The 265,961-nt window shown below is 54.0% G+C and overlaps 23 protein-coding genes across 41 annotated transcripts in view; 12 read left to right on the top strand and 11 right to left on the bottom strand.

The window, feature by feature from the left end:
* SLC27A1 (solute carrier family 27 member 1) overlaps nucleotides 1-5,951 on the bottom strand; it is an 11,614-nt gene extending 5,663 nt beyond the window's left edge. Inside the window, exons 1-7 of one of the 2 annotated variants that reach the window (XM_052800144.1) lie at nucleotides 5,934-5,951; nucleotides 4,833-5,000; nucleotides 2,402-2,796; nucleotides 1,418-1,579; nucleotides 350-419; nucleotides 156-247; nucleotides 1-28 (exon numbers count right to left, since the gene is read on the bottom strand). The exon at nucleotides 1-28 is cut by the window's left edge and continues 82 nt beyond it. In XM_052800144.1, coding sequence (XP_052656104.1) covers nucleotides 1-28; nucleotides 156-247; nucleotides 350-419; nucleotides 1,418-1,579; nucleotides 2,402-2,796; nucleotides 4,833-4,999 — 914 coding nt within the window. In that variant the 5' untranslated portion in view covers nucleotide 5,000; nucleotides 5,934-5,951. Of the gene's footprint in view, nucleotides 29-155; nucleotides 248-349; nucleotides 420-1,417; nucleotides 1,580-2,401; nucleotides 2,797-4,832; nucleotides 5,001-5,076; nucleotides 5,207-5,933 lie in introns of those variants that run through there. The other variant, XM_052800143.1, reaches the window with a different exon arrangement.
* Nucleotides 5,378-8,974, top strand: NXNL1 (nucleoredoxin like 1). Of its 2 annotated transcripts, XM_052800146.1 has the most exons (3): nucleotides 5,378-5,523; nucleotides 5,587-6,308; nucleotides 7,070-8,974. In XM_052800146.1, the coding sequence occupies exons 2-3, from the start codon at nucleotides 5,986-5,988 to the stop codon at nucleotides 7,365-7,367; spliced, it is 621 nt and encodes a 206-aa protein (XP_052656106.1). In that variant the 5' UTR covers nucleotides 5,378-5,523; nucleotides 5,587-5,985; the 3' UTR covers nucleotides 7,368-8,974. The 2 variants fall into 2 exon arrangements, with proteins under 2 accessions (XP_052656106.1, XP_052656107.1); XM_052800147.1 differs by lacking the exon at nucleotides 5,378-5,523 and having other exon boundaries at nucleotides 5,544-6,308.
* Nucleotides 8,975-10,736: 1,762 nt separating this feature from the next.
* GMIP (GEM interacting protein) lies at nucleotides 10,737-34,613 on the top strand. Of its 4 annotated transcripts, XM_052800139.1 has the most exons (22): nucleotides 10,737-10,989; nucleotides 12,374-12,511; nucleotides 21,985-22,078; nucleotides 22,162-22,237; nucleotides 23,101-23,164; nucleotides 24,048-24,173; nucleotides 24,450-24,514; nucleotides 24,991-25,101; nucleotides 25,351-25,431; nucleotides 26,090-26,278; nucleotides 26,397-26,534; nucleotides 26,987-27,177; nucleotides 27,751-27,872; nucleotides 28,121-28,207; nucleotides 28,333-28,431; nucleotides 28,517-28,656; nucleotides 28,963-29,151; nucleotides 29,233-29,370; nucleotides 29,478-29,674; nucleotides 30,235-30,529; nucleotides 32,099-32,219; nucleotides 32,744-34,613. In XM_052800139.1, the coding sequence occupies exons 1-22, from the start codon at nucleotides 10,737-10,739 to the stop codon at nucleotides 33,238-33,240; spliced, it is 3,411 nt and encodes a 1,136-aa protein (XP_052656099.1). In that variant the 3' UTR covers nucleotides 33,241-34,613. The 4 variants fall into 4 exon arrangements, with proteins under 4 accessions (XP_052656099.1, XP_052656101.1, XP_052656100.1 ...); XM_052800140.1 differs by lacking the exons at nucleotides 10,737-10,989; nucleotides 12,374-12,511 and adding an exon at nucleotides 13,536-15,805; XM_052800141.1 differs by lacking the exons at nucleotides 30,235-30,529; nucleotides 32,099-32,219.
* Nucleotides 34,614-43,521: 8,908 nt separating this feature from the next.
* On the top strand, nucleotides 43,522-55,164 carry LPAR2 (lysophosphatidic acid receptor 2). The gene is made up of 3 exons (XM_052799690.1): nucleotides 43,522-43,764; nucleotides 47,968-48,710; nucleotides 52,587-55,164. Exons 1-3 carry the CDS (start codon nucleotides 43,724-43,726, stop codon nucleotides 52,886-52,888), a joined length of 1,086 nt encoding a protein of 361 aa, XP_052655650.1. The 5' UTR covers nucleotides 43,522-43,723; the 3' UTR covers nucleotides 52,889-55,164.
* An 8,391-nt stretch (nucleotides 55,165-63,555) lies between these two features.
* Nucleotides 63,556-78,120, top strand: PBX4 (PBX homeobox 4). 4 transcript variants are annotated; one of them, XM_052799686.1, is made up of 10 exons: nucleotides 63,556-63,908; nucleotides 67,453-67,526; nucleotides 67,673-67,711; nucleotides 73,993-74,234; nucleotides 74,593-74,783; nucleotides 75,078-75,213; nucleotides 75,461-75,617; nucleotides 75,826-75,932; nucleotides 76,726-76,812; nucleotides 77,263-78,120. In XM_052799686.1, exons 1-10 carry the CDS (start codon nucleotides 63,691-63,693, stop codon nucleotides 77,353-77,355), a joined length of 1,344 nt encoding a protein of 447 aa, XP_052655646.1. In that variant the 5' UTR covers nucleotides 63,556-63,690; the 3' UTR covers nucleotides 77,356-78,120. The 4 variants fall into 4 exon arrangements, with proteins under 4 accessions (XP_052655646.1, XP_052655644.1, XP_052655648.1 ...); XM_052799684.1 differs by having other exon boundaries at nucleotides 76,726-76,827; XM_052799688.1 differs by lacking the exon at nucleotides 67,673-67,711 and having other exon boundaries at nucleotides 63,557-63,908.
* Nucleotides 78,121-78,215: 95 nt separating this feature from the next.
* Nucleotides 78,216-82,519, top strand: DSN1 (DSN1 component of MIS12 kinetochore complex). The gene is made up of 11 exons (XM_052799689.1): nucleotides 78,216-78,377; nucleotides 78,468-78,513; nucleotides 78,817-79,158; nucleotides 79,603-79,676; nucleotides 79,889-79,961; nucleotides 80,336-80,423; nucleotides 81,509-81,568; nucleotides 81,752-81,823; nucleotides 81,914-82,061; nucleotides 82,143-82,230; nucleotides 82,318-82,519. Exons 1-11 carry the CDS (start codon nucleotides 78,231-78,233, stop codon nucleotides 82,410-82,412), a joined length of 1,233 nt encoding a protein of 410 aa, XP_052655649.1. The 5' UTR covers nucleotides 78,216-78,230; the 3' UTR covers nucleotides 82,413-82,519.
* Nucleotides 82,520-82,648: 129 nt separating this feature from the next.
* Nucleotides 82,649-84,784, top strand: MVB12A (multivesicular body subunit 12A). The gene is made up of 9 exons (XM_052799691.1): nucleotides 82,649-82,772; nucleotides 82,858-82,953; nucleotides 83,048-83,144; nucleotides 83,255-83,381; nucleotides 83,468-83,584; nucleotides 83,766-83,848; nucleotides 84,209-84,273; nucleotides 84,402-84,452; nucleotides 84,562-84,784. The coding sequence occupies exons 1-9, from the start codon at nucleotides 82,689-82,691 to the stop codon at nucleotides 84,622-84,624; spliced, it is 783 nt and encodes a 260-aa protein (XP_052655651.1). The 5' UTR covers nucleotides 82,649-82,688; the 3' UTR covers nucleotides 84,625-84,784.
* ATP13A1 (ATPase 13A1) lies at nucleotides 83,673-100,098 on the bottom strand. Of its 3 annotated transcripts, none has more exons than XR_008236980.1 (27): nucleotides 99,725-100,098; nucleotides 98,895-98,984; nucleotides 98,394-98,584; nucleotides 97,964-98,036; nucleotides 97,489-97,644; nucleotides 97,274-97,343; nucleotides 96,505-96,611; nucleotides 95,735-95,864; nucleotides 95,398-95,453; nucleotides 94,690-94,816; nucleotides 94,277-94,414; nucleotides 93,657-93,777; nucleotides 92,887-93,044; nucleotides 91,912-92,087; nucleotides 91,397-91,507; nucleotides 90,737-90,862; nucleotides 90,301-90,409; nucleotides 89,588-89,787; nucleotides 89,094-89,190; nucleotides 88,474-88,655; nucleotides 88,032-88,146; nucleotides 87,530-87,726; nucleotides 86,950-87,092; nucleotides 86,234-86,345; nucleotides 85,848-85,991; nucleotides 85,112-85,492; nucleotides 83,673-83,865 (listed from the first exon to the last, which is right to left on the bottom strand). XR_008236980.1 is itself a non-coding variant. In XM_052799683.1 (26 exons), the coding sequence occupies exons 1-26, from the start codon at nucleotides 100,061-100,063 to the stop codon at nucleotides 85,382-85,384; spliced, it is 3,579 nt and encodes a 1,192-aa protein (XP_052655643.1). In that variant the 5' UTR covers nucleotides 100,064-100,098; the 3' UTR covers nucleotides 85,080-85,381. The 3 variants fall into 3 exon arrangements, 1 of the variants encoding a protein (XP_052655643.1); XR_008236981.1 differs by having other exon boundaries at nucleotides 83,801-83,884; XM_052799683.1 differs by lacking the exon at nucleotides 83,673-83,865 and having other exon boundaries at nucleotides 85,080-85,492.
* A 128-nt stretch (nucleotides 100,099-100,226) lies between these two features.
* On the top strand, nucleotides 100,227-117,796 carry CHCHD5 (coiled-coil-helix-coiled-coil-helix domain containing 5). 2 transcript variants are annotated; one of them, XR_008236982.1, is made up of 5 exons: nucleotides 100,227-100,286; nucleotides 100,368-100,508; nucleotides 100,617-100,768; nucleotides 110,965-111,283; nucleotides 116,142-117,796. XR_008236982.1 is itself a non-coding variant. In XM_052799694.1 (4 exons), coding segments are annotated over exons 1-3 (294 nt in total). In that variant the 5' UTR covers nucleotides 100,227-100,284; the 3' UTR covers nucleotide 100,768; nucleotides 101,434-102,309. The 2 variants fall into 2 exon arrangements, 1 of the variants encoding a protein (XP_052655654.1); XM_052799694.1 differs by lacking the exons at nucleotides 110,965-111,283; nucleotides 116,142-117,796 and adding an exon at nucleotides 101,434-102,309.
* Nucleotides 107,700-130,199, bottom strand: LOC128147258 (LIM homeobox transcription factor 1-alpha-like). The gene is made up of 7 exons (XM_052799695.1): nucleotides 130,018-130,199; nucleotides 111,850-112,082; nucleotides 111,223-111,380; nucleotides 111,055-111,132; nucleotides 110,231-110,363; nucleotides 109,675-109,833; nucleotides 107,700-109,242 (listed from the first exon to the last, which is right to left on the bottom strand). Exons 1-7 carry the CDS (start codon nucleotides 130,188-130,190, stop codon nucleotides 109,088-109,090), a joined length of 1,089 nt encoding a protein of 362 aa, XP_052655655.1. The 5' UTR covers nucleotides 130,191-130,199; the 3' UTR covers nucleotides 107,700-109,087.
* A 6,303-nt stretch (nucleotides 130,200-136,502) lies between these two features.
* LOC128147539 (hepatic lectin-like) lies at nucleotides 136,503-139,884 on the bottom strand. 2 transcript variants are annotated; one of them, XM_052800176.1, is made up of 6 exons: nucleotides 139,717-139,884; nucleotides 138,652-138,759; nucleotides 138,221-138,295; nucleotides 137,692-137,843; nucleotides 137,154-137,266; nucleotides 136,503-136,862 (listed from the first exon to the last, which is right to left on the bottom strand). In XM_052800176.1, the coding sequence occupies exons 1-6, from the start codon at nucleotides 139,757-139,759 to the stop codon at nucleotides 136,727-136,729; spliced, it is 627 nt and encodes a 208-aa protein (XP_052656136.1). In that variant the 5' UTR covers nucleotides 139,760-139,884; the 3' UTR covers nucleotides 136,503-136,726. The 2 variants fall into 2 exon arrangements, with proteins under 2 accessions (XP_052656136.1, XP_052656137.1); XM_052800177.1 differs by lacking the exon at nucleotides 138,652-138,759 and having other exon boundaries at nucleotides 139,717-139,877.
* A 1,978-nt stretch (nucleotides 139,885-141,862) lies between these two features.
* Nucleotides 141,863-144,361, bottom strand: FBXL12 (F-box and leucine rich repeat protein 12). 2 transcript variants are annotated; one of them, XM_052799962.1, is made up of 3 exons: nucleotides 144,159-144,361; nucleotides 143,997-144,069; nucleotides 141,863-143,581 (listed from the first exon to the last, which is right to left on the bottom strand). In XM_052799962.1, exons 1-3 carry the CDS (start codon nucleotides 144,257-144,259, stop codon nucleotides 142,808-142,810), a joined length of 948 nt encoding a protein of 315 aa, XP_052655922.1. In that variant the 5' UTR covers nucleotides 144,260-144,361; the 3' UTR covers nucleotides 141,863-142,807. The 2 variants fall into 2 exon arrangements, with proteins under 2 accessions (XP_052655922.1, XP_052655923.1); XM_052799963.1 differs by having other exon boundaries at nucleotides 142,836-143,576; nucleotides 144,159-144,266.
* On the top strand, nucleotides 144,302-145,314 carry UBL5 (ubiquitin like 5). Its single transcript, XM_052799964.1, has 5 exons — nucleotides 144,302-144,371; nucleotides 144,561-144,622; nucleotides 144,713-144,796; nucleotides 144,967-145,004; nucleotides 145,105-145,314. The coding sequence occupies exons 2-5, from the start codon at nucleotides 144,567-144,569 to the stop codon at nucleotides 145,146-145,148; spliced, it is 222 nt and encodes a 73-aa protein (XP_052655924.1). The 5' UTR covers nucleotides 144,302-144,371; nucleotides 144,561-144,566; the 3' UTR covers nucleotides 145,149-145,314.
* A 292-nt stretch (nucleotides 145,315-145,606) lies between these two features.
* On the top strand, nucleotides 145,607-159,020 carry PIN1 (peptidylprolyl cis/trans isomerase, NIMA-interacting 1). The gene is made up of 4 exons (XM_052799653.1): nucleotides 145,607-145,717; nucleotides 147,446-147,646; nucleotides 154,326-154,436; nucleotides 157,763-159,020. Exons 1-4 carry the CDS (start codon nucleotides 145,660-145,662, stop codon nucleotides 157,870-157,872), a joined length of 480 nt encoding a protein of 159 aa, XP_052655613.1. The 5' UTR covers nucleotides 145,607-145,659; the 3' UTR covers nucleotides 157,873-159,020.
* Nucleotides 159,021-176,380: 17,360 nt separating this feature from the next.
* LOC128147095 (microtubule-associated proteins 1A/1B light chain 3C-like) lies at nucleotides 176,381-184,522 on the bottom strand. 2 transcript variants are annotated; one of them, XM_052799317.1, is made up of 5 exons: nucleotides 184,380-184,522; nucleotides 178,845-178,899; nucleotides 178,700-178,755; nucleotides 178,419-178,525; nucleotides 176,381-177,736 (listed from the first exon to the last, which is right to left on the bottom strand). In XM_052799317.1, exons 2-5 carry the CDS (start codon nucleotides 178,894-178,896, stop codon nucleotides 177,481-177,483), a joined length of 471 nt encoding a protein of 156 aa, XP_052655277.1. In that variant the 5' UTR covers nucleotides 178,897-178,899; nucleotides 184,380-184,522; the 3' UTR covers nucleotides 176,381-177,480. The 2 variants fall into 2 exon arrangements, with proteins under 2 accessions (XP_052655277.1, XP_052655276.1); XM_052799316.1 differs by lacking the exon at nucleotides 184,380-184,522 and having other exon boundaries at nucleotides 178,845-179,422.
* A 1,799-nt stretch (nucleotides 184,523-186,321) lies between these two features.
* OLFM2 (olfactomedin 2) lies at nucleotides 186,322-201,809 on the bottom strand. 2 transcript variants are annotated; one of them, XM_052799966.1, is made up of 6 exons: nucleotides 201,691-201,809; nucleotides 192,332-192,481; nucleotides 190,906-191,061; nucleotides 188,707-188,926; nucleotides 188,055-188,161; nucleotides 186,322-187,267 (listed from the first exon to the last, which is right to left on the bottom strand). In XM_052799966.1, exons 1-6 carry the CDS (start codon nucleotides 201,745-201,747, stop codon nucleotides 186,590-186,592), a joined length of 1,368 nt encoding a protein of 455 aa, XP_052655926.1. In that variant the 5' UTR covers nucleotides 201,748-201,809; the 3' UTR covers nucleotides 186,322-186,589. The 2 variants fall into 2 exon arrangements, with proteins under 2 accessions (XP_052655926.1, XP_052655925.1); XM_052799965.1 differs by lacking the exon at nucleotides 201,691-201,809 and adding an exon at nucleotides 197,508-197,681.
* Nucleotides 201,810-202,753: 944 nt separating this feature from the next.
* On the bottom strand, nucleotides 202,754-225,654 carry COL5A3 (collagen type V alpha 3 chain). Its single transcript, XM_052800310.1, has 69 exons — nucleotides 225,539-225,654; nucleotides 224,302-224,412; nucleotides 221,822-221,974; nucleotides 219,774-219,941; nucleotides 219,403-219,616; nucleotides 219,169-219,331; nucleotides 218,499-218,621; nucleotides 218,182-218,328; nucleotides 216,914-217,024; nucleotides 216,676-216,837; nucleotides 216,478-216,525; nucleotides 216,325-216,366; nucleotides 216,188-216,250; nucleotides 215,921-215,995; nucleotides 215,682-215,765; nucleotides 215,547-215,603; nucleotides 215,369-215,422; nucleotides 215,198-215,251; nucleotides 215,006-215,059; nucleotides 214,837-214,890; nucleotides 214,711-214,764; nucleotides 214,582-214,626; nucleotides 214,322-214,375; nucleotides 214,117-214,161; nucleotides 213,835-213,888; nucleotides 213,689-213,733; nucleotides 213,513-213,566; nucleotides 213,359-213,403; nucleotides 213,211-213,264; nucleotides 213,058-213,102; nucleotides 212,755-212,808; nucleotides 212,421-212,528; nucleotides 212,286-212,339; nucleotides 212,148-212,201; nucleotides 211,833-211,877; nucleotides 211,230-211,283; nucleotides 211,023-211,067; nucleotides 210,792-210,845; nucleotides 210,553-210,606; nucleotides 210,423-210,476; nucleotides 210,219-210,326; nucleotides 209,973-210,062; nucleotides 209,827-209,880; nucleotides 209,532-209,639; nucleotides 209,306-209,413; nucleotides 208,876-208,929; nucleotides 208,681-208,734; nucleotides 208,435-208,542; nucleotides 208,230-208,280; nucleotides 208,015-208,071; nucleotides 207,873-207,926; nucleotides 207,697-207,750; nucleotides 207,414-207,521; nucleotides 207,190-207,243; nucleotides 206,851-206,904; nucleotides 206,593-206,646; nucleotides 206,421-206,474; nucleotides 206,156-206,263; nucleotides 205,921-205,974; nucleotides 205,781-205,834; nucleotides 205,563-205,670; nucleotides 205,426-205,479; nucleotides 205,187-205,222; nucleotides 205,009-205,062; nucleotides 204,626-204,869; nucleotides 204,330-204,442; nucleotides 204,088-204,156; nucleotides 203,721-203,957; nucleotides 202,754-203,600 (listed from the first exon to the last, which is right to left on the bottom strand). The coding sequence occupies exons 3-69, from the start codon at nucleotides 221,898-221,900 to the stop codon at nucleotides 203,454-203,456; spliced, it is 5,325 nt and encodes a 1,774-aa protein (XP_052656270.1). The 5' UTR covers nucleotides 221,901-221,974; nucleotides 224,302-224,412; nucleotides 225,539-225,654; the 3' UTR covers nucleotides 202,754-203,453.
* RDH8 (retinol dehydrogenase 8) lies at nucleotides 223,612-225,575 on the top strand. Of its 2 annotated transcripts, none has more exons than XM_052800308.1 (6): nucleotides 223,612-223,763; nucleotides 224,393-224,554; nucleotides 224,630-224,809; nucleotides 224,891-224,984; nucleotides 225,072-225,255; nucleotides 225,351-225,575. In XM_052800308.1, exons 1-6 carry the CDS (start codon nucleotides 223,658-223,660, stop codon nucleotides 225,573-225,575), a joined length of 951 nt encoding a protein of 316 aa, XP_052656268.1. In that variant the 5' UTR covers nucleotides 223,612-223,657. The 2 variants fall into 2 exon arrangements, with proteins under 2 accessions (XP_052656268.1, XP_052656269.1); XM_052800309.1 differs by having other exon boundaries at nucleotides 223,649-223,763; nucleotides 224,310-224,554.
* A 1,000-nt stretch (nucleotides 225,655-226,654) lies between the features above and the next one.
* Nucleotides 226,655-231,095, top strand: PPAN (peter pan homolog). The gene is made up of 12 exons (XM_052800305.1): nucleotides 226,655-226,787; nucleotides 227,348-227,518; nucleotides 227,636-227,737; nucleotides 228,018-228,068; nucleotides 228,166-228,336; nucleotides 229,368-229,444; nucleotides 229,539-229,646; nucleotides 229,732-229,855; nucleotides 229,946-230,024; nucleotides 230,123-230,252; nucleotides 230,324-230,481; nucleotides 230,680-231,095. Exons 1-12 carry the CDS (start codon nucleotides 226,770-226,772, stop codon nucleotides 231,030-231,032), a joined length of 1,542 nt encoding a protein of 513 aa, XP_052656265.1. The 5' UTR covers nucleotides 226,655-226,769; the 3' UTR covers nucleotides 231,033-231,095.
* Nucleotides 231,096-231,222: 127 nt separating this feature from the next.
* Nucleotides 231,223-232,990, top strand: P2RY11 (purinergic receptor P2Y11). The gene is made up of 2 exons (XM_052800306.1): nucleotides 231,223-231,550; nucleotides 231,840-232,990. Exons 1-2 carry the CDS (start codon nucleotides 231,309-231,311, stop codon nucleotides 232,858-232,860), a joined length of 1,263 nt encoding a protein of 420 aa, XP_052656266.1. The 5' UTR covers nucleotides 231,223-231,308; the 3' UTR covers nucleotides 232,861-232,990.
* Nucleotides 232,991-233,256: 266 nt separating this feature from the next.
* On the bottom strand, nucleotides 233,257-236,354 carry EIF3G (eukaryotic translation initiation factor 3 subunit G). The gene is made up of 11 exons (XM_052800307.1): nucleotides 236,227-236,354; nucleotides 235,814-235,863; nucleotides 235,273-235,365; nucleotides 235,093-235,181; nucleotides 234,759-234,818; nucleotides 234,436-234,540; nucleotides 234,138-234,327; nucleotides 233,936-234,043; nucleotides 233,654-233,790; nucleotides 233,457-233,563; nucleotides 233,257-233,343 (listed from the first exon to the last, which is right to left on the bottom strand). Exons 1-11 carry the CDS (start codon nucleotides 236,244-236,246, stop codon nucleotides 233,328-233,330), a joined length of 975 nt encoding a protein of 324 aa, XP_052656267.1. The 5' UTR covers nucleotides 236,247-236,354; the 3' UTR covers nucleotides 233,257-233,327.
* A 106-nt stretch (nucleotides 236,355-236,460) lies between these two features.
* On the bottom strand, nucleotides 236,461-250,868 carry DNMT1 (DNA methyltransferase 1). Of its 3 annotated transcripts, none has more exons than XM_052800304.1 (34): nucleotides 250,596-250,868; nucleotides 249,723-249,765; nucleotides 249,030-249,137; nucleotides 248,655-248,925; nucleotides 248,290-248,362; nucleotides 247,934-248,024; nucleotides 247,752-247,792; nucleotides 247,557-247,608; nucleotides 247,122-247,205; nucleotides 246,920-247,029; nucleotides 246,709-246,827; nucleotides 246,426-246,518; nucleotides 245,242-245,393; nucleotides 244,974-245,161; nucleotides 244,293-244,482; nucleotides 244,004-244,101; nucleotides 243,745-243,892; nucleotides 243,506-243,621; nucleotides 243,106-243,307; nucleotides 242,881-243,017; nucleotides 242,568-242,741; nucleotides 241,727-241,948; nucleotides 240,882-241,074; nucleotides 240,318-240,408; nucleotides 239,611-239,745; nucleotides 239,145-239,427; nucleotides 238,900-239,041; nucleotides 238,519-238,685; nucleotides 238,267-238,444; nucleotides 237,790-237,985; nucleotides 237,553-237,716; nucleotides 237,341-237,457; nucleotides 237,146-237,208; nucleotides 236,461-236,974 (listed from the first exon to the last, which is right to left on the bottom strand). In XM_052800304.1, exons 1-33 carry the CDS (start codon nucleotides 250,613-250,615, stop codon nucleotides 237,161-237,163), a joined length of 4,446 nt encoding a protein of 1,481 aa, XP_052656264.1. In that variant the 5' UTR covers nucleotides 250,616-250,868; the 3' UTR covers nucleotides 236,461-236,974; nucleotides 237,146-237,160. The 3 variants fall into 3 exon arrangements, with proteins under 3 accessions (XP_052656264.1, XP_052656262.1, XP_052656263.1); XM_052800302.1 differs by having other exon boundaries at nucleotides 237,146-237,236; nucleotides 250,596-250,867; XM_052800303.1 differs by having other exon boundaries at nucleotides 237,146-237,236; nucleotides 242,881-243,014; nucleotides 250,596-250,826.
* A 4,213-nt stretch (nucleotides 250,869-255,081) lies between these two features.
* S1PR2 (sphingosine-1-phosphate receptor 2) lies at nucleotides 255,082-264,354 on the bottom strand. Its single transcript, XM_052800164.1, is given in 6 exon segments — nucleotides 255,082-255,999; nucleotides 256,001-256,144; nucleotides 256,147-256,532; nucleotides 256,535-256,589; nucleotides 256,592-256,912; nucleotides 264,248-264,354. Coding segments are annotated over 5 exon segments (1,050 nt in total). The 5' UTR covers nucleotides 256,820-256,912; nucleotides 264,248-264,354; the 3' UTR covers nucleotides 255,082-255,762.
* Between the last annotated feature and the right edge of the window lie 1,607 nt (nucleotides 264,355-265,961).

Below are 265,961 nucleotides of genomic sequence, written 5' to 3'. Positions count from 1 at the left end.
AGACACTGCCCGACTCCCATGATGTTACCTGGAAAACAAGGATCACGGGGCTAGCTCCGGCCATCCCGGCTCCATTCACTCATAAGGACACAGAAAGAAGCAGGCACAGGGGAGGCCAACACCTTACCTCTGCCTCCGAGAAGGAGGACGCTTACCTGCGGAATGATAGAGGGGGAGGCAGTTGTAGAGGACGTCCTCCGGGTGCATTTTGTAGGCGTAGTAACCAAAGGCAGCGATCCGGTAATACCTGCAAGAACACAGCGCACGCTAAGCGAGCCAGACGGGTAAAGCTTGGGGTTTCGTGATGGGAAACACGCCTCGAGAGGGAAGAACCTCCTCAGGTCCTAACCTGCTGTGCACCACAATGGCAGCTTTGGGCATTCCTGTTGTTCCTGAAGTGTAGATATAGAAGAGTCGATCTAGAAGAACGGAAACAGGCGTCAGACTGTTCTCAACTGCCCGAGAAAATCCCCACAGGGTTTGTTTTGTGTTTTAGGCTTTGTTCGCAGCGGCTGAAGAACAGGGGACGGTGAGCTGCGAAGGCCGACACAAAGGCGGAGTTGCAGCCTGACGGAGAACCTGCACGTTGTCCATAACAGGAACATGTACGAAGAGTTTGCAGAGCTCGGAGCACACGACCTCTATACCTTTATGCAAATTTTCCTGGGACTAGGTCAGCTCTGCAGGTCAGACATGAATTCCAAATCAATCGAGAAGAAAGGTCTCAACCTGTGTCCCCACAGGTAGGGCAGGTATCTAACTCTATGATTAAAAAATATAATCTAAAGGAAAAGCCTCTTCGCAGCATCGTTCCTCCTACTGTAAACAAAGTACCAAAATGGAGCCTCACGCCTCAGAGATCTCAGAGGCTCTTAATTGTCTTAAAGTACGAAATACAGACCGGAGGCCAGTCAGCATCTTCCTTTCCCTCTCCTGAATGCCAAACCTACCACTCATCCTCGCCACAGGCAAGGAAAGATTTTAATTACACACGAGTCAGCTGTGGGGGAAGGGAATACAGGCTGTTAAACGCTACAGACAAACCAGATAGATTCGTAGAGCTAGTGAAGCACGGGGTAAGTCCTCGCATGCCGGCTGCTTCACCCTACACGCATTCCAGCGGCTACTCTCCCGTAACAGAAGGGTTGTCTTTGGGAAGGCACCAATCTCCCTCCTTCAGGTACTAAATACATTAGTTACGTAAAGCTTGGGAGTCTCAGACAATGAGAAACTTAACCCCGAGTACCCTGCAACCAGGATCTTACTTTTTTTTCCTCATTTTTTTTCTCCCTTCTTCTATTTGTGACCCCAAACTGGGTTGATTTAATCCATCTTGCTTAGTTTTCTTGTTTTGCTGTCACCTAGTCCAGATCTCACGCTCATCACATTGAGAAATAAAAATCGTTGATAAAATTACCATCTAAACCTTTGACTGGAATCTGAGTCGGGGGCAATTTCGATGCAGTACTCAAAAGAGGATCAAGATGTCTGGTCTCCACAGGAACGACATCCGGGTTGTAGTCGCCAGAGCAGAATTTTGCCATGTTCTTCCCCAACATCCCATTCACTTCAGATATTGCTGCAAGACAAAGCAAGTCTCTTTTGCAACAAACGTAACGCTCTAGGCAGTGGCAAAAATAACCTGTATAACATCCTATTGTGCCCCAAAACCACGGAAGGACCTGAAGAACCAGGGACTCCTTTAAAATACTTACGTCACACCCGCCCAGATAACATCCCCATCAGTGCGATCAGACTGACCTGGGCCCAGTAAAGACACTAACAAAAAAACTGCACGAAATTGTCTCTCCCCATGACCACATCACGATCTTCAAATAATCTAGAATGGTTTCAAGGAGATGATTCAGAATAATAAACCACCAGATCTAACAACAACCATCGGGACAGAGTTCATTAAAGAAGCAGGGATGTATTTAAAACCAGCATCCGTTGACAAACCTATCCTGTGGCAGAAAGCACAGCATTAGGCAAAGAGTATTAACACAGCAAAAGAGAAAAACAGGCCTCGCGGCTGAGAAACACGTCTTGTGGCACGTATCGCCACTTCTCGATGAAGCACGAGACTCCCGATGCAGCTCTTCCAGATCCAACGAAACAAGAGCAAATCACGGAGCTCAGTTCGGGCACCAGGAAATCAGGAAGATGCCGGCAGGTGAAACCGAGCTACTGACCGCTCTGCTCAAAACACCGCTCCTCTTTTAGCCTCAGATACTAACTGAACGCTTCTGCCTTCCGTAATCAGGAGATTTACCATCTTCCCTAGCTTTTCATGCGGCCAGCTGCCTTTTTGTTTTTAATTTAGTCGATCTCTGCCTTACTCAGGACCAAGCGAACAGTTCACGAGTTGCCCATAAGGCGTACGAACACCCGAGTGACTCACCTGAAGACAGCTCCCCTCCGAAGATCACGGCTTTCGCGCCCGAAGTCGTCACGCAGTAAACCAGAGAATCCAAGCGCAAATTGAAGTTGATCAGAGCCGCCTCGATGCCGACTTTCGCCATCCCTAGCCAGAGGCCAACAAACTCAGGGCGGCTCTCCATAAAGATGGCGATGACGTCCCCCAGACGGAAACCTTGCTGGTAGAAGTAGTTAGCCACGGCATTGGAGTACTCATCCAGCCTCCTGAAGGTCCACTGCTCACCGGTGGCTTCATAAATCAGGGCCACTTTGTCGGGGTGCCTGCGGACAACATCCTGGAATATCTTGGGGATGGTGCTTTTGGCTTTTTGATGCCTTCGCAACTTGTACTTGACTCGTAACAGCACCGAGAGGCCGCTGCAGCAAAGAAAGAGCGTTAACAGCTTAATTTTCAGCACAATTTCCAAATTAGAAGGGACGTGGGCAGGACGCACGCACTCCGCACGAGCGTCCCACCGGCATCCCCCTGCCCTTGGGCAGCTGAAGCGTCACCCTGAAGCCAGAACTTTTAATCACTGCTGTTCTACAGCAAATGACGGCTATTTTAACAGTATGGTAAATAAACAGCAACTCTTCTGCTACTTTCCACGCTATGAAACACAGGGAATCCATCTTCACGTCGATACCAGTTCAAACAAGCCCACAGAAAATATTAAAGAGGGTAAATTACATCCTTTAACGATGTCTTCTGCCATCCTAAAAAAAAAAGGACTTGCCAACCATTGCTTTTACCTCGAAAGGAAGCAAACGTACTTCACGTGGGAAGCGCCTTTCTTGCCAGGACATTTTGCAGCATCTTTGTGCTATTTCATAAAATTATACCCCTCGGGATCCAAGAGCATTTAAACTACAAAGACAGCCTGACCCTTTGATAACAACGCACGGCCTCAGCTCCAAGAGAACAAAGCCAAAGGCTTCCCCTTTCACCCACAAGACGAGAGGACTGCCGGCGCGTTGCTCGCCGGCGCGTTTTCCTGTGAGTCAGTCTCTGCCGCAGTCCTGGGACGATAGGAAGTGAGGCTATTGAGATACTACCAGGCAGAAGCCACAGATTTTAATAATAATTAATGAATAATAATTATTCTTGGATGGCAAGCTCCTTTAAAGACGTTGTGCCTTATCAAGAACAGCATTACTGCCTCTGTGAGTACTGGATACCACGAAGAGCAACTGCTCAATAAAAGAACAAACCAGACTGCTCTAACGGGGCTTTTTGTTTTTTGTCTTCCATAATTTACATAATTATTTTAAGTCTCCAAGGCAGCAGCTACAAGTCAAACCTTGACACAGTTCAGGCTGGATGGCGGCAAAAGTTGTTGTCTGAACTTCAACTGTCTCGCTTACGTTGTCCTGGAGGAAACTATCTTTAGGGGCGCGCTGGCTCTCTTGCTTTGGCTATCAGTTATAACTTAGATACGAAAAGAAATTTATTAAAGTACGCTACCATAACACCGCCACCAAAACGAGGACAGCAGGTCTGGGTAAACGTAACGGATCCGGTTTCCTTCCTGGAGGTAGGAAGATGGAGGCAGTACTTTTCCACCATTAAAATAGGAAACTGTTGTGCAACAAGGGTTTGGAAGAATCCCCAGAAACTTGAAAGGTCATTTAATATTAGCACTTAAAAACCCCCGCAACTCTCACGACTGAACATCAAGAGCTAGAGCCTCGCTCAGCAAAGCCTCGCAGAAGGGGGAAGGGTGCGTTTCAGTAACAAGTTGTTGGCAATGGTCAGGCCGAGCTGGGCTTTCACAGTGACCTTACACCGCGCTGTGCCAAATACAGAACAGAGGAGCCTTTTCACTGCTGAGCTGCACTTTCCAGGCACTTAAAGGGCTTTATTCTGCCCAGTTTATTTTCTGCCATTATTCCCAGCTTGCTGGGCAATCGGGAGGAAACAGCTCTTCAAAGTACAGTGACAGCCAGAGCGAAGCTGGCAATCGCAGGAGCCCTAAATCCTTTGGAATAAAGGCACATCCTCACGGAGGCCTAAAAAACCGCGGAACTAAATGCGACGGCGGTGACGGACTCCCAGGAGATGGAGAAGCTGCCGGAGACTTACCGCTCTCTACGCCGCGATCCCCTCGTTCGGCTCACGCGTTTCCCGACAGCTCTGCCCTCTCTTTGAGCTCGGGGGGAGGCGTAACGACAAGCGTCGCCCCGCGACTCCTTCCACGGGTGAACCGGGACCCGCATCCCGCGGGCATCCCGCGCCCCTTCGCTCGCTCCCTTGGAGGCTGAGCCCTTCCAACCGCCCGCCCGTGCGCAGGCAGGGCAAGTTAAAACCCGAGTGGCTTCAGGCTTAAAAGCGGCGCGCCCGCCGACCCTCAACCCCTGCCCACGCGTGGCCGTGAGGGGCTGCCTCCGGAGGGATCCCGGGGGACAACACTTACAAGAGATCCCGCGGAGCCGTCCTGAAGACCAGCCGCAGCAGCCGCCATCCCCCGCTGCCCAGGCAGACGCCCAACGTGGCGGCCAAGCTCCAGGACCAGGGAGCGCCCAGGAACCGCAGGAGCCCCAGGGAGCCCAGGGAGGCGGCGCAGACCCCCGCCGGGTGCATGCTGCGGAGGGAAGGGGCAGGGATCAGCGCTCCGGGGGACCGGGCCGGGCCGGGCCGGACATCCCCGGCCCCGTTACCTGAGCGGCGGCGCCGGCAGCTCCCGCGCCCGCTCCCGCCTCAGCCGCCGCCGCCGCCTCAGGTTTAGCCCCGCCCCGGACGCGAACGCCGCCGCCCTCCGAGGGGCGGGACGGAGGGGAAACGCGAGATGTTGTTGGTCGAGGGAGCCGTTGCCGGTTTCGGATTGGGCGAGGAGGAGAGGCGTGGGGAACGCCCCCGCGAGGCGTCAACACGTCACCGCTGGGGGCCCCGCCCCCTCGGTGCCGGTGCCGCTCCGGTCCCGGGACTGAGAGAACCGGGGGGGGGGGACGGGGGACGGGAGCGGGGAGGGTCTCTGCCCGCCCGGGGGTTAACGGGCGGTTTGGGAAAGCGTCATTCGTGTCCGCACCGGGACCCGCACGCCCGACTTCCACGGCCCGGGACCGGCACCAGCCGGGACACGCACGCCCGGTTCTCCCACCGCCCAGGTCCGGGCACACCCGGGACCGGCACCAGCCGGGACACGCACGCACGGTTCTCCCACGGCCCAGGTCCGGGCACACCCGGGACCCCACGGCCCGGGACCGGCACCAGCCGGGACACGCACGCCCGGTTCTCCCACCGCCCAGGTCCGGGCACACCCGGGACCCCCGGCCCGGGACCCCACAGTCCCCGCACACCCGGGACCGGCAGCACCCGGGTTCCCCGGGACCGGTACTGACCCCCTGAGCCCGGGACCGGCACCGCCCCCCAGGCCCCGACCTCCCCGTTTAAGCTGATTACCGGATGCTCCGGTGAATCCGGGATCGTTAATAGCCGGGATTGGCAGCGGGGGCGGCCGGGGAGCTGCCGGGAATCCGGGGGGCTCCGCAACCCCTTCCCACCGCCGAGCACTCACCGGGAACGGTGGGTTCGGTCCGTCCCACCGGATCAGTCGGCCTCGTCCGTCCATGGCCGCCCTCTTCACCGGGAAGGTCCTGATGGCCAACCGGGAACGGGACGAGGTGGAGACGGAACGGGAGCTGGGCCGGACGCTGGAGAACAAGGTGCTGCTGCTCTACTTCGGATCCGGTCAGTGCCCGCGGTGCCGGCAGTTCTCCCCGCTCCTCAAGGATTTCTTCCTACGGTTGACCGACGAGTTTTACGTGGAACGAGCTTCGCAGCTGGTCCTGGTGTACGTGTCCCGGGACGAGACGGAGGAGCAGCAGAGCGCTTTCCTGAGGTCCATGCCAAAACGCTGGCTGGCCATACCTTTCGGGGACGCCTTCAAAAGGTACGGCCCCCAGTGAAGTAGGGAGGCAGACCCCGCGCGCTGCAGATGGCCCCCGCCTGTATTTTCAGATATTTAAACTCTTTTCCAGATGTTTTCTCTCATATTCAGTCCCCGCTGGAGCGGTCGGGGCAGTGCGTTCATGGAAAAAAACGGTAAAGCTCTTTGGCTGCACCTATTTATAAGGCAAAAATATTTCCTCTTCCTTCCATCTCGCTTTTTGCTGATATATTTGTATTCCAATTTTATAACGCACTATTTATAACTCTTAAAGACGCGTCAGCCGGCCCTCTGGGCAGAACACGTAGCGTGAAAGATGGACGCAGCCAGGCGGATTGGAAGCACTCACGCATTTACTGTAACCTCATTAGCAACAGAACGAGCTGCAATTAATACCGAGAATTATTCCCAGCTCCTTTTGAGGGCAAACTGGACGATGTTAAAATTTTAAGGGTCCTGCTGCTGTTTAACCACTGCTCCTGTAAAACAGGTCCCAGCAGCCATCCCGCATCTCCCGTACCCCGGGAGGCTGACACCCAAATCCCCTTTTACCGGCCCCACAGGGATCTGCATCAGGCTTTAATTACCAGCGACGGACAAACGAGTGGGTTACATTCAGCAAATAGGCTCCGCATAGCTCTGTCCGCACCAGGAAAGCCGCAGGAATCCTACCGGATGGTGAGGATGAGGAGCGGCGAGGACGATGAGCGGCGAGGACCGCTACACCCTTCCCCATTTGAGGTTTCTTCCCCTTTGCCTTGCAGGGAGCTGGAGCTGCGGTTTGCCGTGTCCGAGGTGCCCACGGTGGTGGTGCTGAAGCCGAACGGGGAGGTAATCGTCGGAAATGCCGTGGAAGAGATCCAACGCATGGGCCCCGCTTGCTTCCGAAACTGGCAGGAGGCTGCTGAGCTGGTAGATCGAAATTTTCTCTTGGCAGAGGATTTTGACGACTGCACCAGGAGAAGCATCACCGACCCCATCCGCCGCCTCAAGTACAAGCTGGACAAGAAGACGGAGGCGAAGAACAGGGAAAGGAAAGAGGAAGGTGAAGAGTCTCCTTAGGGACTCGGGAGCTTGCGGCTGCGCCGGCTGGGGACGTCCCTCAGGTCACTGTCCCTACCCGACGTCTCCAGAACAGCAACATCTGTCTGTGTTGTAGAAATCCACTAAAATCACGTTCGTTTTCCAAAAGGTGAATTGTTTTAAGGCAAAGGTTTTCATATCGGGAAAATTGGTTAGCATAATAAGGATATTCCGACCCTGACTAAATTACATTTCCTTTTTATCACCCTAGGACCTAGCGTAGTAAAAATCTCACAGTGACATCTTTGTCATTTATTTAGCAAAAAAGTGAGAAGATAATTAACTGCTAGAGACCGGCATTCAGTGAATGACTCGCTAAACAGTTTTAATGGGAATCGCATGAAAAAAAACCGGCGGCATGCCCAGGCGCTGCTATGGAGGTACAGAGAAGCTGTGGCAAACAACAACGGGAACAGAATCCCTGCGATAAACCCATGTAGGGTTTTTTTTTTTTAGGAGACAGGCACCCACGTGCTAAGTGAGCAAGTCCTGAGAAACCTCCCACATCGCTGCTCACGTTACACTGCTGAAAATTTACATTACGGACAAATCCCACAGAGAAGCAGGTTGCTCCATGACCGGAATTACAACGTGCAGCAGCTGCCCCGGTGACCTGCCTCGCCGAGCGTGAGCCACCTCTTTTTATCTGCTAATCGCGGTTGCCATCTGCTGCTGCAGAGTGCCAAGCGCTGCCGATGGCAGCAATCCACCGGGAAGCTGAGTCCCATCCCGGGTGGAAGATCTGCCTGTCCTAAACCTGCCAGGGCAGCACATATCCTTAGTTAAACATCGCTCTGCTCCGTCCTGTCAAATTCAACAGATTTGTGTGAAGCCGACGCTCTGAACGGCTGAGAGGGAACACGCTCTGTAGCCAAAAAAATCTCGTTTACTGAGCCTGCAGGAAATCCTGCTGCGCGCATCCCCCACTTTCAGTAATCAAGGGGTCTGAAAAGCAGGAGAAGGGGGAAAAGGACCATTAATTTGCTCGTTTCTGGTCCCCTGTTCTCCACTGTATCACGGGGGAGGTGAGCGGAGGATTTACAAAAGCTTTGCTGGATCCATGAAGGATCTGGGAAGGAAAGCGCATGTTGAAGACAGACAGAGAGGCCGTGCAAGGCCGGCTTGTTCAACTTGTTTTCTCACTTAATCCTCTCTCTCTTCACCCAGCAAGTTTATCAGGTAGATCAGGGAAGGAGGAGAAGTCCTGTAAAATAAACAGTTGGGAGGGACTCTGCGTTAGGCAGAACAAGAAGGGCACTTCCTTCAGGATGCTCTGTGGTGCGTGGACACTGCGTGAAAAGGCACAAATAAAACCCAAAAGTGCTTTCAGGTGACATACCTGCTGGCAGAGTGAAGCAGTACTGGCTGATGGTCGCTAATGAAACAATATTCCATTTACCTCGGGCAATGTCCAGCAGTTAGCATGCCTGTGTTTAAAAAAGAAGTTATAAATCACAAATTAGGAACCTGGAGCAATGGGAGGGAGGCAAAGGGTGTCATTTTCACCTGTTATTAACTGGCAGTCAGGTGCTTCTCCTCGTCCCCATGGAACTTTGATGTCAATAAAAGGACACTCTCCACCTGAATTTGTGTAAAGTTCAATAATATTAAATGTGGACTTTTACCAGCCCTACCCATTTTTCTTTTTTTAACCATCGTCTTTTCCTCTGTTCAAAACCAAAAGTTGCCCTTTTCTTGGTGGTTGTGCGCAACAACAGGCCAAGGAAGGGACACCAAACAATAGCGAAAAGTGAATCTGCCAGCACGGGAAAGTGCTGCTGTGCCAACATCGCCATCACTGTAAAGAGAAACAAGCGCTTTAGTTTCTTTTCTTGATTTTCTTGATTACTTTTTTCCCCAGTAAAAGAAGCCATAACGCTTACGAGTGTGCTTTAGACAAAAGCGTGAGATGGAGCCGCTCTTTTCTTACGATAAAGCTCCACGGTACGTGGGAAGCCAAGAAAGCAAAGTCGATGAGCCGCATCGCAGGCAGGAGTCACTTTGCAGGTGGGAGAACAAGGGGAGGCAGCGCCGGCAGATGCTCTGCCTCGGGAGCGAACACGGTATTGCACTGCACGCTGGCTGCGAGGAGCAGAAAAATCCTACAAGCCAACCGCTGCAAGCATTATTTCTCCATCTCGGGTTCCATCAGAGATGAAAATCCTCCTGACGGACGCATTGCACGGCACTGTTAAGACATTTAGCTCTGCTTTCATGCATGGGGCTAATTATTTATATTTATAGGACACAGAACAAAGGGCATTTGAATGTTTAGGGCAGTATCTGAGCCAGTGCAAGTAATCAATTTCCGATATCTTTACTTTTTCAAACATACTACCTTACAGTTGCATAATTCTTGCTTTACCTTTTCCCTACGTCACACAATCTCCTTACAAAGGGCCTTGCTGTTTTGTAAAAATAAAATATACTGGTGCACGTAGAATCACAAAGATGCTTCATGAGTTTCAGGCAGCACAGAGTTAATGAAAGCCGGTTAGGAGGATGGGTCTGATCCCTTAGATAGCCTGGGAAGTGAGTAATTTCACAACTCCCAAGAGGAATGTGGAAAATCCACACAGCCTGACACCTGTCTGAGGTTGCAGACTCATCCCACGCAGACTGCAAGTAGCGTCGCTTCCCGCAGCAGAGGCACAGGGCAGCCCAACGGAGATTCAGGAGCCCAACCTGCACCAGGACATCAGCAACGGCTCGATTTTCTGGTTTCACCAGCAAATACCAAGATGCCACGGTACTTTGGATAAACTGAGAGATTTCTCACGAGAGATGATGGCTTTTCCCTCGTCTGTGTTTTAGCTGAGGAAGGACAATGAAAGAGATGGAAGACATTCTCTACAGCTCGCCTAAACCAACATTTTTACTTGCAGATAATGTTATGGTAAATAAGAGAGGCCGATACGGAAATGCAGCACTATTGGATATGGATATTCGGGGCTTGGTTTTGATATCCAAGCCTTGCTAAGGAAAAGTTTCCTAAACTCGGGTTTCCATTTGCTGGAAAGGTTGTGAAGAAACTTGATAATTAAAACTCGCTTTGGTCATTTCTCAAGAAAACACTGGTTGCAACTCTGCTGAATTAGAAAATGAATAAATGCTGAGAGCATGAGAATTCATCCCATACCCTCCTTTTTTTTTTTTTTTTTTTTTTTTTTTGAGTGTTTTGTCTTGCGTCTCCAGTTGCTTTTGCAGAATGCTGCTTCTCCTTTCAATGAGGGGGAGCCGTGCTCACAGCCCACGGGACCTTGCATGTGTGCACCCAAAAACATAGCCTGAGAAAAAGGCTCGCCCACTGGACTCGGGAAAGCTCTGCAGCGGGTGCTCCACCTCGCCATGAACCAGCCGGGAGCCCGGGACAGTGCCGGTCGTGCTCAGATCGCAGCCGGATCCCCAGGCAGACGCCTTCCACCCGGCCACGAGCCCGATGCTGGATGCCTGGCTGCTGCCTGGGCTTCGATCCAGAGCCCTGTCCCTGATGATTGTGCCGGCTGCGTGGACTTCACAGCTGGTGAGGTGCTCCGCATCACCAAACACCTGAGGAACATTGACAGGAAATTTCAGAACTTCCGTGAGCTCTTCGGAAAAGGTAAATATTTTTCAATCCACTTGTTTGCTTACAAAACAAGCAGATTATGTTCAGCAAAAGCAATGCTGTCTCATTCCTGCTGCATTATTTATTTAAAGCAATGAATTTAGATGGCTCTCAGACAATTTATGGTGGCTTCTCTCTGCGCGGATATTTAATTATGCAAACGTCTTTTCCTATAATGAATTGCATCAACAGATAAAGTTTCAGAGCACTTAACCATCTAAGTGCACAGGTTTCCTCCAAATGTGATGCAAAAACACTTCAAGTGCTATTGACAGCACCTGCAATTACTCACAAGTGAGTTAAACTGGCTGGCACAAAGGGTGCCTGCGATGTCCCCTTTGGGAAAACCGGGATTCGTCATCAGGAAGGAGTCCAAATGTCGTGAGTCGAAGAAAGGCTCAAGCTGGTGATGCTCTGGGTGGTGGTGGGAGCCCAAGCGTGTGTCACAGCCCAGAAATGTGCTCCAGCAGAAGTGCCATGCCTTCTGGTCCGGCACGCTGGCACCTTCCCCCTCTCCTCCTTTTTCCCAGGACAGCCTCTCTACTTGCAGGACCCTCTCCAGGCTGGAGCCCAAGTAAATAGACCTAAACTGAGATTTAAGAAAACAATCATCACAGGCTCGGTGCTGCTCTAGAAACCTCGTACAGCATGGCAGCATTAACAAAATCCCTTCAACTGCTTGCTGGGACAAGAAACCTCCTGGAGGAATGCCACCTTCTCCACCAAGGCATCCGGAGTTCCCTGTGATCTTGGTCTCTCCGCCCATGGCCGCAAGCTGTAGCTCTAGGTCACGGTGACTGCCTTACCCCAGGCATGCCAAACAAGTTGGTTTGGCCACGCTTCTCAAGCAAATTCCTAACTATGGCGGTGCTCTTAGTTTTGCAAAAGGTTTGCTTTTAACAGCCCCCAAACAATGCCGGCTGCACATGGAAATTAGACCTGCCTGAGCTGGCTCCCTCTCCTTTGCCGAGTATCTTTACAAGTGCCCAGCTTGGGACTGCGTTTTTGTCTCAGAGGTTGGCCTTCAGGTTGTAAAGACACAAAGATATGCAACACTCCTGCAGCAGTAAGCAGGGACGTCCATTGCTCGGGCTTATGGAGCAGAACCTGGACAAAAGGCAGCGTGGAGCCTCATCGAGGGTCCTGGCCCTGGTGACTAAGGACGGGGCAATTTCTACATCTGTCCCTTCGCTGCATGTGGTTTTTCTGCTTGCTTGGGTGTTCAGCATTTGTTATTTTCTGTTTTGTGCAGAACTCGAGTATTTAGGAACAGCCGGGTACCTGTACCACTGTGCTGAAGTGAGTTCATCCTGGGAGAGGTGAGGATGAGAGTTTATGCATGCAAAAAACCCGTAATTTTTCCCCTTCTTAATTTTAGGAGAAGTTATTTCAGCTTCTGTTGAAGCCAAACTGGCAGAGTTACTGCAAGCCATCTCCACCTTCCTGAACACATATCCTGCTTTGACTGGGGATGCCATCCAGCCTGCCATAGCAACCCTTATCGCCAATATCGATGGTAAATGCATAACCTTAGAGAACCTAACGAGCGCTGTAGTTATTGCCCTCTGCTCAGTGGTGATGGAAAGCTTTCAACCAGGCTCAGCACAGACACACACAGGTGTCCGCGTGCACAGAAAGCACATCAGTACTGAAGCTGAGCAGAAGTCAGTGATCATCAAGGCTTATTCGTATCCAGATCCCATCGTTAGGGAAGATGGTGCTTTTAAAATGCACAAACGCAAGATAAAGGCTTAGACACGAGAGCCTTTTATTTAGGTTGGCAATCGTGCTGGCAAACTGCACCTATCTGTCTGTTTTCCCCTAATAAAGACACATTGCGTTCGGACGGTGAAACCAAAGGACGGAAATGCGAGGCTCCGGGGAGCTGTTCTTGGCTTGGTTATGTCTGTTGGAGCGAGGAGGCGTGTGTCAGGACTTCTCCCAGCACTGAATTCCTGTATATTCCTGTGCAAAATGTTTTCATGTGTTTGCTTGTCAGTGTGTGGCAGTGGGGGGGAGAATTAGATTGACCCACAGAACGGTTGTGATAGCCCTTGGAGGTTAAGGTAGTGTCCTATGCCATGCCACCTTGGTTGGATGGTTTGAATATTTGCACATTATTTTCTTGGGAGCTCAGATATACTTAAATCTAGAGGAAAATCCTCACCTGAAAACTCGTCTCAGCCTCCTCAGAAGAGAATCATGGTGGTTCCTGGCCTTTGTTTGGGGGTCAGATGGGCTTCAAGAGGAAGCACTGAATGTCCCATCCCAATATTCTGTGTATGAGCAGAGCCAGGACCAGCACGGGGCTCCTGGCAGGGACCTGGAAGGAAGGAAAGTGCACTAACCACACTGCCGCTTTCACTCCCCGGGTCCTTTCCTCCCGTGCCTTCAAAAGACTTGCCGATGTGAAAATATGTTTGCCTTATAAAATAGCAGCGGTGACGTAAAGGGAAGTTTAATGAGACTTCATAGGGGGCTGCTCCTGTGTATTGTCTGCAGTAGCTTGCCATTGTGCTTGTTCTAAAATAGTAATTAAAAAAAATTCACCTGTTCGAAATGCAGGAGGAGTTTGCAGGCTGTGCTGAAGGAGCTCAGTGTCAGCAGAGCAGCCGAAGCAGCTTTCTGCCCCATGACCAGTGCCGATCTGACTGCACCGGCAAGCGGAGAGACTGCTGCTACAGCTTCCCTCTGGTTAGAGAGCCACGTTATTATGCTGTATACAGCTCTGTGTTACCTTGGAAGATGAGCCGTTTCTCAAGAATTCCCGTACTTCCCTTTTGTGAGCCTCTGATCTGCAAAAGAAAGTTTAGGGTTTTACCATCTCCACTTTACCCCCCCAAAAAAACCCCAACCAAAAAAGGACATACTCATTCAGCCAGAATGTCTAGGAAACAGTCTCATGAGACTGGCAATTGGGATCCTGAGTTACATTTCTGGTAAATAAGGAGCCACCCCCCTTCCTTTGTGTTGGCTTTCATTAGCTTTTTTTAATATAATTAATTGGAGGGGTGTTGCTGTACTATGTTGCAATCCTTTTGGCTATAAATGCCTTTACACTAGAAAAACACTTTTTATAGCATTTATCTGTAAGTAAAGCACTTTGCAAATAGGGCATGCTAATTATACTAAACATACTTGTAATTACACCGACTGAACACACAAAACTGAGGCACAGGCTAGGGAAGATTTGATAGGAGAAACTCATCACTCTGCCCTTCCGCTGATCCCAGCAGCACTTTGCCATGGTTATGCATCCCAGGTCTCCTGCTTTCTTCTAAAAGTCAACCATTACCTCCAGAGTCTGAGCAGAAACTGTCACACGCGCCACTTTCACTTAAGCCTGAAACATTCAACACTGAAGGCGTAACTCTGAGATTCTAGGATTTTATTTTTTTTTTTAATTAAACAAGTGTTAATGATAGAAGGATCAGCTGAATCTTAACTCTGACTCGTTTCTGGCTGTAGTTAGTGGGACAGAAGAGCCTGTAGATTTGCCTGCCACAAAGTCTGTGGTGCAAGCGCAGGGAGAGATTTCACAGAAGAAATTTAGCAGCATTATTTGAGTCTCCAGCAGATGCCGAGGAAAGGGAAACTGTTTCTTGGGAGTCCAGGGCCACAAGCATACCTTTTGGTTGCATAAGAAAACATAGTTTTTTTAAATATTCATTATTTAGCGCAGAAAAAATCAATGGCTTCACTGCTGAGCACGAGTTTGTTGACTGTGACATTTTTGCTGTCAGTTTCTCTAGTATTTGCAAAAGAAAAAAGTTCACTTCAGTTTCTGCTCACTTTGATCTATAATCTTTGAATAAATGTTTTCTATTTCCCATAGCAGAGTTTCATCACTAAATCACCACCAGTATTCCAAAACTGAAGGCAAAATTCACCAATTTTAAAGATGGCAACGCTAGCTACATGCTTGCAGCCAGTAAATCAATTGCTTGTGAGCTGAAGCATATCGTACAGCGCGAGGGGCAGTCGGATTTAAAGCCTTACATCCCAGTCCACCGTCTAGAGAATGCTCCCAGTCTGAAAAACATCTTGACGCAAGCGATGGCTTTTTCCCTAACTCATAAAAAACTTACAGAATCAGGGCTTGTTTTTATTTAAGAAGCAAACCATTGAAAGTTTAGATTTTGGTTTTGCTGAGCAGAAGTCGAGAAAGACTGTGATCTCCAAGAAGGCTCCATTACACCCACGCACCGGCGAAGAGAGCAGAGAAACGGTGGCTCAGGCAAGGACCACTGCTGGCCCATCCCTGCCCAAGATGCTCATCCTTTTCCTTCTCCTGTCCCCTCTTTTAACCTAACAGCCCTTTCCCCTCACCACCAGCAGTTTCTCAGTAGTTTGGTCAGTGTATTTGGAAGCATGGGTGTTTCTTAGGAAGCAGAGAGTGCTCTCCAGGTAGAAAAACTGGGGCTGCTGCGATAGCTGCAAGCACTGAAGCCAGGAGGACTCAGAAACGGTCCCTTCTTTGCTATTTACCAAGATGCATCTGAGTTATGCAAATTTCATGATCAAACAAATGTACGCTGCACACTGTTTCCTTACACGGAAGCGTGTCTGCAGGAAGCAGATTTGGCTACAGCAGCCGCACTCACCGACAGGCGCTTCTGCCAGTTAATTTGGGCAGGTCGTCTTCACATGCAGCTATCATGGGCCTCTGGATAATTTCTTCACATCTGATCTGACCAAGAACTTGTGTTTTACTTAATTCAGCTGTGATTCAAAGCTGGGTAATTTGGGATTCTGCTGCTTTCAGACCAAAACACTGAAGATTCAGCCATGGGAGACCCAGAACCAAGTGGTATGTGATGGCATTTGAAACAACCTTTTATATTTTTTGTAATGTAAGCTTTTGGGGCATGGTATGACATATGACACAGATCAGCCTGTAAGCCACCTAGGAAATATGACTGCTAAAAACAGCTGTAAGTTCCTCTAACTGGGGTTTCCATGAAGATCCCGACTGTTCACTTCTCTAAGTCTTTCTCTGAGAGATGAAGTTGTTTGATGCATTTGTACTGGATACTGACTTATGTAAGAGGAAAGGATGCAAACCCCCTTTTCGGGAGGCAGAATGTGCCGCGTTTTCTCTTAAGAGATTGGAAATACGTAATGCTGGTACTTGCACATCATCAGCTCAAGTCCCTCTGACAAAAATTTTCTATAAGTCCTTTTTCTCAAAGGTGACAACCCTATTTATGAACATAATCAGTTTAAATCGGAGTAACACTTACCAGTCGAGCATCTAAGAGGTCTCTGTACTACCTGGGAGCACAAATCCCTCCTGCCAGAGCCCCACATTCAACAGGGGCCGGTCCCTGGTGCTTCAGAGAGGTGGGGGGGGCTCACTGGCTCTGTAATCAAGGAAACACAGCAAGCAACATTAGTCCTTTCCCTGCTGCCACATTCAAATGCGTTGTTATCCCTGTAGCTAGAAAACTCTTTATTTCAGCTTGTCTTTCAGCAGCTGGATCTTGTCATGTCTTTGTCATGAAAATTGAAAAACCATTAGCAGAATTTCTATAGCTCATGATCATACACAGAGATAGTTAAAGGATGTCTCAATGTCTCTCATAAACTAAGTTGAGCTTGTTTAGAAACTGTATTGAGAGACTAGTTTTCTGCCCACTCTTGCCCTACAGAATGTTTTGTGTCTTCAGCAACATCTGCACAACCCTTCGTCAGAACTGACACTAACATTTAACGTGCTCATGATCCAGCGTTGCACGCAGAGGCAAAAGCAGAGCCTATTTCTGCTCAATGTTCCCCTTTTGTATGTAACCAGAGCTTGCAGAGGTCCTCTTTCCGCAACATTGCATGTGAAGCTCGTGTTAGGCAACTACCCATTGTGTCCACCGCTGCTTTTCAGGGCAGAGACTTCCAGACTAGCGATATAATAGCTGCACTTAATTTGTGGATGTTCAGCTATATGCTGCAGTGGAAGCATAACCATTTCTGAGGCCACTTAAAGACTCTGTAATAAATAGCTGCCTTACTTCTTGGCCTACTATCTTGGTCTCATCAAGCACTTTACCAGGAGAGATGATGATACAAGTCTGATCATTCAATAAACCCACCAAAGACCAGGAATCTGTTTCCGAGATCCCTCTAGAAACAACCCTATACTTGATTAAAGATGTATTTTGAGGTTTGTCAGTGAAACAGTTTTTAATGTGCGACCAAGTATACCATCCAGAACGTGACATGACTGTAAAAGTCAAATGCCCTTGATATATCCAAGTGTGCCGTATCCACAGAGTGCCTTTTATCAACAAAATCTCATCTGTTAAGGAGAAGGAGGCTTATTTGACAGCTCTGCTGCAATACAAAGATGACTGGTATAAATGATTTTGTTCAGTCTTATTTTTTAAGCCAATAAGTGTCCTAGGTTCATCCTTCTGTTGCTAATTGGGAGGGTTCTTTTACTGTTTTCCAGTACTTGAAGCATCTGCTGTGCTTCATTGTCAGTCTAAATTCTTCTTACCATTGCTAACATTTCCTTATTCTTTCTTATCGAAGAAATGAACAGCCAGAAGTTTCATGTAGTTGTACTTTTCTTACTTAAAAAGCAAGGTTTATTAGCTAAGAACTGCAGGGGGCTGCCATCTATCAAGGCAAGTCTGTTTTAGTAATATTTTCCTCTAAAGCTGGCAATCACCTCATTTTTATTTTGCAAACTAAATGCACCTGTGCTCAGTTTCTGCTGTCAGACATCTCAAAGATTTGCTGCATGCTCACCTTCTTTTTCAATGAATTGATGTATTAAGTGGAAATTCCCCTTCCTCCCCCTGACATGTTTAATTAATCTCCTCATTAATACATACTACTATTTTAGACATCTGACCTTGCTAGTATTTCCTGTCAGTTGTGGGTGATCGCACTGTTTGGTAGCGGTTCCGACCTCCTCAAAAATTAGCTGATTTGTAAATTCAGTTTTTGCCAGGACGTTTGTTCCACTGAAGCAGGAAGAGAAGATGAGAAATCAGAGTGACAGATGGGAAGCGGTCTTGGTTTTGCAAAACCATTGTCAAGGAACTTGGATTATTTTGTTCCAAAACTGTTATTCCTCACATAGACAGAGATGCTGATCTGGGCAGCTGGAGCAGCGTCCTTTGCTGCCAGCCATAACTGGAATCTCACTGAGGGATGTCTTGGTTAAAGAGGGAGGATTTCCTGCGGGAGTGGCGGACAACAATTTGAGAGTTTTCAGACTCATTTGGTTCGAACCATGTTGTAGCTTAGCAAGCAGGGGATTTTACACAGATGCTGCTAAGAAGTGTGTGTCATTTTATGCAGAAACAGGAGAATTGCCCCAGTGGAAAAATTCAGATGCTGTGTTGCAAAGTGCAAGACTGAGCACAAAGAAGAGGAAGGCGCTACCGGGAACAGGCTTGTGATACCAAGGTTGGCAATGGTGCCATGCTTTGAATTAGGGTTTTAGACATTTATCTCATTTCACGGTAACTGCGGCTGAAAGGGAAGTGATGCTTCTGCTGAATGGCAGAACAAGAGCTTGTCCTGCTAAAAATATCCTCAACGCTCTGCACACCCACCACTGTGGGAGCTTGCTCTCCCTGTAACGGCAGCAAAAGGAGAGAAGAGCGGTGAGCTTTCCAGAAGGTAGATGATGCAGATGAGATGACAGTCTTGTCCATCCAAGGATGAGGAAGAACTTCGCACAACAGCTGGCCGGCTCCAGTGCGAGAGTTGGCCGTGCAGGGATGCTCCCCTTTAGGATGCAGGTCTAGTGCCGATGCTGGAAGAGGTTTCTGCTGGAATTGTCTAAGATAAGAAGAAAAAGGATACACTGTCCTTCAAGAAACATAGATGGTTTTTAATCTCCAGAAGACTGAGTTTCTAGATCAGCCTTCCAGTTGTCATTAGGTTGTCCAGTAAGATAACTGGCTTTAAATTGAAGCATCCATTTGTAAATAAGGCTGCAGAGCTGTAGTGAACGGACAAAGGACTGAGCCGGAGTCTCCTCCAGGCCTGTGGTCCTATATCCCAGCACCGCAGCAGATGCTCTGCTACCTAATCCTCACTGGTCAAAGGAAAGGGCTTTCAGCAGGATTTGAAAGATGTATTAGTTTATGGATATTTCTGGGAGCCTCTGCAAGCCTGCCAGGCACAGGGGCTCCATTCTCCTTCTAGTACAGGAAAATGTATACAGATGTTTACATATATAGCAGGTGGGCAATCAGGAGTGCACGGTTCACCAGGAAGGGACATCTTGAAGGTGTCCAACAGATGGCTGACTGATGACAGCTGTGACAGCGAAGAGCAATACATTTGAGGCAATTCATTTCCTTGATGAGATACATAGGAGGCACATGAATCATTTGGCCCAGACCTGCACATGCCAAAAAGCCACTCAAAAGACTTCAAATAGATGGGACAAATTGGTGCTGCCCTTGAATGACACAGGGGCTGTGTACAAGGAGACACATGTTTAAACTTGTGAGAATGCAGCTAATAACATCAGCTACAGCAAGGCTAGGGAAACTTTTTGTGACCAATTTTTCCACCTTCCTACTTTTATAGTATTACATATAATATTAGTGAGATGAAGCAAAAGACTTGTGAGAACCTGAGGTTCTTGCTTATCTTACAGTGCCTCACAATAGCTGCTTTCAAAAGCAGAATGTTTCATTTTGCCCATCACCAGTGCTGCTCAAGTTGAGTCACTTCTTCCTGTTGTACAATCCTCTGCTAGTGGTAAACAAGAGAAATTAAAGCTGTCCATCTGCTCCTGCAAAGTAACAAGAGTCCTTAGGATTCACAGTAAATTAGTATGCCTTGGATTTGTTACATCTTGGATTATGAACAACTTGTGTCTCTTACAGAAAAACCAGAATGAGATGTTTGGTAAACTGCCTGTCTGAGGTCACCCACCAAGTGCGAAATGTTGATTTATCACAATAGGCACTGGGTACAGTCTGCAGTCCTCTGTTAGCATCATTGGTGCTTTTAAATCCCTTCCCCAGGTCCTCCAAGCGCGGCAGGCCAGTCTGAGCGGTTCCTTGCAGTTCCTTCAGACCTCAGTGGCTTATGTTTTACAAAAACAAGCATGTCTTCACACATTTTCAGTGTCTTGTTTCACTTTGGAGTAAAACGTTCGTTCAGAAAACCTTTAAAGAACAAGGCCATAATTATCTGCTCAGCAAAGGCAAGTAAGCTAGGAGCGTTCCCAGCTCATTTCTTGATGCAGAAGGGAACGCAGCATCTGGCCCATGCTGCTCAGTGCTGACTGTGAGTGGAATTGCAGCTTCAGTGTCCCACCCAGCCTTCTTCACAGTTATTTCTATTTTTAAGCTGATGATAGGGTTAGACTGGTTGATGTTCATGGCTTGGACACTGTAACTATATGATTGTCAGACAGCACTTTCATCTGACATCAAACAAGGGGATTTGTGGAAAAAAATGCCCAATACTTCCTGGTCTTTCTCTTAATTGTACGTTCAAATACTTTCTCCACATTATTTGGCATCTTTATATAGTTAAAACAAACCCATATGCATACATACATGCTCAAAGCCTCCCTTATCATCAGTACAGACAAGCCAGTCTCTCACTCTTCTGCACCATTTTGGCTGGAAGATGACCAGGATTGTACCGCTCCCCCAGCAAGTGCTCAGGAGCTGGGTCTTCCCCCACGTGCTGGGAGTTTCCCAGAGTCATTGGCCTCTCTCAAAGACAACGCGGCTCTGCAAATCTGGGGTCAGCAAAGGTGCGATGCTGTTTGTAGGTTTAATGGCAGGCCAGCTCCTAATCAAAACCTGACTTGAAAAATCTGTATTTTTCAGGACTGAGACAAGGCCCAGGAGTAGCTATAACTAAATGAGACAAAAACTCACTTTTCTACCAACCATCATTTGAGCAACATTTACAAGTACTTGCTCACTGTCAAAAAGTCAACTATCAGTGAAGCAACTCTAGATTTAGGTCAACCACATCCTGTTTCCTGGAATGTCAAAAGGACAAAGAAGAGTGAAGTTTTCTTTTGTTTTTTTACCAATTGTGCCCCATTTCATATTTTAAAACATTTTTCCTTTTTTTTTTTTGTCAGCAACTTTCAGCCTGAGTCAATTTTAGTTTCAGCCCTCAGTGACAAACACATGACAGAGTGGAAAGTGAGATTAACAGCATCAATAACCCCATGTAAAATGCATGTGCGCGCCTCCGCCCTGCGGGCAAAATACGCTTAGACCTTACAGAGGTGCATGGCAGGAGTGCATTGCCCCTCAAGTGGGGACAAGCCCGTTTTATACTTTGCATGCCCAATAATTTGTACCTGCTGGGGGCTGAATCAGCTGCAGGATTTCATAATGTAGATTATCACCATAAATAAGCACATACAATATTGAGAAATGGTCCCCGCACATAAAACATTGCGACACACACACATGACGCGCAAGGAACGGGCAACTTCTGCAACACAGCCCAGCCCACGCGCCGCTGGACTGCAGCAATGCCTGCTGTTTTCTATGCACGTGGTTCTGCTGACACAGGTGGTACGGCGTGCGCGTGGGTTTGATCGAGGTGCAGGGCATGCCGCTGCACCCTGTGAGCCCCTCCGTCAGGTCTGCCAGTACCAAACTAAGGACAGCGGCGTGACTTCAGCTCAGAGGGGCTACGATAAAGGTTTCTGCCCAGTTTTCACAGCTGATCTCGGATCTGATTGCAAGCCCTAAAACCAGCTTAGATGTCTCCCCTGGACATCTGCAGACTCATTTTCTGGGGGTTCTGCCCACGGAACCTTGATGAGTTTACTGTTCCTAAGGTTTTTTTTCAAATCCCATCTCGCCCTCGAGCTCACCTTGCTGTGCTTTGCCAGGCCATCGCAGTTTGTCGCTTCCCTGTGAATCTGCGCAGGACAGCGGGGCTCAGCCACGCTCCCCTGCACCTCTAGAAACCATCCTGCTGACCTCGGGGAGCTTTGGGTCAGGCATTTCAGTGAAATGATTTCTTCTCCAACTCCAGGTCTGGACAATCAAGAGAGGACACCTGAAAATAGAAAGCGGTACAGTGAGATATTCCGGAGCCTGGATGCCATAGAAATCTCAATTGGAAATGCGTATGTAAAGAAACAGGGCTGAACCAGTTTTCTGGGTCTTTGGAACCTTAATTTATTTCATTGCATTCTTTTTCACTATACAGGACGGTTGATATGTTCATTGGTGATGCTGACAGCACTGATGACACAGATCTGACCACAGAAAAAGAGGTTGTTCCGGTAGGCAAAGAATGAGATCCATTTTATTAAAGAAATTACCAATGTCCATTGCCAAAGTGCATGATCCTATGTTATTAAATTCTATGTTATTAAAGTTGTTTTTTGGGTGATCATCTGAAAAAAAATAGTTACAGCTCTTACTTGAATAGACAGAAAAGAACTGTACAACACTTGGTTATAACAATGATGGAGGTGGCAACAGAGCAGATAATATTTAGTGGAAACACTCAGCCATTTACTGTCTGGATTTATATTTTTCTGAAAAACAAGATGTGGAAATTGCTGGTTTAAGTTCTGTGTGCTAAGAAAAAGATCAGACAAGACAGCAAACCCAGAATACATTTGAGAGTCATGCATCAAAAATGTCTAAAATTTTGGCCTTAAGGAGACCTTCAAAATAGAACTTAATGATTTTTCGCTTACTTTCGGCAATATGGGACTTTTGGGGATTATCAGCCTCATTTCACACTTTTCTGTATAAACAACGGGTCTAGGAACTTAATTTTTCTCTGACAGCAACTGTTCTCATGTAATCATATCATCCCATGAGCTAAACATAAAGATAAAAATGAAATATTTTGTGATTTGTAATAAAAAAAGAGCTGCCAGCATTCGGTCTTGCAGCCCTTTTCCAGCTTTGATGTCTCTACCCTAATCATGTGTTTCCTCCGTGTTTCTGCCTGTGGTAGGCTTTTATACCATGCTACCTTCCCTCTGTCAAATCTCAGGCTACTATTTTAACTGCACTGAGTTGCTTAGCTAAGCAAAATCGGCACTCCAGCTGGCCTTTTTGAAAAATCCTCCAATTTCTGAATACTCATTTTTCTTTCAGCATTTTCCTCTTTTTTTCTTTCCCCCCACAGCTGAGTGAAAGTTTCTGCAAGAGCAAAACCAGTTCAGAGAGACAAGTGCAGGCAGACATAACAGGTAACATTGCTAATTAAAAATCAAAGAGGTGACATGAGAACACTTAGTCAGTCACCTGGCAACAGTCCTGGCAGCCTTCTAATGACATGGATGAATAATGCCGGTGTCTCCGCTGGCATCGGTCTCAAGCTGAGCTAGGGCTGATGCCCAGCAAGGATGCGGATGCCTGTTTGAGCTCAGCAGTCCCACTGCTTCCTCCAGCATGCGGATCTTCCCCTGTTCATCCATTAACATCTCGTTAGGGAGCTTCTCATGAAGTCTTGGTTTTTAAATACTGAGACATCAATTCCCGAATGTCTGCTGGTTTTAAGCACAGTAAAGATCAACCCAGTGAAACCTGGGATACTCTGAAACACTTTGTGACCTGCTGGGAGGGTTCTTACCAGCTCTGTACTTGTCACTGGCATCATAAAATGCAACATAAAATTGTTTTTTCTTCATATAAAGTCCATATGAAGAAAAAAAAAATTCTAAGCTGCTTTCTCACAGATTTCAGCTTGAAATGTGTTTCAATTTGCTCACCACAGTGTGTTGAATCCGTATTAGGTTCCACTAAGGAATAAGAATACTTCCTGCAACTCCCCAGTAACCCATTAGGTCCTTCACTTTTGCATTTCAAAACAAACTGAATAAAAATATTTCATTAAAAGCAGAGGGCGCAGGAACAAACATGTCTAAATTACCTGGAAATTGCGTGGTTCCATGGGCAGGACTGCATGGGGTTGCCATGAAGTAGATCATGATGACACTGTTCAGTGAAAGACCTTTTTTATGGCTGTTATCTGAGTATTTCACAGCACCAACTCTTGAGACTCCAATTTTGCTGCTCTTGGGGCAGCCCATTAGCCAGAGCCATCCTGAATCTGGATTTATTCTGTTGCAGTTCAGGAGGCAGATGAAATGCTGATAAAATGTGAAGGTGGCATTGATGCAGCCCTTGAATATGCCAAACTGTGGTGTAAATACGTCAAAGAGCTTCTCAGCTGGATTGAAAAACGTCTGAGTTACGGTGAGTCTGTGCACAGAACCAGCTGGGAGTCCGTACACTTTTCGATAGCTTTTTTTTTTAATCATAGCTGAGAACACACAGTTGCAAGCAAAAGTGTACGGGTTAGAAACTGGCCAAACGCCAACCCTTTTAGTTGCTTTTGCCTGATGACAAAGACATGGGGTCAGAATTTCTTCTTCCCTGAATGGTCCTAATTAACTGGAATGACCTCTGGCTTTGACAAACCCACCTCTGTGACCGTGAATCTGGTGTCTAATCCACTCTGCCCTTCTACAGAGACAGAGTTTGCCAAAGGGATGGTGAAGATAGCAGAATCAGGACGAAATGCCATCTTCCAACAGGTATGGGTCCTAGCGATGTTCCTACTTCACTGCACGGGGTTCCCTTCAGAGGAGGATGGGAGTCCTATGCAGAGCAAATGTGAGGCTGTCTGCACATGTGAACTGCTTGTAGAGTCCAGCTTAAGTCCTACAGCAATCCTAAATCCTGCCTCCAAAGCCGTTCCTAAACGTCTCAGTAGAGGAACAGTTCCTTCTTTTTTTTTCCAAGGGCTTATAACACAGAGTAATTGTTTAGACAATTAGATATTCAGCAAGGCAAGGCATGGAGTCAGCACAATACTACCCAGCATAAAAACATTTCTGCTTCCAGCATCCTACTATCTGTGTTGTCTGAAATAACTCCCCTTCATTTAACCAGTGTAGACACTCTCACTTTTCCGTAGTAGATCTCAGTTCATGGCTACCAAAAGCTCTTTAATTTAGGAAAGCTGCCGTGATTATCCATCATTTTATATCTGCTTTTTTGGTTTCTGCAGTACAACATGCCTCTTCGGGCGCTCTATACAATGGTCCTGGAACATGACATAAAGGTTGGAAATTCAGCTACTGAGACTGCAGGATTGCTCCAACAGAAGGAATTCTACCAGGTACTGCATTTCTCTGTGGATTAGACAAATTTGCTGAAAGATTAGATAGGAGGATCGTAGAGACCTAATGAAGTGATATATCCTGGTCCAGGGGGTGGAGGGGATAAGAGAATGAAATGCACACCAAGTTTAAGGGAAAAAGAGGCATCTTGCAAGCCTTGCTTTCTAATGTCACGTGCCCTCATCTGTCGGATCCTTTTTCCTGCCTCCTGTGGAACTGTTGCCATCCTAACTATTATTCCTCGGCAGCCTCTGTCAGCTAAGAAGAATGAAATTGAGAAATGGAGGAAAGAATTCAAAGATCAGTGGACAAAGGAGCAAAAGAGAATGGTAAGAGGCCAATAGATGGGCCTGACCTTCATGCCAGTCACAGGTCAAAACACCGACAACAAATGTTTATGGACAAGCAGTATCTAAATAATGTAATATGCATCCTGCTATTGAATAAAAGTACTCTTTTAAAGAGTACAAGGGGGGAGTGCTGGCAGCATTCCTGTGCCATCCTGCCTGTGCTGCCTGCTGGATCCCATCACGTCCTGCCGACTGCAGAGGCTGGCAGAGCGAGGAAGCAGCTTGGGTTTGCACGCGCTGGCATCAGGCTGTCTTCAGCCGAGAGGGATCCCCTGCAAAGGCAGGCTCTGTGCCTGCGACCCCCCTACCAAAACCCAGCTGCACAAACTCTGCTACCACTTCATCATCAGCCTTTTTCTCCAGGGATTCCTGCTGGGGAGGAAGATGCTCCTGGGCACCTTGCAGAACATGACCCAGGATGGCCAGGTCTCTACGCAGCTGTAGAGGAAACCCAGGGGCTCCCTTAGAGCTCCTGAACTTTGGGAGGAGAGGGAAGGAGAATACTGACCTCCATTTGAACGATAATAGTCATTTGAAGCAAGAGACAGGCACTTCCCTTATAAGCAGAGTACTGCTGTGACTTGTTCTTCCCACTGCCTCGCCAGGCTTCCTAAACCTGTTCCTTTTCCTATTCAAGAATGAGTCCTTGTCATCCCTGCGCAAGTCCCGCCTGCAATACATCCAGCGCTGCGAGGAGCTGGAGAAAGCAAAGCACTTGAGTGCCAAGGCAGAGGACGAATACCAGAGCGCAGCTATCACCAACCCCGGCAGCGCCAACAAGCAGCTGGAGAAGCGACGCCGTTCTTGCGAGGAGGCACAAGCCAAGGTGACGAGTTCAGACCAGGCTGCTGGTATTCCCAGCCATCCCACGTGCCATGTTATGGCATCTTCTCACCCATCCTGGTGGCTTTGTCCTCCTTTGCTCTGTTTCTGGTCATGCACAGGTTCAGGAAGCAGAAGCTTTGTACAAGATGTGCATCAGCGATGCCAACTTTCGGCGACAAGAACTGGAGAAAGTGCGAGGACGGATCGTCTCGCATATTCGGAAGCTCATTTACCAAGGGGATGAGGTGCTGACGTGGGTACGTGTAGCCTCAATTTCTCCTCCAATCCTCATTTCAGGGAAACTGCTGTTTGGGATAAGACCTCTAGGCTCTTCACCATTTCACTGTTGAGCCACCGTATAACTGACCATTCTCAAGCAGCTGAAATTAGGGGAGTGCTCTGGACATTGCTTTGCTACCAACCTGCTACCAAAAAATCTCAGATATATACTCACATTTTCAATTGCTACTGCTTTGAGGACACAGATGTCTGTAGAAAAGGTCTAGGGGGAAAAAATCCTAGAACAAGAAACAGTGGCAAATAATTTTTATCTGACCTGTTAAGTAGAACTATCAATAAGCAGAAGTGCAGGTAACCAAGTTTGGGTAATGAAAAACTGAAGACTGGTGAATGACTGTGAGATCCAAGGGAGGAAAAAGCACCTGGGCTTTGACTAGCAATGTTTTTTTTGTTTTCTTTCCCTTGTAAGGTCACTTTAAGGATGTTCAAGCAGCGGCAGACTCAGTCAGAACAGATTCCAGTGGGATACCAGTACCTGTCCGAGGTCTGCAAGCCATACAAAGCAGGAGAGAAATACCTGGAATTCATTCAGGCTCTGCAGAAGAAAGACATTCATATGGAAGTGTTTGAATTCGAGCCATTCACTTCCGGAGGGCAGAGGTAAAACAAAAAGTAGAAAACCCACATCCTAGCTGAAAGGTCAGAAATATATCGTGCACAGAACAACAACAACAAAAATGTTTAAAACACATTTATAAAGTCACTAGCAACGCTGCAGCGCTATGATTGCTAATCACAGAAAAGCCCACAGCCTCAGATGTTAGGATCTTTTCTCTCTGCGTAGCTCCGCTAATAAAGAACAGATACCTAAAGATGCACCTGGTTCCTTCTGCTGAGCACAGGACCAACATCAGCGAAACACAGGCAGCAGTTTTGTACCACATCCCTTCAGTTATTTCTACCATTTGCCAAAGATTTGGATTGCTCTTTTCTCATGTGGGTGCTGTTTGATATCTAAATTTTTCCTGCGGATAGAAAAGATGAAGTTATATTGAACAAATTTGTTTTCCTAGTTTGGTGCAAGTGTTTATTATAGCCTCCTTGAAAACTCAGCTTACACCTGTAAGCTGCCTGAAACAGACGCTTTGTCTCAGGTACCCATAAGGCACCTCGGTGATGCAATATTGTCTGTTATTCTTCACTGCTGGAAAATTGATAGCAACCCCTTCTTAGGTCCCCTCCCAGCGGCAAAAGGAAGATGGCATTGCATTACACAGGACCCTCTTCTGCAGCAAAGGACACAAGCATGCCAGAAGATACATCCAGAAAACAGTTTTCCACAAACGGTGAACACAGTAGGTTGAATTTAATAAAGATGACCCAATTTTCTCTCAAGTCACTGTAGTTTAATTTAGATTAGTAGCCAAAGAGGTGGGAGAGGTTCTCAAATTCTTAGGGCAGTGCTTAAGGCTTTGCTCAGACTGGGAGAAAACATTGACAAGTATTTATGGATTTTCTTGGGAGTTTGGTGTGGACTTCAACCCCGCGTTGAAGTATCCTGAGTGTGCTTGGGATGGTCTGTCATCGTATCCACCTTCCGCAGGTACAAACAAATCCCTCTGCAGTGACACAGAAAGCCTTGGTGGGAGTTGTGAATCCCGGTCCCTGGACTCTCCCAATTCTAGCCCAGGTGAGAGCTGCAGAAATTCTTGCCTAATATTGCCCCAAAACCTAAAACAGGAATAAAGTCTGCACTGACCCACTTTGTGTATCATGAGGATGAGAACAGCTGTGTATATTTTCTCCCTTCTCAAGGAAACTCTAATAGGAAATTGTTGAAAGCTCCATCCACCAGCACCATGTCCTCCTCAGATGATTTTGAAGAGAGAGATTCCTTGCAAACTTTTGAAAATGGTGAGCCACACACATTTTTGACTCACTAGGTGGAAACCGTGCTTACGTATCCGTTCCTTTTCACGCTTTAATGCTGTTTCCACAGAGAATGGTACATCCCAGCAGCAGTTTAAGAACATCCTCCTCTCCAGTGCAGCGCAGACCCACCGGCTCCGGAAGCTGCGGGGACCATCCAAATGCAGGGAGTGTGACACTTTCATGGTCAGCGGCTTCGAGTGTGAGGAGGTGAGGGCTAGAAGATGTCATTGCAGATGCCTCGAGTGGGGGCCTGGGGTGACCATCATGTCGCTGAAAGTCTGCGGGAATGAGGGGCCCCTCTGCAAAGTTCTGTGCTTTTTCTTCCCCTGCATTACACAAGGCGTGTTTTTCTGTCCTTGAGTAAGCCACCAGCTGTCACTTGCCTGAAGCAACCCTCTTGGGGTTGGTGGGACTTTGGTGGTTGGGGGAACAGGAGAAATCCTTCAAGTTCAGCCACCGCTGCAGTGCTGGACCACAACTAGACCATAACGTGGGTCGGTTCTGCCGTTTCAGTGCTGCCTAGCCTGCCACAAGAAGTGTCTCGAGAACCTGCTCATCACCTGCGGCCACAAGAAGTTGCCCAACCGAGTACCTCTTTTTGGCATTGACTTCACGCAGGTTCCTCGAGACTTCCCAGAGGAAGTTCCCTTCATAGTGGTGAAATGCACCTCAGAAATTGAAGCCCGTGCCCTCGGGGTGCAGGTGAGTAGTCAGTTATTCTTGCTTTGGTCTTCTCTTCTCTGTTTCCAAAACTCCTGACCTCTCCCCCTCTGAACCATGCAGGGGATCTATCGGATAAGTGGATCCAAAGCCCGGGTGGAAAAGTTGTGCCAGGCGTTCGAGAACGGACGGAGCCTGGTGGAGCTCTCCGAGCATTCCCCCCACGACATCACTGGGGTCCTGAAGCATTTCCTGAAGGAAGTGGGTACCAAATCTCTGCCGGGAGGGCAGGGCTCAGCCGACCGCATTCCTCAGTGGCAGGCCAGCAGGGTGAAGTAACATGTTGTTTTCCTCCCTTCTCGCTGCAGCTTTCGGCACCGGTGCTGCTGTCCCACCTCTATAATGATCTCATTGCACTTGCCAAAGATTTGCAAAAACCTGGGGAGGAAAAGCTGGACTGTGCAGGCTTCCCTTCCGATCCCATCCAGAGCATGAAGGACTTGCTGAGCAAATTGCCTGGAAGCAACTACAACACTCTGCGACACCTCATTGCACACTTGTACAGGTGAGGAGCGTGTTGGTTGTCATGCTGGTTAGTGTCAGGTCCGACCACAGGAGATCCCTGTTGAGACCTCGCTGCCAGAGGAGCGGCTAGCACAGCACCAAATGTGTACGAGAAGAGCATTTGGGCTTCCTTGACCCGGCAGAGCCAAGCAGGCAGTTGAGGAGGGTAAAAACTTCATTCATGGAAAGGACCATCTTGCAGCAATTAGGGGAAAGTCTCAATGACCAAGAAGGACCAGAAGGTCCTTACTGATAATGCTTCATAAAGCACAGAGCAAGAGGTCAAGGAGTAACTTGAATCAAGCTCTCTTTCACCCAGCTCTGAACACAGGTCACAAGAAACAGCCACTCTCAGTAGGGCTGCACCATCCAGACAGATCCAGGCAACTTCTGAGATTTTTCTCTGGAGTTTCCCTGCACAGACCAGGGCTCTGCTCCCCATAAAAGATGGGAGTTCTCTCTCTACTAGGAAATGGGGGGTTTGGTGCATTCCATCTGTGTATTCAGTGCATTTGGGTTGAGAGCTGGGAAGCCCCTAACAGTCCTGTTTCCCTTCCCCAGGGTGGCAGAGAAATACGAAGAGAACAAGATGTCCCCAAACAACCTGGGCATAGTATTTGGGCCAACTCTGATCCGGCCAGGCTCAGGGAGTGATGTCTCAATGTCATGCCTTGTTGACTCTGGGTATCAAGCCCAGATTGTGGAGTTTCTCATTCAGAACTACGAAAGGGTGTTTGGGATGGATGACCTGCCTTCATCCTTATCCCTTGGATGTGAAAATCCTTCGCAAGAAGCATCGACAGAAAAGGATGAAGGACCTCAGAGCCCAAACACAGTCCAGACTATAAACCTAGAGGTAGAGCTTCCAGACACCGAGCTGGGCTTACTGACCCTGCTGTAGAGACAGGAAGGTGGACTAGCGATTAAAGAGAACTTGTTCCGTGGATAACAAAACCATTTACTATCAGAGGGTTATTCCGAGGGGAAGGAGCAGAGAGCCTGTTGCACATGGAGTGGGAGAAACACAAAAAAAATGATAAGCTACAGATCACTCAGCAGCTTCTCAGACCAATCTGGATAGTGGTTTTGCTCCATGTTTTAGATTTCAGTCATGCTGGAAAAATTGTGGGGTTCTCCATACCAAATAGCCTGGGATACTGCTGTTTCTCTCTGTAAACAGCTCTACAACTTTGGAAGCAGCTACATGCACTTAAGACCCAGCAGATCCCCCGCTACAGCCCTACAGGGCTCTGCTGCATCCCTGAGCAGTGGCCACGGACCCTGTTTTGCCTGCCCTGCTACTGAGTGTTCTGCGTTCTTCCCAAGCTTCGTGGCTCTTTCCTCACAATATTTCACAGCACTTTAAAAACACAAATGGGCATAGCATCCCTGAGACGGTACATGGTGGGTTTTCTCCTTTTCACAGTTGTTTGATGAGCAAGAAAGAAGAAATGATTTTCCTAAAGTTAAGCCAAAGGAAGCGAGATCCAGGTTCAGGGACTCTCTGCCTCCTGCTTTTGAGTCACAGATGCTTATGTGCAACACTGTGTGCCTGCAGTGACCCTATCCATGTCTGGCATGCAGTAACACTGCTTTCTCTACAGGTCCAGCTCACTGAGGAAGCAGAAATTAGAATAACTATGATTACAGTTGAAATAAAATCACCAGGGTAGACACAATTCACTTCTTGTGTGCAGAAGTCCTACAGGATTAATAAACTTTCACAGAAAGCACTTTGAGATATACACAACTATTGCCTTTGACTATTTTCAAAGCCATTTTTACCTGCTTCTGCAGTGTGACTGAATTCCACAGACAGTGTCACAAACCTTTAAAAAGGGGAGTTGCTTCTAAGGCCACTCTCATTTTGCCATTAATAAAACCAACCTCTGGAGGCCCTGCCCAGGTGACCTGATCCTTGTGCAAACTCAGGCTGGATCCATACCAACTACGACTCCCAGGCACTCTCAAGTCCTTCACTCACCCTCCCATTTGCATTTGATGATAATTACTGTGCTCCAGTTAACAGCTTGGTTTCTGACGTTTCCCCTTTTTGTTCTGAAACGGGCTACTTCAGTGTCCCATGGGACATGGGAATCGGTCTCGGCACACTGCTGCTCCACAGAAAGCAGCGTCTGCTTTCTGGGGTGAGTTTTGTGGCAGTTGTGTTCTGCCAGCATGGATGCTGGAGTTGGCAGGTCTTGAACCATAATTTTCCCTCATGGCCCTGCCCTGTGACCTTCTGCAACCTCCTTCCCTATTCCCCCAAGTGTTACAGATAATCTAAGAGAAATCAAGGCATTTTCAGCTTAAGCAGTTGCCTCCATTCACTTGGCTCTAACAGCAGTTGGGGTAAAGTGGACATTGACAGTATCTTCATGTCAAGTACGAGTCCTGTATAAACACTCATGGCTTTTTCCAACAGAATTTCTCCTCCAAGCATGGTTTAAATGTGGACTGTGTGTCTGATAACTCGTCTTCCAGGGAAGCCATCAATGAGCTGACTCTGGAGGGAGCCCACAGTCTATTAAGCATGGATGCCCTAGGTAAATAAAGTGGTGATCGTGATGCTGTTATAGGTTGTCTCGTAGCATGTTTGCTGGTTTTCACACCTCCTCCCTATCTGCCTCTACATTACACAGCAGACAAAGCATAACTGGGCCCTCTTCCACATCGCTGCTCAGTCTTTGTGCAGATAACCTACTGCAGAGCAACTGCCACATAGCTCACATGAAAGCACAAGCACATTTTCTGCTGTTCTCACGAAGGGCTTTTCCCTGCTGCTGCCTCAGCTCTCGAGCCCACAGTCACCATCAGCAGCTCTCCTGGCTTTAATGCATCGAGGACAGCTTTAAGAATATAAGCCTGATTCATATCTTATATGTCTTTCAAATGCATATCTTGTGATTGCTCTTGATTAACAAAGCTGTTAGAGGGAGCAGTTTTAGCCTGTTAATGCAGGAGGGATGTCAGTATCCTTTCTAACAGGAAAAGAAGTCATAAGCCAAAATTGTTTGTCATAGTAACCTTGTCTCACTGATCTAAGATAACTGTCTAATTTTTTGTTCAGAGATGAATACAAGTATTGGCTCGGAGCTGGAGGACCTGGAGGACTCTGTGCAGGAAAAGACAGACAGCGATTCGGACACGGTCCTAGGGACCCAGCCCAGATGCCATTTCAGCCGACAACCTGTAAAATATATTCGAACACAGGCAAAAATGAAGCCAGTCATTCCCAAGTCTTCCAATTTGCCCTTGAGGACTACCACATTAGCCAACATGGCAATGGAGCCTGGTGCAGAAGGGAACCCTACCACCGACAGCAGCTCCCCGACAAACGACGTCCTGGAGGAGAGCACCAGGAGCAGGAACAGCTTGACTGACACAAGCACACTCAAGCAGCGCTTAGGAGGGAGACAGCAGCTCAAACGTTTTGAGATCACACAGGAAACCGCCAGGATTGTCTCAAAGTTTAAAGTCGATGACACTTCTGCATCCCCTGAACCTTTTCTGGAGAGCACAGGATCTACTGAGAAAGCAGAGGACCTCAACCTGACATACCTATAGAAAAACCCCTAAGGGTAACAGATAATAGCAATGGAAAGGGAGAGAGGACTGAAATCCCACGCCTGCTGAACGAAGGAATAGCGATGGTGAGAATAACATCCTATTTGTATTTACCATGCAAGCTGGAGAAAAAGCACCTGCTGTGAACTTCCTGGCAGGCTTTCAGCTAACCCAGGATTTGCTCTTTATTCATTAACAAAACCATAAAAGTGATAAGAAGCAAGCCCAATGGCTCACTCTCTGGAACATGCCCTGTTTAGCATGAAGGACAATGCGAGAAGTAGAGGGAACACAGATTGCCTGACTAGAAAGGTGTCGCCAGGAAGGAGGCAACTGAAATATAGGACATTGGACATAAAACATTCCCAAATGGTCATTTTCTGGCAGCTGCAACAAGCACTGATTTCTGTCATTTTTATTTCACAGCATTTTTGAGTGTAACTCACTTTTTGAGTGTAATAGAACAGGGTACCCAGGCAAAGCTCACGTACTCTAGATCCTTCTGCTTCTGTTGCTGGAGCTTCAACTTGCTAGTCAGCACAAAGCCATTCTGTAAAAGGGAAAAAACACTGCTGTACTCTGAGCTGGACCCCATTTCTCCAAAACATTAATTCTATTTCCCTCAAAGCACATTGAGCTTCTGCAATACTTCCATGTGAAGCTGCTGCTGTCGTGAAGGCGGCAAAACCCTGAACCCCCAGCAGAGAGGAAGATTTCTTAGATCTAAGACCAGGTTGCTCTGACTTGCTGGGTCTCCATCTCGCCTGCCCGTGGGTTGCCCCAGTGCTCCTTTCTGCCTCCCTGCAGCAGATTTTCTGTCCACCAAATTTTAACATGAGGACAGGGAGAACTCTGTCCTATAGTGCCATCTCGTGACGCATGCACGGGGAAGACAGGCTTCCTATACTGTTCACTCCCGGGGATAATAGCTGCGTTATAGGATGAGCAGCGTTACAGATTTCCTTGGTGTTTGGTTGCGTATACAGCACGAAAGTCAGATAACAACGTAAAAACTTCTGCACTAGGGCAGATTTCAGTGATTACCGTCAGCTGCAAAGACACTAGGAGATGTATAAAGGCATCAGAGCTAAATGCTAAAGGAAAATATTACACTTTCCCCAAATAGCTCAAGAGGTTAAGCAAACTACTTCACAAATTTCTTTCTTCTCATCACCAGGCTACGTTCTGGTCCTGTTTCTTAACAAGGCTGTAAAAGAAACGCTAAGGATCTATTCTTAGTATTTGTACAGTTCAGGCTAAAGAGAGTTTGCATCTCTGGAGCAATGTATATTTGTTAATATAGTGCTTTGAATTCCTGAATACTAAATTATCTTTTACTGTAGAAGTTCTGTAATAAATTACTGTGTGTTTTATTATAAGCTTATCTTGTATTTGTTAAACATGAATAGGGAAGCCTTAAGTAAACACTCACTAGACTATTATTAACAGTGCCAAGTGCACACAGGTTTCTATAAAACAAAGGTAACGCTTGCCCACAAGAATTTATAATTTGAGGAACCAGCAGAGCTAGAATAATATCCCTGGTAAAAACCCTAGTTTCCTTTTCCTCCTGCACACTTAAATAGGAGGTTCATTCTACGCAGGAGAAGTATTAGGGGCTTGTACAGTACAACTCCTGCCATCCACCTCTACCTTCCGCTTTTCCTTCCAGCGGTCCAATACATACAAAAATGCTGTTAGAGAAAACACACTCGCTCTTACCTTGTAACTCCTCATTACTTGCTGCTTTCCGCAGAGCTGGTAATTTGTTGAGGGTAGGAGCTGCCAAAGCAACACTTCCAGCCAGAGTTGTACGGCTGCCAGGTCCCGTTCGTGTGGGGAAAGCTTGGATGCAGGGTCTGAAACATCACTCCTCCTGCTCGGGATGGGGATTTTCTGTCATCCAGCCACAGCTAACATGGTTTGGCTTGGAAACAGACACACTGAATTTTAGAAGAAACTTGGCAGGGAGGGAAGCATCATTTCCTCAATTCTTCCCACCTCCTTGAGGCTGCATCTTCACTTCAAAGGAACAGACTCCGCTGTATTTATGGATGGCAAGGGACAGGCAACAGTCCTGTGAAGCACTAACAAGGAACAACCTCATCTTCCCATTCAAATTGGGGGGGGTGGGGGGGGGTGGTGGCAGAGAAGATCTTACAAACATCTGATTTTCACAGCCGCACCTTACATAAATGGCTGTCTAACTCTCCCACTCAGAGTTACACCACAGAGAACAGCACCATTATCTGGGTAATTGATATATAAAGCCATAGCAACCCTCTCAATAAACCTTTTATCAGCCAAACAACCAATAAAGAAGTTTCTTACTTCAAGCTTTTTCTTTTTTTTTTTTTTTAAATCGGCCAATGTGAATTCAGAGCACAAAGCAACCAGCTCATCTCAGCCAGTCAACATGCTTCTGAGCTTCAGCCACTCCTCATGTCATTAAGTAAATTAAAGCCCCAGGTCCTCACAAATGAGGATCTCAGCTGGGCTGCATACACTGGACTCTGAATTGAATTAGGGGAATTTAAGCACCTGATAATTTTAGGCAGGGACCAAGAGATTCCTTTCTCTTCGAGAAGCCAGTCAGAGTTTGTAATTTGCTAATCACCAAGTGTTTAATTGCAACCAGGCTAGTGACAAATTCTGCCCCAAATTTCCTGGCCTCAAAAAAAGGAGCTCTTTAGTTTACCTTTATCCTTCTAAAAAAAAAAAATCAAAGCAAACAGACCTGCAGGTATCAGGAGTCTCAAGGGGAAAACTTCCCAGGTTTTTCCAGCAGAGACTGCTGAGGGATTACCTTTACGGTGTTCAAAAAATGCAAGGTAGAGCAAGGCAAAAGGCATTACATTTCTTTTCAGCCGGCCGAGGCTTTGATCCAACTCTTGATCCCATCCTCCTCTTTTTCCTTTTTTTTTTCTTTCCTCCCCATTTTAATTTTTGCCCCACACTGTTGTTTATTATTACCTGATTGGAGAAGCTAAATGGAGGTTAAAACACACCTGTCAGATATTTCTTAAAATTACCCCCAGAAGGAGAGTCTTTGCAAACAAAGACAGTTCAGGCCATTTATTAGCTGGCAACAGGTTTCATTCACAGGTGTTTCCTTCTGAGCCATTAGCTCTTCTTCATCATTTGCCTCTCTAGAATATAAAGACAGGGATGAGGGGGTTGCTTGTAGTCTGGGGCTTTGATGGAGAAGTATGGGAATTCAGTGGGACTTATTGCTGGTTTTCCAGGGCAGGCTTTTTCTAGGAGTTTTTATGCTTTGCAGAATCAATCCTCTAAGGGTAAGAAGTATTTGGTTATCAGGCTGTGCCCCTCAAAATGTTAAATGTGTTAAAGTGTCTGTTATTTGTTAAAACTAATGCAAATATTAGGTAGCATCACAAGGAGCTGGTTTTTAGATTGGGGCCCCTTTGTAGATCACTTGCGGCCCCTTTGTAGATCACTTGCTGCTTGCTTTGAGAGGAGTCACTGGGGCAGATGTGCTCCCAGCAAGCTAAATCTCTCTGGTTTCTGTGCAGCATGTATGTGTGTACACCCTTAGAGTATGTTGAGTGAATGTTTGCCAGGAGAGAATCTGTTGCTTAACGTTTATGTCAGCAGGTAGGAAAGGCCTTTCCCCAGGTCAAGAAGGGGCCAGCAGAAGCAGCTATTTATAAAATAGTAACTGCTGTCTTCCTGAGACTAGCTTGGGCACAATTCAGGCTTCTATTTGGGTGGGAGATTTCATTCCTTAAGTAGAGCAATATTAACATTACCCCTGCGCAGGGTGCTTTTGTGCTCAGTTATTGCTGAAGACCAGCACAGGCCGTTATGTTCTGCCTTGCTATTCTAGCAGTTACCAGTAGGTACTGAATTTACTTTTATTCTTTCTTCTAAGCTGTTTTGTTGTCTTGCACCATAGTGGGTGGCTTAGCAGCAGGAGTGGCTGTGTATGTTGTTTAGTGGCAAAGGAAATGATTGCTATCTATACCTTGGACACTAACACATCTGGAATACTGCAGTGTATAAAATAAGTTAATATTATTGCGTTCTTGTTTTATTTTACTTTGAAAGCTGTCTTCCAACAGTCAATTAGCAGATCAGATGAGGCAGGGTGCTGGGTGGATGAGGTAGTGAAAAGTGAGCTCCTCTGCATGTCTTGCTGGGAGTTCATGCTGCTGCAGACAAACAGCTTTTGTTTTCTTCTTCTCTCTCCCTCCTGCCCCAGTATGTTTTGTAATATTCTTGGTTTTGTGAATGTACAGAGTAACAGTACCTATCACATATGGAAGATGGGAGAGTGAGTAAACCAGGTATATGAATTTCTGATCAGTTGAACTCCCACATTTGAAATTCAGAAAACACTTTGCTTGGGGAATTTTTGCTGAAGATGTGAGTTACAATGTGCTTTCATCCTTTCCTTTGTATTACAGGGTAGGCATACCTGTAGGTGTCATACACCTCAGGCCATTCAAGAAAAGCATGTGCAAAGGAAAGTCTGGAATGAACTAAATCAAATATGCATGTCTACCCATCCAGGCCCACAGCTTGTGGCTGGAATCCTTTCAGGGCACTGGCTGCTCTCCTCTATCATTTATTTTAAAAAAAGATGTGTAGAGCTGTAATTCAAGCTTTGCTTAGACAGCGAGTTTCAGATACTTGGCATCCAGGGCCCTGGAGATGGTCAGTTTTGTAGGTATCTTATAAGCGGGTTTCAAGGCAGTTGTATTTTTCAGTATAAATCTGTTTAATAAAGGAACATGTAGACTTCCTATGCCCTTTACAGGAATAACTTGGTTAAGGGAATATTTTTCTTAGAAGGAGCAAGAGCTTTCTTGTTGCTTTTAATACCTTTGCAACAGAAGAAGGCATGGAAGCAAGCGACTGAAGTATTTTTCCACTAGAAACATGCCTAAAAGCTCAAGACTTTAGGAAGTTAGTAAAATATCACCAAAAATGATCAGAAGTTCAGGATTAAGTGAACAAAAGCAGAAAAGGCTGTTTCATTTGTAACGGAAACCTTGAATATTATGAGCCAGACTGTGGCCTGAATCTACTGAAATCATTTTAGTTACCCCATGCTTACTGATATGCAAAGGGCAAACAGAATCTGGGCTCTGGTGGTGAAGGCAATGAAAACCAAATGGTTTTGGCTGCTGACCAGGCAGCTGGGTTTGCCTAGGAAAGACCTTGTGCTTAGACCAGGACTGCAGGACCAAGGCAGGACAGGAAAGGTTTGGTAGCTATCGCTTGAATGTGTTCGAGGGGTTTGGTGGGGGAAAGGCTTGGAAAGGAAGGGTTGTGCTGAACATACCTTTTGCTTGTTTAAAGTGGGGGTGTTGTAATTTTTTCCCCATGACCTCACTCTTGTGGGAGCTGATTCTTGAGGAAAAAACGTGAGACTTGCTAATGTGATTCAGTCCATTGATGAAGCAGTTGTGGGCATAATGAAACATCCCTGGAGTGAGCTGGAATCTTCACCTAACTGGCGAAAAAGCCATGTTGCTGCGAATTTTGCTTGACCAAGACCGCCCCAAAGGCTAACTCTCTGGAGGAAGTCGCATTTCTTCGAAGGGACAGATATTCCCTTTTCTTGCTCAGCGAGAGTAGCTGTGTGTCAGTCCCTGATGCTCTTGTTGAAGATAAAGCTGCAGTTGTGCTGCATCTGCTTATTCTGTAGCTGGAGGCTTTTCTGAATTGGTTTTGTTTTTTCTTTCTAGACTTAAGCAGAAAGGCATGTTAAATGCTTTTTATGACTCTCCAGCCATAAGCTGCAGGCATCTGACATTAAACCAAATGGAGACACAGGGGAAGTGGGTTTTCAGAAATAATCCCTATAAAAGCAAAGGCTGCGGCATGTGGAGCTTGAGTGCCTGTAAAGTTCCCTGACTTTCCAGCGAGTGCCAACTGAACAGGGAGACTTCATCTTGCTGGGTGCCAGCCAAGATCAGAGGAGTTCAGAGCAAGGCAGCGTGCAGCCTTCTTGCAAACGGAGACTGAGCTGAGGGCTGCCTGCATGTGGTTCACAGGAAGGGAATTTCCACCCAGTTTTGTTTTTATTGACAATAGTGCGAAATGCCAGATGAAATTATCTTTGGGTGAAGATGAGGCCGAGTCCCGCTTCATAAACACAGCATCCCGACTTGATTTTAACCTCACTGTGGCTTCTAATAATGTGACATCATTCAGGGGCCAAGCTATTCTTTCTCTGAACTGCTGTTTCTGCCTTCGGTATTGCTTGTCTCTGTGTAGGATAATCTCCTTCTTCCTGTGTGAATTAGGAGGAGCAGCAGCAGAGGGGCCCCTAGACCATCCCGACTCCAAACAAAACACCGCTGCAAATAACCCTCTCTTCCCTCCCCTACCCTGTTTTCTCTCCACTGCTGCAGAACAAATGTTTTCATCTTGGGAGAGTGCTGGGATAGCCAGTAACTGGGCAGAAGGAAGTTAGCCCACCAAAATCCATTTCCAGGATAGTTACCTGGGGCAGGTAAGAGTGGTGGTTTGCCAGGACATGGATGTGTTTGAGGGAATATCCCAGCTGTTTGTTCTTGGTTGTTTTTCCATCTTGTCTAACAAGGCAAAGGTGATGAGATCCAATGTTATGTTTTGCTGCAGTGGTCTCCCTGCTTCATTTTAAGGTGTTGTCTACAATATGGAAGATGCTTTAATTCTAAGTGTCCAAATGCAGCCAGAGCAAACCTTGGGAAGGTGAAAGGGGGAGAGGAGTTTTCCAGGTTCTTTGGGATTTGTTCTGGAGCAATTGATTGTAAATGGTTGCTAACTTGTTGGAGGAAAGGAAAATTCCTGTTGTAGGCAAGGCTGCAGTGGGCACGGATTTCTTCCCTACCTCTTTGTTGAAAAGTACTCTTTGATGCTGTAGGCTTGCAAACAACAGCTCTGCTCCGCCTCAGAGTTGGCTGCTTTTCAGCAGCAGTGGGTGTTATGAGATTCCTGCATTTTTAACACTGATGTATATGCTGCTTTCCATCGAAAGATTTGGCTGTTAGCTGAAGTTGTAAGAACCATGTTGTCGTTTTGTTGTACTCGAGGGAGTGCTCCTCCCTGAGGGTTTGGGAATCTCTGGGCCAGTTGGGACTTGGGAAGTATTAATTTGAACAACTGGTTCTCTGCAGAGATCTGCTGGGGGAGAGATGATGACAGGACTCCTTCCAGAAGGTTTTTAACATTCTTTGGATTCCAGCAGAGGGGTCTCAGCAAAAAAAAAAAAAAAAAAAACAACAAAACACAACAACAAAAAAAACCCCTTCAGATTGTCATCCATGGGAACAGTCACAGCTATAAGGCTTAAAGAAAAATATTGGCTTTAGGCTTGTTTGAAAATGCAGAATCTACTAAAACAATTAACTTCACTTTGAAAAACAGAAGTGTAATAAAGGGGAGGCAAACATCTGTTGTCTTTGGAAATGTTTCTCTACCCATTCTCTGCTGGGCACCAGAATGTGATCAGATCTGCCGGCTGCATCAAGATCAGGTTACTTGGTGACTCTGCTTGAGCAGCCTTTCTGCGTGGGGGGGAACAATGCTGCACAACACCCTATGAGCCCCTTCTGAACTGGTGGAAACAGGAAAACGCATGAAGCGATTGGAGGGGAAGGGGGGAGACAGGGGCTGGACAGGATGGATATCTCGTCTCCTTGGTCTTCCCTGTGTTCAGCATCTGGTACTCAGTCCCAGAAGTATTGTTGGAAGGTATCTGAGCTCAGTCTTTAAGAAATCATTACATTGGCTGCAAAAGCTGATGTGAGGTTTTCAGGTGTGGTGAGTTTGGGGTTTGCAGGTAGCACCCTGAAAGGGTGAGGCTGTGCAGGGCCCAAACTCATGTAACGTGGTTAGAGACACAAACTAAATGGGTCTTGGTTCCTTCTAATATCCCCCAAACCTGAAAATAAACAGACTCCCAAATTTCTGTTATGCAGAGAAGCAAAGTTAGTTTTTCTTCTAGACAAAGGGACTAGAAAAATTGCTGTTATTAAGGTCAGGACTTTGAAACCTGAAATATTCTCTCGCCTCCATATGCACGCAGGTACAGTCTGTGACAGGCTTATGAGTCTGACATTTCTTATATCCCCCTTTGTCCTGACACTGGTGTGTGGGGACTGAGTTGCAAAAGCGCTTCTGACCCTTTGTCAGCACTGGGTGCTCTGAACTTGCTGGGTCTGTCTGACTCGCTGAGCTATTGTGATGGACTGTTGACACTTCAGTTGAAACCAGTTATGCTGGGCTGTTTTCCTGATTGCTCTGGGTGTTCCTTTATGAAAACGTTGCCTCTAAAGCACTTGCTGAGTGCCACTTTGAAACCTCAAAGGAACGAGTAAATCAAAAGTATTTTTAGACTGCTGCCATCCCAAACTGCACAGCTGCAGAGCACGTGTGACTTCGTAACTGTCTGAAGCCTATCGAAGCCTGTGCTGCTGCCAAACAGTTGCTCTGACCTGGGTTCTGCTTCTTGTGCACCAGCATGGAGAGTTGGATCAGTGACTTAAACCCGTTGCTGGCAGCACCAGTGCTGGAGCAGACCGAAGGGCAGGGTGGGGAAATGGGGGGGCTGTTTTATTGCAGCTTGGACTTGGGTCTCTTTGGTCTTAAACTAATAATGTAACCAAAAGGATAATAAATGCCTCATGGGAAGGTGAAGGATCTGCTCTGTGTCACTTGAGTAAGATGCTTCAAATTTGAAATGACTTCTTGTAACTACAATATTGTTGTAACTCTGTCTAGCTGCAGTAAGGACTTCTGGCTCTCTGTGTTAGGACTGGCTTTCTTGGTAAGTTGGTTGTTCTCTGCTATGAGGAAGGAAGCTTGTTAAACTATAGGGATTTTTTTTTTTTTTTTTTTTCAAGAAAGGACTCTGGGATACCTGTTAGTGCAACTTTTTTCTTCTTCTGCAAATGCATATGGAAATCTTGTGAAAGGCACCTGTGCCCGGTAATGTCTTGTGGGTGGCATTACTGGCCTGAAGGTGCAGAATTTGTAAGCCGGTGGCAATGATCAGTTCTTTCTGAGTTTTTGTAGCCGTCGTGAGCTTTCCAGCATGATTTTGGCCTTGGGAGGCTGCAGGATGTAGGGGTAGAATTTAGGAGGCCTGGTGCAATTTTGGCAGGACTCAGTAGTTACCCCTCTGCTATCTCTCTCAGCCTGTACTATTCATCCATCTTTTCTTCTGCCAGTGTCACTACTGCTCTGTTTCCATTTATTGGCTGCCCTGCTCTGTTAATGTGTCCTTGGATCTTTGGCCCTATCTCTTTCCCCTTTGTGCTGGGTTCTCTTTGTAAATCTCCTGCCTCTTTTACATAACATTACTTGGCTCTGCCAAGCTCTACAGTGTATCTGACTGGCAGCAGATTAGGGTTGCGCTTGGTGATAACATTGTTCCTTGGGGAACAGATGATGGTAGGAGGAGGGTGGGAGAGTAGGAAATTGGAGCCGAATGGAAATTGCTGGGGCCTTTGCAAGAGCAGCAGGCATAAATCAAAATGAATGGATGGTGCGAACTCGTTTTTTTTTTCCTTCATAATTTATACAGCTATGGCTTGTTAGCACTAAGTGTGCTGTTGGTATTTGTATAGTACTTAGCAGGTAAGATAATCTCAGATGTGTCAAGGACTAGCTAGACTGACTAGACTGAGTTATCAGAAATGTAAGCTCTTTTTCTAGCAGTGACACGCACTTTTACCAAGTTATAGCAGGAAAGTCCTTTCCAGTCTGTGCCTCAGTTTCCCTCGTGTCTCACGACATCTCTTTCTCCCTGCTTCTTCCCTGTTTCAAGGTTTCTTGCACTGCACTGAGCAAGTGTGGCTGCTGTAGGGGACGTGGGGGGCCGGATCCTGACCTGACAGTCCGCTTGAGATGTGGGTGCTGTAGTTGTAGGCTAGGAAAACAGCCTGCTGGTGCCAAGGGAAGACGGTTCCTCCACCCTGGGATGACACCGGGTCATTTGGAAGATCTGCTCCCCTCCTGTGGTGGGGCGAAGGCTCTGGGGCAGCAGGCGAGCACGAGCGAACCCTCACCACGGGGCAAACCAGTGGGGCGGGAGCATTGGGACCAGAGGGTACCAGTTCCCACAGAGCAGCACCTTGCCGGCAGGAACGGTTCACGAGGGTGATGCTGGCGGATCGGAGCTAACTCGTTCCAGCCAGAACCAGAGGTGCTTGGAAAGTGGCTTTGGCCTCCATGAAGGCGGCAAGGATTCGGGTTACAGCTCCTGGGTCTCCTGGAAGGACCCGCCTAGGGGAGGACCCAAGGAGGGACGGGCTCATCGGAGCTCTTGCAAACTTGCCTCCCCGGAGCCAGTGTTTCGGAGCGGTCCGTGATGGACTCTGAGGCTGTAACGCTTGTCTGAAACTTTCCTGTAAGGCACTTGGCTTTTTTTTTTTTTTTCTTCCTTGCTTGGAAAGCACCTCTGCCCTCCAGAGATGGGGATCTCCTTGCTGGATAGCTGCTCTGGTTTCCTGTGGTGGGGAGACCAATGCTAAATGTCAAGTTTGGATGCGGTGGTTGTGCTTTCAGGTAAGAACGCTATTCTGTGGAGTAAAAGCTTGTACTGTTTATGGCTTAAAAATATAGCAGTGGTTTGAATGTTTGGCCACGTAAATCCGTGTGCAGTGGACACGGGCAAAACAGGTTGGATTTGAGTCCCCGTGAGCCTTCATAGGTCCATTGTTCTGTCTTCATCAATGCTGATTGTGGTTATTAGTGGGAGCATAAATTCAGCCATTCATCCCTGTTCGCTTCCACACTAGGCTGGCTGTCGGTTTGTTAACAAGTGTTGAATGTCTTCCCAGATCTCAAGGAGCTGACTAGCATTTTCCACTTTTGCAAGCAAGAGGAAATGGAGAAGGGAGGACACTTACACCTTTACTTTCTGTGTAAAAGGACTCTGAACTTACCGTGAACCTGGGGTGGTAATTAACTGAGTAAGAAGGGAGCCGGTGTATGCGCATCGATAACGCTGGCAAGGAGAAAAGATGAGTTCTGCGCTCGTTTTGTGTGGTGGTTGCTTCCTACCAAACTGCAAAAGCTGTACTCGATTTTAAGGGGGGGAGACTTGAGCAGAGTTTGAGGTAGTGTGATTAGAGAAGAGGCTGTGTTTGCGTATTGCTCAAGGAAAGGAGCTGCTGAATTGTTGCAGCATGTAACTGGAGTCATGTTTTACCGAGTAAACAATGCTAGTAAGGAAAAAATCTTGTAAGATCCTGCTGAGGAGTGTAAGGCCATGGAAGGGGGTTGCTCGGACACTGAACAATAGACTCATCCAGCTCCTTTGTGCATCATGGCACCAGCCTGACTTTCTATCTGCTTGCTGCTATGGGCAGGGTGTTTCTCTTTCCCCGGCACTGCCTGTTAAATTTTGATTTGTGGCATTGTCTGCCCTTGATGCCAAGCTCCAAGGTCAGTTTTCTAATTGCAGGGTAGCGGTGAAATGGCACACAAGCTCCCAGAACCAGTCACAAGCATTAACCTGTCAGTCCCTCCTGGACCCCACCCAGCTCACAGTATTGCACAGATTTAGTTTGTAACCTACGCACATTGCAAAGGGATTCGCAACTCTCAAGCTTCTCCCTGCACTCTAACTGGGTCTTGCTTAAAGAAGCATTTCAGGCATTGTCATTAGGATTAATGCTGAGGGGCTGTTTCTCTAGATTTGAGTACTACACATGCAGAACACAGCTCCTTTGTGGGTTTGCACAGCTCTAATCCCCTCCCCGAGTAAACATACCATTGAACCAGTACTTGTATAATGCTTTGAAAAAAGTTCCCAATTTGCAAGGAGGAAGTTTATGGGGCCTGTCATAGCTGTGGGATCTTTAAAATTTGCAACAAAATAAGATTGGTCTCCATAACTTAGTGGCAATTTTAAAGCTAGTTTTATCTGGATTAAGTTTGTCTTGGTGTCAGCTCAAAAATTACTGAGATTAAGACCTAGATCCATCAACATGTTATTTCACTGTGGTATTTTAATGTTCCTGAAAAATTGAAGTGTAGTGTGAGCTGTCTTTGTGCTACACTGTGCACAGGGAAGTGCCTGTTCCGTTATGATCTTCATTGTATCAGTTAAACTTTTATAACTGGGGGGGGGGGCAGGGGAACAACACTTATGCTACTCCACAGCAAAAATGTGAATGGGATTAAATGGCATTTGAAACCTGCTTGTTCGTGTGGCTGGACAGTGTTCTCCAAACCCTGATACCGCTTTCATTTTTTTCCCCCTTTCTTCCCTGGGCATCCACATGTGTAGTCTTAAAAAGGTGAAGTGACTTACCTAACTTCAGCAGTAATTTCCTTTTTTACTTGGGATTAAAGCTTTCAGAAATGTTTAGAGGAAACTCTTTTGCTTAAGAATGGCCTAGCCTTTGATTTGGTGCCTCCCCAGATACACCCAATGAAGGTGGTCACCCACCTGCCTGTGATTCACAGCGGTTGCATTTGTCCTGTTCCTAGGCTTTCCTCCCTTCTTCTTCTGTCGCTTTCCCCTGTTTGAGCCAAAATACTCTCAAGGTACCTGCCAAGTCACCACATGGTATCTCTGCAGATCCCACTTGGTTGCCTTCATCCCGTGCGCTGCGTTTGGACTGCATGACTTCTGAACAGCTCTACAGCTTGAGATCTACAAACATCCCATGACCTGAAAAGAAAGGAAAGATGGACTTGTTAATGTGGTACTAGCCCACGACTCCATCCCCTGGGGCAGGCTGATTCCTCTTCTGCCTCCTTGTCCTTTTCTCCTCACCAATATTTGTAAAAATAGTATTTCCCTATTCAGCAGACTTTAAAGTGAATTAGTTCAGTTGTATAGCTTTCTCGCCTTACGGTAAAGACAGCCATATGCTGAAGCAGGCTGATACAGAGCCCATCATGGCAGCGGAGATCAAAAGTTCAGCTGCAGGTATGATAGGGTTTTCCTGGCTCGGCCATCTTGTTTGCACAACTTGGCATGTGTGCAGGCAGAGGTAGGTGCGGTGCAGGTGATAACAAACTGGCCTGCCTGCAAAGGTCTCTCCTCCTTGTTACTAACAGCAACCTTGCTGCTATGCCGAGAGCTCCTGCTGAAGTGTCCCAGAAAACTCTGCTGCCTAGAGAGTGGAGGAACGTGCAACTAATTAGAGCCCCTGAGCTGTGTTTTGGTTTCGGGGGTGATTAAAGTGAATTGTGAGTCGGGCACTTTGGGTTTCCTCCCTGTCTGAAGAGGATGGTACTCTTGCTGTGTGGTCTGTGTTAAGCTTCCTCTAAAATGAGGGTGATAGTTGAGCTCATGAGAGGACAGGGAGAACCAGTGACTTCATGTGTGGAACACACCAGGGTAAGGAAAAACTGTGTCATTTTTCAGCACCTCAATGCCACAAGGACGGAGGCTCCAAAGTGGGTTTGCCCATCCCGGCGGGAACCGCAGCCAGCCCTGACTTGAGATTTCCAAACTCTCGGTTAGGAAAGGAACATGAACATCTGTGGGGTGTGATGATCGGGCTTCTGCTCATCCCTTGGGTTTGTTCATGGTGCTGTATCTTTTCATGTTTTCATGGTTTTTTTATGGACAAGTAGCGCAGTTAACACCTGCTCAATTACTGGGTTTAAATTCTGACTCTGTAAGGTAAAACATCCTTTAACTTAACCTGCTGCTTCATGTTTGGCTGTCCACAGGACAGGAAGTTAGATTACCAGAGGTATATGGGCTTTGAAAATTAATGCTTAATGTTATGATCCAGATGAATGGCTTGTCTGGTCTTGCTCCCAGAAATGCCGAGTGTGTCAAAGAAATGCGAAGAGTCCTTCTTGAGACTTAAACATCTTTTCCTATCAAGTTTTTCCACTGACTTCAATGAGTTTTGAATTGCAGCCTTGTTCCAGACCTGGAAGGGAAGGGAGTTGCCTCCCTTGTTGCACAGGTGACTTACTGGGTGATACTCAAGTTGATACTGTGGGTGCTGACCCCACACACTGTTGTGTAGTCTGGAGGTGCTGCAGGGGTTCCAGATGATCCGGCTCTTCCAGAGATCCAGCCCCACAGTTGTATGTGCTGACTTTTTGCTACTGTTTACTTTTCAGGGCCAAGGAGTTTGTTTCTGCCCAGCTCTTTGCCTCTTGGCAAAGTTTGGGAAGTACTCACCTGTTTTGGAAGGATCGGCAAGCACTGCGCGTAGAGCAGTGTTCGGAAGCAGCTGTGCATTACGTTAGCCTTTAAGCAATAAAACTACCCAGGAAAGATGAGATATGTGTGCTCACTGAACCAGAAGCAGGAGTCCTGGGGACTGCAACAGCTGCAGAGGCTCAGAGTCTTCATCGGAGTGTTGTTTAGTGATTGACTGATAAACCTTCTTTGCTGCTGCTTTGTTTTTACATTTTTGAAGTAGGACATCTGGGACAACAGAAATAGTTTTGTCTGTCATCCCCATGAAGCTGCGTGGGCGGGACAGGGAGAATCTCTTATCAGATCTGGCAAACCTTATCTCCTCCCATGAATGTTCAAGGTTTTGCTGCATCCTCAATATGGCTTTGAGGACAGATGAGGACTTGGCCTGTGAGATGTGTAGCTCTGTCTCAAATACAGAAGTGGTTTTCTGTTGCTCATGTGGTTGTTCCTCTGTGTTTCAAGCTCCTCCCTGCCTCCATCTGTGTCAAAGGCATTATCGTAATGCTCAGCATCTCCCTGGCTTGTAATAGTTGTACGTGTGTGTGCGGGCACAACGAGCTAACGATACTCTCGTCCCTCTTTAGGACAGCAGCGATGAAGCACTGTTTTTACAATGAGACTGTGGGGTTCTTCTACAACAACAGCCGCAAAGAGCTGACCACGTACTGGAGGACGAAGGATGTCCTGGTAGTTGCCCTGGGCCTGACAGTGAGTGTCATTGTGCTCCTGACCAACCTGCTGGTCATCACTGCTATCATCATCAACCGGCGTTTCCACTACCCCATCTACTACCTGCTGGGGAACTTGGCAGCTGCTGACCTCTTTGCTGGCATCGCATACATGTTTCTCATGTTCCACACGGGACCTAGGACAGCAGAGCTCTCCTTGAAGACCTGGTTCATCCGTCAGAGCCTGCTGGACACCAGCTTGACAGCCTCTGTGGTGAACTTGCTGGCAATCGCTGTAGAAAGGCACCAGACTGTTTTTACTATGCAGTTACACAGCAAAATGTCCAACCAGCGTGTGATGATCCTCATCTTCTGTATCTGGGTCACGGCTCTGCTCCTGGGGCTCATCCCATCCTACGGCTGGCACTGTCTCTGTGCCCTGGAGAAGTGCTCCAGCATGGCACCACTCTACAGCAGGAGCTACCTGACCTTCTGGGCCATCTCCAACCTGGTCATCTTCCTCATCATGGTGGTTGTGTACACACACATCTTCATCTATGTCAAAAGGAAGATGACACGGATGTCCAAGCACACTAGCTTCCACCCCCGCTACAAGGAGACCATGATCAGCCTTGTCAAGACGGTCACTATTATCCTAAGTAAGTCCGCTTGCTGTAGTCAATCTAAATGACGCTTTGATCCTCCATCCTGGGTTGTGTGGGGTTGGTGAGGTGAATGTGCTCAGGACAACATGGAAGATCGGGAAGTGACATTCTGCTTCCCTGGTCTCTGAAGCTGCTGGGGTGATGGTTTGGTTTGGCTGCTGAGGAACTCGATGGTTTCAGGACTCTGCATGAATTCTGTGTGAGCTGTAATGGGAGCAACCTGGCAGACAGAGGGGAGGGCAAGCTCCTGAATATCTTGCCCTCTGACATGGCTGCTCCTCTGGTTAGCAGAGACAAGAGGAACTTGGTAATATCTGACTGCTCTAAGTGCAGGTGCTTTGGGCACACAAGCAGCTCTTCTATGTGCTCCACTCCTAGTATGCTTCCCCCATAGAAGGGTAAAATGGAATTAGGAGCTATAATCAGGCCTTGATCAAGAAACAGCACTTAGTTCATCCTTTATTAAAGGATGGAGAGAGGCTTGGGGCAGATATTACAAGGTGATGGGGAAAGAGAATGAGAGAGTTGCATCCAAATTCCTTACTGTTTACTGGAACAAAGCACTGAACTCTGTTCAGATTTTTTTTTTTTTTTGGAGCGGCTCAGTACAAGGTCTCAATCTGCTTGGGTAAATACATCCCTGGGAACTCTCAACTCTTAGTTCGAGCTGCTCTCATGAGCTTGGGATCTCCAGCAGAGTGCTAACTGCCTGTCAGTCTGTCTGCATCTGCAGTCTGTAGTGCAAATAAGAGCAGATCAGTGACTGGAAGTGGTTGGCACTCAGGCTCTGCCTCTCCACGATATTTAACTTTCTTTGGATATGTGCTGTTCTGCCCAGTGCTGCGCATCTAACAGCGGAGGCTGGTGCCTGTATTGCGCTTTCAACAGCTTATGACTCCATGATTTCTTTAATCTGTTTTTTTGCCTTGTGCTTTAATGGTCTAACAACCTTTCTTTAAAGTGAAATAAATCAATGCGCTCAGATCTTCCGCAACCCAGCTCGACTCTGGGCCTACGGTCACAACCCCTTGCTTGCAAATCTTCCCTGATAAGCGCAGAATTTGCTCCGTCAGGAAAACCTTGTAGCTGCAAACAAAGACTACTCCCTTGTGAACTCCCGCTGGCAAAGCAGGGCTCAGCAGGGGAGGGGAGCAGGGTGGGAGCAGTGTGGGGGGGCTGTCGGGCTGCTTGGTGTGTCCCTGCTCGGGGGCATGCCGGCTTGCCGGGTCCTGTTGCAACTTGTGAGCATCGAAACTGGAGTTTTCTGCCTGTTCCTGCCTTTCCTGTGATGTCGTCTCCCCTGCTTCGCAATCTCTCCATCTCTTGCATGCAGCTGGGAGTTCATTACTGCCTTGGAGCTGATCAGATGCTGCACAGAGGGTCAGAAAGATTCACTTCATATATTTTACACAGTCCACAGTGGAGAGAAGTTGTTTTGTTCCCCCTTCCTTCCTTCCCAAGCAGTATCAGAGGGTCACCCTGTGGTGTCAGCAGGACTGTTTAATTTTACGGGGCTTCACAATATCAACTGGAAGAGGGTCGGCTGGATGGGGATGCCAGCCAAGAAGGAAAAAGCAATTCACACTTGGTGCATCACCTTGTTTTGGGAGATCCCTTTCCTCCTGATGTCCCCCCTTCTGGCTTGGTCTGTCTGCCTTTGTCTTCTGCCTTGAGTGAGGAAAAAGCTTGGGTCAGAGGTGGCTCAGAAGAGCTGCTGTGGTTTCATGGGGAGTTGGGACTGGTGTCCGAAGACGGACAGAGTGGGGAGGGAACCTAATGTGGAAAGTTGAGGGAGACTCGGGAGTACATCAGGCCTTTGGGACTCTTGTAACCAAAGGGGTTTTCCCTTCCTCTGCAGAGCAGTGTCGGAGAGAAGCAGCAGTCGGTTCTGTACGGGTCCCTTGCACAGGAGGGAACAAGGGAGAGAATTGCTCAACTCTGGGAAAATACCTTTCTGTTTGCATTCAGCATACAGAAAGTTGAGACTGCAGAGGGTTTTTTCCCCTCCCTGTGAAAGCCCTGGTGTAATTCTTTCTCCACCCTCTCATTCCCCAGCTTCTGCAAACTTGGACTCTGCACAGAGGAATACTTTGCGCCTTATGCATCAGAGGGTGTAGCTGTTGGTGAGCGTGTGAGGAAGTCGAGGGTGCGGCAGGAGCTGTCTATGTGTGCCACTTCATTGCAAGGCAAGGTAGCAGCAGTTGATAATCCTGCAGGTCCTGGGCATTAAGAACAGGTCTAGGAGCTGACCTGGAAACCAGTAATAAGTCCAAGGTACATCTGGGAACTAGGAGCAAATTTTCCCACAGACCAGTTGAGTGACTCAGGATGTGATGATGACCAAACCACAGGGCAGAGTTGTTAGTGACCATGCTGTGTTAGATTATTAGGAGTTCAGGCTTCCTTCTGAATACTTTAGCTTCCATTAGGGAGCAAGGAAATCAGCTGGATTTGCAGGCGAAGGCCCCAAACTTTTTAGGTACCTCTTTGTTTTTCCCCTCTCATCTTTACTATTCCTCTGGCTTTACTTAGTGCTGCTGGGAGCCACTATTTAGAGAATCTGGCTTGCCTTGTGGATGCTGAAAACCTGGCTAAAAAAAAGTTATATCACTAAACAAGGAGGTCCTGTTCCTGCAGGCTCACTCAAGATAGAAGTATTGGACATTCCTTCATGACAACCAGGAATCTGTTTTGTATATTTGCTAAATTTAAAGGGGGTAAAGTCATGTCTGCAAGTGTGGGGAAAGCTGCCTGGCCCAGATGCGTGGCTGCTGTGCTGACCTTCTGGGAGCGTGATTTGCTTAAATAAAAAGGGTTACCTGATGCAGTGGCCTGAAATTGGCTGGGAATGCTCCCAGAAACCCTGGAGATCCCTCCCAGGTGTTCCTTGGACTTTTCACCAGTGCAGCATTTCACTCAACAGCTTTAAATTCAGCCTTTCGGTTTTGGTGCAGCTCCTCTGGCTGTTGTTCTTTCCTGACAGATGTTTTTCAGTAAAGGGTGTAGTTGCAAAGTTCCCAGAAAGTCTTGTTCTTTTCCACCCTTTCCCAGAAGGCACAGCAGGGTGCAGTTCCTGTGCTTTAAGATACAACCTTATGTATGACTTCCAGGAGCACTGATGGGCGAGTGCTCCATTTACGTCAGCCTTAAAATCATGACCGCAAAAAGGGCTTTAGGAGCCACAGGCACCTCCCACTCTGTCATGCAAAACAGCAATTACCCTTTTGCCAAAGAGCTTTGCAGGTGGTGGCAAGAACATAGTAGCAGCCTGACTGAATCAGTGGTGGAGTTTGTCCAGCTCAGTCCTGGTGTTGGCCAGCCCATTGCTTGGCTATTTTCTGCTCAGCGTATAGCTGTGTGAGAGAGACTTCATTGGAGTGCCCCAAGTGTTGGCCAGGACTCTTCTAAACTCATGCTGTTAACTAAAGCCCCTGTAAACCATATGGACAGTGGAGATTATTTTGGTCAAGATGTATCACCCTGGCTCTTCCCTAATTTTATGACCTGCTTCCCGTTTTGGAGGGGGTGGCATGTAAATGGGAAATGTGGAGACTTTATCTTCACTCTGTAAATGTAACGATGGGGACGAGAGGAGGTAAGTGAAAGTACTTGGAAGTGTTGTTCTGAGTGAAAGGGATGGGGAAGGTGGAGGGGAAAGCCAATGCCTCCATTTTTAGTATTTGCTGATTGAATCCTTGGTCTTCCTCCAAAGCAAAAATATAGTGAATCTAGCGGGGGTTTTTTTGTCCCTATTTAACTTTTTTTTTCATGAGATAAACCACTAGTGATTCCATTGAACATCTTTATGGTGAATGACTGGGCAGGGCCAGGAACCTGCTTTTTCTCTAACAGAGGTTCTTCTCTCCCCAGGTGCTTTTGTTATCTGCTGGACTCCAGGACAAGTTGTGCTCCTCCTGGATGGCTTGGGCTGCAAGAGCTGCAATGTTCTAGCGGTGGAGAAATACGTCCTTTTGCTGGCAGAGATCAATTCGTTGATAAACGCTATTGTCTACTCTTACAGGGACAACGAGATGCGTAGCACCTTCCGGAGGATCCTCTGCTTTGTGTGTTATAGGAATTCCAAATACACCCCCACGGTGGTGAAGCTAAACACCACAGACCGCAGAACACTTTCTCAGAACGGGCACTTTACTGTGGATTCCTCTATTTAGCTCTTGATCAGAGACAAGCATGGTGCTGAACAGCAGCTGCTTTCTGAGCAAAAGAGCGGAGGCTAAGAGCGACCTGCTTCTAAAGCAGTAGAGACTTCTTTTATGTGCTCAAGCATAAATATTTCTATAGAAACTTGTCATCGATAAAGGACAAGGTGCTTTTAAGGAACTGCTGGATGGTGCGTTATTTAGGACAAACATACTTTGAGTAGTATTCTTATTAAAGACTGCTATTTCTAATGCAAAGTTGATTTAATTTAGCAGCATCTAGAAGTATGCTATGTGCAACAAGAATCTCGTGTGATCTCTCAGTGAGCAAAGTATTTTCTTGGTACTTCAGTATTACTGCCTTCAGAAATAGTCATTCCAGTGGTAGCGTACTCCAAAGAGCCAAAGCTCTTCAGCTTTATGTGTTGCTTCCTAAACAGAGCTGCTTAGTGTTTCCCCAGAGAGTCTTATTCAGGTTGTGTTCCACCTGCTTCAGAAATGATATTCTTCTTAAGGCCTCTTCCGAGAGGAATCTGTTTGAATTGTTTCCTGAGAAGCAGATTCCTGCTTTCCTAAGTGTCCATTACTGAATTTCAAAGTATTCTGGGCTTTTGGAGGATGTCTTAGGAGCACCTAATTCTTTCCTAAAATGGAGAGTGGTGCTGTAACTCACTGCAGTTGTGTTTGTGTTCTGCTAAGTGATACCATGTGGTATTCACAAGTTCATTGCCTATTCATAAATGTGGAGTGAGTCATGTTCCCATTAAACCATCTTTCTACTCACTGAAGGCCCTTTGGGACAGGTTTAGGTTGGATTCCAAGGCAGTCAGCATTTTTGCCTTAGGTTTTAATGTGCAGTTTGTACCTTAATACTCAACTGCCCAAATAATGTGTTAATAGTCTGTTCAAATGTAGTCTTTCTCTCAGCAAACCACCATAAGAAATTAGCAATATTAATTAATATTAGTGCACGTAGGATCTAGTTTTCTGAATAAGTCCATTGGCTGCATCTGACATGCAATGTAAACTGTCACTCTTGATTGTGAGGCCAGACTGGAGGGCAGAGGCTCTGCTGGCGGAAGAATATTCATGGCTGAGAAACTGTAAACACTTCTCCAGGTTTCCTTCACACTATTAAACTTTAACAGTGTGAATGTGCCTGTGACAGTCCAAAATGGAGAGTTAGTTGTTCACCATGGGCTTCTGTGAGAGCAGGGAGAGGCTAACAGAAGGCAGGTTTTGGAATATTGTCTAAATTTATAATTTTGTTGTTTGTTTTTTTTTTTTTTTTAAATATCCCTGTTCTGTCAGATGATCAGCTTCCTGACTGATCACCTCAGTTGGCTTTGCAGAGGAGACAACTTACTGGAGGCATTGTTACTCAGATGTGTGTATGGACTTTTTCTTGCAGAACATGGTCAGGAAGTGACAGTGTTAAGGTGACAGTCTCCTGGATTGACTAAACAGTCTTGGAATATGGTTCCCATCTCCGTGTCCCAGAGACTTTTTGAATAAATATTTTTGTCCTGGGTTTTAGAAAAGACTTGGAATTTTTCCCCTGTGTCCCCACTCTGAAGCCCTGGGAAAAGTAACATCCTCCAGTTGTGTGATGTGATGCTGGAAGGGAGGGATACTGGCCTGTGTGCTTGCATCCATTGTGACTTGCTGCGCCGTGGCCGTGCTACTGATCTGCCTTCTAGGTAGGTTGCCTTTGAGAGCATTTTGCAGGACTGTGCATGTGTGGCTGGAGGGGTTACAGCCTCCACAAAGAGTGTGGAGAGAACTGGAGGAAGTAATTTTCAGCCAGCCATCTGCAGCCAGAGCAGGGAGTAAGGCCACAGCCTTGGTCCATTGCTTGCAAACACCAGACTTGGCTGGTTTGGGGAAATTTCACACTGTTAAAGCATACCAGGTGGTAGGACTAAGAGAAGGTGTAATTTTATTTTTATTGCCAAAGATGACTTCTAGTTACTTTTACTTTCCCTGGCAAATACTGTTATTGGGGTACAGGTACACACTGCAGTGGAAGCAGGTGGTGAATTAGCAGTAGCTGGAAGGAAGATAGTAATAGCGAACACCTGGAAAGCTGTTACTGGGAGGACCGAACAAACTTAGACCTTTTCTTTCTGCTTTCCTGAACATCCCTAAAGCAGGAAGTGCACGAATCCTACTTCATGCAAAGCTAATTTTACAATTAAATACATGCCAAGCTCTGCCTTTCTTTTATTAACAAAGGGGGAAGGAGAAAATATGAAAGTTCATATTGTCTCAGTGTGGGATTAATACCAGTCTGATTTAACCAGGGTGTGTGTAAAGAATTGACTGTACTGCATCGGGGTGTGAATGAATCTTTGTAGTGGGTGAGATGACGCTTGGCTCCTAGAAGAGCTGCAATTGGCTTTTATGCCCAGTTGGGTCTTTAATAAGCTGTACACGTTCTTCCCTGAGGGATCTGGTAACTAGCCTGACCTCAGCCTTCTGCTGGCTGCTTGTTGAGCTGCGTTTCAGCAACGCGATCCCGCTCTGACAAGCGCTTTCCTTTAAGTACCTGCAACACAGGCAGACTTTAAGTCATTGACAACAGACTCTTGATGTTTTACGATCACAATATAGAGAGGATCATATCTGAGTTTTTTTTTTCCGGTATTTTAAATGGCTTATTTAAATTTATCCTAACTGCCAAACCAGTGTAAATACTAAAGAACTGTCATATACAACACTGATGGAAAGTATATCAAGAACTTGACCAGTTTGTACCAGGCAGAACATCCTGACTCCCTGGAGGATGTCAACCCTTTTTGTATAAAAATGGACTCTGCTGAATAATGGTAATTGAATGTACAAATGCAGCTTATAGTCTAGCAGTCTTCAAAATGCAGGATTTCACAAAGGTAAATAGCAACTGATTACTGTAAGGAGGAGGAAAAAAAGTCCAAAACCTTTAATGGAGCTTGTTTCTGAGTGATGGCTGGCACCCATCAGGAATGGAGGCAGGTTGCCTGAAATTCTTCAGTAAGATTTCTCCTCCTGAGTGACTTGGGACCCGTAGATTTCTAGTTGTTTCCAGCTGGCTGTAATAGATGAGAGAGCAGGAAATTAGGAGTCATAGAAACTAGCCTGGAAAGTGCTGTTTTCAGTGAGATTTGAAAAGAAATGGTGAATCAATGAGGCAGAAGAGATAGGAGGAGGATTTTAACTGCCCTTCCAGCAACGAAGATGGGGGGGAAGGGAGAGGGGGAGACATAAATGGTGTATGTAAAACACATATCACAAAAAAGAGGGGTTTAGGCTGTGCAGTATTCCATATGACTTTACTTTCTAGTTTTATTTGGAAACAAAAAACCTTGCCCAGCTACATGGAGGCAGGAACCACGTTGCAGTGTGGTTTTTTTCACTCACAGTTTTGTGTCCTGAACAAGATGCTGCAGAAAAGGGTGTGGTGTTACCTGATTACATGTTCGTTTTCCAAAGCTGCTTAGAAGACTTTAAATATAACTTTATCATTGTATGCAGAGCTGGATGCTGCCGGGTTTATGGGATAGCTTGTTTTTTAATTCATGATCCATAACCTATGGTGTGTCTAGCTTAAATGTGGCAATATCCCTCTTCTCAGTTTGAGAAGACCCCCTGCCTTTTTTTTAAATCACAGTATGAAATTGCCTTTGAAGGTTCATTGCTGGTTTCATCAAGCTTTTTTTTTTTTTTTTTAAAGAGGAAATCTCCCTGAAATTAGTGTGTGTGGGTCTTTGGGGGGGGGGGTGGTTTTTTTTTTTAGGCATGTGAGATTGTTCTAGGCTTAGGGTGTGTTGGGTGGGAGGAAGGAAGAGACACCTAGGAACTATTTTAAAGGGATCAAATGTGGGACAAGTGAGAACACACAACTTGATCAAAGATAGGCTGTATGGTTCCAGGAATGAGAGGTCATGCCTTGCTGACTGGTTGGAATTCCTTAAGCAAGCTGCTGCCAAAAGTAATATGGATTTTGGTGTGTTTTTTGGGGAGGGTAGCACTGGAGATTAATACTGTAGGGACTGATGGACTCTGAAAGTTTATTTTATTGAAGGAAAAAAAAAAACCAAACCCCAAGAAAACCCCAAACCCAACCTGCAGGAAGGGGAAGGACAGAATAAGGGGGAAAGTAAGATTAATAAGGGGAAGCTGGGTATGGTGGGTTTTTCTTTGTTTTTAAACTTCAGTTCGTCATCTCTCTGACCTACTGAGACACAGAAAATGAAGATCAGAGTTTCTGCTAGACTGTAAGTGTAGCCAATGCAAAAGTTAAGCTTTTTGGAGTCAGTTCTGCTTTTTGAAGTCTTGGGCAATAGTGGAATATGATGACTGAGAGTTTATTTTTAATGTGCAAGGGTGACTGGTGTGACACCTGGGGCCCCTGGTCTGCATGATGGTGGTAGATAGTTTAGGAGCCTACCCATATGTTTGCATTGCACTCCCCCCACCGAAGGCCAGCAAGGAGACGGCGAGCACCTAGAAGCTTTTATAGGGCGAGTTCTTCTTGGCTTAGGACACACATTAGTGCAGTTGTGAAGTGAAGCCTGGTATCTCTCTGCAGTGGATTGGCACGTGTGTAGCCAAGGTAACTGAAGATCACACTGATGGTGTAGTAATTACTTCCCGTGGTATTTCTGTGAAAAGCTTTTCTATAAAAAGCACAATGTTTAGCAGCAGAGCTTGGGTTTCACAAGTCCACGCTCCCACACAATATGTGAGTGTAACTTCTGTGAGCAAAAGTGAGAAGAACCCGTGCCTCGTCTCATCTCATCTGAAAGCCTGGAGTCCAGCTTCAGATGGACTTTCTGGAAGATGCTTCTTTTCTAACTGGTGGTCTTGACCAGATGTTGTCCTTATACTGTGACTGTTACAGAGAATACAGCAGGCACGAGAAGGAAGAGGTAAGGAGGGGCTCTGATTTCCCTGCATCTCCCAGCAGGGAGAATAACTGTTCTTTAGTTGTTTGCACCCATTTCCTGACAAATCTCACCTCGGTCTCTTCTGTAGTGGTGGCAGAGAGCATTCAGCTGACTTCTGCTTGGCTTGCATCTGGAAAGGAGCATTTGGTTGAGTTGCATTGACCCTTTTCATGGGAGAACCAGTCTTACTCTCCCGGTTTTTCTCTGCTCACTGAAAGCAAGGAATACAAACTGGAAAAAATGTGCCCAGGATTTCTCAGAAAGACTTTTCGCATGTGCCTGTAGATGTCTCTAAAGCTGCAGTGTCCCCATCACACCCTTGGTGTCCCGAGGACTGCAGGGGAAGAATGTCCAAAGGCAGCAGGAGAATATCTTCCTCCTGAGTTTCATAATCATGAGCTCATCTAGATTTCAGTGCCACCAACCAGGAAGTAAAAGGAGCTTGCACGCTGGATTTTGCTTTGGTGTAGTAATTTTTCATAAAATTATTTATTTGGTGCTTCCTGCCTCTGATTTTTAGCACTTACCACCCACTTTTGTCTTGGTAGGAGTAATGCAGCATGGTATCTGGAGGTACCAATGGCTAACTGGCTGCTGTGCTGTATGGTGACAGAGAAACAGAAATGCTTTTGGCACTGCTGCTTTTCTCTTCTTGCTGTCTCCATGCCTTGGGGACCTTCACAGAAGTGGTGCTTGCTGTTATTTTCTCTCTGGCTGTCAGGGAAATTGCACTTTTTATTACAAATAGTCAGAGATCAAAGATGCATCCTTGTATCTTGATGTTTTCTGGTATGGGCTGTTGTGAGTGTAATACAGCTTTCGGTGCCAGATCAGTTTTATTTTACCATTTCCTTAATCTGGCTGTAAGAAGTGACTTAGATCACAGCCCAAATCAAAGTAAAACTCATCTGTGTTTGGAAACCCTGACAGATCATGGTAAGTCCAGGAGGCACTTCACAAATATGAAGGCCAAAGCCAGCGCATCCCAGACATGTGTCACCACAGTGCTGCATGTGGTCTGAGGCATGGACTGTGTAGTCATCTTCATCTGCTGTAACAGCGCTTGATGTTCCCGAGGCTGTTGCAGCAGCAGCCAAGGGGTACGTAAGCAACTTGAGGTTGAAGCTGCAGGACATGTGCGTGAATAACCACAAGCACAGGTCAGGAACAGTGTGACTGTGCACATGATGGGATGCAGCTCTCCAGAGCCTAGGGAGATCTCCACAAGTGGTGTTTTGAAATGGTGAGTGTATGATTCTCGTTGGAAGTAGCTCACGAGTGCCCTTACTGGCAGGAAAACCTTGGCAGCGCTGCGGGGATGAGGGTAGCTGTTGTGTGGTGTGCTGTAGCCTTCGTCCGCCGGGAGGCAATGTAAGCCAAGCTTTTCTTTCACCGTGTGTTCTCTTGTTCTCTGACTTTTTGTGTCCCCTTCTCCCCTGAGAAGGGGGGATGCACGGGCTCCCATCATCCTATTGGCACTTTTTAATGCTCTCACTGGCACCTCTTAATGCTCCATGGAGGGGCTGTGCCACCCGTGCTGTCACCAGTATGTGAATCTAGGAGTTGGGTGATGTTAGTTGTGGCGGTGAAGCCTGTTTCCCGCAACTTCCCGGTTAGTTTTGGGGCCGAGCAAAGCCTCCGACTAATCTGTGAAACCAAGTTCATATGTTCCAACTTACAGGACACTGACAGCAAGCAATAGTCACAGATGCAAGAGCAAGGCGAGAGTTTCTGCCCATATGAACAGCGTGCAGGTGTAGTGGGCAGGTATCTTCATGCATGTACATATAACTTACATGTCTTATGGGCAGAGGCATTGACAAATAAGTCTGTTGGCCCAGGTAAACTCTGAACTACAGCTGCGGAGCATGCAAGCTTCTTGCTGGGGAGATTGTCATTTCTGTGTGCTGCTCTCTTCTCTTGCAAAAGCAGGGATCACGGGTCTAGCGGCTCATCTAATCCCATCACAACACAAGCACTTATTTGAGCTGTAGCTCTTGCTATGGAAATGCCTAGAGATAAGGCATAGACTACAGTGGGGGTGTATCTCCCTGTGAGTTTATGCTCTGTGGGCTTCTGGCTCAGTTTATAACTTGTCAGTTGGCATCTGAAGTCCCGGCTTCAGTTTTAAAATGAACTCTTCCCCCTCACCCCCCTTTTTTTGTGCTGACAGGAGAGAATTCACTTGCTAATTATACCCCAGTCCATTTCCAATCGAAGTGCACAGGGCAATTTATCAGAGAGCTGGAGACAGCTCTCCCCGTTCCCTTGGCTGCATCAGCAAGAACTTTTGCAAGACAATTTAATTTCTTGTCATCTTTTAATCCAGCTCCCTTTCCCCCTATAGTCAGCCTGTGAATGAGAAAAGATGGTTTATTAATCATTTTAGCAAAACGCTGAGAAATACAGCGTTTCTTCAGTGGTACTTGCTCTGTATCTCATCAGTCAGCATTCCCAGAGCCACAGGGTCATAAACATTCAGCCCTGTGACATGGGAAAATTAGTTCCCTCATTGTGAAAACCTGACAAGTGTGAATGCAGGGAGCCAGGTTTTGCTGCCTTTGGGGTCTTAAAAGGTGTTACTCAGAATTGGATTTGGCCCCAGCATTTATGCAAGAACCTGCTTCAAATAAAGCCTGAAAAAAAACCCTGTATGTGTGTTCTCAATGTCGCAAAGGTGTGGGGGGGGCACTGTCTTACTGAGTTGAGTGGGAACTTGTAGCTCCTAAAGCCAAGCATGTGCCTAAATCAAGGTCCCGGATCTGTGGTGTTATGTTGGAATAAATGGAAGGTGGCTGGATGCTGCAGAACTTTTCCACTACAAAGTGATGTGCTAGAATCTATCTAAAGCTGCAGTTAAATACCACTGTCATTATCGCTTACTGGTGAGCTAGGATAACAAAGGAGGAGGGGTTGGTTGTTCTGAGCCAAGTCACAACCTCAGGAGTCACAGTGTCTATCTGTTTCCCCTGTCACTGTCATTTTCTTCCCTGCCTCACTCTCTCTCCTGTCTTCACCCCCACCCTGCTTCTGCTCTGATGCCTTTCCAAATAAGTTGTCCCTTGCTTAGGACACTTCCTGTATTATTCCACAGGAGTTTTAGCTAAGATTTTTTTACCTGAAGTAACAAAGGCAGAACATCTAAACATAGAGGTCTGGAACTAGAACAGATCTTGGTTTTCATTATACATGAATGTTAGAGCTCAATTTGAATTACTCATATTTGGAAATTTTAACAAAGAAGCTGCTGTTTGCTGCCAATCCCCTGATGTGGTAGTAATGGTGGAAAGTATTAGCATGAGCAAAAGTGCTGCTTGGCCATACAGGCATTGTCCCTATAGAACCAAATCCAGAGAGATGCAAAGCCAGGGTTGCTTGAGCACTGAAGCTTCATGATAACCATAAATGGGACTATATATATACACACCCATACACACACAGAGACATATGTATACTTAAAACAGTAAAAAGCTGTTCTGTTTCTGGGCATTAATGCTGCTTCTGGTCCAAACACTACCCAATGATTAAAAAAAAAGGTAAATGTGCCAAGATGAGGTTGATTGAGAGTGTTACTGTGGTTATTATGTTCCCCCCTGATTTAAAGCTTTAGTCAGTTCAATCAATAAGTGCACTGATACTAAGAGACTGGTAATGCTCTGCCTGGAAACAAGATTTCATGATCTGGGTGGAGCTGAGCAGATTTCTGGGAGCTCGGTATTTACATGTTTGTGTTTACTGATACCAGAAGTTTCTTGGAAATTTTCTAATGTAACAAATTTTTGTCTTTTTTTTATAAATGCAACAATTACACCCCCCCACCCCCAAGGAATGTCAGTATGCTAAGACTTCCGACCATGACTCTGCATTGATTATGATTGTAGCAGTGCCTGGAAATGGCAGTGGGTGTAAGAGGTACATGGTGTTATGGGGGAGAGAACAAGCTAAATGGGGGAAGAGGAGGAGGTTGCCCAGCTTTGTATTTGGAAAGGGACCCTCGGCCAGGCTTTGCCAGGTCCCCCGAGGTGCCCTGCTGCCTTCCAGAGTCATGAGGACTCTGCATGTTACCATAACCGCTGCTTTTAGTAAACTTTTTTCACAAGAACATCAATGCGTTTACTGCAGAGGAACAGAAAAGGTGTTTTAACTTTGTCAGGGCAGAGCTACTTCAGCCGAGCAATTGCCCATACACTGCACTCGCTCTGCTGGGAACATCCCCAGAGGGGAAGCTCTGGGTCAGTTTGCAGCACTTTCATCATTCATCATGTTGTCTAGGAGGGAATGTTTTCTTTACAAAGATTTTGCTGAGCAGCTGGAGAAGCTGACTTGCCTGGCCGACACCGAGACCTGGCCACCAGGCGTCTGAGAGAGGGATCGAACCCAGATTTTGTGTCCTGAAGCAGAAGATGAATGTCATATGCCTGCTTTGGAGGATAAATGCAACATTTCATATTTGCAGAATTGATATTGTTATTTTAAACAGCACTAAAACTGCAACACTGAATGTTAAATTACTCTTGCCCATGAGGTGAAGATTAAAGCGTTGAACTGGTAGCAATCAGGAGCGTGGAAGGTGCTTCTACCTGAAAGGCAGCTGTAAAAGGACGTAAATCCTGTAAGCGTGTTACACTGTTGGAAGGTAAAACGCTGAAAGAGGTGAAGAACAATGATTGATGCAGTCAGCTCTGTGCTTGCACAGAAGCATTGAAATACCTAATCTAAATTCAAGTTTTTCTCCTTTTTTAGCTTCTATTTTTAGGCAACCCTAGATCTAGCTATAGTGCTGTAACTTTAAAGTAGCAGCGTAGGAAGATACCAAAACTTGGCATAAAGCTGCCTGGGTGACCCTCTATGAGCAGTAACTTTTTCTGCACTGCTTTGTACCTGCAAACCTTATTCAGCTGCAAATACATGAGACGTACAGCCGCTTTGCTGTTGAAGCCTCTGCATGCTCAGAGCCATGCATGGTCACCTTAAAGTGTCTTTCCAAGGTGACAAAGCAATGAGTGAATATGACCTGAGCCCGGGTTGAACCCTGTGCTGCCTGTTGATGGAAGAAGGCAATTATGGTGCTGTTTGGTACTCATGGTGGTGGTGTTTCAGAAGATCAGTAGCATAGCGGTGACCAAGCAGAATCAATCCGTTTAGGGGTGACAGGGTTTCCTCAGGTTACTCAAAAACGTGACCAGTATTAGCAACAAAAAAGAAATATATAGTCTAATTCTTCCTTCAGCTGTGTTTCTTACTAATGAAGCTCCACGAGCACTGATCTGAATGATTCTGCTCTCTTTGAGTCTAAAAAGCGGAGCATCGAGATGAAGTGCCGTGTTTGTTCGATGCTTGGCCCGATATCAGGTACGTGCGAAAACGATGGCGGCTGGGCAAAGAACGGAATCCTTGCACCGCATTTAAATGCGTATTAGCACGTTAAGATTGTTTATTGTCAGCCTAGACAAATTAGAGGTCAATGAGGCGAGGAACCCCAGAGCTTATCTGAATACAGGTTTATGAAATGGCCGATTGCCGCGCTGACGTGACGGCGTGAATTTGATCCCGTCAGCTCCTCGGGAACCTCCGCCGGTAAACGGAGCGGACGGGGCCCCTCGGTCGTGCCCGGGAAACCGCGGGACAGCAACCGGGAAGAGGGCGGGAGGCTCTAGGACCCAGCGCGGGGCTCTCGGCGGCTCCGCCCCCAGCGTGCGGGGGCGTGGCCGGGCGGGGGCGGGGCACGTCGCGGGGCGCGGGGCGGGGCGGGCCCGGCGGCGGCGGCGGCGGCGGCGGTGGCGGCGGCGGCGGGGGGGGGCTGCGGGCGCTGGGCCCTGTTGTGTGGGAGCCGCTGGGGCCGCGCCGCTGCCCGTCCGCGGCGAACCGGCCCCGCCGCCCCCCGCCATGGAGGATCCGTCGCGGCTGCTGGCGGCGGCGCACGGCGGCGGGGTGACCCTACCCGGCGGAATCCCACCGCCCCCTCCGTCAGCCGCCGGGGATCCGGCCGCCGCGCCCCCACCGGGGCAGCCGCCGCCGCCACCGCCCGCGCATCACGACACGGGCGACGTCCTACAGCAGATCATGGCTATCACCGACCAGAGCCTGGACGAGGCCCAGGCCAGGTACCGGCGGGCCCGGCCGCCGGGCGGGGAGGGGGCTCGCATCGGATCGGCGCGGCGGAGCCGGGCCGGCGGAGCTGCTCGGTACCGGCCGCCTTCCCGCGCAGCTCGGCGCCGTGACTCAGCTCTGCGCGGCGTTTGGCGGGGAGGGAGGAGGGGGGGGGGAACGGGAGACGAGGGACGACACGCTCAGCCCCGCTGCTCCCGTCGTTACCGGGGCTTGTGGCGGGGGGAGGCGGAGGGCAGCGGTCCCGCGGTGCGACGTGGCCGCGGCTCCGGCGGGGGAAGGGGGGCTCGGCGGGGAAATGGCCCTCGGGAGGCGAAAAGTTCCACGGTGGTTCCCCGGTTGCCGGTGTTGCCGTGTCTTCGTCTCCCGTCAGCTGGGGAGGGCTTCAATACCGGAGGACGCCCCGGTTCCTCGTAATTAATTTTCCGTCCTTCGTTAAGAAATTGCCTGGGTGATGTAAATAAGAGAAACCGCTGGAAACGGGATCGTCCTGCCTGCTGCCACCCGGAACGGGCAAACGGAGACGGCGGCTGCCGTCGAGGGCCGGAGTTGGCTGGGGAGGGGAAGCGAGGGGAACTGGGGGGCTGTCGGGCCCCTCACGGCGCGAGGGGCTCGGCCGGTTTTTCACCCCCATCAAGAAGTTTCTCTCAAATCGCGTTTAAAAGAAAAAAAAGAATTAACGTTCCTTCTCTTCCTGCCTTGTTGACTTCATTGGGACGTAAATAATTATATGGCGAAACCAGCCTGGAAATCGTCAGAATTCGGCATCTTCTGGTGCGTTCTCCTTGCCCCGGAGCTGTGTCCGGCCCTGATTGGCGCGGTGTAATTACACGTAATTACACGCTTTGCTTCCTCGGCGTGCGTGAGGTGGGCAGCCCCCGCCATGAGGTGGTTTGGGAGAAGGTGGAGACTCGTAGAGCGGGTTTATAAAAATCAGCAAAATGGTTTTCTGGCCTTTTTTTTTTCCCCCCACGGTTAATGCGGTGCCGCTCCTCCGGCTTGCCCCTTGGTTGAGTGTTACGCACCACCGCCTTTCCCTGCCCGCGCCCCGATTTCCCTATCGCGGCAATTGCCACGGTGCCAGTAAAACTGTGCCAGGTTTTGTTTTGGGTTTTTTTTTTTTATCTCTGCCTAAAGTTTAGCCGGTTTTGGGTACGCCTGTTGCTATCGTGCGCTGGCAGCAACTGGCGTGCCGACGCAGCGGTGTTACCTAGGGCGGGTACCAGATTCCTGATGGTGGAGTTGATTATATGAGTGTAAGGAGAAACCATGCACTCTAAGAACGTCATAATTTGGGTTTAAAGTCGACTCTTTCAGGTAATTTTCAGCTGCAGCTTGTAGGGCGATGAAATCTGTGAGTGGTGCTTGCTGTGGGTCACGTGTAGGACCATTGCTCCTTCCCAAAACTTCATGTTTTTCTGCCTGGCGCTGTATCTCAGAAATAACCACCCGCAGCTCCTGTATAGATTGTATAGGCATGGATTTGCCTGTGTGTTGCGTAAGAGCTGCAGTTTTCTCTCACAACCTCCTATGTAAGATAATTTTGAGCAGAATAAACTTGTCAGGAACTTTAGTTTTCAAGTAAGAGTTGAGGAATGGGCTTGGCCGTTGTTTAAAGGAAATTACTTTAACATTGCCTCAGAAATGCTGTCGAAGTCCAGCCAAAGCACAGCAGGCTCTGAAGGCCCCCCAAATTTTAAAGCACTTTTGGTGTGTTTTCAGGTATATATGCATAAAAGAAGCTTTCGCGTTCTGGACAAGAAGTTTGTTGGGTTTACTTAGTTCTCCATAAGAGGACTTGCTGCTGAGAAAGTAAAACTCAGGCCCGGTTAAACCCATCGCACAAGTGATAATGGGGACCCGGGACTTCTCACACCTCAGTAACCGCTTTATTCTTTGAGGATTGCTTTTATTCTTTTGTATTAAAAATGGCTGTTGATGTGTTTTGCGTGTATTGTTTTAACACCTAATGAATGTCAGAGGGTTCTTCCAGTGCACGCAATAAGAATTTTTAAAATCCAAGTTGAAGACTTGGGTGAAAGTTTCATTGAAAGGAAATTAATCTGCCCAGGATGAGTTTAACGCTGCTGTTAAACATGTTACGTTATGACCTCAGTCGTCTTTGCAAGAGTTAGTGGCCATATTAATTATGCAATTATCTCTGGCTCTGGTATCTCTACTGCCTTGTACCTAAACACCGCTTTTTCGACCCGGGTGGAGAGTACAGTCTGAAGGCTTGGAATTCATTCTCTCTCTCCCTCTCTCCCCCCGTTTTTTCCCTCATCAGGCAAGGACAATAGACTGCACTAGGCTGTCTTCTCAGCTGCCTTTGTTCTCAGGCTGTTTGTCTTGGGGTCGATGTTATCAAACATCTCCGTAGCTGAATGGGGTTTATACTTCTTGTGGCCGTGTCGTGAAGGAAGGCAGCCCATCGACTTCAGCTTCTGCGATTTTTGTTAAAAGCTTGCGTTCCGATATTCGCTGGCCGTTCACAGCAGTAGCTGTAAGTGTCACGGGTTGCGAGGAAGCCGAGCACCTGTATTCGCGCCGTTCCCGATAGCTGGAGTACTGACTGGTGTGCCACAAGGAAGGCCAATTCGTATTTATGTAAAACAACCACATTGAAACCTAGCTATAAAGGCGATTTAAATATTATTTCTGAATTATGAAAGGGGTCACAAGAAGCAAAAGAGACCTTATTGGAGGCATACGTTGCAGCTAGATACTTCTTTCCGCTGACTTCCACTGGAAGTTGGGCACTGAGCTGCTGCCTGCCCTTGAAAACTGGCAATGGCTTGGTAAAACACCGCCCACCCTCCGTGGGGAACCTCAGCTCCTGCTTTTATATGGTGCTCACCACACTCCAAATGTGTTTTCAACTCAGCAAAAGATGTAATTCTCTGTTTTGATTAGACATTAGGATGGGTTCTGTGTTAATGGTGTAATTAACATTGTCTCCTCCTGGAGGGAAGGGGGAAAACAAAGCAGCAAACACTGGAAGAGCTTCTAAAAGGCAAAATGAGCACGTGTGGTAAAACTTGCACTAAAATGCTGTTAAATACAATCTGCATTCCACTGGATCAGGTGGCCGCTCGTTGTGTGAGCTGGGCGAGTCAGTGAGTGGCACTTGGATTCTCTGTTGTTCCTACTGTTCAGGATCTATATGCTCTAAACCCAGGTTTTTTTCTACCTTTTGGTTCGATTCCATTATTAGATTTTATAGAAGCGTACTAACTCAAGAAGGAACTTTTTTATCCCTGCATATAAAATACGCTTTTGGTAGAACTGAAGGTGTTTACAGTTCCTATAAGCAACGCAGAATTTTGAATTTTAAGGCCTGTGTATTTTTACAACAGTTTGCTCCTAGTGATGACCGAGCGTGGCACTTAAATGAAATATATCACCAGAACTTGCACATTTTTTTCTTAATCTTAGCACTAACCTGCTATTACTGAAGCGCCATCCAGTCCTCTGTAAGTCTTGGCACCTTTCGCTGCCTTTCCTGTTGGCATTCACTCATTCTTTCTTCTTCTGTTTCAGAAAACATGCCTTGAACTGCCACAGAATGAAGCCTGCTCTTTTCAGCGTGCTGTGTGAGATCAAGGAGAAAACAGGTGCGTTGGTGTCTTTTCTGGCCTCAGCTTTCCAAAAAAACCCCCCATTCAGTCATCAGCTCAGCTCTTGTTTAACGTGGCCTGTATTTTCCCTGATAGATTCTACAACTTAAGGCTATTTTTTTCTTTTTTTGGCTTAATCATAGAATCATCTAGGTTGGAAAAGACCTCTAACATCATCTTCTGTAAGCTGGAAATGGCTCTGATGTGCTTTTCATAATGCTGTCTGTGTGCAGGTTTGGAGAAAACAACGCTGCTTATTTGAACGAGTCTTTTGGTTGTGTGTATGTAAAGAATCTGTAGGTTGGGGTTTTTTGATGTCTGCCTAGGTACCTGGAGAACCCTGAATAATCCTGCTGTGTTGTTATGCTCTTTTTTTCCTTGAAGGAATTGGTACCAAAATTGTGGTGGTAGTTAAGAGTTCGAAGTTGACAAATAACTGTATTACAGAGAAAAAGAGACAGTAAGGCAGAATGCTTGGGGATATTGGAAGACACAGAAGTAGCAGGAAATGGGAGTTGGTGATCATGCAGCTTTCTTTGAGGAGCAGAAGCACTGGGGGCAAATGGATTTCGATTTTGAATTACCCAGGATATGCTCATACATGAACACTTAAGCAATGTCGTTTGCGTATCTAATTTCTATAAACTATAGTGAATTTTGATGGGTTTTTTAGAGAATAACTACTTTCATTATATGTAACTAAAATGGTGGTTTGTTTACTTTTTTTTTTAACTTATAGCTGTATTAACATTTTGCACCCTAAACCTACATTTGTATTATTTTTTCTAAAACACCAAAACTTGCAGTGCTCCTCATTGTATTGCCAGATGAGGGACCATACAGTTCCGTCCTCTGCGGTGCCCTTGTCATGGAAAGGAGCTTTGAGGCAGACATTACACGTTCGTTTCTGGAGAGTTTGGTTGCATATATTGCGTTCTCATGATAGCAGTTTGCTTCTGAAGAAAAACATTGTGGTAGTAAGTGCGTGTGTGCTGCCTGGGTGTGCTTTTATGTCTGTCTGTCCTTCGAGGATTGCTGTCCTTAAAGAGGATCTTTCATCTGTTTTTCCTTTCTACACTGAAAGCTGCCTTCTGCGTTTTATTGATTGAAACTGTGACTTCTCTGAGCTAAATACACTTGCAGGAACAGGCTCTGATGTCGTGGTTATGCTGGATTTGTTTTGGTCTCATAGGTTTTTGAATGTCTGATGGTCTGTCTATTCCTTATTTAAATTATGGGGAGCAGATGTTATGGCTTCAAGCAAACAAAAGCCTGGACATACTGTAGCACAAGGTTTTGGGCTTTCTTTGTGACCCAGGCACACAAGCTTCTTTTCTAGCTCGGAAATCAGTTTCAAACATGTTCCTCCCCCCCCATCTTTCTTTCGTTCTTTGTTGGAGCGCTGGTATCATTCACAATGGCTCAGGATAAGCCGTACGCCTTTGCAATGGGCAGCCAGCTGAAAGGTGCCAAAAAATTCTCCCCAGTAGTGTTTATTAATAAAAAAGAAATTACAAATGACTCTTTGTAATTTAAATAGATTTGGCCGCATTTAATGTTTTGTTCTCGGCCCCCACCCCCCCAATGATTTTAATTTTTAAAATTTCAAACCAGCTATGGGAAGAACAGGTATTTTATTTTCAGGTCTTAAATACCTGCCTGGAACATAGGTAGCTATTTTGAAGAGGGATCTAATCCAGTAAAGCCCACTTAGTTTTTTGGGGAACTCACAGAAGCATTTGGAGCATTTTTAATCTATGCAGCAGATAGGGGTTTTGCTGATTGGGTTATACTTCAGATATGATTCAAGCTGTATGAATTCAAACATGGCATAATTCTATCTTAAAATCAGAATTAAACATCTGTAGTGTTAAAGATGCATGCTTTTGGTGCTGAATTTTAAATTTCAGAGTTTTTCTTCTCGGCTGACTATACCATGCTAGGAGGATGCTAGTCTGTGATGGGCTTCAGGCCCCTTGGGGCAGGGAAAGTGTATTTCTACCCACTTTTGTGGAACACACTGCGCAGCGGGACTCCGATTCTGTATTTCTGGTAGGGAACATGTTTGTTGCAGCATCGTAACATGGAGTGCCATTTTTTATTGTTTCTCATCGCTGCTAGCTGCAGCCCTCTGTCCTTCCTTTCATGTGCTGGCACTTGGCTAGGTTAATTCAATGGGTACCTTTTCATTCGGTTATAAACTTGGCAAGCGGCGTGGCCGAAGAACACGCTTTCTCTTTGTTGCTGAGTTTGTTGACATTCTTACGTAGCTGAGTCTTGTTCCTCAGCGCTCGGAGCCCCGCTGGCTTTTGTCTTCTGTTTCCATTCGCTTTCCTCTGTCCCTGAATGTGCGAGACTGTCTTGGATTTGGAGAAAGCGCTCTTCTGTGACACTGCTTTGAGAGCAGCTGAACCAACAGCAATGTTGTTCTCTGTAGTGGGGTGCTTGGGAGGCTGGTATCCCCACAGAGGACTGCTAACTGAAAAATGGGGTGTCTCGTGTGGGTGAAAAAAATCTGCTTGGTACTGCAGGAGGGGTGTGTGTGGTATTTTGGTAGCATTAAGAAGTAGTTCAGAACGGGTTCATGATTGCTTTAGGTGACCTGCTGTTAAAAAAATGCACCCCTGCCTTCTCACCTAACAGTTTGATTTGTGGACTGCCAAATGGAGGAAACCCTTCTGTTGGAATAAAACATCAGGAGTCAATATTTAGCATGAGTTACAGGATAAATATTTGCAAGTGTAACATAGGGGATAGGATCATCTGGGAAAAACTGAGACGTGGCTGAGGAGGGGTGCAGGTCCAGCACCCAACTGCCTGCTTCCTTGCACTCTCCATAGGTATTTTATACTTCATACAGTATGGGCTGTTTCTTTCTGGCCCTAATATGGCAGGTTTGGGATCTAACTTGGTGTATTCTGTACCAAATAGACACATTTATCATGCTCTTCTGCATTACTTGCTCTCTGAAGGAAAATCTGGAAAGGAAAGCAAGTCTAAGCAAAGTGTGTATCACTTATTTTGGTACCAGTGATCTGGTACAGTTCATTACAGAACTGCAAATCTTTAATTAATGAGATGTAAATATATTGTAATTATTGCATTTGCATACTGAGTGAGGCTTCAGCACCTTAGGTTGTGATGTATTTTAATTAAAGATTAATTAGAAATGATGGGAATTTCATTTTGCTTAGTATAATTATTTTACATATTTGATGAATATCTGGTAGGTGATGCGCCAGAGAATGCACACTATTATATTGGTACAGCTGACAGGAGTGACTCCTCAGGCTTTTTGAGCCAGTGTAGGGTTTTTCTTAAACATCCATAAAAGTGATGGATTATGAAGGATTTAAGTGTGAAGGATTTTACCATTATGCAAGGACTTTCTAAATCATGCTTAAAGCACTGACTATGCTGTAACTGGTTATACCTTAACTCCAGTCTCTTAGCGTCTTGACTCAAAGCCTTGCATATTAATAGAGTTGTTACATGTTCTTAAACTATTGTGGGAACTTCAAAAATTTGATGGCCAAAAGGCTACTGAGAGGGGTAAGCTTTATAGAGAAGCGTTCTCCTCGAAGTATTGTGAGCCAGTAGGTAATAAGCAGCATGTAAGGACAGGCATATGTAACAAGTCAGTGTTGACCGAGATCCTTTTTTTATTGTGGTAACTTTTTTCCCCCTTTGGAATCCTTTTTGTTTAACAAAATCTAATTCTTCCAGAAGGCACGCAAACTGCAAACTCCTGCTGGCATAATTTTCAGGATTGTACACAGAAATGGGTGACGCCTGACCCACAGAGCATGCCGAAAGCTCGCAGGGTAGATGCAGCTACCCTGACAAAACTCTTAGGGGTAAGGCACGTACTTCTGGAATTGTTTTTACCAGACTATCAAAAGAGAGTTGCAGAAGCTGGTGAGAGCGCAGCCTTCCTGCCGCTGCAATGGTTTTGCTCTCCCGTTGTGCCATCTTTTGAGATTACCAGCTCTGGAAGGTCGGGAGACGAACAACTGCAGCTCTTGTACTTGGAAATCAGAACTGGCTGCTACTTGCAGCAAACACAGTTATGAATTCACTGAATAGGTAGTTTTGAGCGAATCTGATGTAACTTATGATCTGTACAAATATTATCGTTAGGTGACGATACTAGGAGTAAAAATAAAGCTCAAGCAAAAGGTATCCATTCCAGGAGATGATGGCTTTAATTTAAAAATAATATCCGTGGCAATGATTTCCGTAGACCTTGTGTTTTAACCGTCACACCTATTAAGATGGAGTTGCCAAAAGTTTAAAATCAACCTGGTGGAGCAGATAGGACGGACCGAGCTTCTTGCACTCATTGATTCTTAGGTCTGCTCACCTTTGAGAGAGTTTATTAAGTAAAAGTTTGAACTTCTAGATTGGAAATGCAGTTTACGATACATTGATGATGGTTAACTCCTTTCTAGTTTCTTGTGACTTACTAGAGCCAACCAACCTGAGTCTTCCCTCGAGACTGGGAAGGTGCTTTATACATGCTTTTCAGCAGTCAACTTGAGATGAGCTTATGTGTAATTGATGATAACTAATGTCTAATTGCCATAATTAGACAAGTGACATAAAATTAAGCTGCAGCTGGGAGCTTGACTTCAACATGAGGTACTCTGATATGCATCGTAATGTGCATAAAAAGATGTTTGGCAGAAGCACATTCAAATAAGAAGGTGACACCAAAATATCTGTTCCACTGAATTTGTGCTCGCCGGTCCAAGTAGTTTAATGTGAGTTTTATCAAAAAGACTTAAAAGCAAATGGTTGCTGGTGAACTCTTCTGCTGGGTCTCCCAGAAAAAAGGAGAACTGGCGATTTTTAAAAACAAAAACCCAGCAACAAATAAAACCCCCCCTTTTTTTCTGTGTTTGTTCCGTTTCTTGTAACGTTCGCTCAGTGAAGGGTGTTTGCAGTAGGTGGTCTGCAATGTTTTTTAAAAAGGTATTAATTTTAATTCCATAATGAGTTAGAAAAGCCACTAACTTCTAAAACAGTCAACACTTTCCTCATTGTTGTCTTAGCTTGAGTTCAACAGTTACCCATGTACTACTACACTATAGCTATTTTTGCCTTACCTTTTTCCACTTCCAAAAAGACTGGGGATGTTCTGGAGGAGACCTGGATTGCTGTGACAGAGCGAATTTGGGTCTGCAGCCACTCCAAAGTGCTCTCTTCATCAGAATTGTGCAGTCGTTTCTGTATAGCCTGCAGAATATGAAGTTCAGCAATGTGATTACAAGTTTAGGCTGCTTGTATGTTCAGAACTATTATTGGGTTTTTTTAGATGAGCTATTCTTTCGCCTACAAAATGCTGAAAATTGTCGTAAATGCATCTGTTTAATGTCTCTGTACATATACATTGTTCTCCTGCCTCACGCTAGAATCTTTGCATAACAAGAGATCTGTTGTATTTATCTTCGGTACGGAACATAATATCCCGTTAACCCGCCAATTACAATTTGGAAAAGGTCATTTGAATTTGGTAGCTTCACAAGGTTAAGACCAACTGTTCGTCAAACTAAAATTGTCTAGCACGTAAAGTCAAACTAAAAGCCAAAAAGCTGTTGGCATTTTTTGTATTGACTCAATATCTCGTGAGACATTACGGTTTTTAAAAAAGGAAGTTAATAATAAATTGTCAAAAAATTTGGGAAATTAAATTTTTAAAATAAATTTGCTTGGAATCAAACTTGAATTATCTGAGCATACAGACTGCTGCCATCTGGGTTTGTTGAATATAAGCTTAAGGAAATGGGCTTCTGGTGCATTTTTTCATGTTGTTTCAGATTGTGATAGATTTTAAATGGATTTTAATAGATTTTAGAATTCAGCACTGTTAAGACTTCAATTTGTAGCCTGCTGCTGTGTAGTATGGTTGTATCCTTGGCATATAAAGCAGATGAGGTCAAACTCATGCCTTGTGTACAGATTTCGACGGGATCTTACGTTAGTGCGGTGCTCGTTTCCATCCTGGACATAGAGGCGTAGCAGTTGTCCCAGTGGCTCGGGCCTTGTGTCTGTCCATCGTAGCCCATCTGCACGAGCTCGTGCTGAACGCTGTTGAGGACCGTGCAAGAAGCCAGGCAGCAGGCTGATATGGGGGGCATCTGCTCTGTAAGAACTTCGTTCTAATTTTTATAGACGGCTAAAATACTTTCTAAATGTGGTATAAACTGGTATGACCTCAAGTAGTCTTATTATCTGCGTGCATTTGAAAACTCGCCTTGCGTTTTGGTGTTTCTCAATGGGAACAATGTCCTGTTTGTTTTGACTTGTTGCCTCGTGGCTTCGTTAAACACTCCCTTTTCTTTCTTGAGCTCAAGACCTGCTAAAACCTCTGAAGGGCGTTTAAATGCTTTGCCGGAATTGAAGTGGATGCTCTTTCCTGTTTCGGAAATAATCTTTTGATTCCCTCTTTATATTTATCTAGTGTTAAGTATTCGCGGTATTCAGGAAGAAGATCCCCCAGATGCTCAACTAATGAGACTAGATAACATGTTGCTGGCAGAGGGTGTCTCCGGGCCCGAGAAAAGAGGAAGAGGAGGACCGATGGCTGTAGCAGCAACATCAGGTGGCTGTCCAAATGACAATAGCATTGAACACTCTGACTACAGGGCCAAGCTGTCACAGATCCGACAGATATACCACTCTGAGCTAGAGAAATATGAACAGGTGATCTTTCTGCATGGAAGAGTTTTTATCATCTCAATTAAACATAACCGTTTTTTCCTTTGGTGTTGGTTTTAAGAACAGAACAGGAAGTATAATGAATTCAGGTGAATGCGAGGATATCCAATTCAGTTGAAAACTTATCTCAGTGTTACAGAAGTAAGGTGAAGATAGAGGGACTGGACATCAAACTAAAGATAATAAATGTCTCGTTTATCTTTGTTGCTGTTTTTTAAGAGTAAATAGAGTAAAGCTGAAACATGGAAACTCCTCTAAAGTTTTTTGGATATATATATTCTTGTTGGGGAAATGAATTCTAGGGTATAGTATTGTTTGTCGATACAAATGTGTGTATTTTCAGGCCTGCAGTGAGTTCACCACCCACGTTATGAACCTGCTTAGGGAACAGAGTAGAACGAGACCAATTTCGCCAAAAGAAATAGAGCGCATGGTGAACATAATCCACGGCAAATTCAGCACCATCCAGATGCAACTGAAGCAGAGCACGTGCGAGGCAGTTATGATCCTGCGTTCACGCTTTCTTGATGCAAGGTACGAGAAAACACAATCTAGCGATAACAGATGTTTAAGCCTGAACTTCTTTTGTTGCTTGATGCCAGTTGACTGGGTAAGAAGTCTCAAGTCTGTCATTCCCAGTGTCAATCTAGTTTCAACATTTAAGAATTTGCCACCCGTTGTGCCTGCTTTGACATTGACATCTATTTAATTCCACTCAATTCTTACATTCTCCTTCAAATACATTTTAGAGGGAAAAAAGCCAACAGTCTACTCTGTCCGGTCTACTCTATAACACCATTTAAACAGGAATAACTAATGTTTTTATAGGCGTAAACGACGTAACTTCAGCAAACAGGCAACGGAAGTACTGAATGAGTATTTCTATTCGCATCTGAGTAATCCTTACCCCAGTGAAGAGGCCAAAGAAGAGCTAGCGAAGAAAGGTGGCATCACGGTTTCACAGGTATGAAGTGATTGATCTGGAATTAAGTGACTTTTTTTTCCTTGAACAATGTTTTTTTTTTCCCCATACTTAGGAACAGGCTTCAGTTACTGGTACTTTAAATAGGATTTAAGTTATTCTGAAGGGTTTAGTAGTAGGTATTTTCTGTTTGAAGCCTAGTTTAAAATGTCTCCTTTGCTGGTAACTTCCGAATACAGTAGAAAATATAATAGTTTGATCAAATGCTAACAGTGATATATGTCTCCAGGTTTCCAACTGGTTTGGTAACAAAAGAATTCGATACAAAAAAAACATGGGGAAGTTCCAAGAAGAAGCCAATATTTATGCTGCAAAAACAGCAGTGGATGCAACTAATGTCGTGGCTCAAGGCAACCAGGCAAATTCTCCGTCTACACCAAATTCAGGTGAGTGAGAGCACCAGTGAAGAGTCTGTCCGCTCGAAAGTCTCTAAATTTCTTTCTTGTCACAATTAGTACCACGGAATACCTGTGTTGGAAACAGTTGCAGGATTTCTTTTTCTTTTAAACTTAAATAATGTAATACTTATTGAAGAGCCATTTTTGGTGGGTTTTATTTCTCATTAAAACATGTTGTGGTTTTTTTTTTTTTCAGCTTCCTCTGGCTCTTTTAAGATGACAAATTCCGGAGATTCGTTTATAAACTTGCAGTCATTGACTTCCTACCAGAGCTCCCCAGTGGGAGCCAATGTGCAGTCGCAGGTCAGTAAGGAAAAAAAAAAAAGGTACTTTCAGCAGTGGGATAAATGTTAAAATCCCATTTCTCTGTCCTTTATACGGTATGAACAGGTTGCTCAGGGAGGTTATGGAGTCTCTGTCCTTGGAGATATTTAAAACCCAACCTGCTGTAATCGACCCCGCTTCGAACAGCAGGGTTGGATTAGACAATCTTGTTTTATTTTTTTCAAAGTAGATTCTCTTAATACCAGATAGGGATGGATTTTTCTGTCTCTGGCCAGCGCTGGCTAGGATGCAAGAAACGACTAGAGTCAAATTTCTCAAACAAGTCGAGAAACAAACATGCTCAAGTGTGTATTTTCTCTTGGAACTGGAATTTTCTCTTACAGAACTGATACCTAAATTAATCTGCTGTTGTTCTCTCCCTTGAAGTTTACATTAATGAATTGGTGTTTTCTCCTTTTAGAGTCAGTCTTTCTCCATATAAGTAGAACTGTGCTTAGGATTTTTAGTTAACAGTATTGTCACACTCATTTTAAGCTTTCTGCTGAATTTCTAAATGTACCTGAACTGCATAAAATCTGTTCCTCTGTTATAAAAGCTATAGGTGATAGGCTCTAATTCTGCTTGATTATGAAGTAGCTATGTATAGCTCTGTTAATAGCAAGAAGCTGTGAAGAAAACTTGTCTTCCTGCAAGAAAACCTGCCCCTTATTTAAAGAATTTTTGGCCCAATAGATATGTACCATGTACTACTGCATTTCTTTCACTTGACTTTTTATCCTTACCATTCTCATTCTGCGGCATCTTGTTCTAGATGGATTCCTTACATCACGTCATACACCAGACAGGAAGATATGACACAATTGTGGGGAATCCTTTGTATACGACGCAGCGCATAGATGTAAGATGTACTGAGGTATTACTTGCTAGAAACAGAAATTCTGCCCAAGATTGGTTAACTATCTGCGAATAAATGTTGACTTTTCCCCCCCCCCGATGTATCTGATGTGGGGATAGGAAGAAGCTGGAAAAGGTGTAGTTTAATACAGCAGCCTTTCCCTCCCGGAGACTTGATTTAGAGTTCTGGCTTTGCTCACCAGAAAATTTGTGCACTTTGGTTAATTCTTGCCATAAGGAGATGGCGCTAGGAATAAGAGTAACACCACAAAATCTTGGGGGGGAGGAGGTTTTATGGGTTATTTGTGGACTGTGCTTTGTCGGAGCCGATATGTAGTTACTTCCTTCCAAAAGCACTGTCACTTGTAAGGTGTAAACATATAAAGGCATACTTTGTTGTCTGCAAGTAGTTTCTTAAAGATTTAATGAAATGATGTATTTATTCTCCCTTCAGGCTAATGGCAGCTGGCAGGATGCTACCACCCCTTCATCAATCACTTCACCTGCTGGAGACCCTGGAAGTGTTAATTCGGATGCGTCTAATTAAGTTTTTAGGACCTATTGATGAGAGGAAAGAGGTCATTAGTGTAATTTGTCAATGTTGCTCTTTTGCCAATACTATTGTTTATACAACTTGACACACAGCTAATTACCTCAGAAAAAACCCTGGAACCAATAGAAGATTGTGATTACAATGATACCTCTCTACCTCTCAGCCTCACGCAGTTGAGTTCTTTTTACTTATGCCCATTGGGATGTGAAATTGTTTTAAAAGAACTTGCTTCATTTTCCTAACCAAATTCATTTTTTAAAATATGGATTTTATGGTAAGAATCTGAAAGTGTCTCTTCTAGAACTTGGCATTTGTCTCAAGTTTTACAGCTTAAGAAAATTGACTTATTTTAATTTCCATAAAGTTTTTTACTATGAAATTTCTGTTCTAGTTGATAGCTACTAACAGTTAAACCCCCTGTATTGTAATTGTATGCGTTCTCTGTATTGTAATTTTGTATAGGAAAATAAGCTTTTCTTAACTAGAATTCATTCTGAGCTAATTAATCAGAACGTTGCTTTACCAAAACTCTCACTGGACTTTGCTCTCGGGTAGGACCTTCCATCCTGTGTCATTCCACGTAATTCTAATTTAATGTCTAGTAAAAAGAAAAAAAAAAAAAAACAACCCACAACAAACCAACAACCCCCCCCGACTTCCCCATGGATAATAGGTTTTTGTGCATTTCTGCAGCTGTTAACGCAGAGTCCACCCTTTTCAGTTGAGATTTTATCAAAGATAATAAACTTCCAAAGCCTTTTTTTTTTTTTTTTTCCTTCCCCTCCTTTTCCTCTCAGCTCTGAGGCGGCGGGGGTCGCTGAGGGGATGAGGGCGGGAAACTGAGGGGAGGGGGGAGGCGGCCTCTGCGCATGCGCCTGCCTGCGGGCCTTCCCGCCATCCCCCGCGCCCAACGGCCGCTGCGGTCGCGGGACGCCGCCATGGCGGAGCAACCGGCGAAGGGCTGCGGGCCGGCTCCCGCTTTACCGCGGCCGTCTGGCGGGACGGAGGAAGAGGAGGTGAGCGGTGTGTGTGTGTGGGGTCCCGTCTGGCTGAGGGGGGCCGCGGGGAGGCCTCGCTACCAGCCTCGTAACCGTTTTTCCCCTCAGCGTTCCCCCGGCGGAGCCCGCCCGGCGGCTGAAGCTGTAGTGTCAGGTAAGGGGGGCGGCGGGCCCGGGAGCGGGGAGGGATGGGTGGTGCTGAGCATCGTTCGCTGCCCAGTGGGGGCTCTCCCGGGGCTCGGGAGAAGGATCTCGGTGCTGGAAGGGAGAACCGGAGGCACTGGCAGTTTTGGGAGGCTGTGAAGTGGGGATCCAGCCGTCGTACCTCAGCGCTGCTGTTGCACCGAGCTGGAAAACAAAGCGTAAAGAACAGGTTCAGCGCTTTCGAATCCTTGGGAATAGACCCTTTCCTCTCTTTCTACCCTGCTGATGCCTTGATTATGTCTGTTTTTCTCAGATGCTGACCCTGGAGAGAAGAAAGCGAATCCTGAACAATTCCTAAATCTACCTGATGTAACTGCTGTTAACGAGAAGAACATTAGTCCCAGTGAGACAGCAGGATCGAGCAAAGGACCCCAAGGAGGTCCCAGTCTCAGGAAACACCCCCTCGGACCTAGTCCCAAAAGGCTGTCTCCCTGGAGAAGCAGTGCTAGGAAAGACCATACATCGCATTCTTTTAACTTGTCCCCGAGACTGCTCATCACCACTCCTCAAGCCAAGCGTCGCTCTTGGTGTCGTTCAAGCCTGAAGGGGACAAAACGCCGAAAATCTCTGCCTCCTGTTCACCAAGATGTCACTGGTCCGTGCTCCCCTTCCTCCCTTTATTAAGCACTCTCAAGAAACTTGTAGGGCAGCCCGCAGCAACTTGAGATTTAATTTCATGGCATGACCTTTAGGGTGATTACAGCATAACTACATTATTCCAAACTAGTAGCCACTGACATCTGTGTTGGCAGTGGTCTTGGAGGTCCAGGTACTTGAGGTTAACAGGAGGTGCTGCATTAGCGGCTTCTGTAGACCAGTGGTTTGTTGTCTCTGCCTTTTTATTTCCACGGTTAAGCCTTAAGCGTGACTTTTCCTTGTTAGGAACTCTGTTTCTCCCTCTTTTCCCTGCTCCTTCCATATCCTGCAAACCGTGCTCCTGTACAACAACAACTTTTAGTGTCTTTCAGGAACATTTCAGCTGTTTGTAGCTTGGTGTGAATGTAATTGTTCTTAAATAATTTTGTTCTGTTTTTTTCAGAATTAAGCAAATCAATTAGCCTGGACCTGCCAGAGGTAGACCGGCTTTCTATGCTGTTGTTGTCCAGTTTCCAGGTAAGATCCTCTCTTTTAAAAGTGAATCATTTTTCTCTTGCCTGCCTTCTGCCACTAAACGTACGTTCTGATTTGTATAACTGAGTTGTGAAATACGGGCTGGGGAAGGAGGGACTCCTTTCTCCTTCAGTAACAAATCCTCCCGCAAGCTCTGCCATATATATAGAGCTCAGGAATTGGGTGCCAAGACCTTCTTTTCCATCTTCTCTTAGTTTTCTGCACAGAAGCTCAAACATGCCTTGAAGCAGACTGACAGCTTTAGCCCTGAGGCTTTCAAAGCTAACGGTAAGGTGCAATATATGTATCAGCAAGGGTAATCCTGAACTTAAAAATACTGGCCCTTCCCTAGCATTCTCTCAAGATGCAACCAGCTGTCTGCTAGAAGGGGTGGGTGCAGCCAAAAATACGGGAACGATGTTTTTAAGATGCTGTGTGTGACCACAGTTTCTGGGAGGGAAGACAAATGGACACACTAATGTAAACTCTGGCCACAGAGATGAGTTATTCCTTTAGAAACAGCATAACTAGAATGCCTTCTGATAAGGAGTCAGAGCAGTGTCTGCAGGTTAGGAAACAGCTTCGTTTCTCAGTATTACTAGTTTTCTAGGCAGTGGGTATGAGCGTTGTTTTATCCTGTTTTATTTTGCCTTCATCTCCAGTGCACTCGGTTTCCGAAGACCTGAAGCGATACATACAGAAGTTGAAACAAGACGGAACACTGAAGAGCTGCGTAGAAGACCCTAAAGGGTAAGGACTCACCAAATTCATCCTTTGTGGAGTGTAAGTAGTGAGTTGTACTGCTTTGGGCGGGGAGAAGGGGGTAGCCTGAACACAAAACGCATCTGTTGCTGCATACAAGGACCTCGCCCTGCCAGCACAAACCAGTTGTCAAAATGCTTTGGGTTCATTGAAACACTTTAATTAGCTGGCTTCCCTCATCCAGGCAACTATAACAGAACCAGCGGGGAAAGGCTAATGTGCCAGCAGATTTTAGGGGTGTGTGTGAAACTTTTTAATGGGAAAGAAACCACTGTGTTTTCCCTTTGTAGGCATGCAGGGTCTGGGGAGGGGAGTGGTTCAGAAGTCAAAGACAGACTAAATAAGATTTTGCCTATTAAATGAATAAATAGGTATAAAAATCACAGGTATATGCACATGAATAATAAGGATCGTATATTTGGGGGGTCATACGTAGCTAGGGTTGTTCAGCCTGGAGAAGAGAAGGCTCTGGGAAGACTTCAGAGCGGCCTTCCAGTACTTTGGGGGGGGGCCAACAGGAAAGCCGGGGAGGGACTCCTTGTCAGGGAGTGTAACGACAGGACGAGGGGTAACGGGTTTAAACTGAAAGTGGGTAGGTTTAGATCAGAAGTTCTTCATGGTAAGGGTGGTGAGGCACTGGAAGAGGTTGCCCAGAGAGGTGGTAGAAGTGTTCAAGGCTGGGTTGGACGGGGCTTTGAGTGACCTGGTCCGGTGGAAGGCGTCCCTGCCTGTGGCGGGGGGGTTGGAACGAGATGATCTTTAAGGTCCCTGCCAACCTAAACTGATTCTGTTTTTCTGGTTTTGGCCTGCCCAACCGTCTAAATTTGCAAAGAGTAACCATGCTGCTGGTGGCTACAAGTTTTTTTGGGGGGCTGGTATCCCTGGACAAACCAGTACAGTGATTATTCCGAGGGGCGTTATCTTTTTTTGAGATCAAGACTTTTTCTCTTTTGTATTCTGCAATTCTAAGCATTTAGCACCCGAACAGTCACCAGAGCCCTCTGTGGAACGTATACATCTCGCTATACGTATACGTCTCGCTATATGGTGCTGATGATCTGTCTGTGCTTTAGGATTTTACTGGACCCGGCTTTGGATGAGTCAGTGGCCCAAGTTAAGGAGTACATCGCCAGGTAAGATCGACCGTCTGCACAGTCTGAGTCTCTCAACACCAGCATGGGTTCGGCCACCACTTCCTCGAGGGTATTTTGGGCATATTTAATTCTTTAAATGGTTCTTTTTTTCGTACGAGCCGGCGCTGCGGTTCGGTTTTCCAGCTGTGGGGTACAGACCTGTTCTCTCCTCTCGCTCTGCAGGTTCGCTGCCGAATGTCAGTCCTGGGATGAGCTCTTACTGCGTCACCAGGAAAGTGCTGAAGAAATATCCAGGTGTGATTGTTACCCTCCATCTTAGAGCTGTTCCGTATTGGAAAAGGAAACGAAACGCCGCCTGAGGGGTAAATGACTTTTGCTATGCAGGCAGCTGGAGGAACGCAAGAGGAGCCAAGGGCAGGCCGAGCCTTGCAGTTACCTCCAGACATCTCAGGCCCAAGTCCTCGCCACCAAACCCAACTACCAGAAGATCCTGGATGAGCAGGGGGAGGTCTTGAGCTGCATGGAGCTTGTGGTGAGTTGGGGGGAAAAAATTCTCTTTAATTTTTTTTTTTTTTTAGCTTTTTTTTTGCCTGTTAACACTTTGGTTTTGCAGCTCGACGAACTACAGCAAGCGGTGAAGCTGCTGCAGGCCTTCACCGAAGACAGCCGGCAATACCTCCGGCACCTCTCGGAGCAGCTCGGTAAGTGGGAATCCCTCGGTGGCGGGGTGTGGAAGCCTCGGTGGGGCTCGTTAACGGGGGTTAACGAGCGTTTCCCCCCCGTTTCAGCCGCAAGGACCTTCCAGCAGCTGGTGAACTCCCCTGTGCGCAAGCTGATTGCCGCCCCGCCGCTGAGGAAGATGCCGCCGCCGCCGGAGGGCTGAGCCGGGGGTTGGCGGGGGGGCTACGGGCCGCGCTGTCGGTGCTGCTGTCAATAAAGGCGGGGGGAGCCCGGTTCCAGCCCGGTTCCCTCCCGGTTCCCCCGCGCTTCCGCCTTCGAAGGCGCCCCGAGAGGTCGTTCGTCGCTTAGTGGCTAACTCATTCGTCGCTCAGATGGCGCCAGCCAATCGCCGTAGCCGTAACCTTGCGCCGTCCAATGGTTGTTGAGGAGCTGGGGGAAGGGGCGGAGTTCCGCCACTCCCGGGGAGGAAGCGGCGGTTATGATGGCGGCGGCGGCGGAGACCCCGCTCACCGGCGTGGCCTGGGCCGCTGCCCCCGAGGCGGCCCCCGCCGGCTGGACCGCGGTAGGGGCGGGCGGAGGCGGGGGACGGGACGACAACGCAGCCGCCGCCCGGTTCCACCGCGGCCTGACGCTCCCTGTACCCGCAGATCACCGTTACCGTGGAGGGCGCGGCGGCCAACCTGGGCAAGGGCTTCGGGCACAAGGCCGGCGGGTACCTCTGCGTCTGCACCGGCGGAGCCCAGGTGCGGGTTGGGGGGGAGAAACCGGGACCGGGACCGGGGCGGGGGGTGGCGGAGGCCGGAACCGGGGCCGGTACCGAGGTCCCGTCCCATGCAGGCGGCTCCCGGGCCCGTAGTGACCGATCTGCAGGTACTGAGCGACCGGAGCCCTCAGCCCACCGGCTACACCCGGATCCCCGAATTCCCGGAGCCCCGTAAGTACCCCCTACTCCCTGGCGGGGGGGGGTGTCTGGGACAGCAGGGCCCGGTCCCCGGTTCCCACCCTCCTGGTCCTGTCGCCTGCTTTCCTCCCCCTTTTCCACAGGGACCGGCGTCTCCCGCAAAAAGCGGGTCTACATGAAGCTGCTGCCGCTGGACGCCGCTGAAACGGCCGTTTTCGACCTCAAGCTGAGCTCCAAGAGCAAAGCCCTCCCGCACTACATGAAAATAGGGTAGGGGGGCCCTGCCCACCCTGCCACTGCTCACGGCAAAGGGCCCGGCGGTTATTTATTTTATTATTTTTTTTTTTTCCCCCTAGGGAAATAGGTAATTTTGCCATCTGGTGTAAAAAAGGGCCGGTTTTCAAATCCAAGGCGCAGCCCATCAGCACAGGTCTGAAGCAGCTCTCGCTCCAACCCCTCGACTCAGACCACAAGTACATACACACTCATTTATTCCCCCCCGCCACCCCAAGTCTTACCTGAACCAGTTCAGGACTGGGAATAAATCCTGCAACTGCTGGCGTCACCTCACCGTTTCCATTTCCCTGGTGTGGGGCTCGTTACCCACTGCATGCTGCTAATGCTCCGACCGTTAATTATTCCAATCTGCTACAGGTCACGCGCGGCTCGATGCAGCATCAAACGCGCTTCTCAGCATGAATCTCTGTACGACACCTCCAACATCTACGGCCTCTCAGGTAAAGTGGTTCTTCATCTGGAATCAAACGAGGAAGCTGCATAAAGCAAGCATATCCCTGTTTATAAAGAGTACTTTAAAATGAAAACATAGACCAATAGTTGGTTTGCACAGAGTTGTTCCCTTTAAAGACTGGAATTGAGCTCAATTTTTAGAAGAAGGTTTTCTTAAAAGACTTTTCCCTTCCTGAAAGTTAGTCCTGGCTTGAATTAAAAGACGTCACCGACATCTTGCTCAAACTCTTCTTTGGGTGCTAAGGTGTCCCCTTCCACTCATCGGCTTTATGCGGCAATTAAGTAATTGTGTATTTTCAGAGCAGCTCCTGGGATGTTCCTAAAGCATCTCTCACTTCTCTTCCCAGCTATGGATGGAGTGCCTTTCACACTACACCCCAAATTCGAAAACAAGCTGAGTTCTGGCAGTAACGTGAGTCTTCATTTAAGCTGCTGTTCTTAGTCCTACCTCATAACTAGTCTTAATTAGAAATATTTTATGTCTTTTTTTTTTTGGGCTATCCTTGCAGAAATTAGAAATATTTTATGTCTTTTTTTTAGGCTATCCTTGCAGACCTGAATGTTAAGTCACTTGCCGATATCGAGAAAGAGGTAAGCAGGCTGCTTTGGTCATGCACCTCTTTTGAGGTGGATAGCAGTCATATTTGGAATTTCTCAAATACCAGTCTCTTGTCCTGACCGCTTGTTGTTTTGTTTTCAGTACAATTACGCTTTTGTAGTTGAAAGGACAGCTGCTGCTAGGCTCCCACCCAGCGTCTGTTAGCACCGGAGCCTACCTCGAAGATGTAAACTGCAGCCAAACATCCCGCTGGGCTGAGCTCCTCCCTCTCTCAGATTAAATTTCAGGATAGCTGAAGAAATGCAATCAATATCTGATTACAGGAATTGCTTAGGGAGAAAAATAAAACATGTTTCTCTTCTCACCTGCCAAAATATTTTTGTAATGGTTTTGAAATACAGGGCTTCAGGGTTGGCACGTACAGCAGCATAATGTGTAGAAGTTCTTGGCAGTGTTTGTTCTCCTACGCTTTGTCAATGCTACAACTCTTTATTCTGAACATTACCTCTTGCAAGGGTGGTTGTAGTGTTTGTTGTGTAAGAACTCCTACCCCTCAGCCTCACCTCTAGTTTGTTGCCGTTCTTATTCCTGCACTTGATCTCACCGTCTATTAAAAACACCACAAAGCTTTCAGCCCCACAAATGAAGTTCCAAACATGTTTCAAAATACATCGATTCTGATTTTAGTTACCAAATTCTGTAAACGTTTCCTTAAACGTTAGGGCAGTACAAAACTCCCGACAGTTGGTAGTACGTCCTGCAAACATTAAAAAGTCAGGTCTTGTTTCACAGAGGTGGTGTCCGCATGATTTGGAAGAAAGCCTCCCCACGCCTGTTTCTGAACAGGATCAGAGTTATTGTCAAAAGAATTAAGGATGATTCTTCTCGTGATGGCGAAAGGCGGCCCTGGGTGCTGTCCTTCGTATAGTGCTGCTGGGGGCGAGGGACCTCGGAATCCGTTTCAGGAAGGCACTTTAAGTTTTGCGCTCCCCAGCAGAAACTGCAGAATTCGGTCCACTAGCAAGGCGAGGAAGAAATCAGCCAGCAACACTTCGGTGATCACAATCTTGAACTAGGAAAACAAACACAACCCATTAGTCCCTCTTCAGCTGCTCTGTCCCCACAGCCCAGAGCCTCTGCAGCAGCTGCTGAACTAGAGCCTGAACTTCTGGCTTTCACAGCACGCTGTAAAAGTCACTAAATTGTAAAAAAGTGACAGCATGCTGGAAAAAATCCCCACTGCTTCAGCAGGATTGCTACCGCATCCTCTCACTTAGAACTACGTGGGTAGTTAGTGCTGCTGTGAGCTATTATCTGCTAAAAACCTTAAGATTCCTCCAGAGTTCCTGAAGACAGGCTCAGACCTCTTCTCCCACTGGAAACCGTGCCTAAAATTCAGTAGGCACAGAGAAACGCTGCCTGCTCACCTCAGTAGGGATTTCTACCAAGCCAAACTGTTCATTGAATTCTGGCGAAGAGCCCGTGAGAAGACCCACGATGGCAAGCCCTGAAAGGACGATGCTCCACAGTAAAGGCTTGTTCTCCTGTAGACTCTCCATAAAAGGATGGCCCTGAAACACAGCAGGGAGAAACAGTGAGCAGAGGTAAGGCTGTACTCATGCACACTAGGGGATGCAGAGCAATTCGTGACACAGTTTGGGACAGTTGGCTCATTCCAACTTGGTGCAAAAACTGGGAGTTTTTCCCCACAGAGCACTGACAAAATGAGAAGAACGTTGTTTTGTATTATTGCACCTGAATTACAAAATCATTTCTCTGGTGCTGCTGGAGATGTAACTTAAACATGGCTTGCCTTGTAGTTGATAGCAAACGTGGCCATCTGCATTGCCATCGACATGATGTAGACAGTGCTGTTCACAAGGCTGGGCTCAAACTCCTTGTACAGATCCACAAACTCCTCCTGTCTAAAAGGGAACAAAGCTGGAGATCAGTGGACCAGACTCAGAATCACCAGTTGATTTAAACTATTGTTTATTTAAACTACATGCAAGTTTTGTTGGGCAACAACAGTTTGTTTGCAAACTTTGGTGGCTCCCATTAGCAGCAGTCCCACCTCTGACACAAGTGTGCTTGCACGAGTGAGAGCAGAGCTGCAGATGCTGCAAGCACAGGTAATCATTGGGTTCTCTTTCACAAAACAAAAATCAAGTGGAAAAAAATTAGGGGGTTTGTGTGTTTTTCTTTCTAAGCTTTCCAGCAATCCACTCACTGGTGTTATTTCTATTTCCCTTTCCCTGTCCATGTGGGAACAGTAGACATGGGAACTGCAATGTATCACAGACCATATTCCCACCGGTTCCATCGCATCCATGCCATGCTGAGCTGCCCGCCGATGCACAACTCAGAAATGTTTTTTCTGGATGCGTCTAACACATGAAACTCCTAACGCTTGGCGTGCTTGATAAAGCAGTCGCAGAAAGAGCACTGTGGTGGGGGAGGCCTCTCTCCACCCTCCTGCTTAACAGCAACTGGAGAAAAAATTCCAGTGTTGGAGGAAGAGACACTTACTTGGAATCGCTGCGTGCCTGGGCACTGCGGTACAGGTAAACGAGGCTGAGGAAATGCACAAGGAACTGCAGCAGCACTGTCAGGACCGTGTAAAGGTTAAAGATGTTTGGCAGCGGGCGCTCCTTGGAAAGTGTCTTCAAAGGCTGCGAAAGAAAAGCAAGCAGGGTTGACTGGAACAGTTTTGACCATCTCTACGCAGTTTTCCAGCAGAATCCAACTAACGATTGTGTTTCTTGGGAAACGCCTGCGAGAATTTCACTTCACGTGTACATGACACCCACAGCTTAGTCGGTGCAAGTAACAGCCTCAACTGAACCATTTATCTGCATTACCCTTCCCACCTCTTCCACCAACCTGAACAAAAGCTGCCTGCCTGCAATCACAAGATGCTCCCTTAAGCAAGCGCTGGCCTCAGGAGCCTCCCAAACCCCGGGGAGCAAAAAAACCCCATGCCCTCCAGCATTGTGGACTGTTAACTTATTGAAATAAATGGCTTTTTTTGGAGAGAGGCACTCCTTCAGTAATCCTGATATAACTGACATCGGCCAGCCGGTGTCCCAACGCACTTTCCTCCCATTACCTTCGACCTGGAGATGAAAAGGAAGCAGCCAGCCAACAGCAGACCCTGCAGAGTTGCCTGAAAATCACTGAACTTCACCCCTTCCAAGTAGAGGACACTCTGGCTGTAAGCAAGGATCAGGGCGTTCAGGGCAAGGATCTTGAACATTTGGAGTGTTGTCACTAGCGTGCAACGACCTTGCTTGATCACGTGGCAGACTAAGGAGCAAGAGGAAGCAGCATTTGGAAACAAAACAAAACAGGTTCTGGGGCTTTGTCCCTCAGTCCTCTCCTTTTCTGAAGCGGTACAGAGGGAAGCTAACCCCTCACTGCTCCCGTCCCCATCCAAGAAACCCCCACAGGGTTGCTCCACACAAAAAGGCAGCAAAACCATGGGTTTGGGGGCATTTCTCACCACCCCATGCCCTCTGTCTTGGCTTCTTTCAAATCTAGACTTGCTCCCCTTGTGGAAATGGGACACATGGAGATGGCCACCAACCGTTCAGCTCCGACTATGCACTTACTGCACTGAATGGAAGAGAGCTTGGAGGTAAAGGGGGCCGCAATGCTGGCATCACCCAACTTCACGACTGGTACACGCTCCTCTTCCAAATCCTTCAGGACCTGACTGATCCGCTCCTGCAGGCGAATAGGAGAAAGACACAAAGGCACACCTCATTATCACAACCCGGATCAAAGATGATCTCGTACTATCTTCTCCTACACCCGTTCCAAGGGGAGGAGGCTGAGAAGCCTTCATGCTTGCAGCTTTAGCTTGATGGCTGGCTGGAAAAGCAGCACCTTCTCTGCTCAAATCCATTTTACTATTTCAGGATAAGAAGCAAATAAGCTGGTCTTTTCCCAGTACGTCCTGCCATTTCCGGTTCTCGTGAATTAGCAGTAAACCAGAGGAGGAACAAAGAACAAGGATAAGTTAACAGGGCTTTTAAACATCTTGTTACCAACCCTCTGAATTGCCAGCTGTTCCTCTCTTTGGGACATGACTCTGTGCTTGGCACCACGGGAGGTGGGCTTCACAGTCCCACTCCCCATCGACGGCAGGGCAGGCCTCCCATCACTGGGTCCATCTCGGGTTCTCTTCTTCCGTTCGGGCAGTCTCTCAGGAGCATTTGCCAGCAGTGCCACTCCTGTAGGAGTGTAAAAACATTAGCTGCAGGGAAAAAGGCCTGTAATCCCTTTCCTGGCAGAGCATTTTCACCAAGTAGGGATCCCAACTGCAATCTACACCTGGAGTCAGGGGGGCAGGCTAGTTACACAGGGACTTCAGACATGTTACACTTGCTGAAGTAAAGCTTAGTGGAAAAAAAAAAACCCAAACACATTAGGAAGAATCTTTCTTCCAGGAAAACATGTTGGCAGCTAATTCATGCTGCCTGCTGGCGCACACACAGTGAGTATTCCACCAGCACAGAGATCCTTCTTCTTTATGTTAGTTTATGCCACCAAATGATGTTGGTCAGATCGATCCCAGCCCTCAAAACACCAGAGAAACACTGGTTCTGTGTTTAGGAACACTAGCCAAACTCAGACAGGGGCACACATGAGAGTCCTGCATGTGGACTCACCCACATCCGCATGTTTCAGAGCTCCGACATCATTGGTCCCATCCCCACACATCAGCGTGACATAGCCCAGGCTCTTCAGAGTAGTGATTACAAACTCCTGCAAAAAGAAAGGCGTAGTGAGAATGGGCAGCCTGTGTGTTCTGATATGCTGCTGTCTGCACTGGGTTACGCATCTTGGTCAAGTGCTTCCGTTCTGCAGGAACTCGCTGGCCTCACAGCCAGACTCTAAAAGCTTCACCTTCAGGATCCCTTTTAGGAATGCAGAGCTAGAATGGGCTAACCAGCTCAGGACACTTCAGGATAACAATGTGGCACATCCTGAGCTCTGGTCCTTGCTGCCTGCTGGCTTGGGTATCAGGAGAGGTTACGCTCGTTTGCTGTAAACAGCTTTAGTGTTAATCACGTGCTAGTATCTACATGGCTCCCAGGCACCACATGAGCCCTGCTGGGAACCCTGCTAAAACTGGGTTTTACCAGCAGCTGAAATCTCTCACCTTCTGCTTTGGCACCACTCTGGCAAACACCTGGATGTGTGGTATGAGTTTCAGCAGCTGCTGTCTGTTCACAGACTGTAGGTGAGAGAGACCTTCCCCAGTTATGCACAGGTCATACCGCTGCGTCAGCTCTCGCAAGGAGTTTGGCAAGATTGGGAGCATGACAGCACCATCAATGGACTGCCACTGCCAGCTGGAGCCTGGAAAGAGAAGCACGAGCTTGACATGAACATGCCTGAGGTGCCTGGCTGTGAGAAATGCTCCCAGCCACTCTACAGGTGCTGACCCTCGTGTTATGGATACAAGGCCCTCCACTTCTTAGGACAGTGACATGCCCACCTCCCACCTAGCTATGGTCTTTATGTGGACTCCCCTTCCCTGCAGTGACATGGCTCTCAGCTTCCCTGGATGGCCTCTGAACCTGCACAGCAAGGAGGCCTTCAAGCTGCCGTTATTTTTGTTATTTTGGTGCTCAGATGGCTTAGTTTTGGAGCTGGCAGAGGAAGGTATGTAGCTTGCATAGTACTCCAAGCCAGAAAAGAGAGGGGCAAAGGACAGAGGGTTATCTAGGCTTCTGGAAAGCGAGTCATTTCCATTATCAGCATCAAGCAGCAGTGCTAACAGCACGTGGCTAACTTTGATACAGTGCCCCAGCAGGGCTTTGGCTGTTGTCCTCCAAAACACAGAACAGTTTCCTGCAAGGCATCGGTTACCTTTGCTCACAGGAGGCTGCAGAATGAGGGTGCGCTCCCTCTGGAGGAAGTGTAGCTCCCGGGCCACATGGCAGGCAGTGAGAGGATTGTCTCCTGTTATCATCACTACCTGAGGGGAAAGCAAGAGAGGTCAAAAATCAGTTCTGGGTAGGCAAGTGGCACTTCACAGGAAGTCTCCTTTACACTTAAGGGTTCTGCCTAGCTTGGACCCTTGTGACATTCCCTATGAGGTGTTGCTCTCTGCAGCACCCCGCAGAAATGCTTTCTCTCTGGGCCAGGGCAAATCCCACCGCAAAAGTAACATCATATCCACAAGGTCTCCCTGTCTTCGCCATGGGAAAGCCTTTGCCCTCGTTCCACAAAGGCTTCTGGTACTGAAATTCCACATCCCAAACACCATGGCTACCGGTAAGGCTAGGATGCTGCTGACACTTACGTGGTGTGATGCATTCTGGATCTCCCTGATGACGGATTTGGAGTCCGCTTTGAGAGGACAGGAAACCACAATGAATCCAACAAACCTAAGATCACACTCCAAAGCTTCACGTTTCATCTCTCGCACCTGCCAAAGCAAATCAGCAAGCTGAGTGTTACCTGCTGCTGTGTAGCAGGAATCTTGTTTTCCAATGGGTGCTTCCTTGCAATCAGAGCATCACTAGAAACACAACTGGTGCTCTGAGACGCACAGAGCAACCCTGGACCATCCCCAGCTGCTCTAGAAGAAAGGCTTCTTTGGCACAAAGCTCCACAGAGACAGCCCTGAAAACAGTTACACGTGCCCATCCCCACATAAAACCAGGTTCACAGCTAAGAAGTTCAGTGCTAAGCCTCCTCAGTTGTTACAAGGAAAGAATTGACCCTGCTTTACGAACAGGGAAACAGAAGTATTGATCAATAATGCACAGGAATTCAAAGCCGGGAGCACAACGCAGAGGCTGCAATCTTCCCAGAAGATCCAGATCGTAAAAGCAACACGGTTACAGCAGCTCTGGGCAACCACATCCCAAAAGAGTCACCCTCTTCCCCAGCCCTGCTCACACCATCTCTGTTTCCTTTGACAGGAGCTCAATTTCAAGGCTTAAACAGACAGATATACCTGCTGGTGAGTGAGGTGCCCCAGTTCTTTGTAGCCAAGGGCCAGCACTCTTGCCCCCTCATGTGAAATTTCCTTGTGGACAGCATGGTAGTTGCTTGGGCACTGAGACAACTAGAGAAGGCATGGGGAAAAGCATCATATGAACACAGTTCCAAACACAATTCTGTAGCACATTCCAGCACTTCACATTAAATATGCAGACAGGGGAAAAGAGGCACCTTTGGCAGGGTCCCTCACCATCAAGGGCAAAAGAGAAGATCCCCCAGATTTAGCACTCTGCTGTCAGCAAAAGCAACAGGACCAGGAACACATATGGCAAGATACTCAGATCTCACTGGGATTAGACTGAAACTCCCCAGCAGAGTTTATTTTCAGGCACTGGCTCGCTGTGCTCTTTTGCAGGATGAAATCCCTATGTCATTCAGGTTCCAGACTGGGCAGGGACAAGCAGAGATGTACGGGGACGAGCACAGGTGCTAGAGAAGGCCCTTCCTCTCCTAGAGAGATGCGCTCACCATTTTGTGTAGCGTCTCTGGGGCCCCTTTCACAGCTGCAATGTAACAGAGATCAGTCGAGCCGATCTTCTCGTACGACGCCAAGACAGACATTCTTTTCAGGGCACTGGCAAAATGAAAGCGCTGGTGAATTTTCAGTCCCTGAGTTTTAATACTTCTGGGGAAAACTTTCTCATCTGGAAACAAACAGATCAGGAAATCCTGAAAGGTTTCTCGGTATCAAAAGCAACATCCCTCCCTTTGGGTCCCAAAGGAACCCATAGGTCACCGAGATAATATGAATTTCCTCTCTTTAGATGCAAGCATACAGAGCTGGAAATTCTCATGCCAACAATTAAGGGATATAACTGATCAGAACGCCTGTGTGCATTAGTACGAACAGCTACGCAGCAGGTTGAATGTAATTTGTAGCAGGTAAAAAAACAGAAGCAAAAAAACCACAACAGCATGGGTTTCAGTGGGATAGGTATACAGTATTTCTGGAAGATTTCTACTTTAGTTACCTGTTTGTGAAAGACAGGAAAGCAGAGTAGAAAGCCTCCAAAGAGACTACCAGCAGACCATGCTAAAACCCACACTGTCATGTTTTCACTACTGCGATCTGCGCTAGTCATACCCTGATTTTAGTGAGTCTGGACAATCAGAACCAAAAGACACCAACCTGAGCATGCCAGTTGCAGAATGCAGTATCTGCAGTCCTGAGAACAGACTCCTACTATTTGTTGTCCCTCAGACATGCAGTGCAAGGATTTCCACTGCCCCAAACCACTTCCTGGGATCATACCAGATGGAATTCACTCCGTGCAGAAAGCTGGCATGAGGCATAGGAAACCTCTATAGGCTAGATAATGTCAAGCTCAGAACTGACAAAGCGTTATCATCGTCACCTCCTCCAAAAAACCCCACCCCACAACACACAGCATATATAAACACGGCTCAGGTATCAACCAGGGAGGAGCTGGAATCGGGTTTTACCTTTGGTCAGGGTCCAGTCCACAGCCATCAACATTGCCTTCTCTAACGGATCTCCCACCAGCGTCCCATCATCCAACTGTACAAGTGAGTGGCAAGTAGCAATCGCTCGGTGGGTTTCTACAGGAATGTCAGATACTGGTGTCACTTCCTTCCCATCCCTGCAGCATAAAAAAGACTGCCCATGTTAAAAGACCCATTCACATTATCTCAGACAAATTCTGGAATTTTTCCCAGCCAAAAATTCCTACTCTAATACAGTAAACAGTGGAGCTTCTCATGGCGAGATCAAAGCCATAGAAAATCTGGCGCTGTCTCAACTGCAAACAGTGCCAAAGCCCATAATTTTTGCCAGTCCTCCAAAGCAAACTTGATTCAAGCAGAACACTCAAAGTAGAGGCCTGAACTAACACATTTAAATAACTGCAGATCAAAGAGCCGAGATGTCTCTCTGCTGTGGCATCTAGCCTTCAAGCACAGTTCATTACGGCAGTGACATGAGAAGGCAGGATGCTACTGCACAGAGAAGCAGCAAAGATCTCAGTTACATAAAAACCCTGTGCAAGAAGTCCCCCAAGATGATTAAATTCACAAGTCCTGAGCCCATAAGTGTTGTTGCCAGAGACCAACAACCCTCCCTCCTTCCAGTTCAATCCACTTCTTTCACTCTCTGAATCCCTCTTCTATCTTCTCTTCCTCACTGGAATGTGATCACACAGTGCCCAAAGCCCAGACCACAGCAAATCATATAATGAAAATCACCCAGGACCTACCTGAGCCCAGCTACTCCTCTCACTACAAGGTGATCGCTGGTTAATGTGCCGGTTTTGTCAAAACAGCAAACTTGAACTTTGCCTGCAAAGGGGATGCGGAAGGGCTCTGTACAGTACACGTCTAGAAGAGAGGAGAGGAAATTCTGTGAGAGATCAGCTACAACAAAGCCAGGACAGGACACTCAGTGGCTTTAATCACAAGACAGGAGCTATCAACACGGTGCCGATAGAGTTAATGAACCCAAAACTCCCCATTCTGAATTTCTGTGGCATTTGAAACCAGAACAGACCCCAAGTTGTAGCAATGACATAGTCCAACACAGAAGTCATTGGCCTCCCTATTCCATATATAGGAGCCTGCTCAGTGCAGAACTGCAGGACTGTTGAGCAAGCGGTTCCCTCCTACACTTGATTTAGGACCCGCTTCAAAGCGCACAACTCCTAAGTTCTTTGGGGTTTAAACCCCCTCATATACACCAGCCCCAAAACCCATACTGTCACTGGGTAGAAACTGAGAACACTACAGTCATTTCACACTCATTTCCTCACCAACATCCCCACAGTTCCAGACACAAGAAAGCAGTCCTATTTTTGTTTCTGTGTTTAGGGTTGGTACTTACAGAGCTTGGCCAAGGCAATGAGGGAGGTGTTGACAGCCAGAGAGAGCTCAATGGGAAGTTCAGGTGGAACGACCGAAGTCAGTATTAAAGTACACTCCAGGAAGAGCTTGTAACGGTTCCTGCTAGGATCCTTGGTGCCTACGGAATGAGACGGAAGACCTGTATACCTCCTCATCCTCAGGCTGTGTGCCCCACAGAACTAAGATGAGTACCACAAAGAAGCTCACCTACCTAGGAAGGGCTGTGGGAGGGCAAGAAAAGCATCCAGAATGCAGTGTGGGCCCCTACACTGAAACACTGGCGCAGCCCAACCCAGCTATTGTAACTCTCAGAAATTACGTCAACTGTCCTTCCCACAAGCTTTGGTACAAGTCCTGTGTAGAGACCTGGAAAGAGGCAAGAAGAAATCTCACCTTCAATCCAGACGTATGCTGCAGCAGCAATGGCAAAGACCAGCAGGAACAGGATGAAAATGAAGGTCTCTAAGTTATTGGCTGTCACTCTCTTCACCCCAAAGAGGATTGTACGTAGCAATTTCCCCTGAGAAGAACAGCCTTCAGTGCAAGAAGCTATCTCTGCAGCATGCAGTAGTTTGTTAAAAATATGTATGACACCCAATTTTAAAATTACACTCTGGTGTTTTGGTGCCAGAGCCTGAAACTTACTCCCATTCCTGTAATTAATCTGTTAAAAACCCTAAACCTGTTCCTAAGTCACTTAAGTTGATGATTTCTTTGAAGCAGTCTTCAATTTTCAATTGAAAAAGCTCACGTTCACACCTCCAGTCTCTACAAACACACTCAAATGCCCTTTCCTAACAATTATCATCACAGAAACAGGGATAACCAGGAGCTGTAGTATACACATAGCATGGCAAGTCACAAGGGGAACCCTGAATCCTGACTCCCAGGCTTCTGCACCAAACATCAGACTACTTATTTGACACACAGAGAAGAGACTAACCTTATTTATTCCTCTTCCAAACAAAAAAGTAATTTTAATGCCCTGATTTATATTTTCCCACTGCGGTACTTCATAAGGATTTCCTGACAGCGAAGCACTGAACGACACAACCAACGTCATCGACAAGACAGAGGCGAGAAGGCACGTTCACATCTTACCTGAGATGTGTTGAAGCCGGTCCTCAGAGCATACGCCACACACCCATTATCGACAGCTGGAACAGGAGCAGGAATGAAAACAGTAAGCTTACGGAAATCCTTTATAGGCTTATCACAGACAGAATACACTTGAAGCTACACCCTCCTCTCACTTACGAGGGGACACAGTCAACTTCAACAGAATATCACAGCGGTCCAATAATCACAGTAAACCGTTAGTGACAGAGCCAAGGAGAATGACTCGATGCCATCCTCCAAAAAGTTGCATCAAGCCTTTTAAAATAAATCTGTGAGCGCATGATGTGCCCTCTCCAAGGGAATTTGTGCAGGTACATACGTTTCAGTCCTGTGCTGGCTTTCTGGGGCGGGATGTGCTGCACCACTTTTGTTCCGCCAAATATGATGTGTAACCGGGAATCTGTCTGCATGTCCAAGACGTGCTCTGGACTGAGATCCTCCACAGGCTCCTGCAGAACAACGTTCAGGTCTCAGATTCACAGCTATCAACAAGTAAACTTCAAGTGTTCCTTTCTGTCCTTGTCCCACAAGATGATCTTAGCTTCACGTCAGCTGAAGGTGGCCTGAACTGAATCTAGACCTTAACACGCCACTCGACTCCTGATCAGTCTGTGTTTAGAGCCTGGCACCTGTGGAAATTCTGGTTTCGGGGGACTAGTTCACCCTTGACACACTGAATTCAGCAAGGGAGCCTCTGCAAGCATTACTTTAGCATTTTTAAGTCACCCACTGGCACAAAAAGAAGGAAGATTCAGGGTTCTGAAGTGCTTTACACTTGTTCCTCCTTCCACCTCTACCCAGCCAAAGGAATCCAGACCGGGGAATGTGTAGGAGGGCGATGCCATGCCCACACGACAGAGTTCAGACCCAAAGGCTGCAGACACTGCCAGACAAAACAGACATTTCTGTTTCTCATTTACCAGAGACCATCAATCACTGATAGGGAGCCGACAACAAACAGACCAGGTTGCCTGGGCCAGCATTCGCACAAAGAGATTAATTTGCACTCGCAAATGCTGCAGTGGCTTGAGTATTTTTGCTCTTCCAGGTTGCAACAAAGGGCCGGCACAGGGGACGCTTCACACAGACCTTCATCTGTGGCACAGACTCTCCCGTCAGCATAGCTTCGTCTACAATACACCTTCCACGTAACAGCAGCACATCGCACGGCACTAGATTTTCATGAGGAGATCGCCCTGCAATTAATACGTTAAAACTGAGAAGAAGCTCAAAGGCAGAAGTGACTATTGTTTGACTATTTGTCTGGCAGGGCACAGCTCTCCTTCAGTTTAGCTGAGATACAGGAGATTCCTAAAGCTTCAAGCCTCCCATGGGCTGCCAGGTCTAGCACAGCACGCACCCACTCAGCACTGCTGAGAACCGAAAGGGTTTGAAGGTTATTAAGTCTCTATTGAGACCAGGAAAGTTTAAAATCAAGTCACTTGGTTCTCATTGCCGTTCAGGCTTCAAAGACTGGCACCACATCCTGGGGTAATACAACCTTAAAAAGGAGAGCAGGGTTAAGAGAGAGATCTGCCCTTCCGCTTTCCATTCTAGGAAGATATTGTCAGGAAGAAGGGAACTCTTCATCTTCACAATCCTAAACTGAAAAATCTGAGGACGATTTATCTAGGTATTTACCTTTCTTCAAGACAGCTAGCAGGTCCAAGAGATCCAGCCCAAGGATTAATCTCTTGGACCCTTGAATTGTGACACCTATGAATCAAAGTCCTCAAAAGCACCCAACCAAGACTGTTAAGATTTTTATGCCTAATTCAATTCACTGCACAACTTAACAGACCAGAAGAAATCAAAAGCTTATTTAAAATTAGATTACAACCATTGTGCAAGTCATTACCAATGGAAACGATGTCCCCTGGAATAATCTCATCACTGGAAATGGGGCGCCACTTGCGGTTTCTGTAAACCTGTAGAAAAAAACAAACCACTTTGAGAAGCCCTGCACACGTCAGAAGAGGTTCAGAGGAAAAGGATGGGAAAAAGGAACAGCAAGTCAGCTAAAAGACAGCTACATCAAAAATTTAATGCATAATCCTCTCTGGTTCCAATTACCTGGATCATGTACGGCTTGTTGCCCATTTTTCGAATCTCCGACATGTTCCTCATTTGCTGCTGGACCAGAGAAGCTTCAAACGCAACCAACATGGAGAGGGTGAAAACACTGTAATACCAGTATTCATCCAGGCACCACAAACCCACACAGAACACCTGTGGGGAGGACACGGTAGTTATTCTAATCTCACTCAGAAAACAAAAGCCTTCAAGTTCTAGGAATTTTTTTTTTTAAGCTAACTTGGTATACACTTAATAGTAGCAAGCCAGAAAACCAGAAAGTCACAGTAAGGCATTAGGGAGAAACAGGGTCACTCCCAGCAGTAAAACCAGTGTTACAGTGCAAGAACAGCATCTACTCCTGGTTTTAGAAAGCTGCCAGCTGGTTTATGGCTTGCAAGCCAGGATTGTAAGGAATCCTCTCATTTTTTAGCAGGGAGAAGTACTTACAGCTCTTTTTGTTTGTTCATTTTACCTGAAAGACGAAGAATGGAGCTGTAGCTCGCTCTTTAAAGAGTTCCAAGAACTCCGGCACCACCATCTCAGCCCTGGAAAGAATTGAATCCTTATTAACCTAAACATTCAAGACTCTCAGCAAAAGCCCAACCCAAAAGCCATCTGCAGCCTCTGGCGTCAGAGCAGGTTCTACTCCAGAATGTCCACAATCTCCCTGTTTTCAATGACTTTGATTCAGTTAATTTGTTATATGCAATTAATCTGCACCTATAGACCATGCTGGAGAAAACCCCTTGGTCCGATACTGTTCTCTATCCTTAAAGGAATTTAAAGCAAGTGCCGTGAGAAATTGAAATGTAAAAAACAGGACCAGAACTGTGGTTCAAAAACGCGGTTCCTGACACGCTGGGATACTTTGGCAAAGAGAGGTCTGCGCCTGGAAAACTTACTTGTTTGTACCGTATTTCTTCTCAGCTGCTCGAATATCTTTGTCCTCCTGATAGCCTCGGGCATTCTGGTAGTAACAAAGGGGATGTTCCACAGGGAAAGCTACAGGAAGAAACTGTTTCTTGCCGTCTATCTCATACGAGTATTTGATTTTCTGAAATTCAAAGGAAAGAGCCTCCTGCCCATCCTCACCCTGCAGAAAGGGGGAAAAAAACCAACCAGTTGAACACACGCCAAAGGCTTCACTCCCCACATAATCTGGCCTGAAGAAGGAAAGAAACCCCAGTCCCTTATATCTCTAGTTATTGTACGACTCTGCTTGTGGTACACGCGCCAGGAAACACCGTGCAATCTTTAACATCCCCAATTGTGACCGACTGCAGCTGATTTTTCCCTAATTACTTAAGTTAAAAGCTAACAAACTGCAGGCTGAAGTAGCACGATGCAGCAGCTCCCTGGCACGTGACAGATGTCACTTCTGCTCCCGACAGTCGGATCCTTACCTGGTCTCGGTGGAGTGGCACTAGTTCTACTGATCCATTATTTGGGGTTGGCACAACTTTAGCCAATGTGGCTTTCTTAGGACAAGGTTCCTGAAACACAAACAAGACACGCTTCGTAAAGCGGATCACAGACCCTGAGTTTCAACGAGTCGGGAGGAATCCTTGCCAGATTGCATTAACACACGCGGAGAAAAGAGCTCTTTGCAGCCGGATGCTTTTGCAGAGCCGTTGCGAGAATCAAAGAAGTTCCCATTATCACAATCCATTCCCCAAATCATACCTTACCACCAAAGGAAGGATATTCAGTACCTCACTTGCAGTTAAGACGTATACAGCTGCCAGTAAGACACGGTTACACCAGCAACTGCAAAAACGGGAACCAGCGAATCCACCATCCAAAGACAGAACAATTGACACTAGCAAGGGCAGTCGGCCCCCGCCCTGACCACTCAACTCCCCCCAGGCTGCCTGCGCACAGACACATTGCTGGACTCCCCGACACCGCGCTGGGGCCCGCCAAAGGCACGCGTCTCTCCTTTCCCCCCGCCAGCACGCAGCCACCCTGCCCAAGCCCAGCTCAAGGGAGATGCATTTCTGTGCAAAGCGTCTCCTCAAGCCCCTCACCCTCTCTCTCACTGCGCCTGCAAAGCTTCCTTCCTCTGCCACATCACAAGAAACGTATTCTGCACCCCCCCCAAGAAACTGAACGCCTCCGCGCTCTCAGCCGCCCCCGCACGACAGGAGAGCCCGCGGGGAAGGGCAGGAGCCTCCCCGCGCTGCTCGGGAGCAGCCCCGGCGGGTTCTCCAGCACCGGCAGCCCCGGGACTCACCCGGACGCAGGTGAGGGCGCAGTGAGCGTGCACCGACCACAGCCCCGAGAGAGCCGTCAGCAGATGGACGACACCGATAGCGGCGAGCGCCAGCAATGCGGCTTCGGGGGGCGCGGGGCCCGGTCCCGGTTTCGGGCCCTCCTCCTCCACCGCCGCGGCGGCCGTCGCCTCCCCCCATGCCGCCCATACGCGCGGTCCCCACAGCCACAACCAGGCCGGGTAGAGCCCCGCCACGAAGGGCAACACGGTGCCGTGAAGAAGCCTCGGCCGCCGGCGGTAAAGCGTCACCGACGAGACCAGCTCGTCCACGGGACCGGGAGCCGGACCGGCCGCCGCCATCTTCCGAGAAACTGCAAACGACCTACTTCCGCTTCCGGCGGGGGCGCGCACGCGACATCCGGCGCCTGCGCAGTGATCAGTTTGAGCTCCGCACCGCCCCCGCCGCCGCCGCCGCAGCTGCGCATGCGCAGCGGCGGTAGAGCGGTGGCCGCGCATGCGCACAGCGGTAGAACGGTGGCCGCGCATGCGCACAGCGGTAGCAGCGCCCGGTGCTCGGCGGCATGTGAGTAGCGGGCGGCGGCGGGGACTGGGCCGGTCTAGGCCGCGTTGCCTCCACCGTATTAATTTTACCGTTTCCCCGCAGGCAGGCGGCTTTGGAGATTACGGCACGTTATTGCCGTAACGAGATGGAGCAGTACGGGCGGTGCGTGGCCGCCAGCCCGGCCTCTTGGCAACACGACTGTCACCGTCTCCGCCTCAGTATGTCCCGCTGCGCCGCCGCTCAGTGAGTGCGGGAGGGGTGGGATGGGGTCAGGGATGGGGCTGAGACCGCGTTAGGCCTCTCGGGTTGGATCTCAGAGCGGGAACTCAGGGTCCGGTGTTGTTTTCACAGCCCCATCGTGCAGCAGATTCGCCAGGACTGCGCGGAGCCGTTCGCCGCCTTCGAGCAGTGCCTGAAGGAAAACCAAGCCTCCGTCATGAACTGCAGCGACCACGTCAACGCCTTCCTGCTCTGCGCTGACCAGGTGAAGCTCTCCACGTGAGGTAAGCGTCGGGCTGCGGAGCAGGGTTGCTTTCCCTCTAGACCTGTGGTCCGGAGCCCTCCTGCTGACGGCTACTCGCCACATCTGCTTGGGAGCTGCTCATTTAAGCAGCTGGAGCGGAATAGTACAGCCCAGCGTACGCGTAGACCTGCTTTTTTCTCTCACCCACCTTCCCTTCCTGTCTCAGAAAAATGTAGAGCACAGCCAGGAAGTTTACCTAGGCTAGAAGTGTGGTAATTCATCGGTGTGGATTGCCAGGGGCTGTAAGTGATGTGTGTGTGGCCATTATGGGCGTGAATGCAACGGCGTATTTGTCCAAATGGGTTGGTCATTCTCAGTGTCGGACTAAGCTGATACCCTGTGGGAGGAAAACAATCTTGCTGAGGTGAAGTCATGATTTTCGTCCACCTCTGGTCATCGGTTTTGTACAGTAATACATACAGAATGGTGGTGTTGGGGTAGGTCAGCTTGCAGTGCTCTGCAAAAGATCTTGTAAACTTCTATGGAGCAACGTTAAAGTAAATAAGATGTTGTTAAGCATGTAGAAATCACCTGAATGTGACATACTCCCATGACCTGACGTGGTAACCTACTGTACCTCATAACTAGGGTGCTGCGTATGCACGGAGCTTACCTGATGCTTTTATTTGTGCTGTTTTTTCATAGGGGAGCCTTGGAATTAAAATTCCTCTTCAGGAGCGAATGACAAGTCTTCCTGTACTCTGGAGTATCGTTCCAATGCTTCGTTGGGTTGGTTTTTCCCCTCTGAAAAACGAAGCGCAGCCCTGCGATGTGGTTTTCTTGGTTCTGGTCACGCTATGCTTGTCTCCAGCAGAGCGCTGGACTCTGACTGGGGTGTCAGAGCGTTCCTGATCCATCGGCACTCGTGTGCTGATAACGCTGGGTTTTGTCTGCTGAGTTGCCTCTAAAAACTTTATAAGTAAATTACAGAACTGTGTTGAAGTGACACCAAAGGATCAGCAGCAGCCTGCAGATGTGCTTGAACAGGAACTGAAAACTAAAATCAGCCCTTACCTCTTTTTCTGCGGTCTGTATTCTTCAACAGTTCCTTTGATAATTAAGCACAATATTTTCCTTCGTCCCAATAAAAAACCCCACTTTTCAAGATCCAAAGCCAGTTCTGGCTTTTCCCACTGATGATGGAAGCTGCTCTCTGAGCTGGACTGACTACAGGAACATTTCTCTGACCGTAAATGTTCCAGCGTGACCCACTTGAAAACATCCTATGTGGCTCCCAGTTTTGGGGGTGGTATGAGGGGTTGTAGCCCCAGGCCTTCTGCTGGTTTAGAACAGCAGAGGGAGTCTTCCCGCCAGCAGAGACGGCAGAAAAACTGCAGATTTCAGAGCACTGACTGCTCTATCGACAGCGCAGCAGAGATCTTCCAATGCAGGGGGGTGGGGGGGCCCCTCCGTTGTTCTTACACAGGGGAATAGAGCCCAGCTCTAAGGAGAGGTGGTTTCTGGGCTGTCACTAGTGGAAAAAAAAAATTTAAACAATAAAAGAAACAGTAGATGGTCTAACGAGGAGTGGATTAAGACCCAGGGCTTAAGACCTGCGATCGCATCTGCGAAGGGAGAGTTTTGGGGTGCTACGAGCTTGGGCCGTTGGGTCTACTCCAGTGTGCCATGCCTGAGTCTGTTTAATGTGCTGTCTGTTAAGTGGGACTGAGAATCTCTCCCAGCAAAAGTTTAAACCTTGGAAAGTCCTTTGGGGTACTCAAGACCAGGTTCAAGGAAGGAGAAATGAGCTTCTACGACCTAGTTATACAAATGCAGCCTCGGAGGAGCAGCTTTGCAGCTGTCCGGAGTAGGAACTTGGTCTTCCGGAAGAGTTACCGGGAACCATAAACCAAAATTTTCCAGAAGTGTGCAGGGAGCAGATGACACACAGAAACTATTGTGTACAGCACCAGCGGAGTCTTTGTTTGAAAGCGCAGCACAGCTTTGCTGTGTTTGTGTGAGGTTTTTTGTACCTCTAAGAGAGGGTGAGGCATGGACCGGGAAACTTGGCTTTGACCTGGTTCCCAGGGGTTCATACCCCCTTCCTGGGACACATAAATCCTTCGTGTTTCAGCCAGGCGTAAGTCCAAGCGTTTGCCTTTGAGCCTGTGGTGGTTGGCAAACATCGCTTGGCATTTTCCAGTTGGGTGGAATTTAACTCCTTTGGTGAGAGGGACGGCAGATTTAAGTTGATCTGTTCCAGCCTCTAGCAGAGACGAATCACAAAGCTGGCTGTTGGCGTTGCTGTTGTCTGTCTCGCAGAGGTGGCTGCATTTCAGCAGTGATGGGGACTGATGAAGATGCTGGGGTCATGTCTAAAAACATATGTGCACGCTTGCAGAAAACTTTTTGTTTCCCTTTATCAAATGCTATGCGTTTGAAACGTAAAGAGCCGTTTTGTCTTCTGGCAGAAAAGTTGGGAGAAAAAGGTGACGGTAGCTTTGCTTCAAGATGAATTTAGAGAGGGGGCAAGTGCTACCAGAAAAGTATTTTTAGTGAGTCTTTTGAGTTTTATTTATACCAGGCAGCACCCCATTAGTCATAAATGTCTGTGGTGTGAATAACTTTATTAAGGATGCCGTTATACAGGAGCAAAGGTGCTTTACATGTTGTTGACATTGTATTGAAATGTCAGCCTGTCAGCAGAAAAGCCATTTTTCATTATGTTTAAGGTGCACGGGGCCCCCTCTTAAGCCCAGTTATGTCTCCTCCTTCTCAGGAGCCTGAGCCACTCTATTATTACTTGCTCTAACACGTTAACCACTGAGCTGCCAGGCACTTGCTGTTGTCATCGATGAGCCAAACTCTCAGGGTTCAGTTCACTTGTTACTACGGAGAGGGGGAAGAGGAAGATGCTGCTCCATCCTGTTTCTGCGTGCAATCGAGGAGAGAAATGCTTTCTGAGAAAATATTAGTGAAGGAAAACTGCAAGTTTTGTTCTGAATAAAGAATGCACATCTTGCACTACACATGTAATGTAAATGTAAAATAACTTCACGTAGCAGAGAATCACAGAACCTTACCACGGAGGGAAGTATTGTGGTGATGGTTGCTACCTGCAGTTGTTGCCTTCCTCAGTTTACCAGCTCCCTTGGAAAAGTTTCTAGGTTAAACCAACTTGTAGCCCTGGCAAATTTGGCAAATTCCTTTGTGAAAAGTGAAAGGAATACCAGTGATTTTCTTTCCTTCAACTGGATGTGCTAGAAGAAACCAGGGAGTATTCTCTTGCTTTCCTCTTAGCCTTGAAGGAATCTGTAGCTATATGTGCAGTACTGCATGATTAATCAGTTTAATTCTCACTTAGGCAGAGGAGCCTAAGAGCTCTTTAAGTGCAGCATGGAGCAGGAGTTTTGCAGTTTTCGAACTGCATGGGCTACCTGCTCTTGCTGGTTGCTGGAATAAAATTGGAATGGCAATTACAGCTATTTATGGCATTGACAAACATAAGGGAAGGGCTGCTGTGGATCGGACTTGCTTGGATGCATGACAGCAGCTGGAAATAAGGCAAAGCTTATACACGGGGCGAGCAAGCGTCCCTGTGAGTGTCAGAAAAAGCTGTTATTTCCAAATCCAGCTGTTGGTTTTTTTGGTCCTGTCACTGGAAACATATTTAGCAATTAAAGCTAAAAGGAGCCTCGGTTGCTCCAGTATCTTTCACAAGGTATAAACTGGCAAGGGAGACGTCTGAAAACCTGAAAATGAAACAAGGATTGGGAACCCAGGAAGCTGCCTCTTAATTTCTTGTACCACAGGATTATGATACTGTCTCATACCTCTTAGTTTGATTAGGACAGGCTTACGGAAGGAAGTGCAGGAAGCTGTTAGAAGTAGGACAGTTACTGGCATAAAGCTGAACAGGGGGAAAAAGTCCTCAGGCAGTCAATCAAACTGGTAGGTTCAGCTTTATCTCCAAAGGCTGCAAAGAGATTCAGCTAAATTAATGCCAAGTGGCTGAAATCAATAAGTGAATAAGCCTGTATTTCCCAGAGTGGGAGACTCGGGGCGGGGGAAAAAAAAAAAAGATTTAGAGCAGGATTTGGATAGATTGGTCCTCTCGCATCCTCCCAAACACAAAGCAGACCCAAAATAAACACTAAAGCCCTGCAGTACCAAGGAAAAGAACCCAAAGGAGCAAGTTCTGAGGTGGTCGAGAACTGTTAAGAAAGCAGTGTCAGACTTGTGTAGGCATTCTCGCTTGGGGGTTACTTCTTGTAAAGGATCCTTCATTCACACAAGTCTTTTTGTGTCACTGTAGTCCTGTTTCTAGTCTTCTGGCATGGGCTTTGCCATTCTCTGCTTGGTTTCCATCTCCTGGTTCTGTGTTTTCTCCACTTTTAATTGTTCTTGAGTCTTGTTTTCAGGTAGATGTGCATTTTGGCTGGTAGTTAAGCAAACTGGATGTCAGTTTTTTTCTGTTTTAACTTACCCACTGTCTTTCTGTGTGGCCTCAGAAGCTAGTCGTGACATGTTCTATGTCTCTGTTTGTTTACTCACCTCTGAAATAAATAACACGTACTGGGCTGGGGAGTAATGAGGGATTAATTAATTAATGCATGCAAGGAGTTCTGAGGTCCTTAACTAAGAGAAAGCTAAGGATCATTAGGTTAGTTAATTCTCTGCTTTGTTTTTCCTCCATTTCTTCTTGGTTTAGATCTTTCAGAATGTGAAATTAAGTGTGTCAGGACTTTTTTCAGCCTGTTGCTTTAACTCCTGTTGATGTCACTTTTCCTTTCAAGTGGAACTTTAAAACCAGTAAGGTAAATTACACATGATCCTAGAACGAGGAACTAACAAACCCATCTCTTTAATTTTTCATCCAGAAAATATTCTCGTTTTACACTCTGCTTCTCTTACTTAAAGGAACCATAAATCAGTGTGTTCCTTTGGTGTTTGCAGTCACAGGGAGAGATTTAGTGCTGCTGGCAGGCCCGGGTCTGAAATGGGCAACTGTCGAGGGCAGAGTGCTGTACAGAGCCACATTCCATTCACACACACATTTGCTTTACTTGGCTGTTGTCCAGATGATTTTTTGAGTCACTTGTGAGCACGAGGGAAATTGTGTGGGCAGAGGGGAGCGTTTTTCATCTCGTGGTCAGTCTGTCACCTCGACTCGCTTTTATTCACCTTTATTCTCCTGTCTGCAAACATGGAGAAACACATCTGGGCATTTCAAAGAGCAGTGGGCATTCCCAAACCCTCCTTCTCAGCAAATACGCTGGCGTGTCACAGCCAAGGACCTGCACCTCCCTGCTTGACGAAAGCAATTGTTTTGTCTCTTGGCCATGCAGAGCAAAAAGCCAAAAAGCATGGGTGTTGCCCAACGTGTGTGTGATTCTATTCTTCACTGCTGCAGAGTAAGCTTAGCCTCTTTCTGCTCTTTCCTCTCAAGTACACGTTCCTCAAGTCCTATGATAGCCGTGAGACTGAATTCAGTGATGTCCATAGGTGCTTTGGGATGCACGTTGATACCCCGCAGTTGCCAAAGGGTCAGATCCCTTCCACGTATGTACACGAAGCTACTTCTGCCTCTTCCCAGTTCACGCTTACTGTCGCTGTTTCCCCAAGTCTCTTGTCACTATAAGAAGACTTCCAGCTGCAAGATACAATTGGGAGTAGCTTCACCTGCAGTCACTGAACTCTGATACCTGGCTGTTGATGCTAAAAGCAGCTCTATCCTTTAGTGAGAGCAGCAGCAGGACTTGCTTGGCAAGTCTGATAGCTTTTGGGCTCTGCCAGCTGTGGTGCTGGTGTCCACCTTTCTGATTTCTGCTCGGTTCAGGCAGAATCTGGACTCAAAACTTGGAGAGCACCTGCGACCTAACAGGTGGGCGTTTCTTTCCTTAGCTATAGGGTACGAATTTCATCACTGGCTCTTGTACTTGAACTCTCTTGTCACCATCAGACTCCTTTGCATCAGTAGCTCCAGGTCTAGCATAGCTTTTCACCAAATTTATTTATTCATGTAGGGATTCTAGTTCCTCGTGCAACTAACTGGCTCATGCTATCGAGTTTGCTGACTCTATTAAGGTATGAACAGCCGCCAACACGAGTTGCTCCATTGCTCCAGGATACCTAGATCCTGGGAAAGGTAACGGATGGGCCGTGCTCCCGAGGAGCCCAGCCCAGCCTTTGAGGGACTGCAGGGAGCCAGCTGACTGCTTGTGCATGCAGTCTGTCTGACTGTGCTGAGGCAAGCTCCAGATTTCCACTTACAGTTTGCTTTTTTTTTTTATTTTCAAGTGTACATGCAAAAAAAACATTGGCACATCACAGCACTAGATCACAAGGAAGAAAGGGGTGGGTTTCAGTGGGTGAAGGTGGCTCTGGTATTTGGGAGAAACATCAATTTGCACATAGTTCACTGTAACATTCTCTTAAAACTTCATCTAAACTGAGACTGTCCCTAGTGCAAGAGCCTCTAAAAGTAATATACAGCTTTAGGAGTTTTTTCATTTTTGTTTCTTAGTGGTGGGTGACCACACAACAAAGGTGGAAGTCACCCAGCTGCAGCAGCTTGGTCTAGAACTTGTCTGTCTGGGCAAACATATGTCGTAAATAGCTGTTTCTGCAAAAGGCTCCCCCTTCCCTCATAAAAAGAAATGTCAAAGTGTCTGTAAACTATGTACACGACTGCCTTCTGGGGAGAGACATTGTCTGATACTGAGAGCAGAGGCAAGTCCCACTACAGAACCTGGCACTGTAAACACAACGGGAAGTGACTGCACATCAGCACGTGTCACGTTCACACAGCTTTATTAAAGGTGAAGCAACGGTGGAGTGATCTTTGTAAGGGCTGCGGTTCTGCTACACGTCATTCTTTCTGTCAGTTCTCTGTAAGTAGTTGAGAAGGTGAAAAATTCCTGATAAAAAGCAGAATGCGTCAGGAGTGCATCTCCTTTCATCCCCAAATCCAGGATTTTTTAGTTCCTGGGAATCTTCCTCCATAACTGCAGACAACAAAAATTAGCCATTTCTTTGGGGTTTTTTTCTTTTTCTTTTTTTTTTTTTTCCCCTCATTTGAGAGGCTACACACCTTTAAAATCAGACTGACAAGCCTGTGGAGGCTTAGAAGTAAAACACCACATACAGAAACATCAGTCAGCCAGGTTCTCGGGTTGCACTGCTAGACTCACAACTCTGGAGATGCAAGATTTAAAAATAAGTCATTATTTCCTTTTGGAGTTGTCTGTCAGTTGTTCAGTTCAAATAGACAAGGGAAGGTTAGTTCTGGAGGACTGTATTCCTTCAGCTGGCATGCTGTAAGCAGGCTCATGGGAAAACCTGACCTTTCCAGGAATACCGGCTATCCTTCACGTATATAAAGAACAAAATCCCAGACTTGGGTCCTAGGCAGGAGAATAAAGAATTTCCCTTTGGTAATAATTCAGACTTCCATTCTCTGCTCTCTCTTTCTTGCCCTTTTTGTGGGTACACACATTGGTGCCCACCTGCTTCTCCTAACTCGCCTGCCTCGTGGCATGATGATGGATGGAGAAAATGGATTATTCCCTTCTATCCACAGCGGAGACATGCTTTTCTTTTGGCCGAGTCCTGATGTCACCCCTGGATTGCCCTCGAAGTGAAAACCAAACGTAGCCTCTGGAACTTAAGTGACTTGGCAGGGGAACATGCCAGGGGATCAATATTCTGTTCTTGCTTGAAGCAGATAGAGAGCATAGCCGTTTCAACCAGGGGCCAAACTGCTGTGTGTTTCTGAAATGTCAAACGTTAAAAAACTGGGCCAACTGATCGACAACCACACAGAAAACCTCTGAAGCAGCAGTGGCATCCCTTAGAGATGCCTCAGGACCTTGGCTTTTACTGTTGAAAATTAATCTTGTCCCATGAAGTCTGCATCTGGATTGGGAAATGAGGCAAAACAGCACAGCGAGCAGCTCAGCTGCAACCAAGACTTAAATAAACTGAGTTCTTGTGGGAAGGGCATCTCCTACTTCTAGGGACAGCTCTGGTTAGCTCGGCCAGTCTTTGTTTGCAGGACATAATGCTCAAAAGCTTAAACACTGGACAAACTGCTAAAGTTACAGCTAAACAACATCATACCATCGATCTACTCGTGGCTAGAAAAAAGGAGAGAGGCGATCGAAAGTCCTTCAGGCTGTGAAAGGTCTCCATGAATTAGTGCTTATATGTGTGGCGGACCGAGTTGCCTCCTCCGTTGTGCAGTGCTCAAGGAATGTCTCTGAAGGTCTCAGTCTTGTTTCTTCTCCCTCACCCCCGTTCTGAATTTGAAGCAGCATCCATCCGAGATACTCGTGAAGAGTTGGGAGCTTTTCTATGGTCAGGACGTGAAGTAGGAGCTCTGCATGGAGTAGAGTCGGTCAATGGGGTTGCCCACGCGGGCTTGGAGGAGGTTGGCTTCGGCCGTTGACAGCAGGCAGTCTCCCAGGTGGCTGATGCTGTCACTGTCCATATCGTGAAAAACTCCTTCTGAGTCTGGAAGAGGAAGGAAAAGGGAATGAGTGTGAATGTGGCATGAGTGTGTCTCGTGGGGAGCTGCATGCAGCACAGAGAAAGGGTGACAGCAGGACCACGTTACACCTGGAGCAATGGTCAGCAGGGCTGGTAGGAGGTGAGCCCCCCCCCCAGGACCAGCTTTAGGGGTAACTCTTTCCTCCCTCACCCAAATATTTCACGCTGGATGGAGGGAAGACCCCCAGCCTCGCTCCCTGGCCCCTAGCAGAGCTCAGTCTGAGGCTCTGCCCTCACCAAACTTCTGAGAAAGGCTCGGCACAAAGCCCAAGCCCTGTGGAGCACTCGCTGCCGCCGGCTTCTTCAGCAGTCGCGGCGGAGTTGGCTTTTCGTGACTTGGACTGCTACGTGCAGCTCTGATGCAGAGACGGGACAATCTCCACGCCATTCTCCTACCGTAGGGGTGCAGATGGTCTCCTGGCAGCTGGGGCGGCGTCAGCCCTTGTCTGTACAAATCTGTGCTGTAGCCGTTCTGATCCAAGGGCAGCAGCTGCTGCTGGGGGATCCTGGGGTAGGGGACCATGAGCCCATCCAGGCCGTGAACACTCGCGCCGTCTAAAGACACAACCAGCGGGATGGGTTGAAGCAAAGGGTGCGCAGCGCGCGGTGGGGCAGAGCACTGTCGCAATAACGTTATTTACATTGCTGCAGCGGTATTTGGTGGCCTAACTCCGGACCCGCAACCACACGGTACTCGGCTCTGTGCATACGTGCACAGAAAAAAACCCGTCGTCTTCTCAAAAAGAGGAGATACGTGCTGTGTCACGGGTACCCACGAGTCGTGCTGAACATCACCTAGTTATTCCAGCTTGTACATAGCAATTCAGTTACAATCTGCGTGCTTTTTGCTAATCTCTTCCTGTGCGCGTTCTCTCTCAAATACATCCAAGTCAATCCCCTCCATCCCAGCCTGCAGCCCCCAGAGCTGTCACCGTGTGCAGCGGCTCCTCACCTTCGCTATCATCGTTGCTCTGCCTGCTGTTGCGACCGGTCCCTCTCCCGGTCCCTAAGCGAGGGTTGCCCAACTGGTCTTGCTCCTGCTGTTGCTGCTGCTGTTGTTGTTGCCTGCGAGCAATCTTCTTCATCTGCAAGGAGACAGAGACCCCGGATTTGAGGTTCTGACGGAGAGAGGAGGGGAGTGGGTTGCATTTAACACAGCAGTGGACAACTGCCGCCTGCCTTTCACAGAGACCGAGCACTGCCATGATACAATCCTGCTCGGACTCCTCTGGGTGACTCCTCTGCAGTCAATGTTCTCTGCAGTCGTCCCTGTGTGAGAAACGGGGCTGACGGAAAAGGCTGTATTATCTTTGTGGGAGATGCCATTTGCAGTTTAAAAACCAAAGGGCTTTGTTTTACTATAAAGTGAGGTTTTCAAAGCCACGTATTTTCTGTTTTCACCCTTTAAATTCTGCAAAATTAGAAATGCTTCCACTTCTAGAAGAAAGAAGTGGGAAATCCTTCTAGTCTTTCTATACTGAGGGGTAAAAAGCAAGTGGAAAAAGAGTAATCAAAAAAACCCCCAACGTGAAAAATGCTAAGCCCTGCAAACACCTATAATTAATCGATTTTTGTATTTCTCTTCAAGCTTTTGCTACTATCAGATACATGTAGGACTAGCTGGACCTGTGGTTTGGTCCTGCATAGCTGTTCTTCTGTCCTTCTAACTGTTTTTTCTTTTTCTAGGCTATTCTACATTTCCTTTTAATTGAACGAGCGTGTGTGATATCCCACCGGTATGCAGAACCCAGCTGTGGCACGGGAACCGCCACTCACCTTGGCTCTTTGGTTCTGGAACCAGACCTGTACCACCCGCACAGTCAAGCCCGTCTCAGCTGCCAGGGTCTCTCTCACCTGTCCACAAAACCCAGGGAGCTGAATCAGAACTTAAGTTGCACTTAAAAGGATCCCAGCCAGCAGTAGTACTGAGTGGCCTCCTTATACCTTTCTGCAAGGCTTTGAGGAAACCTCAAACGAAGCCTTGAACGCCCGTCGCTGCTGCGTGGTAAGGATGGTGCGCGGGCGCTTGGAGCGCTTGTGGTCTTTGCTCTCCTCGCTGCCTTTGCTGTGCGAGTGGCTGCCGTCTTCGTCCTCGCTTTTCACTGCAATGCAAGATCAGTAACGGTGATTCAGCAGAGAGTGGCCTTTCCGGACCATCTCCCAGAGGAAGGATTCAGAGAAACTTGTCAGAATTTTGCCCGTTTCAAGGTGCGATTTAGAGCAGAAGCACAGAGTGAAGCCAGGAAAGCTCACGGGCTGCGCTGTGGCTCAGGGGAACGCTGTCAATTCAGAGACGGTGCTGATGGGCCAGCCTGGCCCCGTATCGTCCATTCCGTAATGTCTCAGATCTGCCCACCCAAACCTCTCCAGATCAGCCGAGTAGATCTCGACAGCCTGGTACACCCTTGGCTGCCTATCACCAAGGGGAAAAGATGCTGCAACCTCCTCCTACCTACATCTCCTCCCTCTGAAGCCTTCCCCGTAGTTAATTAGGGACTAAGCGGTACCTGCCCTCTACAAGGTTCACCCTGGTCCCCCACGCTCAGCACGGTTCCAGCCCCGGCCCCTCACCGGACTCGGTGGGTGCCGGGCTGATAGCGCTCAGCATCTCCTTCTCCTTCTCATAGTCACTGCGGCACAGCAGCTGTCCTTCTTTGAGCACAAACTCGTCTCCCCGCTGCAGGCGCCGCTCGCACTCGCAGCAGTAGAAGCAGTGAACGTGGTAGACGTTCTCCAGCACCCGCATGATGAGCTCGGAGGGGGCGATCGCCTTCAAGCAGCTGCTGCACTTGGTCTGGAACAGCCTGCAAAGAAGGTCCCAGTGGTTAGACACTTGGGCAGGGAAGATCAGCCCTGGGTTGAGGCTCAGGAAGCCAAGGGAAGAAGGGGGATGGATGTTTGGAGCTGTGCTAGCACATCCCAGCAAGAAGCATACATCCCAGCTGGGTTTTGGGACTTTCTGACCTTCCGTAGCCCCAGGGAGGAACACGAACTTGCCTGGCCCAACAGGACAGAGCTCTATGTCCCCTCTTCCTCTCTAGGGCTGTTCACTGCCTGGCTTCGTTAGGTTGCTCCTAGGACTTTATGGACCCCTCCAGGACTGTCCCCAGGCCCTGGAGGAGCCTTACGAGAGGGAGTCCCATGGGGGAGGCTGTTTGTGCCCCGCACCATGTCCAGAGAGAGAAACAAACAACTGCTGAGCACCCCACGTACAGAGCAGATGGTTCTGATGAAGTAATTTGGGATCTAAACAAATGTGAGCGGTGGTGGCTGCCGGCTGACAGCTTCTATTTAGCCACTTGACAAGAGAAAGTAATAAAATAGGGATTAATTAGGCTGTTGTTTAAACACACAGGATCTTCCCCACCAGCAGGGAACTCATAAACTGGGATTGAGAACAAGACTGGGTTAATCCTCCTGGCAAACTCTGTGGAGCAGGATGAAGAGGCTTACAGGGGTGGGCTCATCCCTTCCAAATACCACCATGGATTTGTGCTGTGCGGTGGCTTTCGGCTGAAGTGTCTGGGACATTCCAACTGGAATGGTGTGGGATTTCTCTCTCCTTTGTGTGAGTGTGTTTGCATGCATGTTCCTCTCTCCCTCCCTGTCTCTCTTTCTCTCCCCTCTTCCTCTTTGTCTTTCTGTAATTCACACTTGAAAAATAATAATTGTATTTTAGTTGAAAAAGCTGGGAGTGAAGAGTAGCCTTTTAACCACAACCTCTCACTGTCTTAACAAAGGAGCAAACTGGGAGCGTGTTCTAGGCACAATCCCAGTCCGAATCTGGGCTGACTCCAAATCTGTCCCTTTCTAACACCAACATCCTTCTGTTACAGCAGAAGTGAAATAGTAAAAGAATAAAAAAGAACCAACAGTAGAGCCAGTCCAAGATCACGGCGATCTGCAATCAGTCAGGAACATATGACGTATTACTAAACATTAAGTTATTAATGTTCCTGGACTTTAAGCCCAGCCGGAAGATAATGGTGATGTAGTCTGACCCCACGTTCATTGCAACCCAGAGAATCTTGCCCAGGGATTCCCACCTCAAGCCTGTTTGCTGGTGCTGGATGTACAGCGAAGGCCAGCCAGTCGCAGTCTGGAGGCTCCAGGTGAAGGAGGATCTGTCTGTATCCATTCGGAAGAGGTTCCAGAGGCTAACTAGCTCCTCGTTCCTTACTTCCAATTTGAATCTTGCTTTATTCCATGCTCAGCAACTAAACTTTGTCATGTCTTTATCTTCTTGAGAACCAGTTAGGAGTAGTTACGCCAATTCAGGTAATCAAACTATTCTTTCCAGGTTTCTGTCCCTTATCATTTAAACAACTCATTTAAAAGTGAGTACCGACTTTTTTTTGCACCTTGGCTGGGAGAATTAGTGTCCCCAAAGAAAGATCTGCCTGGCTTCGCTATATGCTGTCGTGTAGCTGAATCTAGTGACACAGATATAATTTGACTGGAAGACAAGCTAGTCCCAAGCTCCCATCTGGTCTTGCCGTTTCTTTCAGAGGCCGGTTTTCCCCTGTAACACACCCCGGCCAAGCTGGTTCCACCCCCGAGCCCCAAATCCAGGGGCAGACACATTGAGAACATAGACCTGACAAACAGAAGCTTTACTTCAATATCCCGACCTGACTCCAATTACGGAACAGCATAGTTTAGGAAAACCCTGATGGAAAACTCCCTATCTTGTTTCACACTTGTGTTTTCTTAATTATTTTTATCCATATAGATACTGGAGCATTCCCTGGGTCCTTTTATATTTCTAACCTCAGTGATATCACTGGTTGCTTGAGGAAAACATCCAGAATATTGCTTAGCCAAGGCAGGTAGAGGAAAGCTTTGAGCGTGATGTGCTTCTAACTGCGGGCAGGCTGATAGCGAGAGGGATGGAGCAGAAAAAGGAAACGTGGAAACAGATGTCAGAGCTGGGAAAGGAGACCTATTCACCTGCAAGGCACCGAGCCGATTCCTCCCGCTGCTGTTGGGACGAGGCGGTTAGCAAGCCTTATTTAAAGATGCTGTCATGTGCCAGATTTCCATGAAAAGGGCTTTTTTGCAGCTATCAGGTGAGGGAAGCGCTGTTGCTGCAGCGTAACTCAATAACGCTTTTGGCATCGCAGGGCCCGCACCCTCCCATCTCCCAGCTAAGCCCCGAAAACAAATCCGCTCTGCTTTGTACTAATTGAAGAAAACATTCAGCAAGCAGCTCATAAACACGGTGTCAGCTCGCATTACACAAAATTAAAATTCTCAGCCCCTCCAACACCAGGAATTCCTAAAGAGGCTGGTTTTAATATTGCCTGAATCCGTTTAAGTCAAGGTAATATTGTTTGGGTTGCCATAGGAACAAAATACATCTCCGTTGCTGGCAGTGGGTTACAAGGAGGCTTGGGAGCCTGAGCTGCGGACGCGGCTACACCATGTCTAGAAGTGGCTGCCTGCAGAAACTACGCTGAGGGACAGTCCGAAAAATAAGCGGGTTCCCAGGTTCATAACGAAAAGTGCATTTAGAAACCGCAGCGACACGAGCGAGATCTCTGCGTGCTCCCGGAGAAGAGAAGAGCCTTGGCGGCAGCATCAAGACCATTTCTAAGTGCCTGTAACTCACGACAACTATATCCCACGTCTTTTGGAACGACCCTTATGCTGCCCAAGCCTCCTAGTCCACGTGCCTCCACTTGTATTTTGACCAAGTCTCCCCATGTCCTTACCCAACGCCCTTGTCTCCCCAGAATTCCAGCTGAGTTTGATTTCTGTTTAAGATTTCCTTATGGGAGGTGTGTTAAGGCTATCAACTTTTATTCCTGGGAATGTTCAGAAACCATCCAGCGAGCAGAGGCAGGTGCGTTCACACAGGTACATATCCCACGTCCTTCTTACCAGCTTGCCTCAAATTAATTGCCTTTGCAAATGATGGAATTTGATTTGCCTGCCAGGGGAGGGCTCACCTTGATGGAGAAAGTGTCAGTAGCAGGAGGGCAGATGGGCTTATAAGTGGGAACGTCTTTGGGAATTGCAAAGGCGGCAGCTCTGGAGCAAGCGGAACGGTTACTCACAAGTCAGCATGGTGACAGAGGCTTGGGGCTACAGGGACGGTTTTTGGCAGCCGGTTCTTCATGCTGACGGACACTCAAGGCAAGAGAAGCGGCGTTGCGGGCAGCAGAACTGATAGAGGGCAAGCGCATCTGTACCATTTGCCAACTCGGAGACAGCACGCGTCACCCGAGCGAGGATGGAGATACGCGGTATCTTAAGAGAGCTTTGATGCTGGGCTGGAGGCCAAATTCTCCGGCTGCCCACACTCTTCCTGCCGGGAGGTATTTGAGGCCAGCTCTGGGGCCGCACCGCTGGCACATCTGCAGAAAAGGCTGAGCTATAGAAAGGAGCACGGGCAGCAATGCCCCGAAAGTCCCAACGCTATTTCTCTATTTCTCTTTTATGCCTGGACACTAGGGTAGTGCCCAACATCTTCTTGATGTTTGCTGAAATCTTGGTCCCTGTAGCAAGGAGTTACATCCTCAGTGAAAAACAATTCCTTTATTTGATACCCTCACCCTACTTACAGCTCGACTGCCTCTTTTTTACCATTAACAATTTGCTTTTCTTTTAATAACAAAACAGTCGGGGAGGGCCCAGCATGTGATTAATTTCTGCCCAAGAAGTTCAGTAAAGTTTCAAAGTGTGGAGCAGCGGGAAGAGGCATCACAGCAAAGCGACCACGTGCATCTGCCCGGCTTTTGCACACAGCTGAGGAGCTCTGAGATCTTTCTACATCTTTTCGGGCATTTTGTGGACTTCATTTATCAGACTTTAGTCCTGGTAAAACACCCCAACGCCTAACTCTCTGTTAATCCTTGCAGAGCACTCCTTGTCGCTGCCGATGGCTCTGGAGGAGAAGCGGCAGCCCAGCTCCCGGCTCTTCGGATGGGTATGAGCTGAGCAGCAAGTTATTTGAGAACCTCTCTGACCCATCATGGCACAGAGAAGATGCTGACCCAGGCCTGGGAAGGGTAATTTGGGGGGCATACGATTGTCTCGATGGGATTAAAAGGTGTTAATGAAGCAAGGAATAAGCTGGGAGGCCTGTGCTTCATGGAACGAGCTTATTTAGTTAGGGTTTAGTCAAAATGAAGCAGTCCAGGCTTAAGCAAGGTCTGTTTACTTAACATTGAGCTGCAAAATCCATTGTAGCCGTCTGAAATATTGAAGTGGAACTTGCAAAGCCTCTCTCCAGATTTCGGGCTGGGGGCTAAGGGTGTGATGGGGAAGGGGACGCACAAGGGAAACGAGGAGGCAGCGCCAGCACAATATGCTCTTTCATTCCCTACCGCAACAGCCATTTCCCCCAATTCAGCGATACAGAGTGGCACCAGGGGATTAAGGGGAAAAAAATTTCCTTCTGCTTAGTTTCTGACTTCTTCCAGCACCGTTTGGGTCAGAGAGAGAAGGAGTAATTCGGGGGCAACAGTTACCTTTGCTCTCCGTTCCCTGCAAAGCCCTTTGTGGCTTACATTAATAGATTTACCCCCAGAAAGGAACTTTGTAATTGTGTAATTATGTAATTGTGGCTCTTGTCAGAAATGGCCAAGACTCAAACATACTCAAATCTCCTCTAATGTGAGCGTGTACACCAGAAAAGAAGTCTTCCGAAATCAAAGCTTACCAAAGCCAAACTGCGTGCAAAGTTCAGCCCCGAGGAGTGGAAAAAACAAATTTAAAATAACAGGTGTTAGTCATCTCACTTAAATGTTTCATTAAAAGGCAGAAGGATGGGGTAGGAGTCGAAGAGCCACCGTGGCACTATTGCTGTTGCATCTTCACAGTCGCACAGAGGGAATGACCCGACCTTCTCTATCCATCGCTGGAAATACAAGGATGAGGGCAGCGCCACGGTCGTGTAGAACAGATGGATTTTGGGACAGAGCATGCAGCAAAGAGATCTCCCCAGAGTTTTGCATCTAGCACCAGGAGCAGCATTTAATGTAATTGCGCTCGGTTATAAAAAGTAACCAAAAAGCCTGCATCTCCTAAGTGTGGTCCTGCTTGGCTGGACCCTGTAAATGCCCTTGGCATCCACCCAGAAGGTAAAAGGTGTTACAAGCTCTGCTCCCCGGGCTTGATTCTGCTCATGTCAGCGATGAAAACTGATGCTGGAAAAAAAAAAACCCAAACAAAACCCAACCACTACCGCTGCCGAAAACCTAAACCACAAGCAAAACAGAAAAGCAAAACAACACCAAAGAGGTTCCCAAAGCCAGAGAGATTCATAAATATTAAAGTGACACGAGTGAAATGCTACTGAAAGATTTAATACAGTACTGCTGCTCTGTCCCTCAAGGGGTTAAACCCCCCACTGCGAGGATATTACTGCCAGCACGGTGGCACTGAGCCATCACCATATAATCTGATGAACTCTTTTATTAAATTTCACAGGCCTGTCTTCTTTATTAAAATCTCCCAGAATTCATAGGGTGCCTGTCATATCACTGCTGAATGCTAACAAAAAATGTGGGTTGTGTTTTTTTTTTTTTGCCCCCCCCTCTTGCCTCCTTTTTCCTGAGTATTGCCAGGGAGGGATTGTGTCTCTGTCAGGTGAAGGAGAGGTGGGAGGGACGGTGCTACTGGCTAAAGCACAGTGGGAAAAGGGGGCCGTTTGCTTTTGCAAGCATGCCCCCCCCTTTCCCAAAACCGTTCCCCTCTGCACCCCACAGCCGTTCCCTGCAGACAGAGCTCAGCGGCTGGGAGAACGGGTCCCAAAAATCGGTTTTACCAGTCTCTGTATTGCAGGTGCTTTCTTTTCTGGAGGGGCAGCTCGCAGCGTGCTGCCCTTCCCAAACCTGGGCAGGGGACTTCTGCGGTGATGGAAAGAGCATGGCAGGACCACGCTTGTCAGGTATCGTGACTCTCGACGGGAGCCAGCATTAACCGCTGCTTCCGAGGAGGAAAATGAGCAGACTCCTTCCAAACACATCCAGAACAGAGGGATGACGGCAGTACGTGTACCTTGAGCGGTTCCCTCCTGCCCTTCACTTCGAGCTGCTAACACCCCATTTAACATCCGAGCTGCCTCGCGCTCGCAGCCCTGCAAGAGCTCACCTACGCCGAAAATACTCTCTGTCGCTGGGGCAGTGCGGAATTCAGCTTCTGCAATCACCCTCACCTCTGCAAAGCAGGGCAAAAATGTGCCTGCTCCGCTTTAATCCCGCATTAGGCTGTCTCTGAGCTGTAGGAAGGTGGGATTCAGCTGTTGAATCTCTACAGACCTGCCCTGGACTGGAACTAGTTTGGTTTTACGCTCTTTAGAGTAAACTCTAAATGCTTTTTTGAATATTTCCAACAGGAGACGGTGGGAATCCTACCCTGAGCTGAGCGGGGACGGGCCCAGCAGACTGCGGGGCGCACAGAGCTGCAGTGAGCAGGTGCAGCATTTATTTCTCTGGATCCCATGCAAAGTTCCCGCTGTAATTCAGAAGCACTTGTGGGGTCCTGCACTTGGTGCTTTTTAAAGGGTATTCTGCAAACTGTCAGGAACAACAGAGCAAAGCCTCTTGTTAGGGATAGAGGAGGTGGGTCCTGCCCCAAGCCAGCCACTTCTGCCCGCCTGCCCAGAGAACGGCATTGCCCTCGTCTTTTTGAAATTATTTTCTCTTCCAAGTGCAGAGAGCTGGTGGAGTGCCTTGGCGAGCTGCCCCACTTTCGGACTCAAGCTGGCTCTTACTCCACGCCGAGCTCTTAGGAAGCTCCAGTCCCTGGTTCAAAAAAACGGGAACCGCATCTCTATGGGGATTCCTCCTCTTTGGGAAGAAATAAAGTTTCTGGTCCCTGTATCACCGCGACAGCATCTTCCCGCTGTCCCCCGAGAAGGGAACCCTCAGCTCCTTTCTCTCTCCTCTTGCTTTCCCCCCCCTCTCCACTCCACAAGGCACAACCCAAAAACTCGCTCCAGGTCCGCGGGTTTAAAGTTGGGAGTTATCAATTCATATTGATTTTGTCCTGCCTTATTGCATGGCTCCGGGAAGCCTCCGCATCTCCATTAGTATGCCTGGCAGGAGAAGGGTTCCTTCGCTTAGTAGCTAGGGGTGATATTACCGATCCAGATAGTATCCAAACTCAATATCCTGTTTCTCCTTTTCTCATTTCCTGTTTGCAGGTCTGAATGCTGGCGTTGTCACAGCGAGAGGGGGGAAGGCAGGGAAAAAGAGAGACAGCAGGACAGTGTGTGCACGGGAGAGGGAGGGCTGGCGGTGGGGGTATTAATGGGGGAAGTGAGGGGGAGGGAGGTAGAAGGGCTGCAGACACTTTTATTACAGATTTAATAATGACAAAAGAACATCATTAAACATTCATTAGAATTATTTAATTAAATTTTACTTTGGAGGGGGGGGAAGAGATTAGATATGATGTAAAAAGCAATATTGATTGAGAAAAGAACAAGCTTGGGAGATGTGATTTAAATTAAACTCTGCGCTCTCTCCCTCTTCTCTCTGTTTTAAATGAGGAAGGGGGCGTGCGGTGGCACGGGGGACGATTCGGTAGCACGCAGCGGTAATGGGGCACCGTGGCTGGGCAGGGCTGCTGCCTGCACCAGGAGTGACACTTAGCTACATCCCATCCTAACGTGGCGACTGGAGCCAACTTTCCCGGCAAAATGCCTCCGGTACCTTCCGAAGGGTTGCAGAGCTCTGCACCCTGGGGCTGAATTGGGCAGGTGACAAGCTGGAGAAAGGCACTTGGCAATTAGAAACTGTAGTCCCTGTCCGTGCCCTGCTAGACTTTTTGGATAGCTCTGGGCATATCCTTTCTGTGCCGTGGTTCCCATTGTGGCTTACGAATAACAGAGCATCCTCACTGCAAGGGTTGAGAATAAGTCCTCCTTTAAAGTCCTTTCAAGCAGGAATCATTTTAGAAAGAATGAAAATGCTCCCACAAAACAGCCGTGGCCCAAGAGGTGGCCAGGACAATATTTCAGCAAAAAACTAAGCCTGCGTTAAGGATTGAGAAGAGAAAAGGTACCCTTCTGCTAACAGCGACCTTAGGGAAAAAAACTGAATGTAAAGTTGCTTTCATGAGTGATCTACTGCAGAGAGCACGCCAAGCTAATGCAGGCACCTTCTGAATCCCTCTGTGTGGATGCTCTTAAGGCAGATACCGGTTAAACATAATCCAGATTTTAAAAATCTAAAGAGAGTTTTTAAACGGTGAAAGCTGTTAAGCTGTCGCTTAATAGGAGCCCACCTGTTTAACTCAAGAAACTGGCTGACTTAACAGTGAGGGAGATCTCCATGTACAGACCAGCCTGACTTGTGATGGAGGCGGTAGGAATAAAGAGAAGGGAAGTTAAAAGTTGTGAGAAGAAAGAAACAAAGAGCCAAAAAAAGCAAGCCAAAGCCTCAAGGACCAGGTCACAAACTGCAGCAGAGACTCTCCTAGTCCACAAAGCCACTAGAAAGTTGTACGTGAGCGAACTGTGATCCAAAGGTAGCGTGGTAGCTTTACTGCACTTCCAAGACTGACTGGGATTATTGGTTTAAACCCAAGTCTAGATTAATGAGGTAGCTTCCATTTTGGCAGTAGCCTAGCAAAGGCTGCATGGTCACACCGAAGCTCATGAAACGGGTGCAGTGCTGCGTGGCTGCTCATTTCTCTGCTTAAACTGTGGCCCGAAATTTACCGTAGCACTGAAAGTGAATTACACTGCTTTTGGGGATTAATGTAACCAGTTTAAAAGCATATTGTTAATTAGACTTGTGCATCTTTTTTTTTACAGGCCAAGCTTCTTTCTAGTTTCACCTTTCTCCTGGCACCAACAAAACCACATCCAGGAATCAGGAAAGGGATTTGGGATGCTGCTTCTCCGTGCAAGGCTGACCGGCTCCGATATTACAGCGGCTGTATCAGCAAGACCCCAATAATGGAAAAAAACTGTGTGAGCAGTCAAAGATGTGTGAAGCTGCCACCAAGATACTTAGGATAAACTGTAATTAACCATATTTAAGCTTAATTGCATTAAGGGGGAGAGGGAAATGAAAGCTGGAAGCAGATTATGGATCTGGCTTATAATTCAATTTGTGCAACAGCTAGGAAAGAAGGGGCCACATTCTCCAGCAGCGTGTTAGCAACGCAGGAGGCATGGAACTACTGGGACTCTAGAGACGATCGGTGAGCAGAAAACAGCAGAGGGAAAGAGAAGGAGGATTGGGAAGCAGAAGGTAGGAAAATACCTTGGGAGAAACAAGAGAGAAAGAGCAACTTAACCCCTCCCAGATGACTGGGAGGACAGGTCGGAGGATCTCATTTTCAGGGTAGTGTGTGACACCAACAAGACTCATTCAACATTGCCAGCTGTCACCCTTGTTTCTTTAGCGTCTGGTTTCACACAGACTTCTGAAAGAAGGAAATAGAGGATGAAGAAACTGGGTGATAGATTGTAAGTGCTGCACTTGCAGTGTTAGCCAAGTTCAGAAAGAAAAGAAACGTGATAATACAGGGACAGTAGCACCTCTATGTTTCGTAAATATTTCACTTTCCCTTAAATCCTTGCGATCACTCACACCAGCCATGGGCTCTACATGTTAGTGCAGAGACCGAGTGCCTGTAAATACCTTCTGGCGGATCCTCTCTAAACCACCGCTGTTTATAAGAGAGAATAACAGGGTCTGCGCTCCCCTTGCCACACTCCAGGAATCTCCTAGCCCGGGAGAAAACTGGTTTCTTAAAGCATTAACAGTTCAGGGCTCCCCTTTACTTGTCAGGATGCTTGTGCTGCGTGGGAACAGCCCCTGCCCACCTGCCTGCCTGCCTGCCTGCCTCTTTCCAGCCTTGCAGCCCCTGGCACTGCTGGAAACTGGCTCTCAGGAGTTTATTTCTGGCACCTTTGCCTTCGCGGCTGCCCTCTTGTGGTCCCTGGTCCTGGACTGAGAGAGATGCTGCGTCCAGAAGCAGGAGCGTGGTACAGTCTCCAACCCTTCAGCGCCTTCCAAACCGTAAGGCTCTGTCCCAGAACCCTTCCCGGTGTTCTGCTTTAGGAGGTGGCACTGGGAAAGTTGATGGAGCGGCGCGTCGGCTTTCCTGCTGCAGTGCTCAGTGCGTGCAGGTAACATCCAGACCCCGCTGCTGCAAAGGGCAAGCGGTCCTCCGGGCACTGAGAGGGAAACAGAGGTGCCGGGATGAGAATAGCATCAGCACCCAGAGCTCTAACCCTGCTCCTTGCCTGCCAGCCCAGCCCTGCCGCAATCGCCACTCACTCGCCCAGACACCGGTTCTTTCAGGGTGGGAACCCCCAAGCCCAGCTGGAGTCGTGCTGCGTCTAAACTGAATTAATCCTGGGGAAATACTGCCAGCCACACTGTCGGAACAGAGCCTGGTGCCGTCTCCAGCGCAAACCCTCGCCCTTCCAGCCACCGCCGACCCGAGCGAAACTTCCCTCCTCCTTCCCCAGCCCAGCAACCCACGGCCAACCCTAGAGCTGGCTTGGGGAGCGCTGCGAGTGATTCTGCAAGGCTGTGAGTGCGGGGAAGTAGAGCTGTAGCACGTCTATCAGCGCCACGTTAATAAGCTCAGCCCTGAAGAGCAGGCTGTCGAACCCTCTGCTGCTCTGAGACTGCTTGCCCGCTGGACCATGTCCACCTCCCCAGCCCCAGGTACCAGCATCCTCGATATCCGCTTCGTGCCCGTAAAGTCACCTGCAGCCTGAAAGGGATGAGAAACGTCTTTCACTGGAAGTGCCGAGGATCCAAAACATTTACAACCGCTCGATTGTTGAGGTACATCTGTGTCCTCTGCTTGGGGGGAGACGATACCTTGAATTATGGTTGTTTACTTTGATAGCTAAGTCTTTGGGGGTTCATGTTTTCCTTTTCCTCATCAGAAGAGAAAGCAAATTATTTTTACAGGCAGGCACAGCTGATATTAGACTATGGTCACAGGGCTCCAGGAGCCGGGTGCTTAAGAAAACTCTGGCCAGTAATAGCGTGAAAGTTGGTGACATGGGGTCCAGGAGAGGCTCAAAGCCATGGGACGCAAAACATGGAAGGAAAAAAAACAGCCCAAAAGAGAAAGAGTATCTATCAAAGTAAATTACATTTAATTAAACTAGGAAAATAATGTGCCGCCCACGAAAAAAAGTTCTTCCTCCCCCATGTATTCCCCCCGTTAGAAAAACAATCCAACAGCGATGGGGAACAGACAGCACGTGGTGGCTGGTTTCTTAATCACGCTCAAGGCGCATCTGCATATTTCTTTCATTTTGCAGCGATTATAGAGTTAGTGTTTAATTTCCTGGGCCCTGTGAACAAACCAATGCAAGGGAACAGTGAGAACTGGGGTAGGAATAGCTTTGTGTAATTAACGTCATTAATCATCAGACGGGCTTCGCTCTCAGTGGGAGACAGGGCTCAACCACCCACCCAACGAGGAAGGAGGAAATATTTGGGATGGGGAAAAAGGCACGAGCTTTTGCGCTTGGGTTGTTCACCGAAGCTTTGGGGGACCCGTCCTGCTCCCCGGCAGCGGTCACACCGTGTCCAATGGAGATATAAAGCCGCAAACCCACCGGGGCTGTCCTAAAAACAGGACATCAGGGTCTTTCCCAGGTTCAAGCTGCCCCATTTCTGCACTACTGAGGTCCCACTGGTCCTCACCAGTGGAGCAGGGATGGCTACAGTGACCTCCCCAGCTTGGAGGAGCAAAGGATCTCAGGATAACAGCTGTGGATGCTGCTCGGAGGACCAGCAATGGGTGCTATCAAAGGGCGTCCGGACTCGGTCCCATCACCCAGCCCAGAGGAGCTGGAAGGAGTTGCAGTTCCTTCCCACCTCCTTCGTCCCCTCGTCTCCCATTGTGCTACTCGTGGAGGGACCCGCAGGGTCTGTTAGCCGGGCACGCGGGCTCCATTCATCACTGCCTTGTCAAGGGTGCTCATTATCTCATTTATTTGCTCACTTTTCAGAGCACCGTCACTTTTCATTACCTTCCGCCAGCCTGACGGAGAGGGAGGGCCGGGAGAAGACTTGGGGGGGGGGGACGGACACCGTTGCTCAGCAGACGGACAAGCTGCCCGTGGCCGAGCGGGGCAGGAGGACCGGTCCCTGCCCGCTGCCTTCGGAGCAAGAGGATTGGGATGCCCAGCACAGTCAGGAGCGGCCACGCTTGGTAAAGCAAGGCTGGGCGGGCTTTAAGAGTAGTAGCTATCATCGGCTCTTGCAAACCATCATGTTTTGGCACTGTTTTGTCCTCGAGTCCCTGTTTTTGGGGTTATAAATGCATCTAAAGCACCGTTTTTTGATGTCCTCATGCCTAGGAAGCGCTCTGATAATTTCTGAGCTGACTATGAATGTCCCAAGTGCAGCAAGGGGGAAGGAGAAGCTTTTGTACTTAAAAGCCAAAAAAACACCCCACCACAAGAGAAAAAAACAAACCAAATCCTTCCGGTTCCAACACCAATTTCATCATTTTTAGGGCCTGACTCCTGCTCCTGGAATGCAATAGGGTTTGCACACTGTGCCTGGGCTCACTCTTGTCCAACTCTTGTCCCGGCTTCTCCTACCCAGGAGATCTTTCCTCGCAGGGGAGCCCTCCCACATGGTTTTAAACATTAACCAGCTTGCTCAGAAGAGTTGCCAAGGTGCTCGGTCTGGGTCAGGCCCCCGATATTCAGGCAGGGAGGGTCACTGCCTCGCTCCCTGCCTCTTCCCCCGGGAGGAGCAGGGCTGCTGGCTACTCCTTGGCTGTACCGCGCTGCTTCTCTGGACGCACAACAGACTTTCGGAACCTTCTACCCTTCCTCTGCATCCCAGCCATCGCCTGAGCCCTCATCTTTAACCTGCTTACTCCACCCGATGAAAAAAGTCAGCTCCTATTTCCCATTTCTCAGGCAACTCCATTTGTATCACAGCACTCGCCTCTCTCCTGGGCTTTTCCTAATCTGCACAGCCCAGAAAATTGGCCAAAGTGGTTAAAGGTCCCAAAAGGATGACGCTGGATGTCACTCCAGGGTACCAAAATACCAATTTGGCAGCCATGCACCCAACACCCTGGGCTCGGAGCCCAAGTTTCCTATCTCTGCTCTCTGAACATCCCTGCTCAACGCGCAGGGGTAGCTGAAGTTATCTGTGGTGGGTTTCAAAAGGCAAAGGAGCTGCTCTCGGTTCAGAAGGATCTCCCTGAACCTCGGCCACCCTTTCGTGGGCTTTCAAAACCATGATGGCTAGGAATATTATCTCGACTTTAAGTGCAGCGCTAGGTTCTGCACGTCTCACCCAGCAAGGATGAGAATAGCTCCGAGAGGACCCCAAAATGGGTGCAGGCAGAGCCGATGGCTGGGATGTGCTGGTCAAGCCCTCCTCAACCCTCTCGCTTCTACAACCAGATGGAGAAACCATGGCGATTCGGGCAAAGACCGGGGACCGTGAGCGCACTCGGAGGACTCGGTCTGTGCTCAGCTGTGCCGGTCACGTGCCGGCAGCCGCTCGGCAATGGAGAAGCTGCAAGTCAGGTTCGAGCCGAGTTCACCCCGTATCTCTACAGAGGACGAGCAAATCATCTCCACATGGGCAAAAGGAGAGTGTGGAGGAGAGGGGGAAGGCTGCCAGCGCAAGGCTGCGGTTCAGATCCCTCTTGACAGCTCCCCGACAGCCCCCACATCGCCTGTCATTCCACAAAACAAACTTCAAAGTAAACAAGGCGCCCAGGACCCGGCCGTTGCAGCCACTCTATCATCGTTCAGGAGTATTTTTCCTTCCTCCCCCCGCTTCTCCCGAGCCATTGCATTTACACGAGCTGCCCGGAGCTGGATTTACAGGGCAGGTGCCTGAGCAAAGCACAGGAGAGCTGGCTGGGCCCCAGGCAAAAGGGGAAGAGGAGAGTTTCACAAAAGCCTTCAGATTGTGGTTTTATATGATAGGGACTGCAGAACAACATCCATCTTCAGGCTTAACATTTCATCTCTAGATCAACAGTCCGTTCCTTCCCCCACGTTCAGCTGCAGCTGCTGGCTTATCTCTCCATTAAAGCATTTTCCTCTTATTGCGCAGTTTCACATGAGAAGGAATAAATGCCAGATGGGTCTCCCCTCCAGGTCACCACGCTGCAAGCCCCGGTCTACGCCGCAGCCCAGGGCGACACTGGATTCTGCAGTCTGGGATTCATCGCTGGCCAAAACCACGAACTTTGGAAAGTCAAGGCCAAGAATGAATACTCTGGGGGACAAGATTTCCAAACAGGAGGACTGAGAGTTTGCCTCCCTGGAAATTCCCATGCTGGAAGCACAAAGGTGCTGAGCGGAGATGCCTTCAAAAGTGCCCGAAGCACCAACTTTCGAAAGCATTTAAGGAGCTGGAGGCCCTAAGGGGTGTTTTTGAAGCTGGCCGAGATACTTTGGAGCACAGAAGCGGGATGGAGCAGACCGTGCCAGGGGTCTGCAGCCCTGCAGCTGCAGCTGCCGGCAGCACGGCGCTAGGAAAAACAGGGTGGCCACGCTACCCTGCCCAAAATTCGATAGCAAAAAAACAATGTTGGAGGCTGAGGTCTTCCCACGTGGAAATGCCGTCATTGGCCTCGGGGTCAGGCACCCGACTGCCTGGAGGAGGAGATGGTGCTCCTTACAGACTGGTTTTGCAAACACGTTTTTATCTGGTTACTCTTAACCACAGCGGTCAAACCCACTCCAGCACCCGGCTCCTGTCTACCTGCACAGCAGCCGAAGCCAAGACCTTACGGCCGTCCACCTCCTTTGCTTCAAAGCGTCCCGGGACCCTCGCCCTTTGCTGGGACGGTGTGGGTGCCGGCTTGCTCGTGCAGCCTGTCCTTCCCTTCCACGTCAAGCTGTGGCTGCGCCTGCCCAGCTCCTTGTCCCTGCCTCTCCCAGCCTCCATGGGGAAGTGGGCAAGCCCTGGTATTTTTATTACCATTCCCATCGCTGCCAAGTGCTTGCGTCAGTGGCCGGGAGGAGGCTGCGCTCTCCTTTATGAACCGCAGGGAAGATAAGATTGGACCGTTAAGTCTTTAGAGGATGCTGCCAAACTTCAGGGAATTGATGGAGCATCTTCCCGGCATCCTTGGATGTGTGCGTGTCACCAGCTCTTCCCAGCGGCACCAGCCTCGGGAAGTCACAGCCAGACACGGGCTTTCCGGGCAGCAGCACTATTTCCCCCCTAACATTTCAGTGGAATTCTTGGCACGGGAGGGATGAGCTGGGAGGGAGCGTGTGGAAGCAGTTTGTGTTGTGCCCACAGGAGATGCTTATTCGGCAGAAGAGGAGAACTGAGGAAGCATCACCGTTGGCACGAGCCACCGACTGAGCCCAGACCGTCTTCTCGGTGTCTGGTGCCATGGCATTAATGGCATTGCCAGCACTTGCGGTGACCAGCAGCGATGGCAGGGAGCTGCTGAGCTCCGAGGAGCTCCCTATCCCAAGGAGGGAGAAGCTCGCGGCGTTTTCCGATGTATCTGAAGTTTGCTGGAGTGTCACTGTGGTTATTTAGCTCTCTTGCCAGAGGCAAAAGGAAAAGCAGCAGCCTTTGAGCCATCCCCTGCCTTCGAGCCATCCCCTGCCCTGCTGCAAGGTGGATGGAGCCAGCAACCAGCGTGGAAGCAGCTCCATTTTTTTACAGCCATGATCAAAGCGCTCCGTGCCGAGAGATAACCTCCGGCAGGATCGACCCTGCCCCGGCTCTATGGAGCGATGCCACTTGCTTGGTGCATCCAGACAGGAGGCCACGGTGCTGGTTCATCATTCGCAGTCCTGCTCGGAGGGGCAGATCCTGCACTCCCTTCAGGCTCTTCCAGCTTATCTCTTGTTCCTGAGATGCTGAAGGAAAGGGGGTGGCCAGCAGATGGGCTCTCACCGGTCCGGCTCAGAGCTGTCAGGGTCAGGGATCAGCCTCAGGGGATACGAGTGGCTTCTTGTGCCACATCACCCCCCTAAAAAATGCCACGTGGGGCTCACGGTGTCTGCCAGGGGAAGGCAGAATTGGGAACACAAGGCTGTAATTAAAAAGCAGCCCCTTTCCCTGTCCTCCCAGACTCATTTCCAGTGGCTGCTCTGCTTCAAAACACTTCCAGACTGCAAAAAATGGGGACGCACAGGCTCCCTGGGCTTCCCGATGCCCCTTGGAAAAGGACTTCACCAGCATTTGAAGGAAAGCAAAGGGTGAAGGCTCCAGTTTTCAATCAGAGAGGGTCAGAGTGAAGGGGAAAGGATTTGCCTGTGGCCACAGAGCCAAGCAGTGGCAGAGAGAGGAGATTTTCCATCCCATGTTCACCTCCCAATGCTAACAGAAGCACCTGAGCGGCTTTGTTAATAAAAGTGCATTTATGACCACTAAAGGCAAAAAAAACCTTCACTGCTTTAGTGCTGGGGCAAGGTGCGACCACGCCGCCAGCTCGGGCGCTGCCGAAATTCAGGGAGGTATCTCCAGTGCTGTGGGAGATGCTGCTCTTTGAGTTTTGCAGACAAGGCTGAGTTTGGGATAAACCTAAAAACCTGATTTTTCTGAGGATTTCACACACACCAATGGCTATATTTTATCAAATCACGCAGCCCAGAGCGATACGCAGGGCAGCTGCTCCCCAGCTGTCCTACAGGCCCTCCAGGTACATGCCACGCTTTCATTTTAGGGATGTCTCCTTCCATATCGCACCACCGCAAGCCAGCTTTCCACTTAAAAAATGCCTTCAGCCCCTCCAGCTCCGTGGGCCGCTTCCCTCTGTTCAGCTCTGTCTGGATTCACTAACACTCAAAACACCTCATCTGATACCCAATTAAACTTATACAACAAGCAGAGGAGCGCGACAGCTCCGTCTTCTCCTGGAAGCCCCAGCAAGGTGTTCAAAAGCAAATGAAGTGGGACTAGATGATCGTTGTAGGTCCCTTCCAGCTGAAATACTCTATTCTATTCTATTCTATTCTATTCTATTCTATTCTATTCTATTCTATTCTATTCTATTCTGTTCTGTTCTGTTCTGTTCTGTTCTGTTCTGTTCTGTTCTATTCTATTCTATTCTATCTATTCTGTTCCTGTTCCATTCTATTCCTACTCCATTCCATTCCATTCCATTCTATTCTAAATATTTGGTGGTGTTGACCCTCCTGAAGGCACAGGATTGCCACCCTGAGCAGAGCAGAGCCCAGCACCCTGGCCGTGGCAAAGACAGGCTCAGCCACGCGGCGTAACCACAGCCATGGGCTCCCTCGCACCAAAGAGCACTTGCTAGCAGCTCCCAGCATCATGGTTAGGGGACAGCGTGCCCGCTCCTGTCCTTGTCTGATCTGTTCTTCACCCCATGAGTAGGACCTTCGCTGCAAAGCAAAGCTCCTCAGGTTAAATCTGCTGGCCCGCACGTCCCAGAAGGACAAGGCATGGAGCTCGGGGTTGTCATCTCCTGGGCAATTCTCATTTCTTGAAAAAGCATCCCAACAGCCAACAGCTCATCCTTTCTGCCTCTTCAACCAACAGCTCATCCCTTCTTCCTCTTCATCCCTGCCATGTCGCCACATTAAATCAAAGCTAAACACTTCTGTCCCTCTATTTGGACAGCATCTCTTTGCAGGACACCTCCGTGGTCCTTATCGTCTCACCTAGTCCTCGCCAGCCTACACGACACCGACACCACAGTGCCCTTTCCCAACCCACCCTTCCAGAAGCCCACCTCGTGATTGAAACCACCCTGCCTCCAACACAATCAAAACAGAGCCGAGAGGGAAGGAAAAATCAGAGAAAATAACCGGAGGGCACTTACTTCTCATAGTCGTGTTTGCAGTAGAGCTGCCGGTTGCGACAGTAGCAGGTCCCAGAGAGCGGCTGCAGGCAGACGGCACATTTCACGCAGCCTTCGTGCCAGGAACGCTCGTTGACTCGCAAGAGGAACCGGTCGGAGATGGGGGTGTCGCAGCCGGCGCACACCTCCCGCATTTTGGAGTCTGAACCTGGGTAGCAGGGAAAAGATGGCGTGAGAAGGAGTTTTCCCTTGCTGGGGGGGGATCATGTCCTGCAGTAATAGTGTCTGCTTTTTTGGGGGGGGGATGCTTAGCCTCGCATAACTCCTTACAATCATCTACCATTGGTTTTTGCTTCTTATTCTTTAAAGCCACATGGTGTTACTGTAGGAGAGGGAGAAGGGAGGCTTGGGATGGAGGTTTTTGTGACAACCTTGAAAATAAATGTCAAAGTTGGGTCTGCGAAAGCAGCAGGTTCTGGGTTTCACTGCAGGTGGTAAATTCCTGGTGAACCCCAAGCCCGCAGCTCTGGCACTGTATAAATCACAGAGGATGTGGAGAACACACATTTAGGAACCAGAGAGCAAATGTATGTGTGTCTTGACAGGAGGCTGTGGGTGCTGAGCTTGTTGGAAACCTTGGTCCAGGTCAGAGACAGACCTGCGTCTGAATTTCGTCCAGTTTCACGCCAGATTTGGTGCTATGAGCTGCTTAAAAAGGCTCCAGAGCTTTTCAGTTTTTTTCCTCCTGAGTGTTATCAACATGTAAATCTATGGCCGCTCTTCAAACGCTTTGTCATGATAACTTCAAGGTAAAGGAGTCAGTAATAAATACATTATCTGGTGCGCTGGGTCTGGGTTGGAGGCTGAGCCAGGCAGCGGCACCCTCTCCAATGTCCACAACCTCCACCCCACCAAGCTCTTTGGGTTTTACGAGCTCTTATCTCTGTCCTCTCCAGCTTCTCAATGCTTTTATCTTCCTGTAAGCCTGTAGGTCCTGGGGTAACACATGCCCAAGCCCCGTCGAAGGCTCAGAGGGATGATAGCATCCCATGGATGAAGCTTACGGCTCTTTTAAAAGGCAGCGAGCTGCCGAGGGCAACCAAGGTCTTCTGCTGCACCTTGGAGGAACGGGGGTTTGGGCACCATCCCAGGGCAAGGAGTCCAAGCCAACAAGTAGCCATGGCAAATGGCAGAAGACACATTCCAGTGGAGACCCGTGTGCCTCTGCGCAAGGCTGGGAGACGCAGAGGAGCCCTGACCCAGCAGCATCTCCAGCAAAAGGGGATTTTCTGCTTCTCCAGGAACATGCAGAGACTTTCCCAGCCCTGCAGATCTTATTTCACAGGCTCTGGGAAGCAGCCCTTACACCTGACCACGGTCCTCCGCTGATCATCCCGGCCAGGACCCTGAATCAGCCCGTCAGCAACTTGATTTCTGGCTCCTTGGACTCAGCAGGCTCAAATTGGTGGTAGGGAGATGGAGGAATGGAGCATGGAGCAGGCAGGACCGCCACGGTGGAGGCAAAATGTTGGCAGTCAGAAAGTATCCACCAGCAGGAACACTTTTTCTGTCCAATTTTAGCTACAGGTGCTTTCCCAAAGTCCTGAAACCATTTGAAACCATGGCAAACGCTCTCTGCCTTGTAGGGTGCTGCTGTAGTTACACCAACACAGGAGGGACTGTTTGCAGGGAGTAAATTTGGCTAATTTGGGCTTTCTGTGCAGCCGAAAATGGGGGTGTCTCATGCGAAAGCAGCTTCTGCCCCACTTCATTGCGATGCTTGGCTTTGGGTCCTGCATCTCCAGCATCCCAGTCGGCATCGCAGCCAGCTGAGCCTGCAGCCACGTGCCTGGGCAATGCCGGACGTTGCGGCAAGCCGAGTCCCGGCACAGCTCATTAATTAAATGCTGGGACCTGGAAATCGCGTGGCAGCATCAGCTGGAGGTGACCAGACCCTGAGAGCCCTCCTGCAGATTGGGATCCAGCAGATCAGAGTGGAAATGAGGATTTTTAGCCCAAGAAGAGGAAAAATGAATGTCTGCCATGCTGCTGGTGGTGCCGGAGCAGCAGCACAGGAGCTATAATGGTGCAGCTCTGTAATGCCAGGAGGGCAGCGTGGGTGGCCAAGGCAATAAGCAACCACATCCCAGGGGCTGCGGGCATGTGCTGAGGTTCTCCGTGGATATTTATCCCACGTTGAGCCTCCACTTCTCACTTTTTCCTTCGTTATTAACTTCTGGAGTAAAATATTTTCACCCTTCTTGACTTTGACCCCATGGGCCGCATGTCACCGCGGGACCAGCCAAACCTCCAGTGGGTTAGAGGCATCTGGGACTGAAAATCTCCAACTCCTCTTTAATTTGGGGGGAAAAAACAGGGAATAACCTAATAGGAAATTAGTCTGAGAGCAGATAGTTAAATCGCCAGGGAGCTCCGGGAATGTGGGATCAGTCTAGAAGGGAGAGGCACAAAACTTCAGCCTCAGGGATATTTGTCCCTCCGTCTCACTCAGTGAGCAGGCAGGAGGATGCCAGGGATTCGGGGTGGTGGGAAGCAGCAGAATCCTGCCTGCTGCCTGCCCGTGTCGTGGTCCGGGATGTACGGGCAGGGCCCGGAGCAGAGGTTACTGCCGGCAATAAGTTAGAGCTGGATCTTGCTCGGCACAAGGCCACGAACACGGTGATGCCGTAACACTATGGGAGATGAGCGAGTGATCCCAAGCTCCAGGGGGAAGAGGGGATGTGAAAAATCTAGGGAAAATTCAGCTTGCCTGAATCCCCCCGCAGCCAGTCCGGGAGAAAGGGGCAAAACTGAAAGTAAAGGAGATTTCTGCCTTACGCTGCCCTAAAGACAATCAGACTGATAAAAATGCAACAGTTTGGACCCGCAAATATGTTAAAGAAGAAGAATCCCAACCCACCGCGTTGTGGCTCTCTGAGACGGGGAAAAGGGACACCGAGGGGGACACGACCCGGCGAGCCCAGCATCCACGCGGAGAGGAGGCAGCTTGGGTGCCTCATCTCGGTATTATCCCAAATTAACCCTCCCGCATCCAGGCCCTCCCACGGCATGTGAACCCCCCACCGGGTCTCGGGGGCAGATATCCTCACTGTAATTGAAAATTCGGGTCAGCAAAGCCAGCTATCGCGCGTGGCTGGGATGATTGAGGGCCACGCGATCGCAGCCTGGCCCTGCACGGGATGCTCCCTAAAATCAGCAAAGGACCGGGATAAACCGAGGCTCCGAAGGGGCTTATCCAGGAGGTCGGGGCAGACAAGGGATGGATGCTTGTGGTGTTCCTGTCCCTTCTGGGCTCCGTGCCTTGTGCCTTGCTACACGCCGGTGCTGTCTGCCGTTACGGAGAACCTCAGCCCACGGAGCCGCAGCTGCTTTGGGGTTGCAAGATGGCATTTAGCGGCGTGCCAACATCTTGCCGTGGTTTTTGCTGCCTCCAAATTGGCAAACCACAAAGCCAGGCTGAGCGAGGGGGGCGTCGGGGGGGGGGGTGCTCCCTCTCCCCTGGTCACCCCGACAATCCGGAGGAGGAAGGATTCTCCTTCCCGAGCGGGAAATAAACACCGCAGAGAAGCTGGGAATGCCGCTGATGCCAGATGGGATCATACGGTTGGGGGAAAACGGGCAGCGCGGGCAGGGCCGGCTGGTCCCGCTGCAACTTGGGGACACACCGAGACCCCCCGAACAGCCCAGGGAGGATGAGGATGGAACAGCCAGCCACGGATGCTGCCTGAGCAGCCCGGGCCGGGGGGGCTGAGGGTCTCCCCGGTCCCCACTCCCCGGTGCGTGGTACCCGTTCCCGGTCTCTCCGGCACTCACCGAAGCCCAGGACCGGCGTTGCCTGCTGCAGGCAGGACGGAGCCTCTTCGGTCTTCATACCGGCGGCCAGCGTGGGGGCTGCGGGTGGGGAGGAGTGATAAGGACCGGGACCGGTGTGTCCCACCACCCCCCCCCCCCGCCGCTTCCCCGGTGGTTCGGAGCTTCCCGGTGCCTCCCGGTCGTTTTCTGCGCCCCGGAGCTCCGGTTAACGAACGGCAACGAAATCACGGCGGTGGCGGCGTCCACCCTCCCCGCTCCCCCCGGTCCCGTTGGGGTTAAGCCCGACCTTACCCCCGGCATCCCCGGAGCCCACACCGGAGCCCACTCCGGGGGCTGCGGCCCCGGTGCTTCCCCCCCCCCCCCCCAAAACCCCGTCCCGTCGGGACACGGCAGCCCGACGGGTCCCTGCGCTGCCGGTACCGGTGCCGGTGTCTCCGTTCACATCCATGAGTGTCCGTGTCCACCCCCCCCCCCCCCCCGTTACAAGTCACCCCCTCCCCACCGCTCAGTTACCGGCACCTCATCCCCGCCCGCCCCGTCCATTCACGGACACTTACCGGGACAACGATACCGGTAACGATACCGGCAGGGAGGGGAAGGGAGAGGAGCGGAACGGGACGCGATCGTGCGCGGGGCAGAGCTCGCAGCCCCCGCCCGTGTCCGCGCCCCCGCCCGTGAGCGCCGCCGCCCCCCCCCCCCGCCTCCCCCGGGAGCGCGCCTGAGCCGGGAGCGCGTCGGGGGCCCCATCAAGGCGGGGGGGGGACCCCCCCCCACACCCACCCACCCACCCACCCCCCCCAGTCCCGACCCCCCACCCAACCACCCACCCCAGTCCGGACCCCCCACCCACCCCCAGACCCCGGTGCGGACCCCCCCACCCCGGTCCGGACCCCCACCCCTTTCGTTTCCCCCCGCCAGTAGAGCCCGGTGCGCCCAAAAGGCGATACCGACGGCTCCCCCGGCAAAAGGGTGTCGCGACAGAGGCAGCTCTTGTCACGACAGGGGCTGTCGCAGGCACCGCGGGGGTCCCACCGTCGCGGCGGGGCGGGGGGAGGCTCCGAGCCGCCGGTCTCGTTAATGCTTCGCCGCTCACCGAAGGGCTGCCGGGCTCTGTCGCGACAGCTGTGTCGCCGACAGAGCGGGCGGAGGCTCGTCCTCCCGCCGTCGGGGCAGCCGTGGTCCGGGGTGGGGGGGGTGAAGGGGGGGTCGGGGCTGCTGCCGGGTCGGTGACCACGACCCTCCCGCGATCCACCGCGGGCATCGTCCGGGGGACCGGGGGGGGAACCGGGGGGGGAACCGGGGGGGACCGGGGGGAGCCGGGCCGGGGGCTGCCCGCTGCCGAGAGGGACCGAGCGACGGGGCCGGAGCTGCGGACCGGCCCCGGGCACCGGGCACCGGGCGGGACCTCGGGGCTGCAGCCGGTGGGTGGCCCGGGGGGGGGCGGCGGGGGCTCTGGGTGCTGCCACCCCCCCTCCGGGTCCCGGTCCCGAGCTGCCCTCGGGCAGTCCCGGTACCGGGTGGCTGAGAGCGGCTCCCACTCGCTCCCTGCAGCACGCACACGCACCTTGTAGTGTGCACACGTGTGTGCACACACACCCCCCCCCCCCCCCCCCGCAGTGCACACACGCACCTTGCAGTGCGCGCACACACACTCACCCACCTTGCAGTCCACGCACACACCTTGCAGCGTGCGCACACGCGCACCTTGCAGTGCACACGCACCCACACGCGTCGCACGCACACCTGGCAGCGTGCGCGCACACCCGCGTGCACACCCATTCCCTGCAGCGCGCGCACACACCTCGTCGTGCACCCACACGCGTGTGCGCACCCGCTCCCCGCAACGCTCGCACACGCGCGTGACACCGTGCAAGAAGAGGGTGCCATCAGCGCCTCGTCGCACGGGGGTGAGCGGGGTGAGCGGCCTCCTGCCTGCAACCGGGGTGGGAGCTCGAGGTTTCCCAATCTGGCCCCAAATGAGCTTTTTTTTTTGATGGAAAATATGGGAGGGAGCCCGATCCCTGCGGGGTCCCAGGGCCCAAGGACCCCGTCGGTGACCGAAGTGACGCAGAGCTGAACCATGATCGAGTTTCATGTTATAACAAACAAGTACCGGGCAATTTTATCATGTGGAATCCAAATTGAAACAACAAGGAAAAAAAAAAAAGGAAAAGTTATGAAAATGATGGGTTTTTCCCTCGGTAGGAAAACCAAACCTCATTTCCACCTCTGAAACCGTGTTTACTGGTGTCCCGGGGTTGCTTGACCCGGATCCTCAGCTCGGCGGCAGGGACCCGAGCCGGGGGGAGTGGGTACAGGCAGCCCCGACTGCAGGCAGGTGCCAGCAGGCAGCGGGGCTGCTCTTAGAGATGCTGACCCGTCAGTAGCACCAAACCCTTTTAGGAGCAGGAAGGCTCACGGTCAAGGCACCAAATCCTTTCGGACGCGGCTCAGCTCTGCTCTAGTCCATCCAAACCTCCCCTCCCTGATGCTACTGTGGGAGATGCCCCCGTCCCACTCCCGGGATGCTGAGTTGGGTCGCAAATCCCATATTCCATCCCATTTATCGCCAGCCTGCTCCCGGCGTTGCTGCTGACCTGCACGCCGTCCGTCTGCAGCCCCAGCTCACCCCCCACCCCTTCACACGCACGCCTAGAAAGAGAGAAGCTTCGTTAACCAGAGCAATAATTGTCCTTTATTAGGCTGAGCTCCCCACGGAGAACCCAGATTCCTGCATATATTGCTTAGGACCATCAAAATGCATCCCCGCTCTTCCTCGGGACAGCGCGGTGGAGAGGAAGAGCGGGGAGCAGGCACTCGGATAGTATAAGTTAAGAAGAAAAAGGAACATTCGTGGTGCCAGAGCATCAGCCGTTGCCTCCACACGTGGTTTTGCTCAGTTGGGCAGAGGCTTTTCGCAGATGTAGTAGCACTCATAGGTGCAGTAGACATCGTTCCACTTCCCAGAGATCCAGATGTGGGCACAGTCTTCGTTTCTGTCGCTGTTGTTGGGCTCGCCCTCCTTCCAAAATCTGGGCAGAGAAGGATCAAACTGAGAGAGGGCAGCAGGGGCAGGCAGCTGAGCGGAGCAGCTTTCCCTGTGGCTGGGAGAAGGGCAGGGACTAGCTAAATCTGTCCAATTTTAGATGGTTTTAGATGCTAATTCTTGCCTCTGCTGCTGTGTTAGACCTCGTGTGAGCGCCCGTCCCAGGGCAGGGTGAAGAAAAACCGGTCTGCTGGCTGAAACAGGGGTGTGCGGGCAGGGAAGCTGCCTGCTGGTTTGGGGTGACGGGCACAAAACCGCAGGGCAGGCCAGCACTCACGTGAACGTGGTTTTATAGTCGGTCCCGTCGATCCATTCCCATTCCCCTTCCAAATTCTCGTCCGTGAGCCCGATCCAGAAACGTTCATTCCTTGTCCTGAACATGACAAAATTCTGCAGCGGGGAGAGGGATCAGGAGGGAAAAGCACCAGAAAACGGTTCCTTGAGCCGGCAAGCTCGGAGCAACCTCAGCTCCGCGTTTGCACCGTGGAGGAGCTGGAGAGGTACGACTCTGCGCTTGGCTATTGATTTACAAGGTGGAGGTACAGGATAGGTGCCGGTGCTGCGCCTAAGCATCCCGTACATATAGAAGGGAAGCGCTGGATGCAGGCAGCGGGCAGGCAGAGCAGGTTCTGCCTGCTCTCTGCTGGTTGATGCAAAGGATAACAGCACCAGCTCTCAGCTGCCCAGCGAGGTTGGGGTGTGCAGGATGGCAGCAGGGAACCAGGGAGGTACTGGGGGGGGGTCTGCAGAAAGCCGGGGCTACGGGCAGGATTTGGGCAAGCCTGGGCTTTCCTGCCTCGAGCTGAGGTCTTTACCTGCTTGGCGTAGCTGTTAATGATAGCCAACTGCGAGTGCATCTCTTCGCACTGAGCCTTTGCCTTGTACCAGCTCATTCTGGTTAGGGAGAAGTAGTAACATTTTCCATTAAAGTATTCCCATTCCCTGGAGCCGGGTCCGCAGGGAAACACTGGTGAAAGAAGGATGGCGGGCGGGAAGTCAGGCAGTTGAGCCGGTCTTCGCCGGGCTCGTCCCAGCAAGGGGGTTTTCCCAGCAGCACTCCAGTGCCAAACTGGTACGGGCACAACACGGCCCCGAAGCTTGCTGTATATTGGATTGCCGCGAAGGTGGCAACTAGCACCCAAAAAGGCCTTTATTACAGGGGAAAAATTGTTCTTTCTAAAATATAAAAGCATTTGCTGCTGGCAGAGCAGCAAACCCAGAAGGGGACGGATGCCCTGCGCTGCCTTAGCGAAGCGATCCAGAGCAGGAACACTTTGGGGACAATTTAGGGAAACTTCAGAGGGGGAGAAAAGCTGGCGGGTTTGGGCAGCAGCCAGGACTTACGGAGAAAATCCCTGTCAGAAAAATTCTGTTTCCGTTCCGGCTGCACCTCGTTGAGTTTAGAAGAAATGGCTGAAACTATTAGAGAGAGAGACGGAGAGATGTTGGGTTATCGGTTGTGTTGCTATCCAGGAGCCGACTGCCTGCAAGCACCTCACCCCTGCAAGGCTAAAGACATGTTTTAATTTTCCAGCAGCCTACGGGGAAAAGAAATCCCAGGAAATTTTAAAAACTGGCTTATAGCTTGGATTAGCCAGAGATGGTGGCGTGGACATCAGCGGTCACTACGTGGGACAGTCTGGGAGCTCCTCTGGTCACTCTGTCCTGTGGAATTAGGAACTACAGACTCCTCTAAGCGCATGAGTGTGCACTTAGACCTCACGTATCTCTCGGTCCTACCCGCCTAATTAATTAGTTCAAAGATGTCCCAGTACCTCTGGAGAGCGACACAGCAAACAGGGTGATGATCAGCACAAAGAAGAGGCCCAGTAGCAAGTATACCGTGAAAAAAGATCTTAGCCTCAGCGGGAAGAAGTTTCTGTCTTTAAAACAAAACAAAAGAGATGTGAAAATATTCCCCTCGGTTCACCGGGATTTTTTCATAGCTTTTCTGCTTCCATTTATAGAAGGGTTAATAAATAGCCCGGAATAGTTAACTATTTGCTACAGAAGCCAAAATTTTGGTGATAATTCCTGTTCCGACCCACCTGGGGGGCTGAAAGGACCCCAAAAGTGGTGGCTGTCACGCAGTGCATTGTGTTAGCACTGGAGTGGCCTTGCTAAAGGTCAGGGCAGGTGATCTCAGGTACCACATAAGCAAAATAAAAAGAAATTACAAGCTTACACCATGTATTTTGGACTGCGACATGTTTCTGGACCCTCCTGGCTGTCTAGTAACCCTTTTCCAAAGGGCAACTGTTCCCCAAGTGACAGTCCGTGGTCTGGGGGGGCTCTTTGCTCTCCCTAGTTGGCATCGGGTGCCCTTTTCGGAGGGGTTCAACCTTAGAAACGCCCTTGGGTTCCAAGATTCAACCTTGGAAGGTTTGCAAGGGTGCTGGGCCACTCGGTTTGGGGAGCTCGACTTAGGAAAGCTCCAGGAAAAGCCAAATTTTGCTCTGGTCCGGGACACTTCCAAGGCTGAACCCTCTCAGGTGTTGTTGGTTGGGCACCACCACCTTCACACCACCAAGAGATCTTCATCTCAGGGACGGCCCACACCTGCAGCAATGTCCCTTTCCCTCATCCTCCTCCTGAACCGCAATCCCAGGGACAAGCTCGTCAGGGTGGGGGTCCCCATCCCAACCAATCAAGCCCATTAGAGCTGATGAGCCAAGTTGCCTAAGCAGAGGAGGAAGGAGGGCACGGAGCTTCCTCTCCCTCCAAACCCAAGCACATTGGTGAAGAAAGACCACGCTACGAGATATGGTCTCGTTACCCTCTTTGCTCGCACCCAGCTCCTCGAGGTGGTGGGTTGAAGGGCTGGCGTAGCTGAATTTTACCTTTAAAAACGCGCAGATCATCGTGAAGATGTTCCTCGTCCATCCTGGTAAGCTGTGGCTGGGAGGGGAGGGGGGGAATGAAGCTTAGAACCAAGTAAGCAGCAGCTTTTTCACCAGGCTTTCTGGAGTAGAGAACCTGCAATACTTCCAGGGATGTTCAGTCCAATGGTTGTAATTTAACCTTTCAGGCTGCGTCCTATTTGTTTGTCCTCTCAAAATAGCAGCTTGGATTGTGTCCACTTCCAATAATTCGGCTGTCTGGAGGTTTTTCCTCCAGCCAAGCTGGGTGCCCTTTTTATTTGTAACTCTCTCCATCCCTTTGGAGTTAAACAAAGGGGAAATTCTCAAGTTTCTGAAGGCGTTTCCTCCAAGTGTAAGTGAATGAACAGACCGCTTTGGAAACAAGCGGGTCTGGAAAATAGAAAACGGTCTTTGGTTTGGAAACTAAAGCTGAAGACACAAGCAATGCCCCAACAGATGCCCTTGCCTAAGAAAATAAAACTGATCTGGGTCTGATAAAGCAGCTGGACGAATGTGCCATATAAATCTATGTGTGATGGGAGCAGCTTGCTCCTTGCAGCCCTGAGAGGACACGGAGAGCTGTTTCATGCACTGGCTTCGCTGAGGATTTAGCTGACTCTCTGTTAAGTCTTTTATTCTGTATTTTTAAAACAGTTGGGCATTGTGCATAACGACAGCTGTTAAGGTGGGGTTGGGGGAAGAACTGTTCAAGTTAAAGGTTGGCGAAAGATGAAATGGAGATAAACAGTAGAAACCCCCTGAATTTGGAAATTAGAAGCAGTAAGGGTCTAGAACAGCCCTCCAAGATCTTCAGTACATGTGCGAGGAGGCCGAGCTGCTCTTCTACCAGGGCAGAAACAGAACCGATGATTCAAAAAGACCCTTTCAGTCCTTTATTCCTATAATTTGCCCGTGGTCATCCGATATTTACAGCTCCCCTCCCGCTTCCAAACCTGAAAAGCCTGCTTTGCGCCACATAAACTTGTAATTGCTGTTCCGTGCTATTCCACGTTTAGCAATTATGCGCTCTGCGGAGATGATGGAAAACTGGCAAGTTGGGACCGTCGGATATTAAATTACATTGTTCGGAGCGCTGTGCCGTCAGGCTTGCAAACATCCCACTGCAAACATTGAGAGAACATTTAGGTTCTCGCCGTATCGAGCTGCGCCTTGACTGACTGATGGATTTTTTTACTGGTTTTAATTTTCCCTTTTGCTGTTTTACCTTCGTGCTCCGAGCCCAGAGAGGGCTGGGACAGAGAGTGCTTGAAGTTTTAATAATGCTAATTACTCCAGCATCAATCTCTGGGCCTGTGATAAACATGTAGCAGTAGTTATTAAGCCAGCAGCCTTGGGATGCTTTCCAAAGCAGAGCTGGGGCATTTAGCTGTTGTTTATTTGCCCCAAAGCTACACTGAGATTGTGTATAAAACCAAAAAGCAGGCCAGGGCACAAAGACTGGTTGTTAACGAGACACACAGCAACGAGGATTTCATCACGGGGAGCGGGGGGGGTCACTGCCATCCAGGTCTGCCTGAAAGCGAACTGCTTATTGCGTAAACTGAATGGAGGGCAGGTGTTGTGTGGGGTGAAGAGAGCTGTATCTCGAGGCAGAGCCCAGAAAAGGCTCCGCTGAGACACTAATCCTCCTACTGTGCTTCCTAGGGGAATTCTCTTGTCCTAAGGGAGGTAAAAAACCCTCAATAAGCAACTGTGGGGAAACATCAGTTCACATCCCGGTCAGTCTGGCTCAGGGAGGACGTGAGCAATGTAGGAGAATCTCTCGGGAAGGGGATCGGGGTGTTAAGAGGATCCAGGACTTGGGTGTTGGTTTGAGCTCTTTGTAATTCCACGTGTTTCCCTGCCGTAAGGGGAAAAAAAAAGCTTTGCTAGGACTGAAGGGCTGACTAAATCGGGAGACAAATCGGTGGGTCTCCCTGAGGGACTCCTGTGCCAAGCTCTGGGTGGCCGCAGCCTGGCTAATGTCCTGACTTGACGACCCCAGCTTGTACCTTCGTCCCAGGACAGCAGCTCTTCAGCTGTTAACGCCCAAGGACACCGCTCAGTGTCAAAAGCTGCCCGACTTCTTTATTTTAACAAAGACATTAGTTCAGTTAAAACACTGTAGCGTAAGAAAACATAATACAAAAGCATTTTTATTTAATAAATACAGTATTTGATTTAAAACCATCCTTGGCTGACTCAACAACCTAAGAATAGCAACGTCACAACGCTCGGTGTCATTTATCTGGTGTTACGACATTGCCGGGAGGAGGAGAACGCGGATAATAAAAGGGGATGAGGAAACGTGGCTGCTCCCAGCAAAACCCAGAGGTGATGGCAGCCCCTGGCGATGCCCAAGAGCACGTGCCAGCCTGATCGCTGCGCAAATGGGACGTGTGGCTCTTGGGACCAGGCGTTCAGGAAGCCCCGCAACCAAAACCTTTCTGAGGAGTAACTCGGAGAACTGAATTTGAAAAGTAGAAGCAAGACGGTATCCTGGGCTGAAAACACTCGCCGTCTGGGCAGATGGCCTGAGCTCTTCTAAGAAAGCTCCAGCAGCTCTGGCACACGTCGCTGAGGTATTTCTTCCCCGGCAGAGTTTGGAGTGTACGTGCAGGGCGGTTAAGCAATCCGGAGTTAGATATTAACTGGAAGTCTGGGGTTTGGGCTGCCAGCTTGTTTTTCAGTGGCAGGAGGGTGCCTCACTTTGCTCCTTGAATTCTGTGCTCGTTAAGCTGCTGCCTCATGTTTAGCGGTGGGGGAAGAGGAGCAGACAGAGGTTAAACTTGTAACCTCAGCCAGTCTTTGGTCAGCTCATCAGTCGGGTTCCCAAAAGCTGGGTGCTCCCCGGCTTTCCTATTCCCCCGATTCACGGAAAAGGGGGGGATCCTACCAAAACCAAATTCCTGACAAACCATTTTACACGACACACTTTCCGTTTTGGCCCCAGTGTAAATTCTGTCCCAAAAATACTTCCAGCAGCTCCCAGGCAAACAGGCTTTTCCCAAAAAGGAGCACTTCGGGCGTAGTGACAAATGGCAAAAGCCCTGCTGCTTCAGGCTGTGCGTCAAGGAGTAAGTGAGAAGCTGCAGTGGGGCAAACTCGCCTGAATTTTATCAATTACTTCATCTTCAAAGCGAGCCCCGCCTAATTTGAGGTTCCTCAGCTGGGGCAGTGCTTGGCACAAAGCAATAACAGCACCCGAGGAAATCTTATCGCAGATGTCAAGGCAGAGTGTCTCCAGGCGCTGCAGGCTTGCTAAACAAGCCAGACCCGCGTTCGTCAGGGAGTAAGTGTCGCTGATCTCCAGAAACAGGAGACGTTTCATGTGGCGCCCGATGAAGCCCACAGCGGAGTTGCCGATGACGCAGTGACGCAGCACGAGGCGTTCCAGCTCCTCCAGGTGCGGAGCCGCTCTCTGAATCCCCGTATCTGTTACGCGGTAGGTGCCACAAAGGCTCAGAGTCTTCAGGCTGCTCTGGGAGGAGACATTCAGCAGATGACAATCGGAAAAGGCAGGGACATTGCGGATAACGAGATGCTGCAGCTGGGGCAGGGCCCTCGCGGCGGAGCCGCAGAACCAGGCAGCAGGGATTTCGCAGTGACTCAGCTCCAGCGCCGTAAGGGAAGGGGGGACGTTCTCGTAGGGAATAGGGCGGAGGTCCATCTCTGTCAGGCACAGCCGGTGGAGCTGGGGACACCGCTTCCCGAGGGCGGCCAGCAGTGCCGGGGAGAGGATCCGCCTCTTGCTGCCGGAGTGGAGCGCGCCCCGTACCCGCAGCGTCCGCAGGCTGTCGCGGAGACGCTGCCGGACCAGGTGCCACAGGGTCTGGGAGCTGATCTGGGGGCGAGAACGAAAAGGGCCTGTTCCCAGGGAGTGGGGGCACCCCTGCCTGCAGCGAGGTGATTTCCCCCCAATCTCAGCCCCCTGCCCACAGTGGGGTGATTCCTCCCCCCTTATTTCAACCCCCTGCCTGCAGTGGGGCGATTCCTGCTCCCCCCCAGCCCCTACCTGCAGTAGGGTGATTCCTGCCCCCCCCCCCAATCTCAGCCCCCTGCCCACAGTGAGGTGATTCCTCCTCCCCCCCCCAATCTCAGCCCCCTGCCTGCAGTGGGATGACCCCTTCCCCCCCATTTCAGCCCCCTGCCCCCAGTAGGGCGATTCCTATGCCCCCCCAGCCCCCTGCCCGTAGTGGGGTGATCATCCCCCCCCCCCGCCGCCGCCCGGTGCGGGAAGGCGGCCAGGCGGTCCGTACCCGGTGCGGACTCAAATCCACATGTCTCCAGACCGCCCGGTCCATCGCCAGCCTCTGCCACCGCCGGCAGACCCTGAGGAGAGGCGGGAAGCGATCGGAACCGGGAACCGGGCGGGTCCCGGTACCGCTCCGGTTGAGGGGGGTGTTGGGGGGGGTCCCCACCTGGCCGCCCGCAGCCTCTCCCGTAACGGCAGCAACGCCAGAACCTGCAGTAACACCGAATCGGGTAACACCGGCAATTCCGAATTAGCCGCTGCCGCCATCTTGACCGCTTCCCGACACTTAAGGCGGGTGTTGCGGGCGTCACTTCCGCTTCCGGCTTTAAGCTTCCGGATCCGGCGCGGCAAAGACTGTGGCGGAGTGACGCAGAGATCGGTGGGTACCGGGGGGGGGCTGGGGGGGCTCCGGTGGGGTTAGGACCTCCCTGTTTAATCCTTTTCTTTACCGACAACTCCTTCCCAGTGCTCCTTTCCCCTTCCCGGTACCTCTCCGCTCCTCCCCGTTAACCCCCGGTCTGTTTTGTGTCGGCCCCCCCCCCCCCGTTAACCCCCTCTCATCCCTCAGGCAGCCATGATCGAAGTCGTCTGCAACGACCGTCTGGGCAAGAAAGTACGAGTAAAATGCAAGTATCCCCGGGAACCGGGATGAAGGGGGGGTGGTTGGGGACGGGGGCTTTTCCCGGTTTCCCTCCGCTTTTTCCTTAACGGTTCCGCCAGCACCGAGGATTCCATCCGCGACCTGAAGAAGCTGATCGCGGCACAGACCGGGACTCGCTGGGACAAAATTGTGCTCAAGAAATGGTGAGTAGAACCGGAGGGGGGGTAGAAGAAGGCCCTGAACCGGGATGGCGGGGGGGGGGACGACAACACCGATGGCCCCGGAGGGGCCGTCGGTCGTCGTCGTTTTCCCCCATCCCGGGCTGCTGGAGACGGTACCGGCCGCCTGATGTCTGTGTTTTCCGTCCCCGCAGGTACACCATCTTTAAGGATCACGTCACGCTGGGCGACTGTATCCTTCTGCGGGCAGGTGTTTTATTTGGGAGGGGTGGGAGACTTGAGGCTGGATGCCCCCCCTCTCTTTTTTTTTCTTCCTTAACTCCATCCTCCAGATGAGATCCACGATGGCATGAACCTGGAGCTCTACTACCAGTAACGGCTCCCATTCCTTCCCGCTTCCTCCCGGTGTTTTCTGTGGGATTCCCCCCTGCCCCCCCATCTCTGCCCCGGTATGGCTGAGCTGGAGCCCTGTTTTGAGACTTTAAACGTGCTGTAGCTGCCCTGGAGTGTTTAAGTGGTTTATAATAAATGTGTTTCTCCGAGTTTTTGGTTGTTGTGTGGCTACGGCGGGGGGGGCGGCGGGGACCGGCACCGGACCGTGGGTTGCTGTCCGCGTTCCTGCTTCTTTTGCCCGCCCGCGGCCACCGTCCGGCTCCCGCGTCACGTGACCGCGAGCGCTTCCGCCTTCAATGCGGCCTCCCGCCCGCAGCCAATGAAAGTTAGAAGGGCGGGTTTTGGTTTTTTTTCCACCAATGGCAGCGCGGAGAGATTGGGCGCTGCCTTCCTTCGGACCAATGGGAACGGGGGGGGAAAAAAAGGTGGGTTCGCCCCGCCTCTCCCCGCGCCAATGAGGCCGGGCCGGGTGCGGGAGGCGTAGCCGAGGGAAGATGGCGGAGGAGGAGAAGCTGCCTGCGGGCTGGGAGAAGCGCATGAGCCGCAGCTCCGGTACGGGTCAGCGAGTACCGGGAGCGACAAGGGGGCTGGGTGGTGCCTGCTCCCGGGGCGACCCGGTGGGCTTCTCGGGGCGTCGAGGGCTCGGCTTTTAGGCCTAGGCTGGGGTACGGCCCGGTGGGCCCGAGCTGGGCCTCGGTGCGGTCTGAAGGGGGCCGTCAGCGGTGCCCGGGGCTTGGGGGAGGTTGGATGTGGAGAATTGGGCTTGGGGTGGGCCTGAGAGCCAGGGTGGGGGTCTGCGGGGTGCGTGGCTCCGGGGCTGCCGTGCCCGAGGGGCGTCGTGCCCCCCCTTTTATTTTATTTTTTTTTGGGGGTGGGCGAAGCGGCATCTGGGACCGTGGTCTGCTAGGGGAGGGATGCCTGGGTCGTGCGGATATATTGGGGAGAGGGGTTTCTCTCCGTCTGGGGTAACCGGTGGAGGGAAGCGGGGCAGGGTGGCAGAGCCGAGGGAATTTTCTTTATAAAAGGCCGGGTTAGAGCGCTGCAGGACGCTTTGTCCTCGGTGGGGCTGCGGTAGGTCGGGGAGGGGAAGTTGTGGGTCAGGACGACGCTTTCCGCAGGGTTTCGTCCTTAGCGGCGTGAGCTTTCCACGCTTAGCGGGTCAAAAGCAGTTCCTAGGAGGTTGTGTTCTTCAGCTCGGCTGCATGTTTGAGGTGGAGGTGATGAGGCTGAGAGAAAAGAGGGGCCCGTGTGAGCTTTTCCTTGCTAGAACTACCGCAGTTGAAGCATCCTGGAGGGAAGGAGCTTCGTGGCTGTCTGGAGTTAGCAGATCTAGGCTGTTGGTTGGGATTGCAACTGGGAAGTTGGGCCCTTTGCTACCAGGTCGTAGCTTCCCGCCGTGCAGCTCTGCTGTTGCAATCCCTCACCTTGGTTTGCTTGGCTTTTTTTCTTGAGTCTAGTCTGCTCTTAGCTTCAGTGGAGAGTTTTGGGAGTAATGATTGGCTAGAAGAAAACAGAAATCATCTCAATAGGTGGTGTGAGTTATCGCAGGTAAACGCACGTGTGGCTCTGAGCGCTGGAAGGCCTTTAGCAGCAGAATTACCTGACTAATGCTGAATGTGTCGAGAGATGACTTCACAGGAGCTTTGTTTTCTGTTACCTGGGTAAACCATGGATATCTTGTGCAGGAAGGTCTTATTTTCTGGTAGAAAAAAGGTGTTTTTTGGCAGGAAAAGTCTGTGCAATTCAAAGGTGTGGTCTTTGCTGACGGTAACTCACCACGTTTGCTGCGGGGTGTGCTTAACTGAGAGACTTTACGCTGCTTCACCCTTGTAAACAGGGCTAGAGCGAAACACAGTCTTATCCCCAGGCCAGAAACCTGGCAGTGTCCGCCTTCCCAGCAGTGGCAGGGTGTTGCCTGGGGGTGTTTGTGGTTCTGACTGTGTCAGTGGGTGTTTTGTCACTGATCTGTGGGAGCGTCGTGAATTGGAAAGGCAGCTGGAGCCTGCTTGTGCGTGGGGCTGTTGCTTTGACTAAAGGCGCTTCCCGACGGAAACGCTTGCGTAGGAAATGATGTGGAGTTGTAGTGTCTTGTTTCCCACCTCGTGGGGCTGAGCTGATCGCGTGGACGTGGCCGAGCACTCACAGAAATCCAGTCTTCTGTGCCTACGGGGTCAAGAAGCTGATTCCTGGGGTCGGAAACTGATTTCTGGGGTCAAGAAGCTGACTCTTGGGGTCTGCCAGGAGCTTTTTTTAACCCCAGCCCCCTCTCTCTGTCTGCAGGCCGTGTGTATTACTTCAACCACATCACAAATGCCAGCCAGTGGGAGCGGCCCAGCGGCAGCGGGAAGAACGGCCAAGGGGAGCCTAGCAAAGTGCGATGTTCACATCTCTTGGTGAAACACAACCAGTCCAGAAGACCCTCGTCGTGGAGGCAGGAAAAGATCACGCGGACCAAAGATGAGGCACTGGAGCTTATAAATGGCAAGTAAATGCAGGAGGGAGAGAGAGAATATGATACTGTTGAAGGGGAAAAGTCATTTTAAGGCTAGAATTGGACCCCGAGATGAGTGGTTCAGTGTGTCGTGAACTTGCTAAAGCAAAGTTTTTTAAGCCAAGTGTTTTGAACATGGACTTTTCGTGTGGCCCAGCCACTCGGAGAAACAGTTTTGCTGTACAATTAAATGATGTAAAGATAGGTCCCAGCCCATGTGTCTTCCCCTTTGTGGTTTTTTTTTGTAATGTTATTTCAGAGGTTTGTTTGTATTTTCTTTGTAAATGTGTATTTTTATATTAAAAATAAAATTATTTAAAGCTAAAACAAATGTTCTTTAAACATTTCTTTTTATTTAATGTCACTTGACTCCTTGCCCTAATAGCAACTTAGAGTAAGTTCTCATTAACCTCTGCTTGAAATCAAGTTGCTTGTAGGAGGCAATCAACCTTACATGAGGCTGTATGGATGACCTGATCTGCTTGGGTTTTTCCCCAAAATGTTCTGGCTTACGATCAGGTCTAGAAGCGAGGGCGCTGCGTGTCTTCCGCGATAGGTGGTGTTGATCTTTGCAGCCTAGATTTTTCCTTGCAGCTTTGGCAGTGGAATTGAATTGATGTCGTGTTTCTTCAGCATCGAGGTTTTTGATCTTATGGAAGCAAGTTCAAAGTCCAGCTGTTACTACTGGCTTTTACTTCTCAGGATAAAGAATTTGAGGGCTTGGGGTGAGCTTTTACTGACTTTTACTTCTCAGGATAAAGAATTTGAGGGGTTGGGTGAGGTTTAAATCAGTCCCACTGATTAATTGATGAAACCGAGACCGTGCTCTTTAGTGGGCAGCTTTGTCTTTTCTGGCAGTGAGGTTGCAAAGGCTAGCTGACGCACTGCGAGCTGTGAGCGCGCAGATATGTACCGCAGTACTGGGCCTGTCTTATCTTTTATGGCTTCAGCAATGAGGGAGGGAAGATAGGGAGGGTGTTTTGACTATTGCCTCGGTCCTAACCAGCAATAAATCTAAGGACTTTCTTGTTCGGAAGGCCTGGGAGGGGAGATTTCTTTGCTAAATAACTTGAAGCACCGAGGCGGTGACCAGCAGGTGGTATCTGCTCACCACCTTTTGGAAGGGGAGGTTAAATTAACTGGCACAGATGGGAATTTTTTTAGGGAATTGTCTCCTTCAGGTTAGGGTGGCTGAGAAAGCGTGACTGGAGGTGATAAAGCGGGATGCATGCCGAGTGCGGAGATCTGTGCCAAGGGAGTTGAGACTGTTGCAAAGATAGATTGAAATATTTCAGCCAAGCTGCGAATTCTCTCTCTGTCTGTCTCCTCTTCTTTTTCTTTTTTTTTTTTTTTTTTCTTTTTAAAAAGAATAAAACTATTCTAGAACCATCTCTTGGAGTGACATTCATCAAAAGGCCAGCGCAGAGCTTTCTACAGATCAGAGGTTAAATGACGCATGATGCTGGCATGTTTTAAGCAGGCATTGATGAACTTGGATCTTTGTAAGGGGGAATCACTTACATTTTAGAAGGGAAAGTTGTCTCGTTATCTCTAAAGAGGTATTTCAGGAGCTTGTGACCAGGTAGACTTTTTGATACATAGATGTTCTGTAAACTGGTTATCTTTAGAAGCCGGAATAACATTATTTGGACTCAACAATTGTCATCATTCATTGTTTGGGTGCTTTTCTTTGAGGTACTGCAGTTCTTTGCTACCTGGTAAGGTGAGGGAAAGAAACAGCTTAAACTTTCCTTGGCTCGAAAGAATGAGATTAAGCTTGACAGCTTCTCAGTCTTCTTGCTGTCAGATAACTCTTTCGTTTCATAATCTCTCTGTGGTGTCTGAAGAGGAAAGAGTCGTGATTAAAACTTGACTTCATATAAATACCCTGCTTGTGTTCTTGGTAAAGGCTATTAGGGAATTAATTCCTGTCATGAAAATACCATTGTCAAAAAAAAAAAAACCAACCCAACCACCTTTCTGTCCACATTTGTCCCCGATAAACACTATTCCTGGGAAGGTCATAGGGAACATCAGCTTAGGATTAATTATTTTGTGGTGGCTTCTTGAAAATGACTGTAAGTTGAGTTTCTAGAACAGCTGAAACTTACTGGGAGGATGCACAGCTTAGCTCCGCTACGGCTCCTGACAACCAGGCATCAATGAACTTCTCTGAACAGATGTACTGTACCTGCCGAATGTAATTATAGCGTAGAATTGTCTAAGTAGGTCTCTAGGGAGGAATTTGTTTGACAGGCACAGTACCACACATTTTCATGTTTTGTTTGGAGATCGGTTATGTCTGAGAGATCTCCCTCCAAACCTAGCTCTGGTGTTAATGCTTTATGCAATAAAAATCCGAGAAAGAAATTTGATTTGGGAGTTCTTTGTTCCCACAGGAGAGGGGACGATACTAAAGATAAATGTTTTTGGTAGGTGAACTTGACTGATGTCAAACATTCCATTTGATGGCTTTTCTCTGATAATAAGGGAGGAGAGTGGAGAGAGCTGGAGAGGTGCGTCATCTGTGGATGATTTTTAATCCATTAAGAAAGTTGCAGTGGAGGATTAAATGTAGGTTAGCTCTCCTGTTGTGTTACAGCAGGAGTTGGAGGACTTGGCTCACCAGGTGCTTTTCTGATAGGTGATAACATCACAGGGAATGTGGGACGAGAAAGAAATTTCAAATTTGAGCCTGACCCTGGTATTAAAGGTAGTGAAGCCTCTTAGTTCCCTCTGCAAGCTTTACCAGGCGCTGTTTAAGGAGCAGTTAGGGTTCTGGCTGAATTTGCTGTGAAGGTTATTCCAGACCATCTCTGCTCTGATGCGTAGAAACCCGGTTTCCAGCTAAATACTGCTTATGATCAGTTTCTGTCCGGTGTTTCTTGCATTAGTGTTGCTTAATTACTTAATTAAATTTAATTTCTTCCTGATGTTGACCTCTCAGTGGATTTAGAGAGCCCTGCTCTTTACCAGCCTGTTTTCGCACGCTGAGCCAACCGGGCTTTTAGTTTCTGGTAATGTAGGTCATCCCTTCTGCTGTTTCTACTCTTAGCCCTCCTTTGCACTTCAGTTTCAATTAATCTTTCCTGAGCGTGGGTTCATCGTGGTATGCAATATTCTAGATTAGCTCTTGGCTGTGCCTTCTACTGTGGCATTTACTACTGCCCTTCTCCCTGCTGAGGATACCATGACTTCAGTGCTGTGTTCCTCACTTTTAAAGTCATATTGCCTGTTTTGCAATTGCTTGTAATTCCGCATTTACGCTCTCCTCTTTCTGACCAAGCTCTCTGCGTATAGCAGATGATTTTTTGTTGTTGCGTTTGTAAATGCGTGTGTGAGTTTGCTTGGTGGTGTTGGATCTTGCTTGGTCATTCAGGTCATGTTTAATATTCTGATCCTTCTTTCTGCTGACAGTGCTTACCCACCCTCCAGCTTGTTATTTGCATGTTTTGTTAGCTTACCCCTGTTCCTTGTTGCAGAATCAGCTAGGATTCATCCCAAAGTTCAGACCCCGAAAGCTTCTCTTCCCCAATAACTCCCCATTTCAGCACAATCCATTGCCATTCTTCATCCTGCTCTTTTGGCACTAATCTCCCATTATTCAATTTCACTTATGCCTGGAGATTTTTAGGGGTAGTTTATTAAAACCTGGACAGTACCTAATCTGCATAATTTGTTCTAAATGGCTGAGATCATTTGGGGAAAAGGCTCATTAATCCCACTTCACAGAGCCAAAGTTTAGACACGAGGTGCAGGTGTCTTGTTCTGGTAGAGGTGGCTTGAAACAGCTACCTTAGCTTTAAAAAAGCCTTAGGCTTTATCCAGGACAACCCTCATCTAGTTGACAGGCAGATTTTGCTCTCAGGCTGGTCACTGGCATAAAATTAGGAAGTTCTAATAAGTAAATTCTGTTTCGGCATGTAGTTGACTGGTTTGCTCTGCACGCTTATGAAACTCTTTAGCACTAGCAACCTGGTAAAGTGACCAGGGCAGACAGCTTAAGGATCAGAGTGTTGACATTTATATCCTAATTTGGATGCTTTATTCCTTTAACATCACCATATATCTTAAAGGTGTAATTCCTGACATTTCTGGTTGTCGTGTGTGATGGGTACTTGCTGGGGATTGGCAGCTATATGCAATTAGATACGTATTTATGGTGGTGCAAACATGGATTTTTAGGATAAACTCTGTTTTGTCAGCAAGTAGACCGTTTATGCTCAAGCAGCATAGTTTAACAGGATGAACGAGTATCAGTTTCTTTCCTAAAACATATGAATGCTGTGAACTGTCTTCCACCCAGATAAATAATCCTTTTTCTCTTTTTAACGCAGGATAAGTAGCTGCTGTCTTAAGTTTTGTAGAGTTTCAGACTTTCATGTTAGACTTTCTCTACCTGTATGTGTGCACTCTAAGCAGCAGGTAGGATAAATGTGTATAATCTCACTTAAGTAACAAATGCTGGTGTTTTCTGTTAAAGCAGTTTATGCGCTTTAGGAATAAAAGATAACTTTCTATGGCTTTTGAATTATAATCAGGACACCTGTTAAAAAAAAAAAAAAAATTCCAGAACAAGAGGTAATCAATCTCCTATTCCCTTTTTTTTTTTTTGGTAGCTTTTCCTCCTGGCCTGTCCAGCTGGAAAAGCCAACCTATCTCTCCTGAACACCTTGCTGAATTCCAAAGATTTAGACTGGTGGCAGTTGATTTAAAGAGATGACTGATTTGGGGAGGAAAAATGGGCTGTAGGGTAGAAGACTAATCTGAAGATTTAAAATCCCTTCCTTTTGGTCTTGCTGGCATTAAACTGCAATAAAAGTATTCATTCAAAAATTGATAACCTGCTTTTTCAGTTGCTGCTGGATATGTCATCTCCTAAGAGGCCATTCTCCATTCTCTCATTAAGGAATATTTTCTTACCTGCCCCCAGCCCTCACAGATATTTCCTCAGGTGTATGAAAGTATATAGGATTAAAGCGAGCTGGAAAATACTTATTTCCTCATCCTTTTGCATCATAAACTGCCCTCTTACTTTTGTGAGAGCATCCCTCCAAATAATAAAGCCTAGCTCTTGAATTATGTGTATGACTCTTTTTCAGGTAGGGATCTTGCACTGCTTGCGGCTGGAATAAACTATGCTCAGCCCAATTTTTTTTTTTTTTTTAGAGGTTTATCTAGCGAAGTGCAGACTCCTTATACATGCAGGCTACAGGGCTTAAATGGGAGTGACCTGAAATAGGAAGTTTAGTTATCGAAACCAGGAGACTTTAATAGCTTTGAGGGGAAACAACATTTCTTTTCTTTTGTTTTTTCTGTTAAAGAAAATCAGTTGCTTCTTGGTATTTCTTTTTGAAGACGGAAGACTGCTTAGGTCTAAAATGGAAGACAGTCAGGCTTTGCCGATTCTTTCAAAAGCTGACAGGAGGTTTCTGGAAAGAGAGATTTAAAAATTAAACAAATCTCTAGCGAGAAATAAGTTTAGCTGGATTTCACCTGGTATGGAGAGTTGCTTTGGGTTGGAAGCCGCAGCACCGGTTTGGGGCTGCTCCTCTCTGCTCTGGGGCACGCGTAGTTGAATTCCGCTGGGAGATGCTCCGTTGCTTGAAATACATGGATGAATGACTTTTGCAGTGTAATTTAGTCTTAATTTATCACTTGTGGTCCAAAGTGCAGAAGGCAAGCCCCTCTGGCAGGAGCAGGCTGCTTTGGGAAGGTGGAGGGTTAACTGGCAGCCAGACCTACAGCAGATATAGCTGCTGGTCGCAGGCTTTGAGTCCAGCTTACACGGCTGTCCTCGTCCAAAAACATTTCTTGCAACTGGTACTAAATTGCATTTTGGTAGGGGGGTGGCTGCAGGTCAGACCAGTGATGGCTTGGGGTTTTAATTAGTGGTTACGCTCCTTTTAATGAAAGAGCTGAAGCTGGTTGAATTGCATGAAGCTGCGTAGGATTTTCTTTTCGTCTTGAGAATCCATGAAAAGCTGCCTCACGCAGTGTTAAGGGATGTGTCAGTGGCACTTGCGCTTTGCTCATCTCTGAGAGCAGTCAGTATCTGTAATTAGGGGCTCCACAGTCGTGTTATCAAGCTGTTGACTGGAAAATATGATCTATCTCCTAGGTTTTCTTGTTATGAGCTAGCAGGGGGGGGTTCCACTGGGCCAGAAAGATTCAGAACAGTGAGGCAGAGCTCTCGGGTAAGGCTACGAATATTTCTTAACTGACCTTTTAAAAAGCTGTCTTGACAAATAATTCACTCCTCAGGGATTCTTCATGCTTGGTCTTCTACCGAGGTGAGCCCTGCTGAAATCAAAAGCTCATCTATTTTCAAGCCCAATAATAAATTCCCGTGCTTCAGGGGTAGTAGGAGGCAGAATCAACTTTTTTATTTAATAGAAGCTTAAATAGAAATGGACCACGGTGCAAAGATGAAAACGTGCTTGGAAAAAAATCAAACCTGAGATGAGTGCTTTTGGGGTGTTACGAAAGTTTGTTCTGGCTCTGTCTTCATTCAGGAGGTTTGAAAGCCTCACTTGGTGCGTGTGGTGTGTGTATGTGGCTGTTTGTGCCCTTCTTGCTGAGGGATGTAAAGCTTAAGGTCAGGTTTGGGTTTTGGGTTTTTTTTCCCATTTTTCCTTCCCCTGACTGAATTATTCCCTGTACTTACAGGCTACATCCAGAAGATAAAATCGGGAGAAGAGGATTTTGAATCTCTCGCTTCCCAGTTTAGTGACTGCAGCTCGGCAAAAGCAGGAGGCGATCTGGGTGCGTTTGGAAGAGGTAAGTTGAGCTCAGCCTGGCAACGTGAATGCCAGATCAAGATGACAGGGTTGATGCTGATCTTCTTGGCAGGGGGTTGGGTTTAATAATGCACCCTGCTGCTGGGGGAATGAACATGAAAATGGATTTATATGCTAGGCGGCCTGCTGTGCAGGAAATGTAGTTTGATGCCTAGAAGTTAAACCAATTAGGAATGCAACCGTAATATTATTCTAGGCAGAGAGGAGATGATGTACAAACGCCCTTCATGAAATTGGCTTTTCCCTCTGGAAAAGGATTTTCCAGCTACACTGAATGGAAATCCAGTTGCACAGCGTAATGAGCCATGAATGAGGAAGAAGTGGATAAGTCTTGCTAACGGCACGCCAGATAAATGATTTGGCGTTCTAATCTTCAATGAGAAAGCTATTAACAAATTGTGGAAATAAGAACAATTCACAGCCCACTGAAATAATGTTGCTGGTGAGAGATTTTTGTTACAGGATTATTGATCAGTGCAGTGAGGGAGCGACAACAAAAAGCTCGTGGATGCTTCCTCATTAATGAGATTTGCTGGTGTGGGAGGAAGAATCTTTGGGATGGGAAAGCGTAACATTGAAACCTCTTTTGCTTTATCTTACGAATGCTTTTTGCAGTAATTTCCACTAGGAGGAAAATATAAAGCAATGATGTCATGAGTACAGCTACAACATTCAAAGAACAAACCCAAATCTTTTTATAGCGAGGGTGTCCATGCATATTTTATTTGAAGAAGGTCAAGAAAGGCTCTTGCCAGGGAGAGAGAATGCTATATTTACTGTTATAATCTGTGCTCCAAAGTCATAGGGACTTGCAGCAATCCCCGAGGAAGATCTGTAGTAAGAGCTGCCCACGTCTGAAATGGCGAGCAGCAGTCCGGCGTGTCATTTTAATGGAAGTGTTTTTCCTTAAGCTCACGCTCAGGGTTTGTGGACTGAAGCATTCAGAAGCTCGTCTCGGGCTTGTGCCCTGCAGCAAGTATACAGATTTTGCAGGAGGTTTTGCACAGCTGCCTCGCCATGCCAGGCTGTTACCCCACTTAGGACGTCCCAGGAATATTTAAAACACTAGTGGGCTCACTGCTGCTGCAGACGCAACCATGGAAGGGGCCCCTGAGTCACTTTTTCAGCCCCTGCTAGCTGAAGGCCACCTGGCTTTGGCAGGTGAAACTGTATTCAGGAATGTAGTTTGGTGGTTTGGTTTTTTTCCCTGTCACTAAAATACTGGTTTTAATCACTGTTCCTTTTTAGGGTGCATTGTTGCTACAGTTCAGCAACAGTTGCTTCCTCAAACAGATCCTTTGAGACAGGACTGAACAGTGATACTTTATGGATTCGTATATAATGAAGCATTAATCCTAGGGTGCTGTGTCTGCTCGTTTGGGTTCAGTGGGAACCCAGCTCACTGTGCTCTTTGGAGATGTACGGAAAGAGATTTTTTTTCTTTCTGGCTGCACCAAAATATAAAGAGATGTTGCAAGACCCAGTTTCCACTAGATGGCATTGGAACCCTGCGTGGTGGCCAAACCCCTGAGCTGTCACTCCACCCCCCTCTCTGCCCTTTTTTTTTTTTTTTTTTTTCTTTTTTTCTCTTTTACTGGGCTGAAAATGTAATTTGCTAGAACTTGGAGCACTGGTTACTTCGGAGGTGAAGTTATTAAAACATTTCAATTTGTATTCCTGAAACCCTTCAAATAAGTCATGTTTCTGCTCAAGGAAGACCACTGTGGTGTAGCAAGGAGGCTGTTACCTCATCTGAAGTAAAGATTTCAGGTCCTAGTGGAAAATAACCAAAAAATTAAGGTGACAAGGCAGGTTTGCCTGACAGTGAATGACACTGGCTTTGTAACTGGAGCTTGTGAGCCAGGCAAGCTGCTTACCTCTCCTAGCAATTAATCTAAATGTGGAAATGAGAGAAGCAAAACTCTGGAAAGCCATATGCATCAGGTCACTTCAGTAATAAAACACGTTTTTTGCAAGGGGAAAATACCAAGCTGAAGCTATTACTAATCCTGAAAGGGAGGAAATGAGCATCTTGTGTAGCATCTAACTGCCTTGCTAGAGAAAGGGGGGTATGGATTGATGGAGGTCCTGAAATGAAACATAAATTCTGAAGATGCTGCTGGGCTAGATGCGATGCATCTGCAATGTGTGGTCTTTCAAGGGGTTGGGAAGGTTTAGTTTGCAAAGAGATTAGTATATCGCTGCAATGTGTGCTGATGATCCAGCTGTCAGGCTGCCTAGAAGCTTTCTGCAGCCCTCTGCTAATGTGCTGCGGAGTCCAAAGCTACAGCACTGCCTTGAAGCTTGGAGACAAGGGTCATAAACTTACAGGAGATTTATGTTGCATTTTTGGCAAGATACTGGTCAGTACATCTCCTCAGGCATATTGAGGCAAGCTTTGCAAGCGTGGTCAGTGCAAAGAGCAGAGAGTAAGGGTTTCCTCTGTGCCTGGGGGACTGTCGCCTCCTGGTCTTCCCTTGCAGGCATCTTGTCCTTCCACTGAAGCTTTTGCTGAGAGTCCCCTGGTGAGACTTTGACCTGTTGGTAACAGTAAAACCTCATTATTTCAGCTGGGGTGGGCAGTTTCTCTGCTCTGGCTTCTGTCACGGGAAACCGGGCAAAAATACTGTCCCCCTTGAACCCCCCTGTAGCAGGCTGGTGTCTCTCCTCTTGGCTTGAACTACTCTGGCTGAGCCCTTGTGCTGCTTTTTCCTTTTCCGCCCCTGCAGAGCTGCAGTAGTTGCACTTGTGAATCCCCGTGCGGGGTCCTTCCTCTGGGCACCTCTGCCTTTCCTGAGCCTGGATTACTAAACCTCCTGAAACTCAGCGACTTGGAGACCAGAGCCTTAAGAGCCGTTCTTATCTAGGTCATGACATTATCCACGTGTGCCTTGTAAATTATTTAGTGCAGCTTGTAATACACACCGCATGCATTCCCCCTGTGTACCTGGAGGGCACATGAGACTGGAAGAGGAACATCCACTTGTGCCAGTGAGTCTGCAGAACAGATTTCCTCTGCCTTTTGGGTCCGCAGCTCTCTCAGTATCTTTCCTTGCTGCAGTCATGTCTGTAAGATCTGAACAAACCCCCTGTTTAAAAAAGAAAATGTCTGTGTATGTGCATGTGTGAATGAGTTGTTTTGAATCATCTTCTGGGAGCAGATGAAAACAAACACCCCCTGCAAGTTATTAATTGGTGACTTTGTTGTTTGCCTGGAAGCTGCCTTCATTTGAGGCTTGCTTGCTCAGAAAGATCTTCCATTCATTGCTGAGCTTAATTGAACTTTCTGGTGTCTGCTCTCTGCAGGTCAGATGCAGAAACCTTTTGAAGATGCCTCATTTGCGCTGAGAGCTGGCGAGATGAGCGGACCAGTTTTCACAGAATCAGGGATCCACATCATCCTACGCACAGAGTGAAGTGCCTTGGTGACATGTAGAAAGGAAAGGGCGAGGGGAAGAAAGGAAAAAAAAAAACAAAACCTACTCCAACCCTGCACTCTCCCAAATGAACTTCATATCCAGTTTAAAAAAAAAAAAAGCTCATTTCATATCTCAATATCTTCTGTGGCACCTGACACAATGTTTTTCACCTGCAGAGATGCATGGTTAGCCAAGGGTGAGAACACAATCAAAATAAGACAGTAGCATCTTTCATAAGCAGAGAGAATGTTAAAAACAACATTTCTGGCATGCCACAGCTGCTTGAGTTATATTGACATGTCTCCTAAGCTGAGGAACTGTCAATGCTAAAGGTCACACTTCAGTGCTTCCCACATCCACCCTGTTAGAGACACAGAGTATTTAATGCAGCGCAGCACTGATGATGGCGAAGCTGACTTGTGAACTCTGGTGCTATGACGGAATGAACTCCCCAACCCTCTGCATGTTCGTTTAAACATATTTTAACCTGAATGAACGGTATTTGCTCTGCAGTCCAGTCCGTTGGTTTGTAGAACTGATTTACTAAAGCCATTCATAAATTGACCGTAAGATACCAAACGATGAGCCGGCTTAGCATGGGGCACCCCTCCCTCGGTGTCCGTCCGTAGCTTCCCTTAATGCAGCTGTCTCGGCGAGGATCGTCCCTCTGTCCCGTCACGCAGTGGCACCGGGAGCTCTCTCCGCTCCTGCCATTGCTTTGACTCTAAAACTTGAAGATGCCTTTTGGTTCTGATTACAAACGAGAGAGGCTAACGGCCAGTAGTTCCCACTGCAGGAAGATCAGTAGCCAGCCTGAGCTGTGTAGCGGTACGTAGGATGCTGTGTGCTTCCCATTCCAGCCTGGAGTCACTCCATTATTTAGACACGACAGTGCCATTCTGTAGGGCGGACTGTATTGTGGATTTTCAGTTTTAGCTAGAAGGCTGTTTTTTTTCTCAAGCTCCTCTCGATCCACTTGTGGTTTAAACACTGTAAGTCATTGTTTTCCAGTTACAGTGCATTGCTTATGTTTAGCGAAATAAAAACGAAAAAAAAAAAAAAATAAATCCCAGCTTTGGTCCAATGCAAACCAGCTGTATAGTTCCAGTTCTCTTAAGCAGAAAATAAAGCCCTCTCCAATTAAACATTTCAAGAGCTCTGGTATTGATTATTTCTCCTCCTTTGCCTGTAGAGATCTTGTTGCTTCTATTAGAACAAACAAAAACCTCTGCAGTATGTGCTGAGTTGGCTCTTGCGGTTGTTTTGTTTTTTTTTTTTTAAATCCTGAAATGGAAATGTGGCTTGCGTGGTATTAAGAAAAACTTCTCCAAATTTGTCTTAAGCTATAAGCTAATATTCTTTATTTTCTTCTGTCGTTGGGTTCTCCTGCTTTGCGTTGAGTCGCAATTTCATAAGAATTGTTTAAATCCTGGTATGAGGTGTTACTTCAGATAAGGTGAAACCGGTACTTCTAGTGCAATTTAATAACTACTTCCTACCTCTCCTCAGTTCTGCAAATGTAGGTGTTGGTGTTCCATTTGTGGTATGAAATCAGCCATTACAGAGAGTGGCTCCTCAGTGTGTTGTTTGGGGTTTTTTTCCTAAAAACTCCCATCTTAGAGCTGGGGAAAGGCAACATCTCCTATGTACTCTCTCCAATTGCTGTGACCACCAAAACCAAACATCTGAATATCACTTGCGGTTCTGCTTTTTGCTGGTTATGCTGGGGAGGTGGAAGGCTCTTACGCATCGGATAAAAGTTGGTTTCCATAGCTACACATTGATTTCAAAAAGAAAAAAAAAAAAGAAAAATACCCAGCTCAGGGTGACAAGCAGGTGAGAGCTTCAAAAAGAAAAATTACCTCAAATAACTGCGTGGTATCATAAAAGCAGGATCAAAGGTAAATAAAGGCAAGCAGAGATGTCATCTCTGTCTGGAAATGCGGTAATACAATAAAAGCAGCGGCAGCCAAGTGTCTTTCTGTGCCTGCAGTGATTTTGCTTTCCAGCCGTCATTCCTGCTGCAGCGAGATGATCCCAGTACCGGGTTCAGATCTTCATCAGAAGGTGGGAAGCACGGTGGGGATCGCCTCTGACCATAAGTAAAAGGTTGATGAGATAGCCGTGAGAGAAGGAGAAGGTGGGGAATTTTGGGGTGGGGGTTAAGATGCTACCAGGGGTTTTCTGGTATTGTCATAGGCAGCGGGTTTGTAATGGGTGAAGACCTTACAGCAGCAAGCTGTGGGGCTGCGTGAAAAGGTGCTGGCTTCTAAAAACTGCTTGCTGACAGTTGGGGTTGATGTTTAGGATATTTACTACAGCTGAAAGCATCCTAAAGCATAACAATTCTGGGGCTCTGTGCTGTACGTTGGGGTCCGAGCAACCACCCAGGGAAGAATAAATGCCCTTGGGACATCCTGCCGGTGTTGCTCAAGGCCACGATTTCAAAACAAAATAAACTTCTACCAAAGTAAACTGGGGAGAGTTAGTTCTGTAACAGGGAGGATCTGTTGATCTGATCTTTTAAGACTCAGTTGCGTGTTTTAACAACTAAAACACTTTTCTACTATTTTTTATAGAGGAATGTTGTTATGAGCAGATAAAGTCCCAGCCTCAAAGGCCAGTTAACCAACTACAGCTATCCTTAATTTTAAAACCACGTAGTAAGTAGGCTTAGTGGCCCTCGGGTCTCAGCGTTGTTGTGAATCGGCCATATCCAGCCCTGCGCTGTGCCGAGGAGAGCTGTTCTGTGGTGCTGGGCAGCGGCACGTTGTTAGCAGCGATGCTCTTTTGGCTTAGCCCATCCGTTTCCCGGCAGGGAGACCTTGCCGAAACACTCAGCAGAGCAAGCGCGGGGAGGATGGGAGCTTCTCCCGAGGCTTCCACTCGCAGCTTTAGTGTCGGTCGCCCCGGGATTTGGGTTCGGCTCCGCTCAGAAACCAGCGCGCAGGGGTCCTGGTCTTGTTTCTCTCTTTGCAGAGGTCGTAAACTCTGGGCTGCTTTGGTCTCCTGCCGTTTCCCTGGGGAAGAGGCGCTTGTTGCTGCGCTCAGCGAGCATCTGTGATATAGTAACCTAATTTGGCATGCTGTTACCGCCTGGATTCAGGTCCCTTCCTGGTACCATTCCTGGGTGAGATACGGAGCAGCACGGCTCCATCCAGCCCCATTCCTGCAGGGAACCTTGGCTCGGCACTCCGAGCGAGTGTCAGTCTTTGGACTCCGTCGCCGGAGCAGTGACACTAACAGTAACTGCTTCTGACTGTATCGTGTTTGAAACCTTCACTTCTCCAGAAGGATCATTTAAGGGATTTCTTCTGGTTTCTCTCCAGGGCCTGAGGAAGAGGCTGTCACATCCCAGGAGATCAGGAGCCGGGTTGGAGGCAGGTCTGGGGCTGTCGCAAGGGAGGGATGCTTTTCTCCAGCTCTCTCAGCCCGGAGTTGTGCGGCAACTGAAGGCAAGAGGCAGGCAGGCAGGGAAGGGGTAGCCCCCCTGCCCGTGCTCCTACCCCAAGACCAGGCTCAAGACTTATTTTTCTGCCTGCCAAATCTGCGGTACATTATGCACGCCCCGCAGAGAGGGCAGCCTGTGCTGGCTGGCTATCGTCGTGCTGCAGGAGATTGCATCCATCTCTGTCAAGCGCCGTTATTAAGGCAGGGCTGCGAGACTCCGGACTCCTGTCCTGAGGCTGGTGACGCAGCAGCTTCCCACTTCCAGCCCTGGAAAGGAGCCTGGGGAGGGAATTGGAGCCATGTCAGAGTCCCGTTTAAAAATGCATCTCTCTCACCTATGGGGAGGTATATATATGCTGGTGTGCGTGGATGTAGGGGAGACAGGGAAGCGCGTATGCACAGCCTGCTCTTTAGGGGCTGCGGCGAAGGTGCTGGGGCCCCATGTGGAAAAATGAGCAGTTCTTGTGCTCAGAAGGACACACAGAATGCTCACGGTTGGCATTTCTGCCCCAAAAGAAATCACAAGATTTTGGGGGGCGGGAGCTTCCTGGGTGCGCTGTGGAGCGGGGAGCGATATTTTGGTTAACAGACCGAAGTCCTGATGTGGTTAAATTGATCGGTGGAGTTGGGACGAGGTTCTGGTGGTGTTCATGTGAAGGGAGAGGAGGTCAAAGTGGTGTTTGTTGGGAGTGTTCCCGAGTGGTTCAATCCCGGCATGTTAGTTTTTACAAAGGCTTTGCAGAAATTGTGTTTTCTGGAAAATACAACAGAAATTATCCACGGTCTGCCCAAGGAAGTATCTTTATGACACCCAGAGTAGAGTAGATGGAGAAGCAGCAGTTGCATGGCTGAGGGTCCGTCCCTGCTCCTGGAAAGAGTGGGGTCTCCACGGACCAAAGCAGCAGCACCCAGGTCAGGACCCTTGGGTCCCATCCGTGCCTTGGGGGCTTTGCGGTGGTCTCTTTCCCTTCGATTCAGATGAATTGCTGCCAGTCCCTTGCCCATGGATGTGCTCTGGGGATTGCTTTGGTGGCTCCGTGCCAAACAGCAGCCAGCCAGCACCATCCTGGCAGCGTCTGTGAGTTTTCTTTTCCACAGCCAGGCTACGCTGCTGTTTGCTTGCAGGTGTAGCCTCTCTGCCTTCCATGGGATACGTGAGAGTTCTCCTCCAGGCATTAGGAACTGGGATCCAGAAGGGCACATGGACACACCGGAGTGGGTTTATTTAGCGCTCCCATTTCTACCTGTCAAAAAGCAAAGGAGCACTTGGTGGCTCTGCTGGGGAATGCAATTATTTTTTGGGGCTCCATCTAATCCCTGTTACTAAATTTCTTGATCCTTCAGATCCTGCTCTGCCGGGAACTCACAACTGCAGCAAAATCCCATTTGCGCAGCCCTATCTTTGCATCGGTGGAAGCCCGCTCCGCCCCTCTGTCACGCCACCCCGATGTCACTTTGCATTCAATTAACATTCAAGCTAAGTTTCCTAACTAATCCCTTATTTTAAGATTGCTGCTTACTCTCTCCTGGCATCAAACGCTTGTATCGCTTACCCTGACAGAGGTGATGGCGCAGAAGGACTTTTGGGGGAGGCAAAGGTCGGCTCGGAGAGCCCAGCCAAGGCTGGAGCCTGCATCTCCGGGACCTGCTCGTACTTGGGCTGGGACGATTGCTGGTGGGACAGACTCCTGCGTAAAAAGGTGTATCTACGCTATTAGGTGAGCCGTAGCTGTCACAGATGAAGGAACATGTTGCTCAGATTGCAAATATTCCAGGAAGGAGCAATATCCCTCGTGAAGACGTTTGCTGTTGTGGGTTCGGAGGGTGCCTGGACCTCTAGATGTAGCTCTTGAGCTGTTGTACAAAGATGAAACTAGACGCATCTCCCCAACCCACCCCCCCACGCTCCCTGCAGGGCCATTTTGTGCGAGCTGCCTCTCAGCGTGGCATCTGCCCAGGGACTGTCTTTTGCGTCCAATAGATCTGCAAACATAACCTTAATTGGATCATCAACTGGATCTAATTTGCCGAGTTTTCCCCTCTCCCCACCCCCTGCTTCATTACGGGTCTGGGCAAGCGAGCGGCGTGCACGGCACTGCCAGCTGCGGGAGAGCTGCTGGCAGCTTCCAAGGACGACGCTGGAGCATTTAGCTCTGCTGTAATGAACTTTCCTGCTAATTATTTTTAGGCACTCCCAGCTTAAATAAGAGCCATCGTTCCCTGCCGTGGCCTGGCTGGAAGGGGCTGGGCTGCTGCGTCTCTGCGGTGCAGGACTGAGCTTGCCTCGGTGCAGCCGGGAGGGTTTGGGGAAGGAAACGATGGTTTGTGCGAGGTTGTTCCTCAGGAGAGAACAGGGATGGATTATTTCTTTTTTTTTTTTTTTCCCTGTATTTTAGCACAAAGTCCTTTTACTGAGCCTGGATGGGCTTGGAGGGTGCTAACGTGTTTGCAAACTCCTGCTGCAGGGTCAGGAGCCGTGCTTGCAAGGGAAGGGTGCTGCTGGAAAGCCCCGTGCACAGCAAAGAGGCATTAGGGTGCCGGGTTTGCCTTGAACCTACCCAGGCTCTTTGTGGGTGCTGCACCCATGAGGGCACGAGCCCAGCAGCACCTTGCAGTTCCCCTCCACTGCAGCACCCAGCAGCGTGGCAAGCTCGGGAGGCTTTCCAGCCACAGGGCAAGCCCAGGAGGAATTGGGCCAGTTTACTTTCCTGAGATAGCTCTGAAATGCAGATGGACCTCGTGGTCGGGGTCCCAGGACACGGGGGGGTCCCGGGACACAGAGGGTCCCTTCCCAGCTGGGCTTGTGACTTTGCTTCTCTTTTTTCCCCAGTTCTCCACTGCGTTCAGCAGGATACCTATACCTTAGGGAGCTGCCCCGTGTGTCGGGGATGTTTTTCTTGAGGATGTTTGTCTCGATGCTGCAGCTTTACCCCCATAAGAAAATATCCACGGTGAGGCTGGGCTGTGCCGGGTGCTTTCCGTTCTTCTGCGATGGTGAATTATTAGAGAGCAAGCCAGTTGTAGGAGCTCCCGTGTGCTTGGAGACCAAAGCAGGGAAGAGAAATTTTGGCTTGGCAATACAGCTGAGGCTGAATTCCTCCGGGCATCTGCCACCTCTGATCTTTGCCCACGGGAGCAGCGGGGACGGCACCTGAGCAGGGACCCTGGGGTGCTGTGTGCCTCCCAGCTGCTCTATAATAGATGGGGGAGCATGATTTATTCATGTTCACCAGCACTGGCTAGTATTTAGGTCATTATTTCCATGAAAGGTCTCAAAGAACATTTAAATGTGACAAAGACTCCGATGGCCTTCGCTTCAGCTGAGCGAGGTCTCCTTGTCCCCCCGTCGCTGCTCCTGCCTTTCCCTCTTCATCTGGAAACTCGGGCATGTCTGGCTCGTGGGTTGGCAGTCCTTGTCCTGACAACAGCCCCCATGGGTGATTATAAAGTGCCTTTTGTTCTTGCTAGGTCACAAAACTTGCCAACTTTGCTTTTAAATGTTGGTTGTTGTTTTTTTTTATTATTATTATTATTATTATTATTATTATTATTATTATTATTATTATTTTAAAGCAGCTGCCTTTCTGTATGTAGTTCTGCTTCCAATGGGACATGAGCAGGGAAATACTGATGAGTGATCATTACCCTAATTCTTCTGATCCAACCCCTGGTTGCTTTAATGGTGGAAAAAGGAAGGGCAGCAGGCGTACACCCCTCACCAGGGCTTGAATCTCACCTGCTGGGGATGGCTTCCATCTCCAGGCCTTTTCCTGCCATCAAGCCCCAACTCCACACTGGTGGAGGCTGTTACCGAAGGGGAGAGGTGCTGGGACAGGCCTGTCTGGCTATGGTGCTGGTAAATCCCGTGGCAGTGCCGAGGTAAAGCCTGCTGCTGCCAGGCAGCTCTGGCTGCCCATCCGAGGGAATTTCCTTTCCTGGTGTTGGAAACTTGGCTCCCAGGTATGGCAGGACCCAGTGCTTGTGCTGGGATGTAGGGGGAAGGCACTGGGATGGAGGGGGAAGGCACTGGGATGGAGGGGGAAGGCGCTGGGATGGAGGAGGAAGTCACTGGGATGGAGTGGGAAGGCACTGGGATGGAGGAGAAAGGCACTGGGATGGAGTGGGAAGGTGCTGGGATGGAGGAGAAAGGTGCTGGGATGGAGAGGGAAGGCACTGGGCTGGAGGGGGAAGGCACTGGAATGGAGGGGGAAGGCACTGGGATGGAGGAGAAAGGCACTCGAATGGAGAGGAAGGTGCTGGGATGGAGGAGGAAGGCGCTGGGATGGAGTGGGAAGGCAGCACTGGAATGGAGGGGGAAGGCACTGGGATGGAGAGGGAAGTTGCTAGGATGGAGGGGGAAGGCGTTGGGATGGGGAGGAAAGCACTGGGATGGAGGAGGAAGGTGCTGGGATGGAGGGGAGGCCAGGGAAGGAGGGCAAGTGGTGCCTGGCTCCCGTGCTGGGTTCTTGCGGAGCAGAGCCGGCGCGCCAGGCTGCTCGTGCCAGAGCGAAGGAAGGGCTCGGCTACCTGAATTAAACCTTCTTCTTACAAAAGGTGGATGCTGTCCTGAAGGTTTGGCTTCCGTACTGTTCGGGCACAGGCACCAGCTGGGCTCTGCTGGTCCCTGTCCCCGTGTCCTATCCCTGACGGGAGCTGCTCCGAGTTCCCTCCTGGAAGCGAGCCAGCTGCGGCAGGCGAAGCATCAGCAGGGAAACAGCTCTTGGATGCGGGACCAGCTTGGAGGTGTCCAGGAAAGGAGCTGCCTGCTGCTCTTCCCCTCTGCAGCGCGGAACAACATGGTCCTCTTGGTGACGGATAAGTTGTAAATTTTTCCAGCTTCCAGCAGATTTTTCCTGGTGGGTTGTTTGCTTATTTTTCCTTACTCTTAAAGCACCGGCTGTAATGATTAATCACCGCTTGCTCTGCACATTACACTTCCTCATCAGCCCCAGCGACTTGACAAGAGTGATGGGAGCTGCAGAACATCCAGAGTCGGAGCTCAGCCCGTTTCACTTTTCACTGAGCCAATTAGTGCCTGGTTTTATGGTTTTCAGTTGGCCCATTAAACCTGCTACCTTCAAACAAATATTTCAAAATCTACAGCAATGAAAAAACACACTGAGAAGAATCTTTCTCTTTTTTTGGGGGGTTGGAGACTCCTCCTGCCTCTCTGCCTGGTGTGAAATCCTTCTGTGAGGGGTCCTCACGTCTCTTGAGTCCAGTAGAGAAAAGCCAGGGTGAGATGGAAGGACTGGAAGCTTAAGCAAGAGAAACACGATGTAGAGATGGTTTGCATGGGGTGCTGGACCAGTTAATAAGGATGTGTCCCCCCAGTCTGGTGTTAGACAAACTGAGACCAGAAGTAAGGGGTGAATATTTTTTAATTTTTAATTATTTTTTTAGATCATAGCAGTAACGAACCATAGAAATAGCTGACCAAAGGGCAAGGTGGGTCTTCCATGCCTTAGCAGCTGTGTGTTTCCTTCTCAAATATCCATCCTAGCTCAGCCGGTGGCTGTTGATGAGGCTGGCTGGGTAATTGCGCTGGGTCTGTGCTGGAGCGGGGAGATGTGACGGCATCCGCTGGCTTTGAAGTCCGTGAAACCGCCTGGAGGTTTGCACCTTGCTGCCCTTTGGGGAGATAAATAAGGAGCCGTTTAAACCCTCTGCTTCTCATCCCTTAGAGATGAGCAGCGGGAACTTTCCGTCCGCTTCTTTTGCTCCAGCAAACCCGGTGTGGCGGGGCTGGCTTTTTCCTTGCTTGGATTAATAGCGCCTGGGTGATGAACGGGGCTGTTGGAGCAGGGCTTTCTGCCTAGATGTGCTTCGTGGCTCTCGGATGCAGGCATCATCCGGGGTTGTTCACATCCACTGCTGCTTCTCTGGTTGGCAATCCACTTCTCCTCTGTTTTCATCCCCAAAATGAATCGCAAGTGATGCTTTAGCTAGCTCAGGCTTGCATCAATGCTGTTGGGTTGGGTTGATACACTAGCTGTATCTGACACGTGGGAGATGCTCAGCTGCTCGAGATCTTTGGGTCGTGTTGCCGGTCCCCGGTCCCAGCCCCACGCCACCCCACGTCTCCGTGGGTGTTCAGCCCTCCCATTGCTCTCTTCTGCTCTCCTTCCCTTCTGTCCTGACAGCAGAGCTGCCTTGCCATAATTTACTTATGTGCTTTAGTCACCGAGACCTTGTTTGCCTCCACTCAGCCAGTAGAGCTTGAAAATCCTATTACTTCTTTCTGCGTGCGTGTGTCCCCGTGTCCCCCCCCAATGCCTTGCTGTGGGTTTCTGCCCTATGGGTGCCCCCCACCCTCGGGGCTCATAGCCCAGTCTGGTACCGTCAGCATTTTTACAGCGTCCTGGCACAGCTTCCCAGGGATGCGGAGATGTTATTAAGACGCAAATCCCGCAAAATTAGCGCAGGGCGTTTCGGCCCCCTTAACAAGCGAGGAGTAAATAAACCCAGGGCGGGGGTGAGGGTGGGTGAGGAGGGGAATTGTTTTCCCCCAACTGGCTGGGAGCAAAGGTGCCAGGGTCCCTCTTGAGCAGAGGGACGCAGCCCTCCGAAGCCCCTTACCACCCAGCCCAGCCTGGCAGGGAGCTGCCTACACCATCCCGCCCCGGTTGTAACCCTGGCTGATGCTCAGCTGCATCCCAAGACTCTGAGGTTTCCATGGCAACTCCCCGAGCATCCATGCTGCTGCTGCTGCTGCCGCTGCCGAGAGCTGTGGGGCCCTGCGCAGCCGTTGCCTCCTCTGCCTGTGCTCAGGGAGGGCTCAGCAGCTTGCCAACATACCCAAACGTTTGGGCATTATTTCTCTATTTTTTATTTATTATGTATATTTATCTATATTTGCATATAAAAATATATATTTGTATATATTATACATATTTTATATATATTATTTATCTATTCTGTGCAATACAGGAAGGTGACAGGGGGATTATGGTTGCAACGCTTGGGTATCACGAGGACGCGATGCTCAAGGATATCCAAAGGTCCACAGCCGGAGGATCCAGGGACCAGGGCTTCGACATGGCGGGGTGCCGTGCCTTTTGCATGAGTCGGCCCGGGTACTTCTGCGTGTTCAGGCGTGCGAGGATGGGTGCGTGGCTCCGGCAAACCGCGTGTGGGGTGATTTTGTGCACGTCTCGTTCCTCTCTGCGACTCGGATCTCTAAACCCACCGGTCCCGTCAGGATGCTCGGCCCATCTCTGCTTCCTACCGGCTCTTCTGCCCCTTGTTGGAGATGATAAATAAGAAAGAGCTCGCAGCGAGCCTGCGGCGAGGCACCCGAGCCCTTTATTTGGAGCTGCGTGTGCGAACAGGACTCTGTTTGGCGCAAAAACTTGAAACCAGCCACCTGGCTTCGCAGGCAGAGCCGAGGCCCTCTCCTGCTGAATGGCACTCAAAGGCAGATGATGACCATTATCCCAATCCATAGCAGCAAATGATGCATTTCCAGCCCTCCAAGTGCAGCCGCAATTAATCAGAGTCTATTTATGGCAGGCTATTCATCAAAAGGGAAGAAATCATCAACATTGTAATGGGAGGCTTTAATGTCCACACATTCAGAAGCAAATCTCGGCAAGCTGCTTCCAATCTGCGCAAACATCTCGCTGCCGTGGAGCGGGAATACATTTCCATATTAATGACCTGAGGGGCTTTTATTACTTCCAGGGAATGTGCTGCTAATGCAGAATGAGTGCGCTCGCTCCGTCAGGATGAGGCCCTGGCTGGGCAAAAGCAGCGTGGCTTTGAATTTAGGCAGGTGTCTTGGTGTCTTTGCCTGACCCCTGCTGTTGTGTGAATTTAATGACTTTTCAGGAATGCCAGAGGCGTGTTTTCAACTTGGGCCGTTGGTCTGGTTCACGATCTGATGACATTGACAACAACAAATGCGTAGATGGGGTAAAAAAAAGTCATGATCTTCCTTCTCCGTTAATCCAGCCGCTCCCTCAGTTGAGTTGGTAGATGGATTTACCTGTTGGCTGGATCTGGGAAGGAGTAACGTTGCTTATGAGGCTTCTGCTTCCTCACATCTCCTCTTGGGAGGGAGAGCTGTTGTGCAAGGGAATGGTTTATCTCAGAATCATAGAAGAGTTTGGGTTGGAAGGGCCCTTTAAAGGTCATCTAGTCCAACCCCCCTGCAATAAGCAGGGACGTCTTCAACTAGATTGGGTTGCTTTTGGTGGTTTGCTTGTAGATCCTGATGTTCGAGGCAGGGGTGGAGAACCATGTTGCTTTCAGAGAAGACGCCGGTAGGTTTTGTAATCCCCAGGCTGTTTTGGGAGCAATTGTCCATTCCTCCCTACCCAGCGTCTCTAGTGGGTTATTTGGTAGGGAATCCCCTTCCCTCCCTGCTTTGTGCTGTTCAGTGGAGGCGTCCGAGTCTCAGTAGTTTTCGACTCAATGAAAGGGGTAAAAATTCTTTGCTTCTTTCTGCCTATTTATTATGCAGAGAGCTGAAAGAGCCGGAGCAGAAGGAAGGGGCCCCTCGTGCATGGATAACAAAATTACCCAGACATCAAGGCTTCCCACCAAGAGCACTTGCTGGCAAAAAAAGATCTTTTTTTATCCTTCTCCAGCAGTTGTAAATTTGCAAAGCAGAAGCCAGGTTGCGGCCCTTGGGGAAATCTTAATTTGAACAAAGCAGCTCTGATGATTTCTGGGGATGGACAGGGAAACCTGGGAATTGCTTGAAAGCTTCAGGGCCAGGCAGGGTTTACATCTTTTGTGACACACAAGGCTAAAAACTGAATGTGCAGTGCAGAAAGGGGGAGTCAGGCACTGTCATGATCGTTGGGATGAAATAGTTCCCTCCTCTTCCTCTCCAACTTCCTCTCTTCTGGAGCATCCTTGCTGCTGGGACGTCTTTCCTAGGACTGTGTCTGTCTGCTCTTGCTCCCTTTTATCTTCACGGAAGCTTCTGCTCCTCTTTGCCAGGAGCTTGTGGCGAAGGAGAACGCTTTCAGGCCAAGCAGAAACATCTGCCACCGATCGGGTCCCGCTCAAGGATGCGGCTTTGCATATTGGTTGTTTGGGGGCTGCTCTCCAGATGAGCATTATCCAGAGACACCGTAGACCATCCGAGGAGCAGATGGAGACGCTCTTCCAGCCGGGGTTTGTCTCACTGTGCTGCGTTGGAGCTGCCTGCGCATCAGTGGAGAGAAACCGGCGCTTCCAGACGATCCGCTGAGCTTATGTGAGTGTCCTCAAGAGGACCTGGGACCTTACTCCTTCCTTAAACAAGCCTGTGGTCTCCTTTTGGACGGGCTACGCCTCGAGCAGGTCCTTGCGCAGTCCTGGTTTAACAGGACTTGATGTAGAAGCTAGCAGATGATTTACAGTCCTCACTGTCAATGATCCTATCCGGCCTCCGCAGAGATCTTGTGTGGTGCTCGCTTCAAACTTTTTAATCAAGACGCCAAGGTTTGGTGTGCAGTGAAGGGGGTCCCCGAGGTCCCCACGGATTTGAAGGACGCTGAGGGTGAGACCGATGGCGTCTGCAGGGCTGAGGGGTTCAGGCAAAGCGAGGGATAAACCCGATGGAGGTTTGCAGCCAGAGAAACGTCCTTCCCCTCTGCTACCAGCTTTGTCCTCCTCGTATTGCCCAGACGGGCAGCAGGACAGCTTGAGCTGTCCTCCATGTCCTCCTCCACGGTGCTACGGGTGGGTGCAGAGCGGAGGGATGGACGGACAAAGCCAGATCTCAGGGCAGCTCAATGCAAGCCTAGCCTCTTCTCATTCCTTCTCCCTGACTCCTTCCCGTGCTGTCCCCATCTACCCTTCTCCGCGGTCATCGTTCTCAACTGTCCTTGCTTCCAACCCACTTCCCACTGCTCGTTTCCACTCTTTTCTGCTGGGTTTGCTCCGTGGCCCCATCCCAGGCTCAATGATATCGTGATGGCTTTGGCACTCTCTGAATCCTCCTTAATCGGCTGCGGTTCGCTGCCTGGGATTGCAGATTGAAAAGGCAATTCTTTAATTTTATTTTTTTTTGGCTGCTGTTGCGCCAAACAGCAGGAATGCAATTAGCAGCAGCGTTAACGGAGCAATATGGAGCTGGTCCCCCTCTGCTACGCCCTCCTGTGCTGCAGCTTACTTTCTCACCTCTCTCTCATTTCTCACTTTTAGCAGCAAAATAACCCAGTGAGTTGAGAGGGTGCATCCCCCCCTCCCCCAAATCACATCTAAAGCCTTTATTTTGAAAGGCAGCCTGCTGTTAATCATTAATAAACCAGCCAGAGATGATGCTGGATTCCTAGAGGCTTCTATTCATAACGAGCGTCGATTAGAAAACTTCATCCGATGAACGGATTGCACCGACAGCTCTTGGACACCATCTCTCTGCCGATCAGCGGAGCTCGGCGTAGGCACCGAGATGCTTTTGGAGGAGCTGATATCTTCAGCTGGATCCCTCATCTGCTCCGGCCACTGTTAGTCCCGCTCCTCCCTGGAGCCGAGGGATGATGCTGGGAGCACGTGTGGGTCCTGCTGGCTCCTGGGCACCCAGCTTCGTTCATCCCGGCACTGTCCATCCGCATAATTAAGCTCTGTTTTAAAAATAACCTATGATGTGGCCGGCATTAGTGCTTTATTTCCATGATCTCTTTAAATATGTATCTTACCTCTGCCCGGTGAGAGACAGGAGAGCTCATTAGCTGCAAATCTGGTGCTAATTGCCTGATAGGGAAGGTGAGTCATTCCCAAGCTGTTCCTTACTCATTCGACCAGGGAACCAGCACCAGCCAAAACAAAATCCTGCCTTTTCAGTGCTGCCGGGATGCGGTTGCAGGGTGGGCGAGGGTGGGGGGGGGTGGGGGGTCCTGGGGATATGTGGGTGCACGCAAGTGCCTGTGCTTGCTCCGAGACCCTCAGGGTTTAAAGGCAAGTCCCTTTCCAGCAATGATGCTCACCTGGCTGGACTCTCCTGGGGGGGATGCTCTGGGGCATGGTGATCCCAGACCCACCTGGTCCTGGTGCAGGCTCAGGCAGAGCAGCCCGGCTGGAGTCAGAGCCTCCGAGTACCTGTTCTGCTATAAAAATATTCCCTCTCGTGGGTTATAAATAGTGTGAGATGTGACTGCAAGTGAAATCACTTTTAATATCAAGTAATGAGAAGAGGAGGAATGCAGGCACTGCTGCTGGGTCAACCTGGATTTAGCTCTGAAATTAAACAGCCTTGGGGGATCCCAGGATAAATAACGGGTGAACAAATGGCTCTGAAGAGGAGAAAACATCAAGGCTGGGCTCATAGACCAAGGCAAAGGGGCTCTGCTGGTCTGGCTGCCGTTTATGGAAATAGTTGGACCCTTTGAAGGGCAGCAGCTGGGTACCTGCCCCCAAACAGCTTAAAAATACGCCTTTATTAGGTGTGTCATGCTGCAAGGCAGCACGTGGGCTTGACCTGCGTGCCTTCCTCAGCATCGCTGGCCAGCGGGCTGACGCTCGTAGCACCCGACTGGGCTCGGTGAAGGCAACGCGTGGGCTGTCTCCTGCCTGGGGATGCTGGGGGTAAAGTCCTGCTGCCTGCATCACCTGGGCTTGGGCTCCATTGACGTCCAAGAACTCCTGAACTTGCAAGCTCAGGAAGCACCTTGAGCAAGCCAACGTCTTGTTTTCCATTTGGGGCTATTTTAATGCACCGACCAGGACTGCCCAAACCCCAACTCTAGCAACAAGGTGCAGAAAAACCATTGCAATGGCAGGGGAAGGTTTTGAGGGAGATGGATGGCATAAGAGCACCTCATGAAGGACCTGACACCAGGAAGGAAACAGTTGAAACCGTTTAGGTACCTTCTTCATCGTCACATAGGATCCAAGTGATAGTTGTGAAGCCTCCGGGTGCAGGAGAAGCAAAACCAGAATAAAATAAAAGCCGGACACTTCATGTGACAAGCCACAAAATTTCGGCTGGGGACAAAAAGCAGCCAGAGGAAGTGAGGGCTTAATCACCTCAATCTGGAGATGACTTCATTATTATGGCTCTCATGGAAAACATCTATTCAAGGGCTAGACAAAAGGAAGTGAGTATAATCAGGAGCCAGTGTGTTGAGCAGTGTTTCCCACACAAACAGCATCTTCAGAAATGAAAGAACAATTTAAAAAACAAAGGCATGGCAATTCTTCCAACTGATAAAGAGTCCAACAATAGCTATTTACCCACTAATGAACACACAAAATGGCTGTGAAGGGAATCTTAATGAGGAGCGAGGAGGTGAAATCCTGTCCAGCAGTGCACGTCAGGAAATCTCAGTGCTCTGCAGCATCTGGAAAGAAGACGACGTCTGCGCCTGCTTCGGCACGTTGGCTGGTCCCCTTTGGTGCCTCTAGAGAGTAATGGAGCAACATTGCATAGTGTGTTAAAGAAACGGGGGAGGAAAGTGCTCAGAATTACAGCTGTCTCCTTTACACCCAAATATTGCAAGCCCCTGCTGAGAAAATTAGTTGCCGTATAATTAACTCAGAATTATATTGGCAATAAATATGTAATTATATTTGTACTAGTATAGGCTGCTTGCGATTACAAATGGCATTTAGCAAAATAAATGAACCAGCAAAAAGTCCATCGGCATCCCGTAAAATGCCGGCTGGCGTTTATTTTATTTTTAACTGATTTAGAGGAAGAAATGAAACACATGAAGACCATCCTTCGGCATCCCCGCATCTGGATGGGGGGGAAAGAGATGCTCCCAGTCTGTCAAGCCCAGGGAATGAGTGGTTCTGCGGCACGTTCTGTTCATCGAGCAGTAATTTGGCGTCTGGACACGATCCTCACGATGGCTGGGCAGCAGAGCCCTGGTTACTGGTGTCACGGAGCACCGTGCTGGTACCTGGACCAAGCTGCAAGGAGTTTATGATCCAGGGGACAAGGCAGGACTGTTCTCGCTTTGCAAAAGTGGGATCCTGAGGATGATAGACCCAAGTTCTCCAGCAATCTGCACTGATGTGCCCTGCCTGGCTGCAGGATGCAGCAGCAAAGGCTCCTGCCAGCATCCCCACACACCCCCCAATCCATGGGGCAGCTCGGCTGCTGTCTCTCACTGTCCCTAAAAACACATTTTTTCCTGGGAAAACCTGCCCAGGGGAGAAGGGCTTTGAGGGCACCTTCCCCCAGCTGCTTCTGCAGGGGGATTTGGGGTGGGAAAAAGCCAAGTCTCACATTCCCTAAGCTCGCTTCATCCCTCCCGGGAGTCTGGTGCGGTTTTACTTTTGCCCGGCTTTGCTGAAGATTGCAAGTCTTCAGAATCGGTTCAGCAATGACGCTGGAAGGCAGCAGGACCCTTTGCGGGCTTCGGCAAAGCTCAGCAAAAGCCCACCTGCCTTCCAGAGCACCTCAGGGCTTTCACCGGGCTTTGCCGATGCCCACATGGGTCCTTGGCCCCTCTGTTCTGGGCTGGGTGATGGGAAACCCTCCAGCTTCGTGCTTGAGTGCAGCCTTCCCCATAGGCTTCACCTTCATGGAGTAAACTCTGATGTCTGCAAGGAAACAGTTTTTTGGGCTTCCCCTCCTTCCCTGTGATGAGGGGAAATGGGAAAAGGGCAGGAAAGCGGATTGGGAGAAAAGGTGAGGAAAAAAAAAAAAAGGTGAGAAAAGCTCTTTACCACCAGAGATCAGGGCTTTCCTGGGCTGCACTTCCCCCTTTTTAACCCCTCTCGGCTCCAGACCCCTTTGTTTCACAGGTTATTTCTCACTGCCAGCTGATGAAGGAGTTGAACCTACTCTGAACCCATAACGTGCCACATCTTACACCTCTGGGAGCCTTCAGCATTAATTCAACCTGTAATTGAGATTTTTTTTTTTTTCCGGCAGGACAAGCCACTCCATCCTTCTCCAGGTTACACACGTCTGGTGCGGAGGTGATGCTCTGAGCGGTGAAAGCTTTCAGGGGGAGCATGGCTGCAAGCCTAGTCAGGCTCTCCCTGCTTTCAACCCCCTCCTTTTGAATGCAGAAGCTTTCTGGGAAGCAATTCTCCAGTGCTAGTGAAAAATATGCTTTCATCTAACAAATACCAGCCCCATCCATCCTGCTCTGACACGAGCTTTGGCCAGGAGAGGATGGATTGAGGGAGGTCTCCCCCAGCCCCCTCCCTACAACGCATGTTGCTTCTCTGTTTTGCTTGTAGCCTGAGGGCTTTCAGGCAGTTTTCAGGTATCCGAGGGATGCTCATGGAAAAATAATGTATGCACACATGCATGCATAAAGGCAATTCAGCATGGAAGGGGATTGAACATCCAGGCTGCTCAGAGCCAGGTCTATGGACTGCAGGGACCCTAATAAATAATATACACACATAAAACAGAGTCCTTGCCCCAAAGAGCTCACGGTTTTAATTACAGGATGCCTAGAGGTAATACGAGCATGGAGGCTGCATGTGTGTGCAAACACCGTGAGGCGTGCCAGCCCCTTCCCTATTCAACAGGGAGAGAGATGAGTTTAGGTATAAGCGGATCAGCTGCAAACTGACAAGTTAAATATACGTTTGTTAAAAAAAACCCACAACCCCAAGCAGGAAGGTGTCTGTTCGGGGAAATGAGCGCTGCCTCCAAACATCTGCCTGGGAAGCTCCAGCAGTTGCAGAGGTAAACGCTGTGGTTGGGATAAGACGGGGAAAAAAGGCTGGAGGTGATGGAGCCCGGGTGAAGGGGATGGGGCAAGCAGCAGCACTCTCCCCTCTCCATGGGCAGACATCCCCTGCAGCACAGTAAATATGTTTTTTTGAGCTCCTTTCCTTGGGGAAATCAGGCCTGCGGATCCTCTACGCTCTGTCCCAGCCCTGCTCTGCTCTTTGCTTTAAGGGTTGCAGCTTCGTGCCAGGCAGCTACGAGTGTTTCCAGCTGCTCCCCGTGCTCCTGCCTGGTCCAGGCAGGGACAGCTCTGCCTGGTTTTTCCCCTGCCAGCAGCCCAGAAGCCACATCAGCCACCACAAGCCCCCCCGAGATGCCAAGCCAGGCTCCTCCATCTCTACAGCTCCCCCCTTACCTCCAGCGACCGACTGGCACGGAGCTGTCATCCCCCCCCCCCCCCCCAAAAAAAAAATACCTCTGGCACCCCAGCTCAGCCTTGAGCCAGCCTGAAGCCTCGGGAAGAAACCTGCTGCTGCACAGTTTGGGGGTGCAGCCAGTCAGGGCAGGGGGCACAGTATAGACCCCCACTCCCCAGTTTCATCCCAGTACAGGAGAGGGACTCCTCTCAACTTCCCCCCCCTGCAGCGCATCAGGGACCCAGCTCCTGCTGTCGTGGCAGCTAATTTTAGAGCTTATTTATTAACATTTTAACATGAAACGTGCATGAAATATTCACTCAGTGTGACAATGCATTTTATGGCAAGGGAAGCCTTAAATATTTAAGAGGTGTTTTGCAGTATCAGTGGCAGGAAGCATTTATGTCTGACTCACAGCACAGCACCACAATTTGAGCTCAGCTAATCCCCGCTGCGGGTTTTAGCTACGTGCCCCATCCTTAGGGTGCTGGTTTGAGGAGGAGGAGGTCAGCCCCCCCCTATTCTGCAGAGGGGAGTGGGATGGGGAGCTGCTTTTCTGCAGGAGGGTCTCTCCCAGGCTGCTTTTGCAATGGGGGAGCAAAGTCCTTTCCCCCCTTTGCTCTCGCTCCCCCAGCTCAGCTACTGGCAGCCCAGCAAAGCCAGGGACAAAGCCCAGAGTTTAAGGCTGGCTTCACAGCCAAGGGACGAGCTGCAGTTTAGATGACCAGAAGCACCAGTCCAATTTTCTTTATTCCACACCTCAAGAGCACAGACGCTCGAGCGGCAGCTAGAATGGACACGCAGCTTAACAAAAACCTGCACAAACCGTGAAACTCCCCATACCCGATCCTATTAGGAGAGGCGTTTAGAAGGAGCCTAAGTTTTCTGAACAGGGATGACAGGTTGTAAAGCCCTTCAGAAGAGCCAGTTAGAAGAATAACCTTCCTGTGGATCAGAGTAAACCAGCACCATCTTCTGCTGTGGCAGGAGAATAATTTGTATTTAAAGCCACAAGATTAAGGAGGTGTCGAGTGGAGTTTTTAAGACCATTACAAGGCTGAGCCTGTCAAACTGCAGCCAGAGAGAAGGCAAGGCTTGGTCCAGCCACAATTCAGGGCTCCCCACCGATTTTAAGCCAAGTTTGGAGAGATACGTTCCCCCATCTCACCAGCGTTGGGAGTCCCGAGACGAGCAGCCACGAGGACACGGTGGCGGCAGGCGGTTTGCGGTCAAGCAGCCGCCGGCTTGCCGGAGGAAGCGCTGGCCGAACATCTCCTGGGAGGCGTAGGTCAGGTAGAGAAAGCCATCCTCATCCTTGTTGTCCCGGTACAGCTCCTGCATGGTGATGGCCATGTTCGGCAACCCTTTGTTGTTCACCAGCAGGTAGAAGGTCTGGGAGGAGGTCAGGCAGAGCCGCGTCCTGCCAAGAGGAAGATGAAGGCAGCGTGCAAGCAACGTGGCATTCGGGGAGACTCCATTTGTGGGAACACGGTGCTGGCTCAGATATTTAGTGGTTCCTCTCAAAGGGACCAAGCTTCACCATCACCTCCCCTGGGTGCCAGCCACCCACCAGCACCCACAGGTACAAAGGTGGGTGCTAGGGCCCGGCCAGCTGCTCCCCAAAACATCTGTAAGGGCCAAACCCCAGCCACAAGCTCTCACCTCCATCCATCCTGAACCGTGCTGCCAGGAGATGTTGGTCCTTGGGAGGGATTTTAAGCAGAGCCCAGAGCACAAAGGTTTCAAATCAGCTGCAACAGTGCTGCTTGTTTGCAGGGCTGCTAATCACCTACCCCCAATTAGTGACTCACCTGTGCTGCAAGTCCCCAGGTAAAGAGCTAATTGTCACCTTTTATCCCAGCAAGGGTGGAGGAATCCTGCCGTGAGGCACCCCATGCATTGGCAATCAAATCCTCTTTGCTAATTACAAAGGCTAATTGTGTTAGGCTAAATCTAAACAGTTGCCCAGTTGAGCAGCCAAAAAGCTGTTTCCCAGGACCAGCTGCATCTAGACTGGGCTTTTGCACTGGTTTGGGGCTGTGGACCCCCCCACCGCTTGCCCCAAGCAAGCCTGGGGACCCTCCGTATCATTAACCACTTACCGCAGGGTGACAGCAAACTGGGACAGGGGCAGATCCTGGGACACCAGAAACTTGGTCCTGTTCAAGGGGGGCAAGGTCTTCTCCTTCTGGTAGCGTTCCACAACCACCTGCAGCGGGGAGAAGATGCTGGAGCGGGGAGACAGGGACTGGGAGGCTTTGGGACCACTCCGGCAGGGGTACCCAGAAAAGCAAAAAATGGACCCATAAAGTCTTTAGCAAAGACTCCCACAGCTCGCTTTTCAGCATCAGTGGCCACAAAGAAAGCGGGGTACAGCCCTTACCGGGATCTTGTTGGGATATTTTATTCGTATCTCTGTCACTTCGTGCATCCTGGTAGCTGTGGAAGAGAAAAGAAAGAGCAATAAGCGCAGTGCAGCCCATCACCGCGTCCCCGCTCTGCTGCTCCCCTTATCCCCAGTAACGTACCGAGGCTTTTCCTCTGCTTGAACGGGCGAGAGCTGCTGTCGCCTGGCTGCATCTTCTGGAAGGAGGAGATGGATTGAGGCACGGGCAGGATTTGTTTGCCCCTGAGCCCTGCCATGGGCAGCTGCTACTGGCAGAGCTCCTAATATAGGCTCATCCTGCCCCACCTGGGCTGGGGTGCTCAGCAGGGTGCTGGGCTCTGCTGGGATGGATGGATGGATGGATGGATGGATGGATGGAGCAAGCGGAGCTGGGGATTTGCTCCTCATGGATATTTTAGGGAGCAGCTGGCCATGCCCTAGCACCCAACCTCACGCCTGCCGGTGCCGTTGGGTGACCAGCACCGGAGGGCGGTGATGCTGAAGCCTGGTCCCATCAGAAGGGACAAATGATTTAAAGTCCTTAATTTTCCCCCAGGACCCGTGCTTTGATTAACGGAGGGGATTTGTCTTCCCTGGGAGAGGACTCGGCATGAAGCACGGCAGAACCGATGCCAGCCCAGCATCCCCTCCGTGTGCCCCGGCAGCCTGCAAAGGCACTTTTATTTTCTCCGTGAGCTGGTGTGCTGGGAATTATCGCTTCCCCCGCTTCATCCGAACGGCCCTGGACCCTGGGGGCCCTCCCTACACCCCCATGGGACCCCCACGTGCCCCCCAAGAACCCCTATGTCCCCCACATGCCCCATGGGCAGAAGCCGGTCGAATGAAGGATTAGATAATGTGGATTAGATAATAATTGATGGTCCGAGGCGGTTATCGCAGCCGGCAGTAATTCTCCGCTCAGCAAGTGGCTGCCGATGGAGTTGCTGATGGAAAAGGGAGTCTGGGGGCATTTACCCCCCCGCCCTGTCCCTCTCTGCCCCGGGAGGGTGGGAGGTGAGGGATAACACCCTGCCCCGGCACATCAATCCCACCCGGAGCAGGACCCGGTTGCGGGCGCTGCCACTACCCGGCAAATATCGGCATGCGTTATCCTGACAGTTTAATTCTTGCGCTATCTCTGTTTTGATTTAACGAGGGGCTTGTGTCAGGTGGGATCCATAAAGCTGCCGAGAAGCCGGCTCATTCGCATGCTGCAGGTATTTTTCATGCAATGCCAATTCCCTGGGTCAGGAGAGAGGCGGCTTTTGAAAACAAATTAGACCCCATTATGCCAATTAGACCCCATTTGTCTTTTTAAATTTTTTTTTTTTCCTTCATTTTTCTTCTGGAGCCGCTCATGCGTGCTCCACAGGCTCCCACCCTCCCGCCACCTCTGAAAAGGGAGGAGGCAAAAGCAGCCCAGCTCATTTAGACACACCAGAGCCTTAAACTACCCTCGTTTAAATAAGCTCTTTGGCATAACGGGTCCTTTTGGGCTGCAGCTGCTGGAGGAAGGAGATGGCTTAGGAAGGAGATGCTGCCTTTGGGAGCAGATGCCCCTTGCTGAGCATCCCAGGCACATCCCGGTCTCCGGCCGCCGGCGTTATCCTCGGAACAAGGTGAAATCCTGGCTGGGTTTGTCCCCACCTTGCACCGAGCACCTCAGCTGCTGCCCCGGGGTGTAACAAAACACAGGCCTATCATCACCCTATTTTTTTTTTCTGATGTTTCATATACATATTTAATATATTTTGCCATTGTGCGATGTACTAGTCTGTATTACTTTGCCATAAAAAAAATAAATCTCTCAGACGCACTCATCACTGGTTTGGAAAATTACATTAGCAATATATATTCCATCTGTGTAGCGAGTTAAGCCATTATAAATTTATAGCCCTAATAAATTTAATTCTGGAAAGTTTGCGTGGGATTTGAAGTGGAGTTTTGTGGGGAGGGGCATTTTTCTCCCAGGTGATTTCTTAACAATAAACTGATAAATATTAAAGTGCCTCTCAATTTGCTAATAAAAGGAATTGATTACTGTTCACTGACTTAATTCTGCTTCCAGGCAAGTGCTAATAGCTTTGCTGTGAGTAGAAAAAGTTGTGAATTTAAAAAAAAAAAAAATTAAACCCCCCATTTTAAATTAGTTCATTAATGGTGAGCATCTATTATTTATCGGTTTAATTTCCAACTATTGCTGCGGTACTGGGCTGGGCTCTGGAATCCCGGCTCGTCATGGAAATGTGATGCTTTCATTAGCATGAACTAATTAATTAAAGATGAAGGGAAATTGGTTTTCCTGATTTGGGGAGGGCGGGAGTTTTTTACATCCATGCTTTGTCCCTGGCATCATCCCCTCTGCTGAAATGGGGTTTGTATTTGCCAAATCGGAGCCGGGAGTCTCACATGGAGCGTGAGCATCTGCGAGGAGCCCCCGAAGATTAATTTCCTTGGAGAGTAAATATCGCCAGAATAATCCAAATAAGATAAAATAAATTTAAAAAAAAAAAAAATGCAGGCACAGACCTGGGATATGGGAAGTAAAATTTATACCTCCAGCTTCCCCAGCTGCCGGCTTCGCCTGCGGGAAGCGGGATCTCATCTGTATTCCTGCCTGCCTGCTCCGGGCCCTTGCGGAGCAAATTTCAGCTGAAACTCATAAATAAATCCTCTTCTGCACAAGTTAAGTTTTATTCATAGCTCATTTTGTGATACACTGGAATAAAATAAAATTTAAAAAAAAAAAAATCCCCCTAGATTTATCTTTAATCTCACATTAAATATTAAAGTGGGAATCTCAGCCCCAGCCTGGGCCAGGCTGCCCCAGGGCTGTGGGTAGAGGAGCCCCAGCTGGGGGGGGGGACACACAGGAGATTTTTTGGGGGTCTCTCACCCCCCCCAGATTCTCAGAGGTCCCTGTTATCTTTGCTACGCAGCTGGGGGGATGTTCAGCCATACCCCCAGCACCCCTCAAACCTGCCCTGGGGTTTCAGCATTTCACTGTGTACGTATAGCTGTAAGATATATAATGTATCTCTATATTACAGGAATCTATATATCTTATAGCTAATATGTATATATTATGGCTAAGATTTCTCTATATTATAGCTAATATGTATATATTATAGCTAAGATTTCTCTATATTATAGCTAATATGTATATATTATGGCTAAGATTTCTCTATATTGTAGCTAATATGTATATATTATAGCTAAGATTTCTATATTTTATAGCTAATATGTATATATTATAGCTAAGATTTCTATATTTTATAGCTAGTATGTATATATTATAGCTAGGATTTCTCTATCTTATAGTTAATATGTATATATTATAGCTAAGATTTCTCTATACATTATAGATATCTAAATATATTATAGAGCAGATATCTCTAAGGAGGGTTGTGCCCTGCTCCCTGCTGCTGGTCCTCACCCGGCGAGGAACAGAGGATGCTACGAGCAAGCTAATAGACAGGTTCTTCCAACGGCAGCAATTTGGCCCCGGGGAAGACCCCCAACCCATCAATTATCTCTGGCGAGGGGCCGACAAACCCATCCAGCACAGCATCGCCGGTTGCCGGTGGATAATAAAGCCTGGGGAGCAGGCAGAGGGTCCCGAGGGCAGCGGGACGAGGGATTGAAGCCCAGCTTTTTGCTTTTCCGCGGCCTATTTTAGCAACGACAGCTCTACGCTCCCGCTGCTAACCGCTTCCCTTCCATAAATAAGCCTCAATTATTGAGCGCCCGCTGGTTTTTCGTTAGGGGGAAAGTCCCCGGCGGGCCGTGACGGGCGCAGCGGCTGCAAACACAACACTACGGCTCTGCAGTAAACATGATTAGTGCCGTATCCCCGGCTCGGGCAGGCGCGGGGGTGGATTTGCTGATGCTTTAATGACGAAGCGAGTTATTAACGGGAGGGCTGGTGCTTGGCGAGCCGGCAGACGGTTACCCAGGCTCGGACGAGGGGTCCCACTGGGGTCCCACCGAGCCCATGCCGCTGGGGACATGGCACCGGGGTCTGTCGTAGCCCCTTTGGGGGGGTTTCTCAGGAACCTGGGCACCCCGGGCATTGGGAACATCCGAAATATTTCAGAAACCCTTTTTTTAACACCATCCAAAGGAACTGCAGCCACCAGCACCCTCCGGCTTAGGCGCTGTGTTCCCCCCTCTCTGCCCCCCCAGCTCCATCCCCAGCCGGGATCAGCGCTGAATAACCAATTCACCTCCTGTTAGGGCTGAGCCTTCGCAAGAATTACAATAAGCTGGAAAAACCCAGCCTGCAGGATGAGTGATTTTGGGCAGGGAGACAGGCTGTTTTCCAGAAGAGTTTCTACATGTGTAAGGTTATTAAGTGCCCTGGGTTATTTTTTTTTTTCCCACCTCCCCCCTTCCTTTTGTAGCCTAATAAATAGCAGCACAAAGGAAAAACACATTGGTTTGGTTGGGTTTTTTTTTTCCCCAGCTGTAGGCACCAACCTAACGTGCCTCGAACAGCAGCTGCACTGCAGCACTTGCTGCATCGCCTCGGCGGGGACGGGGCTCCGGTCCCGTCCCCGTCCCCACACAGGGTCCCCTTCTAAGGACACCTGAGGTTGAGGGGTGCAGGGAAGGTGACCAAGGTCCCTGCGTGGCAGTCAGTGGCATTGCCCTCGTCCCAGTGCTCCCCTCCCGGTGAGCCTTTCCCCAAAGCTTTATCTCATCCCCGTCAATCTTCGTTACCGAGCCCGCTGGCTCGAGCGCTGCGGTGGCATTTTTGGGAGCTGAATCCAGCCTGGGTTTGAAGGTGGGGGACAAGCGCCAGCAGCAGGAGAGGGGAAGAAGTGGGAAGAGTCTTGGAGAGATGCTGTGGGGCAGGGCTCGAGGAGGGGGGGGTTGGCTGCGGATGGCCACCCCTGCGGTTCCGTGTCGGCCATGGGGCTGTCCCTGCGGTGCGGGACGCAGCATCTCTGGCACCGGGAATGACTAACCGTGGCATGAGGAGGCTGAGGTCCAGAGACCCTCTGTGGTGTCCGTTCCTGTGTCCCGGCACAGCTCCGTGCCGAGGGTTCACTGCATGGGTGGGACGCTTGTCTGGGATGGGATGGGATGGGGATAGGGATGGGGAAGGGATTGGGATGGGGATAGGGATTGGGATGGGGATGGAATTGGGATGGGGATAGGGATGGGATGGGGAAGGGATTGGGATGGGATGGGGATAGGGAAGGGATTGGGATGGGGATGGAATTGGGGTGGGGATAGGGACGGGATGGGGAAGGGATTGGGATGGGGATGGGGATGGGGATAGGGATGGGATGGGGAAGGGATTGGGATGGGGATGGAATTGGGATGGGGATAGGGATGGGATGGGGAAGAGATTGGGATGGGGATGGAATTGGGATGGGGATAGGGATGGGATGGGGAAGGGATTGGGATGGGATGGGGATAGGGATGGGATTGGGATGGGGATGGAATTGGGATGGGGATAGGGATGGGATGGGGAAGGGATTGGGATGGGGATGGAATTGGGTTGGGGATAGGGATGGGATGGGGATGGGGAGGGGATGGGATGCATGCACTTTAGCTCCCAACCCCTTGCTGTTCCCTGCTCCCTTTGCACGGCAGCAGCCAGCAGCCCTCTGTGTGCCTCCTGCCGTAGTCACCTACTGTCAGGGGAAAAAACCAAAAAAACACCCACCCCTCGCTTTGCTGGAAGCCACGGCGTGAGAAATGAGTGCTCCTCGCAGGCGAGCAGCAGCCGTGCTGCGGCCTGAGCCCGGATTAATATCTCAGTCCACAGGTCGCTTGGATACAGCCTCTGCCGAGATGGGGAGCCTTGCTCAGGCACTAATTGCTAAATAATCGCTGCAGGGGGTTTGCCAGCCACTGCCCGGAACCGTCAGGCATGTGGCTGCACATTGCACACCCCTCGCACGATGCAAAGACCTCCATCCTCCTCCTCCTCACCTGGCTTTGCTCAATAACGGTCCTCGCCGTGCCAAGCCTGGCGCCGGAGCAGTGCCTGCTCTTGGCCGCCGGCCCACACGTCCTTCCCACAGCAAATTAAACTCCCTGCATGAGCGAGTCTCAAGCCACGGCGTGAAAAGTGGCCGGCGGGGTCTTGGCCGAGCAGCCCTTCACGTCCCGCTCGCTGGGGCTGGGGCAGAGCCGCTTCGGTCGGAGCTCGCAGCGTGGAGTTAATCGTCTTCCCGTGGTCACAGCCCGGCTGGGATGCAGGAACGAAGCTGGAAAATCAGGGATACGCTTCAGCGGGTGCAGTCTGAGCAGGGTGGGAGCCCAGCACCCAAATCCAGCAGCACCCTGAGGTTCCTCCATCACCCAGCCGGCGCCGGGGCCAAGGTGTTTCCCCGAGTGCCTGGATGATGCTCTGCAGAAGGGGCACGCAGGGATCTTTCCCTCCCCCGGGACCTATGGATGCCCCCCCAACCCAACAAGCCCATCGGCACGGTCAGGGGCGACCCGAGCTTCCCAGCACCCCAAAACACGCTGCCGAGATCCAGCATCACCGCAGCCCTCCGAACCTGCTCCTCTTGCACATAAGCAGCTGATGGGATTAGCAGGGATTATCCTCTTGTTCCCCACTCCTCTCTCGAGAGGAGAATAAACGTGACAAGGTGCTTCCAGCTTCGATTTTATGCTCTCGACCCAGGCGCCAGCTCCGTGATGCTGTCTCCGGTGCAGGGGTGGGCTCCAGGGCTGGACCGGACCCCCCCACACCCCACCTTTCCCCTGCCCAAACCCTGCTAAGGTCCCGGAGCTGCGATGGGGAATCAGAAGGACTGATGTGCGGGCTTTAACGCACCCTGTCTCCATCCCCATCTTTGTCCCCATCCTGCCAGCATCCCCACTCAGCTCTCTACCCAGGTTTGGGGTTGGGGGGGGGGGGGGGTCTCTGCTTGCATGGTGTCATCCCCCCCGCCTCAATTTGCAAAGTGTCTCGCAGGGTGCAAGCTGACACGTAGCCCTGGGAAGCGCAGCTCTGCAACTTGATTTTTATGGGACCGTTTTAAGATTTATTATGCCTGATCATGCCCACGGGAGGTTTGCCTGAGCGGCGAGGCTGCCTGCCGAGCCCTGTGTCCCCTCCGCCTCCTCCAGCCCCGTGTCCCTCCATCCCTTTGTCCCCTTCCACACCGTCTCCTCCACCCCTTCCGCATCTCCTCCATCCCTTCCATCTCCCCCACATCTCCTCCATCCCTCCTCACCCCTGGGCAGGAGGTTCCCGCTCTCCCCCAGGGCCAGGATCCTGCTGCCCCGGCCTCGTTTGGTGCTCGTTTTGGGGCAAGCCACCCATGCAGGGTCCGCTCCCCACCTTGCAGGATCTGCTCCCCCCTCGCTCGGCGCAGCTGCGCTATAATTTCCCTTCCTTTCCTTCTCGCCTTGCCCAGCTCTGCTGTAATTTCCCCAGCGCCCACACCCGCATGCATTAAACATGCCCATAAACAACATTGCTGGCTGCCGGCACACATCTGGAGGAGAGGGCTGGAGATTACAGCCGGCTCCTGGCATCCGCCGGCAGAGGGGATGCAGGAAAAGGCGGGGGGGAAACCAAGCCATTGAGTGACAAATAATAATTTTTTAAAAATTTGGGGAAAAAAAAAATCAGCACAAGCCCCATCAAACGTCAAAGAGACTGTTTTTATTTGCCATCAAAATAAAGATGTAAATTGAAAAAAAAAAATAACCCAAAAAAAACAACCGAGGTCAGCTCAGATGAAGGCAGAAGAGATCCATGCGCCATGAACCGCGGGAAGAAACCAAAGAAATTTTAAAAAGTAATCAAAGAGGAGGAGGAGGAAGGCTCCATCCCCTCGAGAGAATGGCCAAGGCTGAAGTGTAGAAAAATAAAGAGCTGGGGAAGGGAGAGCAGAGGAGTCCGGCACGGGGTCACAGCTCGCCCGACGTCTTTATGACGTGGAAGAGCGTGACGTTGTAGATGACCTGGTGGCCGTTGTTCCAGGTGTAGAGCACCCTCTCCCGCGGGTTGTAGTCCAGCATGGATATGTGGGAATACTGGTTGTGGAAGGGAATATCCGTGTATTCGTAGCTGGAAGTGTTTGTGTAGTAGGCAAAATAGATCTTGGCGCCGGCAAGGTGGGAGTTGGTGACGTAGAGCGTGCCGCAGATCATGAAGGACTCTCCGGCGCTTCGTTTGGGGTAACCCGTGTCCCAGCTATGCAGGACTTCCAGCGTCTGGGGGTCCACCCGGCTCACCACGATGTTGCCGGCGTTTTGGTTGGTGGTGTAGACGGCCCACAGCCCGCTCTCGTCCACCATGAAGTCGATGTCGGAGAAACCACCCCAAGAATAAGGGAAGGTGTTGTTGTAGCCGGCGCCGGCGAGGCTGCGCTGCACCAGGACGCTGCGGGAGCGAAAGTGGTACTTCACCGCGATGTTACTCTGGTATTTGTTGTAGTAGAGGGACCCGTTGAAGACCACGTGGCCGGTGCCGGCCCAGGGATGCGGCAGGAGATGCTGCACGAAGTTCTGTCCCGTCACGAAGTCGTTCAAGGTCCGAAACTCCAAGACGCGGCGGCCCTTGTAGTAACCGTCCATGTACCACACCTGCAGCGGGCTCAGGTTAGGGATGCCCGGCCGAAACGGGGACCCCCCACCCCCATCAAGATGGGCTCCCAGGACAGACGGACACGACCCCCCCCACCGCACACGCAGCCATTTACTCTGCTGCCACACGCCGGCACGCATTTTTCTGGCTTCCCCCCCTTTACATGTGTTTTTCTGCTCTTTCTGCAGATCAAATGCTTGGCTAATTTTTAATAAGAGGGCGTGCTTCGTTAGGAACACCCAGCCTGATTGAGTTCCCAGCCTGCAGAGACTCCAGGGAAGCTCCTGCCCAGCCTCCCACCACGGCATCCCAGTGTCCTTCATCGGCACTTGGCAGAGCTCCGCAGAGGCAGCCACGTGCCCCTCGTGCGACGGAGCAGAGGGTTTGCACGCTGGCGAGCGTGCACCAGGGCACGGGCAGCCCAGGCGGTGTGTACCCCGAGTGCACGGGCACGGTGCAACCCAGGGAGCTTGCACCAAGACGCGTGGACCCCAGGCAGCGTGCATCCCGCGGACATGCCCCCGTGGAGGCACGGCCAGGAGGGATGCGACAGCACGAGCCAGGCAGGTTGCAGGGGACACGGTGCCCGAGGAGTGCTGAGGTTTTGCAAAAAAATTCAGAGCCAGACCGGCCAAAAGAGGAGCTGCCCACCTGCAAAATTCACCTCTGCTTGGGCCTGGGAGGGTTTTGGGGAAAGACACCCACAAAAGAGCCGCGCAGGAGCCGTGGGAAGCCCAAGCAGGGCTGTGCCCCGACCCCATCGGCATGGGTGCCCGTGCCACTCACCCGGCTGTCAGCGCTGGGCGTCATCGTGTCGGTCATCCACGACCCGAAGCGGGAGCCCGATGCTCGGATGGTGATGGGATTGCTGACGCCCGTCAGCTTCCCACAGCCTGGGAGGAAAAATAGTTCGGAGTTAGGGGTGGGCATCCGGGACCACGACGCTGCCCAGTTCCCTTCGTGGGAGGGAGCATCACGCACCGAGCGGGGAGGAACCAGGGCTCTTCTTCACCCCAGGGACCCCCAGGAGGGGACAGGGCAGCAGGCTGGGGGATGCTTAAGGAAAAGGCACTGCTGGGCTCCAGCAGCTATTCCTGACCGAGGAAAAGTTGCTCCTGCGTGAGTCCCGGGGCCCGGCCACACCAGCAAATTCCCCGTCGGCACATAGTGGAGGATGCTGGGTTGCCGGTATTATTATTATTATTCGGAAGATATCAGCAGTGCAGCAAAACAGGAGGCCCAGCACGTGGGCAGAGCAGCAGGCAGCAGCAACGGCTTGGGTTCTCTGAAATGGGAAGCTGGCAGCATCGGCTGCCTGCCCTGCCTGCCCGGGAAGGGATCCCAGCCTTCCCTGCATGTACAGGGATGCTGCTGCGAGCAGAAGGGACCTGGGTGCCCACCCAAACCAGAGCCGAGGTGGTGGTGGGGGGGAGCGTACCCAGTTTTTGCATGCAGGCGTGCAGCCGTGCCTCCAGCATCAGCACCCGCTGCTGCAGTTCCTCATAGTCGTAGGCACCCATCTCCTCCTGGATGGCCAGCAAGCTCCCGGAGAGGTTCCTCACCTCCTCCTTCAGGTGCACGATCAGCCTCGTGTCCGACTTGTACTGATCCAGGACGGGCATCAGAGGCAGCAGCTCCGTCATCTTGTCCTTGAGCTCCTGTTTAAGGGGTACAAGGGAAAAAAAAAAACAAAAAAACCCCCCACACGCTTTAAATTAAGCCTGTGCCTGGAGCCTGGTGGTGCTTGTCCCCATGCCTGCCATCCCTCTGTCCATCCCTCTGGGGATCGCAGAGGTTTTCGTTAACACACCAGAGACGAGCCCTATTTCCTGGGTCGGTAATTAATAACAATTACAAGGCTTTGCATTTTCCAAGCGCTTGGGGAGCGATAGCTAATGAATCACCCGCAGCTGATGCTATCGCCTCGCTCTGCAGAGTGGGAACCAGGCAGGATCCGGTCCCGCTGTGGGAGCACGGGGTGACATCCCTCCTCCCCGGCCAGCCCGGAGCAGCGGGGTGCCTGGACATGGAGCGATGCTCTGCACGGGAAGGATGCAGGAAGACGCAGTGATGGTGCTGGGGGAATGACAGCAACAGGCAGAGTTATATGCCAGGTCCAGGGTTTAAAAATCTCCACTTATTTTAGCACACGGAGAAGGTTAAGAGGTGTTTTGACCTTGGCCTGGAATGACCCAGGCAAAGGCTTCAGCTATCCGACCGGTAAAGGCTGAGCAGGTCCCCGACAGCCGACATGGGAATGGGGTGCAAGTATGGAGTGGGGAGAACGTGCCAGGGATGGGCGACAGCTCCAGGCAAAGGGTGCCCATGCACCCAGCGCCCTGCATGCCGCAGGGACGCTCAGCTCTGGGATCACCGCAGGGATGCTCGGGAGCCGTGCATGATCCTGCCAGGCTTGTGCCAGCCGCCGCACCGGCGTAGCAGGGAAGCAGTGGGGGGGGGAAAAACGGCAGCAAGCCGGCCCTGGCTGCAAGCCGCTCCACCGAGTCTCCTTCGCTCAAGGACGCTGTAAATCCACAGCCAGCACCTTCGTCCTGCTCCACAGCCCACGGCCCCACTCGCCATCCCGCGGCTCAGTGGGTTTTCCCGGGAACAAGCTCGGCTCGCCAGCACCTTTCCTCCCTCCTCGCCTTTCATTTCGGGACAGCGTTACATGGGCCAGTGTTCCCATCGCTCAGTGGGATTGCATGCCGGTCGCAGGGCTCAGCACCTCCTGCTGTGATTAAACCAGCCAAGACATTTGCTGCAGCTCAGATGTTTAATCAATGTCTTGTCTCTGCAACTGTCAGCGCCCAGCGTCCACCCGAGCATCCTCTGGCCTGTTTCAGTGCCAAGAACCAGCCGCTCCCGAGACAGAAACACTCTTCAGCTGTCAGGATGAAGCCTTGAGGCTCCCAAAATAAACCAGTGCCCCAGCGGGGGGGGAGGTAATGGGATTTCTTGGGGGTGCAAAGCCGCTGCAGCGTGGGCAGCATTGACTTGCAGGCTGCATCGATCAGCACACGGTGCTGACGGCTGCCACCCGTCAGGTGGAAATCATGGCTTTGCCAGGGAAGAGCCGTGTTTTGCTTAATTAAAGGTGTCGATTTGCAGCCAGATGGGCTGGGAATTGGCCATCTCTGCTGCCCTGCCACCGGCACATCTCCCCCCCCCCCCGCCGCGGCACCCGGGGAGGCAGTGGGTTGTGGCTCCGGGTTGGTTTGCCCTGTGCCTTGTCTGCACACCCACTGCGGCTGGGCACCCTGTCCCGCTCCTGCACCGCACACCCACCCTGCACGCTCGGGTGCCACAGGGATGCTCAGCCCTGGGACCACCGCGGGGATGCTCAGCCCTGGGACCACCAGAGGGATGCTCAGCCCTGGGACCACCAGAGGGATGCTCAGCCCTGGGACCATCGCAGGGATGCTCAGCCCTGGGACCACCGTGGGGATGCTCAGCCCTGGGACCACCGCAGGGATGCTCGGCCACCCGGATCACCAAAATCAGGACCCTTCCCAGGGTGCCCACCCACCTCGTAGCATCGCACAGCACCATGTGCTCGGGGAGGTCTCCCAAACCCGGCAGGCGGTCCCACAGGGCACGAGAGGCATCGGGGGGGGGGGGGGGGGCACGGGCTCACCTGGAAGCTCTTGGCGTTGAGGCTTTTCTGGCTTTCAGCAGCCACCTTCAGCCTGGAGTCCAAGCCCTTCATCAGGGACTCGGTGTTGCGCACGTACTGGAGGTCCCGGTAGGTCCGGAGGTCCAGCACCTCCATCGACTGGGAGATGTTCTGCACCTGTGTGGTGGGACGGGGGCGGTGATAAAGCCCTCGGTCTAATCGAGACCCCCCCCCCGCCGCTGCTAACGAAGAGGCCTGAGTCAGGGAAATTTGGGGTGCAGAGGCAGCGAGGGGATGGGGAAAGGAGAACAGCCCCCAGGACCAGCCCGTGGTCACCGGGTGCTGGTGGGGACACGGCCCCAGGAGACCCCATCCCGGTGTCCCCATCCCCAGGGAGCCGGAGGACGAGTTGCTCCCTGCTCCACCGCACCGGCATTTATGTAAACGCTTGCAAGAAAACTCTTCCCCCTGTAGCTTTAATGTATAAAATAATGCGTTTTACTCATCCTGCTTCAGCTGTTATTTGTTTTTTTAAAACACCCGAGCGCACATTTCCCAGCCCGGTCTATGAGCTTTCATTCTTTAATTTCATCTGCCGCAGCCGGCAAAGTTATTTTATTTCCACGCTTTCAAATGACATGAACGTGACAGTGTTCCTCAAACGGTTATTTATTTATTAGCACCAGCCCCGCTGGTATTTACGATGCCGCCGCCGCCTTGGAAGAGAGCTGCTTAAGAGGCGTTTTTTTGCAGCGCGTTATAATAAAAGTTTAATCGGGTTTTGCAGCGTGCCCGCCCGTGCGGACGTGTAAAAACCGGGGGGAAATTAAATGAGCTCTGCTCAGGCACACGGCTCCGTGCTGCGGGGGGGGGAAGGCTAATGTCTTCTGCCGGCACTGCTGCAGAGCCCACGGGGAAGGGGCCGGCAGCGTGGAGCCCCCCCACCGTGGGCAGCCACACGTCCCCCGTTCCGCACGGGGAAACCAGCTGGGCTCCATTAAACACCATTTGGCTCCCGGGGCCGCAGGCTAAAGCCCGCTTGGGATTTATCTCCAGGCTGATTTCATCTCCGCGGCTGCCTGGCAGGCTCGGTTCGTGTGGCGAGGGCATCGCCACGTGCCGGCGGCACCGCGGATGCGCGGCGACGCGGTGACACCCTTCCAGCAAACCTAACGGCCGGGCAGGAGGATGCGAACGTTCCCCCTTCGCGGCGGGAACGTCGAGGATGCTCGGACCGGCAAACACGGCGACGTTACGCAGGGAGGGAGCTGCGGGTACCCGGGGAAGGGACGAGCCCGTCGCACCCCACCGTAGGGTGCACCCACGCTGGACGGGGGGTCCCCCACCACGCAGGATGGGCGTGCGCATCCTCCCACCCACGAATTAAGCGTTTCGTTAGCAGGCTCGGCCGGTAACGCCGGTTAGCGCCGGGCCGGCCAACGCTCACCTTCTCCATGAGCTGACGGAGCTGGTGGCTGCGCAGGTCGCGGGAGCAAGTGCCCTGGACGGGGATGACGGCCGTGCAGAGGCATTTGCCGTCGGGGGCTTGCGCCGAGGTGTAAACCTGCCAGCCCTCGTCGGGGCTCTGGAAGAGGGTCTGTGGGAGAGAGGAGGAGAGATGTCAGGGCCCCAAAGGATGCCAGAGCCGCTCGCCTGCCCGCGCCAGGCTCCCCACGCGTGCCGGGGTTTCCCCAAAAACCGTGGGGGCCTGGCAGCGCGGCATCGCCTTGGCAAGACGCCGGAGCATCCTTCACTCCTGCCGTCAGCCGGCTGGGGACAAGCCAGCAAGGGAGCAACGTCCCAGCACCAGGATGAGCCCACCGAACCCTTCCTGAATCACCGTCACCGCGTGGTGTCGGCAAAACCCGGCGCCGGCAAAGCCCGGTGCCGAGCGCATCCCATCGTGGCACAGCCCCAGGGTCCTGCCCTGCCCACTGCCACCTCCCACGGAGCTCCTCCAAAACCCATTCGCATCCCATCGGGTCTGAGCCACTTTGTATTTTTCCCTCCTTTCAGGTTTTTATCCAGGTCATTTAATTTTTTTTTTTTTTTTCCCCTCTCCAAGACTCATTTCGCCACAGCGATCTGCTCCAAATATGGTGATTTCAGCTTCCCGGTGGGTCCCACACTCCCAGGCTGGCCACGAAACAACAGCAGGGCGGGAGGGAACGACGAGGAAATGCTCTTCATCATCTCCCACCAGCCAGCTCCGCATCCTCCTGCAGACCCAGCCCGGTGTTATTTCCCATTAATAGAGTTAACGAGGCAGGAATTTCCTCCCCTGTGGCCGTCTCGCCTCTGGAGGGGAGCAGAGCAATTGCTAATTCCTTCCCCTTGAATTTTGGGTCCCTTCGACAGCGGTGGGGAAATACCAGTGCATCCCCCCCCCCGACCCAGGTGGGCACCAAGGTTGGTACCTGGGCATCCCCGGCCGGCCGAGCATCCCACCAGTCCCGCCACCCTCAGAAAGCTGATTTTTGCATCCAGCTGCGGCTTTTCCAGGTGGATCCAGGCTCGGGGTTTTGCTTTCCATCTCCCAACACAGCTGAGGGTGGGGGTGACCACTGCAGGCTCCGGCTGCCCCCCACCACACCCACCCCGAAAACCAAGCAGAGAAACATCCACACACACACTCCCTCCTCCCCTTTGCCTGATTTATTCATGCCATAAGCCGGTGTTTTTGCGCTGGGCCATTTAGCATTTCATGGGTAATTCATAATTATTAATTATGAAAATCAAGAGCAAACTCATCGCTCTCCAAGCGCCTTCTGCACGGAGCCAGGCGAAGATAAATGACCCGTTCCCTGTAACAAGCCAGGGACGATACTTTACTTTACACGCAGCGGTTTTAACTTCATGTTTCACATCGGAAGGGATTTATTGGACATGGCGGTGGCTAAACACCATTCTCCAACCTCCAGCGCAATGAGAATAAATTAACTGATGGCGGTGTAAAACTCGTCCTTAACCGAGTAAATTCCTGAGTTATCACAGGGGGAGGTAAATAGAGGATTTATTCAGCCCAACTCCAACACAGTGGAGATGGATCCTGGCCGGCGTTGGGGCCGGGAGTCCTCGGCAGCCCCGGCTGGTGACGAGCCACATCACGGGATAACGAGCCCTTAGGAAGGCGCCGGCAGACGGCATCGTGCCGGTGGATGGTATCGTGACGGTCGCTCCCTGCTACGGCAGGTGAATTAATAGGATGCACAATTGTCAGATATACATGTCGGGAAAGACTTAATGCACCGTGCTGTGAAGTTGCCCTCCCCCCCCAAAATTGGGGTCCCCATGGCAGGAGGGATCCTCCCAGCTCCTCTGGGCATGGCACGGGGCTGGCACCCACGGCGCAAGCACCCAGACCTGGGGCAGGCATCACCCGATCTCCCGCCCTCAGGATCCTGGGAGGATCCTGTGCACCAAAAACTTCATTTCTTCCCCCCTGCAAAAAGCTACCGAAATGAAAGAGCCCAAAGCAAACCCGGAGCATCCCGGGTGGAGCATCCGCAGTCACCGAGGAACCATTTCCCTTTACCCGGGACCCTTCTGGCCGTGGCTGAGCAGCAGGCAAGCATAAATACTTTATAGAGGGCTAATGCATAATTAATGCCAGGCAGCAGCCTGTGGCAGGCAGGATGTGTGCAGGCAGCGCTCAGAGCCACCGATTTGGAGGCTGGCAGAGCTCCTCTGCCTGCCAGATTGGGTTTCGCACAGTGCGAAAACCCTGGGGTCCATCCCGAACGGCCCCCGGGATGCAGGCGAGCATCCGTGGGCAAGAGCCAGATCCTGGGAAGATGCTCTCCCGCTGCGGCTCGGTGGCCGCATCCAGCCCCCGCCCTGCAGATAACACCCAGGGATGGATGGAGGTGGAGGGCAGCCCTGCCCGCGCCTGCCCACTGCGGCTCGGGGGCCTGGCGACGGCGGCGGCTGCTGCTGCCGGCCGTATTATTAGGTTAAATGCAGCCTGTGCAATCTGTCACCGGGTTATTAATTAGAGCTCCCCGGGAAAGCTGCCTGCTCGCAGCTCGGGAGAGGAGAAATTGCTGACACCCTCGGCCGCGGTGCAGAGAGCTGCCAGAGAACCGGAGCCTGGCATGGGGGGGGGGGGCTGACAGAGCATCCTAACCCCTCTCATGTGGGACATAAGGGTCCCCAAGCATCCAGGAATCCCCACTCAGCCCCTTGCCTCAGCAAAGCAGCCACGGCCGGGGATGTGGGGGTCCAACCAAGCGCCCTTCGAAGCCAGGAGGCCCCGAATCGGCACGGGCGGTAAGGGTGAGAGCCGCTCTGTGTCTCTGCCCCCTCTTTCTGGGGGGGGGACCGCTCCAGGGCAAGCGATGGAGCTGCTGCAGAGGATGCTCCGGTCTCTCCCCATCGCCAGCCAGCACACAGTGCTGCTACTCCATGGGAATTCCAGAGTTGTTGCCTGCTCCAGTACCGGGGTCCGCAGTGCCGGTGTCCCCAAGAGCCAGCGTCCCACGGGGCTGAGCCGATGGGAGCACCCAGGCCTGGACTGGGTGAATCCGGCTCTGGACCTCAGAGCAGAAAAGGAACCGCTGTTTTCTAGAAAGGGGCTTTGCAAGTCCCCAAACTACAGCGAAAGGCTGTGCCGGGCACCACCGTGCCCGGAGCCAAAGCCGGAGAGGCGAGCACCGGCTTTTGGGTAAGCCCAGCTCATTTCAGCATCCAGGGAAAAAGCGCTGCCTCGCTAAACCCAGGTGGGAGATCAGCTCCGCAACCAGCGCGCCAACTCTCCGCCACGGCCGTGCCGGCAGCCCCTCGCACCCCGCGGTCCGGCACGCCGTCCCGGCGGCTCCCGTGGGCGGTTGCGCCAGCCCATTACAGCCGCATTAGCAGCGCTCCTTCCCAGTGATTAATGATTTTACAACGAACACCAAGAGTGACTAATGATTAGCCAATTATTGTAGAGCAGCGCCTGCTTTACCCCGAGTGCCGCTAATTGCCCTGCAACATGATTGCCTATTTGGCGGTGCCCGGTGAGACCCCACCGCCACGCGCAGGGCTGCAGCGACGAAGGCCACCGCACTCATCCTCTGCAGAAGCCCGGCCAGGAATGGTACCCCAAAAAAGATCCCTAGGGATCCCTATGGAACGGGTCGAGGGCTGTGGGGAAAATCCCTCGCAGCTGGGACTGGCATCAGCCCAGGGCAGAGCCAAGGTGGGGGGAGCAGCCCAGCGAACCCCCAAAAGCTCTGCCGGTGGTTCCAGGGGGGCCGGGGTGCTGGCTGCCGGGAACGGGGGGCACACAAAGCCGATCGGCTGCTGCCGGCGGGTGGCACGTCTGGCAGCCCAGCTGACGGCAGGCTCCACATGGGCTCTGCCAGCTTCTTCCTTGAACACCCCCAAACCGGATCACCCCCCCACCCCACAACCGAGATCGGTGCTGGCAATAACACGAAGCACCCGCCTTGGCAGGATTCCCCACCACAGCCCCCCCCCAAAATGGGGTGCCCAGTCCCGCGCAGGAAGGCTCAGGCTACAGGAGGGGTTTTCTCATCACAAAGGACGTGTCCCCCCCATTATGCCCCCCCTCCGCCCCGACATTACTGGTTATGGCTGGGCACCAGCCAGGCCCCGCAGCACCAACTGCGCAGCCCAGCCCTCTCCGGGGGCTCGCTCCTGCCTGCGGCATCCCCCGGAGCCCAGCCCAGCCCTGTCATTGCAGCCCCCCAAAACATGTGTGTCCCCCCCCCTCCAAGCATGTCCCCCCCCCAGTCCCAACTTCGTTGCACGCCGCAAGCCCAGCCCCGCTCTCACAGGGGTTTGCACCGAAGGGCTGACGCCAGCCAGAGCCTGGAGAACCCCTGGGCAAATTTAGGGTGTCCCTGCCTGGGGGGGGGGGCACTGGGGGGAAGCGCCCAGCCTGGGGACAGTCACCAGCTCCCCAGGGTCCTGCAAACTTGGGGGGTTCACCCACCTCCCCTGGTCAAGAGCCCCCCAGGAGTCCCCCTGGCCGGGGGGAGCAGCAGGGCCCTATGGGGGTCCAACTCCCCCCCCCAGCCCTGCCCCAGCCCCCAGGAACTGCCCGGCTCAGGTCTACCGGGTGAAAGAAGGGGCTCAGGAGCCCCCCAAAAGACGCACCCCAGCCCCAGGCTCCTTGGGGAGACCAGCCCCCATGGGGGGGTCCCCGGTGCACCCTGCCTGGCGTGGGGGGAAGACAGGGAGGGGGGGATCCCCATGCCCCGGGGGGGGGGGGGTCCCGTGTGCCCTGCCCGGGGAGGGGGTCCCCATGCCCGGGGAATCCCCGGTGGAGACGGGGGGGGGGGGTCCTGTACCCAGAGGGAAAGCAGAGGGGGGGGGATACCCGTGTCGGGGGGGGGGGTCCCCGGTGCACCCTGCCGGGGAGAAAGGGAGGATGGGGGGGTGCCCATCAACGGGGTGTGCCCAGGGGAAGGCAGAGGGGGGGTCCCCATGCCCGGGGGGGGGAAAGAAGGGGGGCCTCCCGTTGCACCGCATCCCGGGTACCGGTGGCGCAGCTCCGCGCCGCAGCCCGGGCATCCCCCCCCCCCCCCGCCTCCCTCGCCCCAAAATACCCCCCCCCCCCAACCCCGTCTCCCGCTGTACCCCCTCCCCGGTTCCTCCCCGGTACCGGGCCGACTCACGATCTTCTCGGAGGTGCCGGCCCGGGACACGGCGGTACCGTTGAGCCCCACCAAGGAGGGTAAAGTCTGGGACATCCAGTTGGTGACCATGGCCATGGTGCTCAGCACGGCCCCGATCTTCAGCAGCGGCACCGTCATGTCGCCGTCGCCGCCGCATGCCCATCACACACACCCCCCCCCTAACCCCCCCCAACCACCTCCTCCTCCTCTTCTTCTTCCTCCACCACCCGGTACCGGTACCGGTGCCCGCCGGGGCGAACCGCGCACCGGCCGCGCCGCCCCCGCCGCCTGCGGAGCCCCCGCGTCGCCTTCGTCCTTATAACGGGGGGGGGGGGAGGAAAGGAGGAGATGAAGGGGGGGGGGGGGGGCCGGCGCCGCTCCGGAGTGACGTCGGCACCGTTGGCCCCCGGCCAGCCCGGTACGGCCCCCGGTTTTGGGGCGGGTCTGGTGGGTACGGTTCGGGGAGGTCTCGGTTTAGGGTGGGTTTAGGGCCGGTACGGTCCCGGTTTGGGATGGTCCCAAGCCGGTACGGCATCGTTCGGTCCAGCTGCCTTTGGAGCAGCCCGGCGTGGTTTGGTATGGGGGAGGAGGACCCCCGGAGACCCACGGTTTGGGGGAGCAGTATCCCCGGAGACCCCCCGGTTTAGGAAAGCAGGACCCCCGGAGACCCCCTGGTTTGGGGGAGCAGGACCCCCAGGGACCTCCGGTTCAGGAGAGCAGGACCCCCGGAGACCCCCTGGTTTGGGGGAGCAGGACCCCCAGGGACCTCCGGTTCAGGAGAGCAGGACCCCCGGAGACCCCCTGGTTTGGGGGAGCAGGACCCCCAGGGACCTCCGGTTTAGGAGAGCAGGACCCCCGGAGACCCCCTGGTTTGGGGGAGCAGGACCCCCAGGGACCTCCGGTTTAGGAGAGCAGGACCCCCGGAGACCCCCCGGTTTGGGGGAGCAGGACCCCTGATCTGAGGGAGCAGGACCCCCGGAGACCCCCAGTTTAGGGGACCAGGATCCCCGGAGACACCCGGTTTGGGACACCAGGACCCTTGGAGACCCCTGGTCTGGGGGAGCAGGACCCCCAGAGACCCCCGGTTTAGGGGACCAGGACTTCTGGACACCCCCGGTTTAGGGGAGCAGGACCCCCATCACCCCGGTCTCCCTTATTCTGGTGCCGGTACCAGGGACCTCCACACCCCCAGCCTGGTTTGGAGGCTGCAGCACCCCCGAACACCCATCACCCCAGGCCCGCACACCCCCTCAGCCCCCTTTGAGGCCCCGCAAGGTCCCCCCAGCCCCCCCAAATCTTCACCTCCATCCTCACCGTGACCTACGGCTGCAGGGACCGGGAAGGATGCGACCCCCCCCCCCCCCCCAGCAACGGTCCCCCACCTCCTGTCACCTCCCCCAGCGCACCCCATCCCCACAGCAGCGACCTCCCTGGGGTCCCCCCGGACACCCCAAACCCTCTCAGCAGCTCTGCCGGTGGGTGCCCACCCTGAACACCCCCCCGCCCGCCAAGGGACCCGACCCACTGGGTGCAGCGGGACCCCCTCTCCCTGTTTTTGCCTCCATCTCCCGTGTCACAGTCACGCAGTGCCACCGCGTGGGGACGGACACGCACAGCACAGGCTCCCACGCCGGCAACCACGGGGAAAGCTCACCCAGACCCCCCCACTACCACCCAAACACCCCCCCCCCCACCCCACGCCGTGGGTTTTGGGGTGCTCTTGGGCTCTACGTCGCAGATACCAGCTTGGCTGCCACCGCGGAGGGGACAGGGCAGAACCCACAGGGACAAATGTCCCCGTGTCCCCAGCGACAAGGCCCTGGCAGGTGGGAAAGACCCCAGCAAGGACCGAAGGGTGGGTGCTCACCTCTGAGACACCCCCCCCCCAAGTGCCCAGGGATCCCCAAAGTGGGGATCTGGCCCCACGGGGGATCCACGCTGGGTGCGACTGTCACCCGTGACGTGGGTGTCCCCACGCTCTGACCCCCAGCGACGCAGCTGCCACATCGAGGGCCCATTTTTTGGGGGGGGGGGTGTTGACAGCACAGTCACTGGGCAGGGCTTCCAAACCCCCAAATCCCCAAACCCCCCCCATCTCCTACCTGCCACGAGCCCCGCGTGCCACACGCTCCCGTGGGGACACTCATGGGGCGAGCGTGTCACCGGCACGCCGGGGCACACCGGGTGGGCAGCTTCACCTGAGGGGTTTTGCACAGCCAGGGCAGTGCGGGGGGACAGGGGAGACCCCCAAACCTCCTCCCCACCTCTTCATTGCTCCATTGCAGCATTCCCTTCCAGCCCAGACCAGAAATCTACCTGCAAACAGCTCGTTAACTCCGGCGCGTTAGGTGGGGCTGAGCACGGCGCTGGGGAACGAGGTGCGGATGCAGCGGGACCTCAGTGGGGCCGCGACCCCACCCCAAAACCCAACCCCACTAGGGTGGTGGGGGCAGAGAAGCCATTTAGGGGGAAAAAGGGGAGATCCGGATGCGGCTGTGAACACCAAGGCCCCCCCGGATCTCTCCGGACCCCAGCCATCTGCAGCCGGGTCCCCGCATCCCGCTCCTGCCCCGTCACCCCCCCTGGATGGGTAGCACACCCACAAGAGGAGGCCGGTTTGGGGTCCCACACCAGCCCCATCACCTGCAGCTTGGGGACATGAGCAGGGTGGTGGCAGGGCCACGCTCTGGGCAGGCTGGGGACACAATTCCTGCCCAAAATTGGCCCCGGTTCAGCCCCAGCATCACGCCGGCACCCCAAAAAGCACCCCCCGGGAAGCAGCTGCAGGGAAGACCCAGCAGTCCCCAGCCTGGCAACCCCAGCTCATGCATATTCAACAGGCTGCACAGCCACCACTGAATATTCAGCAGGGCCAGCTGCTAATAACGAACCGCTTAATTGCAAATAACACCAGGCCCGGCACGGGGGCTCTGGCCGCTGCCCCACTAGGGCCCCGCGTGGTGCCAAAGCCGGCGCGTGGGGCTGCGGGGAAGGGACGGGGCCACCAAACCGGCCCTGTCCCCACGGATTGACCTCCCGCAGCCCCAGGGCTGGCACCCAGGGGTGGGCCGAGGCGGTTTGGAGGACAGAGGCAGCCCCGGGGGTACGAGGGGGACACGGGGACGCAGAGCTACGTCCTCACGGCCTCACCCCTTGGGACCTTCCCGCCTCGCCACCTCCGCCCCGGCACAAGGATGCCGCCGGCACGCTGGTGCTGGGATGGTGTCATCCCCGGTGGCACCGGGTGGAGGGAGGCAGGCGGTGGAACCGCGCTGGGACACGGCGCGCAACCCCGTGACACCCGCCTCGGCGGGTGCCCGTGCAGCTGCCACCGCGCCGGTGGTGCCGGGCACAGCTGGAGCACAGCTGGCTCTGGGGCGGCTCCGGTCCTTCCCGGTGTTACCGTGGCGGCTGCTCTCAGAGGACCCACGTCGGCACGGGCGGCTCATCCCGGCACAGAGCCGGCACCGACACCAAGCCCTGCCGGGGTGCACCCATGGGTGCCTGCTTCCCCCCCCCCAGGCTGGCCTGGACCCATCCCCAACGCCACAGCGTCCCCCAGGGTGGGGAGAGCCGGCACCCCGCATCCACGCCGGTGTCGGGGGACGACCGCGGCACGTGGCACGGTCCGGGTGAGACGGAATGGATCCAGGCCGTCGCCTTCCCTCGTCCTCGGCAGCCACGTGTGAAGGCGCTCCCGGTCCCGCCAGAGCCATCTGTCACCCACGTGTCCCCGCCACCCGCGCCGGCACAGGGCGAGGGGCCCAGCATCCCCCAGCTCGTTCCAGACACCCCCCCCACCCCGGGTGGGTGTCCGGGGAGGGGGTCACGCCACCGTCCCCGCACCCAGGTGGCCACGAGACCCCTGAGGCTGGGAAGGGTGGTGGGACACCGGGACGAAGCCCAGCACCCGCTCCTTGGCTCGGGAAGGACCCCAGCACCCAAAGTGCCGCCTACAAACACCCCCCCCACCCCGCAACGCATCCCTCGGTGGGCACCTTGGGGTGCCGGGGGGCCCCATCCTTGGGACACACCCAGGGCAGGTCCCGGCATCCCCACCGGCCCCGCTGCCGAACCGGCATCCCCGGGGGAAGCTGAAGGCACGGTGTCCCCCCCCCCCAAAAAAAAAAAAACCGACTCCCCCCCCCCCTCCCCGCTCCGCGGCGCCCCCGCCCGCCCTTACCTGCATCGCGGGGGAACCGGCGGAGAGGAGGAGGAGGAGGCCGGGGATGAAGCGCATCCTGCAGGCACGGACCCCGCCCAACAGCTACCGGTACCGGAGACCCACCGGGCCGGCTCTTCCCCACCCCCCCCACCCCCCCCTTCCACCGCTACCGGAGCCGGTCCCGGAACCGCAACCGTTCAGCTTCGCCGCAGCCGCATCCCCCGAGCGGGCCCCGTTACCGCCGTTGCCGTTGTCTTTGTCCGCACCGCGCCCCCGCCCCGACCGGGCCCCCGCCGCTTTACCGAGCGGGACCCGCCGCCGCCGCCGGTGGTGGCTGCAGCGGCTGTTACCGGCCCGGTGTATGGGGCGGGGGGGGGGGGGGGCGGTTCGCCCGGTGGGGGGAGGCTGGAGGCACCGGGTCGGGCTGGGCGGAACCGAACCGGGCTGGACCGAGCCGAGCCGGGAAAGGAGGGAGGGAGGGAGGGGGGAGGCGATCGAGCATCCCCCCCCCCCCCCCCCCCCGCCGTGGTACCCGCATCCCGGCCGCGGGGATGCTCGGGGTGCGCGGAGGGACACCCGGTCCCCTCACCGGGGACGCCCCGGGTCCCCTTTTCTGGCCCGGTCCCCCCGCCGGGGATGGAGATTTAGGGGGGGGGGGGGCAGCCCTGGGTCCCCCTCGGGATGGAGATTTGGGGAGCGGGGGGGGGAGCAGCCGGGGTACCCGGGTCCCGCTGGGCTCGGGTCCGGCTTCCACCGGTGCTCCATGCCCAGGTGCCAACCCTGCCCTCGCAGCCCCCCACCCCGGGGGGGGGGGGTCCCCCTCTAAGCCACCCCTTGGGGACACGGCGATGGGTCCCCAGGGTGGGGGCAGCTCTCTGGGCCTCGGGGGGGTGGGGGGGTGGCAGGAGGGGCCGGCAGCGGGCACGTGCCCAAGCCGAATCCCCGCATGCGACGGCCTCGCACGCCCTCGTGCAAGCGGAGACACGAGGCCGGCAGCCTCAGGGCATCACGAGCCCCGATTTGGGGCGCGCAGCCCCCCCCCCCCCCAGGTTTCCATGGAAATCGGCAAGGATTCGGGATGGGAGACGGCTTCGATACAGTCGGTTTATCGTACAGTAACTGCAACGGCACCGGGACCGGGGGCTGAGCCTCAACGTACGGCCCCAACCCCGTCCCAAACCTCCCCACGTCCCCTCTGCCGCGCCGGACGGGCTCTGCCGTGAGCTGGGGCGATCCCCGCCAAGGGGCGGGGGGGGGCTCCCCCCCTGCCACCCACTCCCCCCAAGAAGGGGGCAGAGAATTAGGGAGGGGGGGTGAAGGAGGAGGTTTAACACCCCCCACCCCGGGTCATGGCCTGGCATGGGGACACCGGCTCCGCGACGGCCGGGGAGGGGGCTGGATCCGGGCCCGTCCGGTCCCCGCAGGCATCGGGATGGGGCTCGCGGTGTTGCCGTGCCGAGGGCACGTCCAGTGCTTCACTAAGGGGGCTCTCGGGGAGCGTTGTAGCACCACGGGGAGGGGGGCTGGCTCGAACCCCCTCCCTACAAGCCTGGGGCACCCTGCCCCAGCTTTCCTCCCCCCCCCCCTGCTGCAGGGAGCCGGTAGTATAAATAAGGGGGGGCCGTGCAGGCAGGAGGGGATGGCACTGCGGCGGCTCCGAGTCCTGAGTATGCCAGAGCAGGCCCTGGGTCACTGTCCCTGGCACGGGGGGCGGCGGAGGGAGCGGAGAGCCCCCCCCCCCTTCCAAGCCGTCCCTCCCCGCGCGCTGTCCGGGGCCGCGCTCAGCCCATGAAGCAGACGGGTCCCAGCTCGAAGCCGAATTTCTGATTGGCGTCTCCGAAGTCAACGACGGCCACGTCCATCAGGGGCAGCCGCTCAACGCGGGACGAGGTCACCTCCAGCACCGTCCGCTCCTGGCCACGACGTCCCTGCGGGAAAGGCGGCAAACGTGGCGTACGGGATCGGCCGGGGACACGGCGTGCGGGACGAGCGACGGGGATGGCGGCGGCGGGAAGGAGACGCGGGGTCCTCGCGGCTCGGGGACTCACCTGGCAGCCGTCGTGGAGGGCACGGATGGGGGCAGCCGGGTGGTTGTGCCCCAGCTCCTCCTCGTTGGCCCCGCGGAAGCGCAGGGCACGGGCAAAGGTGCCGGCGCGGGCGTCGTACCAGGCGGCGGCGTGCTGGCAGTTCAGCGTGAAGTTTTGGCGGGCGCTGGCGCTCAGGAGACGCAGGAAAGTGAGTTGGGTCACGGGCACGGCGTTCCCGTCTGTGTCCACGTAGGAGAACTGGAGCGGGGGGGAAGACAGGACGGGGGCTGAGACACAGACACCCGCCTGCCCAGCGGCCGGGGTGATGCCACGCAGGGGGTCCACCTTTCCCCCCACCCCCAGGCCGGATCGCACGAGGAGCTCCCACCTTCTTGCCCCTTTTGAAGGTGCTGTACCACGTCCCCGGCTTCTCCCTGTTCCAGGCGGCCAGTCGGACCTGGGGGTGACAGAGACGGCGTCGGGGCTGAAGCCTCTCCAACCCCCGGCCCCCCAGAGCATGGGGAAAAGCGAGCCCCAAACCGCCCCCATCACGTCCCCGCTGGGAGGGCTGCTGGGGGTGGGGGGTTGTTTTTGGACACCCAGATCCTCTCTGCCCTCGCTCAAACTCACAGCCTCAAACTTCTTATCGGGGAAAAGACAGGTCTCGCCGCCGGCTGTGAAGTTACAGAAAACGCGGAAGGCGTCTCGGGAGCAGCCCTGGTTGGGGTCAATCCAGTATTCGCCTGGGAAGGAGGGCGGGAAGGACAGACAGACGGATAGATGGTCCGGTTCCCTGCTGGCTCTGACCGAGCCTTGGCCAGGGACGCGCCGCACGGGCACCGCCTGGCATGATGTAAAGTCCCCCCCCTCCATCGGAGGGGGTTTTGGTGTTCCCTCTCCCTCAAACTGGCTCCCCAAAACCTCACCGTCCTGGAGGTGCGGGTGGCAAAGCTGCAGCTCCCTGCAGACCCGTGCAGGGCTCTCGGGGGTGCCCAGGGGCCGTCTCAGCTGCTCCACCTCGGTGCGCAGGGAGCTGAGCGACGCGTACACCTCCTCCAGCCCCTCGTAATCCGGGGGGACTCCCTGCTCCCCTGGAACCCCTTTGGTTGCCCGTCGGTGCCTCCTGCTCCGGCTCGAGGGCAGCGGCTCGAGCAGCTCGGCTGGGCGGCCCTGGGACAGAGAGGGATGAAGGGATGAGAGCAGATGGGGGGGGCCAGGTGGTAGGATGAGGGGGGGTCTGGGGACATCAGAGCCCTCCCGGGAGGGGACAGATGTGAAGCGGTGCCTGTCCAGAGCATCCCTTACTCACCGGTGGTCCTGGGGGACCGGGGGGGCCTGTGTCACCTCGGGGACCCAGAGCACCCTGAAAAAAAAGTGGACTCAGCACCGTGGCACTTGGCTCCCTGCGACGGGCCCCGGGTTCTCCCCCGGGAGCACATTAGGAGCTGCCCCCCCCCCCCCCATCCCCATCCCTCCCCAGCACTCACCGGCGAGCCTTTGGAGCCCTTCTGGCCCAAGGGTCCCTGCGGGGAAGAGAAGAGAGGAGAGGGGCACTGGCCAGGCACACGGTGATCCCATGGCAGCTGCCCCCGACCCCCTCCCTGAGGCTTGGGCTCCCCCCTACCCATCTCACCCTCCCGGGGGATGAAGCCCCCGGGGGTCTGCAGGGGAGTTAAGGGCAGGCGGGAGACCTTGGTGAACCCACATAGCGCAGGCAGATACTCACTGAGAGCCCGGGGGGGCCAGGGGGCCCAGTGGGGCCGGTGGGTCCAGCCAAACCCTGTGGGTAGAGAGAGCATCAGCCCCTTGCCTCCCCCCACGTTCACCCAGCCCCTGAGCTCAGGGGAGACCCCAAATACTCACAGGGTCTCCTTTGGGTCCCGGGGGACCCTGAATGCCCGGGAGCCCCTGGTCTCCTTTCTCCCCCATCTCTCCTGGTGGTCCAATGAGCCCAATCAGTCCAGCGTGGCCCTGGGGGCAAAGGGCAGCGTCAGACAGCCCCCTCCCCAGGACCAGGGGGGCTCGGGGACGAGTCCGAGGTAAGGGACCCCAGCTCCTGCACGACCGTCACCTCGTCTCACCTTATCTCCCTTGTGGCCGGGGTCTCCCTTGAGGCCAGGCAAACCCACGGGACCCTGCAAGAGGCCAAGAGGGTGTCACGCACCCTGGACCGTGCCCCGCTCAGATCACCCGTACCCAGGGCTCGCTCACCCTGACTTACCAGGGGGCCGGGTGGTCCCGCTTGTCCCGGAGCCCCCAGCAGACCTTGTTCACCCTGGAAGAGACTCGGTGTGGGCGAGAGGCCTGAGGCTGACCCCCCCCAAAACACCCCTCCAAGCTGCAACCCTCGCAAGCTGCAGCCATCGTGCCCAAGGGGACGTCGCTGGCCAGGGCTTCGGGGCGACGGGCAGCCCCACATGGGCACGGAAACATCCTCCCCGCAGCCCCCGACTCACGGCAGGGCCGGGGATCCCGCGCAGTCCTTCAGAGCCCGGCCGTCCCGGCGGCCCCTGTGCCCCCACGGGCCCTGTCTTCCCGGGTGGCCCCTCTGTGCCGGGTTGTCCCTGGGGACAGAAGGACAGACAGAGCTGAGGCCAGCGACCCTCAGGACCCAGCCTCACCTCTCCGGGGTGGGGGGGTCTGGCCCTGTCCCAGGCTGGTGGAGGCTTCTGGAGGGGGAGTGGGTTTGGGGAGCCCTGGGGTCTACCGGCCACTGCTCACCTTGGCACCCTTCTCGCCCTGACGGCCCTCGCGCCCCATCGGTCCCGTGGGTCCCTGGATGAGGGGACAGAGACACCAGGAGCTGCACGTTGGCCCTGGCCAGGCCCGCTTGCAGCCCCACTTCATCCCGCGCTGTCCCTCCCCATCTCACCCTCGCCGTTCCCCTACTTACCCTCCGTCCAGGGGGACCCGGGGGACCCGGCTCCCCTGAAGCGCCCGGCGGACCCTGAAACGAACCCAGTGGGAGTTTGGGGTGAGGGGAGAGTTCCACAGCCAGGACTGGGGGAAGCGTGGAGGGCGAAGGGTGTGTAGGAGCCCTGGGAAGCAGCACAGCTCAGCTAGAGCCCCTCAAGCCCCCCAGCCTAGGGTGGTCCCGCTGGGAATGTGACCCCCCTTTTGCGGCTGTGATATCCCCAGCTGCCCCACTCACCGGCAGACCGGGGTCCCCGCTGTCACCTTTCTCTCCAGCAGCTCCGTCCAGACCCTACGACACAGGGGAGGGTGAGCACTCACCTAGCCAAGCCCCCCCCAGCTCACCCCTGAGCTGTTGGGACACCGGGCAGCACCGACGAGGCGGAACGGGGAGAGAACCACGGTGTCCCGGCAGCTCCCAACTCCATCACCACCCCAGGGTGATGGCAGCGAGGCAGCGGGTGACACCGGAGCACCGTGGGGGAACGTAGGGGCTGGCTCCAGCCCTGGGAAAGCCCCAGGAGTGGGGCTGCTTCTGCTCTGCGGCCCCTCTAAGGGGTGAGCAGGGGCTACTCACCGGCACACCGGGGTCTCCGGGGGGACCGGGATCACCAGGGAAGCCGATGGGACCCTGCGGAGAGAAGGGGACACAAGCGTGGGACTGGGAGGGAGCCCCAGATCTTCTGTGTGCTGGGAAAGCAGAGGCAGGGACAGGGATTAGTGCCTTGCAGGGCTACTGGGGGGATGTGGGGGCTCGGGACAGCATCCCCCTGCCTCTCCGTGCTTGCTCCTTCCCCTTACCAGGTTGCCTTTGGCTCCATCCTCTCCTGGTGGGCCCTTCTTGCCAGGGGGTCCAGCTGCTCCCGACTGCCCTGCGTCTCCCTTCTCCCCCACATCTCCTTTCACGCCCTGCGGAGGGACGGGGTGGGAGGGTCACATTAGAGCAGGGAAAGGGCAGTTTGGGCAGTAAAATGTTCACCGGGAGCTCTGCCTGTGCTTTCTGTGGCCAGCGAGAGCAGGATCTGGCCCCTGCTCTCCTTGTCTTGCCTCTAAAAGACACCCTGTTCCCCTCTGCGATACTCACGGGTGGTCCGGGCTCCCCCGCGGATCCGGGATCTCCCGCTTCGCCTGGCTCACCCTGGGTGAGAAAAGCAACGGGGCAGATGCTGCCGGATGCTGGGTGGTGCGGGCAGCTCTGCCCAGCCCCAGCACCCAGACTGAGACCCACACCGTCCTCCGCCCTCCCAAATGTGGGCTTACCTTTTCTCCCACGGCACCTGGCTGTCCCACGCCGCCTGGCATTCCCTGGGGACCCTAAAGGCAAGAGGATGGGGGGTACCCACGTTGGGGGCAGTCCCTGCCCCCATTAGCCCCTGCCGAGCCCCCCTAGGGCTGTACTCACCTCGGCACCGCTGGGTCCCTGCGGCCCACGGGGTCCCGGTGCGCCGGGGGGGGCCCTGTGGGGAGCACAGAGGGGGGGGTCAGACTGCAAAGGGCAGCTGAGTCGTGCGGCTCCCATGGGAGAGGGAGACGTGGGAAGCTGGAGATGGGGCAGAAGGAGGTGGAGGGGGAGCGGTGGGTGTGCAGATTGGGACGGCTGCGGGGTTTCCTTACCATGGGGCCAACGTCTCCGTTCTCGCCCTTCTCGCCCGGTGGGCCTGGCATGCCCTGCGGGGATCACCGGTTAGCTCAGGGGGTCTAGAAGCCCCTTGGACAAGGCAGAGGGTGCCCTGGCCCAGGCGGGCTGCGCAGAACCCGGACCCACGCATCCCTCGTCCCCTCCAGCCCGGCAGACCCGATCCCACCCCTCTCCGCTCCCTACCTGCAGGCCAGGGGGGCCGCTTAGGCCAAGGTGACCCCGCGATCCCTCATCTCCTTTCTGCCCAAACATCCCCTGCTGCCCGCGGCGCCCTGGCTCCCCGTCCGCTCCCTGCAAAGGGAGAGGTTGGGGTCAGTGCCGCCCGCCCCACAGAAACCCCAACGTGTGGGGTGGGAGGGCAGGGAAGGGAGCCAAGAGGGAAAGGTGGGGTTCAGTCGAGGGAATAAATGGGGTGGGAAGGGTGCTTACCGCAGGGCCAGGGTGCCCTATGGGTCCCTGGATTCCTGTCGGTCCAGGGGGGCCCTGTGAGACAGGAGCACCCACGTAGGGTTAGGGCAGCCCCCAAACGTCTCGCGCCTCGCTGCTGCCGTCTCCCCCCTGCTCCCAGAGCTGCTCTGCCCCTCGGAGAACCATCCCCGGGCAGAGCAGCCCCTCAGCACTCACCGCCTCGCCCTTGTCGCCTTTGCTGCCCTTCTGTCCGGGAAGCCCCATCTCGCCCTGCCACAAAGGGAAGATGGTGAGAGCCCGCGGCCGGTGAGAGACGGCGAGAAGGGAGCGCTGGCAGCCAGGGAAAGCTGCCATGGCTGGGGAGCCACAGCCAAGGAAATCCCAGCACCAGGGAAACCTGCCACCACCTGGGAAGCAGTGCCAAGGAAGCCTGCCAGGACCAACAGCCCGTTGCCCGCCCAGGGAATCCCCGCTCCTGGGAAGCCAGAGGGGAAACCTGCCCCATCCCAGAGGTTCCTCAGCCCTGGAACATCCCCCAGGCAAGGGGACTTGTCCCCAAAGCCCGTCCCAGGCATCCCCGTGCTGTCAGTAGTGAAATGACAAGGAGCTATTGCTGGAGGTGCCGACTTGTGCCCCCCTGACTTACCTTGTCCCCATCTTCTCCGGCGGGGCCGGGGGGTCCGCCTGGGCCCGGCAGCCCCACGGGGCCCTGGATCCCATCATGCCCGGCCGGACCCATGGGACCTCGCTCACCCTGCGGGCAGGAAGGGGAAGGGCTGAGAGCAGGGCTGGCCGGCACCCATGGGAGACACAGCTTATCCCAGCGCTGTCCCATACCTCCTGCCTCACCCCACACACCCTCTCGCACCTACCGGGGAGCCCTTCTCGCCAATGGGACCGGGGGGACCCTGTGCACCCCCCCGTCCCGGCAGTCCAATGCCTCCAGCAGCCCCCGTGGGGCCTCGCTCTCCGGGGGAACCCTGGGGAGAAGAGAGAGGTGGGGTGGAGGGAAGAAGGCCCCGGCTGTCTTCCTCCTCTCCAAAGAAACATTTATCAACTAGAATTTTAAGCAGGGTGGCAAAATTGCTCCCCAAGGAGTATATATATTCCAAGGGAAACCCCAAAACTCCGGAGAACCCCTCAAATGTCACGATGCTTTGTACTCACTGTGGGTCCAGGGGGACCAGGGGGACCTTCCCCACCCTTCAAGCCAGGTGGACCCTGTAGAAGGGCAGGGAAGATGGTTAGAAGGGACCCTACTCCTTCTCCCGAGGACCATAAAAGGCTGCGTCCAAGCCTGGGACAGCACTCACCGTCTCTCCAGGTGCCCCCCGTGTGCCGGGAAAGCCGTGGATGCCTGGGGGGCCACTCTTACCGGGGATGCCAGCAGGGCCAGGGTCCCCCTGCAAGGTGGAGAGGAGTAGCAGAGAGCTTTGCTCTGTCCCCACCAAGTCGGGGGGAGCCCTCGTGCCCCGCAGAGCTCAGAGGGGACCCAGCCCCGCTTGGCTCAGGCCTGTGGTGGTCGGGGTGAGAGGTTGGACCCCCAGCACGGCTCCTACCTTGGCTCCTTCTCGGCCAGCAGCTCCAGGCAGGCCCTGTTCTCCAGGGGGGCCGGGGGGGCCTGGGTGCCCCCTCTCTCCCACGGGCCCCGTCTCACCTGATTTACCCTGCGGGGAGAGAGCAGGGTGAGCATCTGGGGGTCCCTCCATCCCACCAGGCTCGCTTCAACATAAACACCTCCTGCCTCCATCCCCAGTGCTCACCTGGGGTCCCACCACCCCTGTGGGGCCGGGGGGGCCAGTTTTGCCATGAAACCCCTGTAGAGGAGAGAGGGGTTAATGCTGGGTATTGCCAGGAGTCCCCTCCCCGAGGCAAGGGAGGCAGAGGACCTACCGGCTCGCCACGCTGTCCCGGGTGTCCTGGTAAGCCATCCTTCCCGGCGGGACCCTGAGCAGGAGCAGAGGTAATGGGGTGGGGGATGCAGGCTGCGTAGCTGGGCTCCCCCCCTCCGCTGCCTGCACCCCACAGGGCGCAGCGGGAGGACAAGGACGTGCCAGCCCGATTCTGTCCCCCGCACCGTCTCGAGCACAGGCAGGACCAGGGCAGGACCATGCGCAGCCATCACCACTTACAGGGGGACCTTTCGTGCCCGGGAAGCCGTTGGGTCCTTGTGGACCTTGGGGACCCTGTGAGACGGAGAGAAAACCCACAGTCAGTGGCAGAGGGACTTTCCCCACGGCCCCGCAGTGCCCAGATCCTCTCCCCACGCCCGGCATTCTATTTTCCCCCGGTGCTTGGTCCCTTCCCGGGGTGCTTTTGCAGGAGGACACCCCTCTGCTGCGCATCAACCACCCCTCACTTACCTTCTCTCCCACCGCGCCAGGGGCCCCATCATGGCCAGGATCTCCCTGGGGAGACAAACAGGCTGAGGGCAGCAGCAAAGACCCCCACCCTTCCCACCACCCCACATCAGACCCACTGCCAGCACCCACGGCCGAGGGCCCCTGAGCACGGCGGAGAGATGGGGACGTGGGGGACAGCGGGGACCCCGTGGCCAGGCTCCCACCTACCTTCGGGCCCGGTTTCCCTGTGGGACCAGGCAGACCTCGCTCCCCTGGGAGGCCCTGCACAGGCGGGAGGCAAAGAGTGGGGGTGAGATGTGGGGCAGGGAGCAGGGCTGAGAGTGGGGTAAGGAAAGGGGAGACAGGGCTGGAAGTGGGGGTACAGGGCAGGGAGAGGGGCTGGGAGCGGGGTGGGAAGCTGGGGGACCAGGATGGGAGTGGGGCAGGGAGGCGGGAGGAACACGGCTGGCCCCAGGGTGGTTCCCATGGGATACAGGCAGAAGTTTGGAATCTGGTCACCACGGGTTACAGTGGTCCCCATGGTCTGGTTGTCACGGGAAACAACCGGCTCCAGCCTAACTGATACCGGCAGGCTGCGGAGCATGTTGCTGTGGGATACAGCAGACCCCCAAGCTCGGTCGCCACGGGTTACAGCCGGCCCTAGGATTGTTGCCATGGGATACAATCCACCCGGGAATGGTTGTGGCGGGATGCAGCTGGACCCTGGGATGGTCACGGTGGGATACAGCCAGCCCTCCGGTAGTCACCGGCCAAGGCACACGGGGTGATTCCTCTCACCCCGAGCTTGGGGCCGGGGCTGCGGTTACTCACCGGGGGCCCTCGCTGTCCCGTCTGCCCAGCCTGGCCAGCCTTGCCCTGCGGGGAAAGAAGAGGTGGTGGGGAGAGCAGAGCACGGGGCAGACCCCCACATGCCCCCCCGAGGGGACAGAGCGTGCCCAAGTGCATTTGGGAGAGGACATGTAACACGGGAACGGAGAGGGCCATGCGGCTGGGTCCCTTCCTCGGCTTTGAGCTCAGCTCAGCCCCACTCTGGCTCGCAGAGGGGGTGGCAGAGCAGGATGTGGGGGACACAGAACGGCCTGGAGGGATGGGACGGGGTGATACAGAGGGACAGGGCTGACTCACCCTCTTGCCTTTCTCTCCTGCCAGCCCCATGGGACCCTGGAAGCCAGTGGAGCCCTAAGGAGAGAGGACAAGTGATAACCCAGGGCCGATGAGGCACCTGGGGTCCCAGGGACACCCCAAAGTCTCCCCCATGCTCACCTTGGGGCCCTGGCGCCCAGGATAGCCCGGGAGACCCGGCACTCCCAGCTTGCCCTGCAAGGGAGAGAGCAGAGCTGAGCCACAGGCTACGAAGGACGCAGGGACGGGGACACAGGGACACAGGGCTCCGCTCACCTTCTCTCCTGCGGGGCCGGGAGCACCCGGTTCCCCCACGGGACCCGTCTGCCCCTTCAGCCCCTCGGGGCCATCCTCACCGCGGGGGCCCAGCAGACCCTGGTCACCCTGGAATGGTAACGCAGAGGTGCGGGGAGCACGCTGCCAGGGGGGGACAGGGCTGCTCCCTCGGGTCCCAGCTGTCCCCACAGACAGAGCTGTGTGTGTCCCCCCGGTTCCATACCACCATCCCGAATCCTGCAGCCAGCCAGCAAAACCTCACGGGGTTTCACGGCACCCGCAGCTACCCCACCCAGCCCTGATGAGGAGACCCCCACATCGGGACCCCACTTACCCTGTCGCCCTTGGGGCCCATGTCCCCCTTAAAGCCGGGGAATCCATCTTCTCCCTGAACAAGAGGCACATTTTGGGGGGCTGAGACTGCGTTAGCTCTGGTACAAGCCCCAGATGGGGTCACAGTGTGGGGCTGAGCCCCAAATCCCAAAATGGAGGGGCTGGCCCCCGCTGCAGCCCAGGCGTCCCCCCACCCACAGCTATCTCAGGGCAAGGACGAGTGCCCCCCAACACCAGGGACCCACAGATACCACAGGACGAGGACCCCTGTCCCCTGCTGTCCCCTCTCCCCAACACCTCTTACCTTCTCCCCTTTGCTGCCCTTCAGGCCCCGCACGCCAAAAGCTCCCTGCAGAGACACAGAGGGGTTGGAGGGGAGACCCCAGCCCAGGGGACGCCGCCTGACCCCCCACATCATGCCTTGGCAGAGCCCGGCGGAGGGGGAGGCTGTGCTTACCTTCACCCCACGGGGTCCTGGATAACCGACGGGACCAGGGGCACCCACAGGGCCCTGGGGACAGAGAGTCAGCAAAAACGGGACCCTCCCCTTGGAAAGAGGACCCGATCCCCTTGCCCAGGGCACGAGAAGGGGATCAGTCCCTTACCTGGAGGCCCTTCTCTCCAGCTGGCCCTTCTCGGCCAGGGTGACCCTGCAGGGATGCACAAGATGTGAGTCCCAAGCCGGGACGGTGATGCTGCCCTGCGGTCCCCGCTCTGCCGGGGACCGGAGTGACCGCACAGCCCCTCGCCGGTACTCACCGGGGGCCCGTCGGCCCCAGCCACACCCTGTATTCCCGGCTTCCCCGGCAGGCCCTGGGCAAGAGGAGGATGTGTGGGGATGCAGAGGGACTGGGGTCACCCCTGCAGCTCCCCACCATCCGCTCAGAGCTGGGGCAGCTCCGGACCCCCCCCATCCACGCTGGATCCTGACTCACCTTCTCCCCTGGCAGCCCGACGGGGCCCTGGGGGCCAGGCAGACCCTGCCAGAGAACAGACCGGGGTGCTGAGAAGGGACTGAGGGAGCATCTGAGCCCCCAGCCCCGTGGGGACACCCCACTGGCCCCCTATCACCTCCACGTACCTGCGGACCGGGGTTCCCTTGCTGTCCCGGGGGTCCCGGCTCCCCGTGGATTCCCTGGGGGGGGCAGAGAAAGTCCATTAGTGCAGCAAAAAGCCCCCTCAGACCCCAGGATGTGCCACTCGGACCCTCACTGTACCCCCGTGGACCCTCCCAGCCCATGCACCCCACGAGGGCACGTGGGAGCTCTCGCCCCAGCCCTGCCTCCCCCTCCCTGGAGCATCCCGGTCTCTCGCTGGCTAATTCGGGCTGGGTGCTCCCAGGGGGGGGCCCACTGACACCCACCACATTGCCTTTGGGCCCCGGCGCTCCGTCGATGCCGCTGGCACCCTGCAGAGGAAGGAGGGAGGATCAGGGTGATGCTGCGCCCCAAGGTGACGCCGCACCAAGGACGATGCCGTGCCCAGGCTGACGGGTGACAGAGAAAAATCCCCTTGGTCCAAGGTGAGGACAGATGGACAGACAGACAGGCAGGAGCGGTGTCTCATACCGGTGGTCCGGGGGGCCCGGGGGAGCCACGTGAACCGATCAGGCCTCGCATACCCTAGGGCCAAGGACAGAGGGTTCAGTGGGGGCTCAGAAGGCAGCACTGACCCCAGCACCCCGTATTCCTTAGGGTGGGGGAATCCAGTGCCCAAATCTCTCCAAAAAGGTGCAGGCAGAAAGCTGGGGACCAAGCTTGCCCCCCACCGCTCCTGGGGCTGGGGGAGAAGCCAGGGCAGGCACCCAGTGCCGGCAGCAGGTACTTACAGGTTCCCCAGGCTGCCCCCGAGGTCCCGGGAGGCCGTCCGAGCCCTGGAGAGAACAGAGTGGAGCTGAGCACATCCCACCAACACCAGCAGGGCCTGATCCTTCCCCATCCCTCTCCACGCTCCTCACCTTGGCGCCTTTCTCCCCAGGGGGGCCCGCCGGTCCTGGTTTCCCCACATCACCCTGCAGAAGAAAGAGGGTGAGGCGGCGTGGGGACGGTGGTGGCAGGAGGGGACACGGTGCGGTCCCACTTACCCTGTGGCCCTTCTCGCCTGGCAGCCCCGGCAGCCCGTCGAAGCCCCTGTCACCCTGTGGGGTAGGACAGGCATCAGGCTGAGCCCACGTCACCCCCCCCCACACAAGGACCTGGGTGTCCTGGCCCCCCACCCTGCTGCCAGCACCGATACCACCCCACGCACGAGACCTTGGGTCCGGTTTCCCCCGGGAGACCCCTGGCACCATCTGCTCCAGCACGACCCTGCAAGACAAGTCAAGGGAGTGGGAAGGGGCCCGAAGCTCGGAGCCCCTCGGGATGGGGATGGGAAAGGGGCACCCTGGCACGTGACAGTGGACCAGGACATTTGGGGGAGGCAAAACCTGAATCCCCAGCGCCTACCCGTCTGCCCAGCTTCCCCGGCGGCCCCGGTGGTCCCTGCATTCCCCGGGGACCCTGATGGAGAAGAGGGGAAGGTGTCAGGGCTGGGCTTGCCTGCAGCCTGCCAGACCTCTGCCTGGGGCATAAGCCTGCACACCCTCTCCTCGCAAAGCCCAGCCGAGCGAGACTCACCCGTGGCCCCATGTCCCCCGCGTCTCCTTTCAGTCCCGGGTGTCCTGGCAGACCCTACAAAAACAGGAGAGCATGGAGACCCCACCGTGAAGGTTTGCTCGATGTGAAGATTGGCCCGACAAGGTGCATCTTCGTGGGGTGGGCACCCTGCAGCGGCCCCCACACCAGCCATACTCACCAGCGGTCCCGGGCGGCCGGTCAGCCCCATGGGACCTGGGGGACCCTTCATGGCAAGCTGGGGAGAGAAGGGAGGAGAGGGGTGAGGGGGAGTGGGGAGGCTGGGCAGGGGGGCTGGTCCGCGAGGGGTCCTTACCTTCGCCTGCTGCAGGATCGCTTGGGCTTGGGCTTCTTGGAAAGAGACAGTGGGACCCTTGAGGGAGTCTCCACCGAACTGGAACTGGGAGGAAGGAGCAGAGTGAGGGACAAGGGGAGCCACCGAACCCCAGCCCTGGGGACAGCCAGCTCCGTGTCACCTAGAGAGCTGTCCCCTGCCAGACTCCACAGGAGCAGGCGGCAGGGTCCCCGAGGATCCTGTCCTGCCCCAGCACTTACCGGCAACATGATCATGGTCCCCGCCGGGCCGCGGATTCCATCAGCTCCTGGCAGCCCCGGCCGTCCTGCGGGACCCTAGCAGAGGGGAAGCGGGGGATAAGCCGTCATCACGCCGGGTAGAAGCCAGGCTGTCAGGTCAGGGCTTGCAGCTCCATCGCCCCGCGTGCATGCCGGCATGCACTGGCAGGACTGCCGGGACGCCTGCGGCCCCAGCCCTGCCGCAGGGCAGCTCTGGCCCCGTCGCAGCCCTCCCCGTCTGCTCCGTACCTGATCTCCAGGGTCCCCGGGCAGCCCTGGGAGCCCCGGTGGTCCCAGGGGACCTGTTTCCCCCTGCGGAGAACACAGAAGCATGTTAATGCTTTGGCACCTCCAATCCCTCCCCACCGCAGCCCCTCGCTCCTCACCGCAGGGCCTGGGGGTCCCGGCGGCCCCTCGAATCGCCAACCCTAAAGGAGAAGAGAGCAAGCCACGTCCTGCGAACCGTCTCAGATGGGTGGCCCTGGGGTACCACAAAGGGCTGGGGCCACACGTCCCCACGGGGGCTGCGGCCCACTCACCGGTTCCACGATGGCTGGCTCGCCCTTCTCCCCCTTCAAGTTAGGCTCCTGCAAAACATCAGGGTGAGGAGAATCGGTCGAGAGCTGGGCTGGGGTGAAGGGCTCCGAACCACCTACGTGGCTGCTGGACCCCGTACCGTGGCCCCAGCTCAGCCAGCGGTAGCTGGGGGGGGTCCCAGTTCTTGTCCCCAGCATTACCTGAGGAGCCTGGATCACCGTCTCCTCCCGCTCAGCAGGGCCGAACCGCTCCCGGCTCGCAGGGTCCCCATCGTAGTAGTCCTCGTAGCCCGGCAGCTCCGTGCTACCAGCCCCAGCGACTCCATCATCTTCAAGTTCAAGCATAAGCTCCTCGCCAGCGTCCTAAGGGATGGGGAGACGCTGGGGTTGTGAAGGAGGGGACTCCCCTGCCTGCCCCAGCCCCCAGCCCTGGTGCTACCTCGAAGGGGTCGGTGCCGTTCAGGGTGACGCTCACGGTGGTGGCAAGGCTGGAGGGGACCGGCGGCAGGGAGCTCTCCTCCATGGACGGCGTCGGTGTGGGTGCGCTGGCCTTGGGCGATGCGGAAAGGGCGCAGGGTGAGGAAGGGAGCGCTGCGGCAGAGGGAGGTGCTGGCCCATGACCCTTGTGGGGTCCCGCAGGCCGGCAGGGCCAGGGGATGCCCTGCTTTTGGGGGGGGGGGGGGCCACGGTTGGACTCACGATGTCCCCACCCCACCACAGCCCCTGCCTGGCTTTGGGACATGGGAGCCGTTCCCCTTTTGGGACAAGGCACCGGGACTCCCGCTCCTCAGGGACCGCTGGCTCGCAGCGATGCTGGGGCAGAGGGGAAGGCAAGCCGAGGGGAAGGCAAGCCAGCGCTCGGCAGCTGCTGCTCCCAGGCGTGGGGGCGGCCGTTCCCCCACACACCAGGGCCGCACGGTCCCTGGCTCCAAGCAGCACCTGGAGCACGGCCACCCCTCGCCGGGTCTCTCCGGCCCGGCTCAGCCAAGGCTGACTCATCGGCAGGAGGGGCCACCGTCCCCGGGCCGCCCTTGGCCAGCACCGCCGTCCCCAGCTGCAGCCGTGACCCATTTCCAGAGCCAAAGGGGCCGAAGGCAGAGGTGGGGGGCTGCCTCCTGCCCTGCCCCGGCGTCTCCGCCCAGGGGATCCCCACCGGCTCCCAGGACACGCTCCGTAAGGCCAGGAGCCGTGGGGATGGCTCAGCCCCAAGTGCCAGCGGGATCGGCAACCTTGTGGGGATGCGCCGGCTGCCCAGGCGCCCTCGAATCCCGAGGGGGAGCCGTTCTGGCCAGAGCCCTGCAGTCACATCCAACAGACCCAAAGGTCCAGCTCCATGGAGGCCAGAGAGGCTGGAGCCGGCCCGCTTTGCCCCGGACTGTGCAAAGATGAGGCTGAGGGTTGCTTTGGATGCAACAGGCCGCGTGTGGCACGGCATGAGCTTTGTGTACAGGCACTGCCAGCTCCGGGATGCATCTGGGTCTGCCTCGGGCCATGCACACCTGGAGCCGCTCTGCATTTAAGCCGGATTTGGGTCCCGGCTGTCCCGCCTCAGCACGAGGAGCCAAGCTGCGGCACGGCGCTGGCTGACAGGCACTGGGGAGCTGCGGAGCGGGCACGCCACAGCCAAGCGCAAGCAGCAGGTTAGCAGAGCTGGGTTAACCAGGGTGGGTTAAGCAGCCGCAGAGGCGGGTTAGTCACGCTCTCTACCTGGCTGGCCGTGACGGAGGGCACAGAGGTCTCGTGCTGCTCCAGCAGCTCCTTGTTCCTCCTCTTCTTGCCCTTGCCCTTCCGCTTGCCTTTCCCCTTTCCCTTCTTGCCCTTCCTACGTGGGGCAGCGGTGGGCTCCGGGCTGCTCTGCAAGGGGCAGCGCAGACGCCGGCGAGGAGAGAAACGCGGGCGTCAGGGGCCCTGGCAGCTCCCCCCACGGTGACACCAAGCCTGGCAGTATCCCTGTGGGCTGCCTGGCAGGGTGGGGGCTCCCAAGGGTTCCCCCAGCCTTTCCTCTTCCCAGCTTGGGTGCTTACCTCCTCCGGGAAGGGGGCTAGGAGGGGGTAGAGCAGGGGCTGGTCGCAGCCTGGCATGTAGAGCTGGCAGTAGGAGTGGGCGGCCTCGGGGTCGGCCACAATCAGCAGCTGCTGGACATCACCCTGTGGCAAAGAAGAAGGGGGGAGCACGAGGGAGTGGGTTTTCTGCCTCCCCCCGCCCCATATCTGCACCCCGAGCCGGTCAGGTGCCCACGCACACCCCAGACATGCGTGCAAGAGCCGGTGCTCGTGGCCAGCCCTGTCCCTGCTGTAGCCGGCCGGTCCGTGGGCGGCTCGGGGCAGCCAGTGTAGACACCCCCTCGGCCGGGTGGAGGGGTGCAGGGGGGTGGCGAGTGAACAAAGGGACCCTTGTCTGCCTGCTGGGGACAATATGGGGGGGGGCAGCCCCACTCGCCTCGCTGCCTCAATGCTGCCGCTTTGCCCGTGGCCCCTGACATTTGCAGCGGGCAGGAATGCAGGGAGAGGAACCAGGGCACCCCACGGGGATGGGGACACCCCACAGGGACAGAGACCAGCCCCCAGCGCAACTGGGGCCTCTACCGACCAGGCCAACTGGGTCCCCCCACCTTCCCCGGACCCCTCACTACCAGGGCAAGGATGCTGTGGGACAGCCAGGGCCTCTGGCACATGGATTTGGGGAGGGACCCACCTCGAACACCTCCTCATCCAGGAGGCGGGCCCCAAAAATCGTCACCCCCTCGGTGCTAACGAGGGGCTGAGGTCCCCGCTCCAGCGGCAGCGTGGCGAGGAGGTGACAATCCACCAGCAAGGAGACGTTGGTGCCCTTCACGGCCAATGCCACGCGGTGCCACCTGCGGAGACGGGACTCGGTCGCAGCGAGAGGGGCCGGAGAGACCCCCTGTCCCCCCCCTCCGGCACTCACCTGCCATCGGCCAGGTTGACCCTGCGGAAGACGGGGTACTGCTCAGGGGCCGGCCGGCCCTCCTGGTCCTCGTAGAGGAAGACGGGCGAGAGTCCGATCTCCATGCCCAGCTGCTGCACGCCTCGCTCATCGTAGATGGAGAGCAGGAAGGCTTGTCCTCCACGCCGGGCACGCACCGTGGCCAGGATGGAGAAGTCCTCGGGGAAGGAGCCACCTGCAGCAGGGAGGAAGAGGAGCAACCATCAAGCTAAGCCCCCCCGATGCACCCCAAGAGGTGGCTCTGCACCCCGAAAGGGGACGCTTGCCCTTGGAGCGGCTCGGTTTGCACCCCGCAACGGGCTCGGCGGCTCCGCGGCCACCCGGTGCCGTACCGGGGAAGAGCTGCCGGGTGGGTGCGCTGAGCTGGGTGCGGTTGTCCACGCGGAAAGCGAAATCGGGGTCTTCGGTCCCCGGGCGCTGCGGGCAGATCCCAGCGGTGACGGAGACGCCGTCCCGGCCGTCCTGCATGCCCAGCATCTGCAGCACGTCCACAGGCACCGCTGCGGGGCGAGAGGGGACCCTTCAGGGGGTGGGGACCCACCGGAGACACCCCAGCCGTTGTCTGTGCTTCCAGCCGGGGACCGCGGCCGCATCCCCATCCCCCTGCCTGCCTCCTGCCAAGCCGGGCCGGCCCGGTGCCAGGCAGCTGTGTGGGCCCAAGGTCCGGTCCCGCGGCCGCCAGATTCCTTCGCCGCATTCCTCCGCCCCCGGCCCTGCTCTGCACCCCACGGCACGGCTGCACCCCATGGGGCGGGAGGGCTCCGTCACCCATGGGAGATCCCCGTCACCCCCTAAGCACAGCCCGGCTGCACCCAACCAGGGGCTTGGGGAGAGGGTTGGGGGTGCTGCCCTCTCTCTGCAGGGAGCCGGACCCCAATCGTCGCCTGCGCCTGGGCGCTTGGAGGGTTAATCCGGCACAGCCAGGTGTGTATGGGGGGGGTGCGGGCTGGGGGCTATGACTGCAGCCACATCAGAGAGCACCAGGGCCCCCCCCCCAGCCCGGGGCTGCACCCACCCTCCCTGCCAGAAAGGCCTGTCCGGGCAGGCCAGGCAGGGGGATCCAGGGGGGCAGCAATTCCTCCCGGAGCTCCCCAAACTGCCCCCAGCCCCCCCACCACCACCACCCAGCCTGGCTGGGGCACCCCAAGCATAAGCCGGGACATGGTAGGACAGGACCAGGCTGGGAACTGGCTGACCCCGCTCCGGTCAAGCCGTCTCTCAGGCCCTTCTGACCCCGGCACATGGGTCCGGTTTCCTGCCGGCGCTCCCCAGGGAGAGCCGTCACCCGGCCATGGTGTGCCGGGGTGGATAGGGACCCCCCCCCCACGATCTGGGAACCCCCAGTACAGGGTTGGTGGGTGGCCCTGGAGTGGCTGTACCGGCCAAGCCCCTCCAGACGCCAGACCCGGGCGTGTGCGGCATGGGTGGCTCAGGGAGCCGGGGGGGGGACAGGGGTGCCGGTGGCTCGGCATCGCTCCTGGTAAAGCCAAGGGGTAGGGTAGGGCGCGGCGAAGCTGGCGGGAGCGGGACGAGGGCCCCCCCCACAGCCCCCCATGGCCTCCGGGAGCCCGTGCCAGTGCTTATCCCCATCATTCACGCTTCAGGTGCTTCCCCAGACCCCCCCCTCCATTGCCCCCCCAGGCCAGGCAGGGAACCCAGGCATCCGGGGCACCCCACCCCGCCTGCTCCCCCGTTCCGGGGGCAGCAACCCCACCAAGCGACCCGGGGGATTGCACCCCTGCCCCGGGGGGAGCACCCCCTGCCTACGGGGAGCACCCCCACGGAGGGACCCGGGGGGGGAGCACCCCTGCCCCTGGGAAAGCACCCCCACCCGGAGCCCCACGGGGTGCACCCCTACCAGGGGACCCACAGGGAGCACCCTCGCCCTGGGGGGGAGCACCCCTGTCCCACGGGGAACACCCCCACCAAGGGACCCGGGGGAGCACCCCCTCCCCAGGAGGAGCACCCCTGCCCCGGGGGGAGCACCCCCAAGGGACCCACGGGAAACACCCCACGCCCGGGGTGAGGGGGGGCTGTCCCTGTCACCAGCTGTGCCACCCCACGGCCGGAGCCACGGGGGACCCCCAGAGTCCCAAGGGGTGCCCCGACCCCCCCCCCGGGACGCCGTGCCGCCCCCCCGGCCCTGTCCGTGGTGCTGAAAGCGGCGGCGGGGCCCCCGGGGGCCCCCACGCGTGACAGCAGCGGGGATCCCACGGGGACATCCGCGACCCCCCTGGTCCCCACGCCGGGGTTCTCGGGGCTCAACCCGCCGGTGTCCCCCACCTCCCCGCGGAACTGAGGCGGGGGGGGGGGGGTGGCGAGAAGAGACACGCGTGGGCGTGGGGTGTCCCGGCCCCCCCCCCCACCCGGTACGCGTTACCTGCCCTGGCCGGGGGCAGCCCCTGCAGCAGGGTGAGGAGAGCGGCGAGGAGCGCGGCGGGGACCGGGAGACCCTCCATGCCCGGCCCGGTGGGTGCCCGGTGCCCGGTACCGGAGCTCGTAGCCCGCCCTGTCCGCTCCAGGCTCGTCGGGGCTGCGGGGAGGGGAAGGGAGGGGAGGGGAAGGGAGGGGAGGACCGGGGGAGGACCGGCTCACCGGGAGCCCCCGCCTCCCGTCCGGCCCACGGGCGGGTCCCGGGACCGACACCGGCCCCGGGTGGTCCCGGCTGCGAGATCCCACCGCCCCGAACGGGGCCAACGGGAGAGAGACTTCAGCCCCGCTGCGAGGTTTAGGGGGACAGGGGCCCCCAACCTGCTCCCAGCCCCACTGCGAGGTTTAGGGGTGCAGAACACCCCCCACACCCTGCTCCTAGCCCCACTGCGAGGTTTAGGGGTCCACGGCCTCCCACCCTGCTCCCAGCCCCACAGCAAGGACGGGGGGTTTTGGGGTGCAGAGCTCCCCACCCTGCTCCCAGCCCCACAGCAAGGACAGCAGGTTTTGGGGTGCAGAGCTCCCCACCCTGCTCCCAGCCCCACAGCAAGGATGGGAGGGTTGGGGTGCAGAGCTCCCCACCCTGCTCCCAGCCCCACAGCAAGGACGGGGGGTTTTGGGGTGCAGAGCTCCCCACCCTGCTCCCAGCCCCACAGCAAGGACGGGGGGTTTTGCGGTGCAGAGCCCCCCATCCTGCTCCCAGCCCCACAGCAAGGATGGGGGGCTTGGGGTGCAGAGCCCCCCATCCTGCTGCCAGCCCCACAGTAAGGTTTAATGGTGCAAAGCCCCTCCCCCGGCTCGCAGCCCCACAGCAAGGAGAGTGGGTTTTGGGGTGCAGAGCCCCCCATCCTGCTCCCAGCCCCACAGTGAGGTTTAATGGTGCAGAGCCCCCCCCGCCCCGCTCCCAGCCCCACAGCAAGGATGGCAGGTTTGGGGGTACATGGCCCCGTACCCCACACCTAGCCCCACAGCAAGGACAGCAGGTTTTGGGGTGCACAGCCCTCCACCCTGCTCCCAGTCCCACAGCGAGGTTTAGGGGTGCAGAGGCCTCCCCCCCCAGCCCCACAGCAAAGATGGCAGGTTTTGGGGTGCATGGCCCCAAACCCCACTCCTAGCCCCACAGCAAGGACAGCGCATTTTGGGGTACAAAGCCCCCCACCCCACTCCCATCCCTACACCAAGGCTGGGGATTTTGGAGCACCCATCCCCACAGCAAGACTGGGGGGTTTGGGGGACCCCCCCACCCCACGGCACAGCTGCCGCTCGGCCGGGCTGGTCCCCAGGGCCCGGCTGGCCGGAGTCGCCCCATTGCCTCATCGCCTGAGTCATGGCCGCTCGGCTCCGCTCCCCCGGTTTTCCATTTCCCGGCAAATATTTACCGTCGTCTCTGCAGTAACAAGCCCCCGCGGACGCCCCCGGCCCCCCAAACCGAGCCTCTGCCCGCTCCCACACGGGGCTCTGGTGGCAACGCAGCCCCCTCCCCAACCCTCGGCCGCCTTGTCCCAGCTTCCCCACGGACCCCCATGACAGGTTTGGGGGGCTGTGGGGTCCCCGACGGGCCCAGGGTGGGCACCTGGCTACGGGGCCGCAGCCACGCGTGCCATCGCCCGTCCCCATCCACGTCCCCGAGGGCTGCCGCGCGCCGTATCGGTGGGCAGGGGAGGGGGCCGTGGCCCGGCGGACCCCCGTGCCCTCCCCAGGGCTGCCCCGGGGAGGTTGATCCTGCTCCCACGTGACGCCGGGTCCTGATCTCATAAGAGACTTTGGACCGCCGGCTAGTGCAGCCATGGCCACCCTCGTGCCCCGCACCGTCCTCATCACCGGTTGTTCCTCCGGCATCGGCCTCGCCGTCGCCGTGAGGTTGGCGCAGGACCCCCAGCAACGCTTCCAGGGTAAGGAGCGGGGAGGGGACCCTTCCACGCTGTCCCGGGGGGGGACCCACGGCCCCACGTCTGCCCCAGCAAGGCGGGGACGGGAGCCCTCCAGGATGGGGCGGCAGGCTGGGGAGGGTGCAGCATGTGGGGTCCCCGTCCATCCAGCCCCAGAGACTTTCTCCCCACAGCCCCCAGGACTCGAAGTCCCACAGCCCCAAGCTCGCAGACCCCACCGCCTCGGTGAGCCGAGGTGTCCCTGTGCCCCCCACCCACCGCCCTGCCAGGCGGAGGGGAGTTGGGGACGTGGGGCAGCCCCACGGGGACACAGGTGGCACGAGCAGCGCACGGCTGCGAGCGCACAAGCATGTAACCGGGTCTGGCGGCACGCTCCCACCCGGGTGGACGCACACGCGTGTGGTCCCCTCACGCCATCCTCGTTCCTGTGCCACCCGTTGTCACATACACGCATGTGTGTCCCCACAACTCCGCTGCCCCACCACCAACCCCGCACCAGGGCTGGGGATTAGTCCCGGGGGGAGATTAAAGGCTGTGTTACCAAAGCAGCTTAGGGAACATCATCCCGGCTTGACCCTCCGACCCCGGCTGGCATCTGGGGTCCCCCTGACCGGGGCTGGGGCTCCCCGCAGTCATCGCCACCATGCGGGACCTACGGAAGAAGGAGAAATTGGAGGAGGCGGCCGGACCGGCGCTGGGAAAGACGTTGAGCATCCAACGCCTGGATGTCTGCAGCGACAGCTCGGTGGCAGAGTGCATGGAGAGCATCCCCGGGGGACGGGTGGATGTGCTGGGTGAGCGGGGTGGTGGGTGGGGGGCCACAAGGGGCGGCCAGAGGGGGTCTCTGAGCCCCCCACACTGTGCCACAGTGAATAACGCCGGCGTGGGGCACGTCGGTCCGGTGGAGAGTATCAGCGTGGAGGAGATGAAGCGCATCTTCGAGACCAACTTCTTTGGGGTTGTGAGGATGATCAAAGCCGTCCTCCCCGACATGAAGCGGCGACAGAGCGGTCACATCGTGGTCATCAGTAGCGTCATGGGGCTGCAGGGTGAGGTGGGGGGGGGTCCCGCTGTGCGGGGGTCTCGCTCCAGGGGTTGTCTCGATGAGCTCAGCCCCTCTCTGCTCACAGGGATCGTCTTCAACGACGTCTACGCCGCCTCCAAGTTCGCCGTGGAGGGGTTCTGCGAGAGCCTGGCCGTGCAGCTGCTGCAGTTCAACGTCTTGTGAGTGTGATGGGGCGCGGGGAGCACCCCAGAGGGCCCAAGGGTGGCTCTGGACCCCCACCCTGAGCACCCGCCGTGGTCCCACAGCGTCTCCATGGTGGAACCGGGCCCCGTGAACACGGATTTTGAGTTGAAGCTGATGGAAGAGGTTTCACGCTCCGAGTTTCCCGGCACCGACCCGGCTACCGTGCGGTACTTCAAGGACGTATACCTGCCGGCTTCCCACGAAATCTTTGCCACGTTGGGGCAGAGCCCTGCCGCCGTGGCTGAGGTGTGGGGCTGAGAGGAGTTTGGGGGGCGGGGGGGGTGCTCTGGGCGCCATTCCCGGCCCCACGCTAGCCCTGAGCCCCTCCTCTCCACTCACAGGCGATCGTGAACGTGATCAGAGCCAGGCGTCCGGCTTTCCGCACGCAAACCAACAGCCTCTACACGCCGTTGGTGGCCCTCAAGTACGCGGATCCCTCGGGGGACCTGTCCGTGAGGACCTACTACCGCCTGCTCTTCAACTACGGCACCCTCTTCCACCTCAGCATGGCCGCCCTGCGGTGCCTCACCTGCGGCTGCTTCCGACGTAGGGTCACCCCGCTCTGAGCGGGGCACCCCAGGGAGGGGAAGCTCGGTCCCTTGATGATGGGGAGGGGGCTACGGCCGCAGTCCCGCACCCCTCCCCGGCATCGCTCACAGGAGGACAGATGGACGGCACCGGCGGCTGAATGCGTCCCCCGGGGTGTCAGAGCCGGGGGTGGGGGGGCTCAACTGGCAGGATGGGGTCCTGGTGGGGCTGAGCCCTCCGTTGGATGGAGAGGAGGGTGGGGAGCCTTGGGGGAGCCTGGGGGGGGGGGGGGCCTTGGGGGCAGTTGGGGGAACCTGTGGGGTGAGGAGCTGGGGCAGGGAGAGCCTTGGGGAACCTTAAGGGCTGGGCAGCCTGAGGGGCTTTGGGGAACCTGGGGGGCTCTGGGGGACCTGGGAGTGTCGGGGAGCCCTGGCGGGGGGTGTCTGAGGAACTGGGGAGCCCAGAGCAGGGCTCTGGGGGACCTGGAGCTATTGAGGTGGTCTCTGGGGGGGCTCTGGAGGACCTGGGAAGCCCAGGGAAGGGCTCTGGGGGTGTTGGGGAGCCTGGGGGGAGGGTCTGGGAGACCTGGGGGTGTTGGAGGGAGCTCTGGGGGACCTGGGGAGGGCTTTGGGGGGGTTGGGGAGCCTGGGGGGAGGGTCTGGGGGATCTCGGGGTGTCAGAGGAGGGCTCTGGGGGACCTGGGAAGCCTGGGGGAGGGCTCTGGGGGTGTTGGGGAGCCTGGGGGGAGGGTCTGGGGGTCCTGGGGGTGTTGGAGGGGGGCTCTGGGCGACCTGGGGAGGCTCTGGGGGACCTGGGAAGCCTGGGGAAGAGCTCTGGGGGGGTTGGGGAGCCTGGGGGGAGGGCCTGGGGGACCTGGGGGGGCTCTGGAGGACCTGGGGAGCCCGGGGAGGGGGCTCGGGGGGGTGTGTGTGAGGAACTCTGGGGGTCTCCAGTAAAGTGTGTGACTTCGCCCCCCCCCACAGCCGTCCCCTCGCACTGACCTTCGCGCCGGCAGCGATACGGGACGGCGGGACCGGGGGTTCGCCGGGCAGGGCCGGGGGGGGGGGACCCGCGGGGCGGCGGGACCGGGTTGGGGGGGAAGGCCGCGTAACCATGGCAACGGCGGGCGGAACGGAAGGCGGTGGCGCGGGGCGGAAGTGACGCGCCGGAAGTAGCCGGAGGGTGCGCGCCGGAAGTGCCGGTGGCCGCATGGTGGTCGTGGCGGCGGCGAGATGGGGCGGCCGAGCAAAGTACGGGACGGGGTTGGGGGGGGGGAACCGGGACACGGCGGGGTGGGCCGGGACACGGGACGGGGACACGGGACGGGAGCCGGGCATCGGCCGGGGGGAGCGGGAGTCGGGGCGGCCCTGGAGCGCGGCAGCGGCCTGGTCCTCCCGGGGCGGGGGCGGGTGGCCGGGGGATCGGGCCCTCCCGGGGGGGGGGGGATTAGGAGGGGATGGGGGGGGCTTTGGTTGTCCGCGGGAGGGGGACGGGGGGGGGGGGGGCGGCTGTCCGGGGGATCGGGCCCTGCCGGGGGGGGGGCAGGAGAGCATGGGGAGGGGGGGTTGGTTGTCCCGGGGGGGGGGAATGGGAGGGGGAGACCCGGCTGTCCGGGGGATTGAGCCCTCCTGGGGGCGCAGGAGGGAATGGGGGGGTTTGGTTGTGCTGGGGGGGGGACACAGGGAGCCCGGCTGTCTGGGGGATAAGGCCTTCCCGGGGCGGGGGGGGGGCAGAAGGGGATCGGGAGGGGATGCTGCCCCCTCTCCCCATCCCCGCAGCCCCCAGCCCTGACTGCTCCCCCCCTCCATAGAGCAAGAACCAGAAGAAGGAGCGGGCGGCAGCCGTGCAACACGCCCAGCAGGAATTTGGCACCGTCCCCCACTCCTTCGTCTTCCACCGCGGCCGCGTCGGCAAGAACGTGCGGCAGCTCATCACCGACATGCGGAAGGTGATGGAGCCCTACACCGCCAGAGCCCTCAAGGTGAGCTGGAGGCGGGGGGAAGGATCCTGCCTGTCCCCAGGTTAAAGCGGAGCCCTCACAGCCGGGAGGCGATTTGGCGCAGGGGGATCTGAAGGTTTCGGCCGTTCCGTGCCGCAGGTGCGGAAGAACAACTCCCTGAAGGATTTCGTGGCCGTGGCCGGGCCCCTGGGGGTGACGCATTTCTTGGTCTTCAGTAAATCGTCCTCCAGCATCAATTTTGTGAGTAGCGTGATCCCCCCTCCCCTCCTTCCAGGCTCCGGGGGGGCCCCTCCGCAGCGACTGTGCTCCCCCTTGCCTCCCCGCACCGGTTGCCGGCGCCTTTTAGGGGGGTTTCACCCCCCTCGCAGATGCAGATGATGATAAAACGCTGTTGAGCTCACGCTGTGATTCTATCCAAAGTAAACGCACTGATGCATCTGCACCGAGGGGCAGGGGGGGGCGGTCGGCGCTGCCGGCGGCTTCCCCCGGCGCTGAGCACCGTTTCTCTCCCCTCACACAGAAACTCTTCCGGCTACCCGGCGGCCCGACGCTGACATTCAAGGTGACGCAGGTGGGTGCTGGCGGGAGCCCTCCCCTTCCTCGCCGGCACGAAGGGCAGCGTCTCGCCCCCTCCTCATCCTCGTACGTGTGTCCCCCCCACTCTCCAGTACTCGCTGATCAAGGACGTGGTCTCGTCCCTCAAGCGGCACCGCATGCACGAGCAGCAGTTCACCCATCACCCGCTGCTGGTCCTCAGCAATTTCGGTCTCCAGCAGATCCAGGTCAAGCTGATGGCCAGCATGTTCCAGAACATGTTTCCCTCCATCAACGTCCACAGGGTAAGCGAGGTGGGGGGGGTGTCCTCACACTGCTGGGGTGGGGGGGGGGATCGAGACCCATCCCACCTCCTCAGGATTCAATTCTAGGACCAGTTCTCTTCAATATTTTTGTCAACGATCTGGATGTCAGTGTTGAATACCGAACGGGGAGGTGCTGTTGACTCTCTTGAGGGCCAGGAGGCCTTGCGGGGGGATCTAGATAGATTGGAGCATCAGGCAATGACTAACGGGATGGAATTTAACAAGTCCAAAAGCCGGATCCTGCACCTGGGATGGAGTAATGCCAGGCATGAGTCTAAATTGGGAGAGGAGTTGCTGGAGAAAGGGATCTGGGGGTGCTGGTTGGCAGCAGGCTCCACAGGAGCCAGCGGTGAGGACAAACCACATCCCGGGGGGCATCAAACCCAGCACGATCAGCCCGTCGAGAGAGGGGATCGTCCTGCTGTGCTCAGCGTTGGCGCGGTCACACCTCGAGTACTGTGGGCCCCGCCATTTCAGAAGGATGTGAAGGCACCCAGAGGAGGAGAACAAAGCTGGTGACAGGGCTGGAAGGCATGTCCTGTGAGGAGCAGCTGAGGACTTTGGGCTTGTCTAGTTTGGAGAAAAGGAGGCTGAGGGGCAACCTCGTGGCTCTCTGCAGCTTTCTGAGGAGGGGACAGGGAGAGGGAGGTGCTGAGCTCTTCTCCCGGGGATTCAGGGAGAGGACGCCTGGGAATGGCTCAAAGCTGTGCCAGGGGAGGTTCAGACTGGACATAAGGAAGCGTTACTTTACCGAGAGGGCGGTCAAACCCTGGAACAGGCTTCCTGGCGAGGTGGGCGATGCCCCAAGCCTGGCAATGTTTGAGAGGCATTTGGACAATGCCCTTAATAACATGCTTTAACTTTTGGTCAGGCAGTTGGACTAGATGGTCAGTGTAGGTCCCTTCCAACTGAAATCTCCTCTCTTCTCTTCTCTCCTCCTCCTTTTCTCTTCTCTCCTCCTCCTTTTCTCTTCTCTCCTCCTCCTTTTCTCTTCTCTCCTCCTTCCACAGGTCAACCTCAACAGCATCAAGAGGTGTTTACTCATCAGCTACAACACGGAGACACAGCTCCTCGATTTCAGGCATTAGTGAGTATCGCACCCGTGATTTTGGGCGGGGGTCCCTGCGGCCCATGTCCCAGCACTGACCTCTTCCTCCTCCTCCTCCTCCTCCTCCTCGCAGTAGCGTGAAGGTCGTGCCCGTGGGCGTGAGCAAAAGCCTGAAGAAGCTGCTGCAGGAGAAGTTCCCCAACATGAGCCGCCTGGAAGACATCAGCGAGCTGCTGGTGAAGTGCGTGGAGGGGGGAAACGAGGGGGACAAGGGTCCCAGAGGCGCTTTCCATCCCGTCCCCAAACGCATTCCTGTCCCTCGGCAGGGACATAAACCTGTCGGAGAGCGAGGCCGAGCAGGATGGGACCCACAACGTCCTGGAGCTGCCGCAGGCATACGCCGGCCGAGGCAACATGAAAGCGCAGCAGAGCGCCGTGCGCCTCACCGAGGTCCGTGTCGGCGGTGGTGCTGCGGTTACCATCTCCCCAGGGATGCGATCGAGCCTGACCGGGGCTCTCCGCATCCCCCGCTTCCCGTAGATCGGACCCCGCATGACTCTGCAGCTCATCAAGGTGGAGGAGGGCCTGGCGCAGGGCAACGTGCTCTACCACAGCTTCAGTAAGTGCCGCAAAACGCCGTGCCGGCCATCCTCGGTAAGCCACCGGCACGGGGGCTAGGGCTGGGACATCTCACCGCCCTCTTGCCCTGTGTTTAAGTCCACAAGATGGAGGCGGAGGTGAAGGAAATCCTGGCGCGGAAGGAGGCGAAGCTGCAGCTGAAGGCGGAGCGGCGGCAGAAGCAGGAGGCGAACGTGGAGCGCAAGCGGCAGCAGCGTGAGGCTCACAGGTGAGGGCAGCGTGGCAGCAGCGGGGTCTGGCAGCAGCCGGACGGAGGCTGACACTATGGTGGTACCGCAGGGAGAGGAGCCTGGCGGGGATCCGGAGGAAACGGCAGCAGGATGGTGACAGCGATGCCGAGGATCCCGGTGCGCCGGAGCAGCAGGATGCGGCCGAGCAGTCGGAGGAGAGCGATGCTGAGTATTACCGGCAGGAGGTGGGCGAGGAGCCGGACAAAGGTGAGTCTGGAGAGGCCGGGACTGAGCCCCTCCGTCCTCTCCTGCCGGTAGTGGCTGATGATGCGAAAACCTTGAGCTCTCCGTGATCTCGGTTCAAAGTAAACGCACTGACACATCCGTCAGCCCCAATGCTGCACCCCTGTCACCCCTTTTTCGCTGAAACCCCCCCCCTTTTTTTTTGTCTATCCCCCTCTCAAGATCTATTTCCTGACCGTACCAAGAGGAAACGAAGCTCCTCGCGTGCTGCCCCGCTACGGAAACGGCGACGGCACAGCCGGCCGGAGCATCCCGACACCCCCAGCCCTCACCCCACAGCACCAGGGAAGCAGCGGCAGGGAAACCTGGCACCAATGGACTCACGGCACCGCGGCAGGGCCAGGCAGGGGGCGGCCGGCCGAAAGCCGCACCGAAGAACTGAGCGCCCAGCCCGGGAGGGGGCCGGTCCCGGCTCTGGCCGTGCTGCCTCAAGGCCAAAGGGGCGAGGGAATCTGCTGACAAAGGGGAAGATGATTTTCCGGCGGCCCGGACGTGCCAAGAAGGGGAAGCGCTGAGGCACCAGCCGCCGGCCACGCGCCAAAACTGAGGGAGAAGAGGAAATGGGAAACACACACACGCACCCCACACACCCCCCCAGCCCCATTCTTGCTCCTGTGCAATACACTGGTTGGAATGACTGCCTGTGGCTGTGCTGGGTTTGGGTGGGGGCGAAGGTGGGGTCTCCTGGGCTGTTAACGGCGTCCCCCAACCCTAGGTGCCTGTTTTCGTGCCACCTCGATGTGGTCAGGCAGAGCAGGAAGCCCCCCTGCCTGCCCCGGTAAGGAGGAGGCATGCAGGCACAGCTCCTTCCCCCTTTCTGGCCAAGGCAAGGGCAGCTGCCAGGCTCTGTCTGGGCACAGCCCTTCAGAAGAGGAAGTGTTTTTCCCTGCCTGCAACCCCCCCACTGCCAGCCTCTCACCCCCACCGTCCCCAAAACGGGGCAGGACGTGACCCTGTGGCAGCCCTGTGACCACTACCAAGAAGGGAGGGACAGGAGAGGAGGGAGGCGAGCGCGGACCCCGAGGAGGAGAGGGTGAGTGGGGCGAGCGGTGGGGCTGCAGGCAGACGCACGGACTCCTGCCTGCACCCTGGGAGTCCTGCCTGCACCCTGGGAGGCAGACAAGGTGGGGGGGGACGGACGCAGGGGGACACATTCTGTCCCCAGCGTGGGACCACAAGGCTTCCTCGGTCCCGGCGCGAGGTAGCCGCGTCTCACCGACCCTCACCACTTCCCCGTGCGGCCATTTGCCGGAAGCCACACCTCACGGCCACGCTCGTACTTCTTGGCTGCCTGTAACCTAAACCTTTACCCCTGCCAGCAGCCACCAAAAAAAGGAGGACGACAGGAGGAACCCCCTGCCCTGCACCGAGATGGCCACCCATCTCAGTCACTGCGGTAACTTCAGCAGCTTCCAGGAGTCGCTGTGGCCGGTGCTGGCGGTGCAGTTCCCGCCGGCGTTGGTGGGTAACGGCATAGCCGTCTACCGTTTCGCCACCCGCGAGCGCTCCTGGCACAGCGGCATCGTCTACTCCTTCCACCTGGCCGTCAGCGGGATGCTCTACTCCCTCTCGCTGCCGTTTTTGGCGGCGTATTACCACCCGCCCAAGGACTGGCGCTACGGACCGGTGCTGTGCAAGCTGGAACGTTTCTTTTTCAACTACAACCTCTACGGCGGCATCTTCTTCGTCACCTGCATCAGCCTTAACCGCTACCTCGGCATCGTTCACCCCCTACGGGTCCACGGGCGCCTGCAGCCACGCCACGCCAAGGTGCTGAGCGCGGTTGTTTGGGTGCTGGCCGGGGTGCTCTCAGCACCCACCTTTTTTTTTACGGAGCTACAAAAAGCGGAGGGTGCGACCGAGTGTTTGGGGAGCGCGGCCCCGCAGCAGCTGCAGAGGTTTTATCCCTACAGCCTGCTGCTGGCCGGGCTGGGCTGCGGGCTGCCCTTCCTCCTCACCGCCTCCTGCTACGCCGCCATTATCCGCACCGTTTTCCGTAATCCTCACCTCAGCCAGCCGGAAAAAAGGAAGGTGGGAATGCTGGTGGGGGCGGGAGTGGCTCTCTACGCTTTTTCCTACCTGCCCTACCACATTTTCCGTAACCTCAACCTATGGCGTCGCCTGCTGCGACCAGGCACGGAGGACTGCGCCGTCTCCAAAGCCATCCACGCCACCGCTCAGGTCTGCAAGATCCTCGTTAACCTCAACATCTGCCTGCAGCCGCTGCTCTACGCCGCCCTGGCCGACAGCATGCAGAGCTGCTGCGGTGCCGGCTGCAGCACGGGCACCAACACCGCCACCAAGGAGCGGGCTGAGCACTTGGAGCTCTGGCCAGCAGCCTAGGAGACCCCCGGGGTGGCCCAAGGAGGCTGGCACAGCTGGTACAGGGCTCGGCGCAGCCCTTGGGCACGCGTTTCCCTCCCGGAAAGGGCGGCAGTAATGTGGGAGAAACGGGATTAAAGCCGAAACCGCAGGCACGGCCTCGCGTCGCACCTTTCTTTGGCAGAGATCCCCCTTTTTTCCAGCTGAAAAGCTGGGGGTGAGCCTAAAAAATGAGGAACGGCAGCGCCGTGCCCTTCCCCGCGTCGCTGGCTAGGGCACTGCCAGCCCCACCGTGTGCCTGGGGCGGGAGCGAGTCGGGAACAACCTCTGTAGGTGACAGGGACAGCGTAGGGACAGGGATGGGGCTGCTCCCTGCCTGGTGAACCACCCCCCCCGCAGCTCAGATCGACACCTTGGTGCATACCAGACCGTGAATGTTTATTTAGAAGAGCTGATCGCTCTCGCCAGGAGCCGGCGCGGCACTGGATTCAGTTGGTGGAGGGTCTGCGGAGGAGAAAGAGAGCGCGGTAAGGTGAGGGGCGGCTGCACGCAGACCTCCGGCACCCGGCATGCGCCGCCGCCCCCCCCAGTCATCTGAGCCACCCCCCGGCGCTTACTTGGCCCATTCCACGTTGAGGATCAGGTGGTCGTAGCCGAATCCGGAGACCCCGGCAATAGCTCGGGCTGCGTCCTCCCGGCGGTGGAAGCTGATGAAGGCGAAACCCTGGGGTGGGAGGAAAGCAAGAGGGTGAGAGGAAGCAGGCGGGGTCTCCTTCTCAGCCCCCCCTAAAGGGGGAAATCCCTCCGTACCCACCTTGGACTGCCCAGTGGTCTTGTCCTTGGCTAAATAGATCCTAGAGATGGAGCCGAAGGGCCGGAACAGCTCCTGGAGATCAGTCTCACGCGTGTCCTCGGACAGGTTGGTGACACGGATGGTGGCGTTGTCATCAGCTGGGGGGGAAGGATAAGGAAGGTCAAGGCCGCTGGTGGGACCACGGCCAGAGCCAGCACGTGCCGTACACGGCACCGTAGAGGCCCGGTGTCACGCGGGGAGCAGGGAGATTGCTCCCACCACGAGGACAAGCCTTGACTTTACCCCTGCGGTTGGGCTGCATGGACTCCCCACGGCGGCTGGCTCCGTCTCTCAGGCTGGGGGGAACGTACTTGCCCGTCTTGCTCTGCTGAGCCTGCACCGGCTCTGGCTCTGAGGGCAGGAAAGGCGAAAGGCAGGAGGTGAGGCTGCCTGCAGCTGAAGGCAGACAGCGGCCCCCCCTTCTCAGGATGAAGGGGTGCTGTACCTCCGGGCAGCTTCTCCTTCTCGCCTGTGGACAGCCCCAACTGCTCGGCCAACTCCTTCTGCATCGGCCCCAAGGTGTCCTTGTAGGGACAACGGGTAGTCCAGTGGTCGCCCTTGCAGATACGGCACGAGACGATCTTCTGCCCCTTCAGCTTGTTCATGGGATCCTCCTCCTCCTGGCAGTTCAGGTCCTGGGGGACAGGGAGACTCCTGAGTCCCACGGGACCCGCCACGCACCCAGACACGGCCCCACCGGCGGCTCCCCACCGGCCTGCAAGCTCCCATCGTGCCCGACCCACCTCCTTGCTGGTGATGAAGGTCATGAACACGTCATCGCTCACGGTGGTAGTGGCCACGTTAGGTCCGGGGGCATCGAACTCCGAGTTGCCGAATTTCTTCCAGTTCTAGGGAGGAAAAGGGGGGCCCACTCGCACGGCACGTCCCCGAGCAATCACTGAATACAGAGCAGGAGCAGCCAACGGGAAGGGAAACGCTCCCCGCTGAGAAATCGTTGGGAGATTGAGAAGGGACAGACAGAAGCGGAGGGCTGGGAAACGAAGCGATTCCTGCTGGAGCGCAGATTTCCTTCCCTCCTTCCCTCTCCATTCCCACAGATGCTCACCTTCCGACGGGCCACCGCCTTGGAGGCCTTCCTGGTTTCGATGCGGAAGGTGCGGATGATCTGTAAAGGTGCAAAAGAACCGACCGATGCAGGAGGAGGGACAGCAGACGCGCCTCCGCCCCACACGTGCTACGTTTGGGGCTGCCTGAAGCCGCAGAGTCACAACAGGGCTCCAACGGGATGTCCCTGCTGACGCGCGGCTGCCTGACGCTGCCCGACCACGCAGGCAGGGATCAGCCCCCGCGCCAGGGCAGAGCCGAGGGCTCTGGGAGGGGAGAAGGGGAGCTCGGCAGCAGGCAGAAGCCAAAATGGCAGCCTGGGACACGGTACTCACCTTCACCTTGCGCCCATCCTCCTCCTCCCGATACTCCGTGATCGTTTTGATGTTCCCATTGATAAGTTCCTTTGGTGAAGGGAGCGGGCCTGTGGGGAGGGGGGACAGTGGAACAGTGTCCGTTGTGGGGGAGGTGACAAGAAAACAGCCCCCCCCCCCGGCCCCTCGCCCAGCTCTCACCTCCCTTCAGCAGCTCGGCCTCAGCGCTCAGGCTGCCCCCCAGCACCCCTGGCAGGGGGATGTCCTTCAGCAGCTCGCTGGTGATGCATTTGTCTGCGGGAAGAGAAGGGGGAGAGTCACCCCCTTGCTTGGGGCGAGCCTGGCAGAGGGGGCGGGAGCCCCACACCCCGGCACAGCCCCTCCCCACAGGGAGGAGGTGCGCTGTTTTTTTCCCCCCAGCACAGAAAAAGGCCAAAAAGCTAAGAAATCTCAGCCGCTCCAAGCCCCTGAGCTTCGTCAGACCCTGAAAGGGGTGGAACAAAGATGGTGAGAGGGGTCCTGCTCCTCGTCCCAGGTCAGGCCCAGCTCTGCTCGCAAGGATTGGCCTCGGAGAAGAGCCCGGGAGCCTGTTTTGAGCCCTGGACAAGGAGCAGGAGCAGCTCTGGGCTGTTTTAGGAACAGCAGCTGCTCTTTTTCTCCAGAAAAAATTCACCGGTTACCAGCAGGAGGAGCAGCTGGAGAAAACGGGGGAGGGAACCGGCCTGCGGCAAGAGACACTCACCGTCCTCTCCACCCTCCTCTTCCACCTGGTCGGCCCAGCTGGGCTTCGAGCTGTGGAGAGAGGAGAGCCTTAAACCCGCTGCCCCCCCCCGCCCCGCCTCCCCCGGCAGGACCCCTGTCCCTTCGCTCGGGGACCCTCCTGTCCCCTCAACCCCGGACAGACCCCCTCTCCGCTCCCGCCCCACTCGGGCCCCAGCACCGCCGCCGCCCCGGCCTTCTTCCCTTCCCCTCACCCGCCAGAGCCCCGGTCCCGCCGAAGGCCCCCTCAGGGCCTACCAGGCCCCACACCCGGCTCCCCCCCCGAGGCCCTCCTCCCCCCCGCGGCCCCGCTCCCTGGGCCAAGCCCCGGCCCAACGCCCGGTTCCCGGGACACCCCCCCCCACCCCGGTCCCGCCGCCGTCCCCGTCTCCTCACTCGTAGTCGCCCGTCGGCATCGCGCTCCCACCCGTCCGTCCTCACGCCCAACCACCGGAAGGAGGCGCTACGCTTCCGGCGGGGCTGCGCCACTTCCGGCGTAGGCGAGGAGGAAGGGGCGGGGCGAGCCGCGCTGCACGCCGGGAGGCGGTTGCTAAGCAACGGGGCGGTGGGCGCCACGGCGCCGAGGCCTAGGCTAGGCCCGGAGAAAGGAAACGGGGAGAGGACGAGGGGTTTATAATTTATAGGAGAGATTTATTTGAAGAAATATTACAACATATAAAAACTACATAAAGTATCAATTCCCACTTGTACAAAGCGGCCGATTATTTTCAATACAATGCGGCGTAAAAACGGGGAGCGGGGCCCCAGGGTAGGGCCAGGACCGGGGGTCCCACAGGGCTCTGCCGGGGCCGGGGAAGGGGAAAAGAGGGGGGGGTCCCGGGGTGGTAGTGGAGTTCAACCATCACAGACAGCGGCGGAGGGCAGCCGGGAGACAGACACGAGCAGGGCCAGAGGGGGACAGGCCACGGCAGGTCCCCACAGGCCGGGAATTAAAAAAAAAAAACAAAACCAAAAAACAAAACAAAACAAAAAAAATAACCCCCCAAAAACCAAACAAACAAACAAAAAAAATAAAAGGGGTTTAAAATAAATCAGTGCATGTTTGGGTGTCCTGGTGCCGGAGGAGACACCGCGCGTCAGTCGGCGGTTTCCGTGGTCTCCATCTTCTCCGGAGCGCTGGTCTCTGGGGAAGAGAGGAGGGGGTGACGATGCCGTACCCCAACCCGCGGCACCCAGCCCTAAACCGGGACACCCCCGCGCCCCCAAAGGAGGGCTGAGGTCAGGGACCGTCTTTCCGGATCCCTCCACCCACGGCACACGGGTGGATGGCAGCGGCTGCCGGCGCGGCACTTACCCGCCGTGTCTTCTCTCAGCTTCGCCAACACACACGACTTGATCTCCAGCCCGATGGCTTTGGCTAGAGGAGGAGGCACTGCGTTACCGACCTGCGACAGAGGGAGGGTTACGCTGGACGCCGGCTCCGCCACGTCGCCGGTAAGGGGATGCCCGCCGGCGAGGGGTTTGCCGGCGACGAGCGGCCGGCACTCACCTGTCTGTGCTTGTCGAGGATGTTCCCGAAGAGGCGGTAAGTATCGGGGAAGCCCTGGGAGCGGGCACACTCCCTCACGCTCACCACTCGGTGCTGCTCCGGGTGCAGCACCCGACCCTACGGCAGCAAATAAAACCAAGGGTCGGAACCGCGGCGGCCATTGGGCAACGCCTGCCCTTGCTGGCAGAGGGGACGGATCCGGCGGCGCTCACCTGCTTGCCCATGGGCTCGGGGTTGGTGACGGTGGTGCTGAAGAAGCCGTCCCACTCCAGGCGCCCGTAGAGCCCGGCCCAGTGGTTGTGCCGGTTGCCGGTATGGGGCAGGCACCAGGGGATGAGGGTGTTGAATTGCCGGTCCGCGGGGTCGCAAGGCTTGCCTGGGAAGATGGAGGGGGTGAGGCGGGGGAGCGGACGAGAAGCCACGGTCGGTTTTGGGGAGCCAGCACCTACCTTCGGCACAGGAGCAGACCCCCCGCAGCGCCCCGGAGCTGCTGCGGCCGTTTTTCTTCTCGTGGTGCGTGTACCGCAGCTTGCGCGTGGTCGTGCCGTCTGACAGCCGCACCTCGATGTTCGGCAGGTCGCGCCAATCGGAACCGGGGGCCAAGGGGATGTGTCTCATCCGGGCTGCGACCAGGGCACTCATGTCCTGCCAACCACAAGCCCGCCGTCACCGTCGGTGGGGCAGGGGACGCAAAGGGACACCAGCTACCCCAGGAGGCCCGGTCCTCTCTCCGGAGAAGGCTGGGGGAGAGGGACAGGTCCCAGCAGCTCCGCCAGCCTCATCTTTGGGAAAGTTAACCAGGGAGGGCTTGGGGATGGTCCCTCTCACCCCACCTCACATCCAACCTGCCCTTGACCCCCATCTCGGTTTGGGTCTGGGGGATCCGAGTGCAGCCCGGCCCCTCATTGAGACCCTGGCATCCACACCTTGCAGATATGGTCCCTGAGGATGGGCTGATACTGGGAGCCCCGGATCTGCCGCTGGAACCAGGACTGGGGCTCGCCGTTGTAGGAGATCTCCAAGGCGGAGGCACCGTTCCTGATCTCCGGCAGGTCGGACATGGTGTCCCGCACGGTGATGGTGCGGAAGGGGCCGGAATACGTCCTGGGAGGAAGGAGGGAGCCGTGAGCGGACAAAACTTCACCCTCGCCAGCCCCAGCGCGGCGCCGAAGGCTCACCGGGTGATATTGCTAACGAACTTCTTGTCGTCCACCACGACGCTCAGCTGACAGGCACGGGGCGCGAACACGTGCAAGGGCTCGGGGAACATGGGCAGCTTCTCGCCGGGAGCTGCGGCGAGGACGATGGCTCTCCGCCGCGTCTGGGCCACACCATACTGGCCAGCCTGGCAAGGAAAGGACAACTCCTGAAGGGGCTGGAGCATCCCCATCCAGTCAGTGCCCTCGAAGAGCTGAGAACAGCCCCCCAAGCCACCCAGGGAAGCCAAGGAGCAACGCAGCCAACTGCTCCTTTGGAGCGGGATGGTCCACGGCAGAGCAGGCTGAGAGGAGAAGGGCTTTCGCCCCGGTTAACTGTCTCCAGGTCACCCAACACCCTACCTGTAGGACCCCGAAGGTGCACTGGTAACCCATGCGGACGAGGCAGCGCAAGGTGAGCTTCAGCACCATGGAACGCTTGAAGGACACAAAGTTCCTGACGTTCTCCAGAAGGAAGAACCGCGGCCTGTAGTAGTCGCAGTAGCTGCGAGGACGGAGAGGGACACGGGAGCAAGGACAGAGCAACGTTTGAGGTGGGGGTCCGCACCCACGCCCCGGCACAGGTCCTCGCCACCTCCCCTGCTCACCTGAGGAAGGAGACCACCAGGGAGTTCTTGAACTTGGAGTAGGTGCGGGAGTTGAAGCGGTTCATGCCGCTGAAGCCCTGGCACGGAGGACCACCGCACAGCATCTCCACATCCCCCTTCTGCGGCAGCTTCTGCCCCAGCGAGTTGGTCTTCTCACCAGACATGACCAGCTTCAGCAGGACGTTGCAATCCTCCGTGAAGACGGTAGTGCCAGGATTGTTCAGCCGGAAAGCCTGGGCGGCCGGTTCCCACATCTCGATGGCCCAGAGCGTCTCCGACACGCCTGGGGAGACAAAGCGGAGGATCCTGAGCCTGTGCGGAGGAGCAGAGTGCTGGCTCGCACTCCCTGATCCGGCACATGCCGAACACAACCACCAGCTTGGAGGAACTGAGCAGCCAGCGCCGATGCCCGTCTCCCCGTGGGCTCTGCTCATCAGCCCACTGCTGGCCCCGCTTTGCCGCTCACCTGCCTGGTGGAAGCCCTCGGACAGCCCTCCGCAGCCAGAGAAGACATCCAGCGTCCGCAGCTTGGGGAGCTTCAGCTCAGCCGGCTCCTGCTCGCTCTGCTCGCAGCTCACCGACGACTTCCCTTTGCCTTTGCCTGTGAACAGAGCCCCGCTCACATCAAAAGGCAAAGTTATTTCCTCCTCTTACTGCTTACAAGGCAAATTCTTCTCCCCCTCCTCCGCAGCAGTTAAAACGTCAGCTTCAAGCACCTTTCTGCCCCTTAATTGTTTCACCGCCACTGCCAGAATACGCCCTTGCTTTTGGAAGGCAAGCCTCTCGTCTTTTCCCTTTCCATCCAACAGCCTCTGGGCACAGGCACAGAGTTTCTGAGGGTCAGACGGGCGCAGCGATAACTCCCAGAGAAGCTCCCCGTCTTGGGAGCAGGGTACAAAAGCCCAACGCTACGGAGCAGCCAGCCCCTGGCACAGGGTTGGCAAGTGAAAGGCTTCGAGATCTCTGAAGGACCACGTCCTGTCACCGCAAGGTTTATTTCAAAGAGACGAGGTGCCTTAAAACCACATCACTGCATCCTGCCAGAGCATCGGAGCAAGGAGGAGGGCACAGAAACATCTGGTCGGCGGCACGTCTTATCTCTGCTCGGCAGCACATAACGGCAGACGTGAACTGGTTCACCCACCCGAGACCTCTCCCCTCAAGCAGACTTACCTTTCCCTTTCCCCTTCCCCTTCCCTTTATTGCCAGAGCTCCGAGCGTGGTTGGGAGGATCTTCAAAGCTCTTGGTTTTTGCGTTGTAAGCCTGGGGAAGAGAAAGGGTTCAGGACACTTGAACACAAAGAGCTTTTCTAGCTCAGGAACAGCCGAGGCATTGCCAACACCCAACTGGAGCTGCAAAACCAAAGGGCAGGACACAGGCGCAGCGCTGGGCCCCGCAAAGGGTCCATCACCTCCCTCTCCATTGCCTCAGGGAGCTGGGGAGGCCACCAGAGGGTCCGAATTTGGCCCCTTAGTTCCACAGGGAGCAACTGCTCCAGCCAGCTCCTGGTGACACTCAGATTAAAGCTTCCTTTGTATCCGAGACTTAGTCCCCAGGAGGTCGCAAAGAGCTACAAATCCTCGCTCTGCATGATGGCCCCTCCAGGCAAAACACACCCGGAGAGGCAGGACAGCCCGCACCGAGAGGCGGAGGTCGATGTGCCTGCTCTGCTCAGTCCCCGGGGACTCAACACACCCAGGGACACGGCCAGACCCCTCGAACCCCGGCTCCCTCACCTCCAAAAAGTAGAAGCGGTCGAGCCCACCAGCGGAGTAGTCCTGGATACTCTCCGTCAGGTCTTCCCCATACACTACCGTGCAACGGCCCTGCACGGCACGGAAGTCGACCGTCGTCTCCTCGTCGCTCCAGTACAGGAGGTTGATGTCTGCATGGTAGCTGGCTTTCATGGACTTGTGCGTGTTTTCGGGTCTGCGGAGAAAAAACACCTGGATCAGGGAAATGTTTTCGGCAAGATCCTCATCCCGGTCCAGCCTCTGGCACTCGCACCGCTCCGTCTCCCCAGAGAGAGGAGGGTTTGTTTCCTCCAGCTGTGCATGTTTGCTGGCATGGCCTGGGCACAGCACCAAAGGGATGATTTGTTTCATACCAAAGGGAGTTTTTGGGGGGTTTTCTTAGAGGAGGGAGCGGGGAATTGGCACCAGAGCTGGTAAGTGAAATTAAAGGCAAAGAGATCTAGTGCAAGGAGAGCTGTTAGGCTCGAAACACACAGAGTCTGAGCGTCAGCACGTTCTTTTCCCGCTGCCAAGGCTCTTCGCAGACATCCCTCTGTGGTGTGGGGGAGATGACTAAGAGCCTGCAAATGTTTGGGTAAACACCCACACCCTGGGACGGCGCTGGCGGTGCGGCCCAGCAGCGGGTCTGAGCCCAGACCGCCGTGGCGGTAAGCCCCTTCGACTGCACCGACCAACCATGCTGCGGTGCTCGAGAGACCTGGCTCCGGCGTGACCTTGAGCTGATGGTGCAGAGCTTTTCCCAGCACCCGAGATCTCGGGCGAGCCCTGCAGCCCACGCTGGGGGGGGCCTGCGCCCCTGTAACGCATACCCCAGCAGCGCTGTTCACCTGTAAAACTTGCAGATGCGCAGCTTGATGTCAGCCTCGTTCGGTTTGCCGTTGCTGCGGATGTTGCAGAAGATCTCTTTGATGCGGCCCACGCGGTAAGGGTCGGGGGCATCCAGGTTGCTGCCCTTGATGTACTCTGAGTACTTGCGGTAGTGCTCTGGGTGCAGCTCCTCATCCACCGCCTCCTTTTTGGGGCGCTTGGCTGGGCTGGCGGGTTTCATGCTGGGGAGAAGGGGAGGGAAGGAGGTTAGGTTATCCCTTTCCCCCCCAAAAAACGTAGCAACACAGAGCATCCTCCTCCCACGTCGCTGCCTAGCCTGCCTGGTCTCTGTGGCGTAGGGCGGCAATGTGGGCACCAAGCCACTGCGGCAGCGCCGGCACCGAACCTCCTGCTCCGCAGCACAGGCATTTTACAGCCAGACCATCACATAACCGTGCACAGCTGCAAACCAAGGTGCCTACACGTTGCTGCCCCAAAGAGGTTTGCCATTTCTCCTCCCATAATTACAGGCAGCAGGCAGGGTCTTGTTTCACCTTTCATCTACCCAGGCTTGCTCTTTTGAAGAAAAAGCGACGCACAAAAGGATTCTGATTCAGCTGCCAAAACACGGCAGCTCAGCGATCCGGATTGTCTGAGCGGAGCAAAGTTGCTCTGTTTAATCACAGGAGGTGAAATTGGGGTTAGAAGCACCTTTATTTTTAAACCAAGCTTTTGGAAATTAGAGTGATAGGTGCTTTGTTTACAGGTGGAATTCACTATCCGGAGACTACGTCCTCTGCTACCAAAAGCCTGACCAAAGAGCATCCCGAGAAGTGCTTACAGCCCCCTGCAAGCACCAACCTGAAGGAAAAGGCTTCCGGCAGGAGGTAGACGCCATCTCCCACCCTGTACTGCACTCCGTTCTTGGTGGCCATGGCGTAGAACATCTTCCCATCCCCTTCCTCCAGCGGCTCAGCCACTTTGGGTATCTCCTTGTGCCTTACCTCGTCCAGGCGTGTGCAGCTCATGCAGAACCTGCGGGAAAGGGGGATGGCAGAGCGCGGTGATGGGGACCCTGCCAAGGCCGGCTGCGGTGCTGCCGGGAGCTGAGAGGCTCCTGCTGTCCATTTTGGGCAGAGCGGATCCCGAGAGCCGCTGCCCTGAGCACACTCACTTGTATTTGTTGTCTTCCGTCGGCTGAGTTTTCGGCGGGGACTCGAATCGAGCGTACTCCTGGTCGTACCACATCTGATAAAAGTAAGTTCTCCCATCGTCTTCCACCATCTTGATCTCCATGTCCAGCCCGCCCTGCTAGGAGAGAGGTGTTCACAGGAATCGGTGCTGCTGCCCACGCCGTGCCTGGTCCGGGCCAGCCGGGGTTTGCAGGGCTGTCACCCACCTCCATGGACCAGTTCTCCGAGGGCGCCTTGTAGATCACTTTGACTTTGCCATGGATGTAGGAGAGCTGCATGTCCTCGCACTCGTCCACCAAGAAGAGCTCCAGGGGGTCAGAGGTGGCCCCCAGGACAGTGTCCGAGCCGGGGCAGAACCAATGTGCATGGAACATCTGGCCACTGCTGTCCTCCCACATGGCTGTCACCCTGAGGGGGAAGGAGCCGGGGTTATGGGGCACCACGAGAAAGGGCTGAGCTGCTCCAAGCCTTGCCAGAGCTGGAGAGTCCTCAGACAGCAGCATGGCCAAGCAATTAGGGTTCTCTAATTGGGAACATCAGCTGTCCCCACCCACGTCCACCCCAGCAGGAGCAGAGACTCGTCCCCTTCAGCACCACGGCACCAACCTGGCGAGGTAGAGGGGCTTGGTGGGATCATCAGGGCTGACGGAGACACAATCTCCCACCTCCAGGGTCTCCGAGTCAATGCAGACCCTCTGGTAGTAGTCCTTCTTCCCATCGCTCTGCAGAAGCGGGGAGAAAGTGGAGAGCACTGTCAAATCCCCACGCCGGCAAGCGACGCAGCCCCCTTCGCAGCCTGAGCACCCACCCCAGCGGGAGGGGAGCGGGGTCCTGCCCAGCCTCACCTTGATGGGCTCCCCCACCCAGGAGATACGGCTCTTGTTCTGCTTCTTCTTCCTGCCCTGCAGCATCTTCTTAGGCGATGGCATCTCAGGGATGTTGTCATCTACCTCCTCGTCCTCATCAGCTTCCCGGACGGCCAGGTTGGGACACCTGGGGACACAGGGACCATCACTGCAGCAGGGCACGGTGCGGGGACCACATCCCCTCTCCCTAGAGGCGGAGAGGACTTAGAGGAGGCATCGCTGCCCGTGGGAGACGCACCTCCTCTGCAAACAAGCCTGCTTACTCCGTCCGCTGCCCCCAAACTTCACCATGTTCTGGCAAGCTTTGCACTTCCCACACTCAGGCTGCTGGCAAACCTAGAGCAGGGAGAGGCGACAGGCTGAGCACCGGCAGACGCAGTGGAGGGACAGGGACCAAGGGGAGCTCGGTGGCCTCTGGAAATAGGTCCCCTGCCCCAAGGGAGCGACCCCAGAAGGGGCCATTCAGGCAGGATGGAGGGGATGGGAGGGGATCGGGTCACTTCGGCTCCACGCCAGACCCCCGTTACCTCGCAGACACCGCAGCGCCGGCGCTTCATGGCATTCTCCTTGTCGTCTTCCTTCTCGTCCTTCTCGATCTGCTCCGAGAAGAAGGTGTCGAAGATGAGGTACACCAGCTTGGTGGTGGTGGCTTTGGTGGGACCCTTGTCCTTGTCTATTTTGGTGGGGTGCCGGATGGCCTGCCGCCTGACAGCTCGCCTGCGACCAAGGTGAGAGCGGTGAGAGGGAACTCTGTGCCTTGTTCCGCTGACAGCTACAGCCACAACAAACAGCCCGGCACCCAAGGAGGGTCCCCAGGGAACAGAGCTCTCCCAGCAGCCCAGGACCACGGCAGGATCCCCTAACGGGCACTCAGGTACGTGCTGTGGCTGGCATGGGGTCCTGAAGGGATGCTACAGCAGGACAAAGAGCAAAGCCAGGCTCTGGGGACCCAAGCCAGAGGCATTCCTCCCTTGGGGCAGCACTAGGCAGAGGGTTTTCCCAGTTTTGGGAGGATTTCTACTCCAATCTCCCAGTGCTGCTCACGCCACTGAGCCTAAATCCTCGCGTCATCCCCGCTGGAAACAAGCAGAAGGGTTTTCCTGGAAGGATCCCCTGTGCAAAGTCGATGGGGAACCAACCCAACAGGCTCCTCCTGGGATATTGCAAAGCCAAGTGCCCCCCAAAGACAGCGTCTACGCGGGGCTCACCTCTTCCCCAGGGTGACTCCAGCCAACTTGATCAAGTCCCTCATGCAGGGCGTGATGAGGACGGGGGGTTCGTCGCTGTCCCCGGCTTCATCGTAGCTTTCCACCTGCTCCACCACGAACTGGGCATGTCGCAGGAGCGAGTCCTCTGTGAAGCGGTTGAAGTTCAGCCCCGCGGGAGGTACGGTGGTCTGCGAGGAGGGGTTGGTTAGGGAAAGGGTGGCAGAGCAACGCCCACCCCCGCATGCCGCCGCCGCCCTCGGATTTTCACCTCGATTTTGTTGAGCAGATCCTCGTAGCTGACGTCGCGGTTGTTCTGCAGGAACTCAACGACGATTTTACTCATGTAGATCTTCTCTTGCATGAGGGCGAAGATGGGAGCGTACTCCTCGCTGGGCTCCATCAGGATGTAATCCGCGAAGGCTGCGGCAGAGAGATGACGGCGGGCGATTAAGTACCAGGGAATTTAGCAGTATTTAAGGATGAGCTAGGACTGCGGCAAGCAGGTCCCGGGGAGGGGGGAAGACCAGCCCGTCCACGCTGCTACAGCACCAAGACCTAAGCGTGCGGGGAAACTCTACCATGAGCCAGGACCCACGGTCACTCAGCTATCACCACCAAAGCGAGGGGGGAGTGGGGACTTGAGGTGGGGCACACTATCCACGCACTAGCCTTTTATTTTTGCTGTTACCTAATTAGAAAGCAAAGACAATCCAGGGTTTTTTTCTGTCACTACAAACTCCATTTGCTGATGCACAGGAGAGTTAAGTCCTCCTCTGATATCACCAGGTTATTGGAAGGGTTCCTTGCAGAAACGGTGAATGGAAAAAGCTTTTAACCCCCCAAATATCAGCTTCTTCCCCCAATTCGGCTAGAGAGTGAAAAAGCCAGCTGGGACACAGAGCCAAGGGCTGGCCAGGACTGGGCGTTCCTCCAAGACCTTTCTCAACACAAACCTGTCCAAAAAGCCCAGGGTGTAGAGTAAGAAAGGAACAGAGCCCTGCGACAGGGGCCAAGAGGTCAAGAGCAAAGAGAAAACTCCCTCCAAGGGCGACCCTGACCCACTCCTGCATTGCATCGGTGGCTTCCCACGGAGGAGGGACCGGAGGATGGATCCTGCCTGGGAAGGGCTGCCGGAGAGATACCCCCCTCCAGCCACCTTGCTCATCCCAGCGCCGATAGCCTCATGCAGGGTGCTGCTGGCAGCTGCAAGCTCAGCAGGAGGTTTTACATGCATTTAACATAAGCCTGGGTGCTGCTGAGCTAAATAAACCCAGACCCAAGCTTCGGCACGGTCCTCCACCTTGCCACGTGCTTGTTGGTGCAAGTTCCCGGCGGCAGCAAAGTCCACGAACCCCAATAAAGCTCCTTCACCAGCCAGACAGGCAGCAGAGACTTAAATCCCAAGCCAGGCGTGCTCCCCGAGCCCAACCTTCCCCGTCCTCGCTCACCCACCTGTGGTGAAGCCGATCAAAGCCTTCTCCCCTCCATCGAACCCCGTGATCCACCAGGCGTTTATGGGTCCCAACTTCTTGGCTCTCACCCCACCTGAAAGCGAGAAAACACAAATTTCAGTCCTCAGTGCCCAAAAAACCCAAGCAGCTGCGGATGACAAATTGCCACCCGGATCCGACTTCCACCCGGATCCGACTTCATTTTGCACGCGGCGTTGAGCTGAAATTTAAGGCGACAAACCAACGTCCCCGCAGCCCTCGAGGCTCCTCCAGATCCAACTCACCATCCAAACAAGGGTTATCGTCGTAGATGGGCTTCACGGCACCGCTGAAATACAGCTCGATGTTCCTCTCGATCAGGCCGGTGTCAAAGGGGCACAAGTGACCTCGCTTGTCATAGACGCTGGCAAGGGACAGAGGTTGTAGGTTGATGCATTGTCCCACAGGGTTTGCAAATTCAGCAGGTTTTTATAGCCTGCTTTCCCCACATCTCACCTAAAAGAGGTGACTTTGTGCTGCGGCAGGTCCTCGTAGCTCTCAAAGCCATCTTCGTTAGCGTCAAAGAGGGACAAGCGCTCATCCGTCAGCATTTCTGGCTCCTCCAGCTGAACGAGGGAGAGAGGAGGACATTTAACGAGCGTTCCCATTAGCACGACAGCTCTCCCCAGACCCAGAGAAGGAGCATTAAATCCCTTACGGCATCATCAGGATCTCCTTGGAAGAATTTGAGGTCGGGATCATCGAGGTACTGTCTGCAGTCGACGCACTTGGGAGGGGTGGTCTGCAAGACAGGGGAGACGGCGTCAGCTTTTCTCTGCCCCCCATGAGCTTCAGCTTATGATCAGGCTCAAAGCTCCTTCCCCAAACGGTCCCGTTCGTTAGCGCAACCCTCGTTTTTAAAGCATCCTGGCAGCAAAACAGTGGCCACTGCCCTTGCTTCAAAAGCAGCCCAAGCTCATAAAGGCTGCGTTGCTCCCCACCTTGCTGGGGGGGTTGATTTTTGGAAGCTGCATGGGCTGGAAATGGCTTTATCTTTCCCTTAGGGAAGTCCAGCTGCTCTTTGGAAGAGTTTAAAACAATAATAAAGAAAAAACCAACACCAAAATGCTGAGATGGAAGAAAAGGAACTTACTTTAGCAGGTGTTGTAGTTTTAACCTGAGTAATTTCATCTTTTATCTCCAACCTGGGTGTAAAAAAATACAAAGGGATGAAGACACAGAGAAGCGTAATGTCGACATCCTCCCCACACTAACGAGGCCACGGCAGAGGGAAATGGGCACTGACAGGCACCAGCCCAAAGCAGGGAACACTCTCCTTCCTCCTTACCCTTCTTTGGTTTCGATTTTAATCCTTTTCTCGTCTTGTTCCTTGAGGGAGAAACAAAGGAGTGTAAGGGGAGGCTGGAGAGCACGACGCCCTCCAGGACAACACGTGCTCAACCCCAGCGCGGTGGCTGCCCGGCAAAGCAACTGGCAAAGACCTTGGCTGCCAACGGTGCCAGAACACACCTTCTCCTCCAGCTCCTCTTCCTCCTTCTCCACGTTCATCGCCTCCTGCTTCACTTCCCCGTTCACCTCCTCCGATTTCCGTTTGTTGGACCTGACAGTTTTTAAACGCAACGGATCAATCTGGCGCTCCGACGCCACGAGGGTTTGGAGGGGAACGAGGGGCTCTCCCGGCACCGGCAGGAGCGGGGCTCCCCGGGGGAGCGCCCGGCAGGTCGCCAAGGCCAGTCTTATTGGGAACCGCAAGTTTTGGGATTGAACCTGTCAGCCCCGGATGGCAGAGAGAGGAAGAAGAGGGTGAAGGCTCCTGGGGGACACGGTAAAGGAGGTGCAGGTCCCAGCCCTGCCACCGTACTGACCCTTTGGAGAACATGCTCAGGATGGTCGGCTGCCGGCCGGAGCTCCGAGTGACCCGGGAACTGGCGGGAGACTCTGTTAGGAAGATGACGAAGGATTGCGTTAACGATGGGGACCCGCTGCCCTTCCCCTCCCGCAACAGCCCACGGGGCTGGAACCACCGCAGGCAACAGCACCCCTCTCCCCGCACCCCATCATCCCAGAGCAAGGCAAGGAGACCCCAAGACCTTTCCTGGGGGGATCTCTGCTAACAATCCCTCCAGGAATCGTCACGTTCCCGCTTAGTATTTAACGGTAATGAATTATTTACTTTAAGCACGTTGGAAAAGAGGACAGAAAACCAAGTTGCGCCCGCTGTCGCCATTACTTTTGCTCTCCCCGTTGGATCGGCTCCTCCTGGCCTTGCGTGCCCGCGGCGTGGGGACCAACGAAGAGGAGGAAGAAGAGGCGGCTGCTTCCTCCATCTCCATCGCGCTGTCGTCTTCCCCATCGGGTCCTGCTCGCTCCGAGTCCTCGTCGCTCCCGTAGGCGCCGTTTTTGGAGCACCCGTTTGATGCCTGCAGCAGCGGTGCCACGTCCCCATTCTCCGCCGAGAGCTCTTGGTGCAGCAGGGCTTTCACCTTGGCCAGGTACCTCTCCTGGGAGGGAAGAGCGTCAGTTAAACCGCCCGGCTCCGGTGAGCCGTGCCGCTAAGGAGCCGGCACAACCCAACCCGCCGGCTTACCGAAACCCGGGGTCTCACCTCCGACAGCTCCTCGCAGCGGAGTTTGGCTTCCAGCTCGCTCAACTGGTTCTGGACGTCGGCTTGGAGGAAGCCATGGATGAGGCTCAGCTTCTCCTTGACGCACTCCTGCGGGGACGGAGGGGACGGCGTGGGGCGGGCGGCGGTGACGCTCCCCTCGGGGCTCGGCAGAGCGGCATCTCCGTAGGCGGTCAGGCTGAGCCGAACCGCCGGTCACTCCGAATCCGGGCGCCGCTCACCCAGCTCACCGGGACCCTCCTGATATGAGGTGACGGCGGTTTCCATATGACAACAGACAGCGCCAACACCAGGACTACGACCTCATCGGGTCCAGGGAACTGGGCCAGCAAGGGAGACACGGGGGTCTCACTCGGCCAGCCTGCCACACCGTCCCCCCCGACCCTACCCCGTGGGGCTCCGGAAACCCCCCATCCTGGCAACAGCACAGAAACAAGAGGCTCAGGAGCACCGATGAATCGCAGTCCCCTGCTCAGCACCAGAGTCACGTCCCCGCTGAGCATCCAGGAGCCGGCTCCGGAGCCCCGCCGACTCCCACCGCTGTAAGCCGGAGCATCCCGAGCCTGATGGCAGCACCCGACGCGGGACCGGCGGTGACAGCGCGGGATGGCGGGCACCCAAATCGGAGCCAAGGGCAGGTGGAAGCGCGGCTCCTGGTGATCCGGGGACACTCACCTTCTCGCTCAGGCTGTCTTCATCCCTCTCCAAGTCCTGCAGCCTGCAAGAGAAGAGCGTTGGGGGTCAGACCACACTCCGCCAACAGGCGATGAGGTTACGGGGGGGGACACTGATGGGCAGGGGCAACCGGGACAGACCCCAAAATCGCCTCGACAGCTCCAAAAACGGCACCCGGCAAAGGAGCGGCACCGGCTGCAACCGCAAAGCGGGGCCAAACTCCCTTGGAGCAAGAGGGGGTGCTCGGCTCCCAGGCGGGGAATAAAGGGGGGCCGGTAAAGGGATGCCGGTGCCCAAGGGACCCCCCCCAAGGTAGCGGCGGGGGCTCGTTGCCCACCCGTGCCCTACCCTGGCATGGAGATGGCAAAAAAACCACGGGGGAGAAGCCACGTGTCGTCTTCCCACGGCGCCGGCGGCACAAAGCGGCGACGGAGGGTGGGGGGAAGCGGCTGGCGCTGCCCCTGCGTGGCGGGGGACAGCCCCCAGCCCCGCAGCGAGGAGACGGCGAGGAGGAAACCCCGTCCCCGCCGGTGCTGCCGGGGGCTCGGCACGACCCCAACGCTCCCCCCCCCGGTTCACCACGGCTCTCCCGCCAAAAATGGGGAGCCCGTCTGCCAAACCGGGGCCACGCAGCCGCCCCCCAGGAATGCTTCCGTTTGCCAGGACACGGGACAGGACCTCTCCGGTGCCACCGGTATGTCCGGCACCGGCTCCGTTCGCTCCCATCTCACCTCCGGCCGCCCGCTTTTTTGGCTTCCTGCCCCCACGCTGCCGCCAATTCCTTTGAGCCGGGGCCAGCGGGGAGGGCGAGGGGTCCCCACCGCCACCCCCCAAAAACCAGGAGGGCGATAAATCCCGTCCCGTCATCGGCACCTGGGTTTGAAGACGGCCATGCAGCCGGAGCTCCGGCAAAGACCAACGGCGGACGGGGAAAGGTCGGGGCGCGCCAAGGCTGTGCCGCGCGGCCGCCGCACCGGAAGAGGGGTAGCCGAACCGGAGAACGGCTCGGCGGCAGCCGGCAAGCGCGGGCCCCCCCCCTTCCCGCCGGCCAGGGGATGCCGGGAGGCGAGCGGAAGGGACAATAGCCGGCGGGGAATACGGCGCAGGAAACGCCAAGCCTTCCATGTGCCCTCCCCGCTGCCGGCGGCGGGGCGAGAGCCGGCGGGGGGGGGGACGCGGGGATGGTGCCGGATCCCTCCGGAGCGAGGAGGGGGATTGGCTCGAAACCCCCCCACGCTGAGGGAAGGAAAGGTCCCCCCGCTGCACCCTGCTTCCGCTCCCCCAGGAAGGGATTTCCGTGCCCCCCACCCCGGAGAAAGGTGGGGGGCCACCCAGCGTGTCCCCCCACCCCGGCCGGGTGCACCTTCGCTCCCTGTCCCGAGCGGCAACGCGGGGACAAAGCCGTGCGGGGGCAAGGCTGGGCGTCCCCACTGCCACGTGGGGCCCGGCTGTGGGGCAGGAGCACCCTGATGGCCCCCCCCGGGGAAACCCCCCCCCCCCCAGCTGGGTGTCAGGGCTGTCCTGTGGGGCAAAGGGGGCTGCGGGGGGGTGGTGGGACCCCGGTGCGGTGCATCGCTGAGCTGTGGTGGGGCTTGGTGGGTGCTGGGGGGGTCAGGGGGACCACGGAGCACAGTGCTGGGGGGTGGTGGGAGCATGGGGGGGGGTGTCAGGGTGGTGCTGGGGGGGTCCATGCGATGCATGGAGGGCCAGTGCACCGTACTGGGGGTGTCAGGGCAGTGCTGGGGGGGGTCAGCACACTGCCAGGGGGGTCAGCGCACTGCCCGGGGGGGGTCCAGGACACTGCACAGGGGGGTCGGTGCAGTGTTGGGGGGTCAGCACAAGGCATGGGGAAGGGGGGGGCTGTGGGGTGGAGGGCTGGGGGGGGTCAGTGCACTGCATGGGTTGGCGGGGCGGGGGGGGGGCGTCAGCGCAGGGCCGAGGGTCAGCGCAGCACTCAGGGGTGTCAGGGCTGTGCGGTGGGTCGCAGCGCACGGCTGGGCATCGACGCGGCGGGGGGGGCGTGCAGCGCAACGCACGGGGGGGGCTGCGCACGGCATTGCAAAGAGTTGGGGGGGGTGCAGCGCAACGCTGGGCTCCCCCACACCGCAGGGGGTGTAAAACTGGGGGGGGGGGGGGGAGGTCGGGGCAATCCTGTGCTGTGCTGGGGGCTGTCAGGGCAGCACTGGGCTCCCCACTCTGGGGGGGGGGGGGGGGTCAGGGCAGTGCAATATTGGGGGTGCCAGTGCAATGCATGCTGGGGGTGGGGGGGTCAAGCACTGCAATATTGGGGGGTACCAGGGCAGTGGAATGCTGGGGGGGGGGGGGTGTCGGGGCAGTGTAGTGCTGGGGGGTCCAGGGCAATGCAGTGCGGTGCCAGGGGAGGGGGGGGGGTGTCAGCGCAGTCCTGGGGGTGTCAGGGCAGCGCAGTGTAATGCAGTGCAATGTTGGGGGGCTGTCAGTTCAGTGCCGAGGTGGGGGGGGGGGGGGGTCAATGCAGGGCAATGCAGTGCAATGCTGGGGGGTGTCAAGGTGGTCCCGGGGGGGGGGGGGGGGTCAGATCAGGGCACGGCAGTGCCGGGTAACTGTCAGGGCAATGCTGGGGGGGTCAGGGCAGTCCCGGGGGGGTGTCAGGGTGGTCCCGGGTGGAGGGGGGGGTGTCAAGGTGGTCCCGGAGCGGGGGGGGTCAGATCAGGGCACTGCAGCACCGGGTAACTGTCAGGCAATACCGGGGGGGTCAGGGCAGTCCCGGGGGGGTGTCAAGGCTGTGCCGGGGAGGGGGGGGGTGTCCCGGGGGGGGTGTGGGTGTCAGCTCAGGGCCCCGCAGTGCCTGGGGGCTGTCAGGGCAATACCGGGGGGGGGGTCAGAGCAGTCCCGGGGGGGTTGTCAGAGTGGTCCCGGGTGTGGGGGGGGTGTCAAATCAGGGCCCCGCAGTGCCGGGGGGGGGCTGTCAGGGCAACACCGGGGCTGTCAGGGCAACACCGGGGGGGGTCAGGGCAATACCGGGGGGGTTGTCACGGCGGTCCCGGGGGGGGGGGGGGGTTGGTGGTGTCAGATCAGGGCCCCGCAATGCCGGGGGGCTGTCAGGGCAACACCGGGGGGCTGTCAGCGCCGCGCCGGGGGGGGGGTTACGGTGCGGTGCCGGGGGTCAGGGCTGGGCACCGGCGGAGTTGGAGGTGGGGGGGGTGGCGGGGGGGGGTTTGCGTGGGTGGCTGCCGGGGCCGGGGACTCACCGTCGGCGCAGCTCGGCGGGCAGCGGGGCCGGGGGCAGCGGGGCGGCCCGGGCCGCATCGGGGCGGCGGCGGCGGGAGCGGCGGGACCGGGCGGCGGATTCGCGCGGAAACCAACGGCGGGGGCGGGCGGCGCCGGGCGAGACCATGACGGCGGCGGGGAGGGGGGGGGGGAAAGGGGAGGGCGGGAGAGACCATTCCGCGTGGTTGAAGGAGGGGGGGGAGGAGGAGGAGGAGGAGGAAGGCGGGGGACAGACCATTCCGGAGGGACGGATGGGGGGGGGTGGGGGGTGGGGGAAGAGGGGGGTCGGGCAGAGCGGGGAGGGGGGGACACCAGCACCTCCACCCCCCCCCACACACACGCACACCTCGCACCGGGCCGAGGCGGGGGTTGCGGGCCCGGGCCGGCGGGGGCGGTACCTGTCCGGGGGAGGCCGGAGCGGGGCGGCCCGGGGAGACGCGGCCCGGAGGGGCCGGGCCGGGCCGGGCCGGCGGGAGGGGCCGCCTCAGGGGGGGACCGTACCACTGCGGGGTTTTGGGGGGTGGCGGGAGGGGGGGGGGTGTACGGGACCGTACCACTGTGGGGAAGGGGGGAGGGAGACGGGATGTACCACTGGGGGGGGGGGGCGGGGGAAAGGGGAGACGGGCCGTACCACTGGGGGATGGGGGGGGGACACGGGCCATAGCATTGCGGGGATGGGGCGCTATCCCAGCCGGTTATGGGCTGTACCACTGTGGGGAAGGGGGGGAATGGGGCTGTACCACGGGGGGGACGACACATGCAATAGCACAGTGGGGATGGGGGGGGGGGACACACACGACACAGGCTGTACCATGGCAGCGATGGCGGGGGGGGGGGGGGGGCGGGACGGGACAGGCTGGGGTTGCCCAGCCAGGCGCAGCCCCAGGGCTGCTCTACGGCACCCAGCGACCCCCGGGTGGGACCCAGCCGACCCACCGCCCCTCGCACGGCCCCCGCGTTCCCCCCCGGCTCAAAGACCACCGGGGCCACGTCAGCCCCTCGCCGGGCAGCTCGACCCCCAAACCCCCCCCTTTTTCCTGTCCCCAAAACAGCCAAGGGCCCCCCCCCATCCCCGGCTCCCGCCTGCTTGTAATGAATCACGCCAGCCGCGGCCCTTCCCGTTCCCGCGGGATTCCCCCCGTCCATCACCATCCCCGCCGGGAGCTGCCCTCGGCATCCCCGGGGGGGGGACACGGGGGGGGTCCGCCGACCAGGTGGGGGTCCCGTGCCCGGTGGCAGGCAGCCAGGGCGATGGGGAAATGGTGGAATTTCCCCATCTCCCACGGAGGCGGTCTGGGATCGAAGCGGGGCCCTGGAGCTGCGGGGGCGGCCGAAACGCCGTGGGTCACTGCCGGGGCGCCCACAGGGTGCCGTGACGGGGACCCCGTCCCGACGGCGGCGGGGGAAAGGAAACGAAACACCCCCCCCCCTCATTTCCTCTGCACCCTCCAAGGGAGGAAACGAGCCCAAATTGGGGCATCAAAGGTTTTCGCACCGGAGTGCCGAGCCCCAGCCGGCACCGGGGAGCGCAAAGCGCCGGGTCGAGGTGGCTGCAAAAGCAGGGAGGGGGTCTGCAGGGCCATGGGGGGGGGGAACACGTGTCCCCTCACTTCCCCCCGGCACGGCCCAGGGCTTCCCCAAAATGCCGCCGCGGTTGAGGCCAGAGCCGCGCGAGACGGAGACAAGGAAGCGCCTGCCTGGCCCGACGCTGCGGCATCGCCCGTCCTCAGCGTGCAAGGAGGCGGCGAAAGCCGGGGCGAGGGCGAAGATCCGCGGCCCCCGACACCCCCCCCTGGGTGCTGGCAACCCGGGACGTGGGGCAAAGCACCCGACTCCGTTCCCGGAGCGGGGAGGGGGATGCTCAGCCGGGCTCTCTGAGGTTCCCGGTGGTAAAAGCCGCCGAGCGTTGAACGGCCCCATGTGTCGTCCCCCCCAGCCCCGTCCCCTCTGTCCCTCCCCAAAGGCGCACCAGAGAGCTGGGGCGGTGGGGGGGGGGCTCGGTGGTCCCCGTCCCAGGCCAGGAAGGAGGCAGAGGCAGGTGGAGAAGCGCCGTTTTAATACAACCGTCGCCCCTGGGAGGGTGGGGGGGGTGTCACTGGGGATTGGGGGGGCTCCTGGGGCGTGGGGCGGGGGTCACAGGAGCGGGCGGGGGTCCCGGCGGAACCGGCCGCAACGGGGGCCCCTCCCTTCTCCGCGCGCCAGCACGCGGCAGGACCGCGGAGCGGGGTGGGAGGACGCGGGGGTCCCCGGACGCGGCGGCGTCCCCCCCACGGCGAGCGCCCCAGACCCGGCTTTCCTGGCAAAGCCCCCCCACCACCACCACCACCGCCAACTCCTGCCCCCGGCTGGAGCAGCGGTCAGAGCCACCCACGGTGCCGGGGAGCAGCCGGGGGCAGAGGATTTGCCACTGGCGCCAGGGGGTGCCGCAGGGAGCCGGGTGCCGGGGAGGGGCCCCGGGACCCGTCCGACAGGTCCCGCGGGGGCCCCGGGGCTCGGGCAGGGCGTGGGAAGAGCAACACGCGTGGCCCGCGCCCGCGCACACGGCCGGCGCGCGCACACCGGTCACCGGCAATCCCGGCCGGAGCGTCGGGCATCGCCGCCCGTCGGCAACCGGGGATGCCGGGAGGGATGCTGGGGGTCGGGGCGGGGGATGCCCGGTGGGATGCCCAGGGTGGGAGGGGGATGCCCGGGATGAAGGTGCAGTCGTCCATCCGTACCTGGAAAAACGCCCACCCCGAGCCCCGCTCCTCCCGTCGTACCGTTGCCCGGCCGTGGGGCGGGCCAGGACCCCCTAGACGGAGGTGGTACAGTCACGGGTAATAGGCGAGGTGGGTAACTCGTATTTTGGGGTGCAGCGGTCCAGCGAGCTGGAGGTGCGGAGCGGGAGCCCGCAACGGCCGGCGGGCTGGTCCCGGCGCCCGGCCCCGCAGCAGCAGAGCACCCGCAGGAATTCCCGGCGCATGTCCCTGCTCCGTAGCGTGTAGATGATGGGGTTGGCGGCCGAGTTGAGCGTGGCGAAGGCAAAAAAAATAGTTCGCCTTATAGAGGATCCGGCACGCCCGGACGGGGCAGGAGGCGTCCATGAGGAGGATGATGAAGGCCGGTAGCCAGCAGACAATGAAGGCGCCCAGGACGATGGTGACCGTCTTGAGCAAGGCCAGGGTCTGGGCGGGTGGGCGATCTCGGCGTGGCTGGAGCGCACGATGCAGTAGATGCGGCTGTAGAGCCCCACGATGGTGAGGAGGATGAGGGTGAAGATGGTGATGACGAAGAGCACGTAACGTTTGGAGTAGAGGGGCAGGACGGTGGAGCAATCCCGCAGGTCACTCATGCAGTTCCAACCCATGATGGGGAGGCTGCCGATGGCGGCGGCGATCACCCAACAAGCCCCGATGAGCAGCACCATCCGACAGTTCTTGTCGCTGCTGTAGACCTTGACCTTGGTGATGGCCACGTGGCGCTCGATAGCGATGGCCAACAAGCTGAAGACGGAGGCGGCCAACGTGGCGAAGGCCGTGCCTTCCCGTACGAACCACTGCACCGGCGTCAGGTTGAAGGTGTGGCTCCGGAGAGCAAGATGTTGGCCATGAAGGCCAACCCGGCCAAGAGATCGGAGAGAAAGCCAAGTTCCCGATGAAGATGTACATGGCCGAGTGAAACTTCTTGTTGCGGCAAACGGAGATGAGGACCAGCAGGTTCTCCAGCACGATGAAGCAGCACAACACGACGATGAGGATGGAGACCACCCAACGGGAGGTGGTGGGGGAGCTTTCCGAGCCCTCCTTGGTGTAGTTATAGTGCTCCCGGATCTTCTCCGTGTTGAAGTATTCCTTGTAGATGCTCCCCATGGTTCCTCGCCGGCCGCGGCGCCGCCTCGCCGCCCGTCCCGCCGACCTCAGCGCTGCCAGGACATGGTGCCGGCGATCCGGGGCTGCGGAGACCTGCGGGGCAGAAGAAACGGGGTGGGAACGGCGCCGAGGTCCCCCAACCGCGGCGAGCCGGAGCCGGGGGGGGGGGGTTGGGGGGTGCACATCTGGGCCCGCATCAGGTTCGGCGAGGCGAGAGGCGTGAGATCCTGCCACGCAGCGTCTGCGCCGGCACGGCAGAAATGACTCAAAAAGGAAATCCTGATGACGGGGGATAAGAGATGCACCTTCGAGCTGCCCGGGGTGCAAAGTGCAGCTAGCGGGATCATCCTGCCGCCGCCACGGAGACGCAGGGGTGGCCGGAGGTGACACCCCGGGGTGAGCACGATCCCGGTGCAAAGAGGCCGGGGCGGGAGTGGGACGGACACGGGGACCCTCCCTGGGGATGGGGACGGGGGCTGCTGTGGGGCGAAGCCCCAGGTGTCTTCCCCGGGGGGATGGAAGAGCCGCAGCCGAGGGGGGCAGGACACCCCCGCACCCGCCCTGGTGAGGGATGGGGACCCGGTACTGACCCCCCCTGACTGGGGGGGGGGGGGGGCTGGTACTGCCTCACCCTCCAGTTAGGGTGTGGGGGACCGTGCCCCCTCCCAGTTAGGGACAGGGGACACGGTAATGTCCCCCTTCCCCTTGTTGGTGGGGGGACCTGGTACCGTCCCCCGCCTCAGGGTGGGGGGACACCCGGTACTGTCCCCCCCTTGATTAGCGAGGGGGTCCCTGCATCTGCCCAGTTAGGATGGGGCGCCCAGTACCATCGTCCCCCCCGCAGTCAGGACGGGACGCCCGGTACCGTGTCCCCCCCCTCCCCGTTTAGGGATGGGACACCTGGTACGTCGGTGTCCGTGTCCCCCCCCTCCAAGTTAGAGCCAGGACTCCCAGTACCGTTCGCCCTTTTCCCCAGTTAGGGACGGGACCCCCAGTACCGCGTCCCCCTCCAAAGTTACGGACGGGGGTTACAGCCCCCCCCCCCCCCATCTCCCGGTACCGGGACCCCCGAGGGGGAGCCGGTGGGTCCGGGACCGAGGTCCTGGCCGGGGGGGGGGGGGGGAAGGAAGGAAGGGAAAAAGGGGTGAGGGGGAAGGACCCCCGCGCCCCGCCGCACCTCCAGCCGCTGCCCGCTCCGTCCCGGTGCCGGTGCCGCCGAGCGCTGCCTCCCGCCGCCGCCCCGGGCTCTTGCGCAGCCGCGCCCGGTGCCGGGGCACCGCCCCTCGCTCCCGCCGTCCCGGGACCCCCCCCCCCCCGGTTCTCCTCCTCCTCCTCCTCTTCTCCCCGGTGCCCGGTCCCGGGAGCAGCCGGCAGAGGCGCGGCCGCCGGCGCGGAGCGTCCGCCGCTTCCCCTTCCCGGCGCCCGCCCGCCGCCCCCGGCCCCCGCTGCTGCCGGGCGGGGCCGGGGACCGGGGAGGGGAGGGGACGGGGGGGGGGGCCCGGAGGGGAAGGGGGCAGGGGGGACCCCCGCGGTCCTCAGGCGGGAACCGCACGGGGGTCCCGAACCGGGATTCTGCACCGGGACCCCGCACTGGGATCCTGAACCGGGATCCTGCACTGGGATCCTCTACCGGGATCCTGAACCGGGATTCTGTACCGGGACCCCACACTGGGATCCCAAACCAGGATCCTGCACTGGGATCCTCTACTGGGATCCTGAACCGGGATTCTGTACTGGGACCCCACACTGGGATCCCGAACCGGGATTCTGCACTGGGATCCTCTACCGGGATCCTGAACCGGGATTCTGCACCGGGACCCCACACTGGGATCCTCCACTGGGATCCTGAACTGGGATTCTGTACTGGGACCCCGCACTGGGATCCTCTACCGGGATCCTGAACCGGGATTCTGTACTGGGACCCCACACTGGGATCCCGAACCAGGATTCTGCACTGGGATCCTCTACTGGGATCCTGAACTGGGATTCTGTACTGGGACCCCACACTGGGATCCCAAACCGGGATTCTGCACTGGGATCCTCTACCGGGATCCTGAACCGGGATTCTGTACTGGGACCCCACACTGGGATCCCGAACCAGGATTCTGCACTGGGATCCTCTACTGGGATCCTGAACCGGGATTCTGCACCGGGACCCCACACTGGGATCCTCCACTGGGATCCTGAACTGGGATTCTGTACTGGGACCCCGCACTGGGATCCTCTACCGGGATCCTGCACTGGGATCCTCTACCGGGATCCTGAACCGGGATTCTGCACCGGGACCCCACACTGGGATCCTCTACTGGGATCCTGAACTGGGATTCTGTACTGGGACCCCACACTGGGATCCCGAACCGGGATTCTGCACTGGGATCCTCTACTGGGATCCTGAACTGGGATTCTGTACTGGGACCCCACACTGGGATCCCAAACCGGGATTCTGCACTGGGATCCTCTACCGGGATCCTGAACCGGGATTCTGTACTGGGACCCCACACTGGGATCCCGAACCAGGATTCTGCACTGGGATCCTCTACTGGGATCCTGAACCGGGATTCTGCACCGGGACCCCACACTGGGATCCTCCACTGGGATCCTGAACTGGGATTCTGTACTGGGACCCCGCACTGGGATCCTCTACCGGGATCCTGCACTGGGATCCTCTACCGGGATCCTGAACCGGGATTCTGCACCGGGACCCCACACTGGGATCCTCTACTGGGATCCTGAACTGGGATTCTGTACTGGGACCCCACACTGGGATCCCGAACCGGGATTCTGCACTGGGATCCTCTACTGGGATCCTGAACTGGGATTCTGTACTGGGACCCCACACTGGGATCCCAAACCGGGATTCTGCACTGGGATCCTCTACCGGGATCCTGAACCGGGATTCTGTACTGGGACCCCACACTGGGATCCCGAACCAGGATTCTGCACTGGGATCCTCTACTGGGATCCTGAACCGGGATTCTGCACCGGGACCCCACACTGGGATCCTCCACTGGGATCCTGAACTGGGATTCTGTACCGGGACCCTACACTGGGATCCCACACTGGGATCCTGAACCGGGATTCTGCACCAGGACCCCGCACTGGGATCCCAAACCGGGATCCTGCACTGGGATCCTCTACCAAAATCCTGAACTGGGATTCTGTACCGGGACCCCACACTGGGATCCCGAACCGGGATCAGGAACGGGGATTCTGTACCAGGACCCCACACTGGGATCCTGAACCAGGATCCTGCACTGGGATCCTCCACCAGGATCCTGAACTGGGATTCTGTACCGGGACCCTACACTAGGGATCCCACACCAGGATCCTGAACCGGGATTCTGCACCGGGACCCCGCACTGGGATCCCGAACCGGGATCAGGAACCGGGATTCTGTACCAGGATCCTGCACTGGGATCCTCTACTGGGATCCTGAACGAGGATTCTGTACTGGGACCTCACACTGGGATCCTCTACCGGGATCCTGAACTGGGATCCTCCACTGGGGTCCTGAACTGGGATTCTGCACCGGGACCCCGCACTGGGATCCCAAACCAGGATAAGGAACCGGGATTCTGTACCAGGACCCCACACTGGGATCCTGAACCAGGATCCTGCACTGGGATCCTCCACCAGGATCCTGAACTGGGATTCTGTACCGGGACCCCACACTGGGATCCCAAACCAGGATCCTGAACCGGGATTCTGTACTGGGACCTCACACTGGGATCCTCTACCGGGATCCTGCACTGGGATCCTCTACCGGGATCCTGAACCGGGATTCTGCACCGGGACCCCACACTGGGATCCCGAACCGGGATCAGGAACCGGGATTCTGTACCGGGACCCCACACTGGGATCCTCTACTGGGGTCCTGAACTGGGATTCTGTACTGGGACCTCACACTGGGATCCTCTACCGGGATCCTGAACTGGGATCCTCCACTGGGATCCTGAACTGGGATTCTGCACCGGGACCCCGCACTGGGATCCCACACTGGGATCCTCTACCAAAATCCTGAACTGGGATTCTGCACCGGGACCCCGCACTGGGATCCCACACTGGGATCCTGCACTGGGATCCTCCACCAGGATCCTGAACTGGGATTCTGTACCGGGACCCCACACTGGGATCCCAAACCAGGATCCTGAACCGGGATTCTGTACTGGGACCTCACACTGGGATCCTCTACCGGGATCCTGCACTGGGATCCTCTACTGGGATCCTGAACCGGGATTCTGCACCGGGACCCCACACTGGGATCCCGAACCGGGATCAGGAACCGGGATTCTGTACCGGGACCCCACACTGGGATCCTCTACTGGGGTCCTGAACTGGGATTCTGTACTGGGACCTCACACTGGGATCCTCTACCGGGATCCTGAACTGGGATCCTCCACTGGGATCCTGAACTGGGATTATGTACCGGGACCCTACACTGGGATCCCACACTGGGATCCTGAACCGTGATTCTGTACTGGGACCTCACACTGGGATCCCAAACCGGGATCCTGCACTGGGATCCTTCAACAGGACCCCACACTGGAATCCCACAACAGGATCCTGAATTGGGATTCTGTACCGGGACCCCACACTGGGATCCCAAACCAGGATCCTGCACTGGGATTCTGTACTGGGATCCTGAACTGGGATTCTGTACTGGGACCCCACACTGGGATCCCAAACCAGGATCCTGCACTGGGATCCTCTACCAAGATCCTGAACTGGGATTCTGTACCAGGATCCTGAACTGGGATTCTGTACTGGGATCCCAAACCAGGATCCTGCACTGGGATCCTCTACCGGGATCCTGAACTGGGATTCTGTACCGGGACCCCACACTGGGATCCCACACCGGGATCCTGCACTGGGATCCTCTACCGAGATCCTGAACTGGGATTCTGTACCGGGACCCCACACGGTGATCCTGAACCAGGATCCTGCTCTGGGAGCCTGCACTGGGATCCTCTACTGGGATCCTATACCGGGACCCCACACGGGGATCCCAAACCAGGATCCTGCCCCAGGAACCGCACCAGGATCCCAAATTGGGATCCTGCCCCAGGATCCTGCCCCGGGATCCTGCAGGGGATCCTGCACTGCGATCCTGTGCCAGGACCCCACACTGGGATCCTGTACCAGGAACCGCACTGGGATCCTGCCCCGGGATCCTGCCCCAGGACCCCACACTGGGATCCCGCCCTGGGATCCTGCCGAGCAATCCTGCTCCAGAATCCCACGCTGGGATCTTGCGCTAGGATCCTGCCCCAGGACTCTGCCTCAGGATCCTGCCCCGGGATCCCGCACCGGGGTCCCGCACCGGGATCCTCCCCCAGGACCCCCCTCACGACCCCAGGATCCAGGGTGGGGGGCTCCCAGGCAGGATCAGGGTCTTGGGGGGGGGGTCCCAGACCGGATCCGTCCCCTCGCCCACCAGACAGACGTGAACATCCCGGGTTGGGGGGGGGGCTTGGGGGGGCTGGGAGCCCCCCAGCCACGGATGCAGGGGGAGGGGTCGCGGAGGGACACACAGGGTCCCTTGTTCCCAAAATATCCCCAGCTCCGACCCTGGGGGCCACTCGGCCACCGCGCGGCAAATTGGATCAGGCCCGGGCAGCCGGTGCTTAGCGCCGGGTTTAAATAGCCGCGGAGGCGGCGGCCAGATGGTGCCGGGCAGGATCCGACCTCGCGGGGTGGGGGGACCCGCCGTGCCCCCCACCCGCTCCGGCACACGCACGTGGGGACACGCGTGTGCGGGTGCGCGCTCACGCGCAGGGGGAGAAGATGCGTGGCGTGGCGTGGCACGGCGTGACCTCCTGGCCGACCACCGCCACCGAACCGCCCCGGCGCGGGACCCCCGAGACTTCGGGGACCCCCCCGAGCCAGGCGGTGCCAGCCTCGTCCCAGCATGGAGTGTTTACCGAGCCGTGGCCGGCGGCAGACGCCAGCGGAGCCCTGGCAGTGCCGAATGCTCCAAATTCCTCCGTAGCCGGGGGGTCGCGGGTCGGTGGGGGCAGGAGATGGGGTGCAGCCGGCAGCACCCCAACACCAAGAGGGCACCGCGAGCATGAACCGGGGTGCGGTGGGGCACCAACGAGGGCACGGCAGTGCCGCGGTGCGCGGCTGAGGGCACCAGCACACCGGGACACCCACGTCGGTGCCGGCGAGGGGACATGGATGCTGGCACCCCCAGTTGCGCGCCCGGGTGGGTGCTGGTGAGGGCACACGGGTGCTGGCACCCCCTTGCACACCCAGATGGGTGCCGGCGAGGGCGCACGGGTGCCAGCACCCAGTTGCACACCCGGATGGGTGCCGGCAAGGGCACACGGGTGTCGGCAACCCCTTGCACACCCGTGTGGGTGCTGGTGAGGGCACACGGCTGCCGGCACCCCGTTGCACACCCGGGTGGGTGCTGGCGAGGGTGCACGGGTGCCGGCACCCCAGTTGTGCACCCATGTGGGTGCTGCTGAGGGCACACGGCTGCCAGCACCCCGTTGCACACCCGTGTGGGTGCCGGCGAGGGCGCACGGGTGCCAGCACCCTGTTGCACACCCAGATGGGTGCCGGTGAGGGCACACGGGTGCCAGCACCCCATTGCACACCCGTGTGGGTGCCAGTGAGGGCACACGGGTGCCAGCACCCCGTTGCACACCCGTGTGGGTGCCGGCGAGGGCACACGGGTGCCGGCACCCCGTTGCACACCCGGGTGGGTGCCAGCGAGGGCACACGGGTGCCGGCACCCGAGGGCACAGCCTCACCGGCAGCCCGCGGCACCCAGGGACGGTCCCCAGGGCAGCACCGGCGATGCCACCCACGGGCTGGCGGGTGCTCACCGCAGCCGTTAGGTGTTGCACAAGGTGTGAGGGTGGGGGGGGGAGCCGAGGGGTGCCAACGGCGCGGCTCCCCCGGGGCCCCTGCCAGCTGCGGGCCAGATGTTGGCGAGGCTGAAACAGCTGGGCCGGATCCGAGCACCCGCTTTCCGCCCCCGGCGCAGCGGGGTGGCCTGGCCGCCGGCGAGCGGGACGATGGCCGGCGGCCGAGGGACGGTCACCGTCACCGCGGTGGGATCGTCACCCAAGACCCCCGGTCACGGAGGGTCCGGTCCCCTGAGCCCCCCCCCAGGGTGTCATCCGTGGGACACCCCGCTTCGTCACCGTGGGGCGGACGAGGGTGCGAGCACCGCCACCCTCGGGGACACACCGGGGTGGTGTGTGTGTGTGTGTGTCCCGTCTCCGAGTGGGGTGTCCCCCCCCCGAGTGGGGTGTGTCCCCCCCGAGTGGGGTCCCTCTGTGGGTGCCCCCCCCTCCTTTCCGCTGGGGCTGGGATGGGGAGGGGACGGTGGGAAGGGGACACGCGTGGAGGGAAAGCCCCGGGGAGGTGGGGGGGGGGGGTCGGGGCAGGGTGCGGGGGGGGGGATCAGCCTCTTACCGGTTGTTTTCCCGGTCCCGGTGCCGCTGCCGGTGCGGCTGCCGGTACCGGCAGCGCAGAGCTCCTGCCCGCCGACCGGTTGCAACATGTGCGGGGGAGCGGGGGCGGGCGGGGGGGGGACGGAGAGGAGGAGGAGGAGGAGGAGGGGGGGGGACGGGGGGCGGTCCCGGACCGTTCCCCCGCCCTCCGTGGAGGGGCGAGGCCACTCGTGTCCCCCACCCCCGCGACCCACCCGGACGCCTGGGTCCCTCGTTTTGGCTGGGGGGGGGGGGGGGGGGCACGTCTGGGTCCTCTGTGTCCTGAGGGGGGGGGGGAGACCCCAAAATTAGGGCGGGGGGGGCCAGGACCCCCCCCCGCCGCCGCCGCCCCACGGGGAAGTGGGTCGGTGGCTTTTTGTCACAGAGTCGTGTGACATCAGTGACGGGAAGGGACACGTGGGGGGGGATCCCCAGCCACCCACCCCTTCTTCCCACCCACCCCCCCCCCAAAAAAAAGGGGGACCCCCCCTCCCAGTGCTGTGGGTTCCCACCGGCGCCGGCCCCAGAACCAAAAACACCGGGGGGGGGGCTTGGGGTGCAGGATTGGGCCCCAAATCCCAACCGGAGGATGGTGCCGGCTCCTTCACCCCACTTTTGGGAAGCGTTTTGGGGGTGTCACGTCCCGTGTCCCGCCCCCCCCCCCCCCCGATGCTGACGCTTCGGCAAACGGATTTTCGCGCCTGGAAAAGCTTCCAGGACTTTCCACGGCTCGGCCGGGGGCCAGCGAAAAACTGGGAAGAGGGGGGGAGGATCCGACCGGGGGGGGGGGCTGGGAAGGGGAGACACCCCCCCCCCAAAAATATTGAGCAATTTGTGCCCCTAAGCAGCCCCCGGGCGCTGGGAGAGGGGTGGGGGGTCCCACCGGACCCCCCCTGCCCCGGCATCGAGAGGCCGCCGGCGAGGGGCCGGGAAAAGGATTTAATTAGAACCAGACGGCGGGATGGAGGGGGGGGAAGGGGATGGGCAGGCAGCAGGGGCCCCCCCAACTCCGGCCCTCCCGCCCCCGGACCCCCGGGACGGCTGCGCACGGCTCGGCCGCCATGATTTGGCCGGCAGAGCCCACCCGCCTCCGGGCCGGGGCCGGATCCTGGCTCGCCAAAAAAAGGGGATCGGGGGGGGGGGAGAAGCGTTCCCAGATGGTCGTGGCGGGGGGGGCCCCGCTTCCCCATCCCGGCCCCGCACCATCGGCCAAGCGTGGAGTTGACCGCTGGTTATCGGAGCTCGGGATCCGACCGGGATAAACGCCGCGGTGGGATCCCTCCGGCTCCCGGCGGCCGCTCGGTTCCCGCCGGCTCCGGCCCTGGCGCCATTCCGGCCCGACGGGCGTCGAGGCGGCCATCCCACCCGGCAGCCTCGGTGCCGCCCCGGTGCCACGTGGCCCAGCAGGAACGCCGCGATGCAAGTGGCGCGTGCCGGGAAGGGGCACCGGGAAGCAGCACCGGGAAGTGGCACCGGGAAGTGGCACTGGCAAGTGGCGCCGGGAAGTGGCACCGGTGCCGGGAAGTGGCACCGGGAAGTGGCACTGGCAAGTGGCACCGGGAAGCGGCACCGGTGCCAGGAAGTGGCACTGGGAAGGGGCAGTGGTGCCATGAAATGGCACTGGGAAGTGGCACTGGGAATCGGCACCGGTGCCAGGAAGTGGGACCGGGAAGTGGCACTGGCAAGTGGCACTGGGA

The sequence above is a fragment of the Harpia harpyja genome, chromosome 10, assembly GCF_026419915.1.
Source record: "Harpia harpyja isolate bHarHar1 chromosome 10, bHarHar1 primary haplotype, whole genome shotgun sequence".
In the NCBI taxonomy this organism is placed as follows: domain Eukaryota; kingdom Metazoa; phylum Chordata; class Aves; order Accipitriformes; family Accipitridae; genus Harpia; species Harpia harpyja.
The sequence above is the reverse complement of the archived record's forward strand: the minus strand, read 5'-3'. Positions and strand labels throughout refer to the sequence as shown.

What these genes read in the sequence shown, in the direction of transcription:
- FBXL12 (XM_052799962.1), bottom strand. Translation starts at nt 144,259, where the DNA reads ATGGCGGCAGCGGCTAATTCGGAATTGCCGGTGTTACCCGATTCGGTG. An exon ending in GAGAGGCTGCGGGCGGCCAG is followed by an intron (nt 144,070 to 144,158) that starts GTGGGGACCCCC and finishes GCCTCTCCTCAG; the next exon opens with GGTCTGCCGGCGGTGGCAGA. An exon ending in TGGATTTGAGTCCGCACCGG is followed by an intron (nt 143,582 to 143,996) that starts GTACGGACCGCC and finishes TCTCGCCCCCAG; the next exon opens with ATCAGCTCCCAGACCCTGTG.
- LOC128147095 (XM_052799316.1), bottom strand. Translation starts at nt 178,959, where the DNA reads ATGGCAGGGCTCAGGGGCAAACAAATCCTGCCCGTGCCTCAATCCATC. An exon ending in CAAGCAGAGGAAAAGCCTCG is followed by an intron (nt 178,756 to 178,844) that starts GTACGTTACTGG and finishes TCTCTTCCACAG; the next exon opens with CTACCAGGATGCACGAAGTG. An exon ending in CAGTTTGCTGTCACCCTGCG is followed by an intron (nt 177,737 to 178,418) that starts GTAAGTGGTTAA and finishes TCCTCTTGGCAG; the next exon opens with GACGCGGCTCTGCCTGACCT.
- DSN1 (XM_052799689.1), top strand. Translation starts at nt 78,231, where the DNA reads ATGCGCCTGCCTGCGGGCCTTCCCGCCATCCCCCGCGCCCAACGGCCG. An exon ending in TGAGGCTTTCAAAGCTAACG is followed by an intron (nt 79,962 to 80,335) that starts GTAAGGTGCAAT and finishes CTTCATCTCCAG; the next exon opens with TGCACTCGGTTTCCGAAGAC. An exon ending in GTTAAGGAGTACATCGCCAG is followed by an intron (nt 81,569 to 81,751) that starts GTAAGATCGACC and finishes CTCGCTCTGCAG; the next exon opens with GTTCGCTGCCGAATGTCAGT.
- LOC128147539 (XM_052800176.1), bottom strand. Translation starts at nt 139,759, where the DNA reads ATGGACGAGGAACATCTTCACGATGATCTGCGCGTTTTTAAAG. An exon ending in TGATCTGCGCGTTTTTAAAG is followed by an intron (nt 138,760 to 139,716) that starts GTAAAATTCAGC and finishes TTTGTTTTAAAG; the next exon opens with ACAGAAACTTCTTCCCGCTG. An exon ending in TGCTGTGTCGCTCTCCAGAG is followed by an intron (nt 138,296 to 138,651) that starts GTACTGGGACAT and finishes TCTCTCTAATAG; the next exon opens with TTTCAGCCATTTCTTCTAAA.
- CHCHD5 (XM_052799694.1), top strand. An exon ending in TCCCGCTGCGCCGCCGCTCA is followed by an intron (nt 100,509 to 100,616) that starts GTGAGTGCGGGA and finishes TTGTTTTCACAG; the next exon opens with CCCCATCGTGCAGCAGATTC.
- LOC128147258 (XM_052799695.1), bottom strand. Translation starts at nt 130,190, where the DNA reads ATGCGGGAGGTGTGCGCCGGCTGCGACACCCCCATCTCCGACCGGTTC. An exon ending in CCCGGCACCCACCGAGTCCG is followed by an intron (nt 111,381 to 111,849) that starts GTGAGGGGCCGG and finishes CTTGCATTGCAG; the next exon opens with TGAAAAGCGAGGACGAAGAC. An exon ending in CCTCAAAGCCTTGCAGAAAG is followed by an intron (nt 111,133 to 111,222) that starts GTATAAGGAGGC and finishes TTTTGTGGACAG; the next exon opens with GTGAGAGAGACCCTGGCAGC.
- DNMT1 (XM_052800302.1), bottom strand. Translation starts at nt 250,615, where the DNA reads ATGGCCGTCTTCAAACCCAG. An exon ending in AAGGAGATCCTGATGATGCC is followed by an intron (nt 247,030 to 247,121) that starts GTAAGGGATTTA and finishes TCCCTCGTTCAG; the next exon opens with CTGGAGGAGCCAGAAATGCT. An exon ending in GCTGAGAGAAGACACGGCGG is followed by an intron (nt 236,975 to 237,145) that starts GTAAGTGCCGCG and finishes TCTCTTCCCCAG; the next exon opens with AGACCAGCGCTCCGGAGAAG.
- PIN1 (XM_052799653.1), top strand. Translation starts at nt 145,660, where the DNA reads ATGGCGGAGGAGGAGAAGCTGCCTGCGGGCTGGGAGAAGCGCATGAGC. An exon ending in GGCACTGGAGCTTATAAATG is followed by an intron (nt 147,647 to 154,325) that starts GCAAGTAAATGC and finishes CTGTACTTACAG; the next exon opens with GCTACATCCAGAAGATAAAA. An exon ending in TCTGGGTGCGTTTGGAAGAG is followed by an intron (nt 154,437 to 157,762) that starts GTAAGTTGAGCT and finishes TGCTCTCTGCAG; the next exon opens with GTCAGATGCAGAAACCTTTT.
- RDH8 (XM_052800308.1), top strand. Translation starts at nt 223,658, where the DNA reads ATGGCCACCCTCGTGCCCCGCACCGTCCTCATCACCGGTTGTTCCTCC. An exon ending in TAGCGTCATGGGGCTGCAGG is followed by an intron (nt 224,810 to 224,890) that starts GTGAGGTGGGGG and finishes CTCTGCTCACAG; the next exon opens with GGATCGTCTTCAACGACGTC. An exon ending in CTGCTGCAGTTCAACGTCTT is followed by an intron (nt 224,985 to 225,071) that starts GTGAGTGTGATG and finishes GTGGTCCCACAG; the next exon opens with CGTCTCCATGGTGGAACCGG.
- LPAR2 (XM_052799690.1), top strand. Translation starts at nt 43,724, where the DNA reads ATGCTAAATGTCAAGTTTGGATGCGGTGGTTGTGCTTTCAG. An exon ending in TGCGGTGGTTGTGCTTTCAG is followed by an intron (nt 43,765 to 47,967) that starts GTAAGAACGCTA and finishes GTCCCTCTTTAG; the next exon opens with GACAGCAGCGATGAAGCACT. An exon ending in GACGGTCACTATTATCCTAA is followed by an intron (nt 48,711 to 52,586) that starts GTAAGTCCGCTT and finishes TTCTCTCCCCAG; the next exon opens with GTGCTTTTGTTATCTGCTGG.
- PPAN (XM_052800305.1), top strand. An exon ending in CGTGCTCTACCACAGCTTCA is followed by an intron (nt 230,025 to 230,122) that starts GTAAGTGCCGCA and finishes CCTGTGTTTAAG; the next exon opens with TCCACAAGATGGAGGCGGAG. An exon ending in GGGCGAGGAGCCGGACAAAG is followed by an intron (nt 230,482 to 230,679) that starts GTGAGTCTGGAG and finishes CCCCCTCTCAAG; the next exon opens with ATCTATTTCCTGACCGTACC.
- OLFM2 (XM_052799965.1), bottom strand. Translation starts at nt 197,645, where the DNA reads ATGACGGTGCCGCTGCTGAAGATCGGGGCCGTGCTGAGCACCATGGCC. An exon ending in CCGGCACCTCCGAGAAGATC is followed by an intron (nt 192,482 to 197,507) that starts GTGAGTCGGCCC and finishes TCTCTCCCACAG; the next exon opens with ACCCTCTTCCAGAGCCCCGA. An exon ending in CGCCCAGCGCTGACAGCCGG is followed by an intron (nt 187,268 to 188,054) that starts GTGAGTGGCACG and finishes AGCCCGCTGCAG; the next exon opens with GTGTGGTACATGGACGGTTA.
- EIF3G (XM_052800307.1), bottom strand. Translation starts at nt 236,246, where the DNA reads ATGCCGACGGGCGACTACGA. An exon ending in AGGCGGTGGCCCGTCGGAAG is followed by an intron (nt 234,541 to 234,758) that starts GTGAGCATCTGT and finishes TTTCCTCCCTAG; the next exon opens with AACTGGAAGAAATTCGGCAA. An exon ending in AGACCACTGGGCAGTCCAAG is followed by an intron (nt 233,564 to 233,653) that starts GTGGGTACGGAG and finishes CTCCCACCCCAG; the next exon opens with GGTTTCGCCTTCATCAGCTT.
- P2RY11 (XM_052800306.1), top strand. Translation starts at nt 231,309, where the DNA reads ATGCAGGCACAGCTCCTTCCCCCTTTCTGGCCAAGGCAAGGGCAGCTG. An exon ending in CGGACCCCGAGGAGGAGAGG is followed by an intron (nt 231,551 to 231,839) that starts GTGAGTGGGGCG and finishes CCCTGCCAGCAG; the next exon opens with CCACCAAAAAAAGGAGGACG.
- ATP13A1 (XM_052799683.1), bottom strand. Translation starts at nt 100,063, where the DNA reads ATGGCGGCGGCCGGTCCGGCTCCCGGTCCCGTGGACGAGCTGGTCTCG. An exon ending in CATTGCCTTGGCCAAGCTCT is followed by an intron (nt 93,778 to 94,276) that starts GTAAGTACCAAC and finishes CCTCTCTTCTAG; the next exon opens with ACGTGTACTGTACAGAGCCC. An exon ending in GGACTGGACCCTGACCAAAG is followed by an intron (nt 92,088 to 92,886) that starts GTAAAACCCGAT and finishes GTTTGTTTCCAG; the next exon opens with ATGAGAAAGTTTTCCCCAGA.
- GMIP (XM_052800139.1), top strand. Translation starts at nt 10,737, where the DNA reads ATGAACCAGCCGGGAGCCCGGGACAGTGCCGGTCGTGCTCAGATCGCA. An exon ending in CAGAAAAAGAGGTTGTTCCG is followed by an intron (nt 22,238 to 23,100) that starts GTAGGCAAAGAA and finishes TTCCCCCCACAG; the next exon opens with CTGAGTGAAAGTTTCTGCAA. An exon ending in GGGATGAGGTGCTGACGTGG is followed by an intron (nt 26,535 to 26,986) that starts GTACGTGTAGCC and finishes TTCCCTTGTAAG; the next exon opens with GTCACTTTAAGGATGTTCAA.
- MVB12A (XM_052799691.1), top strand. Translation starts at nt 82,689, where the DNA reads ATGATGGCGGCGGCGGCGGAGACCCCGCTCACCGGCGTGGCCTGGGCC. An exon ending in CCGCACTACATGAAAATAGG is followed by an intron (nt 83,382 to 83,467) that starts GTAGGGGGGCCC and finishes TTTTCCCCCTAG; the next exon opens with GGAAATAGGTAATTTTGCCA. An exon ending in CAACATCTACGGCCTCTCAG is followed by an intron (nt 83,849 to 84,208) that starts GTAAAGTGGTTC and finishes TTCTCTTCCCAG; the next exon opens with CTATGGATGGAGTGCCTTTC.
- PBX4 (XM_052799684.1), top strand. Translation starts at nt 63,691, where the DNA reads ATGGAGGATCCGTCGCGGCTGCTGGCGGCGGCGCACGGCGGCGGGGTG. An exon ending in GACCTCTAACATCATCTTCT is followed by an intron (nt 67,712 to 73,992) that starts GTAAGCTGGAAA and finishes ATATTTATCTAG; the next exon opens with TGTTAAGTATTCGCGGTATT. An exon ending in GTGGCATCACGGTTTCACAG is followed by an intron (nt 75,214 to 75,460) that starts GTATGAAGTGAT and finishes ATATGTCTCCAG; the next exon opens with GTTTCCAACTGGTTTGGTAA.
- NXNL1 (XM_052800146.1), top strand. Translation starts at nt 5,986, where the DNA reads ATGGCCGCCCTCTTCACCGGGAAGGTCCTGATGGCCAACCGGGAACGG. An exon ending in TTCGGGGACGCCTTCAAAAG is followed by an intron (nt 6,309 to 7,069) that starts GTACGGCCCCCA and finishes TTTGCCTTGCAG; the next exon opens with GGAGCTGGAGCTGCGGTTTG.
- UBL5 (XM_052799964.1), top strand. Translation starts at nt 144,567, where the DNA reads ATGATCGAAGTCGTCTGCAACGACCGTCTGGGCAAGAAAGTACGAGTA. An exon ending in AAAGTACGAGTAAAATGCAA is followed by an intron (nt 144,623 to 144,712) that starts GTATCCCCGGGA and finishes CGGTTCCGCCAG; the next exon opens with CACCGAGGATTCCATCCGCG. An exon ending in AAAATTGTGCTCAAGAAATG is followed by an intron (nt 144,797 to 144,966) that starts GTGAGTAGAACC and finishes CCGTCCCCGCAG; the next exon opens with GTACACCATCTTTAAGGATC.
- COL5A3 (XM_052800310.1), bottom strand. Translation starts at nt 221,900, where the DNA reads ATGGAGGGTCTCCCGGTCCCCGCCGCGCTCCTCGCCGCTCTCCTCACC. An exon ending in CGGGACCCCCAGGCCCTGCG is followed by an intron (nt 216,251 to 216,324) that starts GTGAGGAGCGAG and finishes TGTTCTCCGCAG; the next exon opens with GGGGAAACAGGTCCCCTGGG. An exon ending in CAGGTGCCGTGGGAGAAAAG is followed by an intron (nt 207,751 to 207,872) that starts GTAAGCCCACAT and finishes TTTCTCACCCAG; the next exon opens with GGTGAGCCAGGCGAAGCGGG.